A 275,233-nucleotide genomic window follows, 5' to 3' on the forward strand; every position below is an offset into this window, starting at 1 on the left:
ACCCAGCTAGGACGTTTGATTTAGGACCTGGTTGGGGCCACTGACCCCTGCCAACCCTGGCTGCAGGGCCCTTGAGCCCCTAGGAAGGGCCAAGATGGGGGTGGGGGGCGCCCTGGCTCCAGACACCAATATTGGGGGTCCTTGTCTCCAAATTGCTGAGTATGGGAGGCTGTGGCAGGTGTTGGTGCAGCTGGATGGGGAAGACACCCCGATCAAAAGCGGGAACCCCGAGTTTAGACTCGACCTCGGTGGGCGGGGCTCTGGCCAAGAGAATAAAAACGGAGTGGGCGTGGTCGGTGCGTGGACACTCGCCAGGGGACGTGGCCAGGGCGTGTCTGGGATCTTGCGCCACTGAAGAGGCTCCCAGTCGCCAAATAGAGTGAGGGATCCAAAGCACGGCGAGAAAGCCCGTGGTTGTCTAATCGTCCCTGGCTCCCCGAGAAGCAGTTTCCTCAGGGCCTTCCTGCCTTTTGGACGAATGGAGATACTGTGTCTGGGTCACTGCCAGGGCCGGGGCAGGAGAGGACAGAGGCTTCCCGGAGTGGCGGGGCCCGTCGCTAGAGGGCGGTGCCCGCAGTCGGGGGCGGGACTTTGGCGGCGCTGGGCATGGGGATTGGCTTTTCGCACCGCCCCTCCGCTCGAGTGGGCCAATCGGAGACGGCCCCACCTCCTGCCCCGCCGCGCGTATTCCCGCAGGTATGTGCGGGCGGACCCGGGACTGCCCCGCACGCTCAGTGGCGCCGCCTCGAGGTCTGGGACAGTGGAGGTGGGTGGAGAGCCCGGAGTGCACCCCTTGTGGTCCCTGCCGCCTTCGGACCTGGGGGACCCTTTACTGTGCCCCTCAGGTGTCACCCACGAATGTTCCCATGTACCTGGGGCATCACGCAGGTCCCAGCCACATCCAAATGTCCCCCCTTAAGAACTGGGGTTTCCTTCATGTCACATCCCTCAAACCCAAGTTCCCCTCCAGCATTCTCAGATACCAGGCACCCCAAATCTTCCCCTGAGGCCTGAGTAATCCCGTAGGTGCAAGTTTCCCCCAAATGTCACTAGCTCAAGACCCTCAGATCCTGGTTATCGCCACATGTCACCCCTCAGGCTCAACGCTTCCCTCAGGGTCACCCCACCACCACTTCAGATCAGCTTCCATCCTCCCTTGATCAGCGACGTGAAAATCTCTCCACTCTAGGGTTTCCCTCATGGTCACCCCACGATCCAGGACACCCCCAAGGTCACCTTTCCGAGCACGGGATACCCTGCTGCACAGAGCAGGTGGGGCAGGGATGGGCAGGCAGGAGCCTGGAGCGCCAGGACGGTAAATTCAGGCCAATCAAAAGCTGAAACTGCAGCGTTGGGAGGCAGGAGTGAATCACAGACCAGACCTTCAGGAATGAAGTCAGGGCAACTTTTATTTACTTGAACAACAGACATGACACACAGCACAATCTCTCCTCTCCATCCCATCCCAAGCTTCTGTCCATGACTACCCAGGGCGGGGAAAAAGGCAATGGCCCAGCCCTGATGACCTGGGGACTTCATTGTGCCTCCTCAGTCCCACCCAGAAAAAAGCCTCCTCCCATCTGATTTCAAGATAGTGGAGAGAGGCCAGGCACAGTGGCTCACACCTGAGCCACCTGTAATTCCGGCGCATTGGGAGGCTAAGGTGGGAGGATGGCTTGTGGCCAGGAGTTCGAGAACAGCCTAGGCAACATAGTGAGACCCGCCCCTCCATCTCTACAAAAATTAAAATTAAAAAAATTAGCCAGGTGTGGTGGCGCATACCTGTAGTCCCAGCTCTACTGGGGAGGCTAAGGCAGGAGGATCACTTGTGCCCAGGCGTTCAAGATTGCAATGAGCCATGATCACACCAGCCTGGTCAAGATGGTGAAACCCCGTCTCTACTAAAAATACAAAGATTAGCCAGGCATGGTGGTGGGTGCCTGTAAGCCCAGCTACTTAGGAGGCTGAGGCAGGAGAATCGCTTGAACCCAGGAGGCAGAGGTTGTAGTGAGCCAAGATCATGCCACTGCACTTCAGCCTGGGCAACAGAGTGAGACTCCGTCTCAAAAACAAACAATAAAAGGCTGGGCACGGTGGCTCACAGCTGTAATCCCAGCACTTTGGGAGGCTAAGACGAGAGGATTGCTTGAGGTCAGGAGTTCAAGACCAGCCTGGGTAACATGGCGAAACCCCGTCTCTACAAAACATAAAAACAATTGGCCGGGGCAGTGACTCACACCTGTAATCCCAACACTTCGGGAGGCTGAGGCGGGCAGATCACCTGAGGTCAGGAGTTCGAGACCAGCCTGGCCAACATGGCGAAACTCCATCTCTACTAAAAATACAAAAATTAGCCGGGTGTGGTGGTGTGCACCTGTAATCCCAGCTACTTGGGAGGCTGAGGCAGGAGAATCGTGTGAACTGGGGAGGCAGAGGTTACAGTGAGCCGAGATCGAGCCATTGCACTCCAGCCCAGATGACAGTGCGAGACTCCATCTCAAAAAAAAAAACAGTCCTAACTCTTCCCTGCCCTGAGAACCCCCTCAAGGCAGGGAGGATCAGCTATTCCCAGCTTAGTTCCCAGCTCCTCAGGACTAAGCAGACCTGCTTGTGTCCCTTCTGGGTCCATATGGACCTTGCTCCATGCCCTACATGTGGGGCGGGTGTCACTGCTCCTCCTGGCAAGTTAGAAAGCTGCAGGGCCCAGCAAGAAGGGGCCAGGTCAGGTCAACCCAGCCTGATACCGGAAGCCAGGAGTTGGCATTTAACGGTCTGGAGGCCCAAGACAGCTTTCTCTTGGGTAACTGGCTGCTAGGAAGGTGCGGGCCGGGCCAGTGCCCGCCAGGCTTGGGAGAGGAGGGGCCAAGCCTCCAGGCCCGGAAAGGACACAGCTGGCTTCCCTTTTAAAGTAAGGGCCACCCACTCACCCACCTATCCATGCTGGCACCACAGCCCAGCCTGAGCTGTGGCCATGGAGGGGTCCCCACTTGCAGAGTTGGGGATCAGGGCCTGCAGCACACATTCGGGCCCAGCCAGCCCCACCCACCACATCCCTCCTCCAGACACAGGTCTGATTCTGAGTCCTCATCTCTGCTCCAAGCATCAGCCCACCCAGGGAAGGCAGGGGCTGCAGGCTCCAAGGGGGCTTGACCCCTGTTCCTGCTGAACTGAGCCAGTGTACACAAACCAACTGTGTTTCAGCTCAGTAGGCACGGGAGGCAGAGCCCAGGGAGGCCAGGCAGCAGGATGGCAGGCAGACAGGCGGCAGCAGGGGACAGGCGGCAAGGCCAGAGGAGGTGAGGGCCTGGGGGGCGGAACTTAGCCACTGTGAACACAACTTGGTGTGGACCCTGCTCACAAGCAGCTAAGCCCTGCTCCTCAGGCCACGCACAGGCTTCGGGGCCTCTCTGCCACCCCGTCCCCGGGCAGCATCCTCGGTGGCAGAGCTCAGGGTCGGTTGGAAATCCCTGGCAATGTGATTTGTGACAGGAAGCAAATCCCATCCCCAGGAACCCCAGCCGGCCGTGGCACAGGGGTGAGGGGGGCACCGGGCGGGGCCAGAGGCTGGCACCTGGAGGGGAGAAACAGAGAGAGAGCAAAGGAGGTAATGACATTTGGAGACACCTCCCCTCCAGGTCCCCAGATGCTTCCTTTGATCACAGGGAAGCTCTTTTCTCCTATGCAGGAGCCACCACACGGGGAGCTGGAGCCTAGCTGTGCCCTCCGTTCCAGCCCCAGAACTGGAGAGGCAGAGATACCTAGAGGGCCCATGCAGGACAAGGAGGCTACAGCAACTTGCATGGCCAAGCTCCCCCCTCATTGAGCCCTGGGCAGGCCAAATGGGGCCATGGGGAGAGGAAGCCGAGGGGGGGCAGGCAGGCGGGTGAGGAAGTGATCTCACCCCAGCTGGCGCCACTTCCTAGAAGCCTGGAGGGCAGGAGGAAACCACCAGGGCCTCCCCCCGCCGCGGCCCGGTCTCCTCAGTGGCCAGGGCTTAGCCCACACCCACCAGGGCGGATGCCGGCAGCAAAGCACCCCCCCTCTCCTCCTAGACACGCACCCCCCGCCCCCTAGAGCACAGGATCCAAGCTCCAAGATACAGGCCTCTCCACCCAAACAGCCCGAGGTTCAAATCCTTGCTCCACAGTTTCCCAAAGACTCTCCAAAGCCTCAGTTTCCCCATCTGTAAAATGGAGCCAAGAGCCTCTTTTGCATAGCCCAGTGAGATGTCACCGAATGTGTATGTCACTCAGTAAGTGCCCAACACCAGGGCAAGATACAGAATTTTCAGGGCCCGGTGCAAAATGAACACGTGGTCCTCTAGTTCGAAAACTAAGAATTTCAGGCCAAGCATGGTGGCTCACGCCTGTAATCACAGCACTTTGGGAGGCCAAGGCAGGAGAGTCACCTGAGGCCAGGAGTTCAAGACCAGCCTGGGCAATACAACAAGATCCCATCTCTACAAAAAAATATATTTTTTCATTTTCGAGACAGGGTCTCACTCTGTTGCCACGGCTAGAGTGCAGGGATGCAATCACAGCTCACTGCAGCCTCAGCCTCCCAGGTTCAAGTGATCCTCCCACCTCAGACTCCGGGGTAGCTGGGACTACAGCTATGCACCACCATGCCCGGCTAATTTTTTCTTTTTCTTTTTTTTGAGACAGAGTCTCGCCCTGTCGCCCAGGCTGGAGTGCAATGGCGCAATCTCAGCTCACTGCAACCTCCACCTCCAGGGTTCAAGCAATTCTCCTGCTTCAGCCTCCCGAATAGCTGGCATTACAGGCGCCTGCCACCACGCCCAGCAGAGTTTTGTATTTTTAGTAGAGACAGGGATTCACCATGTTGGCCAGGCTGGTCTCAACCTCCTGACCTCAGGTGATCTGCCCACCTTGGCTTTCCAAAGTGCTGGGATTACAGGCGAGAGCCACGGCGCCTGGCCCTAATTTTTGTAGAGATGGGGTTTCGCCATGTTGCCCAGACTGGTCTCCAACTCCTGGGCTCAAGCAATCTACCTGCCTCAGCTTCCCAAAGTGCTGGGCTTACAGGCATGAGCCACAGTGTCTGGCCCACAAAAAATTCATTAAAAAATCAGCCAGGAGTGGTGGTACACATCTGTAGCCCCAGCTACTCAGGCGGCTGAGGTGGGAGGATTGCTTGAGCCCAGGAGTTTGAGGCTGCCGTGATCTATGACCATGCCACTGAACTCCATCCTAAGTGACAGAGCAAGACCCTATCTCTAAAATAAACAAAAAGAAGTTTAAACAAAAAAAAAGAAAATAATTTCAAGCTGAGCGCGGTGGCTCATCCCTATAATCCCGGCACTTCGGGAGGCCAAAACAGGAAGATCGCTTGGGGCCAGGAGTTCGAGACCAGCCTGGGCAATACAACGAGACAAAAAAATTAATAATAATAAAAAAAATTTCATGACCCCAACAGTGCAACATTAAACGAACCTCCAGGTCCCTCCAAGCAGGGCTGCTGTGAGACTGCCCGAGCCACAAACGCATGAAGCCAGCCCTAAGTCTTTAGTGAGTGGAGCCTCTTTTGATAAGAGCCCAACACCTGGCTAGCAGACTCCAGTTTTGGAGCCCAAGTCTGCCCAGATTTGAAAGCCCCAGCTCTGCAGCTTCTGAGCTGGGTGACTCTGGGCAAGTCACTCAACCTCTCTGGGCCTCAGCTTCCCCATCTGCAAAACAGGGATAATAAGTATGGACTTCATAAGTCATGGCGAGGACCCCGTGAGTGATAAACATGATCACGACAGAGCTGCTGCTGTCTTTGCCAGGCAAAGGATAACAGAAAGATGGATGTCTCACACCAGGAGGACCCCAGTGTCCGCCCGATGTGGTGGCGCTCACCACTTCGAGACAGGCGGCGAGGGATGTCCTGTTTTGTCCCCTCCCTATACACACATACACACATACCAGCCACTCTTTCTCATCAGGCCCCAGCCCAGCCCTGTCCCCTTAGGGTCTGGAGGCGCCAACTGGGAGCAGGCGAGGCCCCGCAGGGCGGCCAGCTTCCCTGGGCCGCCTCCGGAAGTGAGACAGCACATTCGTGTCCCAGGGACGAGAACGGGAAGGGCGGCCATTTGGCCAGGCTCGTTTCCTGTGGGGTTTCCCCTGCACAGAGCCCAGGGCCGGGGCCAAGGCCACTCCCCATCCCTGCAGGCACAAAAGGTCTGGGTCTTGAGTGGAAGGGGCGCTGCCATGCAGGTGCCCAGGAGCCAGGGTCCCCTTTACCAATCATGGTGCACTTCTCAGGCTCTTGGGAGATGGTGTCCAGCGGGGGAACCAAGCTCCTAGCAGATGGAGGCATGAGGGAGAGGGCAGGCCCCGGGGCTGGGGAGCAAAGCAGGCCCCAGGCTGCACCAGGACACCCCGGCCAGCCAATGCATGTGGGTATGCCTGAATACCCGCTCCAGACAGCGTGTGCGTGGACCAGACACACACGGGTATGTATGTGTACCGCTACCCCCCCCAACCCCATGCTCCAAGAATGAATCAGGGGCAGCTTCCGCCGGGGGCGCCACCACCACCTCCGCCCCCAAGCCTGGTCCCCAAATACTTTCCACCCTCACAGAGCAGCTGGGATCGGAAAATACCAAGGGCTGCAGGCCCCGCCCTGCCCGCCGCGCCACCCGCCCTCCCAGCCTGTCACTAACGCTTTGCCTAATGGGCCCAGACTCTCAGCAGAAGCTCCGTGGGCTGGGCCTCGAGCCAGCCGCCAACCTGGGCTGCCTGGCCAAGCGCCGCCTGACCACCAGCCCCCCGCCCCTCTGCCCCAATCCCAGTGCAGCGACAATAACAACCGCCCCAATGGGCAGCCCTCAGAGGGTGGCACTGGGTGGGGAAAGTCAGGGCACTGACAAGTGGGTGGGCCCCGCTGCCCACCCAGGGCTGGGGTTGGGGGAGGATCAGGAAGGGGTGAGTAAGTGAGGGCTGAATCACTTGTTATAAATAGGGGAACCATGAAAGTGACATCCCAGCCCCCAATGCGTCCGGCCAGTCCACACTCTAACCCCCGCTTAGACTTTAATCTTTCCCAAACCAATCACAGAATTCCCAGGGGCCCCCTCACCTTCATGTTGGGAACCCTTAGTAGAGTGGTATACCCCGTCATCAGGTCCACCCCTGCCTTCTCCCCACATAGGTACATTTTGCAGCGAGGGCCTGGCTGTGGGGGTCCACTGGCCTTGAACGCAGTCACTGGCGTCTGCACCCTATCCACCTCCCTCAACGCACCGATTCCCAGGCCCAAGGCTCAGGGCCTCTAGGCTCCCCAAGGCATTCTCAGGGTGTGAGCCACCACGATCCTGGAGGGTGACCCCAGAACTTAGGCCAGGCGGGAGGCCAGGGGGCTTGGCATCTTCGAAGTCAGTTCCCCAGGCACCGAGGCCCCACATCCTAGACCACCCAGCCCTGCTCTGCCCAGGGCCACAGCTCAGTGACCACACCCAGGGTGGCGCCAGCTCCAGCACCCTGGGGCAAGGCGTCGCTGGAGCGTGACTCAGCCGTGCCCAGCATGGCGGCACCCTTCTCTGCCCAAGGATTCTCACCCACGCCCACTGCCCTCCGCTCAACATCCTTCCCAGGCGACCGGCCCTAAAGGACACACCTTCCCCAGACACACCTCCGTGTCCACCCAGGACACCAGGAGGGAAGAAGGCGGCCGGGGGGAAGTGTACACTTCTCTCCGTCCCATTTCCGAATGCGTCCCATTTCCGCATGCTTCCCATTTATAGATAGAATAATTAAGGCTCAGAGATTCAGACTGGGGCTTAAGGTCACGGAATAAGTCTTTAAAAAAAAAAAAAAAAAAAGCCAGGCCTGACTGTGGCCTAAAACACATCCAACGTGGAAAACAGAGGGACAGGAAGGAGTTTTCTCAAGATCGCCCAAGGTTCCTAGCGCCGTTATTCATGGAGGACAGAATCCCCCACCCAGCTTTCCAAGGTGAAGGGCAAACTCCAAAAAAAGCTTTAAGAGGTATCAAAGCACCACCTAGATCAGGGCGAGCGGGTCACCCCAGTGTACCCACCGGGCTAATTACCCTGGGATTGCAGATGGATGGGGGCCTGCCCCGCAGCTGCGGTCTGCATGGAACATCTGGTGTCCACTTGCATTGTTAGAGGGTGGGCACAACACGGGGGTCCCTCCTAAAGCATCCGCCTCTGCTGTCTTTCTCCAGCGAGCAAGGGTCGGCGGAGGCTCAGTGGCCAGGCCAGCACAGACAGGCCCGACCCTCTGGACACGCCCTGTCACGCATGTGCTCCGCGTGCCAGCCCCAAGCCAGGCCGGCACCTATTTTAGGGCCCCCTCTAGGTCCACGGGCAAGGCCTGCCTGTTGGGGTCTTGAAGGAGCTCCCAGAGGACCTGCTGCAAGGGCAGAGGGCCATGGGTGCCTGGCGGGATCAGAGAACAAAGCTAGCACCAGCCCCAGGGCCTGTGCCTTCCCAGGACATCGGCATGTGAACACATGTACCCAGGCTGGCCCAGGCAGGGCGTGTGGGCGAGCGGACAGGGTGTGTCCAACATCACCTCGCCTCTAAGCCTGGGCACCTGTTGGGTACAGCCCTCCAGCTGGCGCAGGACTGCCAGAGGACACCCCTTATGCCAGGGGTCCCCCAGCCCCCAGCCTCACCCTCATAGACCAGGAGTCACAGGCTGCCAGCTGGGGAGGGTTGGGAAGGGGGCAGGTGACAAGGAGCCAGTTGCACAGCCAAAACACTCAAGAAGCCACTGGGTCTGGGGCCTGGCTAGGCTGGGTTGGGCTGGGCCGGGCAGGAAGGTCAGTTAGGGCTAAGGGCTTTAGGGGCTGCCAAATCTAGTGCTAAAATCAGAGAACAGTCTGTGGCTAAGACAGAGGGGTTGGGGTTCAGTCTGGGACCTTTTAACCTCCTCCTGCAGCCAGAAGGCACGGGGACCCCGAGCTGCACAGGGCTGGTCCCCAACCTGGTTTCCCTTCCTATGCAACCTTGAATGAGCGCTTTTCTCCGAAGGGAAAGGAGACGTCCCCCCAGCTCCCACCAGCCCCTGCCCAACAAGAGACCTTCCCCCTACCCAGTGGGCGACACGTCAAGAACCTGGACCGGTATCCACCCCCGCCCCCACCCAAAGAACTCTGAGAGACCCTCCCCAACCCATTCCTCCCGTCCAAAGGCCAGGTCGGGGGCTAGGAGTGGGGGAGGCATATGTATATCCAAGCCCCTCAACCCAAGCCCCATGTCCGAGACGGACACAAGTCCTCCCACCCTGACAAACTCTGCCCCCCTTGACCTGCCCAAGTCGCGCGGGGACCCGCCCTCCCCACCGCATTCCCATGCGTCTCCTGGGGGGTCGGGGTGGAGGGGCCCCTGGGAAGGGAACAGAGGCCGGGCCGCCCTTCCCCCGCTCCGTAGGGGGCGCCCCGGGACTCTGCGGCCGCCGTCGCCGCCGTCAGACGCACTGTCCCCGATCCCCGACCCACCCCGGGCGGCGGGGCGCTCAAGGCGCGCGGGGCGGCGCCCTCCCCTTCTCGCAACGCTCTTGGGGACCCGCCGGGCGCACCCCCACTCCGCCCACGAGCCAGGCGCGGAAAAGTTGCCTGCGCCGCTGCCGCCGAGGCGCCGATCGCTCCCGGCCTCCCTCCTGGGTCCCTCCTGACTTCCACTTACCCGCGGGGGGAGGGGAGCCGGGCGCGCACTCCTGGCTCCGGCCGCCGCCCCGGGCCGGGCCGGCCGAGGCTCAGGCGGGCGGGCTGCGGGCCCGAGACCGGCCGGGGGCGGCCGCCGGCCGCGCTCCACCCCACTCACTGGCCGGCCAGCCGCGGGGCCGAATCGCTTTTAAAACCTTCCCGTCTCCTCCCCCCTTCCCCGGGCCGGGCAGGGGGCGGGCGCGGGGCGGGGCAGGCGTTGCCGTCATGTGCCCCCGAGCCGGCCCGCCCCCACTTTCTCTGTCCTGTCCCCCAACTCGGTCCCGTCCCCCAACTCAAGGCCAACTTTCTCCCTCCTTGTCCGGAAATCAGCCTGGGCCCCATACCCAGTCTAACTTCCCCCTCTGGACCCTGAACTTGAGTCCCAATCCTGGATTTTAAGCCCAAGGCTCTGTCTGCGGGGGTAGGGTGGGAGCAAAGGGTCTAACCCCCTATCCCACCTCTGGAACCCCTGTTGGTCTAAGGCCTGCGCCTGCCCAGGGAGAGGCAACCCAGGAGGCCGTGAGCCCCTGGGAATAGAGATTGGTGAGGGGGGGTTTGGGGGGTGGGCTCGGTCCCAGACCCAGGGCACACTGGGCACTGCAGACCCCTCCCGGGGAGGGGGCCTGGGTCTGGGTATTGCCCTGGGATGCCACCAAACAGGAACCCCCACTTCCTCCAGTTCCACAGCGCCTTCTCCAGCCTTAGGAAGTTCCTCCTCTTATCCTACCTAACCCTCTCCTGCTGCCATAGAAAAGACTTTCTGGTCCCAGGCCATGCAGCCCCTGGGTCTGGGTCCCCTCCCCCTAGGCTTCCCGGCACCCTCCCCCACCCGCTGGGACCTCTGGGAAACTCCCCGGGCTCCCGGAGTAGCTCTGGGAGCAAGGCCCTCCCTGGATCCCTCCCTCTTTCCCGGTGTGCCTGTCTTTCCCGCTCCATCCTCCAGCCTCCACAGGGAGGAACACGGCTGCATTGTTCCTCAGGAGGAGGCCCTGCCTCGGGGCCTGGCCCAGTGCCCAGGTGGGGGGCCAGGAACAAAACTCTGAGATCGAGGGGCGGGGTGCCCTCTGCAACCATGCCAGTCTCCTTGGGCATGTCCCGCTGCCATCTGCCCTCTCCAGGACTCGACAAAGGCCAATGGACCCCTATCCACCACCCACGACCACCATCGTGTCACAGTGGGAGTCTGGAACCCGCAGGACCCTTCCCAGACCTGAGTGGGCATTGCTTTGGGGGATGATGTTTTCCACTCAGCCCCCAGTATTTTTGAAGTGTCATCCTTGGGGCTAGGGATCCAATTCTTCATCCACATCCTGGGTGGTAAGACAGCAGCCTCCCCTTTTGAGTAACTCTGGGGGTGGGGGCGCGGGGGTACCCAGCAGCAGGCCAGGCCCTCCAGGGGACTGGAGGGACTGGTTGGACGCTTTGGTGTCACCTTGCACCCCAGAATTCCTCCAGGGTCCCCTATTTCATCAACTCAGCTGGCTCTCACCTTGGTACCTGGTGGAACTGGGGAGAGGGAGTTAGGAGCCACACCCAGCTACCATCCCGTGGGGCCCAGCCCTGGGGGCTCCGGGGCCTTTTCTTCCCTGTGGGGCCCAAGGGGCAGGCTGGCCCAGGATGCAGGATCTGACAGGTTGGGGCAGGAGGGGGCAGAGCCGCCTAGTGGGGCCCCAGGGGAAGATTTGGGGTGGCACAGAATTCCCCAACTCAGGGTGGGGCGCAGAAGGTGGGAGCAACTTACCACATGGCCTTCTGAGCAGCTACACACAAGAATGGCATTTCCAGGGTGGGCCTGGGGTGGGGGTGAGGGTCTCCCTGTAGGGGACACACACACACAAACTTGTCATTGCAAAAGTAGAAAGTGACCAAATTACAATGACAAACAAAACTCAGATCTCTACCACATCCCCATCCATATTGCCCCTCCGGAATTCCCTTCACCCCATAATAAGGCCTTCCATCCAGATATTGCCTCTCCTGTCATCAGTCCAATTCACATTCAGGGAGAACACCTCCTCCATGCTGGCCTCTGGGGACACCTCTTCCCCAGATTTTTTTTGACCTAATTTTCGCTGTTCTGCTGCCTGTGGCTTGGAGCACACCCCAGCTCACTAGTATCCCTCAGCCCAGGCTTGGAGGGTCCTCCCAGAGCCCCCACCTCTCCCTCCAGGTCCCTTGACATTTACTTCTACAGGCCCCAGTCCTGAGCCTATTGGTTTACCCAGAGGACAGCAGGTAAGGGAGTGATGAAGGGACAGGGCGAAGGTGAGACCAGGTCAAGTGGTCAAATGGCATGGCACATGTGCGCTCGTGCGCGCGCGCACACACACACACACATACCCTTTTGTTCATTCTACAAACATTGAGTGCCTGCTGTATGTATGTCAGGCTCTGTTCTGGGCATTTGGGGACACAGAAGAGAACAAAACAGAAAAAAAAATCCCTGTACTTTTGGGACCAGCATCTATGGGAGAAACAAACGTGATAAGCAGATAGATAGGTATAAAGATATATAATGTGGCCGGGAGCAGTGGCTCACGCCTGTCATCCCAGCACTTTGGGAGGCTGAGGCAGCCTGATCACTTGAGGTCGGGAGTTCGAGACAAGCCTAGCCAACACGGTGAAACCCCGTCTCTACTAAAAATACAACAATTAGCCGGGCATGGTGGCGCACGCCTGTAGTCCCAGCTACTCGGGAAGCTGAGGCAGGAGAATCACTTGAACCCAGGAGGCGGAGGTTGTAGTGAGCCAAGATTGCTCCACTGGACTCCAGCCTGGGTGACACAGGGAAACCCTGTCTCAAAAAAAAATTATATATCTACATATATTTTTAAAAATTATATATCTATGTTTTTAAAAATTATATACCTATATATTTAAAAATTATATATCTATATATATTTAAAAATTATGTGTCTATATATTTTAAAATTATATATCTATATATTTTTTTAAAATTATATATTTTATATATATATAAAAAAATGTGTTGGGTGGAAAGTCTATGGGTAATCTAGAAAAAGGCAAGAGAGATGAGAGATGAAATGAGTGGAGGTTAGGTCAGGAAAGGCCTCCCCGAGCAGGAGGTGACTTTGAACAAAGACTTTTAGGCACTGAGGGAAAAGCCAGGAAGACTTCAAGAGGAAGAGAGTTCCAGGCAGAGAGAACGGCCAGTGCACAGGCTTTGCGGTAGGACGGTTGCCTGGAACATTGGAAAACCAGCAAAGCAGACCATTTTCATGGAGGCAGAGAGAGGAGTGGAATGGAAGAAGAACAAAGATTTGTTTTGTTTTTTTGAGAAGGAGTCTCACTCTGTCGCCCAGGCTGGACACAATCTCGGCTCACCAAAACCTCCGCCTCCCCAGTTCAAGAGATTCTCCTGCCTCAGCCTCCCAAGTAGCTGGGATTACAGGCGTGCACCACCATGCCCGGCTAATTTTTGTATTTTTAGTAGAGACAGGGTTTCACCATATTGGCCAGGCTGGTCTTGAACTCCTGACTTCAAGTGATCCGCCCGCCTCAGCCTCCCAAAGTCACCGCGCCAGGCCCTACACCCCAGCTTTCTAACTGGATGTCTTTGGGGCCAGGCGATTACACTTCTAAGCCTCAGTTTTGTCGGCTGAAAAATGGGGCTGAAAATGCCCAATTTGCAGTTGTTACCAGGCTTTGAGGTGAGACGTGTGATGTGCTGATCGCAGGTAGAAAGAGGGTAAGTGATACACCAGGTACACCTGGATCAAGGGACCCTGACAGGCCCAGCCGGCCCACAGGTCACCCCAGCTCACATGCAGGGCTGCCTGCTGGGCCCCATGGCAACGCCGCACACAGAAACATCAAACAGGCCCTGCCGAGGAAGTCTCACGTCACTGCGGTTAGAGTGGCTCCTCCCAGCCCAGCCCCCGGCCGGCGGCAGTGACCCCCCATGCCAGTCAGGGCCCCTGCCTCCTGTCGCCCTGGCGACCGGCTGTGTTATGGACTGAGCCGGGATCCCACCACAACCCTGCTCCCTCACCAAGGCACCAGCCACTCCCCACATCCGGAGAAGAACATTACACGATGGCCCCAGCTCACCGTGACAAACTCAATTGCCTGGTGTCTGGAGCACCAGGAAAGACTTTGTCTACCTACATAATGGTTCAGAGGGGCAGAGAGGTCCCAGGGATCTGTGGGGACCCCCAGCCAGGTGCCTGAAATCCCCAGGGAAGGGTCCCAGTATTGCTCAAGGGCACTGGTGGGGCAGGTCAGACAGGAATAGACCCCAGGCCTGGCCCAGCCCCCACCTCAGGAATGACTCACCACCCACCCAGCTCCCGATGACATCAAGGCCTGGCCTGCCACCCTGACCTGGCCCCAGGCCAGAATTGGGGGGGGCACCCAAAAAGTGTCACATCTGGCTGTCCCTGCCTGGCTGGGACCTGGTACGCAGAGGGTTAAGGAGGAGCCCTTCTGGGGGTCTCCCCCCCAATCCCATCCCCCCCTTTCCCGGGGATTTCGGGCCCCAGCCCCTCTGACGTCACTGGGGGTTGCTATGGCAACTGGCCGAAGTTCCCAAATAAAATTACCGCGGGCGGGTTAAGTTTCCTAGGAGGCAGCCGACGGGTAAACAATGGCGGTGGCAGGCGGGGCCGGCGAGGGGCTGTCTCCCCCTCTTACCCCCCACTCTGCTGGGACCTGGGGGTCCCTGGGGCGAGGAGCAGGGTCCCCCTCCCCGCCCAGGATCTGAGAGCCCTCGAGCCAGCGAGGGGATTGGCGCCCAGATGAGGGACAGCGAGGCCACGACCCACATGAGCGGGGGATGGGGACGAGGGGTCTTTGGAGGGGAGGCTGGGGCGGCGGGGAACAAAGAGGGGACCGGAGGCCTGGGGATCCACCCTCCACACACCCTCCCCCCTAACCCCGCTCCCGGCCGGCCGCCAGTCCAGCTGTGGCTGTTCCCAGCTGCCTGGCTCTCCACATCTGGCGGGCCGCGCGCTCACTTCCTGTCGCCCCGGCTGCCTGGAGGGAGGTAAAAATAACCCGCCCCCTCCCCCTGCCGGCGGCGCAGACGGCGGATCCTCCCAGCCTGGAGGAGGGCGAGGCCGAGCCTCAGCCAGGAGAGGAGGCCCCCTGAGGCCGCCTCCCGTCCCTCCCAGTGCCTCGCTGTCCTGGCAGGAGGGGGGCAAGTAGGGGTGCCACAGAGCCTAGGCTTCGCTGGGGGACTGGGGAAGCTCATCCCATGAGAAAGGCCCTTAGCTGGGTCACCAGGAACCCAGGGAACCATAGTGTCCAACCACCCCTACCAATCCCGTGGGGGAGGGGGTTCAAGCTCTGAGAGTTGAGAGACTGCAGACAACATGCCTCGGTTCCAGTCGAGGGTCACCCACTTCCTAACCTAACCATATAAACAAGTTACCAAAAAAAAAAAAAAAAAAAAAAGCCACACACACATGACAAAAGCAATAACTGCTCCAGGCCTCAGTTTACCTAGCTGTAAAATGGGCATGATAGTGGTACTCACTTCAAAGTGCACTTGTTGGGTTAGGAGTATTAACTCACTCCTATAATCCCAAAACTTTGGGAGGCTGAGGCAGGAGGATCGCTTGAACCTAGGAGTTTGAGACCAGCCTAGGCAACATAGTGAGGCCCCCATCTCTATGAAAAAGTGAATAAGTAAAATGAAAACACATAAAAAAGAAAAACAAAGTGCATTTATTCCCTGAGTGTTAGCTATGATCGTTTCCCCCTCCCCAGGGGCCCCTGAGACCCGCCCCCCTCCACCAAGTACAGTTCCCAGATGAGACACAGGACACCCAGTGAAACTTAATTTTTCAGATACACAGCGGATCTCTTTTTTTAGTATAAGTATGTCCCATGCAATTTCGGGGACATCGCTATACTAAAAAAAAAAGTTTTATACTAAAAAAAAATTACTTGTTCTGTATCTGAAATTCAAATTTAACTGATGTCCTGTATTTTTTATTTGTTAAATCTGCCAACTGTATCCTTAAGTCACCATCATCTCTGGCCTAAATATATTCCAACAGACACCTCCCTGGTCCTCTCCGACTTTCCTTATGCCTTCTAGCCATTCTCCAGAGACAGCCCGTTAAATCCAATCACGCGTCCCCTCTACCTTCCACTTTGAAAAGTTCCTCCGTGTCCCAACCTCTCCCACAGGAAGGTCCTGCCTGTTATTCGCCAACTCCTGAGCATCCTTCAGGTCCCAGGGTATCACCTCCTCCAAGAAGCCCTCCTCACCTTCTTGGCTTTAGACTGTCCAGGATCCCTGTAACTCAACCATCTCCCCGACTCAACCATTTGAGTGATTGACTTGGTCATTTGAGCCAAATGGACATTTCTTACAGGACACAAAGCTGGTCACTTCCCAGGCAGCTGGTCATCTCCGTGTCTGAGATGCTAGTATCTACTCTTCTCCCCGCCCCCATAGGATCTGGGGCTCAGGAAGGCCCCTCAGGCAGTTCCCTTAAGGGTCCTGTGGACGGCTCAGTGGTGACTATTGGGGTGCCAGAGAGCCCGGAGTTCAGGCCATCTGAAGCCGGTGCTGGGAAACTCTCTCCCTGCACTCAGATGGCATGGGAAGTCTAGGGGGGTGCTGGTGCAGCCTCTGTAGTGCACAGCCTTCAGCATCATGTGTCGACAGCCCCCAGGGAGCCCACCAGGCGCCATCCCCGACTTGCATAACCTACCCATACTTCAATGTAGCCATGGCACCTATCCCCACAACGCCTGAAGACTCCCACAGATACAACCCCGCCAAGGCCAGGCATGCACCCTCCTGAGACAGGTTTGGGAGCCCGGATGCCAGCTTGGCTGTGCCTCCTCTGGCAAAGGACATTGCCCCTCTGTTGACTCAGTTTCCCCATCTGTAAAATGAGAATGTCAGTGAAACGTCAGAGGGCCATGGTGAACACTATTTTTAATTTTTATTATTATTATTTTTGAGACGGAGTTTCACTCTTGTCACCCAGGCTGGAGTGCAGTGGCACGATCTCGGCCCACTGCAACCTCTGCCTCCCAGGTTCAAGCGATTCTCCTGCCTCAGTCTCCCGAGTAGCCGGGATTACAGGTGCTGGCCATCACGCTCGGCTAATTTTTGTATTTTTAGTAGAGACGGAGTTTCACCATTTTGCCCATGCTGGTCTTGAACTCCTGACATCAAGTGATCCACCAGCTTCGGCTTCCTAAAGTGCTGCGATTATAGGCGTGAGCCACTGTGTCCGACCTCATGGTGAAGATTACATGAGTTAATATACATAGTCCCACACATGCATAGAACAGGCTTAGAACACAGAATGTGCTCATTAAGTGTTAGCTAGTTTGGGAGGTCGGCAGGGGTGGGGAGGATGCAAAAAAGCCCTCATCACAGCGCTCCTGACAGCCCCCGCCAGGCCAGCTCCCCAAATCCCTTAGGAAAATGGCCTCGACCTCTCAGCTGCAACTCTGGCCCAGCCGCCATCTCCTGACCCGACTACCCACTTCTGGGGAGCCCCTGTGGGTCTGGATTGGAGAGAGCCACCCTCAGCCCTCCCCACCTTCATTGGGCCACAGCTGTCTCTTTCACCCTCACCTCTGTGCCCACCAGGATTACAGGCCTGATGTGAACCCCTAATCTGGGGAAGCCTACCGAGTCCCAAAATCCCTCTTAGCCCGCACCCCGGCCTGAGGCTCGAACCCAGGTCCACGCTGGAGGGCGGTGGCGGTTGCCGAGCAACGCGCTGTTTGTTGGCGCAGGGGGCGGGGCCAGGGCCGGCGCGCGGTGACTCACCGCGGCGTGATGCGGACGGGCGCGGCGCCCAGCAGCCTGGCCGGCGGCCCGATCTCGGCTGGCCTCGGCGTCCGGAGGGGCCCGGCGGCGGGGGCGCCTTAGCCCCCAAGTGGGCGCCGGAGGCCCGTGGGGAAGCGGTCGAGCAGGTCCCGGGCTCTCGGACTCGGTTCGAATCCCGGCCTTGCCTCTTACTCTTGACCTGTGACTTCAAGGCTCCTTGCCTCAGTTTACCTGTCAGTAAAAGAAGCGACACTAGAGGGTGCAGTAACCCACCACTGGCATTTAAGGCAGCTGAGATTATCACGCAGTGACACTGCGGGGCAGCAAGTTTGGGACACCCAGATTCTGCACGTGAATCTCCTGTGTTAAACTCTGTAACCTCACGGAGAATCAATTTCCGCATCTGTTACAGGGCAGTAGCAAGAACACCCTGCCTCTCGGGTGGTTTGAGAATCCCGTGAATTCATAGTGAGACAATGCGTGGCACATTTCAGTACCACCTCTGCTGCCCCACGGAGGGACGGGATGTAGGAGGTTTTCTCTGTGGTCCGAGCTTAGGAGGGCAAGGAGGTGAGGGCAAGACTGGCACCCCTAGAAGTGGGTGGCAAGTCACAGGTCTAGGGGAGGGTGGCATGACCATGGCTGCAGAGGCCCCTATCCCGAAGCTGGCTCACAGCACCTGCTGCGGGCAGGCAGAAGGGGGGCCTGGGGGTGAGTCACCGCCCAGCAATGAGGCTTGAGTCACACAGGGCGGGGTCCCCCGTTAGCCCCCCCAGCCGCTCCCACAAAGGCCCTTTGAGAAGAGTTCCCCACCCCCTACTCCCACCCCCTAGGCCCTCTCTGGGGGTGGGCTGTGGGCCCAGGCCCTGCTGGGCTGCCCCCAGGAGCCCAGTCTGGGTCTGGGAGGCGCCAGCCAGTTTCAGCCATGTCTGTGAAAAGTCACCATAGGAAGCTGGGTGTCCCCAGGGAAGGGGGCTTCCAGGCTGCCTGAGTCACTGGGATGGTGGCGGGTCACACGCGCAGGGCCCGCGCACACGGCGGGCAAATTGAGTCAGACTGTCTGGTGGGGCGGGCAGGCCAGGACGCTTCGAGTCAGGCTGTGAAGAAAACCTGGGAAGAGACGTGGTTCTTCCAAGCCCGCGGCCTCTGGCAGAGAAAGAGGGTGCTTGAGGGCACATCTGGTGGGTTTCACCACACCTCCTGCCTAGGCCTCCCCTCCTTGCCTGCCCCGAAACAGTCTCCCCCACCTTTCTATCCTTCTTAAACCTGGGGTGAGAAGAACAGCAAGCTGGGTGGGATTCCAGGGAGGCACTTCACTAGCGGAAGAATCGAGATAATTTTTTTTAATTTTATTATTTATTTATTTGTATATATATATATGTATATATATATTTGAGACTGAGTCTCACCCTGTCACCCAGGCTGGAGTGCAGTGGCACGATCTCGGCTCACTGCAACCTCTGCCTCCCAGGTTCAAACGATTCTCCTGCTTCAGCCTCCCAAGTAGCTGGGACAAGCACACGCCACCATGCCCAACTAATTTTTGTAGTTTTAGTAGAGACGGGGTTTCACCATGTTGGCCAGGGTAGTCTCAAACTCCTGACCTCAGGTGATCCGCCTGCCTTGGCCTCCCAAAGTGCTGGGATTAAAGGCGTGAGCCACCGCGCCTGGCCAATTTTTGATTTATTTATGTATTGAGACAGGGTCTCACTGTGTCGCCCAGGCTGGAGTGCAGTGGCACAATCACGTCTTACTGCAGCCTCGACCTCCCGAACTCAGCTGAGCCTCCCATCTCAGCCTCCCAAGTAGCTGGGACCACAGGTGAGAGTGACCACACCCAGCTAATTTTTGTATTTTTTTTTTTGTAGAGACAGGATTATGCTGTGTTGCCCAGGCGGGTCTGGAATTCCTGACTCGAATTCCTGCCCTCAAGAGTTCCGCCCACCTTAGCCTCCTAAAGTGCTGGGATTACAGGCATGAGCCCCTGGGCCCTGACCTGTTTGTTTATTTTTTAGAGATAGGGGCGTCTCCATGTTGCCCTGGCTGGCCTCAAACTCCTGGGCTTAAGGGATCCTCCCGAGTATCTGCGAATACAGGCAAATATCTCCACACCCAGCTTTAAGATCAAAAAAAATTTTTATTATTTAATATTTATTTATTTATTTATTTTTTGAGATGGAGTCTTTGTCACCTAGGCTGGAGTGCAGTGGCGCGATCTCGGCTCACTGCAACCTCCACCTCCCAGGTTCAAGCGATTCTCCTGCCTCAGCCTCCGAAGTAGCTGAGACTACAGGCGTGTGCCACCACGCCTGGCTAATTTTTTGTATTTTTTAAGTAGAGACGGGGTTTCACCATGTTAGCTAGGATGGTCTCGATCTCCTGACCTGGTGATCCACCTGCCTCGGCCTCCCAAAGTGCTGGGATTACAGGCGTGAGCCACCACGCCCAGCCCAGGATCAAAATTACTTAAGACAAGTTCTCACCACTGCCATCTCAAACTCCTGGGCTCAAAGGATTCTTCTACCTCAACCTCCAGAGTAGCTGGAACTAGGGGTGAGCACCACCACACCTGGCTAATTTATTTATCTTGTAGGGGTGGGGGCGTGAGGGTCTTGCTGTGTTGCCTAGACTGGTCTCCAACTCCTGGCCTTAAATGAGCCTCCTGCCTCAGCCTCCTAAGTAGCTAGGACTACAGGCATGTGCAAGCACACCCGGCTTATTTATACAAATTTTTTTTTTTTTTTAGAGACAGGGTCTTACTATGTTTCCCAGGCTGGTCTTGAACTCCTGGCCTCCAGCAATCCTCCTCCTGCAATGGTCTCCCAAAGTGCTGGGATTAAAGGCGTGAGCCACCATGCCCAGCCTCTGGAATTTTCCATTTAATATTTTTGGACCAAAGTTGACCAAGGATAACTGAAACCGAGGAAATCGAAACTGCAGATAAGGGGGACGACTGTATACAGTCAAACGTGTTTAGAATATTCATAGACTCATGCAACCATCACCACAATAAACTTTAGAACATTCCTTTTTTTTTTTTTTTTTTTTTTTTGGAGACAGAGTCTTACTCTGTCACCCAGGCAGGAGTGCAGTGGTGTGATCTCGGCTCACTGCAACCTCCGCCTCCCGGGTTCAAGCGATTCTCCTGCCTCAGCCTCCCAAGTAGCTGGGATTACAGGCAAGCACCACCACACCAAGCTAATTTTTGTATTTTTAGTAGAGACGGGGTTTCACCATGTTGGCCAGGCTGGTCTCGAACTCCTGACCTAGTAATCTGCCCGCCTTGGCCTCTGGAAGTGCTGGGATTACAGGCGTGAGCCACCGTGCCTGATCCACACCAGCTAATTTTTTGTATTTTAGTGGAGATGAGGTTTCTCCGTGTTGCCCAGCCTAGTCTCCAACTCCTGAACTCAGGCAATCCGCCTGCATCAGCCTTCCAAAATTCTGGGATTACAGGCATGAGCCACTCCGCCCGGCCTTTTTTTTTTTTTGCTGAGGTAGGATCTCACTGTGTAGCCCAGGCTGGAGTGCAGTGGCGGCATCTTGGCTCATTGCAACCACTGCCTCCCGGGCTCAAGCAGTCCTCCCACCTCAGCCTTTGGAATAGCTGAGACTGCAGGCGCCCGCCACCACGCCCAGCTAATTTTTTTTTTTTTTTTTTTTTTTTTTTTGAGATGGAGTCTCGCTCTGTTGCCCAGGCTGGAGTGTAGTGGCGCCATCTCTGCTCACTGCAAGCTCCACCTCCCGGGTTCACGCCATTCTCCTGCCTCAGTCTCTCGAGTAGCTGGGACTACAGGCGCCCGTTACTACGCCTGGCTAATTTTTTGTATTTTTAGTGGAGACGGGGTTTCACCGTGTTAGCCAGGATGGTCTCGATCTCCTGACCTCGTGATCCGCAAGATTACAGGCGTGAGCCACCGCGCCTGGCCATTTTTGTATTTTTTTTTTGTAAAGACAGGGCATTGCTATGTTGCTCAGGCTGTTCTCAAACACCTGGGCTCAAGCAGTCCTCCCACATCGGCCTTCCAAAGTGCTGGGATTACAGCATGAGTGACCACGCCCTGCCCAACTTTAGAACATTTCCATCACCCCCAAAAGAAATCTCAAGCCCATTAGAAATCATTTTCTGGGCGGATGTGGTGGCTCACCCCTGTAACCCCAGCACTTTGTGAGGCCAAGGCAGGTGGATCACCTGAGGTCAGGAGTTCGAGACCAGCCTGGCCAACACGGTGAAACCCCGTCTCTACTAACAATACAAAAATTAGTCGGGTATGGTGGCACGTGCCTGTAGTCCCAGCTATTCAGGAGGCTGAGTTGGGAGAATCAGTTGAACCCGGGAGGCAGAGGTTGCAGTGAGCCAAGATCATGCCACTGCACTCCAGCCTGGGTGACAGAGTGAGACTCTGTCTCAAAAAAAAAAAAGGAAAGAAAGGAAGGAAAGAAAAGGAAAGGAGAAGAGAAGAGAAGAGAAAAGAAATCACTTTCTATTTCACCCCCCAACATTCTTAGCCTCTGGCAACCCTGGTCTACTTTTTGTCTCTGTGTAGAAATGCTGTCAACAGAGTTCATCCATGTTATAACAAGTGTAACAAGCGTGAGTACCTTATTCCTTTTTATTGCCAAATAATATGTGATATGGGCTGGGTGTGGTGGCCCATGCCTGTAATCCCAGTACTTTGGGAGACTGAGGTGGGAGGATCACTTCACCTCAGGAGTTTGAGACCAGCCTGGGCAACGTAGTGAAACCCTATCCCTACAAAAATTACAAAAATTAGCTGGGCATGGTGGTCCTCGCCTGTAGTCCCAGCTACTCAGGACACTGGCTGGGGCAAGAGGATCACTTGAGCCCAGGAGGTCGAGGCTGCAATGGGCTAGGATTCTTTTACTGTACTCCAGCCTGGGCAACAGACCTCGTTTCTAAAATAAAAATGACGCTGGGCGGGGTGGCTCATGCCTGTGATCCCAACACTTTGGGAGGCTGAGGCAGGTGGATCACTTGAGCTCAGTAGTTCAAGACCAGCCTGGCCAACATGGTGAAACCTGTCTCTACTAAAAATACAAAAATTAGCCAGCCATGATGGCGGGCACCTTTAATACCAGCTACTTGGGAGGCTGAGGCAGGAGAATTGCTTGAACGTGGGAGGCCCAGGTTGCAGTGAGCCGAGATTGCACGATTGCACTCCGTTGCACTCCCGCCTGGGCAACAGAGCAAGACTTCATCTCAAAAAAAAAAAAAAAAAAAAAAAAGCTGGGCATGGTGGCACGTGCCTGTAATCCCAGCTACTCAGGAGGCTGAGGCAGGAGAATCTCTTGAACCCGGGAGGCAGAGGTTGCAGTGAGCCGAGATCACACCACTGCACTCCAGTCTGGGCGACAGAGTGAGACTCTGTCTCAAAAATAAATAAATAAATAAATATGAAATAAAAATGAAAATAAACAAAGTGTTTATTTGAGAAGTAGATGCTGTCTCACAAAGAAGACTGAGAAAGAGAAGGGATGTCAGAAGGATCTAGTGTCCCAAGGCCAAGGAGGAACCAGGCAAAGGTGACAGATACTACACGGAGCTCAAGGACAGCTACAGCTGAGAACTTGGCCTGACTCTGAAGTCTGATATCAGTAGTGTGATCAGGCAGCCGCCTGATAAGCAAATGGGAGGGAAGGCAATAAAGGCAGTGTCTAAAGAAATATATCGTGAGCCACAAATGCAAGCCACATATGTAATGAAAACTTTTTTAGTAGCCACATTTTTTTTTAAAAAAAGGAGCAGGTGAAATTAATTTTATTTTATTTACATTTATTTATTTATTTTTGAGACACAGTATCACTCTGTCACCCAGAATGGAGTGCAGTGGCAGGATCTTGGCTCACTGTAACCTCTGCCTCCCAGGTTCAAGTGATTCTCCTGCCTCAGCTTCCCAAGTAGTTGGGATTACAGGTACGTGCCACCACACCCAGCCAATTTTATATTTTCAATAGAGATGGGTTTTCACCATGTTGGCCAGGCTGGTTTTGAACTCCTGACCGCAAGTGATCCACCTGCCTCAGCCTCCCAAAGTGCTGGGATTGCGGGCGTGAGCCAGTGAGCCTGCCAAAATTAATTTTTTTTTGAGACAGAGTCTTGCTCTGTTGCCCAGGCTGGAGTGCAGTGGCACCATCTTGGCTCACTGCAACCTCTGCCTCCCGGGTTTGAGTGATTCTCCTGCCTCAGCCTCCCAAGCAGTCGGGATTACAGGTGCATGTCACCACACCCAGCCAATTTTATATTTTTAGTAGAGATGGGGTTTCGCCATGTTGGCCAGGGTGGTTTTGAACTCCTGACCTCAAGTGATCTGCCTGCCTCAGCATCCTAAAGTGCTGGGATTACAGGCGTGAGCCAGTGAGCCTGCCAAAATTATTATTTTTTTTAATTTGAGATGGAGTCTTGTCCTGTTGCCCAGGCTGGAGTGCAGTGGCATGGTCTCAGCTCATTGCAACCTCCACCTCCTGGGTTCAAGTGATTTTCCTGCCTCAGCCTCCAAGTAGCTGGAATTGCAGGTGCCTGCCACCACACCTGGCTAATTTTTGTATTTTTTAGTAGAGACAGGGTTTCACCATGTTGGTCAGGCTGGTCTCAAACTCCTGACCTCAGGTGATCCACCCGCCTCGGCCTCCCAAAGTGCTGGGATTACAGGTGTGAGTTACAAGACTCGGCTACAAAATTAATTTTAATAAGATTTTATTTAACTCAGTATATCCAAAATAGTATCATTTTAACATATAATCAAGGTAAATATTATGAATGAGATATTTCAGTTTTTTGGTACTGTCTTCAAAATCTGATGTGGATTTTATACTTATAACATCTCAATTCAAACTATTAGGTTGGTGCAAAGTAATTGTGGTTCTTGCCATCATTACTTTCTTTCTTTCTTTTTTTTTTGAGACGGAGTCTCACCCTGTCCCCCAGGCTGGAGTGCAGTGGTGCGATCTCGGCTAACACAAGCTCCGCCTCCCAGGTTCACGCCATTCTCCTGCCTCAGCCTCCCAAGTAGCTGGGACTACAGGCACCCGCCACTACACCCGGCTAATTTTTTTCGTATTTTTAGTAGAGACGGGGTTTCACCATGTTAGGATGGTCTCGATCTCCTGACCTCGTGATCCACCCACCTCGGCCTCTCAAAGTGCTGGGATTACAGGCATAAGCCACCGTGCCCAGCTTTTTTTTTTTTTTTTGAGGAAGAGTCTTGCTCTGTTGCCAGGCTGGAGTGCAGTGGCACAATCTCGGTTCACTGCAACCTCTGCCTCCCGGGTTCAAGCGATTCTCCTGCCTCAGCCTCCTGAGTAGCTGGGATTACAGGCATGCACCACCACACCTGGCTAATTTTTGTATTTAGACGGGGTTGCACCATGATGGCCAGGCTGGTCTCAAACTCCTGACCTCAGGTATCCACCCTACTCAGCCTCCCAAAGTGCTGGGATTACAGGCGTGAGCCACTGCACCCGGCTGCCATTACTTTGAAGAATAGCTGCATTTTCAGGTGTTCAGTAGCCACATGTGACCAGTAATAACGTCACTGGCAAATGCAGTCCAGACAGGCCCGAGTCCTGCCCTTGTGTGACTCATGTCACTCACCTATCCCTAATCCCAGCTCTATTGGATCCTATCTTTATTGAAAAAAAAAAACAATTTTGTTTTTCTAGACAGGGTGGAATGCAGTGGTGTGATCATGGCTCACTTCAGCCTCCACCTCTGGAGCTCAACCAGTCCTCTCACTTCTGCCTCTGAGTAGCTGGGACCACAAGCGTACACCACCACGCCCAGCTAATTTTTTAAATTTTTTGTAGAGGCCGGGTGCGGTGGCTCATACCTATAATCCCAGCACTTCGGGAGGCCAAGGCGAGCGGATCATTTTAGGTCAAGAGTTTGAGACCAGCCTAGCCAACATGGCGAAACCCCGTTTCTACTAAAAATAGAAAAATTAGCTGAGCATGGTGGCGGGCACCTGTAATCCCAGCTACTCTGGAGGCTGAGGCAGGGGAATCGCTTAAACCTGGGAGATGATTGCAATGAGCCGAGACCATGCCACTGCACTCCAGCCTGGGCAACAGAGTGAGACTCCATCTCAAAAAACAAAATAAAATAAAATGAGAAAATAAAAACCTTGGTTGGGCATGGTGGCTCACGCTTGTAATCCTAAGACTTTGGGAGGCTGAGGAGGGTGGATCATTTGCGCCCAGTAGTTTGAGACCAGCCTGAGAAACATAGTGAGACACTGTCACTACAAAAAAATTTAAAAATTAGGCAGGTGTGGTGGTGTGTGCCAGTAGTCCCAGCTAGTTGAGAGGCTGGGGCGGGAGAATTGCCTAAACCCAGGTTGAGGCCTCAATGGGCTAGGAGTGTGCTACTGAACTCCAGCCTGGGCAACAGAGCAAGATCCCATTTCTAAAAATCAAATCAAACAAAAATCCCTAAGCCTTCTCATCATACTTAAATCCAAACTCCTTACTGATCAAAGCCCTATAAGATGTCACCTCCTCAAAAGTCTTCCCAGATTGCACTTTCATCTTCCAGGCTGGGCTTTGGCTCTCAGCACTGAAAACTCTTCATTGTAATTGGCTAGCTACATGACTAGCCCCCTGCCAGATGGTGGCAGGCAAGCTCCTAGTCTGTTTTGTCCCTCCCCCACTTCCCATCACCTCCCCCCACACACATGCCAGGAACATAGTGATTATTAATGCATTAATTCACTAGATAATGACTAAGTGCCTTTCTTAAGTTCTCCAGCAGTGATGAAGACAAACGTTGTAGGCTGGGCACGGTGGCTCACACCTGTCATCCCAGCACTTTGGGAGACTGAGGCAGGAGGATCGCTTGAGTCCAGGAGTTCAAGACTGCCCTGGGCAACAAAGTGAGACCCCCGCTCCCCATCTCTCCAAAAAAAAAAAGACAACAGCTATTGTGCTGGCTGAGCTGACAATCAAGTACAGGAGACAGACAAGAAACAAGATGTGTAGTAAAGCATGTAGTGTGTTGAAAGGTGACAGGGCCAGGCGCGGTGGCTCATGCCCGTAATCCCAGCACTTTGGGAGGCCCAGGTGGGCGGATCACGAGGTCAAGAGTTTGAGACCAGCCTGGCCAACATAGTGAAACCCCGTCTCTACTAAAAATACAAAAAATTAGCCGGGCATGGTGGTGGCACCTGTAATCCCAGCTACTCGGGAGGCTGAGGCGGGAGAATGGCTTGAACCCGGGAGGTGGAGGTTGCAGTGAGCCGAGATCACGCCATTGCACTCCAGCCTGGGTGACAGCGAGACTCCATCTCAAAAAAAAAAAAAAAAAAAAAAAGGTGACAGAGTTGTGAGAAATAAATAGAGGGGAAAGCAAGGTGGGTGCAATTTTGAAATAGGGGAGTCGGCTGGGCTCCATCTGTAATTCCAGCACTTTGGGAGGGTGAGGTGGGCGGATTGCCTGAGCTCAGGAGTTTGAGACCAGCCTGGGTAACATGGTGAAACCCCGTCTCTACTAAAAATACAAAACAAATTAGCCAGGCGTGGTGGTGGGTGCCTGTAATCCCAGCTGAGGAGGTCTGGAATGGGGTGAATGAGGGAGGGAGTGGAGAGGGTGAGGCAGACAGGAGACAGGAGAGATTGTGCAAAGCCTTCTGGGTCCTGGGGAGGACTTTGGCTTTTGCTCTGAATAAGGTGGGAGCCATTGAGGGTTCTGAGCAGAGGAGGGACTGGACCTGACTTGGGTGCTCACAGGCACCCCACCCCGGCTGCTGTGGTGGGATTGGTGGGATGGGGACAGACTGTTGGGGGCTGCAAGGCGTGCAGAGAGGTGGCAACTGGAGCAATTCTGGGGAGAGATGATGGGAGCCAGACCAGGGTGGGCCCTGGAGAAGGCAGGATTCTGGATGCATTAGAAGGGACAGTAACTAGCCTGGGAGTGGTGGCTCATGACTGTAATCCCAGAACTTTAAGAGGCCAAGACGGGTGGATTGCTTGAGTCTAGGAGTTTGAGACCAGCCTGGGCAACATAGCAAGACCTATCTCTACTAAAAATACAAAAAATTAGCCAGACGTGGTAGCAGGTGCCTGTAGCCCCAGCTATTTGGGAGACTGAGAGGAATGGGAGGATGTCTCGAATCCGGGAGGCGGAGGATACAGTGAGCAGAGATCGTGCCAGTGTACTCCAGCCTGGGCGATAGAGCCAGACCCTGTTTTAGGAAAAAAAAAAAAAAAAAAAGACAGTAAGCAAAATTGTTAATGGGTTGCATCTGTTAATAAAGGTTTTTGTCTGAGCAGCTGGGAGGATGGAGCTGCCATTTCCGGAGACCGGGAAGATGGCGGGAGAAGATGGTTTGCAGTTGAGGAAATGAGCTCTGAGCCCAGGGCTTCGTTCTGGCCCTGGAGTGTCCCTGCCCAGACTCTGGTGGGGTGTGGAGGAAAGCACCCACACGGCCTAGGCTTTGCTGCTCGGGGCTTTCTCTCGGTCGATGCCTGAGTGTGCAAGCTACACCCACATCTGAGTACACAGGGGCACCACCCAAGACCCCCGCGGCCTGACACATCCACCCAGTGTTCAATGGCCACGGCCTTGGGGGACTTCGGGGGCTGGAGTTCCGGGCTGATGGAGTTGAGAAGGACTGCCTGGCTCACACACCCACCTTGGGTCCCCACGGAGACCCCCAAGGGGACACAGGAGGTGAAATCTCCCAGGGAGAGGTTCAGGAAGAGCTGCTGCTGTGTCGCAGCCCTGGGCTCCCCCTATGAGTCAGCACTGGCAGGGGCCCCAGGAACTGGGGACCGGGGGTGTGTAGGGGGGAGGGCAGTTCCCACGCCCTAAGGCGTCTGGGGCGCTGGGGCTTCCCCCACCGCTCCTCCCATCCTGTGCTGGGCTCTGGGGATCTTCAGAGGAGTCTGGGGGGTGAGAAGCCCAGGGCGGATTGGCCACTGGGCCAGGATCCAGGAATCATCTCTCCTGGTCTGACCCAGTTCAGGAATGCAGAGGCCGCCCGCCCCGGCAAATGCGTTGCAGCAAGAAGGAGAGTTAGACGTAGAGAAACACCGAGTGAGTTGGACATTTGTGTGGACGGCAGTTCTAGGGGGCTTTATTTAAGAAGGGGCCCTTCCTTCTGCGGCCTCTGCATTTGGGCAGTGGAGGCTCCAGCCTGGGGTGTCCAGGCAGAGTCCTCAGCTACCGTGGAGTGGGAGGCGGCAGGGAGGAGGGGAGGAGACTGCGCTGAGAGCTGAGATCAGTCCCGCCGGCCTCCACAGCTGGGAGGGCGCTGGACTCTGCTGCCCCCTGCTGGTAACTTCAGGAAATTCAGCGAGCAGGACAGCAGGCCGGTCCTAGAGAAGAGATGGGGGGAAAGGCCTCCTCGCACAGAAAGAATTCCAGCTCTGCCTTTTTGTTTTTTGTTTTTTGTTTTTTTTTGAGATGGAGTCTCGCTATGTGGCCCAGGCTGGAGTGCAGTGGCGCGATCTCGGCTCACTGCAACCCCCGCGGTTCAAGTGATTCTCATGCTTCAGCCTCCTGAGTAGCTGGGATTATAGGCGCGTGCCACCATGCCCAGCTAATTTTTGTGTTTTTAGTAGAGAAGAGATTTCACCATGTTGGTCAGGCTGGTCTTGAACTCCTGACCTCGTGATCCGCCCGCCTCGGCCTCCCAAAATGCTGAGATTACAGGCGTGAGCCACCACGCCTGGCCCCAGCTCTGCCTCTTACAGGCAGTACCACCTTGGGCAAGGGCAGCCCCCATCTGGGCCTCGGTTGCCTATCTGTGGAAAGGGCAGTATTCACTTTCATTGGCCTGCTGGGAAGAATCTGAGATGATGATAGGCCTTCCTGGGACCAGGAAGAAGTTTCCAAAATACAGCTGGGCAGAACTCTACCCTGGGCAGAACTCTACCCTTCTAGATAAAGAGCATAGTCCCTGCCTCAGGGGTTGCTCTGGTCTGGATGGCAGATGAGGCTTATACATGTCTATGAGTGGATGAATGGGTGAATGAATAAATGTGAATGTTGCGTATTCCAAAGCAAGTCCCTCCCCAACCCCTTCCGCCTCTTTTTCTAAGAGAGGAACTCTTTCCCCAATACCCTCTTGTTTTAGAGATGAAGTCTTTCTCTGTTGCACAGGCTGGAGTGCCGTGGCACCATCATAGCTCATTGCAGCCTTGAACTCCTGGGCTCAAGCTATCCTTTTGCTTCAGCCTCCCAAGTAGCTGAGACTATAGGCACTCACAACCACACCCGGCTAATTTCTTTTTTTTAATTTTATTTTTGTAGAGACAGTGTCTCGCTGTGTTGCCCAGGCTGGTCTTGAACTCCTGGCCTCAAGCGATTCTCCTGCCTCGGCCTCCCAAAGTGCTGGGATTACAGGCTTGAGCCACCGTGCCCGGCCCCCCTTGCCCCTTTTCTGTAAGAAGGGCTGGCAGGCAGGGGGGCGGGCGGCACAGGAGGGGCATCAACAGAGCTGACCGCCCCCCCCCCCACCCCATGGAGGTATGATTACTAGATTGCAATGAACTCCCATTGTCTCCCCAGCACGTGTCTCTCCATCCCCACTCTGGGGGAAGACTTCCTTTGGGAGAGGTTAGGTATAGACTAGGGCTGGCCCCTCTAACCTTTGGTGGGGTTGGGGGTCGGGGGAGTGGTCCTGGAGACATCCAGTCTCCTGGACCTGGAACCAGACTTTCTGGGCTGAGACCTGAAGGCAGCTGGACGATGTGGGAGGGAGAACCTGTCAAGGAGAAACTGAGGCAGGACTGTGGTGGAGGGGGCTGAAAGGAAGTGAGGGGGGGAAGTGAGGGGGGGAAGTGAGGAAGTCAGGTGGGGAAGGGCCATGGCCCCATAAGGGTTAAGGTCTGGGCTTGGAAGGGGTCCAGTCAAAGGTTTCTCCATTTCCCTCTCAGACTGGGATGGGGGATAAATAAACAGAATGAGAAATCTGTCAGCTCAGCCCGGGCCAATGGGAGGCTGCCTGGCGCCATGGTTTGCCCTGATGTGACCTTCCTCTACCAGCCGCGGTGGCCACTGCGGGCAGGGGCAGTGTGTGGAGCCTCAGCCAGGGTACGATCATTCCGGCCTTGTGTATGTTCTTATACCTGGGTTGGGGGAGGGGGGGATGTCTGGGGGGGGAGTATGAGGGGATAGTCAGTGCAAGGATCTTTGGGAGATCCGGGGAGCCCCATCCTCTGTACAGCTTGCAGGTGGTCTCTGCACCTGGCCTGTATACATGCTTGTGCCTCATGGTCCCAGGTACACATCCCCACGTGCCCCTGAATTGCGTGTGTGTCCATGTGGACTCCTGTGGCTCTGGGACCTGCTGGGGGTCTTGTGCATGTGACTGTTGGTTGTGTTTCTCTGCCTCTGCGATTGGTCCATTTGACCCGCGTGTCTGTGCATATATGTGTGTGTCTGTGAACTTTGTGGATCTGTGTGTCTCCATGGGTGTGTTCTGGTTCTATGTCTATATCCATGTGTTAGGTTATTTTGTGTGTGTCACGGTGTTCCTGTGGCTGTGTACCTGGGGTACTGTGTGTGTATGTTGGGGGGTATATCTCAGGTCTGTGGATACCCCAGTGCGTCTGTGATCTCCTGCGTGTCCGTGTGTCTTGTGTGAGCTGTGCGCGCCCGGGGTTCAGCCGTGTTTTTGCATATTTCGGTTCTAAGGACCTTCCCTCCTGTCCTGGATGTGGTTTGTCTGTGTATCTTGCATGTGTCTGGTGCCCCCGGGTGTCCCTCTGTGTGTAGCTGGGTTTTATGACCACCCCCGTGCGGCCCGGCACGCCTGCACGTCCCGCCACGCCCTCCCTTGGGTGTGTGTCTCGCAGCCCCCTGCACACCGTTCCCTATGTCTGTGGCCCGCGTGCCTTTGTGCGCGTGTGCTCCCCCCGGCGCCTTTGAGGTCTGCGTGCGTCTGGATCCCTGCGTGTGCCCGCCCGCGCCCCCGTGTCCCTGATTCCCCCGCGCGGGCCCCGGGAGCTGCGTCTTGGAGACCCACGGGCATCCCCCGAGTGCGTCCCGGTGCGCCTGGCAGGAGGCCTCGGGGCGCGCACGGCCGCGGCTGGACCCACCGCCCGGCGCGGCGCGGGGAGGAGGGAGGGGGCGGCGGCGGCGGGGAGCGCGGGCACGTCACCGAGACAGACAGGCGGGCGGGCGGCGGCGGCCACGGGTTCGAGCCGGCGCCGGAGCCAAGCGGCCCCCTCCCCCCCGCCCACGGCCTAGGGAGCCCCCGCCCGGCCCCAGAGCCGCCGAAATGCAATTTCCCGTGCAGGCGCCTCGGGCCCGGGGGGCTTTTCCGGGCGGGTTTTGGAAAGAAGAGGGGGAAATGCGGCGGCGGCCCCAATCGAGGTGAGCGCGGGCGCCGGGCGGGCCGGGGGCACGGGCGGGGCGGGGGCCGCCCGCGGGCAGGGGGCGCGGCGGGGCGGGGCGGGACGCGGCCGCAGCCCCCTCGCGCACCTGCTCGCAGCTCCGGGGCGGGCGCCCCGGCCTCTGCGGCCCGGCCCTCCATTGTTGTTAGGGCTTGGAAGGGGGGCGGGGAGGCCCCGGCGGCATCTCTGCGTCTCGCCTTTCCGGAGAGGGGGCGCCGGGAGGGTCGGACTCTGCAAAGGGGACAGATCCCCGAGTCCTGGAGCCGGGGCCGCCAGGGGGAGGGCGAGCGGAGATGCCCCCGCGGGGCGGGGACGCGCGATGGGGGGCGTGGGGACAGCGGCGCCCCGACCGCCCGACACCTGACCGCGCGCGGGGAGGCCACGGGCCGGGGCGATGGCGAGCTTTGTTCTTGGGGGCGCGGGGCGGGTGGGGCGCTTGGAAATCGAATGCCAGAAGAGAGTCCGGCCCGGCGCGCGCGCGTTCGTGAAGGCTGCTCCGGCCAAGTTCATGGGCGCTCGGGCCTGCGGAGACCGATCCCGGCGGGGGCCCCGCTCAGGCCTGGCCGCGGGCCGGGGGTGCTGCAGCCGCGCCGCCTCCGGAAGCCCTGGCGCCCTGCGCGGGCCGCCCCTCCGGCCTGTCATTACCGGCAGCAGCTGCAGGGTATTTACTGGGGCCAACGTTTGCGAACAGGAACCCGCCCTCCAAAACTGGCCATAAAAAGGAAAAATGGCCCTGAATCCCACTGCCGGGGAGCCCTTTTAAAGCTACAGGGCGCCTTTCACGGCGACCTGCCCTGGAGGGCAGGCTGGGGGTGGGGGTTGGAGAAGACACCTCATTGGCTGATAGGGACTGAGACGTCCCCCCCCACGGCCCCACACTTCGGTTCCCCTCCCCCCATCTCCTCTACCCATTCCACACCCCTGGACTGCTCATAGATGCATTAACCCAGCCACGACTAGTATTCCCAAGGCCCTGATGGAGACCCCCAAAATTACACGCTATACACAGACATACAGCACCCCCATTAATACACAGTCCAAAGTGATGCTGACACACACATACAGTCCCCACAATAACACTGCCACGTGTGTAGACACGTCACCCACAAGGGCTTGGACATCCAGGGATAGTGCCCATTGAAAGGCTGCCACACAGAAATGGAGCCACCAACGAAGGCAGCTACAACATAGACACAGCCTTTCGCATAACACTGACACACAGAAGTGGGTGTTCACCCACAGCATGTCACTCAGGGTAGCAATGACAAACGCAGATCCCTAAAGCCCACCAGTCAGGCACACACACACTCCGACTCCATTGTTCACAATACCTGGGACACACACAGACATCCATGTGTCCTCCCAAGCAAGTTCACACCTGCACACTCACAGTCACCCAGTCACACCCCACCCCACCACACACACACACACAGACACACAGACACACAGATGGTACAAGGCCTGCAGAAACACATCTGACAGCAGGTCACATAGTCATCTTTTTTATTTTTATTTACTTATTTATTTTGAGATGGAGTCTCTCTCGGCTGCCCAGGTTGGAATGCCGTGGCATGATCTCCCGGGTTCAAGCAATTCTCTTGCCTCAGCCTCCTGAGTAGCTGCGATTACAGGCATGCGCCACCACACCAGGCTAATTTTTGTATTTTTAGTAGAGATGGGGTTTCACCATGTTGGCCAGGCTGGTCTTGAACTCCTGACCTCAGGGGATCCACTGGCTTCAGCCTCCCAAAGTGCTGGGATTACAGGTGTGAACCGCCGCACCCAGCCACCGTTTCTTTTTTATTTTTTTGAGACAGGGTCTCACTCTGCTGCCTAGGCTGGAGTGCAGTGGCACGATCTAGGCTCACTGCAATCTAGGCCCACCTCCTGGGCTCAAGCAGTCCTCCCACCTCAGTTTCCCGAGTGGCTGGGAGTCCAGGTGTGCACCACCACACCTGGGTAATTTTTGTATTTTTTGTAGAGATGGAGTTTTGCCGGTTGCCCAGGCTCGTCTCGAACTCGTGAGCTCTGGCTATCCACCCACCTCGGCCTCCCAGAGCGCCGAGCCACCATGCCTGGGCCAAATTTTTGTTTGTTTGTTTTGTTTTTTGAGACAGGGTCTGGCTCTGTCACCCAGGCTGGAGTTCAGTGGCACGATCATAGCTCACAGCAGCCTCAAACTCTCAGGCTCAAGTGATCCTCCCACATTAGCCTCCCAAGTAGCGGGTCTCAGTAATCTTGATATACACATATACAGACCACCCCCGCCCAAGAACACAACTGCACACATGGACACACAGTTGTCCACAGTAAAATGGATCCTCCTAGCCACCCACAAAGACACCGTCACAGACAAAGATATATGAGCACGAACCCAGTGGCCATATGCCCATCGTCACCTACCCTGAGACTTGTTTAGGCACTCAGACACCTCCACATCTGCAATAATACTGACACACACACAGACACAATAACACATGCATACACACTGGCATGCACAAACTCACGGGGAAATGACACACGGGCAGGCACAAATCCTGTTACCTGGATGCCCACAAACCCAACCAATACTCTTTTTTTTTTTTTTTTGAGACAGAATCTTGCTCTGTCACCCAGGCTGGAGTGCAGTGGCACAACTCAGCTCACTGCAATCTCCACCTCCCAGGTTCAAGCGATTCTCTTGCCTCAGCCTCCCAAGTAGCTGGGATTACAGGCGCCCGCTACCATGCCTGGCTAATTTTTGTGTTTTTAGTAGAGACCGGGTTTCACAATGTTGTCCAGGCTGGTCTTGAACTCCTGACCTCAGGTGATCCACCCTCCTCGGTCTCCCAAAGTGCCAGGATTACAGGCGTGAGCCACTGTGCCGGGCCCCAATACTCATTTATTGAGCATCTGTTATGTACCCGGCACTGTTCTAGCACTGGGGATGCAGCTGTGAACAAGAGGGAAATCTGAACGAGCACGGTGGTTCACGCCTGTAATCTCAGCACTTTGGGAGGCCGAGGTGGCAGGATCACTTGAGACCAGGAGTTTAAAAAAAGTATTAGCTGGGTGTGGTGGTGTGCGCCTATAGTCCCAGGTACTAGGGAGGCTGAGGCGGGAGGATCGCTTGAGCCCAGGAGTTTGAGGCTGCAGTGAGCTATGATGGCACCACTGCACTCTAGCCTGGGTGACAGCGAGACCTAGTCTCTTAAAAAAAAAAAAAAAAAGAGTGAAATCCCTGTCCTCCCACACCTGACATTTTAGTGGGGAATGGGATGGGGGGGACACCATGACTGGATGATACACAGACTCCAGTCACTCATAGTGACACCAGCAGACACCAGACACCCACGCACACTGGCTCACACATCGGCCTGGAATTACGCACAATTAGCCTGATATACACCCCCAGGAACGCTGACATCCACACATAAACAGAAGCCCACAGGAACTCACACACACACACACACACACACACAGAGCTGGTGGAGAGACAGCCACCTGCTATAGCACACTCCCACCTGGACTTACAGACACCCACAGAACCCCCCAAAATACCTCAGCAAAGTAGCTTGGACCTGAAGCCCCTATTTATAGACCCATAGAAACATCCTACAAGAGTTCTTGAGATGGAGCCCACCCTGACCCCAGACCCAGGGTCACCCAGCACCATAAGCCTCAGTAGAAGTGTCTGAATTTCCCTTACTAAAAATTTTTTTAAATTTATTTTTTGTAGAGATGAGGTCTCGCTGCGTTGCCCAGGCTGATCTCAAACTCCTGGGCTCAAGTGATCCTCCTGCCTCGGCCTCCCAAAGCGTTGGGACTACAGGCGTGAGCCACCGTGCCCAGCCTGAATTCTCCTTCAGCTTGGCGCCTCCATAGCCCCCAGTCCCAATCCTGGAGAAGCCAGAACCTCCTCGCCTTCCCCAGCCCTGGCCTCACATCTGGCAGGCCTGGAAAGGAAGCTGGGCTCCTAGCCCACCCACCGCCCACGGGCTGGGTGGGACAGAGGAGCCCCTTGTCTGAGGACCCCAGGCATGAAAGACTCCCGCAGCTGGAAAGGAAGTTGGGGAGACGGCCTGCGGAGGGTGGGGTGGGAACCTCAGAGCCCACGCAGGTATCACTGAAATGAGGCACCCCTGCTTGCCAGTCTAGACAGCCTGGGCCATCACCGTGACCCCGCGGAGACCCCCACAGGGCTCTTGGTGTCGCTGGAACCCCCATAATGGGCTCTTTGTCTGCCAGGTCCTGACCACCTCCTCCCCCGTGTCCCCCTTCCAGGCCCAAGTACACACACACACACGCACACACACGCAGTTACATACAACACACAGACACACAGGAGCATATATATAGGAACTCATGCGTGAACATACAGACACCCCCAACCCCCATGCACCAAGGCTCAGGGTCGAGATTGAGAGGAGACAGCTTGCCACCTCCCACCCTGAGAGACTTCAAAGTCAAGACTTCAAGAATCACGGGCAGGACACACAGGCCACCAGACACCCCTGGGAGCTTGGAGACACTGACCTTCTAGCCACGCCTACCTTGTTCTTCAACTATTTTTTTTTTTTTTGAGACAGGGTCTCACTCCTGTAGCCTGGGCTGGAGTGCAGTGGCATGACTGCGTCTCACTCACTGCAGCCTTGACTTCCCTGGCTTCCGTGATCCTCCCACCTTAGCCTCCCAAATAGCTGGGACTACAGGCGCACATCACCATGCCCGGCTAAGTTTTTGTATTTTTAGTTGAGCCAGGGTTTCGCCATGTTGCTCAGGCTGGTCTTGAACTCCTGTGCTCAGTCAGTCTTCCTGCTTTGGCCTCCCAAAGCAGTGGGATGACAGGCATGAGCCACCCGGCGCCCAGCCTTGTTCTTCAGCTTGACGGTAGAGCTGCCTCCGTCCATCCATCCATCCATCCATCCATCCATCCATCCATCCATCCATCCATCCATCACTTGCTCATCTGCCTCTGCTAGGACTTCTCACCTCCGACTCTGATCCCCCGACTTATGCCAGCTGCCCTGTACCTTCCTGGTGCTGAGCGTGGTGGGGTGGGGGCAGGGCCCTAGGATAGCGTGGCTTCTTTTTTTTTTTTTTTTTTTTTTGAGACGGAGTCTCACTCTGTCACTCAGGCTGGAGTGCAGTGGCTCAATCTCGGCTCACTGCAATCTCTGCCTCCTGGGTTCAAGCAATTCTCGTGCCTCAGCCTCCCAAGTAGCTGGGACTACAGGTGTGCACCATCATGCCTGGCTACTTTTTTTTTTGTTTTGTTTGTTTTTATTTTTAGTAGAGATGGGGTTTCACCATGTTGGTTCGGCTGGTCTCGAACTCCTGACCTCAAGTGATCTGCCCGCCTCGGCCTCCCAAAGTGCTGCGATTACAGGCATGAGCCACCGTGCCCTGCTCATAACGTGGCTTTTAGAGGGCCATCCCCCACACCCCACTATATCCCCAGCTCCCCTGCCCAGAAAGACCCTCCCAGCTGCCCTGGGGTCAGTTGAGGGGTCCCAGGAACTAAGGATAAAGAAGAAGAAAAATGAAGGCCCTGAAAGACACCCCTACCCCCCATGCATGGAGGCTCAGGGTCACAAGCAGGAGGAGACAGCTTGTCACCTCCCACTCTGAGGGACTTCAAAGTCAAACCAGCAGACAGCTGCAGCCAGACAAGCAGGGCGGGGCTGCAGACTCCCTCAGGGGACAGGAGGGGACAGGCACCACAGTCACCAGTCACAGACAGGAGAGATGGGGGGTAAACAGCTAGACACATACAGGTAGATCCAGACAGTATGAGGCAGGTACACGGGCTGGGCAGGAGACCCAAACCGATAACAGATGTGTGAGGGGCATAGTCTGACCCAGACAGACGACGCTGGGATGACCAAGAGACAGGTGGACCCAGACGGACACTGAAGGCCGGAAGCCTGCACGGAACACAGGCAAAGAAGAGAGATAGTCAGATCCAGGGTTGGGGCTGCCGGCCTCCTGTGGCCCCAGCCCCAGCTTCCTGGCCTTCAAGACCAGACCCTTCCTCCACTGTGGTCTTGTGTCTTGTCTTAGGGAGAAACCTTACAGGGAACAACCTTCAAGGCCAAAGCCCTCAGAGGGAGGAGTGGGAGGCAAAGAGGACACACAGGAGGTGTCTGGGGAACCCCCTCCAACATAGCCAGAGCGTCTCCTGCCTGATGACCCCCCGCCCCCAACATTACAGCTGTTCACAGTCATCAAGCAGAAAGATTCCTGTGGGACGAGGTGGCTCACGCCTGTAATCCCAGAACTTTGGGAGGCCCAGGAGTTCGCGACCAGCCTGGGCGACATAGTGAGATCTCATCTCTACAAAACTTTTTTTTGTTTGTTTGTTTTTGTTTTAAGTTAGCCAGGCCAGGCACCTGTGATCCCAGCTACTTGGGAAGCTAAGGTGGGAGGATTGGTTGAGGCTGGGAGGTCGAGGCTGCAGTGAGCTGTGATTGCGCCACTGCACTCCAGCCTGGGCAACAGAGCGAGACTCCGTCTCAAAACAAAACAAAACAACAACAACAACAAAAAAAGAGAGAATAAATATTTTTCTTTTTTAAAGAAACGGGGTTTTAAAGAACTACTGCTGGGTGCAGTGGTTCATGCCTGTAATCCCAGCACTTTGGGAGGCCCAGGAGTTGGAGACCAACCTGGCCAACATAGTGAAACCCCGTCTCTACTCAAAATACAAAAATTAGCTGGGCATTAGTGGCAGGTGCCTGTAGTCCCAGCTACTCAGAAGGCTGAGGAAGGAGAACTGCTTGAACCCGGGAGGTGGAAATTGCAGTGGGCGGAGATCGCGCCACTGCACTCCAGCCTGGGTGACAGAGCAAGATTCCGACTCAAAAAAAAAAAAAAAAAAAAAAAAAAAGATAGAGGAGAGATGGGAGTCTCACTGTGTTTTTTCCAGGCTAGTCTCAACTTCTGGGCTCCAGCCATCCTCCTGCCTCCCAACTAGCTGGGACTACAGGCAAGAACCAAGCTTCTTTTGAGGAACCTTGAGAGTTCCGGACTAACAGAACCACTTACCTTCCTGGTCCACAAAATGGGTATATCCTACTCATGGCGTGATGAATGTAGCGTTATCATCAGTAATGTAATTATTAACACCTGTGCTCCCAACTCACTCTCCTTCCCAAGTCCTAGGCGTTCTCCTTAGAATGATGAGCTACAAGGCAGGGGACCGGCCACCTCCCTCGGAAGGGCCTGGACACCTGGGGTGGAGGTGGCGGATAAAGAGAAGCCGATCAGGCCCCCCCACTCCACAGCCTGAATGGGAGGATCAGGCCCCCCCACTCCACAGCCTGAATGGGAGGATCTGCTCGACGTGGCGGATGAGCTGCGAGAGAGGGCGCCCCACTCCAGCTCCAGACAGAGGGGTGGGAACGTGACCCCGACCCGGGGCGGGTGAGAGGGCGGGCTCTGGGGAAAGGGCTCTAGAAGGTGCCGGGAGGCGGGAGGGGGGCTTCGGGAGGGCGAGTTAGCCGGGATCGGGCTCTGAGGGGCCCTACGAAGTTCGGTTTGGGGGCGTGCCCGGTCGAGGCGGACCTTAGTTGGGGGCTGGGCTTCGTGGGGTCAGGACGCAGTCCCGGGGCGTCTACAGAGCAGGCTTTTGTGGAGGGCTCTAAGGGGGCGGGCCCTAGGGGAGCTGGGCTCTTTGAGGACCGGCTTAGGGGCTTGGGGGTGGGCTCCGTGGGAGTCTATATGGGCGGGTTTTAGAGGGAGTGTGTTCTGGGGAACAGGTCAAAAGCGACGGGGCTCTAAGGGGCAGGGCCTGGGCTGGGGCCTTGGCTGGTGGCTCCAGACTGTGGGTGGGGCTCTCGGGGGCGCGGCCTTGGGGGCGGGGCCGGGTCCTGTCGCCACCACCGTGAGGGGTGCGGTGAGGGGGTGGTTCACCCAGCTCGGCACACTTGGGGGTCCCTCATCTGCCTTGGGGTTATGCCAGGCGGCTATTTTGGGCCTCAGTATTCCCCTCGGTGAAATGCCAGGGGCCAGGAAATTACTTATTTTTTGAGACAACGGGGTCTCGCCCTGTCACCCAGGCTGGAATACAGTGGCGCGATCACGGCTCACTGCAGCCTCGAACTCTTGGGGTCCAAGCGATCCTCCCATCTCAGTCTACTAAGTAGCTGAGACTACAGGCTCATTACACCACACCCAGCTAATTTTTTTGTAGGGACAGGAATCTCACTATGTTGCCCAGGCTGGTCTCCATCTCTTGGGCTCAAAAGATCCTCCCGCCTCAGCCTCCCAAAATACTGAATTACAAGCGTGAGCTGCAGCACCCGGCCATGCCCAGAAAATCGGAATGCACCTTCCTAGGCCGTCCGCAGACCCAGGTCGGGGGCGAAGGCGCGCTCGCCCATCCTGGTCACTGCTTGGCTTGCGGGGGGTGGGAGATAGGGGTGCGTACCTGTAGGCCTGGGGGCACCCGGGCGGGGGGTGGTCGCCGAACTCTGTGCGATCACTGGAGGAAGGGACTGGGGATCATTTGAGGGATGAGGAAATGGAGAAGGGGCGCCGCAGCCCGTTTTGAGGCGCAAGGGGCAGCCCCCACGTGGCCGCGCGGACTCCCTCCGGAAGTGCCGGAGTTCAGATGCTGTGCGACCGCGCACGCGGGGCGAGCAGCGCCCTCTCTGAACCTCCGGCTTCTCCCGTCTAGTGGGGCCCCAGTGCACTTGCAAGTGGAGAGACCTGACGACACCCCACCCCCAAGCGCCCCACTCACGCTGTTGTGATTCCTAAACCATCGTGCCCGGAACTCAGTGAAGCTCCCAGAACGTATTACATTGTATTAAAATGGCTTGTTTATCTCCACGTTGCATCAATGCCCTCGGGGCCAGGATCCTCGGTTGCCAGACTTCCCGGGACCACTTGGAATGCCTCCTCCACCTCGGACTAGCAGTGGCCTTTGGCCTCAGTCTCCCCAGTTGACAAAGGGGGGGTAATCTGCGCCTCCAGGACTACTTTGTGAATTACTTAAGGAGCGGGCTTGAGGCCAGGACTCTCCTGCACTGCTACATCCCCATCCCCATAGCAAAGGCTACATTTTATTTACTATCATTTATATTTGCCTTGTGTTTTTCCCAGATCTAGGTGCAAACAGCACCTGAAAAGCGTTTGTTGATTTCATGAGAGGCAAGGGGTCCCTTACTCTCTCCTCCTCTCCCTCTTCACGCTCTCTGGTTCCCTGCCACTTACCCCACCCCCGACTCCAGGTCCCGGAAAATTTGCCAAGGGTTTGGGGGAACATTCAACCTGTCGGTGAGTTTGGGCAGCTCAGGCAAACCATCGACCGTTGAGTGGACCCTGAGACCTGGAATTGCCATCCTCCTGCCGGTGACTCTGACCTTCCACATCTAGGGGGGCCAGGGGAGCCCCCAATCCAGCCTGGGCACCTCCCCTCCCCTAGGCCACAGCCAAGGTCACAATCAACATTCATTGTTGTCGGTGGGTTGTGAGGACCGAGGCCAGACCCACCGGGGGATGAATGTCACTGTGGCTGGGCCAGACACGGCTTAAGGGGAATGGGGACTGGGGACAGGACCCCCCACCGCCAAAGTCACTCAGCCTGTTTTCTGCCCTGACTCCAACCACTCCTCTTTGGAGACGAGGGCTGGTGTCAGGGATCTGGATGGACTCTGGCTGGATTTGGGACTAAATATTAGAGGGCTGGGGGTAAACAGGCTGGGGCAGGGAAGCTAAAAATCTCTCTTCTTTTTTTTTTTTTTAAGACAGAGTCTCACTCTGTTGCCTAGGCTGGAGTGCAGTGGCCCAATCTCAGCTCACTGCAACCTCTGCCTCCAGGGTTTGAGTGATTCTCCGGCCTCAGCCTCCCAAGTAGCTGAAATTACAGGCATCTACCACCACGGTGGGCTAATTTTTGTATTTTTAGTAGAGACGAGATTTCACTGTGTTGGCCAGGCTGGTCTCAAACTCCTGACCTCAAATAATCCTCCCACCTCGGCCTCCCAGAGTGCTGGGATTACAGGCATGAGCCACTTTGCCTGGCCTAAAATCCCTTTCTGAAATGTGGGTGGTAAGTTCTGCTCCCTGGAGTGCTCCATAGTTTTGTTTTTTAAATTAGAGACAGGATCTCGCTCTTGTCACCCAGGCTGGAGTGCAATGGTGCGACTTTAGCTCACTGCAGCCTCTAATAACTGGAGTCAAGCGTTGATCCTCCCGCCTCGGCCTCCCCAGTAGCCAGAACCACGGGCACGCTCCACCACACCCAGCTTATTTTGAAAAAGTGTTTTTGTAGGAACAGGGTCTCAAAACGTTGCCCAGGCTGGTCTCCAACTCCTGGGTTCAAGCAATCCTCCCTCGGCCTCTCAAAATGAGCCACAATGCCTGGCCAATAAAAGTTTCTTAAATGAATGGATGGGTGGATGAGCTGTGTAAGCAGCACAGCCTCTCTCCTCTGTGTCCAAGTCCTGAGCACACCCTACCCTCCTGGGACTGAGCTCAGATCTCATCTGGGGGAGGACATTGAAGACCTGTAGGTACTAGGGGCCCCCTCCTAACAGCCCAACTTGCTATCCCCCACCTCCCGACTCCAAAGGGTTCTTTCTCACCCCTCTGCAGCCCCCGCCAGGAAAGGGCTCCCTCCCCAGCACCTAGCCTCAGGGGGCCCCAGTAACTAGAATAAGGAGGCAGATCTGGTGCTTTTTTGTTGTTGTTGTTGTTGTGTTGTTGTTTTGAGACAGAGTCTTACTCTGTCACCCAGGCTGGAGTGCAGTGGCTTGATCTTGGCTCACAGCAACCTCTGCCTCCTGGGTTCAAGCAATTTCTTCTGCCTCAGCCTCCTGAGTAGCTGGGATCACAGGCACCCACCACCATGCCCAGCTAATTTTGTGTGTGTGTGTGTATTTTTAGTAGAGACAGGGTTTCACCATGTTAGCCAGGCTGGTCTCGAACTCTTGACCTCAGGTGATCTGCCTGTCTTGGCCTCCCAAAGTGTTTGGATTACAGGCATGAGCCACCACCCCCTGGCCTGGTGCATGTCTTTATAAATAACTGGATGGGCAGGTGACCTCACACCTCAGTTTGCTCGGTCATTAAATGGGGGTTCCACTAAGACAACTGATGTGAAAACTCTTGGAGGGAGACCAGAGCTGGGGCGGGGGGGGGGGGCGGGGGGCATGTATCCTTCTGCCCTACCCCCGCAACCAGCCCATGAGCCTGGGACTACCACACTCCTTTCAGAGACAGCTGGAGCATCAGCAACCTCCCCCCGGACACACACACACACACACACACAGAACCCAGGGGCACCTGGCCACTCCCCCGCCCAGGGGAAGGAAGAAAAGTTATAAAGAAGTTACTAAGTTAACTTCTTTAAGTTACTGGTAACTGCTAGTCTTTGGGGGTGGGGTCGCCAACCCATTCTCCCCATCCCCCAGTGGGGCTGGAGGGCTAAGGACTCCTAGCAGGAGGGGAGGCAGGGCAGCCCCCCAGTTCCCTGGAGGTGTGTACATGGGGGTGTGGTGCACATAGCAGGATGCCCCCACACACACCCTGTGTCCTGTAGTCCCCCGGCACAGCCAGAGGCCATACAGCCCTTTAGGAGGAGCATTAGTGGGGCACCAGGGCCCCCCCACCCCCTCCCCGTGGCAATAAGGAACCTCCCACAGCCTGCTCCTCCCCCTTCACACCCCCTTGGAGGTAAAAGGAGGGTCGGCCAGCACAGACTCCCAGGCTCCGGAGAGGGGAAGGAAGGGGCAGCAGAGAGGGGTCAGGAGGAGGGAGCTTAAGCCAGGTAGGGTTACTTGTCTCTGTGACTCCCTCCGCCTGGCACATGCTGCCCAGCTATGGGGACCTTTGACCTATGGACAGATTACCTGGGTTTGGCACACCTGGTTAGGGCTCTGAGTGGGAAAGAGGGTCCTGAGACCAGACTGAGCCCCCAGCCAGAGCCAGAGCCAGTGCTGGAGCCGGTGTCAGCGCCGGAGCCGGTGTCAGCCCTGGAGCCGATGCCAGCGGCGGAGTCGGTGCCAGTGCCAGGACCCAAGGATCAGAAGCACAGCCTGGAGTCCTCACCAGCTCCCGAACGCCTGTGTTCTTTCTGCAAACACAATGGCGAGTCCCGGGCCATCTACCAGTCCCACGTGCTGAAGGATGAGGCCGGCAGGGTGCTGTGTCCCATCCTGCGGGACTACGTGTGTCCCCAGTGCGGCGCCACGCGTGAGCGCGCCCACACCCGACGCTTCTGCCCACTTACTGGCCAGGGCTACACCTCCGTCTACAGCCACACCACCCGAAACTCGGCAGGCAAGAAGCTGGTCCGGCCTGACAAGGCGAAGACACAGGACACAGGCCACCGCCGAGGAGGAGGAGGAGGAGGAGCAGGTGCCTGCACAGGTGGCTGGGGGGGACCTGTCCGAGGGTGCTGGCTGAGCCCCCCTGTGAAGTAAGATTAGCCCCAGTACCCACCTCCAAGGGTTAGGGGAAGACCTTAGAGAGAGCTTAGAATAGCAGTTTATTTTATTTACATATTTATTTATTTATCTTGAGACAGGTCTCTTTCTGTTGCTCAGGCTGGAGTGCAGTGGCGCCATCTCGGCTCACTGCAACCTCCACCTCCTGGATTCAAGCGATTCTCCTGCCTCGGCCTCCTGAGTAGCTGGGATTATAGGCGCGCGCCACCACACCCGGCTAATTGCCACCATGCCCAGCTAAATTTTGTATTTTTAGTAGAGATGGGGTTTCACCATGTTGGCCAGGCTGGTCTCGAACCCCTGACCTCGTGACCCGCCTGCCTCGGCCTCCCAAACTGCTGAGATTACAGGCGTGAGCACCGCACCGAGCCAGTTTATTTATGTATTTATTTATTTATCTTGAGACAGAGTCTCTTTCTGTCACCCAGGCTGGAGTGCAGTGGCACGATCTTGGCTCACTGCAACCTCTGCCTTCCGGGTTCAAGCGATTCTCCTGCCTCAGCCTCCTGAGAAGCTGAGGTTACAGGCGCCTGCCACCACGGCTAGCTAATTTTTGTATTTTTAGTAAAGATGGGGTTTCACCATGTTGGCCAGGCTGGTCTCGAACTCCCAACCTCGTGATCCACCCTCCTCAGCCTCCCAAAGTGCTGGGATTACAGGCATCAGCCACCACATCCGGCCCGCAGTGGTTATTATAGATGCAGAAAGAAGACTTTTATTTTATTTATTGATTGATTTATTTTTCTTCCTTTTTTTTTTTTTTTTTTTTGAGATAGAGTCTCGCTCTATCACCCAGGCTGGATGGAGTTCAGTGGTGCGATGTTGGCTCACTGCAACCTCTGCCTCCTGGGTTCAAGTGATTCTCCTGCCTCAGCCTCCCAAGTAGTTGGAATTACAGGCTTGCACCACCACACCTGGCGTGTTTTTTTTTCCTCCCGTAGAAACAGGGTCTTACTATGTTTCCCAGGCCGGTCTCAAACACAGCTTAGGTGATCCTCCTGCCTAGGCCTCCCAAAATGCTAGGATGACAGGCATAAGCCACCACGCCTGGCCCCACTGAGGTTTTCTTTCTTTCTTTCTTTTATTTGATTATTTTTCTGAGATGGAGTCTTGCTCTGTCACCCAGGCTAGAGTGCAGTGGCGTGATCTTGGCTCACTGCAACCTCTGTCTCCTGGGTTCAAGTGATTCTCTTACCTCAGCCTCCCGAGTAGCTGGGATTACAGGCACCCACCACCGCGCATGGCTAATTTTTGTATTTTTAGTACAGATGGGGTTTCACCATCTTGGCCAGGCTGAGTCTCGAACTCCTGACCTTGAGATCCACACGCCTCAGCCTCCCAAAGTGCTGAGATTACAGGCGTGAGCCACCGTGCCTGGCCCCCAGTGAGGTTTTAAAAGAGAAACTCGTTCTAGCAACTTAAATTGCCTTTGAGGAAGTCAGCTAACAGAGGAGGAGCCAGTCTGACTAGGTGTGTTTGGGCACTGCCTCCCCCAGCAGACTGTGAGCTCCTGGAGGATAGTGACTGGGAGAGGACGACCCCTCCCATCTACTCCCAGGCAGCTTTGCAGTGAACATTTGTTAAAGTCATGAAAGGGTCAGGTGTGGTGGCTTACACCTGTAATCCCAATACTTTGGGAGGCCAAGGCAGGAGGATCGCTTGAGCCCAAGAGTTTGAGATCAGCCTGGGCAACATGGTGAAACCCCGTGTCTACAAACAAATTAGCTGGGCATGGTAGTGTGTCCCTGTAGTCCCTGCTACTTGGGAGGCTGACCAGGGAGGATCGCTTGGGTCCAGGGGGCAGAGGCTGCAGTGAGCTGAGATGGTGTCACTGCACTGTAGCCTGGGCAACACAGCAAGACGTCTTAAAAAAAAAAAAAAAAAGCACTGGGCATAGTGGCTCATGCCTGTAATCCAAGTACTTTGGGAAGCTGAGGCAGGTGGATCACCTGAGGTCAGGAATTCAAGACCAGCCTGGCCAGCATGGTGAAACCCTGTCTCTACTGAAAATACAAAAAATTAACTGGGCATGGTGGCATGTGCCTGTAATCCCTGCTACTTGGGGGGCTGAGACAGGAGAATCGCTAGAACCCGGGAGGCGGAGGTCGCAGTGAGCTGAGGTCATGTCACTGCACTCCAGCCTGGGCGACAGAGTGAGATTCCGTCTCAAAAAAAAAAAAAAGCATGAAAGACTGCCTCCAGGAGAAGATAGTGTTTCCTGTGAGGTTTGACGCTGTCTCACTGGGAGACGCTGGAGGCCGAAAGGACATAGGGAAGATGGTGTCTTGCGGCCAGCCTTTCTGATGAACAACTTTTGGGAGTAACAGAGCCGGGGACCCCAGAGCACGGCAGCCACGAGAGGGCACCACAGTCACAGAATCGGAACTCCTGCGCTTTGTCTCGGGCTCTGGGTCCCAGCGGGTCCGCCCGGCGGAGCCAGAGACATCACGGGGTCGCTGTCTCCGGAGCAGACCCTGGGTGGCGCCAGAGGCCCAGCAGGCCCGGAGGCCAAGTCCGTGGGCAACTTGGGGAGCGTTGAGTCATCGTCGCCTGTGATTAAGCATTTCTCTCCCTCCCCCTCCACTAGGTTTCAGAGGTGCCGGGAAGTCTGAGTCTTCGCCCTCCTGCTCTCCCTCCATGTCCACCTAGGAGGCTGCCTACACCTGGGCAAGGGCACCCGGGCTCGGCTGGATTTCCAGGAAGACCCACCCTATGACGACTGCCCCCACTCCCAGATCCTCCCCCAGCCTGGGATTGAGCCCTGGGGATGACCCGGGGTTGGCAAGGGAACAGCTGAAATCGCCCCGTCCTTGGGGACCCCGCCCTTTGTACCGTCTGCCGTCTCCCCAGTGTTGGGCATCCAGTCAGCCCTCAATAAATGCTTATGAATGGATCAACAACAGACAAGGCCTGGTCTTGGGACAAGGTGTGTAGTGTGAACCTTGCTGGGAGTCCTGTACCTAGATCTCCCCTTCTCCTTTGAGTTTCGGCACGCTGGGGTGAGCTGCTTTGTGCAGAGAAACACAAGTGGGTGCCTTGGGGTAGCGGGGGGTTCATGGCACCTCAAAGCCAGATCGACATCATGAGACCCTTTCTGTGGACATTTGGTCTTTCAGCCACCCCCTGCACTGACATGCAAGATGGGTGGACTCCTTCCATCCCATCCCCAGCTCCGTACTGGAGGTGGGGGCTTCATTTGAGGAAGAAATTGACACACAACTAGACAGAGCCCCCCCATCCTCATCACTAAGGAAGGTGACTGTTTATGTCACCATGAATGCCCCAGTGACAAGCCAGGCAGTTTAGAGCAAGGGAGGGACATTTAGGGGGCAGGGAATGGGATCATGTCCTGGGTGGTTGGGCAGGGGTGGTGGCCTGGGTGGGCTTGGGCAGGAGCAGAAAGATGGGGCCATTCTGGCAGGGCAGGGGGGATGCATGTGGGGGAATCCCCACACCCCTGCCTGCCTCCTCCACCTCCAGATCTTGTTCTGTTGGGGCGACAGGTGGCAGTGCTCAGGAAGCCAGCGTGCCCACTGTGAAGTCCACATTCCTACCCGCCGTCCACAAACCAGCCCTGAAGCCTGTGGTCTGGCGGCGGGGAGCAGGAATCGAGCTTTGCTGTCCCCTCTGCCCTTGGCTTTCCGACTTAAAAGACTTAAATTGGAACCAGAGGCCCTGGGGATGGGGGTGGGCTCTTGCAGACAGCTGGGTCATGGAGGGGGAAGTGGGGAGGAGGAGAAAGAAAACAGGATCCCAGCGGCTCCCAGGGTCTGGGAATGGAGTTAACGGTTTCCTAGGGCAGAGCCGCTGGGGCTGGAGACCCGGGGAACTGGGCTTACACCAGGGCATGTCCTGGTGGGCAGGGGGCTCACCTGGGTGTGAACCTGCCCTGCTCTTCCCTCCCCTCCTGCATCAGGTCTCCAGGGTGTAAGGCTGCAGAGTGGGAGGAGGACCCCGCCTGAGCCATGGGAACTGGGGTGCAGGAGTCACAGAGTGCTTCATGATGTCAAAGGTCCAGTCAGCCTTTCAGTGACATTTCACAGAGGCATTGTTTTCTGTAAACTGGGGATGACAGCAGCCCCTGTGGCTGCTAACAGGACTGTCATCTGGCTCTTGAGAGGCTTGTGTGGGATGAGAAGTGCCACGACTTTAGCCATGTTTGCATCCATAACAACCTCCTGAGATGGCCTCCTTCCTGTCTGGGGCCCACAGGCAGCTTGTCCTAGAAGATGGGCCAGGCCACCTGAGCGCAAGACTCACCCTGCAGCTGGATGATCGCCCAGGGCGTCTCTTAGGCTTCAACCCGCGTGTATGCTCAAGAGCCTGCACACAGACGCGGGCACACAGTCACCCACCCCTGGAGATTCGCCCCCCCTTGCTTTCCCAGGGAAGCTGAGGCATAAAACTCATAGAGGGCGAGGAAGAGGAAGTGGGTAGAGAGGTTTGTGGGCAGGTGAAGGAACTGAAGCCTCAGCCCCAAACAGCAGGTCACGGGGCCTCTACAGAATCATTTATTATGGGTCTTCCCAGAAGAAATAAAATGGAAATGGGGAGAAAGAAAACAAAGGGAGCTCTCTTCTCCTCCAGGAAAGAAACAAATTCTGAACCATCCATACTTGGCTCAGGACCCTAAAATTTGCAAATCCGGACAGGATGGGCCCTGCTCGGAGGTGGCCAGCTTCCTGGAGCCCAGGCCCGCTTGAAGTCACTGGGGCTGTGGGAGACACAGTTTCTCTCCCTGAAGCCAAGGGAGGCAACTGACCTTGACCCTGGCCAGGTGAGGCCAGGACCTCAGGGCCTCCTTTGTGTTGTCCATCGAAGACCAACTTCCGGGCAACTGAAGGGAGGTTTGTAGGGTCCACTAGGACCCCCTGGAGCATCTTGGAGGAGGTCTGCAGACATGCGGGCTGGGTGGCAAAGGAAACACAGACCTCAAAGTGGCCTACAACTCCCTCCAGGGTGGGTCCCCTCGAGGGACATTCCCAGGCCCCTTGGAAGGGTAAGGCAGGGGGGCTTTGCCTCCCGGCTTTGTCTTCCGGTAGTTGAGGCGCTTGAAAGTTTCCAGGTCCCGGTGGGTGCCCATGATCAGTCGGCTGTGGGGGAAACACAGACGTGCGTGTGGGGCTCAGTGGTCACCAGGTGACAGAGGGGGCCGCACCCCACAGCCACATGGTCACCACTGACTCAGGTGCACACACACGGCTCACACACGTGCACATAACCAGAAAGGGCCTGTTACAGCACAGGCTGGGCCTGTTCCAGCCTTTCTTCAGAGCCTGTGTTCTGCAAAGGACGGGGGAGGGGGGCCACGGTGAAGACCCAGCAGCAGTGGGGTGCCTGACCCTCGCTGCCCACCTAGGGGCTTCACACTTCAGTCCCTCCCTGCTCCTCTGAGTCCCCACTGGCCTCCCGCAGCCCCTGTGCCCTGTGAGTCCAAGCCCGCCCCGTACTTCAGGTTGGAGAGCTCAACGATGAGGCCACGCACGACGTTGGTGGCGTCCTCCATCCAGGAGGCCTCAGAGGCCTGGATCCCCACGAAAGTCCTGGCCAGCAGGGAAGGAAATTGAGAGTGGCCCAACCTCACTGGACTACCAAAGCTCTCCAGTGGGAGGGGCCTCCGCTGGGCCTCGCGCCATCTTTTCCAGGTGTCCAGCCTGTCCTCCTCTGTTCACGACAGAACCCTGATGGCCAACCCAGCTGGCTCCACTGCCCAGCAGGCCCAGAACCCAACCACTTCTCCCCTACCTGCCCTGCCCTCTCAGGACACTGCTGCCACCGCCTCCCTAGCTCCTGCCCCTGCGGCTTGTCCCCCACAGGCACCGGGGGCTGTGAACTTGGAAACCTAGCTCAGAGGCAAGCCCTGTCCTCCCGCAGCTGTGCACCACCTGCCTGCCCCGTGCCCTCCCCTCGTCCCCCGCTTCTCCCCTCCCCTCTGCTCTAGCCACACTAGACTCCTGGCCATTCCTTGAGCACCTCTCAGGATTCTGGAATGTTCTTTCCCAAATGTCTACTCCTGGTGGTGGGTGGGGGCTTCCCTGATCACCCCTTACATTTTAACCCCTTCTCCGCTGCCTTTTTTTCCCCAACACTCTGCCGTCTGACGATCTAATCTGCTGTCTCTCATGTCCCCACACCCCGAATCCCCCATTAGCACTCAACTCTGTGTTTTGTCCCACACTGCCTCCCCAGCACCCAGGGTAGTGCTAGAAAAGCCGGCCCAGATGGCATTCATATCCTTGGAAGTTTTGGGAGGTCAAGGCGGGAGGATGGCTTGAACCCAGGAATTCAAGACCAGCCTTGGCAACGTAGTGAGACCCCATCTCTACAAATAATGCAAAATTAGCCAGGCATAGTGGTGCACGCCTGTAGTCCCAGCTACTCAGGAGGATGAAGTGGGAGGATCACTTGAGCCTGGGAGATGGAGGCTACAGTAAGCTATGATCCTGCACACCAGCCTGGGCAACAGAGCAAGACTCTATCTAAAAAATATCCCGCCAGGCACGGTGGCTCATGCCTGTAATCCCACCACTTTGCCAGGCTGAGGTGGGTGGATCACTTGAATCCAGGAGTTCGAGACCAGCCTGGGCAACACGGCAAAATCCCGTCTCTAAAAAAAATATACAAAATTAGCTGGATGTGGTGGCCAGTACCCGTAGTCCCAGCTACTTAGGGGGCTGAAGTGGGAGAATCATGTGAGCCTGGGAGATTGAGGCTGCAGTGAGCTGAGGTTGCACCACCGCACTCCAGCCTGGGTGATGGGAGTAAGACTGTGTCTCAAAAAAACACCAAAAAACCAAAAAAACAAAATCACAGAAGAGCCAAGGAGCCACAGAACACCTCCTCCCCCTACAGAACAGGTGCCGCTCTCAGACACGGGCAGTACAGGGGGCCAGGTGGGTAAGTGGGGGCCACCCGCCCTAAACCCGCCCATGCCCCAGGCTTCGCAGCACCTCTGGGGCTGTCACTATGGAAACTGCTGTCCTGCTGCTCCTGCCTTGGTCACCCTGAGGTGTCTGGCAGCCCCTGGGCCTTAGCCTCTTGTGTGTGTCATTCAGCCTCAAGCCACCAAACCAGACCCGGGGCCCTCTGGGAGCTTCCAGACATCCAGGGCGGTGGGGAGGGGAGCTGCATTGGCCCTGGGACACTGTCGGAGATTCAGATGTGAACCCTCCCCACTCTTCACTCAAACCACAGCGGGCCGCTCTGAGGAACTGCCTCTGGTCCACATGCAGGTTGTGTGTGTGGCTATGGGAGGTGGCCAGTGGCACAGCAGGTACAACTCACAGGGAGTGAGGGCAGGAGGCAGGGACAGAGCTGCCCTCTGCTAGGGGAGGAGAAGGAGGAGGAGGGTGTGGGGGCCACACACAGCCAAGGGCTGAGTCCCAAACCCTCCTCCACCCCTGCCAGACAGAAACAGAAACTTGGCCATAAATAATTGATAAGCTGCCGCCTCTGCAGAGAAGCAGGTTCAAGTGCCAGGTAACAGAGAGGGCGGCCACCCAGCGCTGGCTTCAAGGAGAGCTGTGGGAGGGCACGGGAGGAGGGGACAGGCTGCGGGGACCCTGGGCATGGTGCGGGGGAGAGGGTGCCCTCCTCACACACAGCAGGCTGGAGGACGGCTCACTGGTGGCCTGCAGGAGGGAGGAAGCGGTTTGCCTAGGGCAGGAGCCAAGTGGGGAGGGGAGGAGGTGAGGGCAGGTTAGACTCACTCGGGTGCCCGCCTGGTGCCAGAGCTAGGAACGGCTCCAAGATGGTCTCAGCCAACAGTTCTGAGCCCTGTCTGGATCCCCTCCCCTTCCCAGGGACTCAGGAGGAAGCTTTGGCCCCTCTTCCCAGAGAGAAACAGCCCACAGAGCCGGAGGCACTTTCCCAGGCTCCTGGGGAGCTGCTGCGTGGGGAGACGCTGGGTTGGGTGTCGATCACTGGTCACTGTTGCCCATTCTCTGCTTTCGGGGAGCAGGGGAACGTATACAGTTTGAAAGACAGGGCTCAGCTCCCCTGCTGGACTGAGGAAGTCGAGGCCCAGGGAGGGAGAACTGGGGTCTGTCTCCTCCATCTGTCACCCTCCTTGGTAAAATTGGCGAGGGTCCTGGAGCCACTTCTCACCCATGCCACACCTACCTCGGCTGGGCCTTGGCCACTGCAACAGGGTCTCCATTGGCAGGTGAGCTGGGGCCCAGCCAGCAAGGGCCCGGCTTGTTCCCCGAAGGAAAGAGCTGGAAAGAGAGCACGAGGTGTGAGTGGTCGGGGCCCGGGTCGAGCAAGCTCTGCACAGGGGAACCAGAAGTCACGCCAACACCTTTGGCTTCACCGCGGCCACAGCAGGTCACACCGGGGCCAGCTGGGACTCCTGCAGAGGAAGAGGGGTAATGGGGAGGAAATCCACGATGGGTAGACCCGAGGCTACCAGCCTGGGCTGCGACCGTCCTTTCCCCTTGGAAAGAGAAAGGCCACAGCCAACCCTGGTGTCCACTCCTAGGCCCGGGCCTCCCACGGGCTGATCTGGGCAGCGGGGGCACCACTGTGCCATGATCTCTGGCCCTGACACCACTGCAGTCTCCTGCATGCCCCTGTCTTTACGGGTACAGAGAAAACGCCAAGGGGTGGCAACTGCGGTGAAGTGGAGTCGTCTACCTTGGCTGAATGAGCCACACACATCCTGTTAGGAAAGGAGTTTGCAAATATAACATGAGGGGAAAACTCCCAGTGAATACAGGGGAAAGCCTGGTAACTCCAAGGCGCTTAAGCTTCTAAGCGTCAATGGTGGTTTAATTTCCATGGAAAATGTCAAGCTCCATTACAGTGGTGACCTACAATGTCCCTCAGAAAAGAGGCAATGAGCCAGGCTGGGCACGCCTGTAATCCCAGCACTTTGGGAGGCTGAGGTGGGAGGATTGTTTGAGGCCAAGAGTTCCAGACCAGCCTGGTCAACACGGCGAGACCCTGTCTGTACCAAAAAAAAAAAAAATGAGCTGGGCATGGTGGCACACACCTGTGGTCCTAGCTACTCGGGAGGCTGAGGCAGGAGGATCAACTGCTTGAGCCCGGGAGATTGAGGCTGCAGTGAGCTGTGATTGTGCCACTGCACTCCAGCCTGGGCGACAGAGCAAGGCCCTGTCTCTAAAATTTAAATTAAATGACTCCATATGCAGATTGCAGAAGCTCCATCGGTCCAAGAGTGAGTGCAAAGGATCTATGAGAAAGTAACACCAAACCCTCCCGTGACGAGACCTTGGTTTGAGGTCTGAAAGCTCTGTCTTTGCTGTGTCACCTCTGAGTCCCCTCCTCTAGCACAGTGTGTGGCCATGGTGAGGTCAGGAGGAGGTGCTGAGACGGCCCTCTCGATCCATCTTTGCTGTTCCCCGTGCCCCTGCCCATGCCAGGAGACATGGGCCTTGGCCTTCCTGCCGAACCTTCCCACGGGAATGTGTTCCTTGCCTGGGTCGCCTCAACTTGCTGGGGAACGCCTCGTGTCAAAACCAAACACGCCCAGGCCCTGGCAGTGCTGTCAGGGCGGTGCCTCCTCCCCTGGCTGGGGAAAGGCTGCTGATGCTGGTCGGGTCTGACCAGCCTGGCTGTCTGTCTGGATCCCCCCAAGTCTGGATTTCAGGGTCTTTTTCCAAGCTTGCAGTTTGGCAGCCCGTTTAGGAGGGCTAGGGGCTTCACCTGCTGGATGCCACCTAGGCACACCTGGCCCCAAACACCTTAACCATTTCCCAGCCTTCTCTCCACCCACAAGACCACAGACTGGAGGCAATGGAGGCGGCTCTTCTCTCAAGCGAGGGATTTGCATTTTGCAAGGCATGAAGCTCTCATAAAATTTCAGCTGTGCCCAGCACCAGAACTCCTGCCTTTCCCACATGCTCGTGTTCAGCCTCTACCACTGAACCGCACTGTGACTCACTTTTTTCTTTTTTTTGAGACAGGGTGTCCGGCACCCAGGCTGGAGTGCAGTGGTGTAATCTCAGCTCACTGCAACCTCAACCTCCTGGGCTCAAGTGATTCTCCGGCCTCAGCCTCCCAAGTAGCTGGGACTGCAGCCATGCATCCCCATGCCTGGCTAATTTTTTCTTTTTTTGAGAGAGTCTTGCTCTGTCGCCCAGGCTGGAGTGCAGCGGCGTGATCTTGGTTCACTGCAACCTCAGTCTCCCGGGTTCAAGTGATTCTTCTGCCTCAGCCTCCGGAGTAGCTGGGATTAGAGGCACATGCCACCATGCCCAGCTAATTTTTGTATTTTGGTAGAGATGGGGCTTCACTATGTTGGCCAGGCTGGTCCTGCTCTCCCGCCTCGGTCTCCCAAAGTGCTGGGATTACAGGTGGGAACCACTGTGCCTGGCCATGAATTTTTTTTTTTTTTTTTTTACATCTCAACACAGGGACAGCCAAAGAAACAGAGGCTGACATTCGAAAACCAAATTGGGCTCTGTGTTCCAGGACGCGGCGGCTGGGGCATGACCTGGGTGCCAGCCTGGCCTCCTCTCCTCCCAGCTGCCTCACCTCTAGCAGGTGCACGAACTCCTCCAGAGTCTTCGCTGCCACATCCAGTGTGTGGACAGAGAACTGCCTACCTCCCTAGGCGTGACTGTGACGCCCTCAGCCCAGGCTCAGGTGTGCCAACGGCTGGGGAGGTCGCTCTTTCCCTGGGGGGCAGGGCTGAAGCAAGGCTGCCACCTGCCCAGACAGGAGAACGAACGCCAATGGCTGGCACCGGCTCTGGAGCCAGAGAAGGCCACATCCGGACAGCTGGTGGGGCGGGCAGATCCCCGAAGGAGCAAAGCCCTTACATGTTCTGGCAGAAAAACAAAATGACTTATGTATGTTTGGGAAAGAATCATATCAGGACCCCCAGAGGACCCTAAGGAGATGGGCAAAGGCTCTTTCGCAGCTTGGGAGTGAAGACCCCTCCCCAGGCCCAGCTATGAAGCCGTCCCCAGGCCCAGCTTCCCTCCATCTGTGTCTACCCCCCTCAATACATCGCCTGGGACCCCATGGCCAAGGTCAGGCACTGAAGCAGAAGCTGCCAGGGGCTGGCACTTCTGGGGACTCTAGTTCAATGTGGGAGGCCCAGCTGAGAAAGCAGCTGTGTGTCACCATCCCTGGATATGTCAACAACCACCGAAAGGCAGGTCTACACTTTCTGGAAAACCACTGACTCCACACCCCGTAGAGCTGCGACTCGGACTCCTATAGTCGTTGGCTGTGTAAATGGTAAGCCCTGAGCCCCAGCTCCCCCTCCGCCGCTGCGCCGAGTGAGGGGGCTTGTGGAGGTTGGGTGCCTGCCCTGGGCAGGTATGTCTGTCACTCAGGGCAGCTCTCACCTGCTCAGGTGGGGCTTCGAAGTCAGAGGCGTCCAGGGCATCCTGTATCTGGCTGTCCAGCAGGAAGTCGAGTTCCACAGCTAAAGAGTCTGCACAGGTGCCGTGGTCTGCAGAATGAGGCAGGTGGTCTCGCTGCCCTGCCAGGTCTGAGGTGGTGTCTGGAATGCCCTGCTGAGCCCTGGGCTCCTGGAGAGGGCCGTCTGCTGTTTCTCTGTGTTCCAGCAGAACAGAGGCTTGCGGGGACACACGGAGCCCCTCGAGGTCTCGTTCGAGGTTCTGGCCACCTAACTCAGCTGCCTCTTGAGCAGGGCCTGGCTCCTGCTTCTGATTGACACATGGACCTGTGTCCGGGGATGCATGACCGGAATCTCCAGCACCCATCATGGACTCTCCGCTCCCAGGTGCCAGAGCCAGGGAGGCTGTAGGGCCCACTAGGACATCGCCGGGGGGCTTGCCATCCTGCCCTGCCTCCCCGCTTTCTCCTGTGGTTTCCCCAGTGAGCGAGGTGCAGCCTGGCAAGGCCCTCCTGTGGCCTCCATCAGTGGCCTTCCTTTTGGGAGAGGCAGGTGATATGGCACTGGCCTGCCCATCGGGCCCAGCCACTTCCAGAGCCCTCTCTTCCAGCTCAGTGGGGTCTGTGCTCAGGTCTGTGATGACAACCATCCCGAGGGAGGAGCATCCCAGGCTCTCCCCTTCCTTATGAGTCCCTTCCCCTTCCCTACCCATCCTGCTGGGGGTCTGCTGGGGGTGAGGGGAGCCCTGGGCCATAGACCCGGGTTCCAGGCACCAAGAGGCAGGGCCCAGTCCTGGAGCAGGGCCAGAGGTAGGAGCTGATGCTGGGGTACAGGGGACACCATCTCCCTCCTCCTGGGGCCCTCCAGGCACGCCAGCCCCTGCTGTCCTTTGGGCCCCTCCCTCCTGGGGGGCTCCTCTGTCTGGCTTCTCCCCTTCAGAATCACTGCTTGGTAGGTATTCCTTTTGGCCATGATCACCTGGAACCCTGTCTGTCTCAGGCTTGCTGTCGTCGTCAGCCCATTGTTCTGACAGGTGGTCTTGGCTGGCCCTCTGTGAGGCGGACAACCCCGTCCCCCTGTCTGGAGGGTCATCAGGCTGAGAATCCCCACTGCTGGGCACCGCCTGCACAGGGCTCTGGCTGCTCTGCTCAGGGTGGGCACTGTCTGCCTGCGTTGGGTCCCCCGGCTCCGTGGCCTCCTGGAGGGGGACCCCCAGGGTCTCCACTAGCAGCTGGCATCCTGGACTCTGGGCGCTGGACTCTGGGAGTGCTTCCTGTGGACAGAAAAAGACGCAGCCCCGGGGCCTTTGATAACCAAGTTCTCCGAAGAGTTTTCTATTAGGTTGGTGTAAAAGTAATTGCGGGTTTTGTCATTACTTTTAATGGCAAAAATTGGCCAGGCGTGGTGGCTCACGCCTGTAATCCCAGCACTTTGGGAGGCCGAGGTGGGCGGATCACTTGAGGTCAGGAGTTCAAGATCAGCCTGGCCAAAATGTTGAAACCCCGTCTCTACTAAACAAATACAAAAATTAGCCAGGCGTGGTGGCAGGTGACTGTAGTCCCAACTACTCAGGAGGCTGAGGCAGAAGAATTGTTTGAACCCAGGAGGCGGAGGTTGCAGTGAGCCGAGATAGGACTGCACTCCAGCCTGGATGACAGAGTAAGACTCTGTCTCACACACACACAAAAATTAATGGCAAAAACTGCACTTACTTTTGCACCAATCTAATAGTTGTGACCGCCCTGTTCAAAAACTCAGATATTAGCACCGGCCATCATGCATGGAAATAGGCATCAGTACCAGGGCCAGCGACTGGAGGGGGATCTGGAAGCACAGAAACCTCTCCTTCCACCAAGCTCTTCTCTCTGCCAGCACCAGGCACTCAATCAGATCAGGGATGTGAAAATCAAGGTGGCATTCAGACCACACCAATGTCAATTTCCTGATTATTATTATTTTTAGACTGAGTTTCACTCTTGTTGCCCAGGCTGGAGTGCAATGGTGCGATCTTGGCTCACCGCAACCCCCACCTCCCGGATTCAAGCAATTCTCCTGCCTCAGCCTCCCAAGTAGCTGGGATTACAGGCTCGTACCACCATGCCTGGCTAATTTTGTATACTTAGTAGAGACAGAGTTTCTCCATGTTGACCAGGCTGGTCTCAAACTACAGACCTCAGGTGATCTGCCCATCTCGGCCTCCCAAAGTGCTGGGATTAAAGACGTGAGCCACCGCACCCAGCGGCTATTATTATATTTATTATTTATTTTTCATAATTTTGAGACAGGGTCTCACTCTTTCGTCCAGGCTGGAGTGCAGTGGTGTGATCACGGCTCACTGTAGTTTTGACCTTCGTAGATTCGGATGACCATCCCACCTCAGCCTCCTAAGTAGCTGGGACTACAGGTACACACCACACCTGGCTAAATTTTGTGGGTTTTTTTGTAGAGATGGGGTTGTGCCATGTTGCCCAGGCTGGTCTTGAATGCCTGGGCTCAAGTGATCCTCCTGCCTCGGCCTCCCAAAGTGCTGGGATTACAGGTGGCAGCCACTGCACCTGGCCAAGTTTTAAAACAATTATTGTAGCCTGGACGCAGTGGCTCATGCCTGTAATCCCAGCACTTTGAGAGGCCGAGGCAGGCGGATCATTTGAAGTTGGGAGTTCAAGACCAGCCTGGCCAACAGGGTGAAACCCCTATTCTAATAAAAATACAAAAATAAGCCGGTGTGGTGGTGTGTGCCTGTAGTCCCAGCTACTGGGGAGGGTGAGGCAGGAGAATCGCTTGAACCCAGGAGGTGGAGGCTGCAGTAAGCCGAGATCACACCACTGCACTCCCGCCTGGGCGATAAGCAAGACTCCATCTCAAAAAAAAAAAAAAAAATTATTGTAGAGACAGAGTCTTGCCATGTTGCTCAGGCTGGTCAAGGGAAGTCTCCCAAAGTGTTGGGATCATAGGCATGAGCCACTGCACCTGGCCAATTGCCTAGTATTGATGATGGACTATAGTTATGCATGGTGTTACCACTCGGCAAAGCTAAAACAGAGAACACTGGAACTTCACTCTGTACCATTTTGTGTTTTTTAAAAAATTGTGGTAAGGCCATGCACGGTGGCTCACACCTGTAATCCCAGCACTTTGGGTGGCTGAGGCGGGCAGATCACCTGAGCTCAAGAGTTCAAGACCAGGCTGGTCAACATGGTGAAACCCCGTCTCTACTAAAAATACAAAAATTAGCTGGGCGCGGTGGGCAGGCGTCTGTTATCCCAGCTACTTGGGAGGCTGAGGCAGGAGAATTGCTTGAACCCAGTGGGGCAGAGGTTGCAGTGAGCCAAGATGGCGCCATTGCACTCCAGCCTGGGTGACAAGAGTGAAACTCTGTCTCAAAAAAAAGAAAAAAACAATAAAGAATTGTTGCATACTCAACACACATCCATAGCGCAATGTACTGAAAACGGCGGGTGGAGAGGTGCGGGCCTCACCATTGCCAAAGAACTCCAGGGTTAAATGGGGCTGTCGAGGCTGGGCCAGGAGGATGCACCTGCACTGGGCTCAGCCTGGCTGATTTTAGAGCCTTACCAGGCTAAAGGCCCCACTCCCACGGTCCTCATCCTTCATCTCTTCTTTTCTTGCCACTGTCTTCCTGGATTTTACAAACTGGGGAACAAACCTCCCAACTGAGTTCTGTAAACCGGATACAAGAACAAAGCAGCAATAAAGATAAGAGAGGAATGAGGTCCCAGGAAAAGCAACCCCAAACCTGCTCCATTCTTGTAGCCTTGACAGAACTCCGCCCTTGCCTTCTGGCGCCTTCCCTCCAGCCCCTGTAGACCGTGAGTGAGCAATTGGTGACAAAGAAGGGAGACACAGAGCCGGAGCTTTAAGGGAGGCAGTGGTGCTTCTATATCCACGAGGCCACAGGACGAGCTCACCTGGGAAGGAGGAAGGGGAGATGGCTCCTTTTCTGGTTGACGGAGGAGCCGGCAGGGAGATCCTGTTTCCTCATCAGGGGAGCTGTGTAGGAAAAGATAAAACTGAGGGAGATCTGCCTGGGTGTGGTGGCTCACACCTGTAATCCCAGCACTTTGGGCGGCTGAGGCAGGCAGATCACCAAGGCCAGGAGTTCGAGACCAACCTGGGGAACATGGTGAAACCCTATCTCTACTAAAAATACAAAAATTAGCTGGATGTGGTGGCACATGCCTGTAATCCCAGCTACTCGGGAGGCTGAGGCAGAATGGCTTGAACTCAGGTGGTGGTGGCTGCAGTGAGCCAAGATCGTGCTACTGCATTCCAGCCTAGGTGAGAGAACAAGGCTCTGTGTCAAAAACAAACAAACAAACAAACGAGGGGGATCTGAAATCCTCCTAGGTTGTCACTCACCTATTGAGACAAATGCAAAACAAAATCCAAGAGGAAACCAGTGCTAAGAGTCTCCTAGGCTGGGCGCAGTGGCTCATCCCTTTAACCCCAGCACTGTGGGAAGCTGAGGTGGGTGGATGCCCAGGAGTTTGAGACCAGCCTGAGCAATAGTGAGACCCCTTTTCTACAAAAAATTTAAAATTAGCTGGACGTGGTGATGTGTGCCTGTGGTCCCAGCTACTTGGGAGGCTGAGATGGCAGGATCATCTGAGCCAGGGGAGTTCAGGCTGCAATGAACTATGATCACGTCACTGCACTCCAGCCTGGGTGACAGAGCAAGACCCTGTCTCAAAAAAAAAAAAAAAATGTCTGCTAGATGGAAGGCCCTAGAAAACTTGCTTTAAAAGAGTGGGATGGGGATGGAGAAGCAGTGACCTGAGAACATTTAACTGGCAAGAAGGGTGCAGAGTCCCACCTGGAGAATACACTGCGTCAACAGGTTACTTTGTTACGTTTATAATCCCAGGAATTGCCTTCTGAACTGGGAATAGGGATATTCTCATTTGGACGGACACTCCAGCCCTGACATGGCACATTGTAGGGAAAGGAAATTGTGGATGCAAGAAACATAGTGTCTTTAAAAACTAGTGAAACTTAGGGTTATATTTAAATAAATAAGGGACAGGCATGGTGGCTCACGCCTGCAATCCCAGCACTTTGGGAGGCCGAGGCGGGCGGATCACCTTAAGTCAGGAGTTCGAGACCAGCCTGGCCAACATGGTGAAACCCCATCTCTACTAAAAATACAAAAATTAGTTGGGTGTGGTGGCGGGCGCCTTTCATCCCAGCTACTCAGGAGGCTGAGGAAGGAGAATCGCTTAAACCCAGGAGGTAGAGGTTGCAGTGAGCCGAGATCGCACCACTGCACTCCAGCCTGGGTGACAGAGCAAGACCCTGTCTCAAATAAATAAATAAATAAGGATATGTATATCGTTTTGTTTTGGCTAATTATTTTATTTCTTGTAGATATGGGGTCATCCTTGTTATGTTACACAGGCTCCTCTTGAACTCCTGGGCTCAAGCGATCCTCTTGCCTCAGCCTCCCAATGTGCTGGGATTACAGGCATGAGCCACTGCACTCAGCCCTGATTGCTTTTCTTTTTTATTGGTCGTTAGCTCACATAACAACAATTCCTTTGTTCCCTTCTTGATTAAGGAGGAGGAGGAATGTGGAAGACAGATGGGTTTGACCAGCAGACAGAATATGAGTTATAGAATATGAGTTCTGTAACCCTGAAAAATTCAATGTTATCTTTGCCCACAGTTAAAACTTCTTTTTTTCTTTTTTTAGATGGAGTCTCGCTGTTGCCCAGGCTGGAGCATAGTGGCATGATCTCAGCTTACTGCAACCTCTGCCTCCTGGGTTCAGTCGATTCTCCTGCCTTAGCCTCCCCAGTATCTGGGATTACAGGTACGCCACCACACCCAGCTAATTTTTGTATTTTTAGTAGAGACGGGGTTTTGCAGTGTTGGCCAGGCTTGTCTCAAACTCGTGACCTCAAGTGATCTTCCCCCCTTGCCCTCCCAAAGTGTTGGGATTACGGGCATTAGCCACCATGCCCGGCTAAAACATCAACCCTCCTTACCAGTGAGGAGAGCTAGGAGAAGCGAGATTCGAGGGCCCTGAGCTCTGGGAGGGAGTGGGTCACAGCACTGGATAGGTTGTGGGTCTCTTTCCCAAAGCATTGCTGTCTGCTGAGCCGCTGTGCTATGTGGACTGTCAGTGGGGAGACCTGCCGGAATGTTCAGAGCCACCTACCTGGAGACGGCCTTTCCTGGTTCCTCCCGGTGCTGCTGTCTAGAGGGAACAGGTCCCAGTTTGCCCTCTGGCTCCTCAGGGTGATGTAAACAGCCCAACATGGAACTCTGGGGGTCCCCATCAGAGTCTCCTAGCCTTGGGTTCTTTAGGGGTTTTGGAGGACAGAGTCCCTCTCCTGTTTTAGAGATAGAGGAAGATGAAGGGGTGGGGGATACAGCCACTGCCATGGCTGACAACTCAGGTCTCCCCCACTACAACCAGGCTGCACACGAGAAGGGGCCGAATCCATTTCACTCTCTGCGGGGTCCCAAGTGCCCGTAAGAGCATCTTGTACACTGTTGGTGCTCAATAAATACTTAGCACATGACTGGATAAATGCACACCACCAAGGGCAGACAAGACTAAATTATGTACCACTCTATTGTGCTGAGACATCTGCAAAATAGCCATCCTGGGAAAACTGGGACTCACAGCCACCGGGTGCTGAAGAGGTGATGCTCTGGCCACGTCCTGGCCCCTTGCATTTCTGCACTAACTTCCCCATCACTGAAAGCAATTGCGATGTGTCTTCTTCTGGTATTTAAGAGGCTAAAAATGCTTATTGACATCTTTGTATATATAGCACAGTGGCTCATGCCTATAATCCCAGCACTTTGGGAGGCCGAGGCGGGTGGATCACCTAAGGTCAGGAGTTCAAGACCAGCCTGGCCAACATGGCAAAACCCCATCTCTACTGAAAATACAAAAATTAGCCGGGCATGGTGGCACCCACCTATAGTCCCAGCTACTTGGGAGGCTGAGGCAGGAGAATCGCTTGAACCCGGGAGGCGGAAGTTGCAGTGAGCTGAGATTGCGCTACTGCACTCCAGCCTGGTTGACAGAGCGAGACTCCATCTCAAAAAAAAAATTAATATATATTATATATCATATATAAAAATACATACATATTCATATTTAACATATACATACATATAAAATATATAATTATAATGTATTTACATATTACATATTTATAATTATAAAATATATATTATTTAAATTATATTTATGATACATTAATATATTATAAAAATTATATCCTTATATTATATATTTATATATGATATATTATATATTTATTAAATATATACAATATATATTATATATCCCATTATATTGCCAGGTTGTTCCATGTAATCTAAAGCCAGGCCACGCCACCTCAGGATTCAGCCTCAGCCAAATATGTAAATATATATATTTATACATACATATTTATATATATGTATTTACGTATTATATATACTATATATTTTTTTTCTTTTTTTGAGACAGGGTCTGGCTTTGTCTCCCAGGCTGGAGTGCGGTGGTGCCACTGTGGATCACTGCAGTCTTGACCTCATAGGCTCAAGCCATCCTCCCGCCTCAGGCCACTCAAGTAACTGGGACAAAAGGTGGGTGCCACCATGCCTGGCTAAGTTTTCTTTTGCTTTTGTTTTGTAGAGACAGGGTCTCATATGTTGCCCAGGCTGGTTGTGAACTCTGGCGCTCAAGTGATCCTCCTGTCTCGGCCTCCCAAAGTGCTGGAATTATAGGTATGAACCACTTTGCCTGGCCAGCATCTATTTTTTGAATTAAGAAAACTCCCTTACATCGAAACTTTTTTTTTTTTTTTTTTTTTGAGACCGAGTCTCGCTCTGTCACCAGGCTGGAGTGCAATGGCACGATCTCTGCGACGGGGTTTCACCATGTTGGCCAGGATGGTCTCGATCTCTTGACCTCATGATCCGCCCGCCTCGGCCTTCCAAAGTGCTGGGATTACAGACATGAGCCACCGTGCCCAGCCACATCAAAACTTTCAATAGTGGCTGGCTTGTAAGACTTCCCCAAACCTGGTCCCAATCTAATCATGTATTCAGTGAACAAATGATAAGGGTTGACTCTAGTGAGTTCCACACCAGATGCTGTCCTAAGAACTTGTGTGTGTTAAGATAAAAGCTCAAGGAAGGGTGCTGCTGTTATGCCTGCCTTACAGAAGTAACCTTGAGCAATTCAATATTATCTTTGTCCATGATTAAAATATCAGCCTTTGCCACCAGCAAGGAAAGATGCCAGCCTGTAATCCCAGAACTTTGGGAGGCCGACGCAGGTGGATTGCTTGAGCTCAGCAGTTCAAGACCAGCCTGGGCAACATGGCGAAACCCTGTCTAAAAAGTACGAAAATTAGCCAAACATGGTGGTGCATGCCTGTAGTCCCACATACTTGGGAGGCTGAAGGGGGAGGATGACTTGAGCCCGGAGGAAGAGATTTCAGTGAGTCCAGACTGTGCCACTGCACTCCAGCCTGGGCAACAGAACTAGAGCCTGTCTCAAGAAAAATTTAAATTAAACATTTAAATTAAAATAAATAAATAAAAGGGCAATATGGCAAAACCCCATCTCTATTAAAAATGCAAAAGTTAGCTGGGCATGGTGGTGGGCACCTGTAATCCCAGCTACTTGGGAGGCTGAGGCAGGAGAATCGCTTGAATCCGGGGGGGCTGAGGTTGCAACGAGCCAAGATGGCGCCACTGCACTCCAGCCTGGGCAAGGGAGTGAGATTCCATCTCAAAAAAATAAATAATTAAATTAAATTAAAAGGAAAGGAAAGATGCAAGAATTGACACCCAAGGGCCCCAAGTTCCCAGAGAGGTGAAAACATTAAGGCACACGGAGGCCAAGGAACCAAGGTTGGCACCCCGTCCAACTCCAGAACCAGCATACTTAAGAATACTTGAGCATTTACTGAATGCCTACTATGTAGTAGATTTCTGCCAAGGCAGGGAGAACAAAAAGACAAACCAACAGCCAGGTGTGGTGGTGCACACCTGCAGTCCCAGCTACTCAGGAGGCTGAGGGGGTAGGATCACTTGAGTCCAGGATCTCACTTGGGTAACACAGTGAGATCCCACCTCTATAAAGCATTTAAAAATTAGCTGAGGGTGGTGGCATGCACCTGTAGTGTCAGCTACTCGGGAGGCTGAGGCAGGAGGACTGCTTGAGCCCTGGAGGTTGAGGCTGCAGCGAGCCGTGATTGTGCCACTGCACTCTGGCCTCAGCAACAGAGCTAGATCCTGTCTCTAAAAAAAAAAAAAAATTAAAGAATAACACTATCCAGAACCGGGCGCGGTGGTTCATGCCTGTAATCCCAGCACTTTGGGAGGCCGAGGCGGGCGGATCACCTGAGGTTGGGAGTTCAAGACCAGCCTGACCAACATGGAGAAACCCTGTCTCTACTAAAAATACAAAATTAGCCGGGCATAGTGGCTCATGCCTGTAATCTGAGCTACTCAGGAGGCTGAGGCGGGAGAATCGCTTGAACCCAGGAGGAGGAGGTTGCGGTGAGCCGATGTCGCGTCATTGCACTCCAGCCTAGGCAATAAGAGTGAAACTCCATCTCAAAAAAAAAAAAAAAAAAAAAAAGAATAATACTATCCAAACCCCAGATGGACTCTTTCCAACCTCAGCTCTAGACTACACTACACACTTACTCATCGTGAAGTAAACCTACTGAATGAGTCTCTCTTTCCTCGACACCAATTGCTAGGGTCTGCATCAGTCCTCATTCAGCTGTTTGCCCTCCACTAAACCACAGCGATCTTCCTGTAATTGCTTCTAATTCTTCTTCTTCTTCTTTTTTTTTGAGATGGACTCTCCCTCTGTCACCCAGGCTAGAGTACAGTGGCATGATCTCAGCACACTGTAACCTCCGCCTCCTGGGTTCAAGCAATTCTCCTGCCTCAGCCTCCTGATTGGCTGCGACTACAGGCGCAAGCCACCATGCCTGGTTAATTTTTTTGTATTTTCAGTAGAGATGGGTTTTCACTATGTTGGCCATGCTGGTTTTGAACTCCTGATCTCAAGTGATCTGCCTGCCTTGGCCTCCCAAATTGCTGGGATTGCAAGTGTGAGCCATGGCGCACGGCCAGTTGCTTGTAATTCTGTCAGTTACTGTTCGGGAGTGCCCATTTAGAACTTTATCCCACTGCTGTGTATTTGCTTAGGTCTCCCTGCGAGAAGCATTTTCCTTTGTCCCCTGACTAGAGCTGGAGGATCTCCAGGGCAGGAACTGAGTGCGCTGCACCCTTTGATCGCCTCTTCGCCCTGCCCCCTCAGGTGCCCACCTCAAAGGACATACCACCACAAGTAAAGCTCCGATGGACATTGCTTATAGAAACACATTCCTAACCGTCCAGGCACAGTGGCTCATGCCTGTAATCTCACCACTTTGAGAGGGTGAGGTGGGCGGATTGCTTGAGGTCAGGAGTTCGAGACCAGCCTGGCCAACATGGTGAAACCCTGTCTCTACTACAAATACAAAAAATTAGCCAGGTGTGGTGGTGGGCACCTGTAGTCCCAGCTAATCAGGAGGCTGAGGCAGGAGAATCACTTGAACCCAGGCGGCAGAGGTTGCAGTAAGCCAAGATTGCACCACTGCACTCCAGCCTGGGTGACAGAGCAAGACTCTGTCTCAAAAGAAACACGACCTTGTGGTCTGCCAGAAAAGACAAAATATAGCAGCTTTGTTTATTTGGTTTCTTGAGATTCTCAAACACTTGCTCACTTGGCTGACTGAATGGCCATTTGTACCGAATAAAAAGCAAAAAAAATCAATGGCATTGAAGAATCTTCTCTTTCCTTCCTGTGATCTGTCCACATGGGACTAATTTAAGAAAAAATAAGGCAGAACCTTGTGTTCAACACCAAAGACTAAAGACATTGGGAGGGAAAAGGCCTCTTTCACCACCTGCCAGAATTTTCTTCCTCTCTCTCCACCCTTCCAGCACACACAGAAAGGGCTGTCCAGGGCCAGCCCAGAGGTCCACTGAGCTGGGGAGTCTACCGCCAACAGAGGCCCCAAGTGACCTGCTGTGGGTGGGCCTGGCTGTCCCCAGCTTCCCCCTCCAAGGTCAGAGAAATTCTGATGCCTCCAAGTAGTCTGTTGCTCATCTCTGCACAAAACATGTTCAATCTGCTGATCATTTCCTCTTCTGTCCCATATCTTGGGGGAAAAAACATGAACACCATTCCCTAAATTCATCAGCCACCAAATTAAAAAGTCATTTCAAAATTTTGAAGAAACTTACTTTAGAAAATGATAGGCAAATGGAACTCTACTACATCATATTGGGAGTTTGTCTTTCTGACTTGGTTTGTTCCTTTTTTTTTTTTTTAGACAGAGTCTCACTCTGTCGCCCAGGCTGGAGTGCAGTGGCGCAATCTCAGCTCTCCCGGGCTCAAGTGAGTCTCATGTCTCAGCCTCCCAAGTAGCTGGGATTACAGACACATGCCACCATGCCCGGCTAATTTTTGTGTTTTTAGTACAGATGGGGTTTCACCATGTTGACCAGGTTGGTCTCGAACCCTAACCTCAAATGATCCATCCACCTGCCTCGGCCTCCCAAAGTGCTCAGATTACAGGCATGAGCCATCGTGCCCAACAATCTTTCTTTTTTTTTAAGAGACAGGGTTTTGTTCTGTGGCCCAGGCTGGAGTGCAGGCGCAATCATAGCTCACTGCAGGCTGGAACTCCTCAGCTCAAGCCACCCTCCTGCCTCAATCTCCTAAGCAGCCAGGACTACAGGTAGGTGCCACCACATCGGTTAATTAAAATTTTTTTTTTTTAGAGACTGGGTAACATTATGTTGCTCAGGCTGGTCATGAACTCCTGGTCTCAGGCAATCCTTTCACCTCGGCCTCCCAAGTAGCCTGGAGTACAGGTGCATACCACCAAGCCTGGCTATTTTGGGGTGTTTTTCTTTTCAAATGACGAAATTGTATAGGTATGTTGACAAGTAAACATGGTCATGATCTACCGTAAAGTGAAAAATGGAGGTTGCAGATCAGTAAGTGTGATGATTCTATTTTCCAATAAAAACATTTTATCTGGGCCAGGCACGGTGGCTCATGCCTGTAATCTTTGGGAGGCTGAGGCAGGCGGATAACTTGAAGTCAGGAGTTAGAGAGCAGCCTAGCCAACATGGTGAAACCCTGTCTCTACTAAAAATGTAAAAATTTGCCAGGCATGGTGGCAGGCACCTGTAATCCCAGCTACTCAGGAGGCTGAGGCATGAGCATCACTTGAACCCAGGAGGCAGAGGTTACAGTCAACCAAAATCGTGCCACTGCACTCCAGCCTGGGTGACAGAGTGAGACTCTGTCTCCAAAAAAAAAAAAAAAAAAGCTCAACACTGTATCTGTATATATACAGAAAAAGTCTGACCAGGCATGGTGGCTCACGCCTGTAATTCTGAGCACATTGGGAGGCCAAGGCAGGTGGACTGCTGGAGCCCAGAAGTTCAAGACCAGCCTGGGCAACACAGTGAGGCCTCGTCTCTTCCAAAAAATACAAAAATAGCCAGGCATGGTGGCACACACCTGTAGTCCCAGCTATTCGGGAGGCTGAGGTGGGAAGATCACCTGAGCCTGGGGAGGTTGAGGCTACAGCGAGCTATGATTGTGCCATTGCTCTCCAGCCTGGGCGACAAAGCAAGACTCTGTCTCAAAAAAAAGAAAAAAAAAAGCTGGGTATGGTGGCTCACCCCAGTAAATCAGCACTTTGGCTGAGGCGGGCAGATCATGTGAGGCCAGGAGTTCAAGACCAGCCTGCACAACATGGTGAAACCCCATCTCTACTACAAATACAAAAATTATCCAAGCATGGTGGCAGACACTTGTAATCCCAGCTACTCAGGAGGCTGACTCAAGAGAATCGCTTGAAACCAGGAGGCGGAGGCTGCAGTGAGTCAAGATCGTGCCACTGCACTCCAGTCTGGGCAACAGAGCGAGACACCATCTTAAAAAAAAAGTCTGAGCCGGGCACGCTGGCTCATGCCTGTAATCCCAGCACTTTGAGAGGCCGAGATGGGCGGATCATCTGAAGTCGGGAGTTGGAGACCAGCCTGACTAACATGGAGAAACCCCATCTCTAATAAAAATACAAAAAAATTAGCCGGGCATGGTGGCATATGCCTGTAATCTCAGTTACTTGGGAGGCTGAGGCAGGAGAATTGCTTGAATCTGGGAGGCAGAGGTTGCGGTGAGCCGAGATCGCGCCAGCCTGGGCAACAAGATCAAGACTCTGTCTCAAAAACAAAAACAAAAAAGTCTGGGCTGGGCGCGGTGGCCCACTCCTGTATCCCACCACTTTGGGACACCAAGACAGGCAGATCACCTGAGGTTGGGAGTTCAAGACCAGCCTGACCAAACCCTGACTCTACTAAAAAAATACAAAAATTAGCTGAGCATGGTGGCGGGTGCCTGTAATCCCAGCTACTTGGGAGGCTGAGGCAGGAGAATCACCTGAACTTGGGAGGTGGAGGTTGCAGTAAGCTGAGATCGCACCACTGCACTCCAGCCTGGGCAACAAGAGTGAAACTCCGTCTCAAAAAAAAAAAAAAAAAAAAGTCTAGAAGCAGTGTACCGAGGTTAGAGTCCTGTCCTGTTTCTCATGCTGTTCTATAGTTGATCACTGTCCTATGGCTATGCTAGACGTCAACATTAGGGAAAGCTTGGGGAAGGGTAGCTAGAACTCTCTGAATTATTTTTGCAACTTTTCTTTAAGTTCCAGATTACTTCAAAATAAGTTTTCTTAAAAGGCTGGAAGAAGAATTGTTAACAGCAGTGTATATTTGTGTACTACCTTAGGTCAGTTCTGGGTGCTTTACAGATACTAATCCACATGTGAGCTCTAAGGGCAGGATTCTCTACCTTGGAGGACATTTGGGGCTGGATCATTCTCTGTGGCTGGGGGGCATCCTATGCATGGTAGGATATTTGAGCAGCATCCCTGGCCTCCACCCACTAGATGTCAGTATAATTTCCCCAGTTATGAAAACCAAAAAAAGTCTCTAGGCCGGGCGCGGTGGCTCATACCTGTAATCCCAGCACTTTGGGAGGCTGAGGCAGGCAGATCACCTGAGGTCAGGAGTTTGAGACCAGCCTGGCCAACACTGTGAAACCCTATCCCTACTAAAAATACAAAAATTAGGCGGGCGTGGTGATACACATCTGTAGTCCCAGCTACTTAGGAGGCTGACGCTGCAGAATCGCTTGAACCCGGGAGGTGGAGGCTGCAGTGACCCAAGATCTTGCTACTGCACTCCAGCCTGGACGACAGAGTCAGACTTGGTCTCCAAACATTGCCAGCTGTCCCTGGCAGTCAAAATCCCTTCCTCTCACCTAGTTGAGAAACACTGCTCTAAAGGAAAGGGTAGTGGCTTTTATTATCCCCAATTTACAAAAGGGGAAACTGAGGCACAAAGGAACTCATCCACCACCACACAGTGAGCAGAACTGGGATGAACCCAGGTTTTGGGCCCCAAAGTAAAACACTCAGCCACATACCAGGTGGCCTTGTAGTACATCAAGCATTATTCCAGGGGTCATCTGTGGGACTGGTTCCGCAGGGAGGCTGTCCCGCTGCCCTGAAGCCCAGGGAGGCCTCCTCTAAGCTGTGGGACCCCACCAGAAGCTCCAGAAAACTTTCACTTTTACTTTTCCTGTATGCCCTCTCCGTTATTTCTATTTTTCTTTCTTTTTTTTTGAGACAGGGCCTCAATCTGTCAGGATGGAGTGCAGTGGTACAATCTTGACTCACTGCAACCTCCACCTCCTAGTTCAAGCGATCTTCCTGCCTCAACCTCCTGAGTAGCTGGGACTACAGGTGCCTGCCACCACACCCAGCTAATTTCCTTACTTTACATTGTAGAAACAGGATCTTGCTATGTTGCCCAGGCTGGTCTTGAACTCCTGGACTCAAGCGATCCACCCACCTCGGCCTCCCAAAGTGCTAGGATTACAGGCGTGAGCCACCACACCCAGCCTTCTATTTTTCTTACCAGCATGAATTAAATCCTTTTTGTCTTTTTCTTTTTTTTTTTTTTTTGAGACAGAGTCTTGCTCTGTTGCCCAGGCTAGAGTGAAGTGGCACCATCTTGGCTCCCTGCAACATCGGACTCCCGGGTTCAATCGATTCTCCTGCCTCAGTCTCCCGAGTAGGTGGGACTACAGGCATGTACCACAACACCTGGCTAATTTTTGTATTTTTAGTAGAGATGGGGTTTCACCATGTTGGTCAGGCTGGTCTTGAACTCCTGACCTTGTGATCTGCTCGCCTCGGCCTCCCAAAGTGCTGAGATTACAGGCGCGAGCCACCGCACCCGGCCAATCCTTGCTTTCTTTTAAGGAGGTCGGGGCAGTCGTGTTAGCCAGATCTGCAATAAACAAGCCCACATTCTTCCCACAAGCAGAAGCAGAAATCAAGAAGTGTCCATTTGAATGAACGTACCTGAGGTCCGCAGCTTCTTCCTCTTAGTCATTTTATCTTCCCCTTGAGAAATCTGAAAACAAGCAGAATCTCTCATCATTATAAGCAGTCTCTGTCTCTGTTTATATCCAGTGGCTTTGGCTGAGAGCAGAGGTTACCCCCACCTCCACCTCACCCCTTTTGGCTGCCCCAGGGGTCAGATGGCTCCCACTGGGACACAGGGTGGGACACAAGAGTCACAGCCACTTTGGGCCATGGCCAGGTAGGAATTCAAACCTCCTCCGAACTGAAGATCTTATGTCCAGGACCTGAAAGACAAATGGGCCCTGGGGGGTCCTTATAGATAGCCCCGGGGACCCAGACTCTGGTCCCTAGGATGAAAGAGCCTGTGTGAAGCCCCTCCCTCCAGACTGGGGTATCTGAGGGCCCTTCCAAGGACACTTGAGGACTCTCCAGGGGCCTCTGGAGACCAGCCTGGCCAATACGGTAAAACCCCCTCTCTACTAAAAATACAAAAATTAGCTTGGGCATCGTGACGCACACCTGTAATCCCAGCTACTCGGGAGGCTGAGACAGTAGAATTCCTTGAACCCATGAGGCGGAGGTTGCAGTGAGCCGAGATCGCCCCACTGTACTCCAGCCTGGGCGACAGAGTGAGACTCCGTCTCAAAAAAAAAAAAAATTAGCCAGGTGCGGTGGCACACACCCGTAATCCCAGCTACTCAGGAGGCTGTGGCACAAGGATCGCTTGAACCCAGGAGGCAGAGGTTGCAGTGAGCCAAGATCGTGCCACTTTAAAGGGGACAGCTGGGTCCTTGGAGGGGCAAGAGCTGCCATAGGCCGGTTTCTCCCAGCCTTGGGGGCGAGGCAAACCAAAACGGACCCGGGCCACAGAAGTCGTTGAGGACCCTCTGGCCTTATCAGAAACGAGCTCTGCCTGGATCAATTGGGAATAAGTCACTTGAATTATCTGCGTTACTGTTTTTGGAAAAAATAAATGGCCAAATTGGCCCTCACAGAAGCCTGGAGGCCTCGAGTCGGGAGGTGAGGGATGGAAAGGCCTGAGGGTGGGCGCTGTGGACCCCGCTCCCGGTGACAAGCCCCACGCTGACACTACACCGACCACCGCAAAGTGAGGACTCCACAGGCCGAGAGCCCACGTGAAGCCGGAGCCCGTCGGTGACTGACGGACGCTGTGAACCCCACAGATGTCGCCGCCCCTCACACCTGCGCGCGCTCTGCCTCTTTCCCGCGCCCCGCGAGGTCCCGCCCCGCGCATGCGCGACGCGAACACCGCCCGCGCAGCCCGCGACAGTCAGCACCGCCCCCGCCAGGCGCATGCGCGCCCACGCACTACCTGCCGGGAGTTGTAGTTTCGGCTCGGCCGACCCGGCGAGTCCAGTGGCCGCACTCCGGTGCGGCGGCGCCGGAGGCCCGAGGCGGAAGTGGGACGGTCAAGCAGGGAGGCGAGGGCTCGGGATCTACGGCCGCGGGGCGCCGACGAGGGGTGCAGGACTCAGGAAGGGCGAGTGCGCGGCGACAGGGCCCGGGGAAGGAGGAAGGGCAAGGCCGGGCTTGGGGGCAGGTGGTCCGGGCATCCAGCCTTGAAGATGCACAAGAGGAAAGGACCCCCGGGACCACCGGGCAGAGGCGCCGCGGCCGCCCGTCAGGTGAGTCTGCGCCCCACGGCCCGACCTGGGGATCCCTCCCCACCCCCGTCACTCGCTCAGGGAAGGGCCCCACCCCCCAGGGAAGCCCGATCTCCGCCCCCCAGGTAAGCTCCGGTCCCCGCCCACCCCCCAGGTGAGGCTCCAACCCCACCCAAGTGTGGCCTACTGGCCTTGGCTCCCCAGCTCCTGGGGCCCTGCCCCGGGTTCGGGGCCACCTGTTGCCACAGCTGCTCCAGTCAGGGAGGGGCAGTCCTCCGACTTGACACATCAAACCCTTGCATCAGTCGGGCCATGTCAGACTCTTTTTATTCCATTGTACAGATGAGGACTTTGAGACTCAGAGACGTGAAGACATCTGCCCAAGGTCATAGGGATTAACAGCTTGGCCAGAGCTAAGCACAAATCCAGGGCTGCAGCCATAAGCTTATGACACTGTGGCTGGGCCCCTTCTCACTCTCCCGACTCCTCTGCCCCAGGCACCAGATAGTTTGATTTTTCTCAGTTTTGATGGAAGGAGCCCCGGACATAGCTTGGTGTTCAGATATAAGAGTCTGGCTGACCTGAAGTTCCCTCCTGGCCTCTGTACATTGGACACTTGACTTTACAGATCTGAGCCTCGGCTTTCTCATCTGTAAAATGGAGATCTCTATAATCTCAGCACTTCAGGAGATGGAGGCGGAGGCAGAGGCGGGAGAGTCATTTGAGGCCAGAGTTTGAGACCACCCTGGGCAAAAGCAAGACCCCTGTCTCAACAAAAAATAAAAAGACTAACTGGACATGGTGTCATGTGCCTGTAGTCCTGCTACTTGGGAGGCTAAGAAGGGAGGATTGCTTGAGCCCAGGAGTTCAAGACTGCAGTGAGCTATGATTGCACTACTTCTGCTCCAGCCTGGGTGACAGAACAAGACTCTTTCTCTAAAATAAAAGTAAAAAATTAAAAATGGAAGTCCGGGGCGGTGTCTCACACCTGTAATCCCAGCACTTTGGGAGGCCATGGCAAAACCCCATCTCTACTAAAAATACAAAAATTAGCTGGGCATGGTGGCGGGCACCTGTAATCCCAGCTACTCGGAAGGCTGAGGTGGGAGAATCGCTTGAACCGGGAGGCGGAGGTTGCAGTGAGCTGAGATCGCACCACTGCATTCCAGACTGGGTGACAGAGCAAGACTTCTTCTCAAAATAAATAAATAAATTCCTTCTGAAAATAAATAAATAAATAATAAAAAATGGAGACCTCCAAGAGACCCTACATTACAGGACAGTTGTAAAGAGTCATTGAGATAGTTTATGGAAAGTGCTAGAACATAGCACTCAATAAATGTTACTATTATCATTATTACTAGTTGGTGGAGCCATACATAATTGCCAATATTTGGCCATTTTTTACCTACAGGAAAGGCAATTTCATATGGTTAAACACGATGTTATCACATCATGATTGGTCATTAACCAAGATAGGAAGACGAGTCTGCATGGAAAACCTGCATTGTGGTTAGGGCTTCTTTTTTTGTTTGTTTGTTTTTGAGAGAGAGTCTTGCTCTCTCGCCCCAGACTGGAGTGCAGTGGCGCAATCTTGGCCCACTGCAACCTCCGCTTCCTGGGTTCAAGCGATTCTCCTGCCTCAGTCTCCCGAGTAGCTAGGATTACAGGCCCCCACCACCACACTTGGCTAATTTTTGTATGTTTTTTTTTTTCTTTTTTTTTTTTTGAGACGGAGTTTCGCTCTTGTTGCTCAGGCTAGAGTGCGGTGGCGCGATCTTGGCTCACCACAACCTCCAACTCCCGTGTTCAAGCGATTCTCCTGCCTCAGCCTCCCGAGTAGCTGGGATTACAGGCATGTGCCACCATGCCTGGTTAATTTTGTATTTTTTAGTAGAGACGGGGTTTCTCCCTGTTGGTCAGACTGGTCTCGAACTCCCCACCTCAGGTGACCTGCCCGCCTCAAGCCTCCCAAAGTGCTGGGATTACAGGCATGAGCCACCGTGCCCGGCCTAATTTTTGTATTTTTAGTAGTGATGGGGTTTCACCACGTTGGCCAGGCTGGTCTCGAACTGCTGACCTCAGGTGATTCCCCCCCCCCCACTTTGGTCTCCCAAAGTGCTGGGATTATAAGCGTGAGCTACTGTACCTGGCCCTGTCATCAGGGCTTCTAATTGCTCTTTTTAATTGCTTTTTTTTTTTTTTTTTTTTGGAGACAGAGTCTCGCTCTGTTGCCCAGGCTGGAGTTCAGTGGCGCAGTCTCAGCTCACTGCAACCTCCACCTCCCAGGTTCAAGCAATTCTCCTGCCTCAGCCTCCCGAGTAGCTGGGATTGCAGACGCTGCCACCACGCCCAGCTAATTTTTGTATTTTTAGTAGAGACAGGGTTACACCATGTTGTCTAGGCTGGTCTCGAACTCCTGACCTCAGGTGACCTGCCTGTCTCGGCCTCCCAAATTGCTGGGATTACAGGTGTGAGCCACCGCATGCAGCCATCATGCTCTTGAAGCCCAACCTTCCCACACAGCCCCCTCTGCTGAGGATGCTGGAAAGAAAAGCCCAAGTGTACAGAGTAGCTTTGCTTTGGGCAAAGTGTGGGGCCTGCTTCCCTCCCTCCTTCCCTCCCTCCCTCCCTCCTTTCTTTTTTTCCTTCCTTCCCTCCTTCCTCCCTCCCTTTCTCCTTCCCCCACTCCATCTCTCTTGCTTTCTTTCCCTTCAACAGGGCTTTACTCTGTTGCCCAGGTGGAGTGCCATAGTGCAGTCATGGCTCACTGCAGCCTTGACCTCCCCAGGCTCAAGTGATCCTCCTGCCTCAGCCTCCCGAGTAGCTGGGACCACAGGCACATAGCACAACTCCCAGCTAATTTAAAAAAGTTTTTTTTCCTGTAATCCCAGCACTTTGGGAGGCCGAGGCGGGCGGATCACGAGGTCAGGAGATCGAGACCATCCTGGCTAACAAGGTGAAACCCCGTCTCTGCTAAAAATACAAAAAAAAATGAGCCGGGCGTGGTGGCGGGTGCCTGTAGTCCCAGCTACTCGGGAGGCTGAGGCAGGAGAATGGCATGAACCCAGGAGGCGGAGGTTGCAGTGAGCTGAGACTGCACCACTGCACTCCAGCCTGGGTGACAGAGCGAGACTCCATCTCAAAAAAAAAAACTTTTTTTTTTTTGTAGAGATGGGGGTCTCACTGTATTGCCCAGGCTGGTCTGGAACTCCCAGACACAAGCCATCCTCTTGTTTTGGCCTCCCAAAGTGCTGGGATGACAGGCGTGAGCCACTGCGCCCAGCCAGGGGCCTGCTTTTCCCACTGAACTTGGCCCAGCAGCACATCATAAGTGTGGATTCAGATCAGAGAGCTGGGTCTCTTGCCCTTTGCCCCAGGTTGAACTGTGCCAGAGGGCCTGGCCTATCTTGGAACACCTGTTCTGGGCTTGTTCCAGCCTCCTGGCACTCCCCAGGGAAACGGTTTTCCTGGGAGACCTTGTTTCCTTCTTCCCAAGGGGACTCTCTGGCCATCATGGCTGCCTCTAGCCATGTGGTGAACCAAAGGTCTGACTGAACCCTTGCTGTCCCCCTAGCTGGGCCTGCTGGTTGACCTCTCCCCAGACGGCCTGATGATCCCTGAGGACGGAGCTAACGATGAAGAACTGGAGGCTGAGTTCTTGGCTTTGGTCGGGGGCCAGCCCCCAGCCCTGGAGAAGCTCAAAGGCAAAGGTGAGATGGTTAACACACCCTCAGAACATTTTCTGATCTCCTGCAAGTGGTTCGGGCACAGAACTGGGGGCACTGGGTAGGTAGGGGAAAGAAGACAGAGAAGACCCCTGTTCTCCTGGAGCCGATGATCTGGGTAAGAGGGTCAAGATCAACTCTGAGGCCGGGCACGGTGGCTCAAGCTTGTAATCCCAGCACTTTGGGAGGCCGAGGCAGGCAGATCACGAGGTCAGGAGATTGAGACCATCCCAGCTAACATGGTGAAACCCCGTCTCTACTAAAAATACAAAAAAAAAAAAAATTAGCTGGGTGTGGTGGCGGGCGCCTGTAGTCCTAGCTACCCAGGAGGCTGAGGGAGAAGAATGGCGTGAACCAGGGAGGCGGAGCTTGCAATGAGCTGAGATCGCGCCACTGCACTCCAGCCTGGGCGACAGAGCAAGACTCTGTCTCAAAAAAAAAACAACAAAAAACGATCAACTCTGGACCCAGACTGAGAGTTGGAATCCAAGCTCTGGTTATGTGACTTGATGAGTCATATCATGTGCTTTGGCCTCAGTTTCACCATCTGTAAAACTGGAATAATAACCATGTTATAGGATTTAATCTGAAGTCCATAAGTATTTCACCCAGGGCCCCCTCACACACAATAAGCTCATGTCAGCCGGGCACATTGGCTCATGCATGTAATCCCAGAACTCTGGGAGGCCAAGGTGGACAGATCACTTGGGGCCAGGAGTTCGAGACCAGCCTGGCCAACATGGTGAAACCCCATCTTTACTAAAAATACAAAAATTAGCCAAGCTTGGTGGTGCACACCTGTAATCCCAGCTACTTGGGAGGCTGAGGCATGAGAATCGCTTGAATCCAGGAGGCAGCAGTTGCAGTGGGCAGAGATTGCGCCACTGCACTCCAGCCTGGGCAACAGAGCGAGATCCTGTCTCCAAAAAACAAAAAAGAGAGAAGCTTCATTCAGGCATGAATTACTGTGCTCTTGGCTATGAATTCAAAGTTAACGAATGAACGATATCTATTCAGTAAGGTGTCTTCAAACAGAAACACACATAGAGCAAGGTTGTGTATTGATCAGTTGATTAAAATTTTGTGACCAGAGCTGGGTGTGGTGGTGCATGCCTATAATCCCAGCTAGTCCGGAGGCTGAGGCAGGAAGATCACTTGAGGCCAAGAGTTTGAGGCTGCAGTGAGCTCTGATCGGGCCACTGCACTCCAGCCTGGGTGACAGAGCAAGATCCTGTCTCCAAAAAAGGTTATGACTGGAGGCTCACAGGAACCTAAGCTTAAATTTCCCCTAGGAGCAACAGTCCTATAGTCATTAATTTAGTCTTCAAGGCAGTTTTATAGAATGTAACATAACTAATAACAAGATATTGGCAATATGCTATTCTAAGAGCTTCATTGACCTTCTCTGTTCCAACCTACCTATGAAGGAGGAACTGTTGTCATCCCCATGTCACAGAGGGAGAAACTGAGGCTCAGAGAGGTGACATCACTTGTCCAAGGTCTCACAGAGAGAAAGTTGCAGAGCTGGGGTTTTTTTTGTTGTTGTTGTGTGTGTGTGCGTGCGTTTTTTTTTTTTTTTTTTTTTTGGAGACAAACCCTTGCTCTGTTGCCCAGCCTCTGCCTCCTGGGCTTAAGTGATTCTCCTGCCTCAGCCTCTCCAGCAGCTGGGATTACATGCCACCATGCCCAGCTAATTTTTGTATTTTTTTTTTTTTTTTGAGATGGAGTCTCACTCTGTCGCCCAGGCTGGAGTGCAGTGGTGCCATCTCGGCTCACTGCAAGCTCCGTCTCCCAGGTTCACGCCATTCTCCTGCCTCAGGCTCCCGAGTAGCTGGGACCACAGGCGCCCACCACCATGCCTGGCTAATTTTTTGTATTTGTAGTAGAGACAGGGTTTCACCGTGTTAGCCAGGATGGTCTCGATCTCCTGACCTTGTGATCCACCCGCCTCGACCTCCCAAAGTGCTGGGATTACAGGCGTGAGCCACCGCACCTGGCCTAATTTTTGTATTTTTAGTAGAGGACGGGGTTTCACCATGTTGGCCAGGCTGGTCTCGAACGCCTGACTTCAAGTGATCCTTCTGCCTCGGCCTCCCAAAGTGCTGGGATTACAGGCGTGAGCCACTGTGCCCGGTCTGCAGAGCTGGGTTTTGAATTCAGGTAGCTGGGCCCCAGACCTGAGGCTGAATAAGGAAGAGATGAAATGGGGAAGTCAGCGAGAGGTGGGATCACCTAGCGTGTCCAGGATGGGAAACAGGGGCTCTTGGTGTACGACCCTCGTCCACCTGGGGCATCCCCCTACCACCAGGTCCCTTGCCGATGGAGGCCATTGAGAAGATGGCCAGCCTGTGCATGAGAGACCCGGATGAGGATGAGGAGGAGGGGACGGATGAGGATGACTTGGAGGCTGATGACGACCTGCTGGTGAGCACTGAGGGCAGGGTGGGGGCTCTTATCCGGTTGCCCCCATCCAGCAGGCCCTCATGTCCTGCCCCCGGCCATGTGTCCCTGCAGGCAGAGCTAAATGAGGTCCTTGGAGAGGAGCAGAAGGCTTCAGAGACCCCACCTCCTGTGGCCCAGGTACAGTTCGGATGACCCCACTCCCTAGAACCACAACCCAAAGGACAGCCCGGGGTTCAAGGCCTAGTCTTTTTTTATGAGATGGAGTCTTGCTGTGTCACCCAGGCTGGAGTACAGTGGTGCCATCTCAGCTCACTACAACCTCTGCCTCCCAGGTTCAAGCGATCCTCCCACCTCAGCCTCCCCAGCAGCTGGGATTACAGGTGTATGCCACCACGCCTGGCTAAGTTTTGTATTTTTTGGTAGAGAAGGTGTTTCTCCGTGTTGGCCAGGCTGGTCCTGACCTCAAGTGATCCACCTGCCTCGGCCTCCCAAAGTGCTGGGATTACAGGCGTGAGCCACCGTGCCTGGCCCACCCTTGTCCTTCACAGCCACATGACCCATATCAGGCGGGTGACATGACGCTTCTGAAACCCCATTACCTCCACTGGGAAATGGGGACCATGATTTCTGCCTCACTGGGGTGGGGGAGGCTGGTCCAGGGATGACATGGGGCTGACCGTTACTGCAGAAGGGGCTAATAGGGGCATCCCAAGTGGGGTCACCTCCCACACTGTGCCCCTGCCCTCCCACAGCCGAAGCCTGAGGCCCCCCATCCGGGGCTGGAGGCCACCCTGCAGGAGAGGCTGGCGCTCTATCGGACAGCAATTGAAAGCGCCAGACAAGCTGGAGACAGCGCCAAGATGCGGCGCTACGACCGGGGGCTTAAAGTAAGTGGGCAGAGGGCAGGGTACAGGGACCCCCCCCCCCAACCCCGATGCCCCGCACCAAGCTCTTAGCTTCTCCCAAACCAATACTCATGCCTTGTCTCAGACACTGGAAAACCTGCTGGCCTCCGTCCGGAAGGGCAATGCCATTGACGAGGTGGACATCCCGCCGCCAGTGGCCGTAGGAAAAGGCCCGGCGTCCACGCCTAGCTACAGCCCTGCACCCACACAGCCGGCCCCTGGAATCACGTCAGCCCCAGAGCCCAGGGTCACCCTGGAGGGACCTTCTCCCACTGCCCCAGCCTCATCTCCAGGCTTGGCTAAGCCCCAGATGCCCCCAGGTAGGTGATGGGCAGGGCCGAGCTGATATGGGATCCGAGTGGGCCATCTGGCAGGATGCTGCTCTGGGGGGGTGCAGGCTGTGCACTGATTGTGAGATATTTTCAACACCCTGAGTCCTGGGGTCTTCAAGCCCCTGGAGTTCATGAATACCTCCCAAGCAGGACATGGATACCCAGAGAGTTTTTTTGTTGTTATTATGATATGATAAAATATAGATCACATTTGCCATTGAAAATTATTTTAGTTCTTTTTTTTGAGATGGAGTTTCGTTCTTGTTGCCCAGGCTGGAGCGCAATGGCACAATCTCAGCTAACTACAACCTCCACCTCCCAAGTTCAAGCGATTCTCCTGCCTCAGCCTCCCAAGTAGCTGGGATTACAAGCATACGCCACCACACCTGGCTAATTTTGTATTTTTAGTAGAGATGGGGTTTCATCTTGTTGGCCAAGCTGGTCTCAAATTCCTGACCTCAGGTGATCCACCCACTTTGGCCTCCCAATTTGCTGGGATTACAGGCATGAGCCACTGTGCCCGGCCTTTTTTAATTCTTTGAGACATGGTCTTACTCCGTCACCCAGGCTGGAGTGCAGTGACGTGATCATAGCTCACTACAGCCTCAACCTCCTGGGCTCAAGGGATCTTCCCTCAGCTTCACCAGTAGCTGGGACTACAGGCATGCACCACACACTTGGCTAATTTTTTTGTTTTGTTTTTTTTTTTTGAGTCAGAGTCTCACTCCGTCGCCCAGGCTGGAGTCTCACTCCTGCCTCAGCCTCCTGAGCAGCTGGGATTATAGGCGCATGCCACCACACCTGGCTAATTTTTTGTATTTTTAGTAGAGACGGGGTTTCACCGTGTTAGCCAGGATGGTCTCGATCTCCTGTCCTCGTGATCCGCCTGCCTCGGCCTCCCAAAGTGTTAGGATTACAAGCATGAGCCACCACGCCAGGCCTCATCGCCCCCATTTTTTTTTTTTTTAAACAGAGTCTCACTCTGTTGCCCAGGCTGGAGTGCAGTAGTGTGATCCCAGTTCACTGCAACCTGCCTCCTGGGCTCAAGCAATCCTCCCGCCTCAGCCTCCTGAGTAGCTGGGATTACAGGCATATGCCACCATGCCCCATGCCCAGCTAATTTTTGTACTTTTTGTAGAGGTGCCATGTTGCCCAAGCTAGAACATATCTTCTAAGAGGTTTTTCTTCCTAACCTCCCCCTAGGAAAGGAAGGCCTCCCTCCCTCTCTTCGTGATATGAACACAGGGCTTTGCCCCAGGTCCAAACACTTCCCTGGCAGGAAGCAAAGAGACAACTCAAAATACTGGCATGGGTTTGAGAAAGCAAACACTGGGTCACTAAATCCTTCTGCAACCAAGCTGGTTTCCTAGCCATTGTTTTTGGCAAAGTTCAAGGATTACTGGAATTGTCACCTGAAATTGTCAACTGAAACGACCAAAAATTTTTCACAATGGAAGTTTGGCATGAAACTTGTCAGGAGTTCAAAGAATACAAAGACATCACAGTAACAAAATTCTCTGTCTTCCAATCTATTTGTTGATGTGAAGTAGGTTTCTCAATACTTTAATTTTTTGAGACGGAGTCTCGCTCTTGTTTCCAGGCTGGAGTGCAATGGCGCGATCTCGGCTCACTGCAACCTCCGCCTCCCAGGTTCAAGTGATTCACCTGCCTCAGCCTCCCGAGTAGCTGGGATTACAAGCACCCACCACCAAGCCCAGCTAATTTTTGTATTTTTAGTAGAGACGGGGTTTCACCATGTTGCTGCCCAGGCTGGTCCCCAACTCCTGACCTCAGGTGATCCACCTGCTCCGCCTCCCAAAGTGCTGGGATTACAGGCGTGAGCCACCACCCCTGGCCTCAACACTTTAAAAAAGAAAAAAAAGTGCAGATGTAGTGGCTCATGCCTGTAATCCCAGCACTTTGGGAGGCCAGCAGTTCAAGACCAGTCTGGGCAACATAGCAAGAACCCATCTCTACATAAAAATTAAGAAATTAGCTGGGTGTGGTAGTGCATGCCTTTAGTCCCAGCTCCTCAAGAAGCTGAGGTGGGAGGTTCGCTTGAGTCCAGGAGTTCAAGGCTGCAGTGAGCCGTGATCATGCCACTCCAAGTCTGGGCAACAGAGCAAGATCTTATCTCTTAAAAAAAGAAAAAACAGGAAAGGATTGAATGGGAGAAACGAGTTGATTGTTAGGGATTGGACCCAGCTCCAATTACGTCAACAAGAGGTACATTTCTGGTAGAATTTTGCCCTTGGTGTACAAAAACTATCAAATAGCTCAGCAGGGGCTGGGCGTGGTGGCTCACACCTGTAATCCCAGCACTTTGGAACACCAAGGTGGGCGGATCACTTGAGGCCAGGAGTTCAAGACCAGCCCTGGCCAACATGGTGAGACCTCATCTCTACTAAAAATACAAAAATTAGCTGGGCGTGGTGGCACATGCTGGTAATCCCAGCCACTCGGGTGGGTGAGGCAAGATAATCACTTGAACCCAGAAGGCAGGGGTTGCAGTGAGCCACGATCACACCACTGCACTCCAGCCTGGGCGACAGAGCAAGACTCTGTCTCAACAAACAAACCAACCCAAAAAGCTCAGCCGGGTGTGGTGGCTCACACCTATAATTCCAGCACTCTGGGAGGCCAAGGTGGGAGGATCGCTTGAACCCGGGAGTTCGAGATCCGTCTGGGCAACATAGGGAAACTGTGTCTCTACAAAGAATTAAAAATTAGCCAGCCATGGTGGTGCATGCCTATAGTCCCAGCTACTTGGGAGGCTGAGGTGGGAGAATCACTGGAGCCTGGAAGGTTGAGGCTGAAGTGAGCTGTGATCGCACCACTGCACTCCAGCCTGGGTGACAGAATGAGACCCTGTCTCCAAAAAAATAAAATAAAATAAGCTTGATGTATTTAGGTTTTGCTCAATCACATGCTAGTAATAATTATAACAATAATTCAACCCGGAAAAACATTGTTTTTAACAATGAAAGATTTATGATCACAGGAAATAAAACCAATACAATGTCAAAGGTGTGTCACTTCTACCTCCAAACATTTTCAGGGAAGTAAGCCTAAGTTTAAAGTAATGGGTCCAGTTGTTAGTCTGAAAAAAAGATACCACGTGCCATTTTCTGGGTGTTTCCAGATTTTGTAGACACTGGGTGGTGTCTTTATTGTACTGTGTTATTTTATACTAAGAATTGCACTTATAGCTTTAAATTTTGAGGTACTTCCCCAGAAAACATATTGAGCATATTATTTGAAACTGTAACTAACACACTGTTTAAAAAGCACTGAATACTGGGTTTCCTAACTTTGCAAACACACTGCATAAATGTATTTTGGTTATATAAATATACAATAGGGTAGGCAAACAAGGCTTTCAAACACACGGCTATATCATGTTAGTGTAAATTTCTGTGGGGGACGTGGATGGAAATAAGAGAAGACTCAAAATTCCCAACTGCTTAAAGTGAGTCCCAGGGTATATTTAAAAAATGAGTCAGGCATGGTGGCGCATGCCTGTAATCTCAGCACTTTGGGAAGCTGAGGTGGGAGGATCACTTGAGCCCAGGAGTTCAAGACTAGCCTGGACAACATAGTAAGACCCCGTCTCTACAAAAAAAATTAAAAAATTAGCCGGGCATGCAGGTACATGCTCTGTAACCCCAGCTACTCAGAAAGCTGAGGTAGAAGGATCACCTAAGCCCAGGTGTTTGAGGCTGCAGTGAGGTATGATTACTCCTGAGCAGCAGAGCAAGACTCTATCTCTTTAAAAAAAAATACATTAAATATGGCCAGTCGCGGTAACTCACGCCTGTAATCCTACCACTTTGGGAGGCCAAGGTGGGCAGATCACTTGAGGTCAGGAGTTTGAGACCAGCCTGGCCAACATGGTGAAACCCCGTCTCTACTAAGAATACAAAAATTAGCCACAAATCAGGAGGCGGAGGTTGCAGTGAGTCGAGATTGTGCCACTGCACTCCAGTCTGGGCAACAGAGCAAGATTCAGTCTCAAAAAAAACATTAAGGCCAGGCGCGATGGTTCACGCCTATAATCCCAGCACTTTGGGAGGCCAAGGCAGGCAGATCACCTGAGGTCAGGACTTTGAGACCAGCCTGGCCAACATGGCGAAACCCTGTCACTACTAAAAACATAAAAATTAGCTGGGCACACGCCTGTAATCCCAGCTACTCAGGAGGCTGAGGCAGAAGAATGGCTTGAACCCAGGAGGCGGAAGTTGCAGTGAGCTGAGATTGCGCCACTGTACCCCAGCGTGGGCAACAGAGCGAGGCTCTGTCTGAAAAAAATAAAAATAACAAATAAATAAATAACAAATGCTTTATACGGTGAACTTGGCCCAGGCCCTGGAGGCTTCCTGTATGTTGTTCTCCCTTCCAGGTCCATGCAGCCCTGGCCCTCTGGCCCAGTTGCAGAGCCGCCAGCGTGAGTACAAGCTGGCCGCCCTCCACGCCAAGCAGCACGGAGATACCGCTGCTGCCGCCAGACACTTCCGCGTGGCTAAGGTGCGTCCAGCCTGACGGACAGGACTGGAGGGACGGGGCAGGATGCTTCCCACATGGCCTGGTGGCAAAGCACCCAAATTTGCATCCTAGCCTGGTCACTCCCTAGCAATAGTTTGCTGTAAGTCTTGGAGCCTCAGTTTGCCCCCTCTGTGAAATGGGCACGTGTGTTGGAAGAGGATTAAGCAAGATGGCACAACTGAAAGGGAGGGAGCTAGGAGTCCTCGGTGGTATGGAAGGGCCCAGAGGCTCCCCATGGGGTCCCAGCCCCCAACTGTACCTCTTCTTCTAATCTTCTCTTCCTTCTCCCAGAGCTTTGATGCTGTCTTGGAGGCCCTGAGCCGGGGTGAGCCCGTGGACCTCTCCTGCCTGCCCCCTCCACCCGGTGAGGACCCTGCCATGCCCACTCTCTGGGATGGTTTCAGGCATACACTAAGTTCTCCTTGATGCTGCCACCCCTGTTGGTCAGGCCCAGAGACCACCATCAGGCCAGACCAGCTTGTGGGGGGTGCAGCAAACAAGCCCCTCATTGGCCTGGATCTCTCTGTCCCCAGACCAGCTGCCCCCAGACCCACCGTCACCACCGTCGCAGCCTCCGACCCCCGCTACAGCGCCCTCCACACCAGGTAGGTTCTGGGACCCTCTCGGGTTGGGGGCAGGCTGGAGCCAGACTGTCTACCCATCCCTTGACTCTTAACCTTGTCCCCCTGTCCGGCCCAGAGGTCCCCCCACCCCCGAGGACCCTGCTGGAGGCGCTGGAGCAGCGGATGGAGCGGTACCAGGTGGCCGCAGCCCAGGCCAAGAGCAAGGGGGACCAGCGAAAAGCTCGAATGCACGAGCGCATCGTCAAGGTGCCCCAGGGGTTCCGGGGGAGGTGGGGTGAGTGGGCAGCCCCGGAACCCTCCCACAGGCAGCCCTAACACCTGTGGCCCTCGCAGCAATACCAAGATGCCATCCGAGCTCACAAGGCTGGCCGAGCCGTGGATGTCGCTGAATTGCCAGTGCCCCCAGGTAGGCCTTGCCCCTGTAGGCCTCGCCTCAGTAGGCCCCGCCCCCAGAGACCCCGCCCCCGGCAGGCCCCGCCGCTGGCAGGCTGTGCCCCAGGCTCCTGTTCCTCCAGCCTGTGAGCCTTGGCAGATGCTATTACTCCCCATAACACAGGCTCAAGGAGCTGAATACAACATATTCAAGGGTTTTGTAAACTTGTTCATCAGTGGGAGCTTGACATTGGACATGATGTGTCTGCACCGTAGAAATTGGCAAACCGGCTGGACGAGGTGGTCATGCCTGTAATCCCAGCACTTTGGGAGGCTGAGGTGGGAAAAATCACTTGAGGCCAGGAGTTCAAGACCAGCTTGGGCAATGTGGCAAGACCCCGTGGCTACAAGAAATTTAAAAATTAGCCTGGTGTGGTGGTGCTCGCCTGCAGTCCCACTCCAGATCATGCCACTGTACTCCAGCCTGGGCAACAGAGGAAGATCCTGTCTCAAAAAAATAATAATAATAAATTTAAAAAAATAAAGGCCCAAGACTCTGTAGGTGGGGGAGGAATCTGCATCTCCACCATAATGGTGTGAGTTGGTCTCCATCCTGACATACAATAACCAGGCCTCAACTTGCCGCCCAGGCTTCCCCCCAATCCAGGGCCTGGAGGCCACCAAGCCCACCCAGCAGAGTCTAGTGGGCGTCCTGGAGACTGCCATGAAGCTGGCTAACCAGGATGACGGCCCAGAGGATGAAGAGGATGAGGTGCCTAAGAAGGTTTGAGGGTTGGGGCCAGGCGTAGTGGCTCACACCTGTAGTCCCAGCACTTTGGGAATCCAAGGTGGGAGGATCGCTTGAGGCCAGGAGTTTGAGACCATCCTGGGCACACAGTGAGACCCTCGTCTCTACAAAAAATTTTTTAAAAATTAGCCATGCATGGTGAGACTCACCTGTAGTCCCCCTGCTACTTGGGAGACTGAGGTGGGAGGATCGCCCAAACTAAGGAGTTCAAGGCTGCAGTGAGCCATGGTCATGCCACTGTACTCCAGCCTGGGCAACAGAGCAAGACCTCATCGCCAAGACAATTTAAAAAAAAAAAAAAAAAAGTGTTTGGTGAGAATTGCTTGAACCGAGAGGCAGAGGTTGCAGTGAGTCAAGATTGTGCTACTGCACTCCAGCCTGGGCAATACAGTGAGACTGTCTCAGAAAAAAAAAAGGTGTTTGGGGCCAGGGGCTTTGAGTGAGGCAGGGGAATAGCAAAGTCCTGGGAGCCTACTAAATGACCACTGTTGTCAGCATCAGACCCTGATCCTTGGGGACTGGACTCCACAGGCGCTACAAAATCTCTAACATCCTCTCTCTTCCTCTACAGCAGAACAGCCCCGTAGCCCCCACAGCCCAGCCAAAAGCCCCACCCACAAGGGCTCCCCAGTCAGGATCAGCCCCAGCAGCCAAAGCGCCCCCCAAAGCCACATCCACCAGAGGTAAGCTCCCCTCTGCCCGCCCCAGCTCCCTGTTGCCTGGCTGTGGCCTGGGCAGCACCCATGGCAGCTCCTATGCCCACAGCCCAGCAGCAGCTGGCCTTCCTAGAGGGCCGCAAGAAGCAGCTCCTGCAGGCCGCACTGCGAGCCAAGCAGAAAAACGACGTGGAGGGCGCCAAGATGCATCTGCGCCAGGCCAAGGGACTGGAGCCTATGCTGGAGGCCTCACGCAATGGGCTGCCTGTGGACATCACCAAGGTGAACCCTCTGGGCTTGCGGGAACTGCCCAGGCACCCACTGGTCAGGCTCCTGCCCCTTAGCAGCCACGTGAACTGAAGTGTATTAGTCAGGGTCCATCTGCTGTAACAAATAGGTCCTCCCAAGACAGTGGCTGAAATGAGACAGACATTTATTATGTTTCTTCCATGTACCACTCAGGCAGTCTGGGCTCTGCAAATGGGAGGTCCTCCAGGGCCTGAGTTCCTTCCACCTTATTGCTTTGCTGCACCCAAGGGGGTCGTCCTTGTCCACATGATCCAGGTGGATCCTGTCAGAAGGATTAGAGAAAGAGGCAGAGCTAGTAGTCCCTTTTAAAGGAAGTGACATCACTATTGCTTGCCTCCCATTGGCCAGAACGAAGTAACATGGCCACATTTAGCCACAGAGGAGCCTGGGACATGTAGTCTCTTGTTGGTGCACTGTTTGACCAACCTGAGCTCCATTACTAGGGAAGGGGAGGGGATCAGATTTGGGGAGACAGTTAGATTCTGCCACTTTGGACAGGACCATTCCTTTCTCTCTGAGCATCATTTTTCTCAGAGAAGTGGGGATGGCGACCCCCGCCTGAAAGAAAGACAGCCAGGATTCCTCATGTGATAGAATAGTACTCATAATAGGAAACATTTGAGGAACTTGAACTGGGCGCCCAGCAAAGGCCACCCAGTTCAAAGAAGTGACATCACTTTTGCTTGCCTCCCATTGGCCCAAACAGTCACATGGCTACATTTAGCCTCAGAGGAGCCTGGGACATGTAGTCTTTGCTGGGCACTGGAGACATGGCCTTGAGCAAAAAAGGCAAAAATCCACACTCTCTCTGGACATGGTGGGTCACACCTGTAATTCCAGCTACTTGGGAGGCTGAGGTGGGGGGATCGCTTGAGGCCAGGAGTTCAAAACCAGCCTGGGAAACACATCGAGACTCACTGTCATGGAGTGGATGTTCTAATTGAGAGACCACAAGAAACACACACATAAATACAGCACCTTATCATGGCCCATGAAGCCTGCACCATCTACCCCATCACCTCCCTTGCCTGGTCTCTTTCTTGTTTTGTTTTGTTTCGAGACGGAGTCTCACCCTGTCACCCAGGCTGGAATGCAGTGGCACGATCTCAGCTCACTGCAACCTATACCTCCCAGGCTCAAGGAATTCCCCTGCCTTAGCCTCCCGAGTAGCTGGAACTACAGGCACGCGCCACCACGCCCAGCTAATTTTTGTATTTTTAGTAGAGATGGGGTTTCACTGTGTTGGCCAGACTGGGCCTTGAACTCCTGACCTCAGGCGATCCACCTGCCTCGACCTCCCAAAGTGCTAAGATTACAGGCATGAGCTACTGTGCCCGGCCTGCCCGGTCTCTTTCACCCGCCCCCTCACTCACTCTTCCCCTTGCTATCTGGTAGCCTCAAACACCAGGCACTCTGCAACCTCAGGGCCTTTGCACATGCAGTTCCCTCTGCCTGAATGCTTTTCCCACAGACACCTGTGTGGTTCACTTTCTCCCCTCATTAGGTCTCTGCTCAGACATCAGCATTTCCAGGAGGCCTACCCTGACCTGTCTAAAATCCCTCCCTGTCACCCGGATCCCTCTGCTGCTCCTCCCAACTCTGCCTCTCCCTGTGGCATGTATCACCTTCTACTCTCTCATATGATTTACTTATTTCTTCTGATTATTGCCCATCTCCCCCAAGAGAATGTCAGCCCCATGAAGACAGGGATTTTGTTCTCTCTTCTTCATCCCTGTGTCCCCAGCCCCAGAGCAGAGCCTAGCGCACAGTAGGGGCTCCATACATGATTTCTCAAACTCTTGAGCTCAAGCAATCCACCCACCTCGGCCTCCCAAAGTTCTGGGATTATAGACATGAGCCACCGCACCTGGCACCATACATGATTTCTGGGGTGACTGAAGGATGCCTTTGTTAAGTGGGACAATGGAAGGATCAAAAAGAAAGAACAGAGGCCGGTCGTGGTCTTTCATGCCTGTAATCCCAGCAATTAAGGAGGCCAAGGCCAGCGGATCACTTGAGGTCAGGAGTTGGAGACGGGTCTGGCCAACATGGTGAAACCCTATCTCTGCTAAAAATACAAAAATTAGCCAGGTGTGGTGGCAGGCGCCTGTAATTCTGCTACTCAGGAGGCTGAGGCAGGAGAATCACTTGAACCCGGGAGGCGGAGGTTGCAGCGAGCCGAGATCCCACCATTGCACTCCAGCCTGGGCAACAGAACGAGACTCCATCTCAAAAAAAAAAAAAAGAAAGACCAGAGAAGGGTGACAGAGCCATGGTCAGGGAATGCCCCCCGTCAAGGAAGAATGACATTTCTGCACAGCCCTAGGTGGGCCTGCTTGTCCCCCTTACCCCCGCCACCAGCCTCGTCCTCCCCAGGTGCCGCCCGCCCCTGTCAACAAGGACGACTTTGCCCTGGTCCAGCGGCCCGGCCCGGGTCTGTCTCAGGAGGCCACCCGGCGCTATGGTGAACTCACCAAGCTCATACGGCAGCAGCATGAGGTGAGGGGGAGGCCCCCAGCCCGTCCCCCAGGGGCGTGACCCTCCTTCCCCTCTCTTCCCTTCCCTCGACTCACTGCCTTCTGTTTCCCCAGATGTGCCTGAACCACTCAAACCAATTCACCCAGCTGGGCAACATCATTGAAACCACCAAGTAAGTGCCCTGACCTGTGCCAGACACTTGTACCCCCAGCCACCCATCCCCAGGGCCAGGGATATGAGCAGGGCCCTCCCACCGGCAGGTTTGAAAAGTTGGCGGAGGACTGTAAGCGGAGCATGGACATTCTGAAGCAAGCCTTCGCCCGGGGTCTCCCCACGCCCACCGCCCGCTTTGAGCAAAGGACCTTCAGCGTCATCAAGTAAGGCTCCTGATCTACGCCCCACCACGTGGCCCCAGTGGCCCTTTGGTGGCGGTGGTGGGAGGTTTGTGCTCCCCAGAAGCTGGCACAAGATTTACATCTGGAGGAAAGTTTGGATAGGTGGAAGAGCACAGAGCATGCAAAGGCCCTGGGGCAGGCATGAGACACAAGTGAAGGATGGTGAGGGTGCAGTCACAGTGACACATTTGGGAAAGATCTAGAGAGTGCAAAGGTGTATCTTGTCCCAGGGCCTGGGTGAGTCCACGGGGGACCAGAGATGAGTTACGGCTTTGGTGGATGTTAGTCTTGGTACTATCAAGTCTTCCCACACCCGGAGGAGCGGGGATTGTTTTCCCCACTTTATTTTTATTTTTGAGACAGAGTCTCGCTCTGTTGCCCAGGCTGGAGTGCAGGGGCGTGATCTCTGCTCACTGCAAGCTCCACCTCCCGGATTCACGCCATTCTCCTGCCTCAGCCTCCCGAGAAGCTGGGACTACAGCCGCCCACCACCACGTCTGGCTAATTTTTTGTATTTTTAGTAGAGACGGAATTTCACCGTGTTAGCCAGGATGGTCTCGATCTCTTGACCTCGTGATCCGCCTACCTCGGCCTCCCAAAGTGCTGAGATTACAGGCGTGAGCCACCACTCCCGGCCTTTTTTAAAATTTTTTTTCTGAGATAATCTCACTTTGTCACCCAGGCTGGAGTACAGTGGCGCGATCTCAGCTCACTTCAATCTCTGCCTCCCAGGTTCAAGCAATTCTCCTGCCTCAGCCTCCCGAATAGCTGGGACTACAGGCGTCCGCCACCACGCCCAGTTGATTTTTGTATTTTTAGTAGAGACGGGGTTTCACTCAGTTGGCCAGGCTGGTCTCCTCAAATGATCCGCCTGCCTTGGCCTCCCAAAGTGCTGGGGTTACAGGAGTGAGCCACTGCGTCCGGCCCATTTTCTCCACTTTCTAAACGAGGTTAGGTGCAGCCACTGGCCCTCCAGTGGTTCCCAGCTGCCCCTGGGATAACCCCCACCCCTCACCCTGGCTCCCCCATCTCCACACAGCCTGGCTCCCTGTCACGTCTTCTCTGCCTCCTGTCCCCGCTTCACTCAGCTTTGGCCACACGGGACTCTTTTTGGTCCCTCCTACAAACCAAGTGTGTTCCTACCCCAAGCCTCTGCATCAGCTATTTCTTCTGCCTTCACCCTCTTCCTCAGGTCTCCATGTAGCAGCTCCCTCTTGACATCTAGAGTCACCTATGATGTCACCTTCCCTCTAAGAGGCCCTCCCTGTCTATCCAAGCAGTCTCTTCTGAGCACACTCCACTCTCCCCTCTCTGCTGAGTGTTTTGTTTTTCAATTTATGTACTAATGCTCATCTGTCCACTCAGCTAGATTGAGCACAGGGTATGGGTATTTACTTCTAGATCCCCAGCAGCTAGAGTACTGACTGGCACATAGTAGGTGCTCAAGAAATATTGTGAAATGAGGCCAGGCGTGCTCACACACATATATATTAAGTGAAAAGAAGGTCCCCCAGCAGCTAGGGTACTGGCTGGCACATAGTAGATGCTCAAGAAACATTGGGAAATGAAGGGAAGATCTCCCAGCAGCTAGGGCACTGGCTGATGCTTAGTAGGACTCAAAAACTATTAAGTGAAGGGAATGTCACCCAGCAGCTAGGGTACCTAGCACACAGTAGGTACCAAATAAATATACACAGACTGAAGAAAAGACTCAAAAGTGATCCATTGCCAACCTGAACAGAGAACTCTAGTCTGTCTGATTCTAAAATGAGCCCAGGAGCTGAGACACCCCTGAAGGCCAGGGTGGGGTTTGTTCCCTGCCCCCACTGGGGGAAGAGAAGGCAGGCGGCCAGTGGGACTGAGGTGCCTCTGTTTCCCTGCCCACCTGCCCGCCCGGAAGGATCTTCCCTGACCTCAGCAGCAACGACATGCTCCTCTTCATCGTGAAGGGCATCAACTTGCCCACACCCCCAGGTGAGGGGGCTGCAGGCAGGGGTCAGGGTCATGGGGACCCCCTCTCTGCCCAGCTCTGACCCTTGTTTGCCCACAGGACTGTCCCCTGGCGATCTGGATGTCTTTGTTCGGTTTGACTTCCCCTATCCCAACGTGGTACGTGGGGGAGCTGAGGAAGGGAGGGCTGCAGCCTCAGTGGGCCAAAGCCAGGTCCCAGGCCCCCGAGATTTCCTGCCTCTTCTCTGGTCATAGGAAGAAGCTCAGAAAGACAAGACCAGTGTGATCAAGAACACAGACTGCCCTGGTGAGCCTTGGCTGGAAGCACCCTAACCCTACTCCCTTGTAGCAGAAGGGACAGAAGACCATGGCCTGACCCCACCCAACTTCCTCTCCCTCCTTCCTCCTGCAGAGTTCAAGGAGCAGTTCAAACTCTGCATCAACCGCAGCCACCGTGGCTTCCGAAGGGCCATCCAAATCAAGGGCATCAAGTTCGAAGTGGTTCACAAGGGGTGAGCTAGAGACAGCCATGGCTGCTGGGTGGGCTCCAGGGGAGGGGAGCTCCTCTGAACCAACCATCCTGTCCCCACTATACACATGTACACACAGGGGGCTGTTCAAGACTGACCGGGTGCTGGGGACAGCCCAGCTGAAGCTGGATGTACTGGAGACAGCATGTGAGGTTCGGGAGATCCTTGAGGTGAGAGGTGGACATTCATCCGCACGCTCCGGTATGGCCATGCTACTCGTTAACATTATTAAAACACTTCCTGCCTTGAGCCCCCTGTGAGCCCGTCTGTTGACCCAGCCCCTCCCCTCAGAGCCCCAGACCTCCCTACTACCCAGCCCTAAATACTTGCAGCACCCCACTCCATTATGATCAACTGGTATCTCAGCCATACCATGGGCTCATATTTTAGAAACCACTCTTGGCCAGGCACGGTGGCTCATGCCTGTAATCGCAGCACTTTGGGAGGCTGAGGCAGGCAGATCACAAGGTCAGGAGATCGAGACCATCCTGGCTAACATGGTGAAACCCTGTTTCTACTAAAATACAAAAAAATTAGCCAGGCATGGTGGCGGGCGCCTGTAGTCCCAGCTACTCGGGAGGCTGAGGCAGGAGAATGGCGTAAGTAAACCCAGGAGGCGGAGCTTGCAGTGAGCCCAGATCACACCACTGCACTCCAGCCTGGGCAACAGAGTAAGACTCTGTCTCAGAAAAAAAAAAAAAAAGAAACCAGTCTTGTTCTCCCTGGTCCTGGCCCTGGGCCTCTAGTCACTTCCTGCTTCCCACCAACAGTTTCTCCTTACCCCCACCCAGGTCCTGGATGGTCGCCGGCCCACAGGGGGGCGACTGGAGGTGATGGTCCGGATTCGGGAGCCACTGACAGCCCAGCAGTTGGAGACGACGACGGAGAGGTGGCTGGTCATTGACCCTGTGCCGGCAGCTGTGCCCACAGTGAGACCCCCACCCCCACCCATCAGCAACCCCAGGGAGGGAAGCTTGGTTCAGGGGCCCAGGACTCACAGGACTGGTTCTCTCCTCTGAAGCAGGTTGCTGGGCCCAAAGGGAAGGCCCCTCCTGTGCCTGCCCCTGCAAGGGAGTCAGGGAACAGGTAGGTATCTGGGCCAGGGCATGCTGGAGAAAACACCCAATTCCCCTCTCAGCCCCACCTGGACAGTTTCTCACCAGGCACAAATTGGACCATGTCTCTCTCCTGCTGCAAAACCTTTCCTGGCACCCCTTTTCCCAGAGATCCAGTTTAAACTCCTTGGTTTGGTCTTTAAAACCTTTTGTGATCTGACCATTGTCAACATATCCAGGCTTCTCTCTCCCCACTCCCTCCTGTGGTTCATGGCCATGAATAGTTTTCACTGGCCTCTGGACTTCTGTGGGTTCCAATGCGCTGAACACCCCTACCTAGGGTAGGGGTGTTCCTTGTTCCTCTGCCCACCTCTGATTCCTTCTTTGGATCCCAACTTGGCTGTTACGTCCTCCAGGAAGCCCTCCCTGACCACTAGGCATCATAGTTTCCTGGGTCTGCAGCCATCATTCCCACTAGGTTTTGGGATCAGCAACACCGGATGGGTCTTGCCTATCTCTCACAATACCCCCAGTGCTCGGTGTGTCTTTTTTTTTGTTTTTTGAGATGGACTCTAGCTCTGTCACCCAGGCTGGAGTGCAATGGCGCGATCTCGGCTCACAGCAACCTCCGCCTCCTGGGTTCAAGCCATTCTCCTGCCTCAGCCTCCTAAGTAGCTGGGATTACAGGCACACGCCACCACACCCAGCTAATTTTTCTATTTTTAGTAGAGACAGGGTTTCTCCATGTTGGTCAGGCTGGTCTCGAACTCCCGACCTCAGGTGATCTGCCTGCCTTGGCGTCCCAAAGTGCTGGGATTACAGGCATGAGCCGCCGCACCTGGCCTTTTTTCTTTTTTTCTTTTTTTGAGGCAGAATCTCCCTCTGTCGCCCAGGCTGGAGTGCAGTGGTGTGATCTCGGCTCACTGCAACCTCCACCTTCCAGGTTCAAGCAATTCTTCTGCCTCAGCTTCCCAAGTAGCTGGGACTACAGGAGCACACCACCATGCCCAGCTAATTTTTTTTCTATTTTTAGTGGAGACGGGGTTTCACCATATTGGCCAGGCTGGTCTTGAACTCCTGACCTCATGATCCCTCACCTCCGCCTCCCAAAGTGCAGGGATTACAGGCGTGAGCCACCGTGCCCAGCTCAATGTGTCTTTTGAATTAACAGGGTTGGGTGGGGGGAATCTCTGCAGCCCCTTATCCTTCCTCCACCCCTTAGATCAGCCCGGCCCCTGCATAGCCTCAGTGTGCTGGCCTTTGACCAAGAGCGTCTGGAGCGGAAGGTGGGTATCCATCCGGCCGGGCTACATGGGGCAGGACTGGGGAGTCTGCAGGCCCAGGCAGGATCCTCACAGGACCCTCTGTATCCTCTAGATCCTGGCCCTCAGGCAGGCGCGGCGGCCGGTGCCCCCAGAAGTGGCCCAGCAGTACCAGGACATCATGCAACGCAGCCAGTGGCAGAGGGCACAGCTGGAGCAGGGGGGCGTGGGCATCCGACGGGGTAGGGGTTTGGAGATGGGCATCTGGTGGGGGAGGAGCTCCAGGATAGGCACAGTGGGGGAGGGGCTCAGGGATGCATATCTGGCGGGGGAGGGGCTTGGGGATGGGCATCTGGAGAGGGAGGGGCTTGGGGATGGGCACCTGGAGGGGGACGGGCTCGGGGATGGGCACCTGGAGGGGGAGGGGCTCGGGGATGGGCACCTGGAGGGGGACGGGCTCGGGGATGGGCACCTGGAGGGGGAGGGGCTCGGGGATGGGCACCTGGAGGGGGAGGGGCTCGGGGATGGGCACCTGGAGGGGGACGGGCTCGGGGATGGGCACCTGGAGGGGGAGGGGCTCGGGGATGGGCACCTGGAAGGGGAGGGGCTCAAGAATGGGCACCTGGAGAGGGAGGGGCTCGGGGATGCACATCTGGTGGGGGAGGGGCTCGGGGATGGGCACCTGGAAGGGGATGGGGTTGGGGATGGGCACCTGGAGGGGGAGGGGCTCGAGGATGGGCACCTGGAGAGGGAGGGGCTCGGGGATGCACATCTGGTGGGGGAGGGGCTCGGGGATGGGCACCTGGAAGGGGACGGGGTTGGGGATGGGCACCTGGAGGGGGAGGGGCTCGAGGATGGGCACCTGGAGAGGGAGGGGCTCGGGGATGCACATCTGGTGGGGGAGGGGCTCGGGGATGGGCACCTGGAAGGGGACGGGGTTGGGGATGGGCACCTGGAGGGGGAGCAGCTTGGGGATGGGCAGCTGGTGGGGGAGGGGCTCGGCGATGGGCACCTGGAAGGGGACGGGCTTGGGGATGGGCACCTGGTGGGGGAGGGGCTCAGGGATGGGTACCTGGCAGGGGACGGGCTTGGGGATAGGCACAATCCAGGAGGGTTGTGGGCAGTGAGGCCCCACCCTAAGCCCCCATCCCCCCGCCATCCATTCTCAGAATATGCAGCCCAGCTGGAGCGGCAGCTGCAGTTCTACACGGAGGCTGCCCGGCGCCTGGGCAATGATGGCAGCAGGGTGAGCTGGGCGCAGGCCGGGTGAGCACTGGGCAGCGGGCGGGGTGGGGCCTGCAGGGACTACCTGCTGAATGCCCATCCCCCACAGGAGGCTGCAAAGGAGGCGCTCTACAGGCGGAATCTGGTAGAGAGTGAGGTAAGCAGCTTAGGAGGTGGGGTGGTTGGGGGATCACTGTGGTCATAGCCCACCCCCGTGACCCCAGTGGCCTCCTCTCCCCCAGCTGCAGCGGCTCCGTAGGTGAGGAGCCCATGGGGCGGGCAGCCCCCAGAAAGCGGGCAGCAGGCCCTGACACCGGGAAGAGCCGACACAGCCACGGACCAGACAAGCAGACAGACAATCAGCGGACAATCGGTTCTGGACTCACCCCTCATCTGGGCCCCCAGCCCAGCCAGAGCCTCCGTGGCTGCGGGTGTTGGGAACGATGCCTGCCAGCCAGTATGTGCCCCTCACCCAGGCCTGGGTGGGCCCTGGAGAGTCCTGTTTGCACAGCCCAGGGGTGTCCGGCCTCTGGCCCGCCCCGGAGCAGGGAGGGTGGCTGGGACCAAGCCCCGAGGCCCCCTGCAAGCACTTTACTTCCTGTTCCTCCCCAGCCTTAACCCCAAAGCCCTCCTGCACCCCAAAGAAGCCGCTGAGGCTGACCGAGCCCCAATGTCTCCCCAGGGGCGTCAGCCTGGCCCAGCTGGGTCCCCAGAGCCAGCATATGGAATAAAATAGCCAGGGCCACACTCAGCCCAGCTCTGTCCTGTCTGTTTCTTGCTCGGACCCTCGGTGGCCAGGCTAGGTCTCCCCACCCACCCCCCGGTTCCCCTGGAAGTGGATGGGGAGGCGCCTGTTATGGGAGCAGTTTTGGGGAGGGACAGTGTGCTTGTGAAAGGTGCTTTTTTTTTTTTTAGAGACCGGGTTTCCCTCTGTCACCCAGGCTGGAGTGCAATTGCACAATCAGCTCATTGCAGCCTCCGACTCCTGGGCTCACGTGATCCTCCTGCCTCAGCCTCCTGAGTAACGGATTACAGAAGGGCACCACCACACACCCAGCTCGAAGGATGCATTTCATTCCCATGCTTGCTGTTGGGGGGATACATGTGAGGGTCCCTATATCTGTCACTCAGTGTTTTTTCAGTGGGTGGCCTTGGGCATCCCTGCAGTCACACGTGGCTGGGTCGCACAGGGTGCTGTTTGGTGACCCCAGTGTGTGCCTCAAGACCTCAAAATTCAGTCCTGACCCACTTAGCATCCCAGAGCCTCTGTTTCCCCAGCTGGACTGGTTGTGGGGAGGAGTCCATGGACAGAGCCCTCGAAGGGTGCCTGGTCCGTGCTGAGCGCTGGAAGGGTTTGGCTTTATTGTTGCTGCCTCCATCTGTGTTGGGAGTTTGGGGTAGGGTGTGTCCCGCCAGGCCAGCGTTGTCTGTGAGCCTGGAGTATGCCAGCTGTGTGCCTCGGTGCCTCGGCCAGTGCCAGGCAGAGCAGGCCCAGCGCCCTGGAGGCCCAGGAGAGCCAGACCGAGGGCCCCCGGTGGGCGTTGTCTCCTCAGTCCACGGCCCAGCGGAGTCCCAGGAGTCTGGGCTGCTCTCCTGGGCCTCTCCAGGATCAGGGGCCCCCTGCCCGTGGCCCACGTGGGGTGGTGGGAGGCAGCCGGATCAGGACCTGCTCCGGATTCCCTGCCGTGTCCACCACACGCAGGTTCGGGAGCCCCAGGAAGGCCTCGGCCGTGATGCTCGTCATGTGAAGCCTGTTGGCCCTGCACAGAGAGGCGGTCATGACCCTCCCAGGCCCTCCCCTGCTCACCTCCACCCCTCCGGCCACCCTTGGGGCACCTGAGGAAGAGGGCACGCAGGCGGGGTGTGCTGAGGAAGGCCTCGGGGCCCACGTGGCCGATGCGGTTGCCCTCGAGGTGCAGCTCCTCTAGGGCCTCAGGCAGGTCCGGGGGCACAAAGGACAGCTCGTTGTGGCTGAGGTCCAGCATCTGGGCAGGGGGTTATAGATGGCGTTGTGGCAGCCCCAGGCCTGGGCCACTCAGCTCAGCCGGCCCCCAACCTCTCTGAGAGTCCCCTGCCCCCTTCATACCAGCCTGGCCCTTCTGCCCCCCAGCCCCCATGATTGCCAAATTCCTCCCCTCTGCAGAGGTAAACTAAGACCCTTCCCGGGAAGGCACAGACAGACAGGTCCCCACTTGATTAAATGAGTCAGTCATTGAATCGCGCCATACCTCTCTCATCACTTTTTTTTTTTTCAAGAGACAGGGTCTTGCTCTGTTGCCCAGTCTGGAGGGCAGTGGCCTGATCACGGCTCATTGCAGCCTCAAACTTCTGGGCTCAAGCGATCCTCCTGCCTCAGCCTCCTGAATAGCTGGGACTACAGGCATGTGCCACCACGCTTGGCTATGTTTTTTTGGTAGAGATAGGGTCTTGCTATGTTGCCAGGCTGGTCTCAAACCCATAGCCTAAAGCGATTCTCCTGCCTTGGCTTCCCAAAGTGCTGGGATTACAGGCATGAGCCATCTCACCCAGCCTCCTCATCACCTTCTAACCCACTCTTACCATTTTCTTGTTCTGATTGCTTTACCAGCTAACTAGAATGTTTGGGACATGGCAGGGCAGGCAGAGGGATGGAGGCGCCCTGGGGACAGTGTGGTTAACCAGCCTGTGCCTGACCTGGAGGGCCTGGAGCTCATGCCAGGTGCCTGGCCCGATGTCGCCGACCCGGAGCCGGTTGTGCGCCAGGCTGAGCTCCCGCAGTTGGTCCAGGCCGGCCAGAGGCTCGGGCTCAAGCATCCGCAGCTGGTTGCGTTGCAGCTGCAGGGTGCGCAGGCCAGTGGGCAGGCCCATGGGCAGCCGGGTTAGCTGATTCCCCGCCAGGTCGAGGCTGCGCAGGGCACGCAACCGGCGGAAGGCCCGGTGGTGCACGCGGGCGCTGGCCAGGCGGTTATAGGCCAGGTTAAGCTCCGTCAGGCCCGGTGTGGCGGCCAGGTCACGGGCACCCAGTGCGGCCACGTGGTTGTGGGGCAGCACCAGGGCACGCAGGCGGCGGGGCAGGGCCGGAGGCACGCGGTCCAGCCCATTGCCATAGAGGTGCAGTGTGTGCAGGCCCCGCAGCGGCCGCAGAGCCCCGGCGGGCAGCCCTGAGCTCCCCAGCTGGTTGTGCTGCAGCAACAAATAGCGCAGACCACGCGCCCCGTGCAGCCGAGCCGCCTCCACCTGCTGGATGCGGTTGCGGCCCAGGTGCAGGATAGCCAGGGTCCGGGGCAGGCCGGCGGGCACTGTGGTCAGCTGGTTGTGGGAGAGATCCAGGTATTCAAGACTATGCAGCTTGCTGGAAGGAGACAGGGTCGGTGTCAGGTGGGGCACTTGGAGTGGGGTGCCTGACAGATTTTGGCCGGGAGGCTGGCGAGTGGTCCTGAGACAGATTTAAGCTGGAGATTTCGACTTGGGAGTGATGCGTTGAGAGAGCTGGGTGGGAGGTAAACTTGGGGTGCCCAGGGCAGATTCCAGCCTGAGAGTTAGCTATGGGGGTGACCAGGGTAGAGCTGAGATGGAAATGCATGTGAGACTTACGATGTCAGTGCAGGGCTGTGGGGAACAGGGACACCTACACAGTGCTCTGCCGAGCCCAGTGAGCAGCAGGCACTCAGTAAATGAGGCCGTGGCTTAAGAGCCAGCCAGGGAAGGGGGACTGAAGGTTGGGACCCCCGACTGTAAATTCTCAGCCCCTGCTGCCACCCCACCAGCCTGTACCTGAAAGTGGTGGCATCCAGGCCGCTGTCCGTCAGCTGGTTGTGCTGGAGGTAAAGCTCGCGGAGTTGAGTCTGGCGGCTCAGGGCTCCTCGGGGCACCTTGGAGATGAGATTGTTCTGGAGAAGGGAGAAGAGAATGAGACTTGAGTCTGGGATGAGGGCAGCGGGAAGCCACAGACGGCTCTTGAGTAAGGGAGTGACGGGGAGCTTGCCTTGAGCTCAAAGTGATTTCCAATAAAGTGATTCAAAGAAAGATAACTCCGACCACTGGCATTCTGAGGGACAATTGGGAAGGATGGAAAGCTAGGAACTGGAGGCGTCCCCCTGGAAAGAGGTGAAGAGAGTCTGGCCCAGGGTGGGACCTACAGTAGGGCTACCTGCAGGTGGAGCCGCTCGAGTGAGGGCGGCAGGCTGGGCGGCAGGTAGCTGAGCCGGTTGTTGGAGAGGCTGAGGGTGGCGATGGCCTCGGAGCCGCGGAAGGCGTCGGGGGGCAGGCCAGCGTTGCTCAGCTGGTTGTTGTGGAGGTACACGGACCTGAGGAGAGCCAGGCTCCGGCCACCAGCCTGCCCCTCGCCTCCCACCACCCCACTCCCGTACCACACCCTGCTCAGGGTCGCCTTCAGTGTGTGTGTGTGTGTGTGTGTGTGTGTGGAGTCTGTGTGAGAGTGTAATTGTATATGTGTGCATGTGACTGTGTGTAGGTGTGCAGGTGAGTGTGCATGTGTGTTGTATGAATAGCTGTGTGTGCATGTGTGTGAACAGTGTGCATGTGTAAGTGTAATGAGTGTGTGCATATGTGGAGTGTGTGTGCACGTGTGTGTATGTGATTGTAAGAGTGTGTGGGCGTGCATGTGTGTATGTATATGCAAGAGTGTGCTATGTGCCTGTGCATAAGTGTGCATGTATGTGCATGTGATTGTAAGTGTGGGTGTGCATGTGTGCGTGCTTGTGCATAAGTGTGCATGTGTGTGCATGTGATTGTGTGCATCCGAGTGTGCAACTGTGTGTATGCATGTATGTGCATGTGTGCATGTGATCGTGTGCAAGAGTGTGTGCATGTGTGTACATATGTGCATGTGTGTGCTTGTGTGTGCATGTGATTGTGTGTGTGTGCATGAGCATGTGTTCATGTGGTTGTGTGTGCAGGTGTGTATGTGAGTCTGTGTAAGTGTGTGTGTGTGTCCCTGCAAGTACTGTCTCCACCTCACTCTGGAGTTCTGACAGCGTACAGGGCCCTGTCTCCCCCCTCACTCTCCTCCCAGGGTAGAACTATGCCGTCTTCCCACTCTCCAAGGCTACGGATCTGCCCCCAGTTAAGCCCTCCAGGGCAAGGCATTTTGTTTTTGTTTTTGTTTTTAATTTTGAGACAGAGTCTCACTCTGTCTCCCAGGCTGGAGTGCAGTGGCACGATTTCGTCTCACTGCAACCTCCACCTCCTGGGTTCAAGCAAGTCTCCTGCCTCAGCCTCCTGAGTGGCAGGGATTACAGGCGCACGCCACCACACCCAGCTAATTTTTGTATTTTAAGTAGAGACAGGGTTTCACCATGTTGGCCAGGCTGGTCTCAAACTCCTGACCCCAGATGATCCTCCCACCTTGGCCTCCCAAAGTGCTAGGATTACAGGAGTGAGCCACTGTGCCTGGCCAAGGGCAAGGTCTTAACTCCCTCATTGCTCCTAGAACCGGGGCGTGACCCAGACGTATCTGAGGCCTGGGGGCCTGGGCTGGGCCAGGGTCTACCTGAGTGCCGGCTTCTCCCCAAAGGTGAGGGGGAAGATCTCCATCACTTGGTTGGCAGCCAGATCCACGACGCGGAGGGACCGGGGCAGAAACTGAGGGGCCACTGAGAGCTGTGGGGACACAGCCCACAGCCACACTGGTCCTGCTGCGCCCTGGCCCCACCCCTTCCCCAGCAGAGCTGTCCCCTCCACACCCTGGGCTGAGTGACCGAAGCTGCACCCTCACTGGGCTCGGCCTGCGGGTGGGGCTGGGGGCTCACCTTGTTGTGAGCCACGTAGATGTGCTGCAGCTGGGTGAGGGACTCGAAGGCCTCGTCAGGCAGGCCTGGGAGAGTGGGGGGGCAGTGAAGGGACCCCAGGCCTGTCTTGGGTGGAGGGGAAGTCTGGGTTCCCAGCTGCCCCAGGACTCTCAGCCGGGAACTGGCAGAGGCTCCCCAGGCCCTCAGATCCCCTCCTCCCCATCCCTATTCAAAAGCCACAGCCTCCAACCCCCACCCCAGCCCCTGAGTTTCCATCCTGCTCAGCAAAGGGCAGTTCTGGGAACTGCCACAGAGCTGCCCGCAGATGGGGCGGGGGAGGGGGATGGCAGCTGAGACCTCGGTCGGTCCTACAGCCCCAGAGAGGCCGCCTCCCTCTGCCCCCTCACCTTCGGAGGAGATGAGGTTGTTGTGGAGGTTGAGGGTTCGCAGGCCACTGAGGCGGGACAGCTCATTGTAGGGGAGTTCCTGGAGCTGGTTGTTCTGCAGAGTGAGAGTTGGGGTGTTCACACCCGTGACCCCATGACCAAGTGACCCCAAGCACTGATTCTCAACTTCCCATCAGCCCAAACCAGCCCCATACCATCGTCACCCCCACAGTTAATCTCAAACACCCCATCACCCTGACCCAGTCTTATAACTGCCAAGATGTCAAACCCGAAACCCCCACAATCGACCCCAAATGTGCCATCACCCCCACAATCAACCCCAAATGTGTCATCACCCCCACAATCAACCCCAATTCCCCCCAACACCCCCACAACCCCAAATGTGCCATCACCCCACAACCGACCCCAAATCCCCCAACACCCCCACAATCAACCCCAAATGTGCCATCACCCCCACAATCACCCCCAAATGCACCATCACCCCTACAATCAACCCCAAATTCTCCAACACCCCCACAATCAACCCCAAATGTGCCATCACCCCCACAACCAACCCCACATGCCCCAGCACCCCCACAATCGACCCCAAATCCCCAACACCCCCACGACCAACCTCAAATGTGCCATCACCCCCACAATCACCCCCAAATGTGCCATCACCCCCACAACCAACCCCAAATGTGCCATCACCCCCACAATCGACCCCAAATCCCCCAACACCCCACAATCAACCCCAAATGTGCCATCACCCCCACATGCCCCAACACCCCCACAATCGACCCCAAATCCCCCAACACCCCTACAATCGACCCCAAATGTGCCATCACCCCCGCAATCAACCCCACATGCCCCAACAATCCCACAATCGACCCCAAATATGCCATCATCCCCACAATCAACCCCACATGCCCCAACACTCCCACAATCGACCCCAAATGCGCCATCACCCCCACAATCGACCCCAAATGCGCCATCACCCCCACAATCGACCCCAAATGCGCCATCACCCCCACAATCGACCCCACATGCCGCAACACCCCCACAATCGACCCCAAATGCGCCATCACCCCACAATCGACCCCACATGCTGCAACACCCCCACAATCGACCCCAAATGCGCCATCACCCCCACAATCGACCCCAAATGCGCCATCACCCCACAATCGACCCCAATGCACCATCACCCCCACAATCGACCCCACATGCCCCAACACCCCCACAATCGACCCCACATGCGCCATCACCCCCACAATCGACCCCACATGCGCCATCACCCCCACAATCGACCCCACATGCGCCATCACCCCCACAATCGACCCCACATGCCCCAACACCCCCACAATCGACCCCACATGCCCCAACACCCCCACAATCGACCCCAAATGCGCCATCACCCCCACAATCGACCCCAAATGCGCCATCACCCCCACAATCGACCCCAAATGCGCCATCACCCCCACAATCGACCCCACATGCCCCAACACCCCCACAATCGACCCCAAATGCGCCATCACCCCCACAATCGACCCCAAATGCGCCACCACCCCACAATCGACCCCAAATGTGCCATCACCCCCACCATCAACCGCACATGCCACAACATCCCCATAACCCCAAACTCCCCATCACACTAACTCCAAACAACACTATAACCGCCAAGATGTTGACCCTAACACCACTAATCCTCAGTCCCCGACAGCTTCCAGCGTGCCCACGCTCACCCCCTCATCTTGGGCGTGCAGAGCCAATCTGCCAAGGCAAAACTCCATCACAGCCAGCTCTGCACTGCCCTCCCGCATGTGTTTTCCTACACGCCACCACGCTCCTCAGCCCCGGGGCACCCCTCCAGCTCCCCTCACCTCTGGGTCTCAGCCCTGGGTGCCCCCACTCCCCTCCCTGGGCCCCACCTGCAGGGAGAGGTGCTGAGCGGCTCTGGTGATGTTGTCTGGGAACACTCGAAGGTCCAAGCCATCACAGTCCACAGTGTCGACTCGGGGGCAGGAGCAGCGTGGGGGACAGGCCCGGGGCGGGGGCTGCGAGCTCTCCCCCAGGTGGGGGAAGGCAGCGTCCTCCATGCCGGCGACGGGCAGGGGGCCCGGCAACAGCAGGAGCAGCAGCAGGCTCAGCCACTGCGGGGGAGGGAGGGTCAGCGTGTCTCCAGGCTGGGCGCAGGGTCGCCATGGTGACTGGAGCATCCCCTCCTCGGGGAGGGTCTTGGTGGGGAGGCAGTGGCCAGTTGGCAGAGCGGGGGTGGGGGGGCAGGCAGGCCCCACCCTCAGACCCTCCCGTGCCCCACCTTACCATGGCCAGCCCTGACTCTGCCGTCTCGCCCAGGCTGCTGACCAGGACTCCCTAATGGAAACCAGGCGGTCACCTCCTGGAGCCTCTGCTGTGGCCACCACCGCCCCCCATCTCCAGACCCAGGCCACCCCCTACAACAGCCTGTTCTCCCGGGGCTTTGGGGGAGCTGGCCCACCCCCTTCCCCGCCCTGGGGAGGACGGGCAGGCGGCCGGATGGGGTGGTGAGGACAGGCCAGCCCGTCCCCTTGGTCCCCCCCAACAACCACCCCATCTCTGCTTTCGTAACCTCAGCCAGCCTGGGCCGGGCCACAAGAACAAGGAATGTTTGGGGAAAAGCTGAGATTCGTCCTGTCTGGTATTTGGGACGACCGCAGGAGTAGGGGTGGGGATGGAGGGATGGGGGGAGCTTCGGGGCACAGGAGAGTTCCGAGAAGCAGGGGCGGGCAGCAGCGAGGGATTAGGGAGGCCTGAGCTTAGCCTGGCAGCCCAGATGCCAGCCTGGGAGCTCCTGACCAGGTCTGCTGCCCGGCACCCACCTCCCCTCTGCTGGCTGGTCTTGCTCCAGACACCCGCCCCCTCCTCCCCCCGCAAATGGCCACAGCCGCCTGGAAGGAAATTACATATATCCAGGCATCAGCCTGGTGGTTAAGAGTGTGAGTTTGGTGCCAGCCTGCCTGGGTTTGAACCTGAGCTGTGCCACCTCTCGGGGCCTTGGTTTCCCTTTCTGGGGTAATGGTTGGCTCACCACCCCACATTCTCCCACAGTGTTGTAAGGATTATATGAAGTGTGCATTCAGAACAGTGCCTGGCATATCCCAGGGCTTTCGCACCCATGGATAGGGGTGACAAGCTAGTCTCCACCTAAGGTCAAATCTCCCAGACCCACAACTTACCAACAGGGCGGCTTCAGACAGGTCCTTCTCCTGCCCAGACCTCAGCTTTCCCACTCATAAAATGGGATTGACAGGCTGGGTGCTGTGATTTATACCTGTAATCCCAGTGCTTTGGGAAGCTGAGACAGGAGGATCTCTCTCTCTTTTTTTTTTTTTGAGACGGAGTCTCACTCTCTCACTCTGTCGCCTAGGCTGGAGGGCAGTGGCGTGATCTCGGCTCACTGCAACCTCCACCTCTGGGGTTCAAGTGATTCTCCTGCCTAAGCCTCCCAAGTAGCTGGGATTACAGGTGCCTGCCACCATGCCCAGCTAATTTTTGTATTTTTAGTACAGACAGGGTTTCGCCAAGTTGGCCAAGCTGGTCTCGAACTCCTGACCTCAGGTGATTTGCCCACCTCGGCCTCCCAAAGTGCTGGGATTACAGGCGTGAGCCACCACATCTGGCTAGGAGGATCTCTTGAGGCCAGGAATTTGAGACCAGACTGGGCAATATAGTGAGATCCTGTCTCTAAAAATAAATTTTAAAAAAATTAGCCTGGGCTGGGCTCCATGGCTCACACCTGTAATCCCAGCACTTTGGGAAGCTTAGGCAGGCGGATCACCTGAGGTCAGGAGTTCCAGAGCAGCCAGGCCAACATGGTGAAATCCTGTCTCTACTAAAAATACAAAAATTAGCTGGTCACGATGGCACGTGCCTGTAATCCCAGCTACTCCAGAGGCTGAGGCACGAGAATCACTTGAACCTGGGAGGTGGAGATCACATCACTGCACTCCAGCCTGGGCAACAGAGCGAGACTCTGTTTCAATGATAATAATAATAATAATAATTAATAATAACAACTAACCTGGTATGGTGGTGCACACCCACAGTCCCAGGTGGTATTCAGGAGGCCAAGGCAGGAGGAACACTTGAGCCCCTGGGCTCAAGTTTGAGGTTACAATGAGCTATGTGCCACTCCACGCCACTCTGGGCAACAGAGTAAAACCCTGTTGTTAAACAAAGAAAAAAAAAGTGGGGGGGATGACAAACCCCCTCCCTCAAAGAGCTGTCTTGAAGCAGAACGAGGCAGTGGGTAGAACATTTTAAGAATGGTGGCTGGGTGTGGTGGCTCATGCCTGTAATCCCAACACTTTTGGAGGCTGAGGCAGGAGGATGGCTCTAAGCCCAGGAGTTCGAGACCAGCCTGGGCAATAATGGTGAGACCCCCGTCTCTAAAAAAAATTTTTTTAAAACTTAGCAGGGGGCCGGGTGCGGTGGCTCACGCCTGTAATCCCAGCACTTTGGGAGGCCGAGGCAGGTGGATCACAAAGTCAAGAGATCGAGACCATCCTGGCTAACACTGTGAAACCCCGTCTCTACTAAAAATACAAAAAATTAGCTGGGCGTGGTGGCGCCTGCCTGTAGTCCCAGCTACTCAGGAGCCTGAGGCAGGAGAATCACTTGAACCAGGGAGGCGGAGGTTGCAGTGAGCCAAGATCGCGCCACTGCACTCCAGCCTGGGTGACAGAGCGAGACTCCGTCTCAAAAAAAAAAAAAAAAAACTTAGTGGGGGCCAGGCGCAGTAGCTCACATCTGTAATCCCAGCACTTTGGGAGGCCAAGGCGGGCAGATCAGCTGAGGTCAGGAGTTCGAGACCAGCCTGGCCAACATGGCAAAACCCTGTCTCTACTAAAAATACAAAAATTAGCTGGGCGTGGTGGCACGTGCCTGTAATCCCAGCTACTCGGGAGGCTGAGGCAGTAAAATGGCTTGAACCTGGGAGGCAGAGGTTGCAGTGAGCAGAGATTGTGCTACTGCACTCCAGCCTGGGCTACGGTGCAAGACTCTGTCTCAAACAAAACAAAACAAAACAAAACTTAGCGGGGCATGGTGGTGCTTGCCTGTAGTTCCAGCTACCAGGGAGGCTGAAGTGGGAGGATCACATGAACCCAGGAGGTTGAAGCTGCAGTGAGCCGTGTTCATGCTACTGCACACCAGCCTGGATGTCAGAGTGAGACCCTGTCTCAAAAATGAATAAATAAATAAAAATAAAAGTATAGTGTTGGCCAAGCGTGGTGGCTCACACCTGTAATCCCAGCACTTTGGGAGGCCAAGGCAGGTGGATCACCTGAGGTCAGGAGTTCGAAACCAGCCTGGCCAACATGGTGAAACCCCGTCTCTACTAAAAATACAAAAATCTCCTGGGCATGGTGGTGCGTGCCTGTAATCCCAGCTACTCAGGAGGCTAATGCAGGAAAATTGCTTGAACCCGAGAGCTGGAGGTTGCAGTGAGCCGAGATCACACCACTGCACTCCAGGCTGGGCGACAGTGAGACTCCGTCTCAAAAAAAAAAAAAAGTATAGCATCTGCTCAGCTTGGGAGTGGCCAAGGCCCTGAGTTGGAGTCTCCCAGAAGCAGAGCTTGAGACAAGGATTGAGTGCATTTATTCCAGAGAAGGCAGGCAGTGATACAGGGGAGGGAGGAAGTGATCAAGAAACAGTGGCTGGGCGCGGTGGCCCACGCCTGTAATCCCAGCACTTTGGGAGGCTGAGGTGGGCAGATCACCTAAGGTCAGGAGTTCGAGACCATCCTGACCAGAAAGGTGAAACCCCGTCTCTAATAAAAATACAAAAAAAATAGCCAGGCATGGTGGCAGGCACCTGTAATCCCAGGTACTTGGGAGGCTGAGGCAGGAGAATCTCTTGAACCTGGGAGGTGGAGGTTGCAGTGAGCTGAGATTGCATCACTGCACTCCAGCCTGGGCGACAGTGCGACACTCCATCTCAAAGAAAAAAAAAAGTTAAGAAACATGGGCCAAGAGAGGTGGTTATCTGTTCATGTTTCCTAGGGCTGTGTGACCTCCTGAGGGTCCCTCTTCATGGGGTGAGACAGGAGACGGGTCTTAGTTTTGACCAGAAGAGAACAACAGGTCCTATCTCAAGTACTCCCCATGGGATGGATGGCCATTAGCTTGGACATTGGGTGGAAGTTCCTCAGTCTCTTTAGCAGTGTAATGGGGCTAACCCTAGGGAGACAGGACTACTGTACCAGTCCTAGCCCCCAGGGAAGCAGCAATAAGAACCAAGATGTTTGAGTTCCGGGCAAGCCTCTTTCCATTGCAAAGGAAGGAGAACCCAAACTGAACTAGCTAATACAAACAAGGGCATTTATTGGCTCATGAACAGAAAACCTGTATCCTTCAGGCACAGCTGGATCCAGGGGCTCCAGTGATATCTTCTAGATGAATTCTCTCTTGAACTCTGAACTCTACCTGCAGGCTTCTGCATGTGGTGCTAAGACATTCCCAGAACCAACATGCATTCTTCCCTGGCTTTAGTAGAAAGCCTCAAACTTAAATCTCATTGGCCTAAATTTGGTCACATGTCCATCCAGAACCAATCCCTGGACCAGAGGGATGGAATGTGCTGATTGGCTAGGAACCTAACCATTGTTCCTGTAAATAACCCACTGGCCTTATCTCCCTGCAACAAACTCCCCTTCTGCCACCCTGTCCTGCCCAGTCCTGCCCAGCTCTGCACTACCCAGCAGGGGCCTCTGCAGGGATAACAATGGAGTATGGTCCATCAATGTGGCCCCAGTGCCCAGCATGGAGCCTGGCATAATCAGTATTTAGTAAATATTTACAGAATGCACATAGGATTGGCTGTGCGCCCCTGTGGCTCACACCTGTAATCCCAGCACTTTGGGAGGCGGAGACGGGCAGATCACGTGAGGTTCGGAGTTTGAGATCAGCCTGGCCAACATGGTGAAACCCCATGTCTACTAAAAAATACAAAAAAAAAAAAAAACAACAAAAAATTAGCTGTGTATGGTGGTGCATGCCTGTAATCCCAGCTACTCAGGAGGCTGAGGCAGGAGAATCGCTTGAGCTCAGGAGGCACAGGTTGCAGTGAGCCGCGATCACACCACTGCACTCCAGCCTGGGTGACAGAGCAAGACTCTTTCTAAAAAAAGGCAGAAAGGGCCGGGCACGGTGTCTCACGCTGTAATCCCAGCACTTTGGGAGGCTGAGGCAGGCGGATCACCTGAGGTCGGGAGTTTGAGACCAGCCTGACAAACATGGAGAAACCCCGTCTCTACTAAAAACACAAAATTAGCCAGGCATGGTGGCGCATGCCTGTAATCCCAGCTACTCAGGAGGCTGAGGCAGGAGAATTGCTTGAACCTGGGAGGCAGAAGTTCTGGTGAGCTGAGATCGTGCCATTGCACTCCAGCCTGGGCAACAAGAGTGAAACTCCAAAAAAAAAAAAAAAGAAAAAAGAAAGAAAGAAAAGAAATGTATTCACAGTTCTGGAGGCTAGAAGTGGTTCCAGGCAATTGTTGGTGTTTCCTGGCTTGTGGCTGCATCACCCTAATCTCTGCCTCAGTTTCCACGTGGCCTTCTTCACTGAGTCTGTTTCTCCTCTCCTGTCTTTATTTATTTATTTATTTATCTATTTATTTTTGAGATGGAGTCTCGCTCTGTCGCCCAGACTGGAGTGCAGTGGTGTGATCTTGGTTCACTGCAAGCTCCGCCTCCTGGGTTCGCACCATTCTCCTGCCTCAGCCTCCCAATTAGCTGGGACTACAGGTGCATGCCACCACGCCCGGCTAATTTTTTGTGTTTTTAGTAGAGATGGTGTTTCATCATGTTAGCCAGGATAGTTTCGATCTCCTGACCTCATGATCCACCTGCCTCGGCCTCCCAAAGTGCTGGGATTACAGGCGTGAGCCACCGTGCCCGGCCTCTCCTCTCCTGTCTTTTATAAAGACACTGGTCTTTGGATTTAGGGTCCACTCAGTTAATCTGGGATAATCTCATCTCAAGATCCTTAACTGAATTACATCGCAAAGACCTGTTTTCCAAATCAGGTCACATTCACGGCATCGGGGAGACAGGACGTCTACCTGTCTATTTGAGGGACACCATTCAAACCACGACATGGATTAACCTGGGTAAAGATAATCTTGTGGGAAAAAAAATTGCAGAATGATGCTAACAATATAGATCATTTCTATGTATTAAAACATACATATTGGCTAGCTCTGGGGGGAGGCCCAAATGGTTGCGGCTGGGGGCAAAGAGAGGCTTGCCACTGGATATCCCTGTACATCTGTTTTTGTTTTATTTATTAATTTAATTAATTAATTAATTAATTTTTTTTAAGACAGAGTCTCGCTCTGTCACCCAGGTTGGAGTGCAGTGGCGCAATCTCGGCTCACTGAAAGCTCCGCTTCCCGGGTTCACACCACTCTCCTGCCTCAGCCTCCCGGGTAGCTGGGACTACAGGCGCCTGCCACCACGCCCGGCTAAATTTTTTTGTATTTTTAGTAGAGATGGGGTTTCACCGTGTTAGCCAGGATGGTCTTGATTTCCCGACCTCGTGGTCTGCCCGCCTTGGCCTCCCAAAGTGCTGGGATTACAGGCGTGAGCCACCACACCTGGCCCTATTTATTTATTTTGAGACAGAGTCTCTCTGTTGCCCAGGCTGGAGTGCAGTGGCGGGATCTTTGCTTACTGGAGCCTCCGATCCCCGGGTTCAAGCGATTCTCGTGTCTCAGCCTCCCAAGTAGCTGGGACTACAAGTGCAGGCCATAATGCACGGCTAATTTTTGTATTTTTAATAGAGACAGGTTTTGCCAAGTTGGCCAGGCTGGTTTCAAACTCCTGACCTCAATGATCCGCCCGCCTTGGCCTTCCAAAGTACTGGATTACAAATGTGAGCCACTACTCCTGGCCTGTTTGGGGTTTTTTTGTTTGTTTTGGGGTTTTTTTGAGAGGGAGTCTCACTCTGTCGCCCAGGCTGGAGTGCAGTGGCACGATCTCGGCTCACTGAGACCTCTGCCTCCTGGGTTCAAGCAATTCTTCTGTCTCAGTCTTCCCAGTAGCTAAGACTACAGGCGTACACCACCATGCTTGGATAATTTTTGTATTTTTATTACAGACAGGGTTTTACCATATTGGTCAGGCTGATCTCGAACTCCTGACCTCAGGTGATCCACCCACCTTGGCCTCCCAAAGGGCTGAGGTTACAGGCATGAGCCACTACACCCGGCCTGTTTTATTTTGTTTTTTAAGAGACAGGAGCTCGCTATGTTTCCCAGTCTGAACTCCAACTCCCAGGCTCAAGCAATACTCCTGAGTAGTTGGAGCCATTGGCATGCACCACTGTGCCCTGTACATCTGTTGAATTAAATAGCAAAAAATTTAAGCAGGGTGCAGTGGCTCACACCTGTAATCCTAGCTACTCAGGAGACTGAGGCAGGAGGAACACTTGAGGACAAGAGTTCAAAACCAGCCTGGGCAACATAGTGAGACTCTCATCTCTAAAAAAAAATTCAGAAAATTAGGTTGGGCAAGGTGGCTCACGCTTGTAATCCCAGCACTTTGGGAGGTGGAGGTGGAAGGACTGCATGAGCCCAGGAATTCAAGACCAGCCTGAGAAACAAAGTGAGACCCTGTCTCTACATTTTTTTTTTTTTTGAAATGGAGTCTCACTCTGCTGCCCTGGCTGGAGTGCAGTGGCATGATCTCGGCTCACTGCAATCTCTGTCCCCCGAGTTCAAGTGATTCTCCTGCCTCAGCCTCCTGAGTAGTTGGGATTACAGGTGCCTGCCACCGCGCCCAGCTAATTTTTGTATTTTTAGTAGAGACAGGGTTTCACCATCTTGGCCAAGCTGGTCTTGAACTCCTCACCTTGTGATCCACCCGCCTCAGCCTCCCAAAGTGTTGGGATTACAGGCGTGAGCCACTGCACCTGGCGTTGTAGAGGCAGGAGAATCGCTTGAACCTGGGAGGCAGAGGTTGCAGTAAGCCGAGATCACACCACTGCACTCCAGCCTGGGTGACAGAGCGAGACTCCATTTAAAAAAAAAAAAACAAAAAACTTTTTAATTAGCTGGGCACAGTGGTGCATGCCTGTAGTTCCAGCTCCTTGGGAGGCTGAAGTGGGAAGATTGCTTGAGCCTGGATGGAGTGCCACTGCACTCCAACTTGGGCAACAGAGCAAGACCCTGTTTCCAAAAAAGAAAAGAAAGGAAATGGTGGATACACACTGCTAACTTCAAGGGAGGCTGAGAAACACCATCTTTCTACTGGGAAGCCACATGTTCAGATAAAAATGGAGTTTCTTGGCTGGGTACAGTGGCTCATGCCTGTAATCCTAGCACTTTGGGAGGCCGAGGTGGGCGTATCACAAGGTAAAGAGTTTGAGACCAGCCTGGCCAACATGATGAAACCCCATCTCTACTAAAAATACAAAAATTAGCCGGACGTGGTGGTGGGTACCCATAATCCCAGCTTACTTGGGAGGCTGAGGCAGGAGAATTGCTTGAACCTGGGAGGCAGAGGTTGCAGTGAGCCGAGATCGAGCCACTGCACTCCAGCCTGGGTGACAGAGCAAAACTCTGTCTTGGAAAAAAAAAATTGAGTTTCTATCACTACTGCATAAAAGTGGGATGACCTGTAAAAAGGAAGCAATGAGGAGTTAGGACCACAAGGAAAATTGAGCCCAAGGCTTTCTGTGTTCAAAGCCACTGGCCTCCAAAGTTGGGTGTGGGAAATGAATCATAATTTCTAGTTCTATTTACCTGCCCCATCCTGTTTTATGGCCATTTTCCAGGTATGATTTAATTCACAGGCTAGAAAGAGTGGTCTAAATGCACCTGTATAGTTGGGTTATTTGTAAACAAATACATATACGTATTAAGGGAGAGTCCAAGTGACAAACGATCAGAAATATGGGAAGTCTTGGCTAGGTGCAGTGGCTCACGCCTATAATTCCAGCACTTTGGGAGGCCGAGGTGGGCGGATCACGAGGTCAGGAGATCAAGACCATCCTGGCTAACACGGTGAAACCCTGTCTCTACTAAAAATACAAAAATTAGCTGGCCATGGTGGTACGCACTTGTAGTCCCAGCTACTCAGGAGGCTGATGTGGGAGAATTGTATGAGGCTGGGAGGTCCAGGCTACAGTGAGCTATGATCACACCACTGCACTCCAGCCTGTCTCAAAAAAAACAAAAAACAAAACAAACAAACAAACAAAACACCATAAAAGCACCTTGATAATAATTATTGTAGGCGGAGGTTTCAGTGAGCCAAGATTGCACCACTGCACTCCAGCCTGGGTGAAAGAGCAAGACTCCATCTCAGAAAAAAAAAGAAAAAAAAAAAAAAAAAAAAAAAGGCTGGCCATGGTGGCTCATGCCTGTAATCCCAACACTTTAGGAGGCCAAGGCAGGCGGATCACCTGAGGCCAGGAGCTCAAGACCAGCCTGGCCAACATGGCGAAACCCCGTCTCTACTGAAAATACAAAAATTAGCTGGGCCTGGTGGTGCGAGCCTGTAATCCCAGCTATCCAGCTATTTGGGAGGCTGAGGCAGGAGATTCACTTGAACCCGGGAGACGGAGGTTGCAGCAAGCTGAGATCACACCATTGCACTCCAGCCTGGGTGACAAGAGCAAAACTCCACCTCAAAAAAAAAAAAAAGAAAAAAGAAAAGAAAAGAATTGAGGTAAATTGCAGGACATCATGTTGGCGTCCACAAAGAATTGGGGAATTACTTGATTTGGGGGAAGCTGCCCCATCATCTGGTGTCAGAATCGAAGGATTGAGAGTGATGTGATATAGAAGGAAAAACAGTCTGTTTGTCCCATGTACATATCCAACTGACTTGGGCCAAACTGACTTCTCCCTAGTCTTCCTCATATCAGAAAATGGCACTAACATTTTGCTAAATATTCCACTCAGATGCTAAAGTCATCATTAACTCCTCTCTCCTAGCCCCTATCCCAATATCTTGTCCTTGAAAATGACCCCATCGGCTCTGACTACGGCCACTTTTCTCCATTTTCTTTCTTTATTTTTATTATTATTTCTGAGACAGCATCTCATTCTGTTGCCCAGGCTGAAGTGCAGTGGTGTGATCCCAGCTCACTTGCAGCCTTGAACTCCTGGGCTCAAGTGATCTTCTCACCTCAGCCTCCCAAGTAGCTGGGAGTATAGGCTCAGGCCCTCATGCTAATTTCTAAAATTTTTATAGAGATGGGATCTCACTATGTTGCCCAGGTTGGTCTTTGGAGATCAAGGGAGACTTTAAGCAATCCTCCCACTCAAGCCATCTCCTGCCTTGGTCTTCCAAAGCACTGAGATTATAGGCATGAGCCACCGCTGCCAGTATTCTCCATTTTCTTTTTTTTGAGACAGAGTCTTGATCGGTCGCCCAGGCTGGAGTGCAGTGGCACAATCCCGGCTCACTGCAAGCTCCGCCTCCTGGGTTCACGCCATTCTCCTGCCTCAGCCTCCCGAGTAGCTGGGATTACTACAGGCGCCTGCCACCACATCCAGCTAATTTATTTTATTTTATTTTTTATTTTTAGTAGAGACGGGGTTTCACCATGTTAGCCAGGATGGTCTCGATCTCCTGACCTCGTGATCCACCCGCCTCAGCCTCCCAAAGTGCTGGGATTACAGGCGTGAGCCACCGCACCCGGCCGTATTCTCCATTTTCAATGCTAGTAGATGAATCTAAGTCAGCATCACCCATCCTCCTAGCTCCCCCAAGACTATTCCTGCCCCCATCCTCATCCCCCAAGACCATTCTGCACATAGCAGTCATAATAACATCCTCCTGGCTGGGCGCAGTGGCTCACGCCTATAATCCCAGCACTTTGGGAAGCCAAGGCGGGAGGATCACGAGATCAAGAGATCAAGACCATCCTGACCATCCTGGCTAACATGGTGAAACCCTGCCTCTACAAAAAAAAAAAAAAAAAAATTAGCCAGGCATGGTGGCAGGCGCCTGTAATCCCAGCTACTTGGGAGGCTGAGGCAGGAGAATCACTTGAACCTGGGAGGCGGAGGTTGCAGTGAGCCGAGATGGTGCCATGGCACTCCAGCCTGGGTGACAGAGTGAGACTCTGTCTCGGAAAAAAAAAAAAAAATCCTCCCCCATGCTCTTTTAAAAACGTAGAGTTTATCTATGTGTTTATTTATTGACACAGAGGCACGCTCTGTGTCACTGAAACCTCTGCCTCCCAGGTTCAAGCGATTCTCATGCCTCAGCCTCCTGAGTAGCTGGGATTATAGAAGCCCACCATCTAGCCCGGCTAATTTTTGTATTTTTAGTAGAGACAGGGTTTCACCATGTTGGCCAGGCTAGTCTTGAACCCCTGGCCTCAAGTGATCTGCCCGCCTTGGCCTACCCAAGTGTTGGGATTACAGGCGTGAGCCACCGCGCCCGGCTCCTTTGAATTTTGAAACAACATTATTTTATTTTTGTTATTTTAAATTTTATTATTATTATTATTAAAGACAGCGTCTTGCTCTGTCACCCAGGCTGGAATGTAGTGACGCAATCACAGCTCACTGTAACTTCAAACTCCTGGGCACAAGGGATCCTCCCGACTCAGCCTCCCACGTACATAGGACTACAGACGTGCTACCACACACCTGACTAATGAAAAAAAAATGTTTTTTCATTGTAGAGATGAGGTCTTGATAGTTGCCGAGGCTGGTCAAATTCTTTTCCTCAAGCCATCTTCCTGTCTCAGCCTTCCAAAATGCTGGGATTACAGGTGTGAGCCACTGTGCCCAGCCTGAAATTAGACATTTTCAGATCTGCAAAGAAGGTACAGAGAGTTCTTTTATTCCCTTCACTCAATTTCCTCTAATGTTTTTTGGGTTTTGGGTTTTGTTTTGAGACACGATTTCACTCTGTCGCCCAGGCTGGAGCGCAGTGGCTCATTCTCCGCTCACTGTAGCCTCCCAGGCTCGGGTGATCCTCCCACCTCAGCCTCTTATGTAGCTGGGACTATAGGTTCACGCCACCACACCCCGCTAATTTTTTTAATTTTTTTTTTGAGAGTCTTGTTCTGTCACCCAGGCTGCAGTGCAGTGGCGTGATCTCAACTCACTGAAACCTCCACCTCCCAGGTTCAAGTGATTCTCCTGCCTCAGCCTTCCGAGTAGCTGGGACTACAGGCGTGTGCCACCTGAGATTACAGGCCTGGCTAATTTTCTGTTTTTAGTAGAGACGGGGTTTCACTGTGTTAGCCAGGATGGTCTCAATCTCATGACCTTGTGATCCGCCCACCTCGGCCTCCCAAAGTGCTGGGATTACAGTCGTGAGCCACCATGCCTGGCCTTGTTTTGTTTTTTATTTGAGACAAGTTCTCGCTCTGTCTCCCAGGCTGGAGTGCAGTGGCACCATCATAGCTCACTGCAGCCTTGACCTCCTGGGCTCAAGTAATCTTCCTGCCTCAGCCTCCCGAGTGGCTGAGACTATAGATGTGTGCCAATAGAGTTAGTTAATTTCTTTGATGTTTTGTAGAGATGAGGGTTTCGCCATGTTGCCCAGGCTGGTCTTGACCTCCTGGGTTCAAGTGATCCTCCCTCCTCTGCTTCCCAAAGTGCTGGGCTTACAGGTGTGAGCCACCACACCCAGCCTGGTCATGTATTTTGAGAACATTCTTCAATCTGGGATAAATGTCTGATGTTGTCTAATGGTTAGATTGAGGTTCTAGGTTTGGGGATAATATCAGACAGTTACAAATGTCCTCCCTATCACATAGCTGGGGTCCATGATGTCAAAATGACTTATCACTGGTGATGTTGATTTTGATCACTTCGTTAAGGCAGTAGCTGCCAGGTGTCCCCACTGTCTTGGGGACAGCTTTGCTCTCCATGGACGTAGGGTATGCAAGAAGCATGGGAATCTTTGGCTAAAGATACATTGTGATGGCCGGGCGCAGTGGCTCACGCCTGTAATCCCAGCACTTTGGGAGGGTGAGGTGGGTGGATCACCTGAGGTCAGGAGTTTGAGACCAGCCTGGCCAACATAGTGAAACCCTGTCTCTACTAAAAATACAAAGATTAGCCGGGCATGGTGGCACATGCCTGTAATCCCAGCTACTCGGGAGGCTGAGGCAGGAGAATCGCTTGCTTGAACCCGGGAGGTGAAGGGTGCAGTGAGTTGAGATTGTGCCATTGCACTCCAGCCTGGGCAACAAGAGCGAAACTCTGTCTCAAAAAAAATTTTTTTAAAAAAGATATGTTGTGATATTGTGTTGTAATATAAAAAAAACATATATTTTGGTCTTAGGTTTTCTGTCACATAACTCCTAACACCCTTGAAATCAGCCGGGCATAGTGGTTTATGCCTGTAATCCTAGCACTTTGGGAGGCTGAGATGGGATGATCGCTTGAGGTCAGGAGTTTTCGAGCAGCCTGGGCAACATAGTGAGACCCCGTCTCTACAAAAAAATTTTTTTTTAAATGAAGATAATAAAAAAACCTATCTTCTAGATTGTTTAGAGGATTGAATGGGCTGGCCAGGGGTGGGGGCTCACACCTGTCATCCCTACACTTTGGGAAGCAGAGGTGGGAGGATCACTTGAGCCCAGGTGTTGGAGACCAGCCTGGACAACTTGGCGAAACTCCATCTCTACAAAAAATACAAAAAATTAGGCCGGGCGCGGTGGCTTATGCCTGTAATTCCAGCACTTTGGGAGGCCTAGGCGGGCGGATCACCTGAGGTCAGGAGTTCGCAGCCAGCTTGGCCAACATAGTGAAACCTCTTCTCTACTAAAAATACAAAAAATTAGGCGGGCGTGGTGGCACACGCCTGTAGTCCCAGCTACATGAGAGGCTGAGGTGAGAGGATCATCTCAGCCCGGGGTCGATGCTGCAGTGAGCCATGATCACGCCACTGCACTCCAGCCTGGGTGACGAAGTGAGACTCTGTCTAAAAAAATAAAATAAATGAGGTAATGTATACGAATATGATGCACGGAGCGGACCTTCAACAATTATTTTTATTGCCATCATCTGCATAATGGGCACAACAGGGCCCCGCCACATCGAACTGTTTAAGCTCAGAACCGTGTCTGTCACATGTGGAGCGATACATGATTGATGCTATCATTATCACCACCATCATTCCACCAACCCGCCCATCGGAAACAAGCTTTCATCGAATCCCATCGTTTTTTCCTTCTTTGTAAATCTCTTTCCTCGGCCTGGCTCTGCCGCCCAAGTATGCTCGTCAGGCCTTTGCCCACCCGGACCGGGCGCGGGCAGCCCGGGGCTGAGGATTCTCGAGCCTTGGTGGACCACAGGGTCCCCGTCGCCCCGCCCAAGGGCCTGGACCGCCTGTGGTCTCCATGGAAACCCGCTAGCCACAGGGGGCGTGACGCCGTTGAGACCGACAGAGATATTTACCTATCAGATCAAAGTTATCTTGGCCAGGAGAACAAACGGGACCTCCGAATGGTACGTCCTTGAGGCAGGGCGGGAATACGGCAAACGGCCGCGGGGGCTGTTACTGTCGCTACCAATCAAGAGTCGAGGTGGCTTTGATGGACAGGCATAGCGCGAGTGCGGGCTTTCGCCCAACCGGTGGGCCGCTGTTCCGAAAAAGGACCAATGAGGAGGCGGCAGGGGTGGGGCGAAGGGGCCGGTTGCTCCGGAAGTGGAGGGAGGGGGTGAAAATGGCGCCCAGCTCGAAATCGGAGCGGAACAGCGGGGCTGGGAGCGGCGGCGGCGGCCCCGGGGGAGCCGGAGGAAAGCGGGCAGCAGGGCGGCGGCGGGAGCACGTCCTCAAGCAGCTGGAGCGGGTCAAGGTGAGGCCTGGAGCCGGAGTGGGGAGCGCGCCGGAGGGTGGGGAGTAGGAACGAGGCAGGCGGAGGGAGGAGGGCGTTCGCGGGGTGAGGGGTTGGGGGCGGGGCCCCAGGGGAGGGGGCTCGGATGCAGCGCCTGGGCGGGGCCCGGGGGAGATGGCTTGGCTGGAGGAGGCTCAGTCGGGGGCCTGGATGCAGGAGGTTGTGTCGGGTAACCGGCAAAGGGGCTGGGATGGAGGGTTGGGGGCGGGGCCCCAGGGAGGGGGCTCGGAGGGAGGCGACCCCAGAGGCCGTAGGGAGAATCAGGAGGAAGGGGGCGATCCAGGCTTTTCAAAGCCCTGCTCCCATGGCCCCTCCGTAATGGAACCTTCCCGCCCCCTTTGCAGAGCCCCTGCCACTGGCTTTGGGCTTCCTCCGCCTGATGTTCCTCTCCCTGCCCGAGCCCCGACCACACATGAGCTGGGAGTTCCAGTACCTGGGTGGGCCTCCCCATTGAAAGTGTGAGAGCTCCCTGGATAGGGCTGAGTCTTCCCCCGCAGAGTGAGAGTTACCGAAGCAGGCTCTGCCTCCTCCATCAGACTGGAAACTCCCAGAGCTGGGGGATGATGTCTCTCTCCCCCATCAGTTTGGGAGCTCTGGAGGGCAGAAATGTGGATCTCTTGCAGGTGGACAGTAACTGGGGCAAGGCTGTGTCTCTGTGGACAGGGACTGCGCCTTCTCCGTGAGGCTGGTAGCTTTGTAAGGACAGTGCTGTGTCTCCCCCTTTTGACTGGGAGCTCCCTGGGCTGGGACAGTCTCCGCCCTTAGCCTGGGAGCTCCCTGGGCTTGGCTGTGGTTCCGCCCTTAGCTTGGAAGCTCCTTGGGCAGGGACTGTGTCTTCCCCTGTCGGCCTGGGCTTGGCTGGCCGGGCTGTTTCCTCCATCAGACTGAGACCTCCATGTGGATAAGGCTGTCTCCCATCAGACAGGGAGCTTCCCAGACAGGACTCGTCCCATCAGATTGGAATGTCTTGAAGGCAGAGCTGTGTCTCCCCAGTCAGCCTGGGTAGCAAGACTGAGGCTGCTCGGATATCCCTGTGCCTGGCTTCTGCCTGTCAGTCCCCGCAGATCCTTCCTCGGTGAAGTTTTGGGGATGAGGGATTCCCTTGGATTCCGTTGGAAGGCGGTAGTTAATTGGGAAGGGGGAGTTGGGTCATTGGTTAGGCTCATCCTTCTATCTGCCTCGACTGGCCCCCAGCAGAGGCCAGAGCTGCCCCGGGGAGGAGGAGCCCCCTTGTTTGAAGGCTGGTGGGTTGGGAACAGATTGGTGCAGGTCAGGACCCTGTCCCAGCCTCCTTAGTAGGATAAATACCCACAGCTTAGGGACAGCCTTCAGGGAGGGAAGCAGGTGGCCCAGCGTGGGACAGGGTGATTGGGGAACTTTCTTGGGGGCGGTGACGCTGGGCTCAGTCAGGAGGGACCTGTGGCTGAAGAGATATGGAACTGGGAAGGTGGCGTGGGTCCCTGGTGGAGATGAAGGCTCAAGTGAAGTCCACCTGGCTTTACTGTCCCCATCTGCCTCAGTTGTTCCCACCTTCCAGAGCTTGGCCTTCTTTTGACCATTATGGTGGGCTGGGCTGGGCTGGACCCGGTGAGAGCTGCTCTGCCTCTCTGCCGTGGGTGAGGGGGCTGGGGGCTGCAGATGGTGCCTGAAGTGCCCTGGCCACCCCTTCCCCAGATCAGCGGACAGCTCTCCCCTCGCCTCTTCCGGAAGCTGCCTCCCCGGGTCTGCGTGTCCCTCAAGAACATTGTGGATGAGGACTTCCTCTATGCAGGGTGAGGCTGGGACCAGGCAAAGGGGGCAGGTGGGTGGGGGTGGTGGGCTCGCCCTGACCTGGCTGCTGTGCCCCCTTCATCCCCACAGACACATCTTCCTGGGCTTTTCCAAATGCGGCCGCTACGTCCTCTCCTACACCAGCAGCAGTGGGGACGACGACTTCTCCTTCTACATCTACCATCTGTACTGGTGGGAATTCAACGTTCACAGCAAGCTCAAGCTGGTAGGGAGGCTTCAGCACCAGACTGGCCCTTCAGATGGTGTGGTCCAGCAGGTCACAGCACCCTCGGAGCCTCAGGTTCCTTGGGTGTAAAATGATCATCATGTACTCCTGGGTTCATCGTCAAGATTCCATGTGTTAGATCCAACCATATGAAATTACCAGGGCCTGGCATGGTGGCTCATGCCTGTAATCCCAGCACTTTGGGAGGCCAAGGCGGGAGGATCACTTGATCCTGGGAGTTCAAGACCAGGCTGGGCAACATGGCAAAACCCCGTCTCTACTAAAAATAAAAAAAATTAGCTGGGCATATTGGCGTGTGCCTGTAGTCAGCTCCTCTGGAGGCTGAGGCAGGAGGATCACCTGAGCCCAGGAGTTTGAGGCTGCAGTGAGCCATGATCACACCATTGCACTCCAGCCTGGGCAACAGAGTGAGACCTTGTCTCTAAAAAAAACAAACAAACAAAAAAATGAAGGCTGGGCGCAGTGGCTCATGCCTGTCATTCCAGCACTTTGGGAGGCCGAGGTGGGTGGATCACCTGAGGTCAGGAGTTCAAGACCAGCCTGGCCAACATGGTGAAACCCCGTCTCTACTAAAAATACAAAATTAGCCGGGCGTGGTGGCACATGCCTGTAATCCCAGCTATTCTGGAGGGTGAGGCAGGAGAATTGCTTAGAACCTGGGAGGTGGAGGTTGCAGTGAGCCGAGATTGAACCACTGCACTCCAGCCTACAGAGCGAAACTCTGTCTCAAAAAAGAAAAAGAAATGACCATTTTTATGGTTCAAAATGGGTAAATAGCAGCAATTCCATTTGGTTCAACACACCCTATGAAGCTATAGAACATGTTGGCCCAGGCCAGTTAGCTTTATTAGGACCAAGCCACCCTGGCTTTAGCCTTGACCCTTGACTCCTGGAACCCCCCCAAGGAGGTAGGTGCTGTCACCTCAGCATACATGTGAACTGAGAGAGCTGAACGGGCTTCAGGGTAGGCTGGGCTTGGAACCAGTGCCTGGCGCAGTCTCCCCCCGGGACATTGTTCCCATCGGCTGCATCCCACCCTGGCCTGGTCTCCCCCACTGGTGAAAGGAGCCTCCACGGCTGTCCTCAGGCAAGGTGGAGGGGTGTGGCGGGTGCTGTTGGGGTGCTCCTACCTGCTCAGCCCCAGCCCTGATGAGGGACTGCATCGTACAGCTTCGGGGGACCCCCGCAGATTCCCTGCCCCGGTGCTGACCCTGAACGTGCCTCGCAGGTCCGGCAGGTTCGGCTATTCCAGGACGAGGAGATCTACAGCGACCTGTACCTGACCGTATGCGAGTGGCCCAGCGACGCCTCTAAGGTCATCGTCTTTGGCTTCAAGTGAGACCAGGCTTCTGGGGGAGCCTCGGCTGGTTGGGGCAGGGGGTGTGCAGTGGGGGGCCCCCCAGGCGCCAACCAGGCAGCTGAGGGTATGCTGGCCCCCAGCACCCGCTCGGCCAACGGGATGCTCATGAACATGATGATGATGAGTGACGAGAACCACCGTGACATCTACGTCAGCACTGTGGCCGTGCCGCCGCCAGGCCGCTGTGCTGCTTGCCAGGATGCCAGCCGGGCCCACCCAGGTGAGGGGGCCGAGGGGGCGAGGGCCCCCTTCCCCCCTCCCCCCCTGCCCTGGGCCGAGAGTGAGCTGTTGTGGCGTGTGTTGCTGCAGGAGACCCGAATGCGCAGTGCCTACGGCATGGCTTCATGCTGCACACCAAGTACCAGGTGGTCTACCCCTTCCCCACCTTCCAGCCCGCCTTCCAGCTCAAGAAGGACCAGGTGGTGCTGCTCAACACCAGCTACTCCCTGGTGGCCTGCGCCGTCTCCGTCCACTCGGCAGGTAGGCCCTGCAGTCTCGTGGCCACCCGGCAACGCATGAAGCGGGTCCTCTCCCTACCCCACCACACAGACAAGGGGCCCCAGGCATAGAGAGGTGGGAGCTACTTCCCCAGGTCACACAGCCTGGTCGCAGGAATGCTGCGGTCCAAATGTGGTCACGCCCACCACAGCCCTGCCCATGGGATCTTTCCAGTGGCTGAGATGTCCCACCATGGCTGCCTCCAGCAGCCACTTGGAATGTGGCTCATGTGACTGAGGAATTGAGCTTGTGATACTTTTTTTTTTTTCCCCCACTGGAGTCCAGTGGCGCGATCTTGGCTCACTGCAACCTCCCAGGCTCAAGCAATTCTCCTGCCTCAGCCTCCCGAGAAGCTGGGACTACAGGCCTGTGCCATCATACCCAGCTAATTTTTGTGTTTTTAGTAGAGATGGGATTTCACCATGTTGATCAGGCTGGTCTCAAACTCCTGACCTCGAGTGATCCAATCATCTTGGCCTCCCAAAGTGTTGGGATGACAGACGTGAGCCACTGCATCTGGCCTGTGATGGATTTAATTGTAGTTGTTTTAAGCTGAAATAGCCACAGGTGGCTAGCTGGACGGGGTAGCGCCCCTTTCTCTTGAGAAACGCTAATGTGACATTTCGGGGTGTGGTTAGTGGGCAGGCACTTGCCTTATATGTTTGATATCGGAAAGATGCCAGTGAAAATCACAAGATGTCCCTTGACAGTGACAAATGTCAGGAGGCTGGATCATGCCACCGGCTGGCAGCAACAGGAGGGAGGGGCCCGGGGGCCATTTGGCAACAGAATTGTGACTATGACTGACCCAGCTGCCCTGTGCCCGGGTCTCTCCCTCTGGCAGAGTCTCACTGGGTCCGTATGTCCAAGACTGCTGAGGGGGAGTTGGGGGCCACCTGAAGAACCCTCCCTGGGGATTGGGGAGTGAGTTAGGAGGTGGCGAGGGGTTGGGGGCATCTGTGGAACACCAATGAAGGCCCCTGCGTGTGCATCCATGGAGCATGTGTCAGATGTGTGCACATGTAGGTGAAACACAAGGAATCCATAACTGGAACCACTTAATATAAATTAAAAAGACGATTTAGGCCAGGCACAGTGGCTCATGCCTGTAATCCCAGCACTTTGGGAGGCTGAGGTAGGTGGATCACATGAGATCAGGGAGTTCAAGACCAGTGTGGCCAACACGGTGAAACTCCGTCTCTAGTAAAAATACAAGAATTAGCTGGGCATGGTGGCACATGCTTATAATTCCAGCTACTCAGGAGGCTGAGGGAGGAGAATTGCTTGAACCTGGGAGGCGGAGGTTGCAGTGAGCCGAGGTTGTGCCAATGTACTCCAGCCTGGGAGACAGCAAGACTCAATCTCCAAAAAAAAAAGACGTTTTAATTTTGCAAGAACTCAGATGCAAAGATGTCCATTAAATCCCCATGGAAATGGTTGTCCCTGGGGGTGGTCGGGGAATGGGCAGGATTAAATGTATATAACACAGCCCACAAATAAGCCAAGGGCCAGGGCACTCTGTCCCCAGACATATCTGGGGCTTCCTGTCCTCACCCCCAATCTATACCAGGAAGGGTGAGGTGCTGTCCCTTGCTGAGGCTCGGCCACTCGGTTTTTGGCCATGAACCCCCCAGTTTGCGAGGGTTGACGCAGCTCTGCTCTTTTGGCTGTGGGTCCTGTTAGGAACGACCACAGTGGACGATCGGCTCTGTGCCAGCCCAGGGAAAGGGCGTGGTCATCAGTGGGAGCTGCTGACACAGAGGGGTGCTTTCTTCCTTGGCCATTGTCACCTTCTGTTCCCTGCCCTGTTGTGGAAGGGCTGTCACAGTGGTGGAGGGGGGCCTGGACTCTATTTATCTCAGATATGATCTTGGGCAAGTTCATCCCTGAGCTGCATGCTGGGGGATGTGGCCCCTCTCTAGGGGTTGCTTGTAGGGGGCTCGGAGGAAACCTGGGTTGGGGCCCAGCCACAGGGCTGCTCAGTGAATATGTTGGGGTTCTCCATGTGTTCCCCACATTCCTTGGGGGAGTCGTCTCTAGGCAAGCAGAGACAGAGGCCCCGAGTCGATGAAGTGTGCCCGCGGCGGTCTGGCTTGTGTCAGGAAGGACCAACGGCTTTGCCTTAGGTCTTCCATATCAGAGAAACGCCAGTGAAAATCACAAGATGTCCCTCGAGAGAGTGGCAGATGTTAGGAGGCTGGATGCTACTGTAGTGAACACTCTACACTGTAGAGTGTTGGCTCCCTCCGGGCAGGGTTCTGTCTGTCTGGTTCACTCCTGTGTCCTCAGTGTGGGGCACTCAGTAGACAGCTTAAGAAAGGGGCTTGAATGAACGTCTGCACGCATGAATGCGTGGTGTGCATGCGCAGAAAGGTCTTTCCCCTTTTGGGTGTTTCAAACTGATCTCAGCATAGCCAAGTCTTAGAAGTGTCTCCTTAAGGTGGGTTTCTGAAAACCCCTGGGGACACTGAGCGAGGCTGGGAGCACCCTAGACTGACACTTCTCCACCCCCATCTCTTCTTAGGTGACAGGAGTTTCTGCCAAATCCTGTATGACCACAGCACCTGCCCCCCGGCGCCTGCCAGCCCCCCTGAGCCCCAGAGCCCAGAGCTGCCCCCTGCCCTCCCCAGCTTCTGCCCTGAGGCGGCCCCAGCCCGTTCCTCTGGGTCTCCTGAGCCCTCGCCCGCCATTGCCAAAGCCAAGGAGTTTGTGGCTGACATCTTCCGCCGGGCCAAAGAGGCCAAGGGCGGGGCCCCTGAGGAAGCCCGGCCTGCCCTGTGCCCAGGACCCTCTGGCAGCCGCTGCCGTGCGCACTCTGAGCCCCTAGCCCTGTGTGGAGAGGCGGCACCCCGGGACAGCCCCCCTGCCTCAGAGGCGCCTGCCCCCGAGCCTGGCTACGTCAACTACACCAAGCTGTACTATGTGCTGGAGTCTGGAGAGGGGACGGAGCCAGAGGATGGTGAGCCGGGGGGCAGGCATGCGGCAGGGCCTGGGATGGGGAGGCCAACCCAGACGGGGCCCCTGGCCTCCCTCCACCCCACCCCCACTTCCTGCCTCCCCAGAGTTCGAGGACGACAAGATCTCCCTGCCCTTCGTGGTGACTGATCTTCGTGGCCGCAACCTGCGGCCCATGCGGGAGCGGACTGCTGTCCAGGTGGGTGTGGGCAGTGGGCGGGCCAAGGACAGTCCCAGGGAGCTGCTGGGGGGCAGTTGGCACCGTCCTCTGTGCCTGCCCACTTATCCGCAGGGCCAGTACCTGACAGTGGAGCAGCTCACACTAGACTTCGAATATGTTATCAATGAGGTCATCCGCCACGATGCTACCTGGGGCCACCAGTTCTGTTCTTTCAGCGACTATGACATCGTCATTCTAGAGGTGGGCCCAGGGTGGGCGAGGTGGGCCCAGGGTGGGCGAGGTGGGCCCATGGTGGGCGAGGTGGGCCCAGGGCCTCCTGCACTCTGGGGTCGCCCTCAGCAGTTGGCATCCTCCACCCCCACCCCCAGGTCTGCCCAGAAACCAACCAGGTCCTCATCAACATTGGCCTGCTGCTCCTGGCCTTCCCGTCCCCCACTGAGGAGGGCCAGCTCCGGTGAGTGCGGGGATCCTGCCCTTTCTGTCCACTAGGGGGGCCACTGGCAGACACTTCAGGGTGGGGGCGTGGGGACGTAAGAAGGCTCTCCCTGTGCCACATCCTGGCTGGGCCCCTCCATAGCTGCTTCCAAGACAAAAGGCCCTCAGGGTAGCCTGGGGCCTGGTTCAGGAGCCCAGCTGTCCGAGCGTTTGTCCTGTGTCCCTCTCCACTGTAGACCAAAGACCTATCACACCAGCCTCAAGGTGGCATGGGACCTCAACACAGGGATCTTCGAGACAGTCAGTGTAGGCGACCTGACTGAGGTCAAAGGGCAGACCAGGTGAGGCAGGGCTGGGGGGCAGGGTCGGGGGTGGCCAAGGCGATGAGAGCCACTCACCCCCTGGCCCCGCAGCGGCAGTGTCTGGAGCTCCTACCGCAAGAGCTGCGTGGACATGGTCATGAAGTGGCTGGTGCCCGAGAGCAGCGGCCGCTACGTCAACAGGATGACCAATGAGGCGCTGCACAAAGGTGGGGCTCGGTGACCCCGTGATGGTCAGGGTCTCCAGGGACACTTGTCCTCACCCAGGAGCTGATTCCTGAGCGCTGATGAAATGGGTGGGAAGGCTGGTGAGAGGGCGGCCCAGGCCAGGCCCAGCTCAGCAGCCCTGAAGGCGTGGGGCCTGGGAGCCTCCCACCAGTCATGGCCTGGCTGGTCACTCATTCACGCTACATTGATTGGGTAGCTGCAGGCTAGAGGCGGAGGGCAACTCAGCAGGGTCCCTGCCTTCTGGAACCTTCTGGGCCAGAACCAAGTCAGGTGGAGGGTGTGGCCGCAGGGCCAGGCAGGGGCTCTATGCTTTGTCCCCACCTGTCCCTGTAGGGTGCTCCCTGAAGGTTCTGGCAGACAGCGAGCGATACACGTGGATCGTGCTGTGAGGGCCTGGCCGCCCCGGACACTGACTCCAACTACCTCCGTGGCCTGGGACCGGCCGCCTCCCTGGGGTGGCCTCTTCCTGGCCGGCTGGCCCACCGACTGATGACCGGCACTAGTGTTAGGCTGCGGAACGGGGCTGGGCAGGGCAGTCTCTGTTGGCCTGAGGGTCTGGACGCTTTTTATTTATGCCTATTTAAGTTGAGAAGGGGCAGAGAGGGCGCTCCCTGCCCCACCAGCCTGAGCGCCCCGCCTTCACCCCGAGCTGGGCATGGGCCTGGACCCTCGTGCATTTGCCCCTTTCCTCAGCTACAGCTGCGGACGTTGCCCTCGGGGAGGTCGAATGGACCCCATTCCCCCTGCCCTGCCCGCCCCCAGCCTCCCCACCCAGGCCGGCAACCTGGCCATCCCCACTCCGTTCTTCTTCATGTAATAAATGTTTTAATTTCTGAACCTCATTGAGGTCCTGTCACTGCAGCTTGGGGCCCAGCTGGAGTCCCCGCCCCAAGGCCCCCACCAAGGCCCGGCGAGTCAGCAGTAGGCAAATATCACAGCGGAATTTATTGTTTTAAGAAAGACTACAAAAAGGTAGAAAACAGCTCGGCACACTAGACTACCACACGTGTGGACACTTTCACCGCCGGGAGAGGGAGCCCCGTGGGCACGGGGACTGGGCAGGGCCGCCCCAAAAGCTATAGCACGCGGAGCACACAAAATAGTGATTTTTATACAATAGGTCAGATTTCCATTTTTTTTTTTTCTTGCCATAAACATCTATCTCACAGGCTGAAAACACTGAGAAAACTGGAACAGATAAGGCCATGATGGTTGGAAAAAAACCCAACAAGTTACCAACTCCGCTCGGGCGGCGCTCACAAATCGCACAATAGTCATGGGGTGGGGGGCGCACGGCACGGAGGAGAAGCACGGTCTCCAGGAAGATAGGGGCACAGAAAAGGTTCCATTACAAACCAGCGGCGGAGGGCGGGGGCGCGGGGGCTGGGGTCTGTGGGCACTCCCCGGCCCCGCGGCCCGCTGCTCTTTGGAAGCTGGAGGCCGTGCCCCCTGCCGCCCTCCTCACAGCCGGGCCGGGCAGTGCCCCCTTCTTGGGCTTGGGGGCAAGGGAGGGCCCAGCGCTGGAGAAGATGCGACACCCACGGCTTTAATTGCACTTAATACCAAGAAGGGGAAGCAGTGGGGTTGCTGGGGGTAGGGGGTCCCGGGGCTGCTGCTGACAGTGGGGAGTCCCCAGGTGACGCCCACCTGCGCCGGCCCGGGGCTCAGGGCTGGACCCAGGACAGGCTGTGCAAAGCCAGCGAGCTGAATAAGTTAACAGTTCCGCACAGGAGGGGGCCTGCCTGCCTGCCCCCTGGGGTGGTGGGAGGACACGGCTGGGGAGAAGATGCTGCGGCCTGGGAAGGGGGCGGCCAAGGGGCCGAGCTGGATACCCCGCGGGGCACCTGGGCACGCGGCGGGTTCCTTAAGGCACGTCTTTTGTGTCAGAGTTTGCAGCTGCGGCTCCGCCCAGCCTACTGATTGTGCCGGCCCCATAAGGGAGGAGGGCCCCGGCCTTCCCTGTCTCGGAGTCCCCCTCCCTGCCCTGGCTGAGGCTGGAGCAGTGACCACGAAGCCGCAGAAGCTGTGAGGGACCCTGGCGTGGAGGGGTAGCGGGGGTGGGTGGGGCGGGGAGGCCAAGGGCTTAGCTGGAGGGCAGCGCCTGCACGAAGAGGCCGCGCGCGTCAGTCCGCGCCAGCTTGGCCGGCGGCTCCAGGGTCTCTGGGCCCAGTGCGGGTGACTCGCCGCCAGCCGCCAGTGAGATGTCCTGCGGCAGCTCGTCCTCGCTCTCCTCCTCCTCTTCCTCCTCCTCGTCTAGGACACAGGGACAAGTCCGGCTCGGGGCGGGGTGGCAACGCCCCCGGGTTCCTCCTCCTCCCGAGCCCCTCCGTTGTCCGCCACCCCCGGGACCCGCGCCCTGGGTGGGAACACGCCTCGCCTACCTTTGTCGGGGTCCAGGGGGTTCAGAGAGGTGGCCAGATTGGCGAACTGGAGAAAGAGGAGAAGAAAATGGGCGAGGGTCCCGCCGCCTGGCGCCCCGCCCGCGCCCCCAGTGGCCCGCCGCGCGCACCTCGCCCATGACGGCGATGGGGGTCTCGCCCTTAGCCTGGGCTACGCGGTGCTCTATCAGGTAGTACATGTACTCGTCGTAGAGCAGCCGGATGAGGTGGAAGGAACCGAAGCTGGCGGCGCTGCGCAGGGTCAGGTCCCGGATCACCATGGAGCTGGGGATGGCGAAGGAGAGGAGACCGTCAGGCCCCGTCCGGCCCGACCCTCCTCCCCCTCCCCGCTGCGATGAGCCCGGGCCTCGCGCCAGCCCAGCGACTCAGGCTGGATCCCGCACAGCCTTCCCGGGGCATGAGCCCAGGGCCCTAGCCCGCCCGCCCCGCCTGCAGGCTCCGGTAGTCGTAGAAGAGCACCTGAGACCCCCAGGGACGCGGGGCCTTCCCTGGTGCCGCCCGGGCCCGATCCCGCCGCGCGCGCACCTGTAGAAGGACCACTTGAGGAGGAAGAGCTTGGCGGCCTTGGGGAAGCCGGCGCTGCCCTGGTAGGGCTTGAGCACCTGGCTCACCACGCCGTCCAGCCAGGCCGCCCACTGCTCCAGCGAGTTCTGCTGCTGCAGCGTCACCTTGAAGTCCTGCTCCAGCCGCTGCACCACGCGGTCCTCGCAGCGGCACACCCACGAGGCCTGCTCCTGGGGCACAGCGGGTGGGCGGGCGCCCGGGACTCAGGCGCCATCACCCCGGCCTGGCCCGCCCGGTTAGGCTGCCCCTCATTCGTCCGCTCCGCCCCGCCCCGCCCCGCCCCGCCCCGCCGCGCGCTCACCTGCACGTTGGCGAAGTCCACGCGGTTGAGGTCGCTCAGCATCTGGTTGATCTGTGCAGTGTTCTGCAGCACAGCGCGCGCCGCCTGCGCCAGGTGGTTGAGCGATGTGTAGCGCCGCAGTGTCTGTGCGAAGGCGCCGGCCGCGGCCACCTGCGTGCAGGGATTGAGGGGCTTGCTGCTTCCGAGGAACCCCGGCCCGCCAGCCCTGGCCCCACCCCGCTGCAACCTCCCTAAGTCTGTTTCCTTTTTCCTAAAAAAGGAGGGATGTGCCTCGCTACTTTTGTTGGGACACAGAAGGATCGGGACCTTCAAACTTTGGGTGCCCACTCACAAGTGTCCCCCAAAATTCAATTTATTGTGTTCTGACCAGGGCACAATATTTTTTAAAATTTATTTTTATTTTTTAAAATAACAATTGAGACAGAGTCTCGCCATGTTGCCCAGACTAGTCTCGAACTTCTGGCTTCAAGTGATCCTCCTGCCTTTGCCTCCCAAAATGTTGGGAGTGAGCCACTGTGCCAAGAAAGGCCTTTTTTTTTTTTTTTTAAACGAAAGAACACAATAGATAATATGGAGGGCACTGCACAGAAAGAGCTAACACTGCTTTGATAAACATGTTTCATTTTCTTTTTCTTTTGTTTGACACTGAATCTCACTCTATCCAGGCTAGAGTGCAGTGGCGCGATCTTGGCTCACTGCATCCTCTGCCTCGTGGGTTCAAGCGATTCTCGTGCCTCAGCCTCCTGGGTAGCTGGGATCATAGGCGCACACCACCACGCCAGGCTAATTTTTGTATTTTTAGTAGAGACAAGGTTTCACCATGTTGGCCAGGCTGGTCTTAAACTCCTGACCTCAAGTGATCCGCCTGCCTCGGCCTCCCAAAGTGCTGGGATTACAGGCATGAGCCACTGCGCCCGGCCTCATTTTCTTTCGTACCCTGGAATCTCAGCTCTGGGAGAGGACAGGGGTTTTGTCCATCTTGTTCATTGCTGTGTACTGAGAAGGAGGTTGTGTGAATATATGAGTCTCACTGGTTCTGAAGGGTTTGCTCCTGGATCTGGCATCTACTGTCTCCACAGGCCCCAGTCCCTGCCCTGTGCCCAGTGGTGGTTTTTTTTAGTTTGTTTGTTTTTTTCCCGACCACATCCCATCAAATTCCTAACATCTAAGTAGTCAGTGAGTGTGAATCTTTTGATGAAAAAGGCAAGTATTATGTTTCCTTATAGATGTTGTTGCCTTTCTTAAAAAGTTTTATCTGTTTCTGCACACCTGAAGCACTTTCTAGCAACGCTGTCTAAAGGGAACTACTGTACATTTGCAGTTGGTTTTTATTTTTGAAAGATGCTGTGTTGAGTACAGTAACACCACAAAGGGGGTTGCATTTCAGAAGTGGGTGCCTCAGGACAGTGGTTTATAAAGACAATGCCCAGGGTGCTCCCCAAGGCGGAGAAGGTCTCCCCTTCCCCCACAGGCATCATCCCTGGAACAGGCGTGGGGACAAATCTTACCGCCCCTGGAGAGCAAAGGAAATGGAGGCCTAAGCCCCAGAGATAGGAGAAAGGGACCCCCTCACACCCTCACCTTCACCCGCAGCATCTCCTCGGGGATGTTGACCATGGCATGGGTGAGCCAGCTCTCCAGGCTCTTGGCAAAGTTCCGGATCGCTTGGGTCAAGGCACCTGTGGGCGGTGGCGGGGGCCAGTCAGGGCAGGGCGGGTGTATGTGGGGCAGGGGATGCCCAGCAGGCTGAGTACTCACTGGGGATGGGCCGCAGCACGTCAGGAATGAGGATTTCCACCAGGCCCTGGTACAGCACGTTGTCACAGTGCTTGGTCCATTGGAGCACGGGCTCGAACTTGGAGAGGAGCACCAGGATGGCTTTGGGCAGTCGCTTCTCGGCCTCGTCATGCCTGCGGGCACCCACCCCACCCCGGGTCACTGGGGCACTCTATGGTCCTGCCCCCATTGTCAGAAGGGAACAGGTAGCCCCTGTCCCTGACCCAGGGCCACTGGGGTACTCTGTGGTTCTACCCCCAGCGTCAGAAGGCATAGGTACCCCCTTACCCCCACTCCAGGGTCAGTGGGGCACTCTGTGGTCTTGCCTCCAGTGCCAGAAGGCACAGGTGTAGCCTTGTCCCCAACCCAGGGTCACTGGGGGCACTCTGTGGCCCTGCCCCCAGCGTCAGAAGGGCACAGGTACCCCCGTCCCCAGGTAAGTACCCCCTGCCTCCCAAAGATCCCCAGGGTCTGGTTGGCACAGGCCCGAGGGGTGGGACGGGATCCTATGCCCTACCCTGCATACAGGGGTCAGATTCCAGAACCTGCCACTCCAGGGAGAAGATGGTGCCCTGCCCCATGCCTGGGCTTGGTCAGGCACTCCACCCCCGACTCTGAGTGTCGGGTGGCTATACACACACACTCCACACAGCCAAGGACATGTGTACCCCACAAACTGCAGGGGACAAGCAGGTGCCCCAACCCTGGGCATCAAAATCACCTGGGGGTCACGCCCTCCTCCCCCCACCCCTCCCACAGTCGCCGGGCAGTACTCACACGGCCAGCGGCGGTGCCTCGCTGGGCTGGCTGAGGTTGTGCCTCCAGAAGGTCTTCCACAGAGTCTCCACCAGGGTGAACTGCAGGTTCACCATGACGTCGACAATGGCCTGTGGCAGAGGCAGATGCTCAGGGAGGCTGGGGGGCAGCATGGTGCTCCCATGCCCGTGGCTGCGTCCCCGTCCACTTGCCTGCCCACCTGGCCGCCCTACCTCACAGTGTTCCCGGTACAGGACCTGGAAGGCTTTGATGTCCCCGGGCCCAACGCCCTCAGGCAGCACCTTGCCCTGGAGGTCGAGCTCTGTGAAGTCAGGGAGGCTCCGAGAGGCATCTGGGGGGCCGGGGGGAACCATGAGGCCCTTCATCCCCCTTGCCTGCCCACCCTGGGGTCCTACTGAGTTGTCCCTTTCCCATCAGACTGGGGTCCCCCATGTGCCGATGAGACAAGGCTCGGCGGGGCGAGCGCCTGGCCCGGGCCCAGGACGGGCCCAGGAGTGAGGGCCCACACTCCTCTGGCAGAGAGGACAGGAGGGTCTTGTGGCAGCCCTGCCTGTCTGCTGAGTGGCAGCACTGCACCAGCCCTCAGGACGTGCGCCTCTGAGTCCCGGCTGCAACACAGCACCCACCTGGCCAGGGACTGGGTAGGCCCCCAGGGCACAGTCAGGACCACAGGACACTGCCCTGAGCCTGAGCACCCCAGGTTGGGGCTAGCCATGGACAGTCGCCCTAGGGATGCCCCTCGACTCTGCCAGAAGTATTGTTCCCCACCCTCCCCTATGTCCCCAGGCACGGATGGGACAAATGGGATGTCCTGGCCTCCAGGGCAGGTGGGGAAATGAGCTCCCACGTGCTCAGGATCGAGGATGTGTGGCTGGACTGTGGGTGCCAAGGGTTTGCTTGTTTACTTAGCATCCTTTGGCCCTGTTTTCATGGATTGTTGTTTACTTTGCCTTTTTTTTTTTTAAGAGATGGGGTCTTGCTATGTTGCCCAGGCTGGTCTCCAACTCCTGGACTCAAGCAATTCCTCCCACCTCGGCCTCCCAAAGTGCTGAGATTACACACGTGAGCCACTGCACCCGGCCTTTTTTATTTTCTTGAGACGGAGTCTCACTCACTGTGTCGCCCAGGCTGCAGTGCAATGGCGCGATCTTGACTCATTGCAACCTCCGCCTCCTGGGTTCAAGCAATTCTCCTGCCTCAGCCTCCTGAGTAGCTGGGATTACAGGCACCTGCCACCACACCCGGCTGATTTTGGTATTTTTAGTAGAGATGGGGATTCACCATGTTGACTAAGCTGGTCTCGAACTCTTGACCTCAAGCAATTCCTCCAGCCTCGGCCTCCCAAAGTGCTGGGATTACAGACATGAACCACTGCACCAGGCCTTACTTTTAGAAACACTGGGTACACACCTGCCTTCTTGGCGAGTGAGTGGTCCTAGCCCCGTGGACACCATGGCTGTGGGATGGCTAGACGGGAAAGCGAGTGGGCCTCACAGGACTCATGAGGGAAGAGGACCTGCCGTCACATCTCCAACAAGTAACCATGTCCAACTGGGTGGGATGTGAAATCTCATGTAAGCCGGGCATGGTGGCTCACGCCTGTAATCCCAGAACTTTGGGAGGCTAAGGCGGGAGGATCACTTCAGGTCAGGAGTTCAAGACCAGCCTGGCCAATATGGTGAAACCCCATCTCTCCTAAAATTACTAAAATTAGCCAGGTGTGGTGTCATATGCCTGTAGTTCTAGCTACTCAGGAGGCTGAGGCAGGAGAGTCACTCGAACCCAGGAGGCGGAGGTTGCAGTGAGCCAGGATGGTGCCACTGCACTCCAGCCTGAATGACAGAGAATCTGTCTCAAAAAAATAAACAAACACAAGAATAAAGAAAATCTCATGTAGCATAAAGGGGATTCACTGGGAAGCTCAGAATCTCCGAGAAATGCTTTGCATTGAAAGAAATGAGAATCTACTTTGAAGAAGGATTCTGGGGACAGAACTGTCACTGTGGACGGAGACTGTGATGTCTCCCCCACCCGCTGCAGGTCCTCGGGCATTTCTCACCAAGCCCTCCCCAGCTCAGAGGCTGCCTGCCACCATCTGGCTTTGGGAACCCTCTGCACGGGGCAGGAAGGCGATGGTTGGGAAAACACAGGCCAGGGAGCTCTCACCCAAAAACTGCTGGTACTGCTGCACCTGGGCGCTGATGTCCGACAGCCCCGTGCTCGGCTGCTGCCCCACCGCCACGCCGTTGGTCATGCCTTCCATCTTCTGAATGGGCTTGAGCCTGGAGTAGAATGGGCAGGTGGGCCAGCTGCTGGGGGCCGGCCTGTGCGCCCTTCCCCGGCCTGCCCTGCCCTGGGTCCGGCCCTGCCCTCCTACCTCTGCTTCTGCGAGAAGGGCTGGCCCCGCATGGCCATGTGCTGCTGGTCCTCCATCAGCCGCAGCAGGGGTGAGCTGGCCTTGATGCGCAGGCCGTAGTAGTGATACTTGGAGTTGCCCCTGGGAGGGAGGTGGAGGGGAAGGGCTGGGCTGGGGGTCTGCCGGCTGGCCGGCCATGGAGCGCCTCACGGCACACCCATCTCCTCTCTGCTAGGAGAATGGATGGAGAGACACCTGCCCTGCAGAGACGGGGGTGCTGCACTGAGGAGGCGCAGGGGCTGTGGGTGTCAGGAGAGAGCCAGCAGTTTGCCCAAGATTATGCATAAATGAATGGCTGAATGGCTGAATGAGGTGCCGCTGAAGCTGGGAATGGGAACCCAGACGTGAGCGGAGATGAGCCACGGGGGTTGCAAAGGAGAAGAAGAGAGGGGTGGGTTCGTGGGATGGCTTCTTGTTCCTTCCCACATGAATTTACTGACTCACAGGCCCTGAGGAAGCACTGACTAGGTACAACCCCGCGTCATCAAGGTACGACCATTGCAGATGGACCAGAACAACTGAAATAAGTCACGTAAAAGGCACATGTGGGCTGGGCATGGTGGCTCATGCCTATAATCCTAGCACTTTGGGAGGCCAAGGCAGGTGGATCACTTGAGGGCAGGAGTTCAAGACCAGCCTGGCCAACAAAGCAAAACCCTGTCTCTACTAAAATTATTTTTTAAAAATTAGCTGGGAGTGGTGGCACATGCTTGTAGTCCCAAGCTACTCGAGAGGCTGAGGCATGAGAATGGCTTGAACCCGTGAGGCGGAGGTTGCAGTGAGCCAAGATTGAGCCACTGCACTCCAGCCTGGGCCACAGAGTGACACTCTGTCTCCAAAAAAAAAAAAAAAAAAAAAAAAGGCACATGTGAGGGTGCTCAATGCTAAAGAGAAAAATAAAGCACGGCTGGGGGTGTCAGGCAGGGGAGAGGGGAGGCTGCGGTTTTAGTTGAGGCAGTCAGGGGACGTGCAAGTAAGGAGGGGTGAGAAGCACATGAGGTGGAAGGCACCGCCAGTGCAAAAGGCCTGGGGTGGGAGTGAGCGGGGCTGTCAAGGAGCCTCGCGGAGGCAGGCGGGGCTGGGCTGGACTGGACTGCCTGAGATGACCTGGAGTGGGGGTGGGCCTTGGCATGCCCGCCAATTCCCCAGGGGCTGCTGGGAGTAGACGGACGGCGCTACCTGGTGCCCAGACGGCGGGTTCGCAGGCCCATGAAGACGGAGCGGATGAGCTTGCCGAAGGAGGCGGCGTTGACAGGCTCCAGCTTCTGTTCCTGGCAGTGCAGCAGGTAGTGGCAGTAGAGGGTGCTCCGTGGCAGACTCACACCCTCAGCCGTCTCATAGTTGTCCAGGAGCCACTGGACCTGGGGCGGGAGGGAGATGGGAGAGCACCAGTCAGAGGCGCTTCCGTCATCTCTGAGTGCTGGGGCTGAGTGCCCCATATCGACTTCCACCTGGGATCCTGACAGCCACGCCCACGTAAGTTAGCACATCCTACTGCCATCCTCCCCAGGAACTACGTCCCACAGAACTCTCTAGAACTGCACTGTCCAATACAGTTGCCATGTGCAGCTAAATACATTAAAGGCCGGGCACAGCTCACTCCTTTAGTTCCAGCACTTTGGGAGGCTAAGGTGGGAGGATCACTTGAGCCCACCTGGGCAACATAGGGAGACCCTGTCTCTACCAACGAATTTTTTTAAAAATTAGCTAGTGTCGTGGTGCACACCTGCAGTCCCAGCTATTTGGGAGGCTGAGGCAAGAGGATCCCTTCAGCTCAGAAGTTCAAGGCTGCAGTGGGCTATGGTCGAGCCACTGTACTCCAGCCTGGATAGCAGTGAGACCTTGTCTCAAAAAAAAAAAAAAAAAAAATTAGCAGGACGTGGTGGCTCATGCCTGTAATCCCAGCACTTTGGGAGGCCAAGGCAGGTGGGTGGATCATGAGATCAGGAGACTGAGACCAGCCTGGTCAATATTGTGAAACCCCGTCTCTACTAAAAATACAAAAATTAGCTGGGAGTGGTGGTGTGCGCCTGTAGTCCCAGCTGCTTGGGAGGCTGAGACAGGAGAATCATTTGAACCCGGGAGGCAGAGGTTGCAGGGAGGCAGAGGTTGCAGTTAGCCAAGATCGCACCACTGCACTCCAACCTGTGTGACAGAGCCAGATTCCTTCTAAAAAAAAAAAAATTATATGAATTTATGCAGAGTGAAAAAAATCAAATTTCCAAGCCAGGAGTGGTGGCTCACACCTGTAATCCCAGCACTTTGGGAGGCCGAGGTGGGTGGATCACCTGAAGTCAGAAGTTAGAGACCAGCCTGGCCAACATGGTGAAACCCTGTCTCTACTAAAAATATAAAAATTAGCCAGGTGTGGTGGTGGGCACCTGTCATCCCAGCTACTCGAGAGGCTGAGGCACAAAAATTGCTTGAACCTGGGAGGTGGGAAGGTTACAGTGAACTGAGATTGCGCCACTGCACTCCAGTCTGGGTGACAAGAGCAAAACTCCATCTCCAAAAAAGAAAAAAAAGACTAGAATAGACTAGAAGCCAGGCTACATCAGGACCATGAGGGACCACCAGGACCAGCAAGCTGACCCACCCCACAATCACACAAATGTCGAAGGGCCCGGTTGGGGTTGGAATCCAGGGCTGCCCCAGGGACTTCATACAACCACTTCTAGGCACAGGGAGGTTCCAGCACCAGCCTTCCCGATGATGGAAGAACCCTGTTCAGGAAGCTCCCTATGGCAGTGCTGGCTTGTTTCTGCCCTCATTTCTATTCTCTATCATCTATTTTAATCAGAATAGATGGCTGGGAGGATCGCCTGAGGCCAGGATTTCAAGACCAGCCTAGGCAACAGAGTGAGATCCTGTCTCTACAAAAAAAATTTTTTTAAATCGGCCAGCCGTGGTGACTCACGTCTGTAATCCCAGCACTTTGGGAGGCCGAGGAGGGTGGATCATGAGGTCAGGAGATCAAGACCATCCTGGCCAACATGGTGAAACCCCGTCTCTATTAAAAATACAAAAATTAGCTGAGCGTGGTGGCGCGCCTATAGTCCCAGCTACTCGGGAGGCTGGGGCAGGAGAACCACTTGTACCCAGGAGGTGGAGGTTGCAGTGAGCCGAGATCGTGCCACTGCACTTCAGCCTGGTGACAGAGCGAGACTCCGTCTGGAACAAACAAAAAAATTAGCCGGACATGGTGGGGCATGCCTGTAGTCCCAGCTACTTGCAAGGGTAAGCTGGGAAGATCAGTTGAGCCTGGGAGTTTGAGGCTGCAGTGAGCTATGATTACAGAACTGTGCTTCAGCCTGGACGACAGAACAAAACCCTGTCTCAAAAAAAAAAAAAAAAAAAAACAGACACTTTTTTTTTTTTTTTGAGACAGAATCTTGCTGTCTCCCAGGCTTGAGTGCAGTGGCACAGTCTCCACTCACTGCGACCACCTCCCAGGTTCAAGCAACTCTCGTGCCTCACCCTCCTGAGTAGCTGGGATAACAGGTGCATACCACCATGCCCGGCTAATTTTTGTATTTTTAGTAGAGATGCAGTTTCACCATGTTGGTCGGGCTGGTCTTGAACTCCTGACCTCAGGTGATCCACCCACTTCGGTCTCCCGAAGTCCTGGGATTACAGGTGTGAACCACAGCGCCCAGCCAACAATAGACAACACTTCTGTAGTATTGTTTTAAGAACTTCATGCATATCAGCTGAGGCCCAGAGAGGCTGAGTAATTTATCTGAGGCCACACAGCATTCAATCCCAGGACATCTGCAATTTATCTGAGGCCACACAGCATTCAATCCCAGGACATCTGCATATGTACTCTTCATTGGGGGCCACACAGGCTCCTGCTAACGGTGGTTGGTAACCACCATCATAGACTGGGCTTCTAGTGCCCACCACCCACCACTGCCTGCCTCCTCTGGGGCCCGCGTTGGGGCACTTACCGTGGCTGGTGAGGCACGGGTGGTGTGAGAGTAAGACTGGCTGGCACTGCCCAGCATGTAGCCGCCTTGGATCACGTAGGTGCCTGCTCCGCTGCCGCCGCCTCCGGTGCTGCCACTGCCACCCCCGCCACCTCCTCCCCCGCCGCCGCCGCCGCCACCACCACTGCCACCACCTCCGCTGCTGTTGCTGGCCCCAGCCCCAGTGCTGGTGGAGCTGGCGACGACCTGGCTGCCGGACACGTACATGGGCATGGAGCCACTGCTGGCCACCGCCTGGGAGGTGGCGGGGGTGCTGACCTGGGCGGCCGTGCCTGCGGCCTCATAGTAGCTGGTGCTTGCCGTCTGCGTGTACAGCGGCGTCTCGGGGTAGGAGTAGGTGCTGGAACGGCTGGGAAAGAGGCAAAGCCGGGGAGAGTCAGGGAGATGAGAACTGGGGGGCCGAGGGGCATGACTGTGCAGGAAGGGGGGTCCCAGGAGGGGACTGGGGAAGCAGCAGCTCCCCTGCAGCAAGGAGCAGATCCTAGCATTCACCTACAATGGACTGGGTACCATCCTGAGTGCCTGATGGGCAGTATTTCACATAATCATCAAAGCAGCCAGTCCTCTGGCATCAGAGTCACCTTCCCCACTTTGGAAATCAGGAAACTGAGAAAGAAGGGTGAGGGAACTCAGCCGGGCATGGTGGCTCCTGCCTGTAATCCCAGCACTTTGGGAAGCAGAGGCAGGAGGATCATTGAAGGCCAGGAGTTCAAGACTAGCCTGGGCCACATGGTGAAAACCCATCTCTACAAAAAATATAAAGATTAGCCAGGCGTAGTGGTGCACACCTGCAATCCCAGCTACTTGGGAGGCTGAGGCAGGAGGATCCCTTGAGTCCAGGAGTTCAAGGCTGTAGTGAGCTATAACCATACTACCACTGCAGAAAGCCTAGGTGACACTGAGACCCTGGCTTTTTATTTTTGTTATTTTATTTATTTATTTACTTATTGAGACAGAGTCTCGCTCTGTCACCCAGGCTAGAGTGCAGTGGCGCGATCTTGGCTCACTGCAACCTCCGCCTCCTGGGTTCAAGCTATCCTCCTGCCTTAGCCTCCCAAGGAGCTGGGAATACAGGGCTCACCACCACGCCGGGTTAATTTTTGTATTTTTTTAGTAGAGTTGGGGTTCCACCATGTTGGCCAGGCTGGTCTCGAACTTCTGACCTCAAGTGATATGCCCGCCTCAGTCTCCCACAGTCCTGGGATTATAGGCATGAGCCACCACACCTGGCCGACCCTGTCTTTTTAAATAAAAAAAAGAAATACTGAAGGGTTAGGGAACTTGCAATGCTACACACTTCATTAAAAAAATAAAATTGGCAAGTGCTTCGAGTGCCTACTGTGTGCTAGGCACTGTTTCACACACTTTGGACACAGCAATGGACAAGAATGAAAAGCCCCGGCCCCCGGAGGAGCTGACCGTCTAGTTGGGGAGACAGGCAAGAAGCCACGTGCAAAGGTAAATGAGAGATCGTAACAGAAGGTGATGAGGCAGTGAGTGCAGCAGGAAGGGGGTGGGGCTAGAGAAGGCGATGCTGTGATTGGAAGGGACTAGAGAAGGTGACGCTGTGATTGGAGGAGACCATCAGGAATGCAAATATGTTTCCCCTGAGCCAAGCTACCTATCCCAGGATGGGGAAGCCTCTCTCCTTCAGATATCCCGTGACGGGATGGGCACGGGTGACACAGGCTTGAGGCTTCAAATCGTCACAAGCATAAAAACCACCAGGGGTTCAACCTCAAGGGGCTGTTAAATAAAAGATGGTGGAATCCTACACAGGGGTGAAAGAGAAGGAGGCAGGGCTTGTCGTCCATCGAAAGAACAAGCTCCAGAACCTACCACGGGGCAGATAAGAGGCAGAGAAGGGTGGGGACCCTGTGACCGAACAATAGGGAAGAATGCATTGCATGTGGCATGCGTGTCTGTCATCTGTGGGCGTGGAGGGCTCCGTCGAGGGGGACAGGCCGGGGGCACCTCTCACCATCTCACTAAACATCGTTGGACATAGTTTTGATCTTTGAACTCTTTCAATGTGCTAGTGATTAAAAATATAGCATTAGGCCAGGTGCAGTGTAATCACACCTGTAATTCCAGCACTTTGGAAGGACGAGGCGGGTGGATCACTTGAGGTCAGGAGTTCAAGACCAGCCTGGCCAACATGGTGAAACCGTCTCTACTAAAAATACAAAAACTAGCCAGCATGGTGGCAGGCGCCTGTAGTCCCAGCTACTCAGGAGGCTGAGGAAGGAGGATCACTTGAACCTGGGAGGTGGAGGCTGTAGTGAGCTGAGATCATGCCACTGCACTCCAGCCTGGGTGACAGAGTGAAACTCCACCTCAAAAAAAAAAAAGGGGGGGGCGAGGGCAGGCACGGTGGCTCACACCTGTAATCCCAGCACTCTGGGAGGCCAAGGCGGGTGGATCACCTGAGGTCAGGAGTTCGAGACCAGCCTGGCCAACATGATGAAACCCTCTCTCTACTAAAAATACAAAAAGTTAGCTGGGTATGGTGGTGGGTGCCTGTAATCCCAACTACTCGGGAGGCTGAGGCAGGAGAATCGCAGGAGAACCACCCTGAAGGTGGAGGTTGCAGTGAGCCAAGATTGCACCACTGCACTCCAGCTGTGCAACAAGAGGGAAACTCCATCTCAAAAAAAAAAAAAAAAAATTAAACATCCAGAAAGACGGTGCGGTCAGTCAAGAGGTGGCCTGGCTCAGACTCTGAAGGTGGCAGGGGAGGGAGCCGTACAGGCCCGAGTGGCTGTGGGCAAACAAAGAGAGGGAGTTGAGGGAGACAGTGGAAGGAGATATGGAAGCATGGTCTTTGTCAGACACCAGGTCCAGCTCTCGAACTCTCTGTCCTGCCCTATGTCTCCCACACAAAGTGACACCAAGAGCACATGACCTGAGCAAGAGCCCCCACTTCTCCATGGCGGAGGCCACAGCCTGCTCATTCCTGCACACCAGCATGCAATGTGTGCTGCAAAAACGTTGCTTTGGTAGATGGTTGCTGAATGACTGAATAAATGAATGTGTGCAGCTCTGGATGCCCCCCAGAACAGGACCAGGGATGGAGGCCCAGGGGCTGTGGCTTTGGCCAGGGTGGGGATAGGGCTGGCAAAGGGTCGGGAACTTGCAGTAATTCACTCAGAGGGAGAGACAGAAGGGGTGGGCAGTTGACAGCAGGAGTGGCCCCCAACAACCTCTCGTAGAAGAAAAACCCGATAGCAACGATGAACTAGGTGCAATCACACACACTACAATCACTGAGAGAGGAATTCAGACAGAAGCAAAGGAGACAGGAGAGGCGCTACCAGGGATGGCAGCAGGAACCCTTGGACACCGTGCTCCTCTTTGCAATGCCCTGTCTGGCCCCTGCCAGCTTGGCTCAACCACACAGTGAAAAGATTAGCAGCACTGGAAAGAAACAAATGGAACTGTGAGGTAGCCGGACGCCGGGGACCAAGCCTCACGATTTAGGTGCCTGGACCAGGCCCGTTGGGGTTGGTCAGAGCATCATGACCCTAGGACTAAGTCAATCCATGAGGTACCCAATCCCAGTGTTGTCCCCAGAAGAACAAGTGGCAGGGATGAAAAAAGAAATCATGCAAATGCAAAGAAAACCAAGTGAAACCTCTAGAAACTAAACCAACAGTAACTCTAGTACTGCAGCAATTTCTGTGGAGACGGGAGAGGGAAGGTGGCATGGAGAACCCCCGGTGAGGAGCCAGAGCCGGGACTGAAGCGGGGCCAGGATGAAGCACCTGCCTGACACGGCCCATACACAGGAATGGTAGAGCTGTACCCAGGGAGGGGAAGAAGCCCCCTACGCATCACTGGGTGGGGACTGATGACATCGTGGCTGCTGCATCTGCACAGGGGTTATTACACAGCAGCTAAGAGGGTGACCAGGACCCATGAGGACACATGGGAGAAGAGCCAGGAAAGAAATAAGGTATGGATGGAATGTCCTGCATCTATTTCTGACCAAAGAAAGTGGGTAGAGGCTGGGCACAGTGGCTCATGCCTGTAATCCCAGCACTTTTGGAGGCCAAGAGGGGAGGATCATTTGAGTCCAAGAGTTCGAGGAGATGAGCCTGGGCAACATGGCAAAACCCCAGCTCTACAAAAATACAAAAATTAGGTGAGCAGGGTGGTGCACACCTGTAGTCCCAGCTACTAGGGAGGCTGAGGTAAGAGGATTGCTTGAGCCCGTGAGCTGCAGTGAGCCCTGATCACGCCAATGCTCTCTGGCCTGGGCGACAGAGTGAGATCCTGTCTCAAAAAAAAAAAAAAGAAAAAAAGAGGCCGGTGCGGTGGCTCATGCCTGTAATCCCAGCACTTTGGGAGGCTGAGGCGGGTGGATCACGAGGTCAGGAATTGAAGACCAGCCTGACCAACATGGTGATACTCCATCTCTACTAACAATACAAAAATTAGCTGGGTGTGGTGGTGTGTGCCTGTAATCTCAGCTACCCAGAAGGCTGAGGCACGAGAATCACTTGAACCCAGGAGGCGGAGGTTGCAGTGAGCTGAGATCACACCACTGCACTCCAGTCTAGCGATAGAGCAAGACTCCGTCTCAAAAAAAAAAAAAAAAAAAGAAAGAAAAAAATGGATAGAGGGCTAGAGTTTCTGTTCTTAGAGTATCTCTGGAAAGAAACAAAGAAAAAGGTCACAGCATCCTTTCTGGGACAGGGTTGAGTGTCAAATAATTTTTTTTTTTTTTGAGATGGAGTGTCACTCTATCGCCCAGGCTAGAGTACAGTGGCACGATCTCAGCTCACTGCAACCTCCGCCTCCTGGGTTCAATCAATTCTTCTGCCTCAGCCTCCCGAGTAGCTGGAATTACAGATGCCTGCCACCACTCCTGGCTAACTTTTGTATTTTTAGTAGAGACAGGGTTTCACCATGTTGGCCAGACTAGTCTTGAACTCCTGACCTCAAGTGATCTGCCCGCTTAGGCCTCCCAAAGTGCTGGGATTACAGGCGTGAGCCACCGCGCCTGGCCTTTTTTTTTTTTTTTTTGGTTAAAAATCAGGCTCATTTGACTCCCAAACCCTAAGCTATGCCGGGGTGCCTTTCCCAACCTTTGAGGGTCCCTCTGCTTCGCCACTTTTCGTGGCTGTGGCTGCCCCCGGGGAGTGCCCACCTGTGTGTCTGTCACCTGAGGCCTTGAAGGCCGGATGGCCTGCTGGGGGCTGGGACTGGGGACTGGTGTCCTGGGAGCCTGGGGAGGGTCCAGCGCAGACCTGAGTCCCTCACCCACCCCTCTCCCTTCACTTACATGGCACTGGCTGTGTAGCTGGCATCGCCGCCCTCCACATACTGCACCTGGCTGGAGTACACGTGTGGGACGGGCACCTGCTGGAGCTGCTGCACCTGGGGCAGAGGAAGGGCACGTGGAGGGTCGGGGTGGGCCAGCTCCTATGGTTCTCCCTCTAAAGGGCCGGTGCCCACCTAGGCTATCCCTGACGCCCAGCTCTCGGACCCAAGGGTGGCTTCTGGACTCTCAACAAAACACCCTGGAGGAGGCCAGGGCTGGGGATCAGGAAGAGCTGTGTCAGGAGAAGCCAGGACTCTCGGCTTCGGCTGGGGCCAGCAAGGGTGGGGCCTGACGGACAGTGGAGGGGACCCGAGACAGGGTCCTGCGGTGGGCGTGAAGGTTGAACCCCAGACACAGGGGCAAGGCTATCGCTGGAGCCACGGAGCTACAGAAAGGGCCTCAGGGGCGGGGCCTGGAAACCGGGCACAGGATGTGAGGGGCGGAGCTTGGGGCCCCGGTTGGTGGGACAGAACCTGGAATCACTGACAGGGCCTTAGGGGCGGAGCCTGAGTCCCCCACCTCCATCCCCCCACCCTTGTCTGCAGGGGCGGAGCTGGGACCTGGACGGGGCTTGGGTGGGGAGTCAGAGGCGGGTCCCCAGACCGACCCGTCGGGCGGAGGTGGGGTCTATAGGGCTTGCGGGGCCTGGTGGGCGGCCCAGACCGGGCGCCCCCGCCCCTGCCCGCCCGCTGCCCCCCGCCCGTGCGTCCGCCACCTACTTTGAGGGCCGTGGCGGCCGTGCCGAACACTAGCACCTGGGGGATTCTCTGGATCCTGACCCTCTGGTCGGGGCTGGCTCGGGCCGGGAGCCGGGGCAGTGGCTCGAAGACCACTTTCTGCTGCGGCAGGAGCAGGTGTGGGGGCAGCACGCCCACCAGCTCCACCCACTGCTCGGCGCCCGGCTCGTAATGGGGCGACGGCGGCTCGGGGCTGCCTAGCTGCGGGGCCTCGCCGCTGCACGCGGGCGGCCGGGGCGGCGGCTCCGGCGGCGGCGTGGGCCGGGGATCTCGCTGCTCTGCCTTCCTAGCGGGAAACTGACTGCCTGAGCTCTGGAGGACAAACAGAGACACTGGGGGGTCAACGAGGGCGGCCGCGGGCGGGGCTCCAGGCCTCCACCCACCGGGTTGCTGAGCGCGCACGCAGCCACCCGAGGGAAGATCCCCGCCGCCCGGGGTCTCGGAGAGGGGTTAGAACTGACCCAGGGCCACGCAAGAAAGAAGCGGGATTTGAATCCAGATCTCTCTTAGCAAAACCTGGACCCTGAGCTGCCAGGGGGCCGGGAAAGGGGAAGGATCTAGGGCAGGGTCTGCAGCTCACAGAGGCATTTCCCTCCCTGCGGCCTCAGGGGCCTGCACTCCCCAGCCCCAGCCCCAGCCCGGGACCAGCCTCTTTGCCCCTGGAGTAGGATGGGGAGACACACACCTCTTGAGCCACGTGGACTGGCTGGAGGCCCTGCACGGTCAGCGGCTGCACCGGGCCGGGTTTGGGCGCTTGTGGAGTGGCCTGGACCACAGATCTCTGGGAGGGGAAAGGCAACAATAAGATGACCATGGCAGCGATAGCCGTCAACCTACCCAGCCCCTGCACAGGTGAGCTTCTGTAAAGCTCACAGCAGACCCATAAGCAAGAGGCCACCATTCTCCAGCCAAGCAAGGAGGGTGCTGGATCCGTTACTGATAAAGTGAGGCTCCCAGGAAGCAGCAGGGCTGAGTTGAACCTGGGACTAACTTCGGGGTCACTGCTCTCCGCCCCCTCTCCCTGTAGGCCCCTGAAGCTGTGCCAAGAACCCGCAGGCAAGGCCTTGGGTTATCTTTCGTCCCCACACCCCCCAATGTCAACTGTCTGCCCTGTTCTGTGCTGTGGCGGGCATGCGGGGATTATCCTAGGGGCGCAGAGCCAGGAACGGAGGCTGGCTGAGGAGGGTGCTGAGTGGAGGAGCTGGGGCCTGGACCTAGGTCTGGAGGTTCCAGGGGCTCTAGTGCCAGGCGGGGGAGTATCTGTGAATACTCTGGGACAGGGTTTCTGTTTACACTTGGGGAAGGGTCTATGGATTTCATCTGTTTTTTCAAGGGGCTGGGAACCCCTCAACTTCAGTGGTAACAACCAGGTGGCGCGCAGCCCCAGCGTCTTAACCTGCGCCGGCTCAGGGCTCTGCCTTCTGCAGAGGCTGGGTGTGGATTTGGGGGCTGGGTCCCCTCCCTGAAATCCTCCCCAGAAGGAGCCAGGATGTGGCCTCGGGGCTTCCTTCAGGCAAATGGGCCCAAAGAGGCTCAGGTGGCTTCTCCAAGCGGTTCCCATGGCCCACTACGCCCCAGTCTCCTTCCAGGAGGTTCAAATTTCGTCCTCCCCACAGCTCCCCCATCCTCCAGCCCCAGGATGCTGAGTCTGGAGCCAGGCAGAGATGCCTATCAAAGGCCAGGGTGGCAGGCCGGGGCTGGACCCACATGGACTGGGCTCTAATAGGCCAGAGGCACAGCCGTGGGGGGCTGCAGAGGCTGCCTGGCTGGTACCCCTGGCCCGAGCCGCTGCCCGCCTTGGCCTGGCACCTCTTGGGTGACGGGGACACTCTGCTGGACGCCGTGGACCTGCAGCTGCTGTGGCACAGTGCCCGTGGGGGCCCCGGCCGTCTTGTTGGAAGAGTTGTTGGTCTGCACTGGCGACTGCTGTAAGGGAAGGAGACACAGGAGTGCTGCTGGGGTGGGCTTGCATCCTCTCTGAGGTGGGCTCACACCCCCTCTGGGACACCTGGGCCCTCACACACACCCTTCTCAGGAGAGCTGTCTGGGGAAAGCGGCAGTCTGTAGGGACCTATCCCAACCACCGAGGCTGGTAACTGACCGCATCCCACGCATCCAAATGCCTACTCCCTGCAACAGCCCCAGTCAACTCCCGGCGACGATGGGGGTTTAACCCTCCCCAGCAAGGTTGGCTGATGGTGGGTGGTGTCCCCAGCACCCCTGAAGCTCTCCTGGGGCTGATCCTCAAAGGTTAGAGCAATGACGACAGCAGCCTCTGGTGTGATATTGGGCCGACTCCCACCAGACACTGCACTGAGCGCTTTAAATGTACTCACTGGAATCTCATGGCACCCCCACTTCCCAATGGAGGGGCAGAGGGGAAGGGGCAAGCCCTGGGTCACACGGCTGCAGGCGGTGAGGCACAGGGCTGAGCCCAGGCAGGCTGGCCATAGAGCCCCGTGTCTGCTCTGAGCCCCGCTGTGCCTCAGGCTGTAATTCCCACAGCAAGCTGAGGGGTGGTTGATACCATCAGTTGTTTGACACAGAGAAAACTCAGGGCTCAGAAGGCTCAAAGGGGCCGGGCGTGGTGGCTCACGCCTGTAATCCCAGCACTTTGGAAGGCTGAGGTGGGCAGATCACCTGAGGTCAGGAGTTCAAGACCAGCCTGGCCAACATGGCGAAACCCCATCTCTACTAAAAATACAAAAATTAGCAGGGCATGGCGGCACATGCCTCTAATCCCAGCTACGTGGGAGGCTGCGACAGGAGAATCGCTTGAACCCAGGAGTCAGAGGTTGCAGTGAGCTGAGATCGCACCACTGCACTCCAGCCTGGGGGACAGAGCGAGATTCTGTCTCAAAAACAAAACAAAACAAGGCTCAGAGGCCTGCCCAGAGTCCCACAAGAGGAAGCGGCTGGGCCAGCCATCTGACCCCGAGCTCCTGATGCAGACAGCATCCACAGCCTGTCTTCAACACCCTCATTGGTGTTGTGGGTCCCCAGAATCTACCCTGTGGTCCAAGGCTTCCTGGAAGAGACTGTCCCACCCTCCGGGGGGAAGAGTAACCCACTTTGTTTCTCGGAATGCAGTTCCCTGAGCTGGAGCTGCCAGGACCATCTCAACCCAGGAGATCACCTCCTTCTCCCAGAGCGGATCTCCACGGCCGCTTAGCTCAGAGCTGGCATGGCCAGGAATTGGGCAGCTAAGCCACCCTACCTGGGGTCAACAAGGGCGTCGCACTGGGAGCGAAGAGGGAAGCAGGACTTTGGAGGAGCAAGTGGGCTTGGGGGGCGGGGCAGGGAGCCCCAAATATACTATGGGGATACATTGCTGACCTGGGGAGACAGCAGGGGGGAAGGTGGCTGACAGGACCACCACTTACCTCTGGGGGCGAGTGCACCTGCTGGGTACCATGGACCGTCAGGGAGACCTGGCCACCTTTGCTGCCTGGGGCTGCGCTCTGCACCACCAGACGCTGCGTGGGAAGAGCCTGGGGCCAGGGAAGGAGAGGCAGGACAGATCACTGATGACAGCCCGTGCGGTTGCACCAAGCATCTGCGCGGTGCCAGGCAACATTCTAAGTGCTTCACGCCTGTTAGCTCACAGAATCACCCTGACAGCCCTGATGAAGCTCAGCTACTGCCCCCACTTCACAGAGGATGACACCAAGGCTCAGGACAGCAAAGGTGCTTATCTGAGGTCCTAGAGCCAGGAAGCGGCAGAGCTGGAGTTGTTGTCAGGCCATGTGGAATGTGCTGTCATCCTTAAAACCCAACAGTACTAGGCTGGGTGTGGTGGCTCACACCTGTAATCCCAGCACTTTGGGAGACCGAGGCGGGCGGATCACCTGAGGTCAGGAGTTCAAGACCAGCCTGGCTGACATGGTGAAATCTCGTTTCTACTAATAATACAAAAATTAGCTGGGCGTGGTGGTGCACGCCTGTAGTCCCAGCTACTCAGGAGGCTGAGGCAGGAGAATCATTTGAACCTGGGAGGTGGAGGTTGCAGAGAGCCGAGATCGAGCCACTGCAAAACCCAACAGTACTTTGTCCAGTTCTACACTGATCAATCGGAAACGGGTGTGCGCGGCACCTCATGTGCAGCCTTCTGGGGGACAGACCACCCTGTGCTGGCTGTGGACTCCTGACTCTAAACCCGGCCTTGGGTTCTCTGCTTCGGGACACCAGGCTGGACCCGCAAACCACCTTCCCATCTATATATCCTGCTCTCTCTGCTGAGATGGCTCCTGCAGCTCCTCTGTCCCTGATGGCCCCTGCCGGATAGTCTCACCCTGGGGAGGTGACTGCCCAGAGCCAGGAGGTAGGGCAGCCCCTGGATGGGGACTCTTCCCTCGATCCTGGTGAGGACAGATCCAGGCTTGCCACAGAGGGTTGGTCTTCCACCCTGAGGAAGCCTTCCAGGGTGGTGGCCAGGTGCAGCAGCCTTACCTGCTGGGGCACTTGGATGTTGGTCAGCTGGAGGGGCGACACGTGGCCTGGCTTGGCCTGCACGCTCGTCTGGACCAGCAGCCGCTGTGGAGACAAGGCAGGAGGAGCTGAGCTGCTGCTTCCCCCAGGGAGGCCTGGCGCGGTTGGGTGGCAGGCGGCTGCTGTGCACATCTTGATAAGAACAGGTGAGCAGATGGCTCCAGCAGGAAGCGGGGAGGGGAGGTGAGGCCCCCGAGGCCGCAGCCTGCACTGCCCCCCTCACGGGCCCTCCCCCGCCCCCTGGGAGGGCCACATCCTACCTGCTGGGTGCCCTGCACCTGCTGAACCACCTGAGTAGGAACGCCGGTCTGGCTGGCGGTGGAGCCGGGGCTGGCCTCCGACACCGTCTCGCTGGCCCGCATGGCACCTTCTGTGGGGAGGGGCCACCAGGTCAGCTCTTCCTGCTGTCCCCGCCCCCAGCCTAAGCCTGAGCCCACCTGGAGGGGAAGATGCAGCCTGAAGCCAACCCCCAGCAAGGTCAGGCCCCTCCAAGAATCCTGCTTACCCCTGGCCAGCCCTGACTGCACCCATCAGGGGCCCACGTGGCAGAGCGGGCTGGGGCCTGCAGGACCCAGGATCCTTAATACCTGGAAGCAGACCTCATCAGCTTTCCTCATCCTGAAGTCAGACCAGATAGGGTGACTGAAGAGCTATGATGCTCAAAACCCAGAAGGCTGGACCCTTCCCAGCAGACAGGACTTGTGGACAGGCAGGGAACTGACTGTCCACTCCAGGGTCCTGGCAGCGCTGGAAGGATCAAGGCGCTGGGGCCACCTTCTCTGGGGTGACCCTGGCTTCCCGGGAGTGGAGGAGTGGTCCCTGGAAGGTCTTGCTAGCCTGTGGCCAAGTCCTCCCTCCCTGCCCCTCTGTCCTCAGTGGGGTGGGGACCACAAGGGGCTTGGAGTGGGGGAGGCAGGTACTCACGCTGACAGGCAGCTGAGAAGAGACAATCATAGAACATGGTGCTCATCCCCTCCCCCACCCCACCCACCCCCCTGTCCGTCTGTCCGTCCAGGGGGCCCTGCCTGGCGCTCTTTGCTCCTTGCCTGCCTCTATAGAACAGCAGGGTGTGCAGGTGGCTTTATACCCACAACCTTGGGGCACTAATCCCCCCGGTGGATGCAGAGAGCCTGCCTGCCCTCTTGGGAAAAACACTCCCCTCCCCAGCAGAGCAGGGCCTTCGCGGGGCTGGGGCAGCGCTGCGGGGTGAGGAGGGAGGTTGGTACCCGGAGATGCTATCAGGCAGGCACAGGTCAAATTTCATGCACATCTTGCTGAGTGATTAGCAGGGGTGCTGGGGGTAGAGGCGAGTGTCCCCAAGAGGTGCTGGCTAGAAGACCCTCACCCCAGCTGGGACACCATCCATCCCATCGCCTCCATGTGACCTGGCCTACCCCCAGCAGCTCCAGAGGCCGAGGTGAGGCTGGGGGTGGACATGTGCCTGCCCTTCCTCCAACACCAAGGAGCCAAGGTCCCAGGCCCACCTTTCTTGGGGATTTAGAGGGGTTTATCCGACCTCCGGCAGGACTGAAGGGCCACGGGCAAGGAGTTATCACTGCAGACACTAGTGTTGCTTCTGGCACACTAGGTGTTATGTTAGACTCTGGACAGCCAGAGATAGTAAGAGCTTTTTTGTTTTTTTGAGACAGGGTTTTGCTCTGTCACCCAGGCTGGAGTGCAGTAGCATGATCTTGGCTCACTGCAACCTCTGTCCCCTGGGGTTCAAACAATTCTCCTGCCTCAGCCTCCCAAGTAGCTGGGACTACACGCATGCACCACCATGTCCGGCTAATTTTTGTATTTTTAGTAGAGACTGGGGTCTTGCTATATTGCCCAGGCTGGTCTCGAACTCTTGGACTCAAGCAATCCACCTGCTTCCATCTCCCGAAGTGCTGGAATTACAGGCGTGAGCCACTGTGCCTGGCTGACAGTAAGAGCTTTCTGGGATTTTTTTTTTTTTTTTTTTGAGACAGGGTCCCACAGTTGCCCAGGCTGGAGTGCAGTGGCGCAATCTCGGCTCACTGAAATCTCCGCCTCCCGGTTCAAGTGATTCTCCTGCCTCAGCCCACTGAGTAGCTAGGACTGCAGGCACCCGCCACCACGCCCAGCTAATTTTTGTGGTTTTAGTAGAGACGGGGTTTTGTCATGTTGGCCAGGCTGCTCTTGAACTCTTGGCTTCAAGTGATCCGCCTGCCTCGGTCTCTCAAAGTGCTGGGATTACAGGCATGAGCCACTGCACCCGGCTGACAGTAAGAGCTTTTATTACCCATTTTCAGACAAGGCAACAGAGACCAGAAGCAAGGACGTGATCTGTCCAAGGTCAAATGCACCATCCACCGTGCAGGCCATGACACAGGTTCCCCTCTGGGCCCACACGAACCTCATACCACATATGGAACCGGAGTCACTGGTTCTGCCTGGGCTGCGCCCCAAGGGCAGTGATGTGTGAACTTGGGTATATGGGCACAGGAAGGAAAGTAAGCTGGGGGTCTATGGGGACCCCTCAAAGTCTGAAGCATCCAGACTGGGTCTCGGCTGTCCAGGCAGGGCACAGGAAGGAGAGGGGCCTGGACAGGGCAGGAGGGCTATCCAGGGCAGATGCAAAGGCCAAGTCAAGGGCAGAGCGCAGGAGTGTGTGTTGGGGGCGGGGGTTGCCAGATGTGGGAGGAGGTGTCGGGGGAGGCCTCCGCGTACCTGTATGTGGGCTGTGGGGCATTTGGTCAATCCCATGCCTGCCTGACCAGCTATCTGTGCAGCCAATTCCACAGGCCCCAATCCCTATGTTTTGCTGGAATCTTCCCTGGCATCTGCTTTAGGCTTCCCAGCCCTGGGCCATAAGGGAGGAGGCCCTTGCTGAGAGGGCCCCTCCTGGGAGAAACCTGAGATAGCCCCGAGTCACGTGACCGGCCCTGCACACCTGGGTCCACGGGGCCCAAGGACTCAGGCCCAGCCTAAGGGATAGTGTCTCACCCAGGAAGCTCAAGGTGGGCAGGGAGTGGAGGGCTGGCCCCCACCACCTCCAGGGCTCAGGGGCTGGTCGCTGAGCAGGACTCACAGCAGGAGGAGGCCTGGGGACCTGCTGGGACTAGGTGGCTGTCTCCAGGAAGCAGCCTTGCCCGTCTCCCGCCTCTGGGGTAGCCCTCAAGGCTGGGACCCCGCCTGCCAGCCCAGGAGGGCGCCAGGGGATGCGCCACGAGGCTGAACAGGTGAGCCTGAGCGACTCATGCGATGAGGGCTTCCTGTGCAGCCGTCCCTGTCTGCCTGCGGCCGGGGCAGGGCCCCTCCACCACTGGGTCTGGCTCTCACTGTGTTTCAGGGAGGAGAAGCCAGGAGGGGAAGTGGGGGGTGGCACTGAGTCTGCAGCGAGCGTCTGCATCTATCTGCCGGAGATCGCCACTCTGGGCATGTGCAGGAGGCCAGGGAGGCCCCCACTGTCTCAGGAAACGGCGGCCAATTTCCTGTCTCTGAATCTGACACATGAACATCTCTGAGCAGTGGAATGACTCTGACAAGTGGGCACCCCTCCTCCCCGGGCCCCGCACTTCCCCATCTAGACCTACTCAAATCTTAAATGAGCTACTTGGGGGAGCCCAGGGGAGGCCCGAGAGGCTGGGCTCTTGGCATCCACCCTGGGGGCCTGGCCCCCTTCCCCATGGACAGATGGGGCCACCTGACCCTCTGCCTCCTGCCCCTGGGCTCCCTGGGATGATATCAGTCAGGGGCTTCTGGAGGGGCCCCTGCTGCCCCCAGTGTCCTCTGTCCCTTGTCTGCTCCAACCTCAGTTTCCCCATCTGTGCTTGGGAATGCTGACAAACACCCTCCACTTCTCTGTCTGGACACAAGTCTTCTTGGACCCCCTAGAACTCCAAGTGAGAGAGAGGCAGGGAAGAAAAGAAGGGCTGGACTCGGCCCCTCCTTCGGGGCGGCCCCTGTTCCCTGCAGGCCGGCTCGGTTTCACCTTCCCAGGAGTGGCTGCCAGAGCCCACAGCACTCTCCTTCTGCCTTGGGTTCTGGGAGAGTCTGATGGCCTCTGAGGACAGGGATTTATGGATCTAGTATTGTTCCTGACCAGGGAAACTTGATCTTCCTTCCTACCACCTCCAAAGTCACCTTTAGGCAGGGCAGGCGGGGACTGGGGCTGGGTGAGCTGTGTCTGGTTTGGTGTCGGCTGGCATCCAGCCCCAGGCTCCAAGTCTGGGTCCAGGCCCCTCCCTTCCTCTTCCCTGCCGACTCCCTGGGTCCCTGGTCAGCTCCGATTGCTCCTGGCTTGGGAGAAGTCCCAGGTGCCTTGTGGCAGCCTTCACTGGGTCAGTTACTCCTGCTTCCCCGGCGCTCACGTGGCCCCAGCCACCCTTAGATGAGGAAGGACGCTGACCTGGCCGAGGGTCAGGGAGGAAGGCTCGGGAGTTACTGCAAGCGGTGGGGGAGGGGACAGCTGGCAGGGCACAAGCCAACCTCCTCTTCCTCAGAACAAATCCAGGAAGCATTGCCCAGTGACCGTTCTGGGGACAGGCTGGCACCTGCCAGAATGTGGAGTGGCAGGGAAATGAAATTCCCTGGGACCACTGTGAAAGGCGACTAAGCCACCGCCTGACCAAAGTGAGCCCCAGAGAGTTCTGTGGACAGCAGGGTTGCTGCAGCCTGCCCTCGTGGGTACAGAGTATCCTCCTGGGAACACTACCAAGATGGGGGACACAGAGGCCACCTCCCCATGCCTCACAGCTACTTAGAGTCCGGCCTAGCTCTGTCTGACCCAAAGACCATGCCTTGCTCTTGACTTCTTGCTCTTTTTTTTTTTTTTTTTTTTTTTTTGAGACAGAGTCTTGCTCTCTTGCTCAGGCTGGAATGCAATGACACGATCTCGGTTGACTGCAATCTCCACCTCCCGGGTTCAAGCAATTCTCCTGCCTCAGCCTCCCCAGTAGCTGGTGCTACAGGCACACGCCAACACGCCTGGCTAATTTTTGTATTTTTATTAGAGACGGGGTTTCATCATGTTGGCCAGGCTGGTCTTGAACTCCTGACTTCAGGTGATCCACCTGCCTCAGCCTCCCAAAGTGCAGGGACTTGGTCTTGACTTTGAAGCACCAGGGCCCCCTTGGGGGAGTGCGGGAAGAGCTGGAGAAGCCAAGGTCAAGAGTGGAAGGACTTGGGGAGTGGTGGAGCCTGGAGCTGTGTGCCCACTCCAGACCCTGGCTCTAGGGAGCCTGGACCCTGAAGCAGGTAAGACTCACACCCATGGCGTGGATCAGGACCCATCAGACACTCTGGGCGCCAAGCGGGGCCATCCACTGGTGACATGCGAGGCCTCCTGCAAACAGTCAGCCATGCAGGAGCTGATGGGACATGATGGCTGTGCTAGGTGCTCCTCTAGGCTGTTCTGGGTCAGGCTGGTGCTCCTCAGTCATTCCACAGAGACTGAGCACTGACAGAGCCCTGCCTGCAGGTAGGCACCCCCACCATCCCATTATCATAACTTCAAGTAGTGATAAGTGTTAAGAAGACCAGCGGGGCGCAGTGGCTCACACCTATAATCCCAGCACTTTGGGAGGCCGAGGCAGGCAGATTACTTGAGGTAAGGAGTTTGAGACCAGCCTGGCCAACATGGCAAAACACCATCTCTACCAAAAAATACAAAAATTAGCCTGGCGTGGTGATGCGTCCCTGTAATCCCAGCTACTCGGGAGGCTGAGGCAAGAGAATCGCTTGAACCTGGGAGGCAGAGGTTGCAGTGAACTGAGATCGCACCACTGCATCCAGCCTGGGTGACACAGCGAGACTTTGTCTCAAAAACAAACAAACAAGAAGACAGAGAGTGAGCAATGGGGGTAGGGGCAGGGAGGTGTGGGAGTCGGAAAGGTGGTGTCTGAGCAAAGACCTGAGGGAGACAAGAGGCAAGCTCCCAGAGGGTCTGGGGCAGGGAGTGCTCCTGGCAGAGGGTACCGAGAGTGCAAAGGTCAGGAGGCAGGACTGAGCCTGGCAGGTTTGTGGAGCTGTAGGAAGGCCAGAGGGGCTGGACCAGGCATGTGAGGGGATGGGTGGAAGCGGGCGAGGCTGGGAGGCTGGCAGGCCAGAGTTGAAGGGGCTTGGCATTTGCTAGTAGGGGCGCAGGGTGTGTGGAGCGTTTTTTTTTTTTTTTTTTTTTGAGACACAGTTTCACTCTTGTTGCCCAGGCTGGAGTGCAACGGTGCAATCCTGGCTCACTGCAACCTCCACCTCCTGGGTTCCAGCGATTCTCCTGCCTCAGCCTCCCAAGTAGCCGGGATTACGGCGCCCGCCACCACGCCTAGCTTTTATATGTACATATATATATACACACAGACATATATATATACACACATATATATATACACACACACATATATATACACACACACATATATATATACACACACATATATATACACACACACATATATATATACACATATATATAGAGAGAGAGAGAGGGAGAGAGAGAGGGAGGGAGAGAGAGAGGGAGAGAGAGAGAGAGAGTGTGTGTGTGCGTGTAGCTTTTAAAGTCCTTTCTGGTCAGGTATCGGGGGAGGGAAGGAGCTGAGAAAGCCTAGGCTGGGGTTTCTGAAAGAGCTTGTGGAACTACCTGGCTTGGAGCCATGGGGTTGAGCTAGGATGTGACGGGACCTAATGGACAGTTGTGAACCAGCTCCCTCTGGCTGCTGGGAGGGGTCAGACTGTGAGGGTGGAGGCTGGACCAGGACTGGGTTCGTAGAAGTGGAAGAGGTGGGTGGGTTCTGGAAGAGTTTAGGAGGTGGAGCCAAGAGGTCTTATTCAAGGAGGAGTAGGACAGAAACAAGACTGACGGTGGGCCTGGGAGGATGAGAAAGTCTTGAAGGAGAGAAGATTTGAAGAGGGAAAAATGCAGAATTCAATGTGGCTGCACTGGCCTGCAGCGAGTTCAACACCGAGTGGATGAGTCAAGAGTGGCTGGATGTGGGGTCCTGGGGTTCAGGGTTGTAGCCCAGGCTGGAGACCTCAGTGTGGGCATCGAGAGCTGGGACACGGGATGAGGCCATCGTGAAGGGAGAACTACAGGAGCTAAGAGAGGTTCCCAGGCTTGAGTCGAGGGCTCCCCCTCCTTTGCTGACAAGGTCAGGGAGATGAAGAGGAGCAACAGAGGGGACCACGGAGGGGCTGTAGGGAGGTGGGCAGAGACCAGGGCAGTGTGGGCTCCTGGAGGCCTCACAGGAGGAGATCTTTGGGAAAAAGGGGGCTGGCTGCAGGGGGTCCAGGAACTCTCCAGCTCCTGGATAAAATGGGGGCTTGGCTGGGCACGGTGGCTCACACAAATTCCGGCACTTTTGGAGGCTGAAGTGGGAGGATTGTTTGAGTCCAGGAGTTCAAGACCAGCCTGGGCAACATAGTGAGACTCTGTCTCTACAAAAAAATTAAAAGATTAGGCCGGGCATGGTGGCTTACACCTGTAATCCCAGCACTTTAGGAGGCCAAGGCGGGCAGATCACGAAGTCAGGAGATCAAGACCATCCTCGCTAACACAGTGAAACCCCGTCTCTACTAAAAATACAAAAAATTAGCCAGGCGTGGTGGCAGGCACCTGTAGTCCCAGCTACTCGGGAAGCTGAGGCAGGAGAATGGCGTGAATCCAGGAGGCGGAGCTTGCAGTGAGCCAAGATCACGCCACTGCACTCCAGCCTGGGTAACAGAGCAAGACTTTGTCTCAAAAAAAAAAAAAATTAGCTGGGCATGGTGGCACATGCCTATAGTCCCAGCTACTTGGGAGGCTAAGTTGAGTATCACTGAGCCCAGGAGTTGGAGGTTACAGTGAGCCACGATTGCACCATCGCACTCCAGCCTGGGCGACAGAGCAAGACCCTGTCTCAAAAAATAAATACATAAAAAATAAACAAAATGGGTGCTGTTCCACCTTGATGGGTGGATGGGAAGATCTGCAAGAGGGGGATTAAGTGATGTGGAAGGAACTAGAAGGAGCAATAGCAGGAGCGTGTTCTGGATATGGGTGGTGCTGCTTAATCCAAGGAGAAGGCAGAGGTGGTGGGTGCAGATGCACCCCAGGAGCTGGGCAGGAGAAGGGGTCCCTGTGGTTGCCTGATGGTACTCTGTCCCCAGTAAGACTGCCTGCAGGGTCAGGGACCAGGAGCATAGTATGAGACAGAGGTGATGGAGGTGAAGGCGGGGCAGAGGGAGAATGGGTTTCTTGGAGCATAAAGTTCACTGTTAAGGAAATGCTGCAGGATTTCTGAGCGGCGCCGAGAACCCACCAGAGGTTTGTCGCCTGAAGACCCTGCCCATGTCTGCAGCCCGACCTCAACCACGGCAGGGCTGTGTCTACACAGGCGGGGGGGCACTAAGTATGGCACTCATGCAGACACCTCCACTCCGTCCATATAGTAAAGAGTCACTGCCCTGAGTCCCTGCATGTTCCCGCCCCAAACCTCTGCCAGAGACCCTGGACCTCCCATGCAGACACTGCCAGAAGCCTTTGGGACACCGCCCAGGGCCCCAGCCCCATCTGCTCTGTTCCACGACGGGGCCAATTGCTACACTTTTCATTACTTTTTTTTTGAGATGGATTCTCTCTCCGTCACCCAGGCTGGAGTGCAGTGGCGCGATCTCAGCTCACTGCAACCTCTGCCTCCCGGGTTCAAGTGATTTTTCCTGCCTCAGCCTCCTGAGTAGCTGGGATTACAGGCTCGCGCCACCACGCCCAGCTAATTTTTATATTTTTAGTAGAGACGAGGTTTCACCACGTTGGCCAGGCTGGTCTCGAACTCCTGACCTCAAGTGATCTGCCCGCCTCGGCCTCCCAAAGTGCTGGGATTATAGGCGTGAGCCACCACGCCCAGCCAATTGCTACATATTTTGATGACTCTTTATGACCTGATGGTCCCCAACCCCATCTTGACCCACCCCTTCCACAGCCCCTCAGGATTCCCTGATGGTCTCACCCCTTCCATTCCCACTCTGAGAAGGACCAGGGCCAGCTTTGATCCGGGCTCCCACTGAGGCCTCCGTCCATCACAGAGCACATTAAAAACACACTAGCTGTGCACAGTGGCAGGCACCTGTAGTCCCAGCTACCTACGAGGCTGAGGCAGGAGAATCACTTGAGCCCAGGAGTTCGAGGTCAGTCTGGACAGCATAGCAAGACCCCATCTCTAAACCAAAAAAACACACAAATCTAGCCTAATGACCAGGCTGTGCTGCCATTCCCATCAGAGCACTGAGTCAGTCGAGACAGAGACCCAGCCCTCAGGCAGACCCTAAACAAGTCAAAACATCGTCACTGTGTTTACTGTGGGAAATGCTCAGAGGGCACAGGTCTGTCCAAGATGGCCTGCTCTCAACACAGGTCCTGTGTGCCTTAGCTTATGTCATGAGAAAGAAAAGCAAAAATAAAGAAAAGGGCCAGTCCCCGGATCCTGCCCAAAACAACAGGGTGGCTGCTCTAGGAAGGGGAGGTGACATGTCCAGGCCCCCAACCCCGGCTGACCTCCCTGAATTGCCCACTCAAGGCCATCCTGGCTATGAGACCCTCGCATGTGTCCCCTGAGAGCGAGGAGCTATGATGATCCCATCACAAATGAGGAAACCAGAGCAGGGAGGCCAAAAGACTGGTGTGTAGCCAGGCCAGGCCTCTGTCTCCCATAGGTGCATGCAAACTTTGATGCCACTGCCCAAACCCTTCTTCCAGTGACATCTTACTTGCAAAGAGAGGTCAGAACAGCTCTAAGAGGCTGAGCATGGTGGCTCATGCCTGTATTCCCAGCACTTTGGGAGGGTATGGCAGGAGGATCGCTTGAGCCCAGGAGTTTGAGACCAGCCTAGGCAATATGGCGAGACCTCATCTCTACAAAAAATACAAAAAAAACAAAAAAATTAGCTGGGCACAGCTGCACACCTGTAGTCTCAGCAACTCGGGAGACCGAGGTGGGAGGATCATTTGAGGCCAGGAGTTTGAGACCTGCCTGAGCAACATGGGAAGACCCCATAGCTACAAAAAATTTTAAAAATTATCCAGGCATGGTGGTGGGCACCTGTGGTCTCAGCTACTTGGGAGGCTGAGGTGGAAGGATTGCTTGAGCCTGGAGGGTTGAGGCTGCTGTGAGCTGTGATTGTGCCACTGCACTCCAGCCTGGGCAACAGAATGAGACTCTGTCTCAAAAAACAAAATAAAACCAAAAAAAGAAGCTCTAAGAGCTGCTCTGGTGGGAAGGAGTTTGAGGGGACAGAGACCTCCTTGCATGGCTTGAGCACCCCTGCCCTAGTGATACCGCAAGTCCCATCCAGAAACCTTGGGGGACATGGCAGCCCTGTGCCTTCACACCCAGGGGCTAGGCTATCCGAACAACTCAGAGGAGTTTTCAGGACACACGAGTGCGGCACTTACCAGAGACAGTGACCACGATGTACTGCTGGGGTGCAGGCGAAGGGGTGGGTGCACCGGTTGGCTGCGAGGGTGCGGGTACAGCCGGGAGCTCCGTCACGTACTGCTTCTGGCCGCCCGGTGGCTGTGCCTGGGGCTGGGGGCTCTGCAGCTCGGTGACATATTGGGGCTGAGGGGTGGCAGCAGCGGTGGGTGGCTGCGGGGGCTGGGGTGCCGCTGGGGGTGGTGGCGGTGGCGGCTGGGGCTGGGCTTGTGGCGGGGCCTGTGGCGGCTGGGATGGTGGCGGGGCTGCCTGTAGCTCAGTATATGCCTGTGTTGCCATGCCAACGGTGGGGAAAATGATAATAAATAAGGCTTTTTTTTTTTAATTCCTTGGGAAGAAAGACGGGGAGGGGGGAGAGAAAAACAAAACAAAACAAAAGAAGGAAAAACAGGAATTAATCCACAGGCAGAGAAAACAGGGGCAGCTCTGGGCTCCCTGGAGATGTGCTTGGGTTCATCACTAACTTAATTAAATCCCCAGGCTGGTGGCCAGAAATATCCAACCCGTCACTGCAGGAGGACCAGCTGTAGACCAGGGCTGGAGCCCCACTCCACACCCCCACTCACCCCAAGCCAGGATTCCTGCCTTCCCAGTCCCTGGTACCCAGAGACCCCCACATCCACGTTAAGATCGCATTTCCCCACACTGCGGGGGAACTTGGGCCCGTGTGGTTGCTCTGTGCCCTCACCCAGAGAAAAATGGTATGGTTCTCACTGGGTCACTCTCAAATACCAGGGGCTGCCCCCTCCCTTGCCTCCATCTCCTTAGCTGACGACCCTAAGTGGGCACTTCCTGAGGGCTCCTGTAGGCCAGGCATGGGGCTGGGCACTTTCCCTATGTTAGTTCATCTTTTAAAAATATATATTAGGCTGGGAACAGTGGCTCACGCCTGCAATTCCAGCACTTTGGGAGGCCGAGGCGAGTGGATCACTTGAGGTCAGGAGTTCGAGACCAGCCTGGCCAACATGGTGAAACCCCCTCTCTACTAAAAATACAAAATGTGCTGGGCATGGTGGTGCATGCCTGTAGTCCCAGCTACTTGGGAGACTGAGGCAGGAGAATCACTTGAACCTGGGAGGCGGAGGTGGCAGTGAGCCAAGATTACACCACTGCATTCCAGCCTGGGCGACACAACAAGACTCTGTCTAAATATATATATATATGTGTGTGTGTGTGTATATTTTTTTTTACTTATATATTGAAACATACATATACATATATATACATATATAGTACATATACACACACATATATATATACTATATACATACATGTACACAGGTATATTTATATATTGTATATGTATATTGAAATATGCGTATGTACACATGTATATTGAAATATGCATATATGTACATATGTACATATGCGAATATACATATGTACATATGTACAAGGAGAAGACCATCTTCCTCCAGCCCCTGCCCTCCCCAAATTCCTTTCTGCCACAGTTAGAGGGGAGGAGGTTCCTCACACCATCGGGTCCAAATCTGGCCCAGCTCGGGTACTCAAGTCACTGTAGCCAACGACCCTTTCATCTGCCTGGCGTCAGACCCTCACCCACATGAACCCTGATGCTGTGTCTTAACTCATGAACATATTACCAACCTTCTTCTGGGCCTCAGTTTGCCTGTCACCTGGGGATAACGAGAACACCCAATTCATCAAATTGCTACAAATATCCAATGAGATCAGGCCAGGCATGCTGGCTCACACCTATAATCCCAGCCCTTTAGGAGGCCTAGGCAGGTGGATCATCTGAGGTCAGGAGTTCGAGACAAGCCTGGCCAACATGGCGAAACCCCATCTCTACTAAAAATACAAATTGAAATATACATATGTACATATGTATTGAACTATATGAATTATACATATATAGAACTATATGAAATATACATATATGTACACGTGTATGTGCGTATATACATACACGTACATATATGTACATATGTATATATACATCAAAATATACATATATATAATAATTTTTTTCAGAGATGGGAGTCTCATTATCATGCCCAGGCTGGTCTTGAACTCCTGGGCTCAAGCTATCCTCCCACTTTAGCCTCCCAAAAAGTGCTGGGATTCTAGGTGTGAGCCACCATGCCCGGCCTATTTCATTTTAAACTTTCCAACAACCATGTCTGGGTTTGGGTTCTGTCTGCTAGATAGGGAGCTGAGGCTCAGAGAGGTTAAGGTGCTTGCCCCAGGCCATACAGCAGGGAAGTGGTGGCAGGGCTGCGTTTGAACTCTGGGTGTTCTATGCTCCTGACTCGTCAGTTTATTGCCGGAAAGCAGAGTCATGGGGAAAGCTGCCTCCCAGGGACCCGTGCCAGTTCCCTACGTGCCTGCCATCTGGACTTGGGATTCTTGGCTGAGTAGCATTCCCAGTGGGAAGGTGTTTGAGTCCAAAAAGCCCCTGTGAGCTGCATGGGGCCACAGGGGCTTTTTGGGCCCTCTGCCCGGGAGCAGTTATGGGTCTTGACACCAGACGTAAGCTCATCAGTGGGACAGTGCCCTTCTGTGGCCAGGGGCGACGGGGCTGGGAGCAGGCCCAGGCTGCACTGAGAACCTGGCAGCTGCGGCTGACCTCAGAACAGGGCCGGCCTTGGCCGAGCACGGTGGCTCACGCCTGTAATCCCAACACTTTGGGAGACTGGGGTGGCTGTATCACCTGAAGTCAGGCGTTCAAGACCAGCCTGGTCAACACGGCAAAACCCCGTCTCTACTAAAAGTACAAAAATCAGCTGGGCATGGCAGCATGTGCCTGTAATCCCAGCTACTTAGGAAGATGAGGCAGGAGAATCACTTGAACCTGGGAGGGGGAGGTTGCAATGAGCCGGGATCTTGTCACTGCACTCCAGCTTGGGCAACAGAGTGACACTCTGTCTCAAAAAAAAAAAAAAAAAATTAAACGGGAGTGGTGGCGCCTGTAATCCCAGCTACTCAGGAGGCTGAGGTGGGAGAATTGCTTGAACCCAGGAGGTGGAGGTTGCAGACAACTGTGAGCTGAGATTGTTCCACTGCACTCCAGCCTCAGTGACACAGCAACACCCTGTCTCAGAGCAAAACAAAACAAAAGGAAAGAACAGTGCGGGTCTGGCTGCTAAAGGGTGTGTTCCTCTCCCAGGTGCTGGGCTGGGCATGGTCTCCCTCCGGCTCAGCCCCGCTGTAGCAGGGGATCAGCAGATGGTTTGGGGACCCTTGTACTCATGAGCCCTATTCCCAGGTCCAAAGCATTTGACGGACAGTGGGACAGAGGCACGAGTGGTTAAGAGGAAAGGCTCCAGCTCCGTGCTTTGGTGGCTCCTGCCTGGCCCCAGAAGACATTTGGGTCTGAGAGCCCTGCCTACAGCTGGCCATGACTCCGGGCAGTACTGCATCCTGGCTGGCAACTGGACCAGAGCTTCTTCTGCACTAACACTCAGCACCTATGTGCCACGATGTGCCCAGATGGCCCTCCAGCCGCAGGGTGACCCTCAAAGGAAGGAGGAGGTAAAAAACAACAACTGCTGTTGGTTGACCAGGAACCCCCAGACCCCTCCACTGAGGTCACCTCCTCCCGGCAGCCATGTGAGGGAGGCATCACCATGCCCAATTTACAGATGAGCTGAGCGAGGCTGAGGGGTAGGCTGCTGAAAGCCTCGAGCAACTGGTGAGGGGGGATTGAACCCAGGTCTCTCTGACCCCCAGATACATTCTGTCAGTCCCCAGCCCTACTCAGGATGCCAGGCACAGGGCTCATTTGCTTTTTTTTTTTGGAGATGGAGTATTACTCTGTTATCCAGGCTGGAGTGGAGTGGCACGATCTTGGCTCACTGCAACCTCTGCCCCCACGGATTCAAGCGATTCTCCTGCCTCAGCCTCCCGAGTAGCTGGGACTACAGGAGCCTACCACCACACCCAGTTAATTTTTGTGTTTTTAGTGGAGACAGGATTTCACCATGTTGGCTGGGCAGGTCTCGAACTCCTGAACTCAAGTAATCCACCCACCTCGGCCTCTCAAAGTGCTGGAATTACAGGCATGAGCCACCATGCCCAACCTTCATTTGCTTCTTAAGTCAGTACACGGCATCTTGCCGGCTCTTCCAACAGGGAGACCCAAGCGTCACCTGCAAAGGTTATGCCCCCGCCCAAGGTCGCAGTTAAGGGCAGCAGAACTGGCAAGGGGGAAGCCGGCCCGAGCAGCACAGAGGAGGCCGGTTCCCATCCTTCACGCCTCCCTGTGCCTCCCTCCCCCGGGATCCGGGTTCTGCTCTTGGATGCCAAACTCAAGAGGTATCCGAGTTAGCAGAGGGGCAAGGCAGGTGAGAAACAAGCCCTGGATGGGGATGGATGCGCCATGATTTGAACTTGGCTACCTCCTAGCTGTGTGACTTTTGAGGAGAGCCTCTACGGCTCCATCTGTGAAATGGGAGGACAGCTGGCCCTACCAGGCGGGGCTGCTGAGTTCAACCTGATCCTGTGGGCAGCGCGTGGCCAGGCATCTGGCATGCTATAAGCACGCAGGAAATGGCTCTGGCTCCCTTCACTGCCCAGGGCCCTTTAACACTGTTCCAGGAAAGATGAAAATACCTCCTGGCCCTGCCTCCCTTCCAGCATCCAGAGCTTTGTGCTGCTGAGGATGAAGGAAACAGGAGCTTACACTTGCCTCTTGGGTGTGCCCTCTGGGCTTGGGGCAGGCTCGGGAGGGACTCCAGGACCCTCCTGGCTGGCGGGAACAGAGCTGACAGGGCCCTGGGGCCACCCTCCGTGTCAGGTGAGGTCATTCTGGTAGGAGTAGAGGCAGGCAGGATAAGCTGTTTGGGGCCTTCCCACCTAGCAGGTGGCCAGCCTTAGTGCTCCGAGGCCCAGGGACTCGGGCAGCAGAGAAACTTGCCCACCGTGAGCGGGAAAAGGCTGCTGCCTGCCTTGAACAAGGCGAAGACCATCTTCCTCCAGCCCCTGCCCTCCCCAAATTCCTTTCTGCCACAATTAGAGGGGAGGAGGTTCCTCACACCATCAGGTCCAAATCTGGCCCAGCTCGGGTACTCAAGTCACTGTAGCCAACGACCCTTCATCTGCCTGGTGTCAGACCCTCACCCACATGAACCCTGGCACTATGCCTTAACTCATTAACATATTACCAACCTTCTTCTGGGCCTCAGTTGCCTGTCACCTGGGGATAACGAGAACACCCAATTCATCAAATGGCTGCAAAGATCCAATGAGATCAGGTCGGCCATGGTGGCTCACACCTATAATCCCAGCACTTTGGGAGGCCTAGGCAGGTGGATCAGCTGAGGTCAGGAGTTCGAGACCAGTCGGGCCAACATGGCGAAACCCCGTCTCTATAAAAATACAAAAATTGGCCAGGTATGGTGGCGTATGCCTGTAGTCCCACCTATTCGGGAGGCTGAGGCAGGAGAATCACTCGAACCCAGGAGGTAGAGTGTGCAGTGAGCAGAGATCACACCACTGTAATCCAGCCTGGGTGACTGGGTGACAGAGCAAGACTCTGTCTCAAGAAAAAAAAAAAAAGATCCAATGAGATCAGCTCAGCACCCAATAAACACTGATAAGTGGCAGGTGTTATTATTCATTCAACAAATATCCAAGCCAGGTTGGGACAGAGGAGGAAGGAGACAGGATCTTCAAGCTCTTGGGAGGGGACACCAAGAGAAAATCCAACCTAAGCTTTCATCGGCAACATCATGCAGATTCCTGAGCTCTACTGCCCAGTGAGTCTGAAATGGCCCCAGAGTCTGTTTTAGCTGGTCCCTTAGATGATTCTGAGGCAGACAGTCCTGACAGCACTCTCAGAAATGCTGGCCTTGGCTTTCTCAGCCCTAAGAGACCTGGCCCCTTGTGGCCCCTCCCACAAAGAAAGGGCTTTAAAAGCTCCTCACTTACTGGCTCTTTCTCCTCCTAGGAACACAAAGCCCATGGGCCTCATCCCTTCCACTCTGGGGCAAGAAGAGGAGGAAATGATTAATTTCTAAAAGGCTGAGCTCAAAAGGAGGAGGTGGGAGATCGAGGAACAACTAAACCAACTTCTCTATTGGAGGCCTTCTCAGCACTGTGATTATCAATCTTTTTCCTACAATTATTTGACCAACGAGCCCTTTTCTACCTTTTAAGGAGACTACATTAAGCAATTATACAGGTTTGTTCCCTAGAGAGAAATAAATCACATATACATACATAGCATGAGGTATTGCCCATATATTTGAGCATGAGAACCCTTTCTTTATGGAGCCTGGCACACAAAACAAGGGAATTACTTAACAAACTGTTCCTTGGCAATGAATCTGCCAAGAAAAGCACTAGTGGCTGCACCTATCTTCAAAGCCAGCAGCTGCTTATGAAGACTGTTTAAATCTATTACTTTAAATGAGTGCTTGGCAAAGTTCTGTAAAGGGCCAAGCAGTAAATGTTTTTAGTTTTGTGGCTAGTCTCTGCAGCAGCTATTCAACTGTAATGTGAAAGTGGCCATGCATAATAGGTAAACAAATGAGCAGGCTGTGTGTGAATAAAACTTTATTTCTAGACACTGAGATTTGAACTTCATGTAATTTTCACATATCATGAAATATAATTCTGGTGTTGATATTTCCAATAATTTAAAAATGTAAAAATCATTCTTAGCTCACCAGCCAAAAACAGGCAGCAGGCCATAGTTTGCTGACTCCTGTGTTGTTGTTGTTTTTTGTTTTTTTTTTTGAGGCAAAGTTTCACTTTTATTGCCCAGGCTGGAGTGCAATGGCACAGTCTCTGCTCACTGCAACCTCCGCCTCCCAGGTTCAAGTGATTCTCCTGTCTCAGCCTCCTGAGGAGCTGGGATTACAGGTGCCTGCCACCATGCCTGGCTAGCTTTTGTATTTTTAGTACAGATGGGGTTTCACCATGTTGGCCAAGCTGGTCTCGAACTCCTGACCTCAGGTGAACCTCCCACCTTGGCCTCCCAAAGTGCTGGGATTACAGGCATGAGCCACCGCGCCTGGCCTGACCCCTGTTTTGGATGCCAGATTCTCTAATCAAATGGTTACATCCTCAGCAAGGCCCTCCCAAAGATATAGAAAGAAAACTCACTCTCTTCATCTGTAGAATGGCTTCAATAATGAACTTGCAGAAGAATGGCAAAATTAAATGGGATGATGTGTGTTTCTCTCATCCTCTATATCCAATTCATTTAGAAGATTTGTCAATTATTCCTCCAAAATATATCCTAGAGGCCGGGAGTGGTGGCTTATGCCTGTGATCCCAGCACTTTGGAAGGCTGAGGCGGGCAGATCATTTGAGGTCAGGAGTTTGAAGCCAGTCTAGCCAACATGGCAAAACCCCGTCTCTACTAAAAATACAAAAATTAGCTGGGTGTGGTGGTGTGTGGCTGTAATCCCAGCTACTCAGGAGGCTTAGGCAGGAGGATCGCTTGAGTCTGGCGGGGCAGAGGTTGCAGTGAGCTGAGATTGTGCCACTGCATGCATACAAACACACACATACACATACACATACACACACACACACACACACGCACACATCTCCTAATGACTGGGCGCAGTGCTCACATCTATAATCCCACCACTTTGGGAGGCCAAGATTGGAGGATCACTTGAGCCCAGGAGTTCAAGACCAGCCTAAGCAACAAAGTGACGCCTTATCTCTATAAAAAACTGAAAAAATCAGCTAGGCATAGTACCCGACACCTGAAGTCCCAGCTGCTCGGGAGGCTGGGGTGGGAGAATCACTTGAGCCCAGGAGTTCCAGGCTTCAGTGAGCTATGACCACACCACCACACTCCAGTCTGGGCAACAGCACAAGACCCTGTCTCTTTAAAATATATCCTGGACAGGCATGGTGGCTCACGCCTGTAATCTCAGCACTTTGAGAGCCCAGGGCAGGAAGATTGCTTGAGGCCAGAAGTTTGAGATCAGTCTTAGCAGCATAGCCGAGACTCCATCTCGACAAAAAAATTTTAAAAATTAGGTGGGCGTGATGGCATGTGCCTATAATCCCAGCTACTCAGGAGGCTGAGGTAGAACTGCTTGAACCCAGGAGGCAGAGGTTGCAGTGAGCCTCTCTGCAAAAAAAAAACAAAAAAAACCAAAAAACTGCTGCAGATCCATTCCTGCCTCTCATGGCCTCGGCCCCACCTCTTCCTCCCACCTGGCATACTGTCCCCACCTGGCATGCTGTCCCCACCTGGCATGCTGTCCCCACCGCCACTTTCATGGCTGGCTTCTCCTCCTTATTCAGGTCTCAGCTCATACACACTTCCTTGGGTCTGAAGGTACCCTCAGGCACATACTACTATTTCATTTGCTTCCTGACACTGTGTTTCCCTGTTGAGTTTATTTTCTTTCTTTCTTTTTCATTTCTTAGAGACAGGGTCTCGTTCTGTTGCCCAGGCTGGAGTGCAGTGGCACAATCACAGCTCACTGTAACCTTCAATTCCTGGGCTGAAGTGATCCTCCGGCCTCAGCCTCCACAGTATATGGGACCGCAGGCTTGTGCCACGACACCTGGCTAATTTTTTAATCTTTTTAAGAGATGGGGGTCTCGCTATGTTGCCCAGGCTGGTCTCAAACTCCTGGGCTTAAGTGATCCTCATGTCTCAGCCTCCCGAAGTGCTGGGATTACAGGCATAAGCCACTGCGTCTGGCTGGATTTATTTTCTTCCTCCTAGTTCCTCTTCCCTCCATGACTGGAAAGGTAAGCTCCCCACAGGCAGAGACCTGGTGGGCCTTGCCCCTCACTCTGTCTCAGCTCCTAGAAAACTGACAGGCAAGGCCAGGAGCAGTGGCTCACACCTGTAATCCCAACATTTTGGGAGGCCGAGGTGGGCAGATCACCTGAAATCAGAATTTCAAGTCCAGCCTGGCCAACATGGTGAAACCCTGTCTCTACTAAAAATACAGAAATTAGGCTGCTGCGGTGGCTCACACCTGTAGTTCCAGCACTTTGGGAGGCCAAAGCGGGTGGATCACCTGAGGTCAGGAGTTCGACACCAGCCTGGCCAACATGGTGAAACCCTGTCTCTACTAAAAATACAAAAATTAGCTGGGCGTGGTGGTGGGTGCCTGTAATCCCAGCTACTCGGGAGGCTGAGGCAGGAGAATCTCTTGAACCTGGGAGGTGGAGGTTGCGGTGAGCCAAGATTGCGCCATTGCATTCCAGCCTGGGCAACAAGAGAGAAACTCCGTCTCAAATAAACCAAACCAAACCAAAACAAAAATGAGCCAGTCTTGGCGGCAGGCATCTGTATTCTCAGGTACTCGGATGGCTGAGGCAAGAGAATTGCTTGAACCTGGGAGGTGGATGTTGCAGTGAGCCAAGATCGTGCCACTGCACTCCAGCCTGGACGACAGAGTGAGACTCTGTCTCAAAAAAAAAAAAAAAAAAAAAATTAGCCAGGCATGGTGGCAGGCATCTGTAATCCCAGCTACTCAGGAAGCTGAGGCAGGAGAATTGCTTGAACTGGGGAGGTGGAGGTTGTGGTGAGCTGAGATCACGCCACTGCACTCCATCCTGGGCGACAGAGTAGGACTCTGTCTCAAAAAAAAAAAAAAAAAAGAAAACTGACAGGCAAATAGTGGGGGTTTTGACTCTTACTGTCCAGGCAGCATAAATGATGCACCAGAACACACTGCTAGTGAGCATCAAAGGCAGGTTCCAGTCTATCCACTGCTGAGACCATGTGAGAAAGTTACTTTCTCCTGCCAGAAGCCGGATTGTGCTACAGAGCCAGGCAATGCCTTCTGGTCCGGAACAGGCCTGGGAAGCAGACGGGAGAAAGTCTCGCCTAGGAAGACCACGTCCTGTGCAGCTGCTATCGAAGGCAGCATCTCTGGGAGGGGCAGCCTGGCCATCCCCTTCCTCAAGATGCTCAGGTACATGACAGAGGAGAAGGGTGAGGACCTCGGCTCCAGAGACACCATTCCCAGCTCCCCACCGTTCCCACAATGTCCACATCCCCGCTCACCCAGCTGCCTCCTGGAAGGCTTGGGACTGAGTCTGGTCCTGAGCCCAAGTAGCATTTTTTTTGCGTGTTTTGAGACAGTCTTGCTCTGTCACCCAGGCTCGAGTGCAGTTGCATGATCTTGGCTCACTGCAACTTCCATCTCCCCGGTTCAAGGGATTCTCCTGCCTCAGCCTCCTAAATAGCTGGGACTACTACAGTCATGTGCTACCACACCCGGCTACTTTTTTTATTTTTAGTAGAGATAGGGTTTCACCGTGTTGGCCAGGCTGGTCTCGAACTCTTTACCTCAAGTGATCCACCCACCTTGGCCTCCCAAAGTGCTGGGGAGTGAGCACCCAAATTGAGCCACTGTGCCCGGCCAGGATTTTTCTTTCTAGTGACTCTCCCAAAGCCGGAGAACAGCCATTCAGCAGCCAGGGGAGTGACTTTCCAACTACAAACTGGATTCCTGGTATCCAGCTTCCTGGATCCCCGTCATCGACCCACACAGCCCAGCAAGCGAGAAGCAAGTCAACCTTTAAAGCCATGAGGGCTCTCACTGGATTCAAAATGATAAAAATAAAAGCCAACGGTGTATTTCCAAGGGTTGAACAGGAAGCGACAATCACCGTCACAGCAGAGGCTAACATAACTACGTTAGCAATTACTTTGTATTTAGTTAGTTTCAGCAATTCCTATGTATTTGATGTTCAACAGGTATTATTTTCTGGGATCCATAGCACAGAAACATGAGATTGAAAGGATTACCAAGGATTACTGCCCCTAGATGAAAGGAGGGGAAACTGAGGCCCAGAAAACTTAAGTAACTCACCTAAGAGCACACAGCTAGAAAAGCTGACTGTTTCAAGTCAGCTTCAAATCAACCTAGTGTTCTCTTCCTAGTCAAATGACTCCTCAGGCCCTTCACCTGTAAATGTAACTGGTGACTGAGGCAGTCAACAAGACCAGATAATTGGTAACATCACTTTCTGCTCAGTTAGCTTTTTTTTTTGAGACAAGTCTCACTCTGTTGCCCAGGCTGGACTGCAGTGGCCTGCGATCTCAGCTCACTGCAACCTCCGCCTCCCAGGCTCAAGCAATTCTTGTGCCTCAGCCTCTCGAGTAGCTGGGATTACAGGCATGTGCCACCACGCCTGGCTAATTTTTTGTAGAAACAGGGTTTCACCACATTTGCCAGGCTAGTCTCAAACTGACCTCAGGTGATCCGCCCACCTCAGCCTCCCGAAGTGCTGGGATTACAGGCGTGAGCCACCACGCCCAGCCTGCTCAGTTAGCTTTTTTAAGAAGGGCTAGCCGGGCACGGTGGCTCACGCCTGTAATCCCAGCATTTTGGGAGGCCGAGGCAGGCGGATCACGAGGTCAAGAGATCAAGACCATCCTGACCAACATGGTGAAACCCCGTCTCTACTAAAAATATGAAAATCAGCCGGGCATGGTGGCATGCGCCTGTAGTCCCAGCTACTCAGGAGGCTGAGGCAGGAGAATCACTTGTACCCGGGAGGCGGAGGCTGCAGTGAGCCAAGATCAAGCCACTGCACTCCAGCCTGGCCATAGAGCGAGACTCCGTCTCCAAAAAAAAAAAAGTGCTGATGATCCTTCTAGCAACTTGGCATTTCTAGCTCTTTTGTTTGTTTTACTGAAAGTTAATCTCCACCTGTCCTAACTTTCAAAGAGTCCCTACCTCCTCTAAAAAGGGCCAGGCCTAGAAAAATTACCTGGAGAAGTGAGGACCCACCAACCCCCACCAGACCAATCTCAAACTATTGGGAAAAAGCCTGAAATGATCCTTTTCCTTGGAATTTATTGAGTGATTTAAAAGGAAATGGCTGCAGTTTCCACATCGACACTAAGCTCAAAAGCAAGATGGAGAATAAGCCAAGTAGACTTGGCCTGGCTGGCTACTTAAAAAAAAATTCCTCCCCGAGCTGGCAGGATATTGTCACCCCAAAAAGCAGTGGCAAAGATTCTCCTCTCACAAATATGGATAGCTTCCCCTTCCCTCTGACCACTCCTGCCCACGTGGCCCTAGAGGCTGGGACCTTGTCAGTGACATGTGACTTGGTTGACACTCATTTGACACAAAAACATGTGTCTGGCCAAGAGAAGCGGCTTTAAAAAATCTAAGAAATTTCCTCAGGCGCCACTTGCTCCCCCATTCCCAGTAGGGGAGACCTCGATGGGCAGAACCCAGAAACGTCCCATCTCCAGGAACAAACCCCCGCAACCTCAAACCAGGAAACATCAGGTCTCAAACAGCAGCCCAGAGAAAAGCACTCAGGTTTCTGTTCCTCTAAAGCAGTCCCTCATGATCACTCCTCCCTACCATGGACTTTGATTTCTGCAAACCAAATCCTCCACGCTAAAGCCAAATCGACTCCTAGCTCCTCCATGAAACTCTGCTTCCTCTCTGCTTCCTCCCAGAGAGATGGTGGCAGGTTTAGGAGTGGGCTGCAGTGTTGAAATCAGGACTAGCTGACAGTTATTTTATCAAACCACATTCAGAAACGGTAGATACGAGGAAAAGGTTCAAAGATAAGCCGTAAGTGAAATTCCTGGAAGGAATGAGGAGTCTCCGTACTGCAGGAAAAGGGCGATGTCAATGATTCTCCCCATTTTACAGGATGGAAAACTGAGGCCTCAGATGGACAAGCACTTGTCCAAGTTCTGAGTCCTGGGACAACTGCAAGGCTCTTAAGGAAGAAGGGAGTCGCTTAAGGATCTGGAAGGCGGACCGGGTGGTGGCTGCCCACCCTGGTTCCCGAGGTGGAGGTTGGGGAGACCCAGCCGGCCCCGCCCATACCTTCCCTCCTGGTCCCACCCACCCACCTTGGCCCCGCCTCGTCCCTCCCTCGCTCCCATTGGCCCAGCCTCCCCAGGCCCGCCCCTTCGCGCTCCCGACATATAAAAGCCCCCCGCCCCGGCCTGCCGACCTCCACTCGCCGCGGGCCTGCGAGCGCCCGCCCCTCACGGGGGCCGGGCCGCGGGGACGGGGGCGGGTGGTGTCGTTCCAGCCGGGCCCCGGCCCCCTCCCCCACGGTCCAGACAGTAGCCGCCGCCATTTTGACCGCCCGCCCCTTCCCCCCGGAGTGTGATTACAGAGACACCCACCGCCCCGGCCCCGCCGCCCACCCCGGCCCGGCCAGCCACCCCGGGGCCGCCCTGGTTACCTCCGCTTCTCCCCACTTCTGTCTGCGGAAAGGCTTTTCGGAGGTCTCGGAGTCGATGTTGGGAAGGGGAGGGGACGTGCTGGGGTCCCCGGGCCGGGCCTGGGGGGTAGGGGTGGGGGTCGGCCGGGCGGTGGTGGTTGTTGTTGACTCGCGTTGCCGGGTTGCTTGGTCGCCACGACTACCGTGGCTATGGCGCCTCCGTTTCCCTCACCGGGGCAACTGTTGCTACCCACCCTTGTTACGTCACGCGCGTGGGGCGGGGCCCGGGGGTGATTGGCGGCAGCCGGAGAAGTGATTGGACGGCGCTAGGCCTTGCCGCTAAACTATTGGTTCCGATGAACGCTTTTCAACACCCTCTCGACTTCCCGGCGATCTGATTCGTCAGTATGAATGCCCATCAAAAGAAACTGACCCCTCAAAGGCAGCCGGGCCCGTCACTCCAGCAGGGAAGCAGCTGGCTAAGAATAAAGGGGTGGGACTCGTGAGGACAGGATTGGTTTGCAGATGTAAAACCGGCCTCCTGGTTCAACTAAAGGGACGTCAATCTACCAAAGGTTTGCCGCGCTCTCTGGTTGGAGGCCGTGCGCATGCTCGGCACGCAAGGCCGATTGGGAGTTGTAGTCCGCTCTTGCGTACGCTTTACATGTCTTACCAAATTAAAAAGGCGAGAAAGGAAGACTCCGCTCCAGACTTCTCTCTCGCTCGGTGGGCCAGTTTCTGGCCTCTTGCGCTGACGTCAGGGAAGGAATGCAGTGACGCAGCGCAGCCCCTCTGTGACGACAGCGGCGAAGGCCGGACTCGGGGTTCGATGACGTCACTGGGCACGCGTCCACCTTCCTCACTGTCCGTGGCCCCGTCGGGGTTGGGTGGACGCGGGAGGCCGCGGCGGGGTTCGATCCCAGCTCCCACCCGCTGGGGTGACATCCTCCTCCGCCCAAGCCGGCCACACAGCGCGGCCGCCGCGCCCTCTCCCGCCTCCCGGTCCCCTCCAGCCGGAAAAGGTCACCGCTGCCGGGGTGACTGCGGCTATCTCTGCCCCGCAGGCGGTGCGGCCGCCCTGGGAAAGGTCTCTGCAAGGCGGGGGACTTCATTAGCGGCTTCAACCGCGATAGATAAGCAAAGGTCAGCTCCCGGCCCAGCCCAGGGAGCTCGGTCCGCCCAGGAGAGCTCACCACAACCCCCGCCACACACACACCTACCACACATAACGCTCCTCTGTGCCTCAGTTTCCTCAAGGGACTGTCCGGGTGCTGCAGGACGAGAAGAGACAGAAACAGGGCCCGGACTAGGGTGAACATCTTGGGAGCGAAAACTCAGTCATCAAGATAAATAATCTAATTCAATATTTGTTAAATATCCAAATTAATGGGAAAAAATAAATCTATGATGAACAAAACATCACAATTTTAAATAAAGACAGGATCCGCCAACACAGGGATTAAGGTGAGATGAGCTGTGCAAGCTCAGGGTCAGATCTTGTGTTTAAAATAAATTTATTATTATTTTTTGACATGGAGTCTCACTCTGTCGCCGAGGCTGGAGTGCAGTGGCGCAATCTCGGCTCACTGCAAGCTCCGCCTCCCGGGTTCACGCCATTCTCCGGCCTCAGCCTCCCGAGTAGGTGGGACTACAGGTGCTCGCCACCACGCCCGGCTAATTTTTTGTATTTTTAGTAGAGACGGGGTTTCACCGTGTTAGCCAGGATGGTCTCGATCTCCTGACCTCGTGATCCGCCCGTCTCGGCCTCCCAAGGTGCTGGGGTTACAGGCGTGAGCCACCACGCCCGGCCTACTTTTTATGTTTTAAATATCAATTATCTTATGACTGAGCTCTTTGGCCTTCTGTTAAATTTTGCATTCTCATCCCAGGTAGGCCCTAGAACAGCAAGGGGAAAAGAAAACAGGCTCAGACAGCCCTGAAGTCTAATGCCAGCCCTGCTGTGTGGCATTCAGAAAGTGACTCCACCTAAGTTTGTTTCCTAATTCAACCAACATTATATTTCCTCGGTGCAAGGCCCTGGGCTGTAAAAGTAAAGAAAGGTGATTTCATTTATGGTGGCTCACACCTGTAAATCCCAGCACTTTGGGAGGCCAAGCTAGGAGGATTGCTTGAGCCAAGGAGTTCAAGACCAGCCTTGGCAACAAAGCAAGACACCCGTCTCTACAAAAATTAGCCGGGCATGGTAGTGTATGCCTGTAATTCCAGCTACTCCGGAGGCTGAGGTAGGAGGATTGCTTGAACCCGGGAGGTGGAGGTTGCAGTGAACCGAGATTCTGCCACTGCACTCCAGCCTGGGCGACACAGCGAGACTTTGTCTCAAAAAAAAAAAGCAATTAGCTAGGCGTGGTAGCATGCGCCTGTGGTCCCAGCTACTCTGGAGGCTGAGGCTGGCAGGATTGGTTCAGCTCCGGAGGTAGAGGCTGCAGTAAGCAATGATTGTGTGGTCCAGCCTGAGTCTCAGAAAAAAAAGGAAAAAAGGAAAAAAAAGAAAGCAAACAACTCCCTTGACTTTGCATTCTAGGATGTGATACACAATAAACAGATAAATATGTAAGATAGGCTCCTTAGAGTCCTGAGAGCAACATAAAGAGAGTGGAGTAGGAGAATGAGAGGATGCTGTAGCCAGTGTTACCTGAGGGGGGGTCCCACAGAATGAGCCGGAGTGGTGAGAGACGAAGCAAGCCTCATAAATCCAGGTGGAGGGGCTGGGCGTGATGGCTCATGCCTGTAATCCCAGCACTTTGGGAGGCCAAGTTCAGGAGTTCGAGAACAGTCTGGCCAACATGGCGAAATCCCGTCTCTACTAAAAATACCAAAATAGCTGGGTGTGGTGGCACGTGCCTGTAGTCCCAGCTACTGGGGAGGCTGAGGTGGGAGAATCACTTGAACCTGGGAGGCAGAGGTTGCATTGAGCCAAGATCACACCACTGTACTCCAGCCTGGGCAACACAGTGAGACTCCGTCTCAAAAAAAAAAAAAAAACAAGAAGGTGGAGAGAACTGCCTTCAAAGCTGAGAACAGGAACTACTGCTAAAGCCAGGAGAGATAAGGTTGTAGAGGTAATAATAGCCACATAATTCCCAGCGAACCCAGCAAAGTGGAACAGTCCCCGCTCTTGACAGGTGTGCAATGGAGGCCCAGAGAGAGGAAGTAGGTGCCGCCTCTGCCAGAGGCGTGTGAACCAGAGCAACTCCATCTTGAACAGGAACTGGGTAAAATGAGGCTGAGACCTGCTAGGCTTCATTCCTAAAAGGTTAAGACATTCTTAGTCACAGGATAAGAATAAGACAGGAGGTCAGCACAAAATACAGTTCATAAAGACCTTGCTGGCTGGGTGCAGTGGCTCATGCCTATAATCCGAACCCTTTGGGAGGCGGAAGCAGGCGGAACACTTCAGGTCAGGAGTTCCAGACCAGTATGGAAAATATGGTGAAACCCAATTTCTAATAAAAATAGGAAAATTAGATGGGCGTGGTGGTGGGCGCCTGTCATCTCAACTACTTGGAGGCTGAGGCAGGAGAATCGCTCGAACCCGGGAGGCAGAGTTTGCAGTGAGCCAAGATCACCCCACTGCACTCCAGCCTGCGTGACAGAGTGAGACTCCATCTCAAATAAATAAATAAATAAATAAAAATAAAGAACTCGCCGGGCATGGTGGCTCACGCCTGTAATCCCATCACTTTGGGAGGCTGAGGTGGGCAGATCACGAGGTCAGGATTTTGAGACCAGCCTGGCCAACATGGTGAAACACCATCTGTACTAAAAATGCAAAAATTAGCCGGGCATGGTGGCGTGCGCCTGTAATCCCAGCTACTTGGGAGGCTGAGGCAGAAGAATTACTTGAACCCGGGAGGTGGAGAGTGCAGTGTGCCAGGATCACGCCACTGCACTCCAGCCTGGGCGACATTGCGAGACTCCGTTTCAAAAAAGATAAAAATTTAAAAAATAATTTAAAAAAATACATAAATAAAGACCTTGCTGATAAAACAGGTTGTAGTAAAGAAGCCGGCTCAAAGCCACCAAAACCAAGATGGCCATGAGAGTAACCTCTGGTCCTCACTGCTGCACTCCCACCAGCACCATTACAGTTTACAAATGCCATGGCAACGCCAGGAAGTTACTTTATATGGACTAAAAACGAGAGGCATGGAATAATCCACCCCTTGTTTAGCATATCATCAAGAAATAAGGCTGAGCGTGGTGGCTCACGCCTGTAATCCCAGCACTTTGGGAGGCCGAAGCTGGCAGATCGCTTGAGGTCAGAAGTTCAAGAACAGCCTGGTCAGCATGGCGAAACTCCGTCTGTACTTAAAATACAAAAATTAGCCAGGCATGGTGGCGCACGCCTGTGATCCCAGCTACTCAGGAGGCTGAGGCAAGAGAATCGCTTGATCCCGGGTGGCAGAGGTTGCAGTGAGCCAAGATCGCACCACTGCACTCCAGCCTGGGCAACACAGAGACTCCATCTCAAAAAAAAGAAAAAGAAATACAGCCCTCGAGGCTGCTCTATGGAGTAGCCATTCTTTTATTCCTTACAAATTTGCTTCCACTTTACGGACTCACCTGGAATTCTTTTTTCTTTTTTTCTTTTTTTTTTTGAGACGGAGTCTCTCTCTGTCAACTAGGCTGGAGTTCAGTGGCACAATCTTGACTGACTGCAACCTCCGCCTCCCAGGCTCAAGCGATTCTTCTGCCTCAGCCTCCCGAGTAGCTGGGACTACAGGCGAGCGCCACCACGCCTGGCTAATTTTTGTATTTTTAGTAGAGATGGGATTTCACCATATTGGCCAAGCTGGTCTCTAACTCCTGACCTCGTGATCTGCCTGCCTCGGCCTCCCAAAGTGCTGGGATTACAGGCGTGAGCCACCGCGCCAGGTCCCGAATTCTTTCTTGCATGATATCCAGGAACCCTCTCTTGGACTCTGGATCAGGACCCCTTTCCTGTAACATCTCCACCCCAAGATCACGAAGCTGGAGGAACCAGAGCCCATCTCTTTTCATGGGACTTTCCAGTGCCCTGGGTGTGACCCTGGATGGGAGAAGAGGAGAAGCAGCAGCTCCAGTCTGCCCGGAATTGCCAGCTGAGTCCCAGCCCTGACAGTACCCCCAAGAATTAATGAAAATTCCAGGCAGGCAGTGCCCAAGAATGAATCCCAGCTGGCAAGACAAGTCACATCAGGGTCCCAGGACCAGCCATGGGGTCTTCATTGAGGGGAAGGAAACTAGAAGCCCTATTTCCACCTCCTACCCATTTCTCCAATTCCCAGAAGTAGCTGGACCAAGCCTGGAGACCATGTCGTCCATCAAAAATATTCAGCTGGACGCGGTGGCTCACACCTGTAATCCCAGCAGTTTGGGAGGCCTAGACTGGCGGATCACCTGAGGCCAACAGTTTGAGACCAGCCTGGCCAACCTGGTGAAACCCCGTCTCTACTAAAAATACAAAAGTTAGCTGATGGTGGTGTGCGCCCATACTCTCACCTACTTGGGAGGCTGAGGCAGGAGAATGGCTTGAACCTGGAAGGTGGATGTTGCAGTGAGTCGAGATTGCGCCACTGCACTCCAGCCTGGGCGACAGAGAGAGACTCTGTCTCAAAAAAAGTTCATTGTAAGACTTTGTGGCTGGAAATGCAAGGCGGAGGCTGAAATGTTCTATATTTTTATCTGGTGGAGGTTGTACAGCATATAGTCGACCCTCCCTGTATCCACAGGTTACACATTGGAAGATTCAACTAACTGCAAATCAAACATTCAAATAGGCCGTGCTCTGGTACTGGTATAAAAATAGGCACATAGGCCGGGTATAGTGGCTGAAGCCTGTAATCCCAGAACTTTGGGAGGCCAAGGCAGGTGGATCACCTGAGGTCAGGAGTTCAAGACCAGTCTGGCCAACATGGTGAAACCCCGTCTCTACTAAAAATACAAAAATTAGGTGGGCGCAGTGGCGGGCGCATGTAATCTTAGCTATTTGGGAGGCTGAGGCAGGAGAATCACTTGAACCCGGGAGGCGGAGGTTGCAGTCAGCCCAGATCGCGCCATTGTACTCCACCCTGGGTGACAGAGTAAGACCCTGCCTTAAAAAAAAAAAAGAAAAGCACATAGACCATAAACCCAAATACTTAACAGCCAACTGATCTTCAACAAAGCAAACAAAAACATAAAAGGGGAGAAAGGACACCCTTTTCAACAGTAACGCCGGGATAACTGGCTAGCCACATGTAGGAGAATGAAACTGGATCCTCATCTCTCACCTTACACAAAAATCAACTCAAGATGGGTGAAGGACTTAAGTCTAAGACTGGAAACTATAAAAATTCTGGAAGATAACATTGGAAAAACCCTTCTAGACATTGGCTTAGGCAAGGATTTCATGACCAAGAGCCCAAAGGCAAATGCAATAAAAACAAAGATAAATTCCTGGGACTTAATTAGACTAAAGAGCTAAGTAACAGTCAGTAGAGCAAACAGACAACCCACAGAGTGGGAAAAAATCTTCACAATGTAAACATCTGACAAAGGACTAATACCCAGAATTTAAAATGAACTTCAACAAATCAACAAGAAGAAAACAAATAATCCCATCAAAAAGTAGGCTTAGGACATGAATAGACAAGTCTCAAAAGAAGGTATACGAATGACCAGCAAACGAATGAAAAAATGCTCAACGTCACTAATGATCAGGGAGATACAAATCAAAACCACATTGTGATACCACCTTAAACTCCTGAAAGAATGGCCATAATCAAAAAATCAAAAAAACAGTAGATGTTGGCATGGATGCAGTGATCAGGGAACCCTCCTACACAGCTGGTGGGAATGTAAACTAGTACAACCACTATGGAAAACAGTGTGGGGAGTCCTCAAGGAACTAAAAGTAGAACTACCATTTGATCCAGCAATCCCACTACTGGGTATCTACCCAAAGGAAAAGAAGTCATTCTACAAAAAAGATACTTGCACATACATGTTTATAGCAGCAAAATTTGTCATTGCAAAAACATGGACCCAATCCAAATGTCCATCAATCAGTGAGTGGATAAAGAAACTGTGGATATATATTCGATGGAATACTACTCAGCCATAAAAAGGAATGAATTAATGGCATTCGCAGCAACCTGGATGAACTTGGAGACTATTATTCTAAGTAAAGTAACTCAGGAATGGAAAACCAAACATTGTATGTTCTCACTCATAAGTGGGGAGCTAAGCTAGGAGGATGCAAAGGCATAAGAATGACACAGTAGGCTTTGGGGATACAGTGGGGGAAGGGTGGGAAGGGGTGAGGGATAAAAGATTACAAATAGGGCGCAGTGTACACTGCTCGGGTGATGGGTGCACCAAAATCTCACAAATCACCACTAAAAACATGCTCATGTAACCAGACACCACCTGTTCCCCAATAACCTATGGAAGAAAAAAAAAGTTTTTTAAAAAAAGAGGCTGGGCGTGGTGGCTCACGCCTGTAATTCCAGCACTTTGGGAGGCCGAGATGGGCGGATTTTTTTTTTTAAGAGACAAGGTCAGGAGATCGAGACCATCCTGGCTAACACGGTGAAACCCCGTCTCTACTAAAAATACAAAAAATTAGCCGGGCGTGGTGGCGGGCGCCTGTAGTCCCAGCTACTCGGGAGGCTGAGGCAGGAGAATGGCGTGAACCCAGGAGGCAGAGCTTGCAGTGAGCCAAGTTCCTGCCGCTGCACTCCAGCCTGGGTGACAGAGCGAGACTCCGTCTCAAAAAAAAAAAGAAAAACCCAAACAGTCCATGCTTGGTGGCTCATGCCTGTAATCCCAGCACTTTGGGAGACCAAGGTGGGAGGATTACTTGAACCCAGAAGTTCAAGACCAGCCTGGGCAACATAGCAAAACTCCATCTCCACAAAGAAAAAAAAGTAATGGAAAAAGGTTCAAATAAATAATAACAGGCCAGGCATGCTGGCTTACGCCTGTAATTCCAGCACTTTGGGAGGCACAGGTGGGAGGACCACCTAGGTTGGGAGTTCAAGACCAGCTGGCCAACACGGCAAAACCCTGTCTCTACTAAAAATACAAAAATTATCTGGGCGTGGTAGCTTATGCCTATAATCACTTTGGGAGGCTGAGGCGGGTGGATCACCAGAGGTCAGGGGTTCGAGACCAGCCTGGGCAACATGGTGAAACACCGTCTCTACTAAAAATACAAAAATTAGCCAGGTGTGGTGGCACACCCCTGTAATCCCAGCTACTTGAGGGGCTGAGGCAGGAGAATAGCTTGAACCCAGGAGGCAGAGGCTGCAGTGAGCTGAGATCATACCACTGGACTATAGCCTGGGCAACTGGGCAACAGAGTGAGACTCTGTCTCAAAAAAAAAAAACAAAACCCGCCAGGCAAGGTGACTTAACGCCTGTAATCCCAGCACTGTGGGAAGCCAAGGTGAGTGGATCACTTGATGTCAGGAGTTTGAGACCAGCCTGACCAACATGGTGAAACCCTGTCTCTACTAACATTACAAAAATCACCTGGGCATGGTGGTGTGCGCCTGTAATCCCAGCTACTCAGGAGGCTGAGGCATGAGAATGGCTTGAACCCGGGAGGCAGAGGTTGCAGTGAGCCGAGATTGCATCACTGCATTCCAGCCTGAACAACAGAGCAAAACTCTGTCTCAAAAAAAAAAAAAAAAAAAAAAAAAAATTGGCCAGACGCGGTAGCTTACGCCTGTAATCCCAGCACTTTGGGAGGCCGAGGTGAGCAGATCACCTGAGGTCAGGAGTTGGAGAACAGCCTGACCAACATGGCGAAACCCTATCTCTACTAAAAATACAAAAAAAAAAAAAAAATTAGCTGGGCGTGGTGGCCGTTGCCTGTAATCCCAGCTACTTGGGAGGCTGAGGCAAGAGAATTGCTTAAACCTGGGAGTCAGAGGTTGCAGTGAGCGAGACCATGCCATTGCACTCCAGCCTGGTCAACAGAGCGGGACTCTGTCTCAAAAAAAAATTAAAAAAAGAAGGAAAAAGATCAATAATCCAAAAGTATACTAGGCAAGGGAGGTTACCAGAGAGTAAAGAGGAAACTAATGGTCCTTAAACACATGGGACTTTGCTCTGCCTCGCTTGTGGTCAGGAAAATGCAAATTTTCTGTACTCTGAGATACTATTTTTCACGTCATGTTGGCAAGAAACTGAAGTTCGATAACACGCTCTGTTGGTAAGGCTGTAAGGCAGCAGAACTCTTACCCATTGCTAGAGAGAGTGTGAGTCGCTCTAACACCTGAGGGGGAATATTTGTCAATATGTGTAAAAATTACAAATGCACACAGTCTTTGAGCCAGAAATCCCGCTTCGGAAAATTTATCCACAGAGACACTTGCATATGTGTAAAATGATGTTCTGTATGGCGATGTCAGCCTAAGAACAAACGAGTGGAAAAGCTGTCCATCTCTGAGAGTGAAATTAACTATAAAGCATTCACACAGCAGCATGCTATGCGGCTGTGAAAAAATAAAAATAAAAAATAACAAGGATGCAGCCAGGCACAGTGGCTCATGCCTGTAATCCCAGCACTCTGGGAGGCCAAGGTGGGCCTATCACTTGAGGTCAGGAGTTCAAGACCAGCCTGGCCAACATGGTGAAACCCCATCTCTACTAAAAAATAAAAACATTAGCTGTGCGTGGTGGCATGCACCTGTAGTCCCGGCTACTTGGGAGGCTGAGGCATGAGAATTCCTTTTTTTTTTTTTTTTTTGAGACGGAGTCTCGCTCTGTCACCCAGGCTGGAGTGCAGTGGCACGATCTCGGCTCACGGCAAGCTCCACCTCCCAGGTTCACACCATTCTCCTGCCTCAGCCTCCCAAGTAGCTGGGACTACAGGCGCCCGCCACCACGCCCGGCTAATTTTTTGTATTTTTAGTAGAGATGGGGTTTCACCGTGTTAGCCAGGATGGTCTCGATCTCCTGACCTCGTAATCTGCCCGCCTTGGCCTCCCAAAGTGCTGGGGTTACAGGCGTGAGCCACTGAGCCCGGCTGAGAATTCCTTGAACCTGGGAGACAGAGGTTGCAATGAGCCGAGATGGCGCCACTGCACTCCAGCCTGGGCAAGAGCGAGACTCCGTCTCAATAAAAAATAAAATAAAATAAAATAAAATAAAGTTTTGTTAAGAGGAGATCTCCAACACTTGTTAAGTCATGTGGAGAAGCAACATTCAGAAGAATGTGTAGAACATGCTACCTTTTAATGAAATTCTAGGCCAAGCATGCTGGCTCATGCCTATAATCCCAGCACTTTGGGAGGCCGAGGTGGGAGGATCACTTGAGCCCAGAAGTTCGAGACCAGCCTGGGCAACATAGTAAGACCTCGTCTCTAGTGAAACCCAACAGGATCTTGCTCTGTCACCCAGGCTGGAGTGCAGTGGCACAATCATAGCTCACTGTAGCCGCCAACTCCTGGGCTCAAGTGATCCTCCCACCTCAGCCTCCCAAGTAGATGGGACTACAAGCACACGCCACCACCCTGGGCCAACTTTTAAAAATTCTTTTGGAGAAATGAAGTCTCAGCCAGGGGTGTTGGCTCATGCCTGTAATCCCAGCACTTTGGGAGGCTGAAGTGGGTGGATAGCAAGGTCAGGAGTTCGAGACCAGCCTGGCCAACATGGTGAAACCCCATCTCTACTAAAAATACAAAAATTCGCTGGGCCTAGTGATGCCCACCTGTAATCCCAGCTACTTGGGAGGCTGGGGCAGGAGAATCTCTTGAACCTGAGAGGCGAGGGTTGCAGTGAGCCGAGATCATACCAGTGCACTCCAGTCTAGGTGACAGAGCAAGACTCCATCTCGGAAAAAAATTTTTAAAAGGCCGGGCGTGGTGGCTCAGGCCTGTAATCCTAGCACTCTGGGAGGCCGAGGTGAGTGGATAGCCTGAGGTCAGGAGTTTAAGACCAGCCTGGCCAACATGGCGAAATGCCATCTCCACTAAAAATACAAAAATTAGGGCAGGCACGGTGGCTCACGCCTGTAATCCCAGCACTTTGGGAGGCCGAGGCGGGTGGATAACTAGGTCAGGAGATCGAGACCATCCCAGCCAACATGGTGAAACCCCGTCTCTACTAAAATACAAAAAATTAGCCGGACGTGGTGGCGTGTGCCTGTAATCCCAGCTACTCCGGAGGCTGAGGCAGGGGAATCCCTTGAACCCGGGAGGCAGAGGTTGCAGTGAGCTGAGGTCGCACCACTGCATTCCAGTCTGGTGACAGAGCGAGACTCTGTCTCAAAAAAAAAAAAAAAAAAAAATTACCTGAGTGTAGTGGCAGGTGCCTGTAATTCCAGCTACGCAGGAGGCTGAGGAAGGAGAATCACTTTAACCCAGGAGGTGGAGGTTGCAGTGAGCCGAGATGGCGCCACTGCACTCCAGCCTCTGCAATGGGAGGGAGACTCCACCTCAAGAAAAAAAAAAAAATTCATAGGGGTAGAAAGTAGTATGGTGGTTGCCAGGGGTAGAAGGAGGAAGGATGGAGAGATAGTGTTTAATGGAGACAGAGTTTTGGTTGGGGAAGACAAAAATGTTCTGGAGATGGATGATTGCACAATAATGTAAGTGTGGGTAATGCCACTGAATCATACACTTAAAAATAGTTAAAACAGCCGGACGTGGTGGCTCACGCCTGTAATCCCAACACTTTGGGAGCCCGAGGTGGGGAGATCCCCTGAGGTCAGGATTCAAGATCAGCCTGGCCAACATGGTGAAACCCCGTCTTCTACTAAAAATACGAAACACATTAGCTGGATGTAGTGGTGCACGCCTGTAATTCCAGCTACTCGGGAGGCTGAGACTGGAGAATCTCTCGAACCCGGGAAGCGGAGATTGCAGTGAGTCAAGACTGCGCCATTGCACTCCAACCTGGGCAACAAGAGCAAAACTCCATGCCGAAAGAAAAAAAAATGTTAAAACGGTAGATTTTACATGTATTTTGCCACATTAACAAACAATGTTTAGGCCAGGTGCAGCAGCTCACGCCTGGTCAAAATATTGAGGCCCTGTCTCTAAAAAAAAAATTAAAAAAAAAAACAAGAAAAAGAAAAATATTGGCCAAGGATAGTAGTGAGCTGAGGTGGGAAGATGGCTTGATCCCAGGAGTTGGAGACTGCAGTGAGCTATGATTGTGCCACTGCACTCCAGTCTGAGTGACAGAGCCAGAGCCAGACAAAGCCAAAGAGGGAAAAAAATGTTTTTAACATACTGGCTGAGCACGATGGCTCACACCTATAATCCCAGCACTTTCGGAGGCTGAGGCAGGCAGATTGCTTGAGCTCAGTAGTTTAAGACCAGCCTGGGCAACATGGTGAAACCCTGTCTCTGCAAAAAAAAAAAAATACAAAATTTAGCTGGGCGTGGTGACATGTGCCTGTGGTCTCGGCTACTCTGGGAGGCTGAGGCAGGAGGATCACCTGAGCCCAGGAGGTCAAGGCTACAGTGAGCTGGGATGGTGCTACTGCACTTCAGCCTGGCAATAGAGTAAGACCCTGTCTCAAAAAATAAATAAATAAATAAATAAAAAATAAATAAATAAAGCCCAGGAGTTTGAGACCTGCCTGGGGCACATACTGAGACCCTGTCTCTACAAAAAAATTTAAAAATGAGCTGAGAGTGATATGCATCTGTGGTCCCAGCTACTCAGGCAGCTAAGGTGGGAGGATAACTTGAGCCCGGGAGATCGAGGCTGCAGTGAGCTGTGATGTTGCTGCTGCTCTCTAGCCTGGGCAATGGAGTGAGACCCTGTCTCATAAAGAAAGAAAAATCTGGATTCATGTTTGTTTTTATGTGTACAAAGTAATTCTGGAAAGATACTCAGGAAATTAAGAGCTGTGGTTATTCATGGGGGAAAGGGGAGGAACTGAAACTTGGAAGGCAGATGCTGCTTCATAAACCTTATATGCTTTGCTTTTTGAAGCATGTAAATGTATTAACTATTCAAAGATAAATTAAATAGTTTGGAGAAGCCAAGGGCAGTGATACAGACCTCTAATCCCAGCTATTTGGGAGGCTGAGGTGGGAAGATCACTTTAGGAAAGAGAACTAAGACCAGCCTGGCAACACAGCGAGACTCCCGTCTCTTAAAAAAAAAATATATATATATATATATGTATATATATGTGTATATATGTATATATATGTGTATATATGTGTATATATGTATATATATGTGTATATATGTGTATATATGTATATATGTGTGTATATATGTATATATGTGTATATGTGTATATATGTGTATATATGTGTATATATGTGTATATATGTGTATATATATGTGTATATATGTGTATATATATGTGTGTATATATGTATATATATATGTGTGTATATATATGTATATATATATATTTATATTTATTGCTGGGCACAGTGGCTCATGTCTGTAATCCCAGCACTTTGGGAGGCCGAAGCGGGCAGATCACTTGAGGCCAAGAGTTTGAGACCACCCGGGCCAACATGGTGAAACGCCATCTCTAATAAAAATACAAAAGTTAGCCGGGAGTAGTGGCGGGTGCCTGTAATTTCAGCTACTCAGGAGGCTGAGACAGGAGAATCACCTGAACTCAGGAGGTGGAGGTTGCAGTGCACTGAGATGGTGCCACTGCACTCCAGCCTGGATGACAGAGCGAGACTCCATCTCAATATATATAATATATATTTATATATAATATATTAATATATTGTCTACATACATATATGTAGACAATATATTAATTTATATTAAGTTAATATATTATATTAATTAATTATATTATACTAATTAAATTATATTAATATAAGATGTATTAATTAATTTACATATATTTCTGTATACAATATATTAATATATTATAAAAATATGTTACATTATGTCCTAGGCTATATTTATATGTGCTATGCTTATATAAATAATATAGCATAAAAATATGTTACATTATGCTATATATTTATATTTTATATAGCATATATGTAGCATATAATATATAATGTATATATTACATATTATATATTATATATTTTTCTTTACTTTTTTTAACATGTCCCCAGAGATAGTCAGGAAATATAAATCTATATTATACATTATATAACATTTATATTACATATTATATATTATATATCATAATACATTATATTAATAATTAGAATATATTAATATACTATAACGTATTATATAAATAAAATATTTATATATTATATAAATAAATATTTATATATTGTATAAATATGTTATGTAATATGTTATATATAAATGCTATATGATATATTATATAACATATAATATAAAATTATATATCATATAATAGATTATATATGATATAATATACATTATATATCATACATGATATATAATAATTATAGTTAATATATAATGCATATTTTTATAATAATTACATATAATACATATATTTATATATTATATATTATATATACAGTCTGTGTCTTCAACTGTTTTGTTTTTTTAAAAGGACACTCATAATTGGATTTAGGGCCCACCCAGATAATCCAGGATGAGCTTATCTTAATATGATATAATATTATATATTATATTATATATTGTATTATAATATAATAAATATATAAATATTTATATATAATATATAATATATAAATAGATTATACAATATATTATATATAAATATACTATGACATATATCATATATAAATATTTACTTAGAATATATTTCTATATTATAATATACTATGTAATTATAATTATAATATATTTATATATAAATATATAAATGTATTTCTATATAATATATAAATATATTATATAATAGAATATAGTATAATATATAACATCTATAATATATAAGTATACTTATATATTATATAATATATATTATAAAATGTATAATTATATAATATATAAGCATATTATATGTTTATTATACGATATATATGCATATTATATAATATATTTATTATATGATATATAAATATATTTATATGTTATAGATGTTATATTATGTATATTATAGATATATTATAATTTATAAATGTATATTATAATAATTTTATGAACTTATAAATATATATTTTATATGTATAAAGTTTGGAAATCAGGGCTTTATTTAGAATTGGTAAAATTGGCTTGCATTTTTATAGTGAACAAAATCATCATGACACCCATATTCTTTGCAGGTGACATTTCCTGTTCTGACTATACTCATCTCACTGTAGCTGCTGCAACCAATGTCCACAAACCAGGTGGCTTACACCAATGAACATTTATTCCCTTCCAGTTCTGGTTGTCAGGAGTCTGAAATGCAGGCGTCGCAAGGCCGCACCCCCTCTCAGGCCTCTAGGGGAGGGTCCCTCCTTGCCTCTTCCAGCTTCTGGAGGCTCCAGGCCTTCCTTGGCTTCCTCAATGGCATTAAGCCAATTTCTGCCTCTGTCTTCATATGAACTTTCCTCTTTCGTCTGTGTCTTCAACTCTTTTGTTTTTTAAAAGGACACTCATAATTGGATTTAGGGCCCACACTGATAATCCAGGATGAGCTCATCTTAAGGTTATTTTTTATTTTTTTTAATGGAGTCTCACTCTGTTGCTCAGGCTGGAGTGCAGTGGCGTGCGATCTGGGTTCAATGCAACCTCCGACTCCCAGGTTCAAGTGATTCTCCTGGATCAGCCTCCTGAGTAGCTCAAATTACAGGCACCCGCCACCACGCCCAGCTAATTTTTGTATTTTCAGTAGAGACGGGGTTTCACCATGTTGGCCAGGCTGGTCTCGAACTCTTGACCTCAGGTGATCTGCCTGCCTCAGCTTCCTGAAGTCCTGGGATTACAGGCATGAGCCACCCCGCCAGGCCATCTTAAGGTTCTTCATTACATTTGCAAAGGCTCTTTTTCTTTTTCTTTCTTTCTTTCTTTTTTTTTTTTTTGAGACAGGGTCTCACTCTGTTGCCGAGGCTGGAGTGCAGTGACACCATCCCAGCCCACTACAGTCTCAAATTCCTGGGATCAAGCGATCCTCCCACCTCAGCCTCCTGAGTAGCTGGGACTACAGGAATATACCACCATACCCAGCTAATTTTTGTATTTGTAGAGACGGGAGTGTCACTATATAGTCCAAGCTGGTCTTGAACTCCTGGCCTCTAGCAATCCTCCTGCCTTGGTCTTCCAAGTAGCTGAGACCACATGGATGCATGCCTGGCTAATATTTTCTATTTTTTAAAGGCCAGATCTTGACATTTTGCCAGGCTGGTCTTAAACTCTTACGCTCAAGTGTTCCTCCGGCCTCAGCCTCCTAAGTAGCTGGGAATACAGGCGCACATCACCTCACCTGGCTAATGTTGTGTTTGTTTTGTTTTGTTTTGTTTTAAGATAGGATCTCTGTCACCCAGGCTGGGTGACACAATCATGGCTTACTGTAGCCATGACCTTCTGGGCTCAAGCAATCCTCCTGCCTCAGCCTCCTGAGTAGCTGGGATTACTGGCACCTGCCACCATGCCTGACTAATTTTTTGTACTTTTAGTAAAGACAGGGTTTCACCGTGTTGGCCAGGCTGGTCTCAAACTCCTGGCCCCAGGTGATCCGCCCTCCTTGGCCTCCCAGTGTGCTGGGATTACAGGTGTGAGCCACTGCACTTGGTTTCAAATACCTTTTTCTAGTAAGATCACATTTATAGATCCCAGGGTTTAGGATGTGGACATAGATTTCTGCAGATCACCATTTACACGCTACACCGACAAGAGCTGTACAGAATGCTTAGGACTCTATAGAATTTCACCAAAGTCCCCAAGAGGCTCATGAAGCAGGTATACTTATCATCTCCATCTTCACAATGAACTCAGAGAGGTATAGGGTCTTGCCGAAGGACACACAGGAACAGAGACTTGAACCTAGCTATGCTGGGCCCAAAACTCTGATTCTGTGTGAGACACAAAAGACGCTTCTGGGCTGGGCACAGTGACTCACGCCAGCACTTTGGGAGGCTAAGGTGGGCAGATCACTTGAGGTCAAGAGTTTGAGGCTAGCCTGGCCAACATGGCAAAACCCCATCTCTACTAAAAATACAAAAATTAACCAGACATGGTGGCGCACACCTGCAGTCCTAGCTACTTGGGAGGCTGAGGCACATGAATAGCTTGAACCCTGGAGACAGAGGCTGCACTGAGCCGAGATCACTCCATTACACTCCAGTCTGAGCGACAGAGTGAGACTCTGTGTCAAAAAAAAAAAGAAAAGAAAAGAAAAAAGAGGCTTCTGGTTTGAGGCCCATCAGTTAAGTCAGGCAGGCAGGCAGCAGATATTTCCTGAATGCTTGTTCTTCCCCAGTCCTCAGGCCAGGCACCGGGGGCTCAGGAGAAAAGGGCAGGAGGGTACCTCCCTACAGGAGGTTCCTGGAGAAGAGGCAGAGGGGAAGAGAGAATTATTCATCAGCCCTTTAGAAGCAGAACAATCAGAGGTGACTTCTGCCTCCGGAACGTTGCCCTTGGCCCGTGACAATCACAGCAGGCAACTGGGGCCAAGAGTTTGTGACAGAGAAAAGGACAAAGAGATGAAGTTTTAATCCAAAGGGAATGCGTCCAGTAGAAATAACATTTAAACAGCACTTACTTCATGCCAGAGATTGTTGTAAAAAGTTGACTCACTCATTAAATCTTTCCCATTTTGCAATTGAGGAAACCAAGGCACAGAGAGGTTAAGTGACTTGGCCAAAGTCACACAGCAGGAAAGAGGCAGAGGTGGAATTTGAAGCCAAGCTTGTCCCCCTTACCAGAGCCCTTGTTTTTGCTGTGTTTTAAAGTCGAGGTGAAATTGACATTAACATAGCTGTGCCTGGTGGCTCATGCCTGTAGTCCCAGCAGTTTGGGAGGCCAAAGGGGGAGGATCACTCGAGCTCAGGAGTTCCAAATCAGCCTGGGCAACATAGTCAGGCTTCATCTCTTTAAAAAAGAAAAGACTGGGCACAGTGGTTTACATTTGTAATCCCAGCACTTTGGGAGGCTGAGGCGGGCAGATCACTTGAGGTCAGGAGTTCAAGACCAGCCTGGCCAACATGGTGAAACCCCATCTGTACTAAAAATACAAAAATTAGCCAGGCATGGTAGCAGATGCCTGTAATCCCAGCTACTCAGGAAGCTGAGGTGGGAGCATCACTTGAATCCGGGAGGCAGAGGTTGTGGTGACCTGAGATAGAATGTATCACTGCACTCCAGCCTGGGTGACAGAGTGAGAGGCCATCTTGAAAAAAAAAAAAAAAAAAAGAAAAGAAAAGAAATTGACATAACATAGAATTAACCATGTTAAATTGCACAATTCAATAGCATTTACTACATTCACAGTGTTGTGCAACCACTATCTCTAGTGCCAAAACATTTTCATCACTCTTAAGAAGATCCATACCCAGTAAGCAGTGGCTCCCCGTGCCCCATTTCCCCAGCCCCTGGCAACCAGTAATGTACTGTTTGTCTCTGGATTTGCCTGGTCTGGGCATTTCATATAAGTATAGTCACACACTATGTAGCCTTTTGTGTCTGGCTTCTCTCACTCAGCATTATCTTTTCAAGGTTCTTCCACATCATGGCATGGAGCAGTGCTTCCTCCTTTTATTTTATTTTATTTTATTTTATTTTATTTTATTTTATTTATTTATTTATTTATTTATTTATTTTTGAGGCAGAGTCTTGTTTTTCTTCCAGGCTGAAGTTCAGTGGTGCAATCTCGGGTCATTGCAACACCTGCCTCCTGAGTTCAAGTGATTCTTGTGCCTCAGCCTCCAGAGTAGCTGGGACTACAGGCATGCACCACCAAGCCTGGCTAATTTGTGTATTTTTTGGTAGAGATGGGGTTTCACTGTGTTGGCCAGACTGGTCTTGAACTCCTGGCCTCAAGTGATCCACCTGCCTCTGCCTCCCAAAGTGCTGGGATTACAGGTGTGAGCCACAGTGCCCGGCCTCCTTCCTTTTTATGTCTCAATAATGTTTCACTGTATGGATGGAACATGTTGTGTTTTTTCGTCTGTGGGTGGACATTTGGGTTGCTTCCACCTTTTGGCTCTTGTGAATAATGCTGCTATGAACATTGTATGGATATAGTATTAAAATTGTTTTTGTTTTATTTTATTAATTTTTGGAAACAAGAGTCTCTGTCACCCAGGCTGGAGTATAGTGGCACAATATCAGTTCACTGCAACCTCCGCCTCCCAGGTTCAAGCAATTCTGCCTCAGCTTCCAGAATAGCTGGGACTACAGTCATGTGCTACCACGCCTGGCTAATTTTTGTATTTTTGTTAGAGACTGGGTTTTACACCACGGTGGACAGGCTGGTCTCAAACTCCTGAACTCAAGTGATCTGCCCGCCTTGGCCTCCCAAAGTGCTGGGATTACAGATGTGAGCCACCGTGCCTGGCCTGGTTAGTTTTATTTTATATGGATCTTATCTCTCTTTTTTTTTTTTTTTTTTTTTTTTTTTGAGATAGAGTTTCGCTCTTGTTGCCCAGGCTGGAGTGCAATGGCATGATCTCCGCTCACTGCATCCTCCGACTCCCAGGTTCAAGAGATTCTCCTGCCTCAGCCTCCCGAGTAGCTGGGATTACAGGCATCTGCTACCATGCCCAGCAAATTTTTGTATTTTTAGTAGAGACGGAGTTTCACCGTGTTGGCCAGGCTGGTCTCAAACTCTTGACCTCAAGTGATCTGTCCTCCTCAGCCTCCCAAAATGCTGGGATTACAGGCGTTAGCCACCATGACCGGCCTCAATTTTTTTTTTTTTTTTTTTTTTTAGACAAGGTTTTGCTCCGTTGTACAGGCTGGAGTGCATTGATGCAATCTCAGCTCATGGCAGCCGTGAATGCTTAGGCAAAAGTGATCTTCCCACCTCAGCCTCCTGAGTAGCTGGCATCACAGACGTGTGCCACCACACCCGGCTAATTTTTACATTATTTGTAGAGGTGGGGTTTCACCATGTTGCCCAGGCTGGTCTGGAACTCTTGGGCTCAAGCAATCCTCCTGCCTTGGCCGCCCAAAGTTCTGGAATTACAGGCATGAGCCACTATTCCCAGTCTCTCAATATATACATTTTTATTTTATTATGATGATGATGATTATTTTTTGAGACAAAGTCTCACTCTGTCGCCCACGCTGGTGCACAGTGGCTCAATCTCGGCTCACTGCAGACTCTGCCTCCTGGGTTCAAGTGAGTCTCCTGCCTCAGACTCCTGAGTAACTGGGATTACAGGCATGTGCCACCATGCCCAGCTAATTTCTGTACTATTAGTAGAGATGGGGTTTGACCATGTTGGCCAGGCTGGTCTCGAACTCCTGACCTCAAGTGATTTGCCCGCCTCAGCTGCCCAAAGTTCTAGGATTACAGGCATGAGCCACTGTGCCTGGCCACTGCCACTAATTTTACATTATGGTGAGTTGTATGATTATTTCAATATACAATTACAGTATAATAATCATAGAAATAAAGTGCACAATAAATGTGATGCGCTTGGCCAGGCGCGGTGGCTCATGCCTGTAGTCCCAGCACTTTGGGAGGCCAAGGTGGGCGGACCACGAGGTCAAGAGATCGAGACCAACCTGGCCAACATGGTGAAACCTCGTCTCTACTAAAAATACAAAAATTAGCCGGGCGTGGTGGCATGTGCCTGTAGTCCCAGCTACTCGGGAGGCTGAGGCAGGAGAATCACTTGAACCTGGGAGACAGAAGTTGCAGTGAGCCGAGATTGCACCATTGCACTCCAGCCTGGTGACAGAGCAAGACTCCGTCTCAAAAAAAAAAAAAAAACAGTGATACGCTTGAATCATCCTGAAACCATCCCCTTGACACTCTATCCATGGAAAAATTGTCTTCCACGAAACCGGTTTCTGGTGTCAAAAACACTGGGATCTGCTGCCTCAGGACACCCTTCTGTGCCTCCGTTTCCTCATTTGTAATGTGGGAATTATCTTAGTCCTGAATTCATAACCCCATGCTCTTAAAAGTGTGGTTTCCGCCGGGCGCGGTGGCTCACGCCTGTAATTCCAGCACTTTGGGAGGTCGAGGCGGGTGGATCATGAGGTCAGGAGATCGAGACCATCCTGGCTAACACAGTGAAACCCCGTCTCTACTAAAAATACAAAAAATTAGCTGGGCGTGGTGGCGGGCGCCTGTAGTCCCAGCTACTCGGGAGGCTGAGGCAGGAGAATGGCCTGAACCCGGGAAGTGGGGAGCTTGCAGTGAGCCGAGATCATGCCACTGCACTCCAGCCTGGGCGACAGTGCGAGACTCCATCTCAAAAAAAAAAAAAAAAAGAAAGTGTGGTTTCTGGGCTGGGCGTGGTGGTCCAGGCTGGAGTGCAATGACACAATCTTGGCTCACTGCAACCTCTGCCTCCTGGGTTCAAGCGATTCTCCTGCCTCAGCCTTCTGAGTAGCTGGGATTACAGGCACCTGCCACCATGCCCGGCTAATTTTTACATTTTTAGTAGAGACAGGGTTTCATCATGTTGGCCAGGCTGGTCTCAAACTCCTGACCTCAGGTGATCCACCTGCCTCGACCTCCCAAAGTGCTGAGATTACAGGTGTGAACCACTGTGTCCAGCCAATCCCAGCACTTCGAGAGTCTGAGGCATTTGGGTCCCTTGAGTCCAAGAGTTTGAGACCAGCCTGGGCAACATTGTGAGAACTTATCTCTACAAAAAATACAAAAATTAGCTGAGCATGGTGGTACACACCTGTAGTCCCAGCTACTCAGGAGGCTGAGGCGGGAGGATCACTTGAACCCAGGAATTCGAGGCTGCAGTGAGCTATGTTGCCACCACTACAATCCAGCCTGGGCAACAGAGCCAGACCCTGTCTCTGAAAAAAAGAAAAAAAAAAGTCTGGTTTCTGAACCAGCAGGATCAGTGTCACCCGGGAACTGGTTGGAAATGCAGATTCTTAGATATGTTCCATACCTGTTGAGTCAGGAGCTCTGCAGGTAGAACACAAAGATATGTGTTTTGTTTGTTTGTTTTTGAGACACAGTCTCACTCTGTTGCCCAGGCTGAAGTGCAGTGGCGCCATCTCAGCTCACTGCAACCTCCACCTCCCAGGTTCAAGCAATTCTCCTGCCTCAGCCTCCCAAGGAGCTGGGGCTACAGACATGAGCCACCACACTCAGCTAATTTTTTGTATTTTTAGTAGAGGCGGGGTTTCACCATGTTGGACAGGCTGGTCTCAAACTCCTGACCTCAGGTAATCCGCCTGCCGCGGCCTCCCAAAGTGCTGGGATTACAGGCGTAAGCCACCGCGCCTGGCCTGATTTCTATTTTAACAAGCCCACCCAAAGATTCTGAAGCTCACTCACATTTGAGAACCATTACCCTGGGTTGTTGGGAGAATCAAATACATTACAGAGATATAAAATGCTTTGAGCAGCCGAGCGCTGTGGCTCATATCTGTAATCCCAGCGCTTTGGGAGGCTGAGACAGGCGGATCACCTGAGGCCAGGAGTTCAAGACCAGCCTGGCCAACATGGTGAAATCCCATCTCTACTGAAAATACAAAAATTAGCCAGGTGTGGTGGTGGGCGCCTGTAACCCCAACTACTTGGGAGGCTGAGGCGGGAGAATTTCTTGAATCTGGGAGGAGGAGGTTGCAGTGAGCCAAGATCGTGCCATTGGCACTGTACTCTAGCCTGGGTGACAGAGCGAGACTCCATCTCAATAAATAAATACATAAATAAACAAACAAACAAACAAACAATAAAATGCTTACAGTAGTGTGCCTGGCCCCGTAGCACATACTGCATGGGCGTTCACTGTTATTATGATCTTCGAAGAGGTCCAGGACCCTAACGTTGTGGGGATACCGTTGTGTCATCTTGCCCCGCCTTTTGGGATTATGCGTTTCTGGTCTCTGCAGGATGGAGACCTTCTCGCCTTTCTGTCAATGATGATGACAATAAGCTGGGCCACGTCACCCTGTCCCTAGCGAAAGGTTATCACTTCGCTGGGGACATGAGAAAGGTCAGGTTGGGGGGGCTGTGCCTGTCTCCCCTCTGCTGGAGAAGATAAGGGAGGCACTCAGCTTTCTTCAGGCAGAGTGTGGGGGAGCCACGATATATAAATGGGGGGCCAAGAAGCAGCAGAGACACTGGCCCACTCTCGCGTCCAAAGCGTCTCCGTCCAGCATGGCCAGGTACATGCTGCTGCTGCTCCTGGCGGTATGGGTGCTGACCGGGGAGCTGTGGCCAGGGGCCGAGGCCCGGGCAGCGCCTTACAGGGTCAAGCTTTGCGGCCGAGAATTCATCCGAGCAGTCATCTTCACCTGCGGAGGCTCCCGGTGGAGACGATCAGACATCCTGGCCCAGGAGGCTATGGGTGAGGCTGGGGAGAGAGTGGATGTAGGAGGGGAACAGGTGGCTGGATGGATCCCAGGAGCTAAGGACAGAGATAAGAGGAGGTTGCTGGAGGAGGGTCCCTGTCCTGCCACATTCAGCCAGGGACACCTGCCCAGCCTTGAAACAAAGGCTCAGGAGTTAGCAGAGCTGCGGAGCTGGGATGGGGGGTTGCAAGCCATCCATGGGGGCTGGAAGTCCGAGGACAGGTGGGGGCGGGGAGCGCACCATTCGCAAAGACAACACCGAAGTGTTTTCCAACCCTTTCCAGCAGGTAATGTGAAGGGTGTGGTATACACATAGCTGGATTTTGTCACCTAATGCATGACCTCTCCCCAGCAAGTTGGTTTTTCTCCCGTCTCTGAGTGTCTTTTTTTTTGAGATGTGGTCTTACTCCATTGCCCAGGCTTGAATACAGTGGCCCAATCACTGCTCATTGCAGCCTCGACCTCCCAGGCTCAAGCAATCCTCCCGCCTCAGCCTCCAGAGTAGTTGAGACCACAGGCACCTGGCACCACGTTTAAAATTTTTTTTTGTAGAAACAGGGGTCTCACTATGTTGCCTAGGCTGGTCTCGAACTCCTGGGCTCAAGTGATCCTCCCGCCTCAGCCTCATCTAAGTGCTGAGATTAGAGTCTCTGAGTGTCTTTATCTTCGAATGGGAGACACAATTCCTGAACCTTGCAGGATTAAGTGGTATGATTAAGTCAAAACAGATTAGGGCAGAGTCTAAGCAGAGCAGCAGCACAATCTGGGATCTATCAGGAGAGTCGGAGGGAACAGAAGACCTAGCTTCATGAGGGCCAGGGACCTGGCAAACAGATATTCATGATGGTGAGAAGGAGGATAGGTATGAGCGTGGACCTAGAAGACACACCACTTGGATTCAGATCGTAGCTCTACAATGTAATAGTTGTGTGTTCGTGTGCTAACCTTTTTTTTTTTTTTTTTTTTTTGAGACAAAGTCTCATTCTATTGCCCAGGCTGGAGTGCAGTGGTGCAATCTCGGCTCACTGTAACCTCCGTCACCTGGGTTCAAGTGATTCTTGTGCCTCCAGCCTCCCAAGTAGCTGGGATTACAGGTCTGTGCCACCATACCCCGCTAATCTTTTTATTTTTAGTAGAGACAGTTTCACCATGTTGGTCAGGCTGGTCTCAAACTCCTGACCTCAGGTGATCCACCCACCTCAGCCTCCCAAAGTGCTGGGATTACAGGCATGAACCACCGCGCCCAGCTATGCAAATTCTTTACTGAGTCCTGCCTCAGTGGTCTCCTCTGGAAAATACGGGTGATAACTGAACCCACCTCAACTGGTTGTCACTGAGAAGAATAAAGAAGTTAACCTGCTAAAGCACTTAAAACGTTCTTTGACACACATTAAGCGAACAATAAATTATTATTATTATTATTCTTTTTGAGACAGGGTCTTGCTCTGTTGCCCAGACTGGAGTACAGTGCTGTGATCACAGCTCACTGCAGCCTCAACCTCTTGGGCTCAAGCAGTTCTCCTCCCTCAGCCTCCTGAGTAGCTGGGACTACAGGCTTGTGCCACCATGTCTAACTTTTTATTATTTGTAGAGACAGGGTAGTGCTGTGTTGTCCAGGCTGTTCTTGAACTCCTGGTTCTGGTGATCCTCCAGCATGTGCCCCTGGAAGTGCTGGGATTACAGGTGTGAGCCACCATGCCTGGACTCAATAATCATTTTTGAGTGCTCATCATGTTCCAGACATTGTTCTAAGTTTTTTTTTTTAATGAATATTAACTCCTCTACTCCTTATAAAACTTGAGAAGGTTGGAGTAATTATTTTTTTCCACTTTGCAGAAAAGAACATTGAGGCTCCAAGAAGTAAATTTACTTGCTCACGATTACAGCTTGGAGAGGCTGGATTCATGCTCAGTCAGCCCAGCTCCCAAATGTACCAGGTCCTCAATTAATAAAGAGTAAGGGAAAATAAATGACAGGGCTGGGTGCGGTGGCTAACGCCTGTAATCCCAGCACTTTGGGTGGCTGAGGTGGGCACATCACTTGAGGTCAGGAGTTTGAGACCAGCCTGGCCAACATGGTGAACCCCGTCTCTACTAAAAATACAAAAATCAGCCAGGTGTGGTGGCAGACACCTATAATCCCACCTACTCTGGCAGAGCCAGAATTTGAACCCAGGACTGGGTGGAATAAAAATACTGAATTATGTCTATGACTGTTGTCACAAGATCAGAGCTAGACCGGCCAGGAGCCAGGACTGTGAGTGCAGCGGCAGCTGAGCCCTGAGCACTAACTCTGTTCATCTTTTGCAGGAGATACCTTCCCGGATGCAGATGCTGATGGAGACAGTCTGGCAGGCGAGCGGGATGAGGCCATGGGGTCCAGCGAGTGGCTGGCACTCACCAAGTCACCCCAGGCCTTTTACAGGGGGCGACCCAGCTGGCAAGGAACCCTTGGGGCTCTTCGGGGCAGCCGAGATGTCCTGGCTGGCCTTTCCAGCAGCTGCTGCAAGTGGGGGTGTAGCAAAAGGGAAATCAGTAGCCTTTGCTAGTTTGAGGGCTGGGCAGCCGTGGGCACCAGGACCAATGCCCCAGTCCTGCCATCCACTCAACTAGTGTCTGGCTGGGCACCTGTCTTTCGAGCCTCACACATTCATTCATTCATCTGCAAGTCACAGAGGCCAGGCACTGTGGGCTCACGCACAGTACCCCGACACCACCTATCCAACCCTGCCCTTTGACCAGCCTGTCATGACCCCGGCCCCGAGCAAGCTGTGCCCCTGCCTGGTCAAGTGGGGACCCCTGATCCTGACCCCTGACCTCTCCCCAGCCCTAACCATGCGTTTGCCTGGCCTACACACTCCACTGCCACAACTGGGTCCCTACTCTACCTAGACTGGCCACACAGAGACCCCTGCCCCCTTCCCAGTCCAAACTGTGGCCGTTGTCCCCTGGCCAGCTAAAATCAAGCCTCTGTCTCCGTCCAGCCTTTGCACGCCCGCTTCCTTTGCCCTGCTTTCCATCCCCTCTCCCTCCAACTCCCCTGCCAGAGTTCCAAGGCTGTGGACCCCAGAGAAGGTGGCAGGTGGCCCCCCTAGGAGAGCTCTGGGCACATTCGAATCTTCCCAAACTCCAATAATAAAAATTCCAAGACTTTGGCAGAGAGAGAGAGAGAGTGTGTGTGTGTGTGTGTGTGTGTATGGTTGTTGGGCGTAGGACAGGTTTCAGGGATGCGCGGTACGCGGTACACCCCTTCGGAGGCCCCCACCCCCAGACGCCCAGGCCGCCTCCCCACTCCCCCTCAGCAGCCCCAGCCGGGGACTTTCCGTCGCGGGGAAGGGGCGGGGACCCGGAGCGAAAGGTGCGGAGGCGGCCTGCAGGGGTGGCTCGGCTTCCCGTTGTCGCCTCGGGCGCTGTACCCAGAGCTGGGAGCGGAGCAGCGCGGCCGCGCGGGCCCGGCAAGGCTGGGCCGGACTCGGGGCTCGCGGGGGGCGCCATGCGGGGAGGCAGGGGCGCCCCTTTCTGGCCGTGGCCGCTGCCCAAGCTGGCGCTGCTGCCTCTGTTGTGGGTGCTTTTCCAGCGGACGCGTCCCCAGGGTGAGTGCTGGAGGGAGCTCGTGTCCCAGGCGCTGCCGCTGCGCTCCCCGCGAAAGCGCCAATGCTCCAGGATAAGCCACGCGTTTGCAGAGCGAACTGCAGAGGTGCAGGCGCCATACGGCTGCTCCCGGGGCAGGGACCGGGCGACACTGGGGAAGGGGCGGCAGCGAGGTCGAACCGGAGCCCCGGGGCGGGGTGGGGGAGCTCTCTGGGTGGTTAACAGGATGTGGCGAGCACAGGGAAAGGAGGGGGAGGTTACACGGAGCCCGGGGAGGGGTGCCTAGCGCCTCCCTTCCTGCTGCTCATTTCCCTAAGCCCCCCCACCTTGCAATTGTCAGAAGTCCAAGTTCTGGGGTGTGCAGGCGGAAGAGGGGGATTCGACCCCCTTTCCTGAGACCCTCTGACTCCCTCTCCAGGCAGCGCCGGGCCACTGCAGTGCTACGGAGTTGGACCCTTGGGCGACTTGAACTGCTCGTGGGAGCCTCTTGGGGACCTGGGAGCCCCCTCCGAGTTACACCTCCAGAGCCAAAAGTAGTGAGTACAGGGAGGTGACGTGGGGAAACAGGCTTTGGAGGTGGCCGCTCAGGCCCCAGGCTGCTTTGGTTGAAAGGTTCCAGGAGTCAAGCCTGGCCAACATGGTGAAACCCTGTCTATACTAAAAATACAAAAAAAAAAAAAAAAAAAAAAAAATTACCCAGAGGTGGTGGCGCGCGCCTGTAGTCTCTGATACTCAGGAGGCTGAGGCAGGAGAATCGCTGGAACCTGGGAGGTGGAGGTTGCAGTAAGCCCATATCTCGCCACTGCACTCCAGCCTGGGGGACAGAGCAAGACTCTGTCTAAAAAAAAAGGCCGGGCGCAGTGGCTCAAGCCTGTAATCCCAGCACTTTGGGAGGCCGAGGTGGGTGGATCACGAGGTCAGGAGATCGAGACCATCCTGGCTAACACGGTGAAACCCCGTCTCTACTAAAAATACAAAAAAATTAGCTGGGCGTGGTGGCTGGCGTCTGTAGTCCCAGCTACTGGGGAGGCTGAGGCAGGAGAATGGCGTGAACCCAGGAGGCAGAGCTTGCAGTGAGCCGAGATCGCGCCACTGCACTCCAGCCTCGGCGACAGAGCAAAACTCCGTTTCAAAAAAAAAAAAAAAAAAATTCATACAACATAAAACTTACGATATTTTTAAAAATTTGTTTTGGGAACAGGATCTTACTCCTGTCGCCCAGGCTGGAGTGCAGTGGGGCAGTCAGCTCACTGCAGCGACTTCTCAGGCTCAGGTGATCCTCCCACCTCAGCCTCCCAAGTAGCTGGGACTACAGGCATGCACCACCATGCCCAGCTAATTATTTAAATATATATTTTTAGTAGACATGGGGTTTTACCATGTTGCCCAGGCTGGTCTCGAACTCCTGGCCTCAAGAGATCCACTTCCCTCGTCCTCCCAAAGTGCTGGGATTACAGGCGTGAGTCAGTGTGCCTGACCAAAATCTATGATCTTAACCATTTTTAAGTGTCCAGTTCAGTGGCATTAAGTACATTCCCATGGTGCTATCCTGGTTACCATTCACCTCCAGAAGGGGGCCTAGTTTTTTTTTTTTTTTGAGATGGAGTTTTGCTCTTGTTGCCCAGGCTGGAGTGCAATGGCTCAATCTCGGTTCACTGCAACCTCCGCCTCCCGGGTTCCAGCAATTCTCCTGCCTCAGCCTCCCGAGTAGCTGGGATTACAGGCATGCGCCACCACGCATGGCTAATTTTGTATTTTTAGTAGAGACGGGGTTTCTCCATGTTGGTCAGGCTGGTCTCGAACTCCCGACCTCAGGTGATCCACCCACCTGGGCCTCCCAAAGTGCTGGGTTTACAGGCAGGAGCCACTGAGCCTGGCGAGGGGCCTAGTTTTAATTGGTACAGGGAGGGGAGTCAGAGAAGCTGCCTCTTTTCTATTTTTATTTTAGTTTTATTGATTTATGTATTGATTTTATTTATTTTGAGAAGAGGTCTTGCTCTGTCACCCAGGCTAGAGTGCAGTGGTGCGATCATAGCTCACTGCAACCTCAAACTCCTGGGCTCCAGCCATTTTCCCTCCTCGGCCTTCCCTGTAGTTGGAACTACAGGAATGTGTCACCATGACCAGCTAATTTTAAAAAATTTTTTGTAGTGGTAGCTCACGTCTGTAATCCCAGCACTTTGGGAGGCCGAGGCGGGAGGATGGCTTGAGCCCAGGAGTTGGAGACCAGCCTGGGCAACATAGTGAGACCCGTCTCTATTAAAAAGAAAGAAAGAAAGAAAGAAGAAGAAGAAGAGGAAGAGGAGGGGAAAAAAGTAAGAATAATTTTAAAAGTAAATAAATAAATAATTTTTTTGGGAGAGACAGAGTCTTGCTCTGTTGCCTAGGCTAGTCTCGAACTCCTGAGCTCAAGCGATCCTCCCATCTTGCCCTCCCAAAATAGTGGAATTACAGGTGCTACTATGCCCAGCCTGAGATTTTGTACTCTTTGACCATCATCTTCTCCCCCTAGCCTCTGTAGTCACCAGTTTACTCTGCCTCTAGGAGGAGTTCAGATGTTTTAGATTCCACATATCAGTGAAAACATGTGGTGTTTGTCTTTCCATGTCTTATTTCACGTAACATAATGTTCTCCATTTCCATCCACGTTGTTACAAATGACAGGATTTCCTTTTTTTTTTTTTTGAGACAGAATCTGGCTCTGTCGCCCAGGCTGGAGTGCAGTGGCGCGATCTCAGCTCACCGCAACCTCTGCCTCCCTGGTCCAAGTGATTCTCGTGCCTCAGCCTCCCGAGTAGCTGAGATTATAGGTGCGCATCTCCACATCTGGCTAATTCTTGTATTTTTTAGTAGAGCCGAGTTTCACCATGTTGGCCAGGCTGATCTCAAACTTTTGATCTCAAGTGATCCACCCACCTCAGCGTCCCAAAGTGCTGGGATTACAGGCGTGAGCCACCACGCACAGTGTATTTTCTTCTTTTTTAAGGCTGTATGTATACCACTTTTTTTTTTTTTTTTTGAGACAAAGTCTCACTCTGTCGCTCAGGCTGGAGTGCAATGGCATGATCTCGGCTCACTGCAACCTCTGCCTCCAGGGTTCAAGCGATTCTCCTGCTTTAGCCTCCTGAGTAGCTGGGATTACAGGCATGCGCCATCACACCCGGCTAATTTTTGTATTTTTAGTAGAGATGGGGTGTCACCATGTTGGTCAGGCTGGTCTCGAACTCCTGACCCGAACTGTGCCTGCCTCAGCCTCCCAAAGTGCTGGGATTACAGGCATGAGCCACCGTGCCCAGCCCCACATATTCTTGATCCATACATCTGGTGATGGACACATTCCATATATTGGCTGTTGTGAATAGTGCTGCATTGGGAAGACACGTCCGTTGGACAAACTGATTTCATTTCCTTATTTATATATTTATTTTTACTTTTTTTTTTTTTTTTTTTTTTGAGACAGAGTCTCACTCTGTTGCCCAGGCTGGAGAGCAGTGGCGCAGTCTCAGCTCACTGCAACCTCCATCTCACGGGTTCAAGCGATTCTCCTGCCTCCCAAGTAGCTGGGACTACAGGCGTCTGCCAGGACACGTGGCTAATTTTTGTATTTTTAGTAGAGATGGGGTTTCACGATGTTGTCCAGGCTGGTCTCCAACCCCTGGCTTCAAGTGATCCGCCTGCCTCGGCCTCCCAAAGCGCTGGGTTTACAGGTGTGAGCCACCACGCCTGGCCCCTTCTTACTGTTTTTCAAACACACCAGGCACAGTTTGGCCTCCAGGTTTTTGCACCCTGTGTTTTCTCTTCCTGGAATGCTGTTCTTCTAGCTACTGCATGGTTCTGGCCTCATCTCCTTCAGGCCTTTATTCAAACGTCTCCTCAGGCTGGGCGTGATGTCCCTACACCTGTAATCCCAACACTGGGAGGCCAAGGGGGATGGTGGGGGGGGATCGCTTGAGGCCAGGAGTTCGAGACCAGTCTGGCCAACAGGCCAACAGAGTGAGAACCTCTCGCTCTCTCTTTTTTTTTTTTTTTTTTTTTGAGATGGAGTCTCGCTCTGTTGCCAGGCTGGAGTGCAGCGGTGCGATCTCGGCTCACTGCAACCTCCAACTCCCTGGTTCAAGCGATTCTCCTGCCTCAGCCTCCCGAGTAGCTGGGATTACAGGCACATGCCACCATGCCCAGCTAATCTTTGTATTTTTAGTAGAGACGGTGTTTCACCGTGTTGGCCAGGATGGTCTTGATCTCTTGACCTCGTGATCCACCTGCCTTGGGCTCCCAAAGTGCTAGGATTACAGGCGTGAACCACTGCACCTGGCCTGTCTCTCTCTTTCTATATATGGTGTTTTTGTTGCTGTTTTTGAGACAGGGTCTTACCCTGTCACCCAGGCTGGAGTGCAGTGGCATGACTGCAACTGACTGCAACTCAACCTCCTGGGCTCAATCGATCCTCCCACCCCAGGCTCTCAAGTAGCTGGAACCACAAGTGCGCGCCACTACCCCTGGCTAATTTTTAAAACATTTTTTGTAGAGATGGGGGTCTCAGTATGTGATTGCTTGAGGCCAAGAGTTAGAGGAGACCAGCGTGGGCAACATAGCAAGACCCCATTTCTACAAAAAATTTAAAAATTAGCTGAGCATTGTGATGCACACCTGTTATCCCAGCTACTCTGGAGGCTGAGGCAGGAGGATTGCTTGAGCCTAGGAGTTCAAGGTTGCAGTGATCTATGATCACACTGCTCCAGTTACAGAGTGAGGTCGTGTCTCTAAAAAAAAAAAAGAGAGAGGAAAGGGCCAGGTGCAGTGGCTCACGCCTGTAATGCCAGTACTTTGGGAGGCCGAGACAGGCGGATCACCTGAGGTCGGGAGTTCGAGACCAGCCTGACCAACATGGAGAAACCCTGTCTCTACTAAAAGTACAAAATTAGCTGGGAGTGGTGGTGCATGCCTGTAATTCCAGCCACTAGGGAGGCTGAGGCAGGAGAATCGCTTGAACCTGGGAGGCAGAGGTTGCAGTGAGCCAAGATCACACCATTGCACTCCAGCCTGGGCAACAAGAGAAAAATCTGTCTCAAAAAATAAAAAATAAAAAAAAAAGAGAGAGAGAGAGAGAAAGCAAGGAAGGAAGGGAGGGAGGGAGGAAAGATGGGAGAGGGAGAGGAAGGGAAGGAAAGAAAGAAAAAGAGAGAGAGAAAAGAGCAGTTACGACCAGGTATGGTGGCTCATGCCTGTAATCTTAGCAATTTGGGAGGCCGAGGTGTGTGCATCACTTGAGGTCAGGAGTTCCAGACCAGCCTAGCCAACATGGTGAAACCCCATCTCTACTAAAAATACAAAAAAATTAGCCAGGCGTGGTGGCACACGCCTATAATTCTAGCTACTTGGGAGGATGAGGTGGGAGGATCACTTGAACCCAGGAGGCAGAGGTTGCAGTAAGCCAAGATCACGACATTATACTCCAACCTAGGTGACTGTCTTAAAAAAAAAAAAAAGAAAAAGAGCAGTTACTTTTATTACCCTCATTTTGTAGATGAGGAAACTGACAGACAGAGAAGTTAAGTCACTTACTCAAGGTCACACAGCTCTGAAGCAGCAGAGGTGGGATTTGAACCCAAGCAGAGCAGGCTGCAGCCACTCTGTTGGCACAAGGGTGGTTATCAGTGGTCCTGGCTCTAGCCGAGTGTGCATCTCATCCCTGCCTCTCTCCTCACAGCCGTTCCAACAAAACCCAGACTGTGGCAGTGGCGGCTGGACGGAGCTGGGTGGCCATTCCTCGGGAACAGCTCACCATGTCTGACAAACTCCTTGTCTGGGGCACCAAGGCAGGCCAGCCTCTCTGGCCCCCCGTCTTCGTGAACCTAGAAACCCAAAGTAACGTGGCAGGAGGGTGGGCGCTCTATGCGGGGTGGGTGCTCTTGGAGGGCGTGGCTCACTACACCCTAGTTTCCCCTTCCCAAGTGAAGCCAAACGCCCCCCGGCTGGGCCCTGACGTGGACTTTTCCGAGGATGACCCCCTGGAGGCCACTGTCCATTGGGCCCCACCTACGTGGCCATCTCATAAAGTTCTGATCTGCCAGTTCCACTACCGAAGATGTCAGGAGGCAGCCTGGACCCTGGTGAGTGCTGGGGTCCTTTTCTCCCCACCCTATTCTGGGCAGGGACTGAGGCAACATCTCCTAATCTGAGACCCAGCCCAGGACCCATTCTGTGCCTGCCCCTGAGCCTGTCTGCATCCCACACAAAATGCCTGCACGTGCCTCTTGTTTGGCTAAAAACTCTCCTCCCATGGCCGGGCGCAGTGGTTCACGCCTGTAATCCCAGCACTTTGGGAGGCTGAGGGGGATGGATCACTTGAGGTCAAGAGTTCGAGACCAGCCTGGCCACCATGGCGAACTCCCATCTCCACTAAAAATACAAAAATTACCTAGGCATGGTAGTGGGCGCCTGTAATCCCAGCTACTGAAGGCTGAAGCAGGGGAATCACTGGAACCCGAGAGGCAGAGGTTGCAGTGAGCCAAGATTGGGCCACTGCGCTCCAGCCTGAGTGACAGAGTGAGACTGTCTCAAAAAAAAAAATTTTTTTTCTCCTGCCAAAATAATCTATCACCCGGTCATAGTGGCTCATTCCTAAAATCCCAGCACCTTGGGAGGCTGAGGCAGGAGGATCACTTGAGGCCAGGAGTTCAAGACCAGCCTGGGCAACTTAGGGAGACCTCATCTCTACGAAAAAAGTGAAACAATTAGCAGGGCATGGTGGCTTGTGCCTGGAGTTCCAGCTACTCAGGAGGCTGAGGCAGGAGGATTGTTTGAGGTCAAGAGTTTGAGACCAGCCTGGGCAGGATAGCAAGACTCGTCTCTAAGAAGTTAAAAAATAATCTGACCAGGTGCAGTGGCTCACACCTGTAATCCCAGCACTGTGGGAGGCCAAGGAGATTGGATCACCTGAGGTCAGGAGTTCGGGACCAGCCTGGCCAACATGGTGAAACCCCATCTCTACTAAAAATACAAAAAAGTAGCTGGGCATGGTGGTGGGTGCCTGTAGTCCCAGCTACTTGAGAGGCTAAGGCAGGAGAATCACTTGAACCCAGGAGGTGGAGGCTGCAGTGAGCCGAGATTGTGCCACTACACTCCAGCCTGGCAACAGAGCAAGACTCTGTCTCAAAAAAAAAAAAACTAAAAAAGAAGAGTTGTGAGTTGTGATTATTCATGCAATTCAGAGCAACACTGAGATGCAGAATTTTTTTTTTTTTTTTTGAGACGGAGTTTTGCTCTTATTGCCCAGGCTGGAGTGCAATGGCACGATCTCGGCTCACTGTAACCTCTGCCATCTGGATTCAAGCGATTCTCCTGCCTCAGCCTCCCGAGTAGCTGGGATTACAGGCATGTGCCATCATGCCTGGCTAATTTTGTATTTTTAGTAGAGATGGAGTTTCTCCATGTTGGTCAGGCTGGTCTTGAACTCCTGACCTCAGGTGATCCACCCGCCTGGGCCTCCCAAAGTGCTGGGATTACAGGCGTGAGCCACTGTACCCGGCCCCCTTTTTTTTTGAGACGGAGTCTTGCTGTGTTGCCCAGGCTGGAGTGCAGTGGCGCCATCTCGACTCACTGCAACCTCCACCTCTCAGGTTCAAGCGATTCTCCCACCTCAGTCCCCCAAGTAGGTGGGATTACAGGCATGTGCCACCATGCCCAGCTAAGTTTTTGTATTTTTTTTAAATAGAGATGGGTTTTCGTTATTTGGCCAGGCTGGTCTCGAACTCCTGACCTCAGGTGATCCACCCACCTCCACCTCCTAAAGTGTTGGGATTACAGGCGTGAGCCACCTCACCCGGCTGAGATGCAGACTTTGGAATCTGACTACCTCAGTGCTCAGCTCCAGCTCTGTGACTTTGGGCTAGTCACTTTCCCTCTTTGGGCCTCAGTTCCCTCGTCTGTAAAACGAGATAATAATAGAAGTTACCACTTCCTGCTATACCTAGCACATAGAGTGACCACCTTTTCTCTGTCTGCTCGGGACTGTGGCAATTTTTCTGACAGGCCCATGTTCTGGAAATCCCCTTGGTCCTGGGCAAATACAAACGGTTGCTCACTCTGCTGATAGATAAGTTCAAGTACCAGTTAGGCGCAGTAGCTCTAATCCCAGCACTTTGGGAGGCCGAGGTGGGCAGATCACCTGAGGTCAGGAGTTCAAGACCAGCCTGGCCAAGATGATGAGACCCCGTCTCTACTAAAAATACAAAAATTGGCTGGGCTCGGTGGCTCACACCTGTAATCCCAGCACTGTGGGAGGCCGAGGCGGGCGGATCACGAGGTCAGGAGATCAAGACCATCTTGGCCAACATGGTGAAACTCTGTCTCTACTAAAATACAAAAAATTAGCCGGGCATGGTGGCGCGTGCCTGTAATCCCAGCTACTTGGGAGGCTGAGGCAGGGGACTCGCTTGAACCCGGGAGGTGGAGGTTGAAGTGAGCTGAGATTGTGCCACTGCACTCCAGCCTGGCGACAGAGCAAGGCTCCGCCTCAAAAAAAAAAAAAAAAATTAACCAGGTGTGGTGACAGGCGCCTGTAATCCCAGCTACTCAGGAGGCAGAGGCAGGAGAATTGCTTGAACCCAGGAGGGAGAGGTTGCAGTGAGCCAAGATCACACCACTGCACTCTAGCCTGGGCCACAGAACAAGACTGTCTCAAAACGAAAAACAAAGCCAAAAAAAAAAAAAAAGATAAGTTCAAATACCCTTGACTCAGGCCCTGGGCCCATCACACTCGCCTGTCTCTCCCCCAGCTGGAACCAGAGCTGAAGACCATACCCCTGGCCCCTGTTGAGATCCAAGATTTGGAGCTAGGCACTGGCTACAAAGTGTATGGCCGCTGCCGAATGGAGAAAGAAGAGGATTTGTGGGGCGAATGGAGCCCCATTTTGTCCTTCCAGACACCGCCTTCTGGTGAGGATATCTGAGCTTCCCCTCAATCCACGCCCCTCCCACCCCCAGAAGTCTGTCCAATCATGTCCCACTCATTTGTTCCCCCGTTTCCTCATCCTTGCCAGCTCCAAAAGATGTGTGGGTATCAGGGAATCTCTGTGGGACGCCTGGAGGAGAGGAACTCTTGCTTCTATGGAAGGTGAGCTTCACGGACCAGTTACATTTCTCTGCACGTGTCAGGAAACCCCTAAATAACAATGACATAAGGCCAGATGCAGTGGCTCACACTTGTAATCCCAGCACTGTGGGAGGCCGAGGAGGGTGGATCACTTGAGGTCAGCAGTTGGAGACCAGCCTGGCCAACATAGTGAAACCCCATCTCTACTAAAAATACAAAACTTCACCGGGAGTGGTGGTGGGCGCCTGTAATCCCAGCTACTCTGGAGGCTGAGGCAGAAGAATCGCTTGAACCCAGGAGGTGAAAGTTGCAGTGAGCCGAGATCACACCGCTGCACTCCAGCCTGGGCAACAAGAGTGAAACTCTGTCTCCAAAACAAAAAACAAACAAACAAAAAAAACCAATGACATAAACAAGACAGAGTTTACCGTGCTGCCCCCTTGAGATTGCTTCGAAGATTCAAGGATGGGTTGCTAAAGTGGTCAGCATAGGGTGGGGCATGGAGCAAGTCTCCACCAATGTCAGCTGCTTCGGAGAAGTCTGAGCCATAAGGATGGGTGCAGATATTCCAGGCAGGGGCAGCAGATGCAAAAACCTGACAGCGAGACTGGAGCTCAGCTCCAGAAAATATAACACAGTGCGCTAAGAGTTTATTTATTCATTTATTTATTTTGAGATGGAGTCTCGCTTTGTTGCCCAGGCTGGAGTGCAGCAGTGTGATCTTATCTCGGCTCACTGCAACCTCCACCTCCCAGGTTCAAGCCATTCTCTGCCTCAGCCTCCCAAGTAGCTGGGATTACAGGTGCCCACCACCACGCCCGGCTAATTTTTGTATTTTTAGTAGAGATGGGGGTTTCACCATCTTGGCCAGGATGGCCTTAAACTCCTGACCTCATGATCCACCCACCTCAGCCTCCCAAAGTGCTAGAATTACAGGCGTGAGCCACCGTGCCTGGCCTGTGCTAAGAGTTTAAATGCTAGTATCAAAGGGTATTAATAGGCCGGGCATGGTGGCTCATGCCTGTAATCCCAGCACTTTGAGAGGCTCAGGCGGGCAGATCACTTGAGGTCAGGAGTTCAAGACCAGCCTGGCCAACATGGTGAAACCCCATCTCTACTAAAAATACAAAAATTAGCTGGGCCTGGTGGCAGGCACCTGTAATCCCAGCTACTTAGGAGGCTGAGATGGGAGAATCGCTTGAACCTGGGAGGTGGAGGTTGCAGTGAGCTGAGCTCGAGCCACTGCACTCCAGCCTGGGCGACAAGAGCAAGACTCCGTCTCACAAAAAAAAAAAAAAAAAAAAAAGTATTATAAAATGGCTGACAAGGTGCAATTATCCTCACTGATTCAAATCTGTGAAGCACCAGCTATGTGCCAGGCGTCATTGCTTGACCCTTGCTCTCAGTAAATAAGCAAAGGAACACAATGACAGGTGTGGTCTTCCACCTTCTTAGACCACACAATCCAATATCTTTTATTTATTTATGTATTTGAGATGGAGTGTCGCTCTTGTTGCCCAGGCTGGAGTGCAATGGCACGATCTCGGCTCACTGCAACCTCCGCCTCCTGGGTTCAAGCGATTCTCCTGCCTCAGCCTCCTGAGTAGCTGGGATTATAGGCACCCACCACCACATCTGGCTAATTTTTGTATTTTTAGTAGAGACGAGGTTTCACCATGTTGGCCAGGCTGGTCTCGAACTCCTGAACTCAGGTGATCTGCCCACCTCGGCCTCCCAAAGTGCTGGGATTACAGGTGTGAGCCACCGTGCCCGGCCCATATTTTAAAAAATTAAATCAGCAAACTAGAGTTCAAGGACCAACTGCCTGTTTTCAGAAATACAGTTTGATTGGAACCAAGACCAGGTTTAGGGAGGTGAGCAGAGTAGGTTCGCACAGGTGCAGGATCAAATCCTGTTTTTACTTTAAAATCTTGATATTTTGGACCGAGTGTGGTGGCTCACACCTGTAATCCCAGCACTTTGGGAGTCTGAGGCAGGAGGACCACTTGAGGCCAGGAGTTCGAGACCAGCCTGGGCAACATAGCAAGATACCCATCTATACAGAGAATAAAAAATTACCAGGGGCCGGGCGCAGTGGCTCACACCTGTAATCCCAACACTTTGGGAGGCCGAGGTGGGTGGATCATAAGGTCAGGAGTTCAAGACCAGCCTGGCCAAGATGGTGAAACCTCATCTCTACTAAAAATACAAAAATTAGCCGGGCGTGGTGGCAGGCACCTGTAATCCCAGCTACTTGGGAGGCTGAGGCAGGAGAATTGCCTGAACCCGGGGAAGTTGCAGTGAGCTGAGATTGCGCCACTGCACTCCAGCCTGGGTGACAGAGTGAGACTCTGTCTCAAAAAAAAAAAAAAAAATAGTAGGGTGTGGTGGCGTGCATCTATAGTCCCAGCTACTAGAGAGGCTGAGGTGGGAGGATCACTTGAGCCTAGGATGTTGAGGCTGCAGTGAGCTATGATTGCACCACCGCACTTCAGCCTGTACAATAGTGAGAACTTATGTCAAAAAGAAAAAAAAAAAAAGATGGCCGGGCGTGGTGGCTCACTCCTGTAATTCCAGCACTTTGGGAGGCCGAGACGGGCGGATTTTTTTTTTAAGAGACAGGGTCAGGAGATCGAGACCATCCTGGCTAACACGGTGAAACCCCGTCTCTACTAAAAATACAAAAAATTAGCCGGGCGTGGTGGCGGGCGCCTGTAGTCCCAGGTACTGGGGAGGCTGAGGCAGGAGAATGGCGTGAACCCAGGAGGCAGAGCTTGCAGTGAGCCAAGATGGCGCCACTGCACTCCAGCCTGGGCGACAGAGCGAGACTCCGTCTCAAAAAAAAAACCAAAAAAACTTGATATTTTGTTTGTCATGGGTTTTTTGGCATTAATTTTGATTTATTACAATACTGCATTAAAATGTTATTTATCTCACTTACTGGGTTTTTGGTACCCCCCACTCCCTTTTAAATTTTGCACCTGGCCAGGTTTGCTGACTCACGCCTGTAATCCCAGCACTTTGGGAGGCCGAGGCAGGCAGATCACTTGAGGTCAGGAGTTTGAGACCAGCCTGGCCAACATGGTGAAACCCCGTCTCTACTAAAAATACAAAAATTAGCCGAGCGTGATGGCAGGCGCCTGTAATCCCAGCTACTCAGGAGGCTGAGGCAGGAACATCGCTTGAACCCGGGAGGTGGAGGTTGCAGTGAGCCGAGATCACACCACTTCACTCCAGTCTGGGTAACAGAACGAGACTCAGTCTCAAAAAACAAACAAACAAACAAACAAAAATGCTTCACTGACCGGTGGTTTATCAGGTGACCTCAGGGAGACACATATATGTGCCTGATTAATGGGAGACATTAACCTTTTTTCCCTTCATCCCTCAGGCCCCAGGGCCCTGTGTGCAGGTGAGCTACAAAGTCTGGTTCTGGGGTGGAGGTCGTGAGCTGAGTCCAGAAGGAATTACCTGCTGCTGCTCCGTAATTCCCAGTGGGGCGGAGTGGGCCAGGGTGTCCGCTGTCAACGCCACAAGCTGGGAGCCTCTCACCAACCTCTCTTTGGTCTGCTTGGGTAAGAGACTGTGACCTTCCTCAGCTTGGCGCCCTGGAGGGGTGGAGGTGACTTCCTGAGTGGGCAGCTGAGACTTCTCTCCACCCTCCAGATTCAGCCTCTGCCCCCCGTAGTGTGGCGGTCAGCAGCATCGCTGGGAGCACGGAGCTACTGGTGACCTGGCGACCGGGGGCTGGGGAGCCACTGGAGCATGTAGTGGACTGGGCTCGAGATGGGGACCCCCTGGAGAAACTCAACTGGGTCCGGCTTCCCCCAGGGAACCTCAGTGCTCTGTTACCAGGTGAGGCCCTGGGACACCTGGGTCTCCATCCCAGTTGTTAGAGCAGACGGATGGGTGGACTTGTAAGAGGGAGTGCTATGATTAAAGTAGCATGATGGCCGGGCTTGGTGGCTCACGCCTGTAATCTCAGCACTTTGGGAGGCCAAAAGGGGCGGATCACCTGAGGTCAGGAGTTGGACACCAGCCTGGCCAACATAGTGAAACCCCGTCTCTACTAAAAATACAAAAATTAGTGGAGCGTGGTGGCACACGCCCGTAGTCCCAGCTGCTCGGGAGGCTGAGGCAGGAGAATCGCTTGAACCTGGGAGTTGGAGGTTGCAGTGAGCCAAGATTGCGCCACTGCACTCTAGCCTGGGTGACAGAGTGAGACTCAGTCTCAAAAAATAAATAAATAAATAAATAAATAGCGTGAATTCACACAAGACTTTTTTTTTTTTTTTGCTTTTTGGAGGCAAGATCCCACTCTGTGGCCCAGGCTAGAGTGCAGTGGTGCCATCTCAGCTCACTGCAACCTCCATCTCCTGGGTTCAAGTGATTCTCATGACTCAGCTTCCCAAGTAGCTGGGACTACAGGAGCGTGCCACCACACCCGGTTTATTTTTTATTTTTTATTTTTTTTTTAAGTAGAGACGGGGTTTCACCATGTTGGTTTGGCTGGTCTCCAACTCCTGACCTCAAGTGATCTGCCTGCCTTGGCCTCCCAAAGTGCTGGGATTACAGGCATGAGCCACTGTGCCCAGCCTAACTTTTCTTTTCTTTTCTTTTCTTTTTTTTTTGAGATGGAGGCTGGCTCTGTCACCCAGGCTGGAGTGCAATGGCGTGATCTCAGCTCACTGCAGCCTTCACCTCCCGGGTTCAAGCGATTCTTGTGCCTCAGCCTCTGGGGAGTAACTGGGATCACAGGCGCCCACCGCCATGCCCAACTAATTTTTTTATTTTTAGTAGAGACGGGGCTTCACCATGTTGGCTAGGCTGGTATCAAACTCCTGACCTCAAGAGATCCACCCGCATTGGCCTCCCAAAACGATGGGAAGACAGGGGTGAGCCACCACGCCTGGCCCTTTTTTTTTTTTTTTTTTTGGAGTCTTGCTCTGTCGCCCAGGCTGGAGTGCAGTGGCGCGATCTTGGTTCATTGCAAGCTCCGCCTCCTGGATTCACGCCATTCTCCTGCCTCAGCCTCCCGAGCAGCTGGGACTGCAGGCGCCCGCCACCACGCCCGGCTAATTTTTTTTGTGTGTGTGTATTTTTAGTAGGAACGGAGTTTCACCGTATTAGCCAGGATGGTCTCGATCTCTTGACCTCGTGATCTGCCCTCCTCAGCCTCCCAAAGTGCTGGGATTTCAGGCATGAGCCACTGCACCCGGCATTTTTTTTTTTTTTAAGAGATGAGTCTCACTCTGTCAGCCAGGCTGGAGTGCAGTGGCGTGATAGCTCACTGCAGCGTCGACCTCCATGGCTCAAGCAATCCTTCCACCTCAGTACCCTGAGGAGCTGGGATTACAGGCATGCGCCACCAAGCCCAGCCAGTTTTTGTATTTTTTGTAGAGGTGGGGTTTCTCCGTGTTGCCCAGGCTGTTCTTGAACTCCTGAGCTCAGGCAATCCACCTGCCTTGGCCTCCCAAAGTGCTGGGATGACAGGCATGAGCCACCGTACCTGGCAAGAAATCTTTATAAATAAATAAATTAATTAATTAATGGACTTGGAAGAACTACGAAGATGTTGGGTGAGAAATTTAGGACACAGTCCCAAGACCCACAAGGATATAGGAACCAAAGAAGCAAAGGCCCAATTATGGAAAATTCCCAGTTGGGGAAGGCTATGTGGATGTGATAGGGTTTAGAGGAGGGACTGCAGCAGCCTCAGCTACCATGGTAAGTGCTGTCAGTTGCCTGCTCATATCTGTTTGACCACCTCAGAGCCTTTAGGCCTCTCTCCCAGCTGCCCACACTTGTTTCCTGGCCTAAGGGCTTTTTCTGGTCACTGAGGCATTTTGCCTGCTGGAGAAGCAAGATGGAAATATTGAGAAGTTAAGAGCCCTCAGGAACAGCCCTCAGCATGACTAATGAGGCTTGGTGGATAAATACCCCAGCTCCGTCCTCCTGAGCTGGGCTGACTCTGCGATGCCTGCTCTCTGCTGCCCCCTAGAGGTCCCCTATGGGACTGCGTCTCAGTTGTCCACAGTGAGAACTTGTTCCTTCCCCATTTCACTCCCCTACTGCCCTATTGTGGTTTTCTGGGATTACCTCCTAGATAAATGACTTACAGTCAGATCCTTATCTCAGGGTGTCCTTCTGGGGACCCCGGTGAAGACACCTAGGAAATGAGCATGGGAAGGAGAGCCAACTCTAACTGGTCTTTATTCCTTTGTCACTCAGGGAATTTCACTGTCGGGGTCCCCTATCGAATCACTGTGACCGCAGTCTCTGCTTCAGGCTTGGCCTCTGCACCCTCCATCTGGGGGTTCAGGGAGGAACTAGGTAAGAGTGGGGCTGGAGGATGGGGGGCTCCTGTAACCCAGGCCGGCCTTGACCTACTGCCTTCCTCCCCAGCACCACTAGTGGGGCCAACGCTTTGGCGACTCCAAGATGCCCCTCCAGGAACCCCCGCCATAGCGTGGGGAGAGGTCCCAAGGCACCAGCTTCGAGGCCACCTCACCCACTACACCTTGTGTGCACAGAGTGGAACCAGCCCCTCCGTCTGCATGAATGGTGAGCTTCCCTGCCTGCCGACCTGTCCTCCCAGCCCCCACAAGACCCACCCATCAGTCAACCCCACCCCTTGTCCCCACGTGGGCCTCTTTGGCCCAGGGACCATACATGGTGTCTTCAATTCCCTCTTGGCTATCAATGTAACGAGCTGTCATTCGGCCATTAAAAATGAGGATGCCAATCTATATTTATTGACATTGAAAGATGCTTGTCATATTTTATTAGTGAAAAAGATAAAAGGATGTTAAAGTTCCGTGGTATGGTTCCATTTTTTTTTTTTTTTTTTTTTTGAGACAGAGTCTCGCTTTGTCACCAGGCTGGAGTGCAATGGCGCGATCTCAGCTCACTGCAACCTCCGCCTCCTGGGTTCAAGCAATTCTCCTGCCTCAGCCTCCTGAGTAGCTGGGATTACAGGCGCATGCCACCATGCCCGGCTAATTTTTGTATTTTTAGTAGAGACGGGGTTTCACCATGTTGGTCAGACTGGTCTTGAACTCCTGACCTCGTGATCCACCCGCCTCAGTCTCCCAAAGTGCGGGGATTATAGGTGTGAGCCACTGTGACTGGCCTATATATAATTTTAAAAATATATATAGAAGGCCCAGCATGGTGGGTCATGCCTGTAATCCCAGCACTTTAGGAGGCCAAGGCAGGCAGATCACTTGAGGTCAGGAGTTCGAGACCAGCCTGGCCAACATGGTGAAACCTCATCTCTACTAAAAATACAAAAATTAGCCAGGCCTGGTGGCACAGCCTGTAGTCCAGCTACTCAGAAGGTGGCTGAGGCACTAGAATTGCTTGGACCCGGGAGGTGGAGGTTGCAGTGAGCCAAGATCATGCAAAGACAAACTAAATAATATCTAAGCAGTGTATGAGATGGTGATAAGTGCTGAGTAGAGAATGAAGCAAGGGGCTGGGCAAGGTGGCTCACACCTATAATCCCAGCACTTTGGGAGGCCGAGGTGGGCAGATCACCTGAGGTCAGGAGTTTGAGACCAGTCTGACCAATATGGTGAAACCCAGTCTCTACTAAAAATATAAAAATTAGCCAGATGTGGTGGCGGGCACCTGTAGTCCCAGCTACTCAGGAGGCTAAGACAGCAGAATTGCTTGAACCCAGGAGGCAGAGGGTGCAGTGAGCTGAGATCACACGACTGCACTCCATCCTGGGCAACAGAGTGTTACAGAGCGAGACTCCATCTCAAAAAAAAAAAAGAGAATCAAACAAGGAAGGTGGGTGGTGAAGGGGGTGCAATTTCAAATAGAGCGGGGTCAAGGAAAGCCTCACGGAAGAGGTGACCTTTGAGCGAAGACCTAAAAGAGATGAGAAGGGAGCCATGTGGATACCTGGGAGAGAGTGTTGCAGACAGCAGGAAGAGCACATGCAAAGGCCCTGTGGTAGGCCTGACCACCTCCCCAACTTCTTTGGTTGTGTTCTCCAGTGAGTGGCAACACACAGAGTGTCACCCTGCCTGACCTTCCTTGGGGTCCCTGTGAGCTGTGGGTGACAGCATCTACCATCGCTGGACAGGGCCCTCCTGGTCCCATCCTCCGGCTTCATCTACCAGGTAGGGGGGTTAGGATGGGATTGCCACAGGGAGGGGATGTGCTCCACTGAGAGGGAGAGGTAGCATCTGGAGTCATTACTTGGAAGCTGGGTGCAGTAGGGGCTCACCCCTGTAATCCTAACACTCTGGGAGGCTGAGGCAGGTAGATCACTTGAGCCCAGGAGTTCGAGACCAGCCTGGGCAACATAGTGAGACCCCATCTCTACAAAAAATAAAACAATTACCTGGATGTGGTAGCATGTGCCTTCGGTCCCAGCTCCTGGAGAGGCTGAGGCTCAAGGATTGCTTGAGCTGAGGAGTTGGAGGCTGCAGTATGCCGATTACACCACTGCACTCCAGCCTGGGCAACAAAGCAAGACCCTGTCTTTAAAAAATTAAGAATTGCCAGGCGCAGTGGCTCATGCCTGTAATCTCAGCACTTTGGGAGGCCGAGGCGGGTGGATCAGTTGAGGTCAGGAGTTTGAGACCAGCCTGGCCAATGTGGTGAAACCCCATCTCTACTAAAAATACAAAAATTAGCTGGGTGTGGTGGCATGCGGCTGTAACCCTAGCTACTTGGGAGGCTGAGAGAGGAGAATTGCTTGAACCCAGGAGGCGGAGGTTGCAGTGAGCTGAGATCTCACCACTGCACTCCAGCCTGGGCAACAGGGCAAGACTCCGTCTCAAAAATAAAAATAAAAAATGAAATAAAATAAAAAATTAAGAATGATCTCTTCCCTACCGTACCAGATAACACCCTGAGGTGGAAAGTTCTGCTGGGCGTCCTATTGTGGGGCTTGTTCCTGATGGGGTGTGGCCTGAGCCTGGCCACTTCTGGAAGGTGAGGCTGTCGGATACACGCATCTCTACCCACGTGGGGAAGGCAGCTGGGCATTTCGCTGAGCTTCCAGGGGGCTTGAAGGGAGGCCTCAGGGCGCAGTCACATTCATGAACCCTGCACCCTGGGCTGGGGCATCTGGCCATCTGGATCCGCTGCCCTGACTCCTCCTGTCTTGCCAGGTGCTACCACCTAAGGCACAAAGTGCTGCCCCGCTGGGTCTGGGAGAAAGTTCCTGATCCTGCCAACAGCAGTTCAGGGCAGCCCCACATGGAGGTGAGTCAAAGGGCCGGCTAGTCGGAGCCCTCTGGGGGACTGGGGAGTCCTGGGGCAGTGGGGAGGGGGTGAGGTGTGGGTCAGGGAGGCCAGGGCAGGATTACAGGCTCATCTCTTCCCAGCAAGTGCCTGAGGCCCAGCCCCTTGGGGACTTGCCCATCCTGGAAGTGGAGGAGATGGAGCCCCCGCCGGTTATGGAGTCCTCCCAGCTCCCCCAGGCCACCGCCCCGCTTGATTCTGGGTATGAGAAGCACTTCCTGCCCACACCTGAGGAGCTGGGCCTTCTGGGGCCCCCCAGGCCACAGGTTCTGGCCTGAACCACACGTCTGACTGGGGGCTGTCAGCCAGGCCAGAGGGATGCTCACACAGGTTGCACCCCAGTCCTGGATTAGCCCTCTTGATGGATGAAGACACTGAGGACTCAGAGAGGCTGAGTCACTTGCCTCAGGACACCCAGCCAGGCAGAGCTAGGATTGAAGGACCCCTATAGAGAAGGGCTTGGCCCCCATGGGGAAGACATGGATGGAAGGTGGAGCAAAGGAAAATACATGAAATTGAGAGTGGCAGCTGCCTGCCAAAATCTGTTCCGCTGTAACAGAACTGCATTTGGACCCCAGCACAGTGGCTCACGCCTGTAATTCCAGCACTTTGGCAGGCCAAGGTGGAAGGATCACTTAAAGCTAGGAGTTTGAGACCAGCCTGGGCAATATAGCAAGACCCCTCACTACAAAAATAAAACATCAAAAACAAAAACAATTAGCTGGGCATGATGGCACACACCTGTAGTCCCAGCCACTTGGGAGGCTGAGGTGGGAGGATCAGTTGAGCCCAGGAGTTCAAAGCTGCAGGGACCTCTGATTGCACCACTGCACTCCAGGCTGGGTGACAGAATGAGACCTTATCTCAAAAATAAATTAATTAATAAAAAGCAAAAAAAAAAAAAAAGAAGAAAAAACTGCATTTGGGCACCATCTCAGCTCCCTTGCAGCCAGGTGCAGCATGGACCGAGTTTTTGACAACAGAATGTGGTCAGAAGTGACATGTGCCAACACAGGGTCTGGGTGGGGGCTCCCCCACACCCTTTCGTTGCCTATGAGCTGGAACATAACACATGCCTATGATCCAGCTTTGGTCATACTCAAGGGGAAGGTGGAGCAAGAAATGAAAAGGAACCTGAATCCCTGAATGACCGCATGGATAGAACCACTGAGAAAAATAAACTTTTATAATTTTATAGCTATGGTAGCTTTGAGGTCTTTTTGTTACAGCAGCTCAATCTATACTCTCACTGATTCATAATCCTTGACTGTAGCAGGGTTAAGCCTCAAACTTCCCACCAGGAGATGATGCTGTGATTCTGTGCTGACTACACACACATTCAAGCCATCTTGAGTGCTTTCACGTTTTATTTTCAAGTATAAAGGCTTCATCGCAGAAGGAGGCCAGGGTCACAGGCAGTGGGCAAGGGGTCTGGAAGCCCAGGTGTAGGTGGATGTGCAGGCTAGCTGGCTCCCAGGTGCCACGGCCAGTCCTGTGGTACCCTGTCTGCACCTGGGACCCTCTTCTGGGTGCCAAGAGGCCGAGGTAGCTGTGAGAGGAGCTGGACATGGGGTGGAGGGGCGTGGGTTCACATGACCTCACAACACTGGCACGTCTTTTGCTTAGGGCCGCTTGCCTCTTCACCCTCGGTGGGCGCAGATGGCTCAGGCTGCTGGGCAGGCGCATAGGTGGGTACAGGGTGGGCACTGGGGTTGGCGCTGGGCCCCTCCCCCTGAAGCAGTGGCTGGCATTCGGTGGGCTGCTCTGGGGCTGGGGTCTCTGCCAGAAGGGGTGTGGCATCCCCCAAGGGGCCTTGGCCCTCAGCAGCGGTTTGGGGCTTCACTCCTTCCTCCTCCGGGGCTCCTACTGGCTTCTCCTGGGGCTGGGGTCCTTCCTCCTCTGGCCTTGTCTCCGTGTTAGCCTCAAGGGGAGGCCCTGCCTCATTCACCTCCTCTGCCTGGGATTCACTTCCTTCCCTGGACCCCTGTTGTTCTAGATTCAGATCTCCCTCGGTCCCTTGGGTCTTCTCTGTCTCCAATGATTCCTCACCTCCCCTTTTCTCTGCCTCCAGTGTCTCCTCCCCTCCCTTTCTCTCTGCCTCCAGTGTCTCCTCCCCTCCCTTTCTCTCTGCCTCCAGTGGTTCTTCGGTTGCCTCTGGCTCTTCCTCACCTCCTTTCTTCTCTACTCCCAATGGTTCTTCTACTTCCTCCTCCTCTGCCCCTCGCTTTTCCTCATCTCCTTCCTTCTCTGCCCTCAAATGTCCCTCAGCTTTTCTCTCTACGCCCAGTGGTTCCTCAACTCCTTCCCTCTCTGTTCCCAGCTTTTCTGCACCTCCTCTGCTCTCCAGCTCCAACTTCTTCTCTCCTCCTTTCCTCTCTACCACCGGCGACATCTCCGCTCCATCCCTCCCTGTCCCTGGCTTTTCCTCACTTCCTACTCCCATGGATTCTTCCGCTTTTCTCTTCTCTGCCTCCCAGGTCTCCTCGCCTCCTCCCGTCTCGGCCCCCTCGGCCCCCAGCGGGCTTTCATCTCCTCTCTCCCTCCCTGCCACCTCGGGCCCTTCCAACCCCTCCACCAGCAGCTCCTCCCACTCTTCACTGAGAGTCACTCTCTCCACCCAAATGAAGGATCCCTCCTCTCCTCCAGAGCCTCCCTGCCCGTCACCCTCAGGGCTGCCCCGGGGCACATCTTCCCCTTCTATGGAAGCTGCTGCCTCTAATCTCTCCTGGAGCCTAGGCAAGCTGGTCTGCACGACCTCAGGGACCGTGCCTACCTCCCCCACCGCCTCTGCATCGCTGCCGCCCACCCCCTCCCAGACCACCTCCACGATGCCCCTCTCCTCCTTTACCCAGGCCGGGAGCTCCAGGCTACCAGCTCCCTTCCTGTCTCCAATGGCTTCCAGCACCACTTCCTCCACCTTAGCCTCCAGCTCGGGGCCCGTGGCCCCTGTGGCACAGTCGTCTGTGGCCCTCAGCCCTTCCCACACCACGCTCACTACGCCCCCTCCTTTGGCCTCGCCCACCTGCCCTTCAGATGGCACCGCCCTCTGACTTAGCCCCTGCTCTGGAGTGGGGATGGGGCTGGGGCATGGGCCGTTGGCTTCTGAGGAGTCCCCTGCTGCCCTGGGGACCTGCCTCGGGGCTGGCAGAAACCCCATGACATCCTCCCTGGGCTCAGAAGGGGACTCTGGAGGCGTGCCCACTAGTCCGGCTGGCAGGGAGGCTCTCTTGTTCAGATCAGTCTGGCCTGGGGGAGTCAGAGGACAAAAGGGAAGACGGTTAAGATGGAACAAAAGGACTGCCATCCACACTCCCCTTGAGTCACCCTCTCACACCCAGGCTCTGGGGTGACCTGACCCCCAGACCTAGGGGCTCCCACACTTACCTACAGAAACTGCCTCGACAATGGACTGGGAGAGAGGACGGTGACCCTGCAGAGATGGCAGAGACATAGTCAGGCTGGCCCTCATCCCCACCTCCAGCCTCCCTGCATGCTAGGCTCCCACCCCACCACCCCCAAATACCCTCAATGGCTCTCTATTACCTTCAGGATCAAACTCCACACTGTACCTCTGCCTTCCTCATCTATCTTATTGCCCTATGTTCCAGGGCCTTGCACACAGTAGGTGCTTAAACAATACTGCATTCCCATAGCCAATCTGTATTAGGGGCCTACTTTGCCAATTACTGGTTACCATGGACAAGGAACACTTAAGCCTTTTGTTTTTGGCACTTGCATTCCAATCAACATAAATACAAATTAATTTTTTTTTTTTGAGATGGAGTCTTGCTGTGTCGCCCAGGCTGGAGTGCAGTGGCATAATCTCGGCTCACTGCAACCTCTGCCTCCTGGTTTCAAGCGATTTCCCTGTCTCAGCCTCCCTAGTAGCTGGGACTACAGGCGCCTGCCAGCATGCCCAGCTACTTTTTGTTTTTTTGAGACAGAGTCTCACTCTGTCACCCAGGGTGAAGTGCAGTGGTGTGATCTCAGCTCACTGCAACCTCTGTCTCCAGGGTTCAAGTGATTCTCCTGCCTCAACCTCCCCAGTAGCTGGGACTACAGGGACACACCACCATACCGAGCTAATTTTTGTGTTTTTAGTAGAGACGGGGTTTCACCATGTTGGCCAGGCTGGTCTCCAATTCCTAACCTTAAGTGATCCGCCCACCTCGGCCTCCCAAAGTGCTGGGATTACAGGCATGAGCCACCATGCCCGGCCTATACTGTTGTTATTCCCATTTTAGAGATGGGGAAACTAAGGCTTGGGAAAGGAAATTGACCTGCCAAGACCACAGAGCAAAGTAAAAGTGGGAAGCGGATCTGAATGCAGACCTAGTGGTCAGGCTGCCCTTGGAGAAAGGTGCATTCCTGATTCCATGTCCTGCTTTGAGGCCTGCTGGCCACGCCCCCCCATCCCACTCCCCAGATCACCCCCCTCACCTGTCTGCGCCAGCTGGGCCTGCCTGAGGGCATGTGCTGGGCACCTGTGGACGCACTTTGCAACAGCTGCAGCTGGGACTGGAGTCTGAAGAAGAGAGAGGGCTGCTAGGAGCTGGGCCCCCACACTCCTTGGGCTCCTAGGCTCAAGCTACCACCTCCTTGGAATGTGCCCAGGATCTCGATCTCACCCAGCTGGGGCAGGGTTCGGGCAGAGATAGCAGGTCTCCACTCACGTGAACAAACTGTCTTCCAGGTTCCGGATTCGGGCCTGAGCCTGGCCCTCGGGTGACTGGGGGTCCTTCGAGGTGGGGTCTTCAGATGGCTCTGGCACTGCAGCTGCCCCATCCATTAGCCAACGTTCCCGGAGAGACTTCCTCTGGGCAGGGGAAGGGAGTTGGGGCTGGGCATATAGACTACCCCGGTCCATGTAAAGTCCCCTCCCGACCTCTGCAGGCTGGGCAGGTATCTTATCACCTCCTCACAACCACTTAGATGCGACACACATCAGGCTGGGATACATGGCCACAGTGCCCCCCAACGCTGCAAGTGGGCAGACATCCCTTGTTCCAAACCCTTCCAAAATGAAACGGGCACTTCCAAAATGAAATCAATGTCCCTCCCTACTGGCCCCTCCCTACCCCAAAGCTGGACTTCAGCTCCTCTCCATCTCCCCCAAATTGGGACAAACAGCATCACTGTCCCAGACTTTTCCCCAAATGGAACAAATGTCCCCATGACCACCTCACTTCGTCCCTGTCCCTCCCAGGCTGGGAAAGACATCCCCCGCCCCGGCCAAGCTGGAACCAACGCCCCCAACTGCCCGCTCCCCCCCAAAATTGGACAGAGGCTCCTATCGTCCCCCAAACCGACTCGCACAGACACCCCCCACTTCATTCCCCAGGCTAGGCAGGCGCCCCTGCCCGCCCCCAACCTTGAGACGCTCCACGCGGAGTTTCTCCTCCTCCAGCTCCCGGCGCGCGGCGCGGATCTCTTCCTGCAGCCGCCGCTTCTCCTGCGCACAGAGGACCCGGAGCTGCCCGCCGGCCGGGCGCGGCCTCCACCACCTCCTCTTCCCTCCCTTTCCCCTCCCTCCTCCGCGGGGCTCCCCGGAGCTCCCGGGGCTCCCGAGGCAGCGAGCCCGGCGGGGGCGGCCCAGCACGGGTCTGCACCCAGGGCGGGGAGGGGGCTGCGGAGGCGCTGACTCAGCGGCGGGCGGAGGGTGGGGGGGCGGGGCGGGGGCGGGGCCGGCCGCGCCCGGGATGCTGCGGAGGCCTCGCCCGCGCCCAATGGGGGTCTGTGGATGGGGGGGTGTAGAGGGTGGGGCCTTGGGACAGCTATCGGGGGAGGGGCAGAGCTGGGGAGCTCCGAGATACGAGGTTAAGAGAAATGGGGATCAAAGAGAGGGTGCGGCTGGATGCGGTGGCTCACGCCTGTAATCCCGGGACTTTGGGAGGCCGAGGCGGACAGATCGCTTGAGGTCAGGAGTTCTAGCCTACCCTGGCCAACATGGTGAAAACCCGGCTCTACTAAAAATACAAAAATTAGCTGGGCGTGGTGGCGCGCGCCTGTAATCCCAGCTACCGGGGAGGCTGAGGCGGGAGAATCTCTTGAACCCGGGAGGCGGAGGTTGCAGTGAGCGGAGATCGCGCCACTGCACTCCAGCCTGGGCGACAGAGCGAGACTCCGTCTCAAAAAAAGAAAAAAGGAGGGGAGGGTGCTAGTGAGATGGGGGGTCCGAAATGGGGATGCAGCCATGGGAGCCCAGAGTAATGGAGTGTAGACATGGAATCTAGAGAGATGGGGTGCAGAGGTGGGGGTGCAGAGAGATGGGGTACAGAAGTGGGGTACAGTGAGATGGGGTACAGAAGTGGGGTGCAGATAGCTGGGGTATAGAAGTTGAGTTTGGAGAGATAGGGTACAGAAGTGGGATATAGAGAGATAGGGTGCAGGGAGATGGGGTTCCATAGATGGGGAATAAAAAGGAGCGTGCCAGTGAGATGGGGATCCAAAATGGGGGTGCAGCCATGGGGGTCCAGCGAGATGGGGTGCAGAGATGGGGATCAAAAGAAGGATGCTAGTGAGTAGTGAGATGGGAGTGCAGCCACGGGGTCCAGAGATACTGAGGTGTAGAGGTGGGGATCAGGGAGATGGGATACAGAGATAGGGGTCAGAAATATGGGGTACAGAGGTGGAGGTATGGATAGATGAGGTATGTAAGTGGGTGCGGAAAGTTGGGGTTCAGGGAGATGGAGGAGGGAAGGATGCAGGACAGAGATAGGATCAGAGTTACCACTCTGATGGTAACCAGACCCAGAGATGCGGGAGTCCAGAGAGACCAGGAAGTCAGGGATGAAAGTTCCCAAGGAAGGACTGTCAGGATGGGGGCTCCGAGGTAGGGAGATTTGAGAGATAGCGGTCTGATAAACGGCGGTCCGAGAGATGCGGCTCAGGCATGGGGTTTTTGGGAGGCTGAGGTTCAGGAATGAGGCATAGACGATGCAGACTCTGGAAGTGTGGGAGCCACAAGTCCCCATTCTGAGGGTGGTAGTGACCAGACAGGAACTGGGGGGCAGAGAGGGCTGAGAATTGGTGTGGGGAGCCCTGGGCGGGGCTGGAGCTGAGGGCGCTCTCCGCAGAGATGACGGAGAGAGGAGGAGGGAGCATGGGGGAAAGTTTGGGGATGCCCAGGGCGCGGGGAGGGCGTCACTTACAGCGATTACTTCTAGCCGCTGCCGGTAGAGGGAGCTCTCCGCCATGGGCCTGTTGGGAGAGGGCAGGGGCTTCGAGGGGCTCCCAGAGACCGCACCCGTCTTGAACACCCCTCTCTTGGCCAAGATCCCTGAGCAGTAGGGAAATTGCCCCGAGCCCAGCACTTTGCCTCTGTTTCCCCTTTGCACCTGGGAAGAGTCTGGGCGGGGAGCGAGGGTCTTGGGAGGGGAACTGAGCAGTGACCATGACTGGTGAGGCTAAAGCCCTTCCTAAATCTGGCTTTGCCTCTCTCAGCCTCAGTTTCCTCATCTGTAAGATGGGTAGGAATAGCTTGACCACCCTGTCCTCGCCACCCCCGATCTCAGAGGACCCTTGCAAGGAGCTATTCATGCAGGGAAAAGCTTAGGATACAGTGCTACAAAAATTGTCCCATTGTTTATGAATAATCATAATTTATATAATTCCATGATGAATAATATGTATGATTAATTATAATAACCATCTCCAGTCTGACGTGCAGAAACTCTCAAATGCCACCAGGCCCCTAACAGGCTGTGTGCCTCTTTCTCTTCCCAGTCCCACGCCCTCTCTGGACCTCAGCTCCTACCCAGAATTTCTCAAGCGCTGAGGGGGTAAGCGAGTCTGTGGCCCTCCCACTGTTGCCATGGTAACTCCAGAGCTGCCTCCTCCACTTGCTAACCCCCCTCCCTGGGGACAAGGATCACTGGGTTACTCTGCCTAGGACTGGACTCTGAGCTGGGAGGAGGGGGACTTGCCATTTAAGGTTTAACTCGAGATTCCCCTGTCGTTGTCTTCCTCAAAACATCTCTACTTCTCAGCTTCCAGAGTGGCCTCTGGACCCACTTACGCTCCCCCTGGAAGCTGGAGGGTGACTGTCATACTGCAAGATGATTAGGGGGCAGTCAGTGTCACACCAACCTTATCAACACAGACATGCATTGGGCACCCCTGCCTATGTCGCTATGTTGACCATGTGTCACAGGCCAGTATCTAGAAAGCGATGTCTCTGCCTGTCATCTCCACCACCCGGCATGGACGGGCGCTGATCAAACCCTCAAACATTTATTAATTTGAACAGTCACCCTACTGGGTAAGCCTCATTGCCCGAACTCCAGCTAGGACCTCCCAGATCTTCTGCGGCCACAACGTGAAGGCATAATAGCACTTATAGTGCTATATATATGATATATATATATATACTATATATAGCATATAGTGTTCTAAGTGCCCTATGGGGTTTCCGCTGGGTTCCCACAGCCACCTCTGCCTCCCCCTCCCTGCCTCTATCATGACACAGTGGAGTCAACTCTTTGCTGAGTTGACATTCCAGCTAAGAACAAAATCAACCAACCATTAGCTAGCCCATAACACATGCCAGGTGCAATGTAATTCATTGAATCCTCCCAACGACTCTAGGAGGTAAGCTATATGAATGTGTCCATTTTATGGATGGGAAAACTGAGGTTCTGAGAAGTGGCAGCAGTGTCCAAGGTCATGGAGCCAAGATCAGAACTTGAAGCTGTCAGATCCAAAATACTGAGAACACAGCTGGTGAGGGGGCGGGGGTGCAGGTCTAGGAACCCCCATCAAGGTAGGTAAGAGATCAGCCTGGAGACCCTGAATGCTGTTTGGGGCCAGGAATTGAAGTCATGCTCTTTTTTTTTTTTTTTTTTGAGTTGGAGTCTCGCTCTGTCGCCCAGGCTGGAGTGCAATGGCTCAATCTCAGCTCACTGCAACCTCCGCTTCCTGGGTTCAAGCGATTCTCCTGCCTCAGCCTCCTGAGTAGCTGAGATTACAGGCGTGCACCACCAAGCCCGGCTAATTTTTGTATTTCTAGTACAGACGGGGTTTCACCATACTGGCCAGGCTGGTCTCGAACTCCTGACCTCAAGTGATCTGCCCGCCTCGGCCTCCCAAATTGCTGGGATTACAGGCGTGAGCCACCGTGCCCGGCCACGAAGTCATGCTTTGCAAGATATCCCAAAGGAAGCCCAGATTCTGTGCTTATAGGTTTGCTCCTGGGGGAGGGCTGAAGTCCCGTGGTCTCATGTACCACCCCCAAGATATAATCTCCCTGCCTCTTCCTTGCTGGGGGGGATCAGGTTCCCATTGCTAAGCAACCAGGTTTGTAGTTGGTGAATAATGCAATGGAGGACCTACAAGGGTGAGGAACCGAACTGGGGTCCCTAGTGTGGGGGGAAGCCCCTTTTCCAAAACTCTTTCCAAACCTCTGAAGCCCCCTCTACCCTTTTAACCTTAAAAAGCTCTCACCCCTCAGCTGTGAAAAGACTTCACACACCCCATTCCGTCTTGCTTATCTCTAACTAACTCTGGAAGAACAACGTAGGCGGCCCGGGCTTCTGGCCACCCGCAAGAGTTGGTGGCCTTTTCATGAAGGAGGTCATCCTTGCAATGTTGCCATTGTCTTTCTCAGGCTGGGAGCTTTTAACTTCTGTTGGATCTCAAGACTTTTCTCCCACCTTGGACACTGAGGGGGTGATTCTAGAGGCAAAACGTGGAACCCAGTGACCCTGACCTTCCCCACTGCCCGCACCACAGCAATAGCCCCACCCCCTGGCTGGACTTTGGGTTCTCAGCCCTGGCAGCGGAAAATCCCCGAAGAGGAAAGGGCAGGGGGAGCCTATATCTCTCTCCCACCCCATGACTCTTTAAGGAAGGGTGACATTGACGAGCCTATGGGGTTGGCTGGCCACCCCCTCCACTCCCCAGGTCCCCTTAGGAGAGGCCAGTGGAGCTCCTGGCTCCCAGACAAGGCCAGCATCCCCCATGAGCCCCTCCCAAGGCCCTGCCCACCAGCCCCCTGACCTCCCAGACACTTACATGGGTGTGGCCAGAGACCACACCTGGCTCTGCAGGGCCATCTCTGCCCAGAAGTTCACTTTCTGGTCTCCGAGTTCTGGACCCACCACCCACTTGCCTGAAGGTGCCCCGGAGGCTGTGACTTGGCTGCCTGGAGTGGGGGGGGGGTGCTGCGGGCGGGCACCGGGAGAGCTGGTCCAGCGGGTTTGGGCCAGGGAGGCGGGAGGCACACCAAAGAGGGGGGCTGGGGGCTGGAGGGCAGTTCTGGGGAGGTACTATCAGCTGTCCTGATAAATTATTCACCAGCCTCTGGCCTCTTTGTTGCACTCAGCTGCCTCCCGGAAAACACGCTTTCACACACGCGTGGTCAAGCATGGGGGTGAGAGTACTGAGTCGCTGACTCCCCCTGCCACCAGAGAATGGCATTTCTACTTGGCACCCCAATCATCTTGAGTCTGACTGCCGGCCAAGACTCACCCACACGAGAGCACCATTGCATAGCACACAGGCTGGAGACTGTTTTATTTTTTTAGAGATGGGGGTCTTACTCTGTTGCCCAGGCTGAAATGCAGTAGTGCGATCATAGCTCACTGCAGTTTCAGACTCCGGGGCTTAAACAATCCTCACGCCTTGGCTTCTCAAAGTGCTGGGAGTACAGGCATGAGCCACCACACCTGGCAGATAACATTTTTTAAAATTATTTTTTGAGGCCAGGCGCAGTGGTGCATGCGTGTAATCCCAGCACTTTGGGAGGCCCAGGTGGGTGGATCACCTGAGGGCGGAGTTCAAGACCGATCTGACCAACATGGTGAAACCCCGTCTCTGCTAAATACAAAAAAAAAACTTAGCCGGGCATGGTGGTGCATGCCTGTAACCTCAGCTACTTGGGAGGCTGAGGCAGAAGAATCACTTGAACCCAGGAGGCAGAGGTTGCAGTTAGCCAAGATCGCACCATTGCACTCCAGCCTGGGCAACAAGAGCAAAACGCTGTCTAAAAAAAAAGATTACTTTTTGAGCCGGGCACGGTGGCTCACGCCTGTAATCCCAGCACTTTGGGAGGCCGAGGTGGGCGGATCACGAGGTCAGGAGTTTGAGACCAGCCTGGCCAACATGGAGAAAGCCTGCCTCTGCTAAAAATACAAATTAGCCAGGTGTGGTAGCACACCTGTAGTCCTAGCTACTCGGGAGGCTGAGGCAGGAGAATTGCTTGTACCCAGGAGGTGGAGATTGCAGGGAGCTGAGATCGTGCCACTGCACTCCAGCCTGGGTGACGGAGTGAGACTCCATCTGAAAAAAAAAATTACTTTTTGATCGTGGTAAAATACACATAACAAAATTTACCATTAGTGGCATTTAGTATGTTCACAATATTATGTAATCCTCACCACTGTCGGGTTCAGAATATTTTCATCCACCCAAAAGGAAGCGGTCACTACTCATTCCCCTGCCTCCCGTCCCTGGCAACCACCAATCCGTGTCCATCTCTATGGATTTGCCTATTCTGGAATTTTTTTTTTTTTTTTTTTTTTTTTTAGACGGAGCCTCACTCTATTGCCCAGGCTAGAGTGCAATGGCACAATGTTGGCTCACTGCAACCTCCATCTGCTGGGTTCAAGCAATTTTCCTGCCTCAGCCTCCCAAGTAGCTAGGATTACAGGCACCCGCCATCATGCCCAGCTAATTTTTGTATTCTTGTAGAGACAGGGTTTCACCATGTTGGCCAGGCTGGTCTCGAACTCCTGACCTCAGGTGATCCATCCTCCTTGGCCTCCCAAAGTGCTGGGATTACAGGCGTGAGTCACCGTGCCTGGACTATTCTGGATAGTTCTATAAAAATGGACTCACAGGCTGGGTGTGGTGGCTCACACCTGTAATCCCAGCACTTTGGGAAGCTGAGGTGAGTGGATCACCTGAGGTCGGGAGTTCGAGACCAGCCTGACCAACATGGAGAAACCCTATCTCTGCTAAAAATACAAAAATTAGCCAGGCGTGGTGGTGCATACCTGTAATCTCAGCTACCTGGGAGGCTGAGGCAGGAGAATCACTTGAACCCAGGAGGTAGAGGTTGCGATGAGCCGAGATCACGCCATTGCACTCCAGCCCGGGCAACTCGGTCTCAAAAAAAAAAAAGACTCACACACTATGCGGCCTTTTGTGTTTGGCTTCTTTCACTCAGCATCACGTTTTAAAATTTCATCCATGTAGCGTGTATTTATTGTTCCTTAATTCCTTTTTTTTTTTTTTGAGACAGAGTCTCGCTCTGTCACCCCGGCTGGAGTGCAGTGGTGTGATCTCGGCTCACCGCAAGCTCCGCCTTCCGGGTTCACACCATTCTCCTGCCTCAGCCTCCCGAGTAGCTGGGACTACAGGTGCCTGCCAACACACCCAGCTAATTTTTGTATTTTTAGTAGAGACGGGGTTTCACTGTGTTAGCCAGGATGGTCTCGATCTCCTGACCTCGTGATCCACCCGCCTCGGCCTCCCAAAGTGCTGGGATTACAGGCGTGAGCCACTGTGCCCAGCCCCCTTAATTCCTTTTTTATGGCTGAATAATATTTCATCATACGACTATACTATATTTTGCTGATCCATTTATCCATTGATGGACATTTGAATTATTTCCACCTTTTGGAGGAAATAAAATATTCTATTTATTATTCATTTATTTATTTTAGACAGTCTCACTGTGTCGCCCAGGCTGGACTGGAGTGCAGTGGTGCGATCTTGGCTCACTGCAACCTCTGCCCCCAAGGTTCAAGTGATTCTCCTGCCTCAGACTCCTGAGTAGCTGGGATTACACGCATGCACCACCAGGCCTGGCTAATTTTTGTGTTTTTAGTAGAGGCGGGGTTTCACCATATTGGCCAAGCTGGTCTTGAACTCCTGACCTCAAGTGATCCGCCCCCCAAAGTGCTGGGATTACAGACATGAGCCACCACATCCAGCCCATTTAATTGTTTGTAGATTGATTTTATAACTGTCAAATATTTAGATGTTGGAGCCAGGCATGGTGGCTCATGCCTGTAATTCCAACTACTCAGGAGGCGGAGGCAGGAGGATTGCTTAAGCCCAGGAGGTTGAGGCTGCAGTGACTGCACTCCAGCCTAGGTGTCAGAGCAAAACCCTATCTCAAATAATAATAATAATAATCAGGCATTATTCTAGGCATGGGGGCATTGGGTATAGAGATGAACTAGACAACCAGAAAATGCTATTATGCAGCTCCCTTTCTTGTATGGGAAGAGAGACAGATAATACACAAATAGAAATTAATATAAAAGCAATTGGTGCCGGGCCTGGTGGCTCATGCCTGTAATCCCAGCACTTTGGGAGTCCGAGCAGGCAAATCACCTGAGGTCAGGAGTTCAAGACCAGCCTATCCAACATGGCGAAACCCCCGACTCTACTAAAAATACAAAAAATTAGCCGGCCATGCACCTGTAATCCCAGCAACTCAGGAGGCTGAGATAGGAGAATCGCTTGAACCTGGGAGGTGGAAGTTGCAGTGAGCCGAGATGGCGCTACTGCACTCCAGCCTGGGCAACAAAGCAAGACTCCTTCTCAAAAAAATAATAATAATAATAAAAAGAAGGCTGGGGCCAGGCGCAGTGGCTCACGCCTGTAATCCCAGCACTTTGGGAGGCCGAGGCGGGCAGATCACGAGGTCAGGAGATCAAGACCATCCTGGCTAACATGGTGAAACCCTGTCTCTACTAAAAAATACAAAAAAAAAAAAAAAAATCCAGGCGTGGTGACAGGCGCCTGTAGTCCCAGCTACACGGGAGGCTGAGGCAGAAGAATGGCATGAACCCGGGAGGTGGAGCTTGCAGTGAGCTGAGATCGTGCTACTGCACTCCAGGCTGGGCGACAGAGCGAGACTCCCTCTCAAAAAAAGAAGAAGAAGAAGGCTGGGCGCGGTGGCTCATGCCTGTAATCCCAGCACTTTGGGAGGCCGAGGTGGGTGGATCATCAGGTCAGGAGTTCAAGACCAGCCTGGCCAACATGGTGAAACCCCGTCTCCACTAAAAATAGAAAAATAAGCCAGCCGCGGTGGTGCGCACCAGTAATCCCAGCTACTCGGGAGGCTGTGGCAGAAGAATTGCTTGAATCCTGGAGGCAGAGGTTGCAGTGAGCCAAGATCGTGCCACTGAACTCCAGCCTGGTTGGCAGAGTGAGACTTTTTGTCAAAAATAAAATAAAATTTTAAAAAATAAAAATAAAAGCAATTGGTGGCAACCGCAATTGGGGGTGAGTTATTGAGAATACCTGGAATGGGGCTAAAGAAGGAGTGCTGTTGTAGGCTGGGTTATCAGAGACCACTTCCCTGAAGAAGTGACATTTGAGGTGAGACCTGAATAGAGGAACCAGCCATGTGACTGTCATTTCAAGCAGAGAAAACAGCAGTGCAAAGACCCTGAGGTGGGGAAGCAGTTGGGGGAGGGGTTAAGGGAAGTACAAAGCTGAAATGAAGTGACACAAGGGGACAGTTTGAAAAGATGTTACCTGAGAAGTGGGCAGAGCCTGCTGAGGCAAGGTAGAGAATTCGTATTTTTATTCTAAATTTGGTGGGAGCCTTTGTTTTATTTTTATTATTATTATTATTTTAGAGATGGTGTCTCAGTATGTTGTCCAGGCTGTTCTTGAACTCTTAGGCTCAAGCGATCCTCCCGCCTCAGCCTCCAGGGTAGCTAGGATCATGAGCAAGCTACTGTGCGTGGCTTGATGGGAACCTTTGAGAGGGAGGAGGTGGCTGGAACAAGGATGGAGAGAAGTGGATGAATCCACAATCTGTTTGGAGGCGGAGTCAAGAGAGTTTGCTGATGAATTGGAGGGTGGCTAAAGGAAAGAAATTAAGGCTGACTCCTGGGGTACTTTTTGGCACAAAAAACTGAATGGGTGAAATTGACACACACGGTGAGGAGGAGTAGGGTTGGAAAAACCAAGAATGTGGTTTTGGAAGTGTTCAGTCTGAAATGTCTATCAGACCCGAGACTGCCAGACATGAGCCCAAAGCCTAGGGGAGCAGTCAGTTAGAGACAGAAATTTGGGAGACATCAGCATAAAGATTATATATATAAAACATATGATATAATATATATCATATGTTATATATATTACATATAATATATAATAAATACATAATATATTATAAATATATAATATATCATATATGATATATTATAAATATGATATTATATGTTATATATAATATCATATATGATATATGATATATGTTATATATAATATCATATATGATATATGATATATGTTATATATAATATCATATATGATATATGATATTATATGTTATATGTAATATCATATATGATATATATTATATGTTATATGTAATATCATATATGATATATGATATTATATGTTATATGTAATATCATATATGATATATGATATTATATGTTATATGTAATATCATATATGATATATGATATTATATGTTATATGTAATATATAATATCATATATTATATATTATATATTATATATAAATTATATATAATATCATATATATGATATATATTATATTATAATATAAATATCGTATAATATATAATATGTAATATACTATATATAATATGTAATATATGATATTTATATCATATGTAATATATGTCATATATGATATAATATATGTCATACATGATATAATATATCATATATATGATATGTCATACATGATATATATTATATATAATATGTAATATAATATATAATATTATATATTATATATTATATAACATATTATATATAATATGTAATATATTATATATTGTATTTTATATATTATATATTATATATAATATATTATATATCATATATGACATGCTATATATTATATATAATATATATGACGTTATATATTATATATTTATAATATATTAGATATATAATACATAATATATAATATATATTATATAATATATATTATATAATATATATTATATTTTATATAATAGATTATATATAATATATATTTTATATAATACATATTTATATATATTATATGTAATATAATATATAATATAATACATATATAATATATTATATATGTTATATATAATATAATACATATATAATATAATACATATATAATATATTATATATGTTATATATAATATAATATATTATATATGTTATATATAATATAATATATTATATATGTTTTATATAATATAATATATTATATATGTTTTATATAATATAATATATTATATATGTGTTTTATAATATAATATATTATATATGTGTTTTATAATATAATATATTATATATGTTATATTATTATATATATAAAATATATTATAATATATTATACAATATAACATAAATATATAAATATAAGAAATATATAAATATATATTTATATAATATTTATATATTTATATATTATGTATAAATATATATTACGTAGTGTATAATATATATTATATAATATAGAATAGATAATATATGATATATATTATATAATATATAGTATATATTATATAATTTGTGATATATAATATATAATATATAATATGTGTTATATATTATATATATATTAGAAGTGGAGTCTCGCCACTTGCCATGTTGCCCAGGTTGGTCTCAAACTTCTTGCCTCTAGTGATCCTCCTGCCACAGCCTCCCAAAGCACTGGGATTACAGGCGTGAGCCACTGCACCCAGTGTAGATTTTTTTTTTGAGACTGAGTCTCACTCTATCACCCAGGATGGAGTGCAGTGGCACGATCTCGGCTCACTGCAACCTCCGCCTCACAGGTTCAAGAGATTCTCCTGCCTCAGCCTCCTGAGTAGCAGGCCCACGCCATCATGCCCACCTAAATTTTTTTGTATTTTTAGTAGAGATGTGGTTCCACCATGTTGGCCAGGGTGGTCTCGAACTCCTGACCTCATGTGATCCACCACCTCCGCCTCCCAAAGTTCTGGGATTACAGGTTTGAGCCACTGTGCCCAGCCCAGCCTAGATATTTAAAACATGAGATTGAAATTTGTCAGAGCCTGAGTCCGGACAGGAAAGATTGTGCACTTGAGGCTGGTGGCAATGGCTCACACCTGTAATCCTAGCACTTTGGGAGGCCAAGGCGAGTGGATCATGAGGTTAGGAGTTCAAGACCAGCCTGGCCAAGATGGTGAAACCCTGTCTGTACTAAAAATACAAAATTAGCTGGGCGTGGTGGTGGGTGCCTGTAATCCCGCTACTCGGGAGGCTGAGGCAGAGAATTGCTTGAACCCAGGAGGTGGAGGTTGCAGTGACCCAAGATCGTGCCACTGCACTCCAGCCTGGACAACAGAACAAGACTCCTTCTCAAAAAAAAAAAAAAAAAAAAAAAAGGCTGGGCGCAGTGGCTCATGCCTGTAATCCTAGCACTCTGGGAGGCTGAGGCAGGAGGATCACCTGAGGTAATGAGTTCAAGACCAGCCTGGCCATGGTAAAACCCCGTCTCTACTAAAAATACAAAAAATTAGGTGGGCGTGCTGGCACATGCCTGTAATCCCAGGTACTTGGGAGGCTGAGGCAGGAGAATCACTTGAACCCCGAGAGGCAAAGGTTTCAGTGAACCGAGAACGCACCATTGCACTCCAGCCTGGGCAACAAGAGCAAAACTCGGTCTCAAAAAAGAAAAGATTGTGCACTTGAACACAGTGGTTGATGAGAACTTAATAAAGACTCAGTTTATAAAGCTGGAGGAGAAACCATCAAGGCACAGTACAGACACCCTGGGTTAGCAACGCCTGGGAGCTGTGACCACCTCTTTGCCCTGGAGAGAGCTGTGTAGAGCTACTGCCTGTAGCAGAGGGATGTCACCAATGGGGCTTGGAGGGAGGGGACATGGGATAAACTTTTTTTTTTTTTTTTTTTGAGACAGAGTCTTGCTCTGTCGCCCAGGCTGGAGTGCAATGGTGTGATCTCAGCTCACTACAACCTCCATCTCCCAGGTTCAAGCAATTCTCCTGCCTCAGCCTCCCAAGTAGCTGGGATTACAGGTGCTCGCCACCATGCCCAGCTAATTTTTAGTATTTTTAGTAGAAATGGGTTTTCGCCATGTTGGCCAGGCTGGTCTCGAACTCCTGACCTCAGGTGATCCACCTGCCTTGGCCTCTCAAAGCGCTGGGATTACAGGCATGAGCCACTGCGCCTGGCCAACTTTTTTTTTTTTTTTTTTTTTTGAGACAGAGTCTTACTCTGTTGCTCAGGCTAGAGTGCAGTGGTGTGATCACAGCTCACTGCAGCCTTGACTTCCCTGGGCTCAGGTGATCCTCCCACCTCAGCCTCCTGAGTAGCTGGGACTGTAGGCACACACCACCAACATGCTGCTAATTTTTGCATTTTTTTGTAGAGATGGGGTCTCACTAAGTTGCCCAGGCTGGTCTTGAACTCCTGGGGCTCAAGCCATCTGCCCGCCTCAGCCTCCCAAAGTGTTGGGATTACAGGTGTGAACCACCGTGCCCAGCTAAACATCTTTTTTTAGTGTTATTTTGTTTATTTATTTATTTAGAGACAGGGTCTTTCTCTATCACCCAGGCTGGAGTGTATTGGCATTATTATAGCTCACTGCGGCCTCAAACTCCTAGGCTCAAATGATCCTCCCACCTCAGCCTCCCAAGTACCTGGGCTTACAGACACAAACCACCATACCCAGCTAATTTTAAAAGATGTCTTTCCTTCCTTCCTTCCTTCCTTCTTTCCCTCCCTCCCTCCATTTCTCTCTCTCTCTCTCTCTCCCTCCCTCCCTCCCTCTCTCTCTCTCTCTTTCTTTCTTTCTTTCTTTAGAGACAGGGTCTCCCTATATTACTCAGGCTGGTTTCAAGCAATCCTCCTGCCTCGGCCTCCCAAAGTGTTAAAATTACAGGTGTGAGCCACCGTGCCTGGCTGGGATAAACACCTTAGCTTCACTCTCCTCTCTTTCATCAGGTGACCCCAAGGAAGCCAGAGGGGAAGGAAGGTGAAAGAGAAGTCTGAGAAGGGGTGCTTGTGAAGTGGAAGGAAATCAGGAGGGGGTGGTGTGCCCAAAGACCAAGGAGCTAATGAAGAGGAGGACAGGGAATGAAGTCAGTGATTGAATCTGCCAAACGGACATCATAGGTGCCCTTGTCAGAAAAAGCTCCCAGAAGCCGGGTGCGGTGGCTCATACCTGTAATCCCAGCACTTTGGGAGGCTGAGGCGGGCAGATCATGAGGTCAGGAGTTCGAGACAAGGCTGGCCAACATGCTGAAACCCCGTCTCTACTAAAACAACAAAAAAATTAGCTGGGTGTGGTGGCACACGCCTGTAATCCCAGCTACTCCAGAGGCTGAAGCAGGAGAATGGCTTGAACTCGGGAGGCGGAGGTTGCAGTGAGCCAAGATCACGCCACTGCACTCCAGCCTGGGCGACAGAGTGAGACTTCGTCTCAAAAAAGAAAAAGAAAAAAATGTTCCCGGGAATGGGGGCCAAGAACCCAGCCCAGTTGGCATGGCTGGAGGAAGGACCAGGAGATGATACAGTGGGGAAGGTGCTATAGAGACAACTTTTTCCCAGAAGTATACAGCTTATTTATTTATTTATTTATTTATCTATTTATTTATTTATTTTGAGACAGAGTTTTGCTCTTGCTGCCTAGGCTAGAGTGCAGTGGCACGATCTTGGCTCACTGTAACCTCCACCTCCCAGGTTCAAGTGATTCTCCCACCTTAGCTTCCCGAGTAGCTGGGATTACAGGCGCCCACCACCAGGCCTGGCTAATTTTTTTTTGTATTTTTAGTAGAGACGGGGTTTGGCCATGCTGGCCAGGCTGGTTTCGAACTCCTGACCTCAGGTGATCCTCCCGCCTCGGCCTCCCGAAGTACTGGCATCAGGGGCATGAGCCTCCGTGCCCGGCCGGTAACTGTATTTTTCCTTCTGGTCACCCCAGAATGGTGGGGTTGGGGGTAGGTTCTGGGAAGAGTCTGCTTCCATTAGGGGGAAAGTGGAAAATGTCCCTAGGGGAGGGTGGCCCGCGCAAGGGCATCGATCCTGCCCTTGAACCGCATGATCCGGCCCCAGCTGCTCTCTCCCCCTACCCTGGACGCCTCTTGTTTCCTGTCTGGGCCTCCCCAGGCGCCCGGGCCCAAGGTGACCGCCTTTCAACTGCAACCGCTGAGCTGCGCCCGGGGTGCGCTGTGTCCGTCTCTCCCTCCTCCCTCAATCCGGGAGTGCCCTTGGCCGCGGACACCTCCCGGATTTTTCCGGGAGGAGAGGGGAAGCCGCTTCTCGGCTTGGCGGGAGGGCAGTGGAGCGCGTCTGGGAACCTCGCTGAGCCCAGGCATTAGTAGGGAGACCCCAGCGCGCAGTAAGGCGGCTCCTGGCGCCCCCTCGGGCCGGAGCTGTGCGCTGCAAGGCTGGATCGGAGGGAGGGCCCAGGGGCCTGAGTCGCTGCCTGCCGGCTGGCACGACTGAGCGGGGCTGCCCGGGTCCCGAAAAGACGGCTTCGGGGGACACCTCACCAAGGGGCTAGTGGTTCAGAACCCCAGTCCGACGCGCTACTGGGCCCAGTCTCCGGGACGATGACGGGGACATGGCTCTGAAAAAGTGCCAGGGTGCGCTCAGTAGAACCCAGCACCCAGAATGGCCCCCCAGAGAGCGAGGCCGGGTCTAGGGAAGCCCTCTTCCAAGAAGTCCTGTGCCCTGAGGTGACTGGGCGCGCTAGTTGCTGAAACTGAGTGCCCCACCGAGGCGCCCCTGTCCCGAGGGCGGGGCCAGGGCGGGGCGGGAGTCCTCCTGGCAGGTGCCGGGGGCGGTGCCCGGCCCTGCCCCCGGGGGCCGTTCCTGGAGGCCAGAGGCGGGTCAGAGAAGTGGCTGGTGCGGGCGACGCCTTGGAACCCACGGGCCGCCACTGCCGCCACAGGTGCCTCAGTGCCCTCTGTCCTCGCTCTGGGAATCAAAACCCCGGTTGGGAACTGAGGCTTCCGAACTGCTTCCAACCCTGGACACCAAGGCCCCCACCGGCCGGAGAACGAAACCCTGGGGTCGTCTGAAGAAGGGAGCCAGGAGTCCCCAGGGCCAGACAGCGAAGCCCCAGAGCTGCTGCGGAGCTGAACACCGAGGTCCTCAAGCCCTCCGCAAAGGACGTGCAGATCCTGGAGCAAGAGAGCGAAGTCCTCGAGCCATCAGTCGAGCAGGACGCAGAGAGCCCCGGGCTGTCCACAGCTGCGGGCTTTGAGAGTCTTGAGCCAGGCAGAGACGACCCTGGGCCGTCCGAAGCGCAAAGGGCAGAGGTCCAGGGGCAGCGTCCCCCTCCAGGCCCTAAGACCTCCTCCTCAAGGTCAGGCTCGGAAGCCCCCACTTGCGTTTTCCGCCGTGCCCCGAGGCTCTCCAGCGTCCCCCGGAGGAGCAGTTCATGGAGACGCCCATTGAGCGCGAAATCCGCCGCAGCTGCGAACGCGAGGAAAGCCTGCGCAGGAGCCGGGGCCTGAGCCCGGGCCGCGCAGGCCGTGAACTCGTCGAGCTGCGCGTGCGGCCGGTGCTCAACCTGCCGGGTCCTGGCCCGGCGCTCCCGCGCGCCCTGGAGCGGGCGCGGGCGGGCGCGCAGATGCAGCGGGACATCGAGCGGGAGGCCCACCGGCAGGCGGCGCTGGCGCGCCCCGCGGCCCCCGAGCCGCGCGCCCGGTCGCCGCCGCAGCCGCTGGGCGAACTCAAGCGCTTCTTCGAGGCCGCGGCAGGGAGCGGCTCCTCGGCGGGGGCGGGGGACGGCGCGGGCCCGCAGAGCCTGCCAGAGCCTGGGGGATGGCCGCGCTCTGCCGTGCAGGGCGGGTGCCTGGTGCTGGGCAGCGCCCCGCCGCCTTTCAGTCCGTCACTGCTGGAGCAGGAGGTGCGCGCGGTGCGCGAGCGCGAGCAGGAACTGCAGCGCCAGCGGCGCAGCGTCTATGGCACCGCGGAGTTGAAGGAGCCTACGCCGAGCCTCACCGGTAAGCCGCGGGCGTAGCAACGCCGGGGACCCCCAGGGTTCCAGCCGCCCCCACCGATTGCCCAACTTCAATGGCCCCTCCTGTGGCCCTCCGATTCTCGGGGTCGCTCCCTCCAAGCTCCCAGACTCCCTCTCAACTTTGTCTCTTGCCTACCACTTCTGGAGCTCCATTACTCGCTGTGATCCACCCCTCCACCGGGAGTGATGGACTCTCTGATCCACACCACCCAGGCTGCGCGGGGGTGGGGGCATTCCAGATGTCTTCCTTTTTGTCGGGTTCCAGGGAACCCTGACTGGGTTCTGGCACTCCTGGGTCCTCCCTCTGAATTTTCGGGCTCCTGCTTCTCCATTCTGGGTTCACCTCCCTCCTCCCTCGGGTTCCTGGGTGCCTGGAGTTGAATGGAGGCTTTCATGGGGAGGCGGAGGGTGAACGCCTGTGTGTGTTTAAGGGGTGCGGCCGGCCTCTTTCATCCTGGCTGCCGCCAGCTGGTGAGCTGAGCGCCCCTTCCCCCGCAGCGAGCAGGGGCGACGGAAAGTTGGCGGTGATCTGGCCCCCCCGCAGAAAGGTCTCGGAGAACGGCCTGGAGCAGGTGGGAGCCCCCTTACCCGTGTGCCTGTAGCGCTTGTCGGTCCCCCCACCCCTCCGGTGCCAGGACGCTGGGTGGGGAAAGGTGCATCCCCCCTGGAGGGCCACTCTGGTCAGCACTCAGTCTGGGACGCATCCCCGGGGTGAAGAGGAGACGGTGGTCTTGGGGCCCAAACCGCCACCCTGAGCCTGGATGCAGTGCGCAGGTCCCTGAGGCCGGCCTTCCTTCTGGCCCTCTGTCCCCAGGAGGAGCGCAAACCTTGAGGTTTGAAAAGCCTGGGACCCCCGGCCGGAAGTAACGTACGCGTCAGAGGAACAGGGCGGGGGGCGTCTAGCATTAGGCCTGGAGAAGGGTCGGCCCTCTGCATTAGGGAAGATGAAATCGACTTGCCTTTGTGAAATTGACCAGCCCCCTCTATAAAACTTACAGTCCCCCATTGGGAAACTGACCACCACCCACAACTCCGCCAGTGAAACTGCCCAGCCCTTCTCTGCCTAACTGCAAACTGAACTACCCTCTCCCTTGACTGTTAAGAGGGCCGGAGTTACTGCCTTGATTGCCCCACTCCCCCCACCCCCAATAAAGCCTCTTCTTTCAGGGCACTGCAGCCTGTTTTTTTCTGGGTCCTCTTCGTCTGGGGTGGGGCGGGAGCACGGCGGGCCGAGGGAGGCCCGAGAAAACCCCAAGAGGTGAGGGCCGGAATGCAGGAATGCGCCCTTACCGCCCTGTTCTGGGGCTGCCCGCCTCCCCCCGCACGGCCCGACAAGGCCTGGCCCAGGTCTTACCGCCCCCTGGCGGCCCGGGCGCAAAATGTGGCGCGCGGACCGAGTTCACACCCTCGTTTCCAGGCTTCCTTGTCAACATTTATTGGTGCCAGCGGTGTGCCCTGCGCTGGGCACTGGCCAGACAGTGGTGATAAGAGGCTGTTCCTACCCTGGGAACGTAAACAATAGCTACTAAAAAAAGAGGTGGTGAGGGTTCAGGCTTCTCAACATTATTAGTTCCCAATGATCACCATTCTTCTTGACCTCATGGGTCTTCACTATGAAAGGACCATTCGTGGTGTTGGGTCAAGAGTTTCTGCTTTCCAAAAGCATCCGTGGCCGGGCGCGGTGGCTCACGCCTGTAATCCCAGCACTTTGGGAGGCCGAGGTGGGTGGATCACTTGAGGCCAGGAATTCGAGACGAGCCTGGCCAACACGGTGAAACCCCATCTCTACTAAAAATACAAAATATTAGCCGGGCGTGGTGGTGCATGTCTGTAATCCAGCTACTCAGGAGGCTGAGGCATGAGAATCACTTGAACCGGGGAGGCGGAGGTTGCAGTGAGCCAAGAACGGGCCACTGCACTCCAGCCTGGGTGACACAGTGAGACTCTGCCTCAAAAAAATAAAAAAGGCAACTGAAACCTAGCTTTTAAGAGAGAAATCTGCATTTTTATGATTGTGACTATTTGGGAAAAACTTTTTTTTTGAGACAGTTTCGCTCTGTCACCCATGCTGGAGTGCAGTGGTGCGATCTCAGCGCACTACAACCTCTGCCTCCTGGGCTCAAGCAATTCTCCTGCCTCAGCCTCCCGAGTAGCTGGGATTACAGATGCACATCACCACACCGGCTAATTTATTGTATTTTTAGTAGAGATGGGTTTTCACCATGTTGTCCAGGCTGGTCTTGAACTCCTGGCCTCAAGTGATCTGCCGGCCTCAGCCTCCCAGTTTTTTCTAGGCACCCTGCCTAGAAAAGGAAAGGAGAGGAAGGAAGTGCGAGAGGAGAGGAAGGAAGGAAGGTGGCAAGCAACACCTGTTTGCAATAGGGCCTGTGGCTTGTCAATTTGCAAGCTCTGGTTAATTTCTGTCCCCTGGATGGGGGTTCAAGAGGGTGGGTGAACATGCTAAATTGTCTCTAAAACTGTATCTACGCAGTTAACATTCTGGGACTAGTTTTACAGTGTCTTAGAAGTGCACTGAGGGCCGGGCGCAGTGCCTCATGCCTGTAATCCCAGCACTTTGGGAGGCCGAAGCAGGCAGATCACGAGGTCAGGAGATCGAGACCATCCTGGCTAATATGGTGAAACCCCATCTCTACTAAAAATACCAAAAAAAAAAAAAAAAAATTAGCCGGGCGTGGTGGTGGGCGCCTATAGTCCCAGCTACTCAGGAGGCTGAGGCAGGAGAATGGCGTGAACCCGCTAGGTGGAGGTTGCAATGAGCCGAGATTGCGCCACTGCACTCTAGCCTGGGTGACAGAACAAGACTCCGTATTAAAAAAAAAAAAAGAAAAGAAAAGAAAAAGAAGTGCACTGAGGACCAGACACGGTGGCTCATGCCTATAATTCTAGCATTTTGGGAGGCCAAGGCAGGAGGATTGCTTGATCCCAGTAGTTCAAGACCAGCTTGGGCAACACAGGGAGACCCTGCCCCACCCCCGACCCCATCTCTACAAAAAATTAACCGGGTGTGGTGGCATGTGCCTGTGGTCCCAGCTACTCTGGAAGCTTAGCAGGAGATCGCCTGAGCCTGGGAGGTTGAGGCTACAGTGAGCTATGATTGAGCCACTGCACTCCAGCCTGGGTGAGAGTGAGATCTGTAACCTAAGAAAAAACAACAACAAAAAAAATTCACTAAGACCAGAAAAGGGGAGACCCAGGAAGTTTAAATTTAAAAATGTTTTCAATTTTGGAGACAAGGTCTTGTTCTGTCACGCAGGCTGCGGTGCAGTGGCATGATCACAGCTCACTGTAACCTTGATCTCCTGGGCTCAAGTGATCCTCCTGCCTCAGCCTCCTGAGTAGCTGGGACTACAGGTGTGAACCACCACACCCAACCCAGGAACATTTTAGAATCGCTGTTTCAACTCTTGGCTCTTGAGATCATGTCACTGCACTCCAGCCTGGGTGACAGAGCGAAACTCTGTCTTAAACAAAAACAAATTCTTGGCTCTGTCCAACTCTGTCTCTTGTATAGGGCCATCAAATGTCTAGTGAAATCCATATGCATAAAATACAGAGAGGTCACGCTGATACAAGGCTGCACCCAAGAGCAGCTCAGCCCTTGAAGGGCTCATCAGCTGATCCTATCCTCAGCCCAGTGACCCCATCCTCAGCATACTTCACTGTGACTGTGGGAGCTATGTAGAGAAAGGCGGAGAGAGCCTGGGAAGGTGGGAAATGGAAACACCTAGAGGCTGTTCTTAATTTCCAGCAGGGGAGCCAAGAACTAAGTATGTCATGAGTGGACAGGGGCCGGGCGCGGTGGCTCATGCCTGTAATCCCAGCACTTTGGGAGGCCAAGGTGGGTGGATCACCTGAGGTCAGCAGTTTGAGACCAGCCTGGCCAACATGGTGAAAACCTATCTCCACTAAAAATACAAAAATTAGGCCTGGTGCAGTGGCTCATGCCTGTAGTCCAAGCTACTCAAGAGACTGAGGCAGGAGAATCACTTGAACCCAGGAGGCAGAGGTTGCAGTGAGCCTCGAGATTGCACCACTGTACTCCAGCCTGGGTGACAGAGCGAGACTCCGTCTCCAAAAAAAAAAAAAAAAAAGAGTGACGGGACTACTTAAGTACAGATGAGGGATTCTCTAACTTTCTAAATATTAAACTCAACTGAGGCCCCCATATGTCAAGTAAATCAGAATGGGGGAAGGGCTTGACATCAGTATTTTTTGAAGCTCCCAGGTGATTACAATATACAGCTCAGTCTGAGAACCATGAAGTAAATATAAACCAGCAGTTCTCAACGTAGTGGCACCAGGACCAGCAGTATCCACGATGCTTGGGGAATTGCTAGACATGCGCCTTCCAGGGGCCAGGTGTGGTGGCTCATGCCTATAATCCCAGCACTTTGGGAGGCTGAGGTGGGATAATTGCTTGAATCTGGGAGTTCAAGACCAGCCTGGGCAATATAGCAAGACAAAGTCTCTACCAAAAAAAAAAAGAGAGAGGAAAAAAAAAAGCACTTTCTTGGGTCTCATCCCAGACTTAATGATTAAACTCTCCATGTGATTCTGATGCACACTAGGAAGTTTGAGAATCAAGGGTGTAGAAAGCTGCTCAGCAACAGGACCCAGGAAACAAAGCTTGTTTCCTTCCCCTTCCAGTACTGTACTGTCACCGCCCACCCGAAACCCTGTCTTAAAAGACAGTGGATTTGACTTAAAGGAGACCATCTAGAGCTGCTTGTGGCTAGTCTGAATTGAGATATGTTGTAAATGTGAAATGCTAGATTTCTTTTTCTTTTCTTTTCTTTTTTTTTTTTTTTTGAGATGGAGTCTTGCTCTTGTTGCCCAGGCTGGAGTGCAATGGCACGATCTCAGCTCACTGCAACCTCCGCCTCCTGGGCTCAAGCAGTTCTCCTGCCTCAGCCTCCAGAGTAGCTGGGATTACCAGCGCCTGCCACCATGCCTGGCTAATTTTTGTATTTTTAGTAGAGATGGGGTTTCGTCACGTTGGCCAGGCTGGTCTCAAACTCCTGACCTCATGATCCGCCTGCCTCGGCCTCCCAAAGTGCTGGGATTACAGATGTGAGCCACTGCGTCTGGCTTTTTTTTTTTTTTTTTTCAGATGGAGTCTCACTCTGTCGCCCAGGCTGGAGTGCAGTGGCGCGATCTCGGCTCACTGCAACCTCCATCTCCCAGATTTAAGCGAGTCTCCTGACTCAGCCTCTTGAGTAGCTGGGATCACAGGCGCCCACCACCACACCCACCTTTTTTTTTTTTTGCATTTTTAGTAGAGACAGGGTTTTGCCATGTTGGCCAGGCTGGTCTTAAACTCGTAACCCCAAGTGACCCACCTGTCTCAGCCTCCCAAAGTGCTGGGATTATGGGCATGAGCCACCATGTCCGGCCAAGATTTCTAAGACAGTACAAAAAAGGAAAATACTTCAATGATTTTTTTTACATGGATTATACATTGAAACAATATTTTGGGTATAACAGGTTAAATAAAATATCACGAAAATGAATCTAACCTCTTATTTTTTTTTTTTTTTGAGACGGAGTCTTGCTCTGTCACCCAGGCTGGAGTCCAGTGGCGCGATCTCGGCTCACTGCAAGCTCCACCTCCCGGGTTCATGCCATTCTCTTGCCTCAGCCTCCTGAATAGCTGGGACTACAGGCGCCCGCCACCACACCCGGCTAATTTTTTTGTATTTTTAGTAGAGACGGGGCTTCACCGTATTAGCCAGGATGGTCTCGATCTCCTGACCTCGTGATCCACCTGCCTCGGCTTCCCAAAGTGCTGGGATTACAGGCGTGAGCCACCGCGCCCGGCCCTAACCTCTTAATTTTTTTATGTGGTTACTAGAAAATTTGAAACTACATACGTGATTTGCGTTTGCAGCTCACTTGATATTTCCATTGGACCCCACGAGTCTAAAGAATCTTAAAGGCCGGGCATGGTGGCTCACGCCTGTAATCCCAGAACTTTGGGAGGCCGAAGCGGGAGGATAGCTTGAAGACAGGATTTCAAGACCAGCCTGGTCAACATAGGGAGACCCCCTTCTCTACAATAATAATAATAATAATAATAATAACAATAAAATAGGGGCATCATCGCTGCCTGTACTCCCAGCTGCTTAGGAGGCTGAAGTGGGAGGATCACTTGAACCCAGAGTTTGCAGAAGTTGGAGGTTCCAGGATTGCGCCACTGCATTCCAGCCTGGGTGACAGAGCAAGACCCTTCCCTCCCCCCAAAAAATCTTAGAGCCACAGGAAAACTCACAGGGAATCCCTCAAAGCGGTATCAGGGAGCATCAGGATTTCCTTGATGTCATTCAGACCACAGCTGTGGAGTAAAAAACATCCTTGATGCAGTCAGAAATTGTCACCAGAAATACCCATGGAAGAGCAATAGTGGCCGGGCGCGGTGGCTCACGCCTGTAATCCCAGCACTTTGGGAGGCCGAGGCGAGCGGATCACCAGAGATCAGGAGCTGGAGACCAGCCTGGCCAACATGGCGAAACCCTGTCTCTACTAGAAATACAAAAATTAGCTGGGCGTGGTGGCATGAGCCTGTAATCCCGGCTACTCGGGAGGCTGAGGCAAGAAAATCACTTGAGCCTGGGAAGCGGAGGTTGCAGTGAGCCGAGATCACGCCATTGTACTCCAGCCTGGGCGACAAGAGCGAAACTAGTGTTGGCATCCAATATTGATTGATTTCACCTCTAACGTCCTTTTTTATCATCTGGAAACGGAGGCTAATACTATGTGCCAGGGACTGGAAGGTAGGTGCTTTGCTCAAAATCATGAATAAGGGCAGGGATCTGGGTGTCTCCTCTATGAAAATGCTGCGGGGCGGGGGGAGGGGAGGAGAACCAAAAGGGTGCCTCTTGGATTAAAGGGGGATAACCCGCAGCTGAGTGACACCTGGCTCAGGAGGACACCCTTCCCCTTGCAACGGGCCACAAGTACCCGGTTCAGGTCCAAGGTCCGCCACTTGCTCGCAGGAGTTTTGAGCAGGTGAGTTCATTTCTCTCAGCCAGGGTCTCCTCTCCAGTCCGAGGTTGGAGAGAGGCTAAGAGATCCTAAGCTTAGATTCCATAGGGCTCTCCCACCTTGTCCGCACCCCGGATACCCCAAGAAAGACGACGACCTGTCCGGCCCCCAAGTCCCAAAAGCTGGAAGAGAAAAAGTCTAACTCGGGCCCTTCGGAAACTGATCGAGGGCACTTTCCTGGGGCGCGTCGGGAAAAGTAGTCTTTTACGCTAAAAGAAATAACTTCCGGGTCAAAATGTGGGAGTGGGCGTAGCCTTAAGGCTCTTCCTTCAGTGGACGTTGAATTTCCCCGCTACCCTAAACTTGCAGTTTTCTGGGTTCCGGTGTTGACGGGCACCACTTCCCTTTTTGCTTCATGTGCACCTATGCGCATGTGCCAAACTCTCGTCCGCCTATTGGCGAATTCCATGCTTCTTTCAAAAGACTACATTTCCCAGCAGGCCATGCGAGTGGGTGGGGCCACCCCCGGGGGAGGGGCGCGGCATTCGCAGCGGACGCTGAGCCTATGACCTCTTTCTTTTATTTAACACAAAACTGACGTGTCCGCATTCAGGGCCCCACGGCCAAGCCGGACTCGGTGCAGACAGGTCAGCTCGGCCTGGCCCTTTGGAAGGCGAGGCCGGGCTGCACTGCGAGAACGAGTGAGCCCCTCCCCTGCCCCCTCTTCTGGAGTTTGGAACTGTCAAGTTCCAGCTCCTACCCTCTTACCCAGGTTCAAGACCCCTGCGCTGCCCACCCCGCGGGCCCGGCTGCGCTCGGAGGCCGGGCCTGGCCTGCCTGGCCCGTGAGGATCTGCACCAGCAGGTCGGTGGCCAGCGTGGGCGTGGGCTCCTCGAAGCCGATGGTCAGCAGCTGCTGGTAGTCCCCAAGCGGCTGCGGGCACAAAATCCTGGGGTGGGGGGGCCAGGGATAGACAGGCCTGGACTTGAGTGCCCCCTGCCCCTCGGGAGTCCCTCCCTTTGAGTGAGACGCTCAGGTGAAAGAGGCTTTGTTTCAGCTGCGGGTGGGAAAAACCCCTAGGGGAAACTTGTTTCCTTGTTGCTCAGAAACTTAGTAATGGCTCCTAGAGGCTGAATAACTGGTCCTGACCTGTCCAATCGCACTGCTAGCTGTGTGTCCTTGGGCAGGTAACAACTTCTCTGAGCACCCTATTTTCTTTGTTAAATGGGGCCAATAGCATAAATCTCGATGGGTTGTTACTGGGGTCTGCATGAAGTGCTTTTCAGGGCACAATAAAATGCTATCATTACTAAGGAAAGCAAAGTGTTTGGGAAGGTGGATTGTCTTTGGTGGGGTTCTGCCTCCCCGTCCAGCGCCCAGGCCCACGTTGCTATTGCCCTAGCTCCTACCATGAATAAAGGTCATCCTCGGCTGGTCCTAGGGGCACCCATCGGCCGATGGACCACAGCTTCTGGATCTGTGGGCACGAATTGGCTGGACTCTGGCCTGTGTCTTCCCAAGTATCTCGATAGCACAGAAAGTAGCTAGGAGGGGAGGGAGCTGTAATTAGAAGTGATCAGTTTCCTATCTACTTCTGTTGAGGGCTTTAATTTTGGAGGTGAGGTGGGAACTCATCAGAAGTTGCCCTGAAGTTCTCAGGTAGGAATGTGACTCCAAGGCCTTTTCTCCCTGCCAACCTACTTTTAAGATGAGAACTTTTATTTTGGTGGGAGGGTGGGTTTTAAGAAAATAGAGGTAGCCTTTCAAATGCCTTTAGTTTCCTGGTTCACTTTTTTTTAAGAGACAGATTATTGCTCCCACTCAGGGTGGAGTGCAGTGGCACAATCACAGCTCACCGTAGCCTTGAATTCCTGGGCTCAAGTGATCCTCCTGCCTAAGCCTCCCAAGTAGCTGGGACTACAGGCGCCAGCCATCACGCCTGGCGAATTTCTTTGTTGTTGAGACAGGGTCTCGCCATCTTGCCCAGGCTGATCTCAAACTCTTGGGCTCAAGTGATCCTCCTGCCTCGGCCTCCCAAAGTGTTGGGATTACAGGCGTGAGCCACTGCCTCGGGCCCTGGCTCACTTTTCCCTTTGCTGGCGACGGTTTGGAGGGCCACATTGGCATTCATCATAGAAAGGGGAGGACTTTGATTTGGGTAAGAGGACTTACTAATCCACAAGGGAATCTTGTCCGTGACCAGGGGCCTCTGGGGTGGCTTCCAGGTGCCAGCGCATCTTCTTATAGAGGTAGCGGGGGAAGCGGCTGGCAGTGTAGGCGGTTGGGGCACAGTATCTGAAGATGGAGACCTCATGGGACAGGCTGATGGAGAATCTCCCGCAAAAGAAACAGGAGATGCTGGCGAGACATGAGAGAATGGAGGGGTGAGGCTGGGCCTTGGACTCCTTCATCCCCCCATCTGAGTCTCCTACCATTTTACCTAAGGGGGTTCGTCTCCTCCAGGTCCACGAACCCAAAGGAAGCGTACATGAGGACCAGCTGTTCCAGGCGCAGGGTCAGCTGTTGGGAGATCTCTAACAGCTGCATACAAGAGGGGGGTACAGTGAGATCAGCTGGCCTGAGAGGAGTGGGCCTCCCCCTCCACCATCCCCGCAGGCTCAGAGCTGCGAGAAGAAAGGGGCGTGGGGTCTAAGAAACCTCCACACACCCCCTTTCGGACCAGCTCCTGCAGGGGTCCATAGATGGGGGGTACGCTTCTCGCGGCTGCCTCCAGGTACAGGAAGTAGGGCTCACACATCTTTAAGAAGGTGGGCATGGCCTTGGCCAGCTGCTCCTTCTGTACTTGGTCTCTGCTGAAGGAAGAAGGGGGCCTTTGCCTGGAGTCCCTCACAACCCCTCCCCACCCCGCAGTTTTCCCCATTCTACTCAAACCCAACGTGTATCCCTGGCTTTGACCCCTGTTAGAAAAGCCCCCAGTTTCAGGTCTTTTCTGAACATCTTTCGGGTTTACCTGCATCAGACCCATTTGGAAAACTTGTTAAAGTGCTGACACCTGAGTCTCACAACACTTAGGACCCAGAGCTTCCTGCAAGGGCTAGGCGCAGTGGCTCACGCCTGCAATCCTAGAGTTTTGGGAGGCTGAGGCTGGAGGATTGCTTGAGGCCAGGAGTTCCAGACAAGCCTGGGCAACATAGCAAGACCCCGTCTCTACACAAAAATAATTAGCTGGGCATGGTGGCACCTATAGTCTCAGTTACTCAGGAGGTGGAGGTGGGAAGATTGCTTGAGACCAGGAGTTCGAGGCTGCAGTGAGCTATGACTGCCCCACTGCACTCCTGCTTAGGTGACAGAGCGAGACCCTGTCTCATTAAAAAAACAGCTTCATGAGAATCCCTCGAACCTGGGAAGTGGAGGTTGCAGTGAGCTGAGTTCGCCCCACTGCACTCCAGCCTAGGTGACAGAGCAAGACTCCATTTCAAAAAAACACATAAAACAAAACCAAAAAAACCCAGCCTTGGGCAGGCGCGGTGGCTCACGTCTGTAATCTCAGCACTTTGGGAGGCCGAGGCAGGTGGATTATGAGGTCAGGAGCTCAAGACCAGCCTGGCCAAGATGGTGAAACTCTGTCTCTACTAAAAAGAAAAAAAAATTAGCCGGGCAACACGTGTTGGTGGGCGCCTGTAATCCCAGCTACTCAGGAGGCTGAGGCAGAGAATTGCTTCAATCCGGGAGGCAGAGGTTGCAGTGAGCTGAGATTGCACCACTGCACTCCAGCCCGGGCGACAGAGTGAGGCTCTATCTCAAAAATAAACAAACAAGCAAACAAACAAAATCCAACCCAGTCTCCTAGGAAATTCCAATGGACACTGAAATTGAGAGTCACAGGGAAACCTGGTCTGGGAATCACATTATCCTTTGGAGTCTCAAACTGATGTCCTGCAGGCTAAGTTTGGCTCAGGTGGGTCTTGTTTAGCCAGCACAGGGTTCAAAATCTAAGACAGGACTTAACAACCGGGAGAAAAAGTCCTAGAGACTTGACAACCCCAGGCCCACACTGCCAGGACAGTAATAGCAGCCACCCCCCGCAATTCTAGTCTTCCTCACTCTCTTAAACTGGATTCTAATATGCTAGCTTCTTTCACTGTCTCCCTCTGGCTCCTAGCGCTTGTAATTTTGCGACCCTGGTGTGTGTCACCTATCCTGTCGCCTCCCCTCCAAGTCTCCTTACCCATGGGGACCTGGGACCCTGTCCAGCATCACCTGTAGAGCAAGTAGCTCTGGAAATCATTCGCCTTCTTCAGTAGGTAGCGCAGCTGTTGGGTGATGGGGCTGAACAAAGTGTCCAGGGATAGGCGGGGAGGTGCTGGCCCGGGCCGGGAGACCAGAGGTTCGGGGGAAGGCGTGGAGGCCGGGCCCTCAGCCAACTGCCCCTCGGCATCTTCAGGATCCGGCTCAGGTGGGTTCCCAGGCCTGCCAGGGGGCGTCGACCAGGAGGGGTCTCCGCAGGGCTGCGTCCCAGGTTCCAAGGCGTCTGGAGGCGGTGTTTCTCCAGGGTCCAGGGGGAGCGACCCCTCGAACCACTGCTCTGTAGCCATGGTAGGGCCGGGGGGCGGGAACCTGAGCTCTTTAAGCTTCCGCTGCTGCTCAGGTTGGCCGCGGGTTCGACCCCGCCCCGGGAGCCTCCGACTGGCCCCTGCCTTAACCTCTCCACCGAAGCCGCGCCGCCGCGCCGGGGGGCGTTCGCCTCTTTTGAATTTCAACACGCGGGAGGGGCGCGCCGCTCCAGTCCGCGCGCCCGCGGCCCCCTACACACGCGTCGCACACGCTCCGGGAACCAGGCGGTGGGGAGGGACCCGCCTAGGGAGGTGGCCTCTGGCCGTGTCCTGGGGGTGTGGCTAGGGCCGGGACCTTTATCTCTCGAGGTGGATTCCTAGAGTGGAGGAGTCTCTAAATGTGTCTCCAACCCCTCAACCTGGCACAGGTATATGGAATGAGGCCGCCCAGGCCCCAGCCCCTCACTCGCAGAACGCTTTTTGTTGTTAAAATTTTTTTTTAATTTAAAATTTTTAGAGATGGGGGCCTATGTTGCCCAGGTTGGTCTCAAACTCCTGGACTCAAGCGATCCTCCCGTCTCTGTCTCCTGAAGTGCCCAGCCTGTTTTTTTCTTTAAAAAGAAAACAACAAAAAAACAAAAAACAACTCTAAATTAGAGTTGACAAACTGCCTTAGAACTTAGTAGGGACTATTTAGAACTTAGTAGGGACTTTGGATGTAGTAGCTCTGACGACTACTACTAACAATAATTTAAAAAAATCTTCAGGCTGGACTTGGTGGCTCATGTCTGTAATCCTGACCCTTTAGGAGGCTGAGGTGGGAGGATTGCTTGACGCCAGGAGTTCAAGACCAGCCTAAGCAACATAGCAAGACACTGTCTATACAAAAACCAAAACGTTAGTTGGGCGTTGTCTGAGGCATGAGAATCACTTGTACCCAAGAGTTCGAGGCTGTCACCACAGTTATGATTGCACCAGTGCACTCTAGCCTGGGTGACAGAGCAAGACTCTGTCTTGAAACAAAATCTTCACTTATAAATTTCCTATCTCATGATCTCATCTGATGGCCCAGAAGAAATTTTCTGTTGTTTTAATGAAGAGGACCATGAGGTCTGGAGAACCTACTATGGTCCTAGAACAGATCCCTGCCCCCAGTATTTGTAGTGGATTCTTTGCAGTAGACAAAGGCTGACAAGTTTATAGTTTTTAATGTACATTATGTCAAATACGCTAATTAAAGACTCTGAGTGAAGAACTCGGACAGGTGTCAGATGCCACCCTGTGTGACCCTGAGCATACAGCATCTCTGTGCCGGGCCAGCTGCCTCTTCTGTAAGGTGGGATTTTATGAGTTCTTTGTTTTATGGGGACTTGGGGAGGACAGTTGAGAAAATGCTTATAAACCTAAGGACTTAACTGCTAGCCATTCAACAATATTTGAGGCCAGGCATAATGGCTCACGCTTGTAATCCCAGGCAGGAGGAGAATCGCTTGGCTGGGAGTTCAAGGCCAACCTGGCCAACAAACTGATACTCTCATCTCCACACAAAAAAAATTTTTTTGAGACAGAGTCTCGCTGTGTCGCCCAGGCTGGAGTGCAGTGGTGTGATCTTGGCTCACTGCACAACTCCCCCCCCACCCCAGGTGTAAGCAGTCCTCTGCCTCAGCCTCCAGAGTAGCTGGGATTACAGGCACCCACCACCACGCCCAGCTAATTTTTTTTTTGTATTTTTAGTAGAGACAGGGTTTCACCATCTTGGCCAGGCTGATCTTGAACCCCTGACCTCGTGATCCACCCGCCTCGGCCTCCCAAAGTGCTGGGATTACGGGCGTGAGCCACTGTGCCTGGACAAAAATTTTAAAAAATTAGCCAGGCACGGCAGAGTGCACCTGTAGTCCCAGCTACTCAGGAGGCTGAGGTGGGAGGATTACTTGAGCCCAGGAGCTGCAATGAGCTATGATAGCACCACTGCACTCCAGGCTGAGTGACAGAATGAAACCATCTCTAAAAGAAAAACAAAAATTGAGCACCTGCTGTGTGCCTAGCTCTGTTTGGGACATGGTGAGATTACAGAAAAAAAAAGCACATATTCCCACCTTCCTGGAGCAATTATTGCTATACGTGGCTATGAGGCAGCTATAATTCATTGTTTCTGTTTTTCTCCCTCCCCAAACAATTCTGTCCTAACCTGAGGCTCTCTTAGGAGGCTCTTTAGTGCCCTCTCCCCGCCCCATTCATAAAATGGACTCCGTGGCTTTTTTTTCCCTTTTCCTTTTTTTAAAATTTTATTTAAAAAACCTTCGGTGCAATATTAAAAAGCAATACAGCCAGCTGGAGCGACAATCAACAGAAAGAAAAGAGGGAGGAGAGAAAAGGCCCGAGGAACCCCAACCCAGCTAGTCCCCTAGGGGCTGGAGGCCAGGCGCAGACTGAGAAGGGGGGCATGGGTGGTAGGGGAGGGAGGAAAGACCACCCACCAAAATAAACAGGCAGATCCAAACATTTATACAGGAAACATCTGGCTGAACGGAAGAGGATCTTGGGGAGATGAGAAGCCCCCCACATTTCATTTTTTTTTTTCCTAAAATGTCCTGGACTGGGTGGGGAGGGTCAGCCACCTGGGGTTTAAGGAGCAATCCCCTCCCCACACCGACGTGCTGAGGGGTAGATGTGTGTGAGAGAGACACAAGGGGCAAAGATGAGGACAAGAGGGTGCCCCCTCCCTGGAATCTGTTATGAGGGCTGAGAGTGTCCCCGTCCAGCTCCTGGACTCTGGGGGATCTTGGGTGAGATGGGGGCCGGAATGGGCTGGGGCAGGGGTGAGGCTGGGCGCTCAGCCTAAGAAGCCATCGGGGTCATCATCCTCAAAGTGGCCTTGCTGAAGCACCTTGATGTGGTGCTCGTAGATTTTCAGGGCTGGCCCGAGGCGGATCGAGAGGCCGGTGAGCACATCTGTGCGCTGCATGAGCAGCAAAGATTTGCCATCAATTTCCTGGGTGGGACAGGGACAAAGAGAGAGAGCCGGGGTCAGGGCACATCCCAGGGAGGCCCTCTGTGTCTGTCAGTGTGTAGTCCTGGGCTGGAAACTCACCTGCTCTTGGAAAGCTGTCGCCTGCTCCGGGAATCCAGCCTCAGTAAAATATTCGACGACATCCATCACCGTCCACTCCACGGGATCAGATGGCTTCTCTTTGCGCCCGGGACTGCATCAAAACAGACGGGCACCAGTGAACACGGATGTCTCTCTGGCTGTGCCACACACCTGGGCAGCACCCCCATGTCTCCAATACCCCAACTTACGGACAGCCAAAGGGGGTCCCGTCGGCCCCAGGTAGGGCTGGTTTGCCCGGGGGCAAAGGCACGGGGGACGGGGAATCTGGCCCGGTGGCAACAGAAGCTGGGAAGGAAAAAAACACCTGCCTTTGGCTTTGTCTTCGGGCTGAGTTACTCTCCACCTAACACTTTTCCCCACCCAGAGAAATCCTTACCTGTTCCCCCCTCCTTGTTCATGGCTGCCATGGAGAACACCTGGCGGGTGCCGCTGCCCGGGGCTGGCCCCCGCCCTTCATCCTGGCCCTGGTGCGGTCCGCAGGGCGTCCACTCCTTGACCCTCTCCTTGGCACTCTGAGGTCCCCGCTCGCCGTTAAGCTGGTGGTGCTGGGCACCTGCAGGACGGTCACTCTCGGGCACTTCAGAGCCCTCTGACACATCATCTTCATCATCTTCATCTTCATCATCCTCATCATCTTCTTTCTCAAGCACTCGCTCTTCTCCACCTCTCTGGGGCAGAGGAGAGAAGCATGCAAGATTAGTAGCTGTTCTAATCCCGGACCCTGACTGTGGCATCCGGGCGGTAGGGAGGAGGAACGACCGATTCCACCTTTAAGAACAATACGGACTAACTTTTACGCATTCACTCCGTGCCAGGCTCTGTGTTAACTAAAGCCGTCAACAACCGAATCTTACTAAACTCGCTCAACAACCCCAAGGGGTCGCTACTATTATTAAGCTGCGTTTATAGCGGAGGAAACTGAGGCTCCAGGAGATTCAATCACTTGCCAAGGTCACCACGCACCAAGCCCGCAGGAAACGCGCGCAAAGCCCCAGCCACCCGCCACCCAGTTCCTCCCGGGACTCGCGCCCCCGCCATCAACTTCGCCCGCACCTGCCCACCGCGCGGCGCCCCCGCTCCCCGGCGCGCTCACCTTGCTGCGAGACGGGCGGGCGCTGGCGGCCGGCGGCGCCCGTCCGGGCCTGTCCCCGCGGGGCAGCGCAAGCGCTCCGAGACGGGTGCGCTCCAGGCGGCCTCGCGCCGCCGCCTCCTCCTCCAGCAGCCCCTGCACGCGGCCGCGGGTTAGGCGGCCGCCGGCGCCGCCGCTGCCCCCGAGGTAGCGCACGACTTCCCGCAGGCTCACGGGCCGCGCCGCGCCGCCGGCCCGCGCCGCGCCCCCCTCCGGCGGCGGCTGTGGCTGCGGCGGCGGCGGCTGCTGCTGCTGTGGCGGCGCCGGCGGCTGTGGTGGCGGCGGCAGCGGCGGCTCCCGGGCGGCGACGGCGGGCGGGGGGGCGCGGCGCGGGCCGGCCGGGGGCGCCACCGCCGGGGGAGCGGCTGGCGCGGGCGGCGGCGCGGCCAGGGGCGCGGCCCGCTGCGCGCGGGGGCCCGGCTGCGCGGGGCCGGGCGAGGGGGGCGCTGTGGCGGCGGCGGCGGCCGCGCGGGGCGCCCGGGCCGGGGCGGCGGCGGCGGCGACGGGCGCGGGCGGCGGCGGCGGAGCGGGCGTGGGCGGCGGCGCGGCGGCGGCGGCGGCGGGGGCCCCGCGGGGGGCGCGCGGCGGGGCCGGCGGGGTGGCTCCGCGCCGGGGCGGCTGGACGCGCGCCGCGTTGCGGTACGAGATGCTCCCCTTGTAGCTGACCCGGAGCACGGCGCGCTGCTGGATCAGTTTCTCGAGCTCGGCGCGCGTGCGCTCCGGCTCCGGGCCGTGCCGCCGCCGCACCATCCGGCAGATGCGCTCCAGGTCCGGCCGCGCCTTGCGCGAGCGCAGCGAGTCGATGGTGTCCAGGATCCACTCTTGGTAGTGCGGGGAAGCGGCGGACGACGAGGCGGCGGCCGCCGTGGTGGCGGCCGCCGCCGTCTCCGGCGGGGGTAGGGCCGGGGGCCCCGCCATGCCTCCCGCCCGGCCCGGCTGCACCGTGCGCGCTGCCTCCCTCCCAGCGCGGCGCCCCCCTCCCCGGCTCCCCTCCCTCCGCCGCTGCCCGCCTCCTCCGCCTCCCCCCCCGGGGGGCGCAGCGCCTCGGCGGAGCGGCGGCGGCGCTGCTGTTTCTTTGCAAAAAAAAAAAAAAAAAAAGAGAGAGAGAGGGAGCGAGAGAGAGAGGAAAAAACAGTGAGAGAGAAAGAAAAGAGAAAAAAATATGCACACACTCACTCACTCGCACGCACGCACACAGAGACCCGCTTCTGCTGGGCGCGCGCGGGGCCGGGGATGCGAGGGGGAGGAGGGGAGCGCGGCGCGGCCGGCCCCTCCCCGCCGCCGCCGCCGCCGCACGCGCGCCCTGCGCCCGGGACACTCCGGCCCCCCTTCCTTCCCTCCCTCCCTCCTCCCCGCCGCCCGCCTTCCTCCCTCCCACCCCCACGCGCCCGCTTTTAAGGTGGAGCCCGGGCCCCCCGCCCGCCCCCTTTACCCTGCGCTCTCGCTCACTCCGGCTCGCTCCGGCCCCCCCTTACAACTCCCGCGCGCTTTTTAAGGAGGCGCCGCGGAGTTGGCGCCGGGGCGGGGGCGGGGGAAAGCGGCGGGCGGGGGACGGGGAGGGGAGTGCCGGGGGGAGGGGAGAGGGGGCGGGCAGGGCGGGCGGGCGGCGTTCGGCCGCCCTCCAGCCATTGGGCGCGGGACCCAGACGTCCCCGGCGCCCAGCCCCCCTCTCCACGCCTCCCCAGCGCGCTCCGCTCTCGGGACCGCACTTACCGGGAACTCGCCGCCCGCGGGCCGGGGCTGCCGCGCTCGCAGGGTGCTGCGGGGACCTTCCTGCTGCCGCCGCCCCCGCGTCCCTCAGGCGCGCCTGGCCCGGCGCTGAGGATGCGGGGAGAGGGGCGCGCACCCTCTCCCCCTTCTACTCCCCCTGCCAGGGCCGCCCCCGCCGCCGCTCGGCCTCCTGGCGCGCCGGCCCCACCGCCTCCCTAGAGCGCCCTCTCGGTCCCGGGCTGGACGCCGAGGGGGCGCGCCGCAGATTTGGGGACCCCGAATCTGGGGTCAAAGGGCAGTTTGAGGCTCGTTTCTCCTGCGGGGCCGAAGGAGTGCCGGAATTTCAGCTAAACCCTGGTTACAAGGACTTCAAGCCAGGACCTCATCGGCCTGCACGCTGGGGTCCGAAATTCCCTTTCCAACCCCCTGGGGGTGTGTGGGTGGGTGATCGAAGTCGAGAACACCAGCGACACTTTTTTTTTTTAAACAAAACTTTATTGGTAATAGTTTTCAAATATGTTTACAACAGCACACTGTTCAAGAGGAAGTCTCGTCCTTCGCAGCACACAGGTTGAATCGCCCCCGCACCCACCCGGGGCCCCACCCCAGGCCTGAGAACTCCTCCTGGGATGGGGAGAAGTTATGAGAGGGGGAAATACGGGGATGAATGGGGTGGCTCCCCAGCGGCTCCCCACTTTTCTATTACGAGAGAAAAAAGCACAAATGAGAAAGTGGGGGAGAGGTGATGGACAGCTGACAGCTAAGCTGGAGGAGGGGCGCCCAGGATGGGGGAGGCGGAAGCTGGTGGGTGAGTAAAACAGGCAGCCCCTCCCCAGCAGCTCTAGCCTTGAACCCCGGGCCATGGCTTGGGGGGACTTGGCCTCTTCTGTTCCCTTTTGCAGGGATGCCCTCCCCACTCAGCTGAGGGAAGGCTGGACGTTAAAATCTAGCGGAGAATAAAACTAAGGAGTTGGGAAACGCTGCTGGGAGGAAAGACTTGGGCTTGGGCTTGGGGCTCCCCCTCTGTCTTTTTGGGGGATGACTCCTCTTTGGCAGGGAGAGGGGCAGCTGCTTTTTCTGGCTTTCAAAGCCCAAGGGTGAAGACAGGTCTGTTGGGGAAGAAGAGAGCGGAGGCTTCCTAAAGGGGCCTAGACCCTCGCAGGATTGGCAGAGAGGATTCCCCGGGGAGGGGCCCAGGGGAGATTAGCAGCGGGGAGGTTCAAACCCCAGCGCCTCCCTTTCCAAAGTCAGTCTGCTTCTCTTTTAAAATGGATTTGAGGAGTGGGGGGACATGGGAGGGGTGGGAGTAGAGGAAGGAGGGAGGGAGGCACTGGTGGAACTTAAATAAGATTTTAAATTGTTTTTTTAAAAAAAATTCTAGCAAGCAGCCCACTGAACATGTCACTAAAAATCTCTCTTTCCCAGGCAGGATTACTTCGAAAGGAAGGTTGGCGCTTCGTTCATTTGCCCTTAGCAAGTGGGGCCTGTGGTTGGGTGGGATGGGGGTGTGGGTGGGGGCTGGAGTTAAGTGTGAGCCCCTCTTTCCATACCCTGTCCCTGGATACACCAGCAAGACCTGGTCTGACTGGAGTTGAGAAACTCGTTTAAAACAGGCAGAAGTGGGCTGGGTAGGCTGAGGGGCTGGGGGGCTGTGGGGAAGGAGGAAGGGAAAAGTGGGAGAGGGGGCAGGAGGGTGAAGGGGATGAAGGGGAGCAGCTGGTGTTTCTGTCCCTCCGATTATCTGGGCTTCCTGCTCCCCCTAACCCTGGAGGGTGGGGTGGGGGTGAAATTAGATGCAAGGAACTCTGGGGCCCTCTGGCTGTTCAATCCAACCCTCCCACCCCCCCCACCAAAAAAAAAGAAAAAAGAAAAAAGAAAACCCATGGGGGCACAGGCACACCCCTAAAACTCAGAAAACTCCTTGCCACACTTCTCATTGATGGAGACCCGGATTTCTTCTTCCTCATAGTCGTCAAAGTTACTCGTATCCCCAGGGCCTTTAAACTTTGGTATGAAGGGAGCTTCCACCTGGAGAGGGATCAAGAATCACCCAGACCTCAGCATTCAACATAATCATTATTACAACAATAAATGCGAATGGCCTAACATTCAAGAGATATTTACTCTGACTCGGGCCTGTGCTTACCATTAGGTTATGGATTCCTCTTAACAGCCTGAAACTCTTAATGTAGCCAACTCATCAAAGGGGAAATTACTTCCCAGAGAGAGGCATCTGCTGCACAAGGTCATGGAATGGCCAGATGACCCCAGAATCCCATTTCTAGACCCCACTGCTCTAAGCTCTCGACTCTAGGTTGCTCCTGAACCTGTGTTCTCTTTTCTATCTCTCTATTGGCTGTCTTCCCTGACTCTTGGCCTGCTCCCAAACCCTCAGCAGGCTTAAGGAGGGGAGGCCCACCTTCCTCTGGTAGATGGCAATCCAGTCAGTTGTGGCAAACCACTTGTGGTTCTTGATATCGTTGACCCCATTCTTGAGGTTCCCAAAGCGCTTGGTGAGATCTACCTGCAGGAGGTTCCGCAGCAGGTCCTTCAAGTCAGAGCTGAAGTGGGAAGGGAACCGCACCTGGAGGAAGGGGTACAAGGACAGGGTGGGAAGCTGGTCTGGAACTTGGGGAGCCCATGACGCTTCTTTCTCCATCCAACGGTCCTACTGGGTGGGGGCCTCCAAAGCAGAGTGCCTGCCAGCATCCTGTAAAACAGCTCCTTGGGCCTACCCTACAGTTTCCAATTTAGGAAGTCTGATACTGTGGCCTGAGAATCTGCATTTCTTTAAAAACTTTAAAAATTCAAGAGCTAGTTATTTTAAGAAGTTTTTGTAGAGACAGGGTCTCACTACGTTGCCCAGGCTGGTCTTGAACTCCTAGGCTCAAGCGATCCTCCTGCTTTGGCCTCCCAAAGTGCTAGGATTATAGGCGTAAGCCACCGCACCCAGTAAAAATCTGCATTTCTTTTGAAAAAAAAAAAAAAAAGCCTCACTCTGTAGCCCAGGCTGGAGTGCAGTGGTGCGATCTGGGCTCACTGCAACCTCCGCCTCCTGGGTTCAAGGAATTCTCCTGTCTCAGCCTCCTGAGTAGCTGGGATTACAGGCTCACGCCAAGACACCTGGCTAATTTTTGTATTTTTAGTAGAGACGGGGTTTCACCATATTGGTCAGGCTGGTCTTGAACTCTTGACCTCAGGTGATCCACCTGCCTTGGCCTCCCAAAGTGTTCGGATTACAGGTGTGAGCCACCGTGCCTGGCCCAAGAATCTGCATTTCTAACAAATTCCCCAGCAATGGTGCTGCTGGAAAGGGGTCCCCTTTAAGAACCATTGCTCTAAGGCAAGTGCTATGATGATTTCCATTTCAGAGAAGGAGAAACTGAGGCTTGGGTTAAACAGCTCTTCCTAGGTCACATTGAGGCGTGGGATGGGGCAATTCCATCTCAGGTCTACTGGACTCTAGAACTTGCATTCTCAGCTGCTGCTGCTGCTGCTTAAGGCATCTCTGCTGGGGTCCGGAGACTTCTGAAATATTCATGCTGATGACAAACTTTTTCTCTCCTCTCTTTCTGCATAGCTAAGGTTCTTCCATTCTTTAAAGCCCAGCTCAACTCTTCTTGAAAGTTTTCCCCAAACGCTCTGAGCCCACAGCCTTGTATGCAAGTCATCACTGGAGTTGCAAGAAATGACTTCTTGTTCCTACTGTGCCTCTTACACGCTGTGTGACCTTGGCCATGGCCCTTAACCTCTCTGGGCCTGCGCATGCCTCTCAGATGTGGGGCAGATATCCCAGGGCTGCACGAGGAAGATAATACCACTGACGGTGCGGGGGAACTAGAAAATGCTACAAAGAAGGGAGTCATGTGCATCTTCTCCTGTGGGATCTTCTGTGTTCTTTTTCTCTTTCTTTTTTTTCCCACTCTGGGACATTTTCTTTTTTCTTTTCTTTTCTTTTTTTTTTTTTGAGACGGAGTCTTGCTCTGTTGCCCAGGCTGGAGTGCAGTGGCGCAATCTCAGCTCACTGCAACCTCTGCCTCCCGGTTTCAAGTGATTCTCCTGCCTCAGACTCCTGAGTAGCTGGGATTACAGGTGTGCGCCACCACATCCGGCTAATTTTTGTATTTTTAGTAGAGATGGGGTTTCACCGTGTTCGTCAGGCTGGTCTTAAACTCCTGACCTCGTGATCCGTCCGCCTCGGCCTCCCAAAGTGCTGGGATTACAGGCATGAGCCACCGCACCCGGCCAACTCTGGGCCATTTTCTTGGCAGTTTCTTTTGGTCTGGTGGCAGATGCCTCATCTTTCCCTTTTTTTGAGACAGAGTCTTCCTCTGTCACCCAGGCTGAAGTGCAATGGCGCAATCTCGGCTCACTGCAACCTCTGTCTCCCGGGTTCAAGCAGTTCTCTGCCTCAGCCTCTGGAGTAGCTGGGATTACAGGCGCCTGCCACCACGCCCAGCTAATTTTTGTATTTTTAGTAGAGACGGTTTCACCATGTTAGCCAGGCTGGTCTTGAACTCCTGACCTCGTGATCCACCTGCCTCGGCCTCCCAAAGTGCTGGGCTTACAGGTGTGAGCCACCGCGCCTGTCCTTCATCTTTCCCTTTTAGTGATGCTATGTGTCCAGCCGGGGCACCCCACTTGCCTGAATTTTTTTAAAAGACAGGGTCTGGCTCTGTGACCCAGGCTAGACTGCAGTGATGCAATCACAGCTCACTGCAGCCTCAAACTTCTGGGCTCAAGCGATTCTCCTGCCTCAGCCTCCCGATGAGCTGGGAATACATGGGTGCATCATCACGCCCAGCTAATATTTAGGTTTTTTTGTTTTTTTGTTTTTTTTTGAGACAGAGTCTTGCCCTGTTGCCCAGGCTGGAGTACAATGGTGTGATCTTGGCTCACTGCAACCTCCGCCTCCTAGGTTCAAGTGATTCTCCTGCTTCAGCCTCCCAAGTAGCTGGGATTACAGGCGCCTACCACTACACCCAGCTAATTTTTTTTGTGTATGTTTTTAGTAGAGACGGAGTTTCACCACGTTAGTCAGGCTGGTCTCGAACTCCTGACCTCAGGTGATCTGCCCGCCTTGGCCTCCCACAGTGCTGGGATTACAGGTGTGAGCCATGGCGCCTGGCCAGTTTTTTTTTTTTTTTTTTTTTTTTTTAAGAGATGGGGTCTGGCTATGTTGCCCAGGCTGGTCTGGAACTCCTGGCCTCAAGCCTCCACTTCCCAAGGTGCTGGCATTACAGGTGTGAGCCATTGTACCCAGCCCCAAAGTTTCAAAGCCAGTCGGTGGCAGAGCTGGGACTGGGGCCCAGGCTGAGCCTGAGGGTGTTCCCACCACAGTGTCGTGACTCCGGGCCAACCAAAAGCTCCTGTGTAGGAGATGCTGGACCAAGTGGGGGGATGGTCGGGTCTTCCCAGCAAGGTGGTTGAGCTGAGGGCAGAGGTGGGGTCCCCAACCTCTCTCCGGCCATCAGTGCCTACGATGATTGCCTACGATGATTACCTACTCACCAAAATGTGATCTTGGCCAAGAAACATCCCTTTTCCCAGCCTGTTTCCTCACCTCTCCTACAGAGGGTGCCACCATCTCAGGGTGTGACTGATGGGGATTCTAGGGCCTGACGGATGGTGGGCACTTTGTACCTGTCATAGATGTGAGCTGAGATGGCTTCACCACCCCTCATCTGAACCCTCAGAGTTAGGCAAGTCTGGGTTTGGGAGAGGAAGCATGGGTTATAAACGCTAAGTGAGGGCACTCCTGGGTGAGGCTGTGGACAGCACCTGGGAACAGGAACCAAATACATTCATTTTCCTGCCTTGGAATTTGCGAAAACTCACACTAACTGGGACGAGGAGCGACAAGGAGGGTCGTCTGGCAGGACGGTTTGTGTTCTGTGGCCAAGAAGTTCCCGTGAGGCTCGGGATTTTGGAAGCCCGTGGGATTCTGGAACCGCGGGGTTGGGGCTGGACAGCGAGGGGGCTTGAGGTGTTGGCCTCAGTGTGGCTGGTGCGTCCAGCTTCACCACCTGGCCTAACTTAAGGAACTTCTAGATTATTCTGACAACAAGCAGGGCTCCCCAGGGAGTAGGATGGGTGAGCAGGGAAGGGTCTCTTTCTTCCAGGGCTGTGTCCCCACATCCGGACCTCACCTTCCCAGAGACGATCTTCTCATAGATCTGGATGGGCTGGTCTGCGAAGAAGGGCGGGTAGCCAGCGGCCATTTCATAGATAAGAACCCCCAGGGCCCACCAGTCCACGGCCTTGTTGTAGCCCTGGAGCAAGATGGGGGGGCACAGGGTGAGGAGGGGGCGAGAGCAGGAGAGCAGAGCCGGCCTCAGGGGAAGGGGAGGGCTGGGGAGGCTCCTACTTTGCTCAGGATAATCTCAGGGGCCAGGTACTCAGGGGTGCCACACAAGGTCCAAGTGCGGCCCTTCACGCGCTTGGCGAAACCGAAGTCTGTCACCTGTGGGCACAAGAACAGGCAGTTGGCAGGGAGGGAGGGTCCAGGCCATGGTTTCCCCAGGGCTGCCCCTCGCCCGGCCTGGTGGGCACCTGAATGTAGCCCTGCTGGTCAATCAGCAGATTCTCCGGTTTCAGGTCTCTGTAGATGAGATCCAGCGAGTGCAGATACTCAAAGGTCAGGACGATCTGGGCCGCGTAGAAACGGGCATGGGGCTCGCTGATGGGGACAAATGGGGAGGTGAACGTCAGTGGCCATGCCCCAAAATGGTCCAGCAGGTGGTCCTGCAGAGCCTCCCCCGGAGGAAGACACCTCCAGTCCAGCCGTCAGAAACGCAAGGCACCTGATTCTTACATAGCCCGACATGGGAAACAGCCTGTGGGTCCATCCACAGGAGAATGGAATCACAGACTGAGCTATAGTCATACAATGGAATTCCACTCACCACCACCACCGCCAACAGGACAGCCCATGCATCCACTCAACAATGTGGCTGCATTTCAAACTGATTATGTTAAGCAAAAGAAGACACAAAAGAACATGAATGAGTCCATTTATATCACGTCCATACCCAGACAAAACAAAGGCATGGTGTTTGAAGTCAGAAAGGACAACTGCCTTTGGCGGGAGGTGACATGTCAAGAGAAGGATTCGGCCCGGTGCGGTGGCTCACCCCTGTAATCCCAGCATTTTGGGGGGTCGAGGTGGGAAGACCACTTGAGCCCAGGAGTTCGAGACCAGCCTGGGCAATACAGGCAAGACCTCACCTCTGTGTGTATGTAGATATGTGTGTGTGTGTGTGTGTGTATGTATATGTATATATATATTTTTTTTTTTTTTAATTAATTTTTTTTGAGACAGAGTCTCGCTCTCTTGCCCAGGCTGGAGTGCAATGGCATAATCTCGGCTCACTGCAACCTTCGCCTCCCGGAAACAAGCGATTCTCTTGCCTCAGCCTCCTGAGTAGCTGGGATTACAGGCGTGGACCACCACGCCTGGCTAATTTTCGTATTTTTAGTAGAGACGGGGTTTCACCATGTTGGTCAGGCTGGTCTCGAACTCCTGACCTTGTGATCCACCCACGTCGGCCTCCCAAAGTGCTGGGATTACAGGCGTGAGCCACGGCACCCGGCCTCCACCTCTGTATATTATTGAAAAAAAAAAGAAAGGGATTCAAGGGAATTTTCTGAGGTGATAGAAAAGTTCCATATACTGTTTTGGGTGGAGGTTAGGTAGCTGTACACAACTGTCAAAACTTGAGGCGTGGAACATTGAAGAACTGTGCATTTTATTGTATGTAAAGTGAATCTATAGTTATCTATCTAAAATACAACTACAAGACCAGTGCGGTGGCCCATGCCTGTAATCCCAGCATTTTGAGAGGCCAAGGGGGGGCGGATCACCTGAGGTCAGGAATTTGAGACCAGCCTGGCCAACATAGTGAAACCCCATCTCTACTAAAAATACAAAAATTAGCCAGGCAAGGGGGCATGCGCCTGTAGTCCCAGCTACTTGGGAGGCTGAGACAAGAGAATCACTTGAACCCGGGAGGCAGAGGTTGCATGGAGCCGAGATCGTGCCACTCACTCCAGCCTGGATGACAAGAGCGAAACTCTGTCTCAAAAAATAAAATCAAATAAAACTACATATGTTAACTTGTAAGTTAATAAGACAAATTTATAAGTTAAAAATTTTTTTTTTCTTTCAGCAGGGTCTCTTGTTACAACCCAGTCTGGAGTGCAGCAGCGTGATCGTGGCTCATGCAGTCTTGACCTCCCAGGTTCAGGAGATCTTCCCACCTCAGCCTCCCCAGTAGCTGGGACTACAGGAATGTGCCACCACACCTAATTTTTTTTTTTTGTATTTTTTTGTAGAGATGCGGTCTTGCTATGTTAGGCTGGTCTCAAATTCCTGGGCTCTAGCAATCTGCCCACCTTGGCCTCCCAAAGTGGGATTATAGGGCATGAGCCACAGTACCCGGCCTGTATCTTAAACTTACAAATTTCTGTATATAGTTTTATTTTATGTATAAAATATATATTAAAATCTACACATATAAAACTATTGATCTATATAAAATAAAATAATAGTATAATTTTTATTTTATTTTTTTGAGACAGAGTCTCGCTCTGTCACGCAGGCTGGAGTGCAGTGGCGCGATCTCGGCTCACTGCAAGCTCCGCCTCCCAGGTTCACGCCATTCTCCTGCCTCAGCCTCCCGAGTAGCTGGGACTATAGGCGCCTGCCACCATGCCCGGCTAATTTTTTTTTATTTTTTTAGTAGAGACGGTGTTTCACCATGTTAGCCAGGATGGTCTCGATCTCCTGACCTCGTGATCAGCCCGCTTCGGCCTCCCAAAGTGCTGGGATTACAGGCATGAGCCACCGCACCCGGCCAATTTTTTTTTTAAAAGAGACAAAACCCCACTATGCAGCCCAGGCTGGTCTCAAATTCTTGAGCTCAAATGATCTTCTCACCTCAGCCTCAGGAGTAGTGGGACTACAGATGCATGCCACCTTTTGGGGCTCAAAAAATGCACAAAATCAACAACTTCAATTTTTTTTTTTTTTCAAGACGGCATGTCACTTTCTCACCCAGGCTGGAGTGCAGTGGTATGATCTTGGCTCACTGCAACCTCTGTCTCCTGGGTTCAAGTGATTCTCCTGCCTCAGCCTCCAGAGTAGCTGGGATTACAGCTCAGTTTTGTATGTTTAGTGGAGACAGGGTTTCGCCATGTTAGCCAGGCTGGTCTCGAACTCCTGACCTCAGGTGATCTGCCCACCTCAGCCTCCCAAAGTGCTAGGATCACTGGTGAGAACCACCGCGCCTGGCACTAACTTCAGTTTGGACACCTAAGTTGCCATGTTTGCTCTGTTTTGTTTTGTGGTGGTTGAAACATCACATATTCCTCAGCACAGGGGAAACAGAAACCCACAGGGTCCTGGGAGACCACCTGCATGTTGAAGTATGCTGGACTCCTCTGCATTCCCAGGGGGCTTGGTCGTGCACTGACACCTGTGGACACCCTGACAGCCTGATGTGATGCAGGGTGGCCCGCTTACCTGAACCTTCCGATCCGCCGTAGGTGTGAGAACATCTCCCCGCCGGGCACGTACTCCATGACCATGTATAAGTTTGAGTTGTCCTGTGGGAAGCAGTGGCTGGTCAAGGGCCCACTCCCTGAGACTTGGACCCTATCTGAAGGCCTTGGGGGCCTCCCCGTCTGGTGTTCAAACATTATATGATAACAGCGATCCTGGCTCCCTGTAGGAATCATGTTCTACAGGGGCGACCCTTATCCTGCTGTTAATGGGTGAAAGTGAGGGCTGGCTCAGAGGTATGTCAGGACCTGGTTAGCCTGCCTTGGCTGGAGAGAGAACTCTGTAGTACCTTGCTCTGGGAGCTTGAGTAAGGCTTTGAGGCCACAGTTTTGTCATCTGTAAAATGGGATCATGATAGGCTGCAGAATTAGTGGGGCCCAGAATAAAAAAGGTGGCCCCTGGTTAAAAGATTATTACGGAGGGCCAGGTGTGGTGGCTCATGCCTGTATAATCCCAGTACTTTGGGAGGCCAAGGTGGGTGGATCACTTGAGCCTAGGAGTTTGAGATCAGCCTGGGCAACATAGTGAGACCCTGTCTCTACAAAAATACAAAAATTAGCTGGGCATCATGGCGTGCACCTGTAGTCTCAGCTACTCAGGAGACTGAGGTGGGAGGATCGCTTGAGCCTGGGAGGCGAAGGTTGTAGTGATCTGTAATTGCACCACTGCACTCCAGCCTGGGCAACAGGGTGAGACCTTATCTTAAACAAAACAAAACAAAACGGCCGGGCATGGTGGCTCACACCTGCAATCCCAGCACTTTGGGAGGTCGAGGCAGGCAGATCACTTGAGGTCAGGAGTTCAAGACCAGCCTGGGCAACATGGCAAAATCCTGTCTCTACTAAAAATACAAAAATAAGCTGGGCATGGTGGTGGGCACCTGCAATCCCAGCTACTCAGGAGGCTGAGGCAGGAGAATTGCTTGAACCCAGGAGGCGGAGGTTGTAGTGAGCCAAGATTGCGCCACTGCACTCCAGCCTAAGCAACAGTTAGTGAGACTCTGTCTCAACAAAAAAAAATTATTACGGATCTCAAGACAGCAGCAGCAGCAAAGCATTAAACCAGGTGTGGGGTCCCTTGGAGCACAGGCCCTTGTGCTTCTCTGGGTCAAACGTCCATGAAGCTGGCCCTGAGTGGCCTTTCCTGTTTCTCATGACCACAGCTTTGGATGGCACCCAAAACGGCTCCCAAAGGGCGCTCAAGACGAGCCTGGAACTGTCATGACAACCCCACCAGGCTGGAACTGGTATGATCCCCATTTTACCGATGAGAAAACTGAGGCTTGGGGAGATAAGTCTCTTGCCCAGGGCCACACATCAGGAAGTACTGAACTGGGAACTGAACCCCGGCTGCCTGGGGCAGAGTTTGTGCTCCTGGGTCAGGCTCTTGCCATAAACCAGGTGCTGCTTTTGAGGGATGTTACTGAGGCTGGGTGACTCGCCAAGGGTATCGAACTACAAACTGGCTGGACCAGGAACTGAACTTGGGTCTACCAGAGTCCCAGCCTGACTCCCGTCCCCTGATCTCCCTCCTCCAGGGATCTTGTTCTTCCACAAAAGAGGGCAGCCACTGATTGTCCTCAGCTCCGACCCCAGCCCTGGGGGCCAGAAGGCTGGGACCCAAGGCAGTGACCCTGCCCCTTGGCCACTGGGACCCCACCTTGAAGGAGAACTCGAGTTTGACGAGGAACGGAAAGTTGACAGCTTGCAGGATGCGCTTTTCATTCAGGGTGTGTTCTATCTGTTTCAGTTTCACCACCTGGGAAGGGAAGGAGGGGAGGGCAGAAAGGAGGGGGAGGTGAGAGGGGCCTCATTTCCCCTGATGCCTGGAACTAGGGATGCCAGAGCCAGGCCGGTTCCTTCAGCCGGAATCATTTGTGTGCCTGTGGCCTGTCCGGCCCTTAGCTGATGCTGAGGACACAGCATCAGGGAGGCTAGGGGCTGCTTGTCCTTGCACGGCACTAAGTCCAGGGCAAAGAATACATGGGTTACCCCCAGAGAGGTCAGAGCCGTGGTGGAGGGTATCTTGGGGTTGTGGAGAAGCAGCCCCCAAGAAGCCCATGTAAAGTACCTGGCATGGTCTGGGGAAGGGGGAATCAGAGAGAGCTTTCTGGAGGAAGGGGCAGCTGAACTGAAATTGAAAAGACAGGCAGGAGAAGCCCAAGGGGTGGGGGGTTTAGGAACTGCCTTACCCTTGTTTAGAACACTCCACACAGCAACCTGAACCTCAGGCTAACAGCTCCTCAGCCATCAGCTGATGCTGATGCCGTGAGCAGGCACCTGGCACCTAGTCTCTCATTGAATCAGGATAGAAGCCCTAGACGCCCATGCTGGGAGTACGCCAGTTTGGAAGACCAGACACAGAGAGGGGAGGTGACTTGCCCAAGGTCACACAGCTGGCTGATGTCAGGCTGGTGTGTAACATGTGGCCAGCCTGGTCCCTCGGTCAGCTGTCAACTGCTTTGCTCACATACCTGTGTCCTCAGAGTCTATACCTGCCCTACCCAGTTCAGTCCCCATTAGCCACAGGGGGATGCTGGGCCCTTGAAATATGGCTGGTCGGATGGGGAGCCAAATTCAAAAATTTTAAGTATCTAAAATATAAATTTAAAAACTGACACCAGCTGGGCATAGTGGCTCATGCCTGTAATCCCAGCACTTTGGGAGGCCCAGGCAGATAAATCACTTGAGCCCAGGAGTTTGAGACTAGCCTGGGCAATGTAGCGAGACCCCATCTCTACAAACAACAACAACAACAACAAAAGCAACTAGCTGGGCATGGCACAACTATGGTCCCAGCAGCTCCAGAGGCTGAGGTGGGAGGATCATTTGAGCCTAACTGCACTTCAGCCTGGGCAACAGAGCAAGACCCTGTCTCAAAAACAAAACAACCAGGCCGGGCACGGTGGCTCACGCCTGTAATCCCAGCACTTTGAGAGGCCGAGGTGGGCGGATCACGAGGTCAGGAGATCGAGACCATCCTGGCTAACACGGTGAAACCCCGTCTCTACTAAAAATACAAAAAAATTAGCTGCGCGTGGTGGCGGGCGCCTGTAGTCCCAGTTACTTGGGAGGCTGAGGCAGGAGAATGGTGTGAACCCAGGAGGTGGAGCTAGCAGTGAGCCGAGAGTGCGCCACTGCACTCCAGCCTAGGCAGCAGAGCTCCATCTCAAAAAAAAACAAACATAAACAAAAAAAAACAACCAGCCTGGACAAAATGGTGAAACCCTGTCTCTACTAAAAATATTTAAAAATTGGCCAGGTGCGGTGGCTCACGCCTGTAATCCCAGCACTTTGGGAGGCCGAGGCGGGCGGATTACAAGGTCAGGAGATCGAGACCATCCTGACTAACATGGTGAAACCCCGTCTCTACTAAAAATACAAAAAATTGGCCGGGCGTGGTAGCGGGCGCCTGTAGTTCCAGCTACTCGGGAGGCTGAGGCAGGAGAATGGCGTGAACCCAGAAGGCAGAGGTTGCAGTGAGCCAAGATCGTGCCACTGCACTCCAGCCTGAGCGACAGAGCAAGACTCCATCTCAAAAAAAAAAAAAAAAAAAAAAATTAAAAAATTAGCTGGGCGTGGTAGCCGGCACCTGTAATTCCAGCTACTCAGGAGGCTGGAGCACAAGAATCGCTTGAAACCAGGAGGCAGAGTTGTAGTGAGCCGAGATCGTGCCATTGCACTCCAGCCTGGGCATCAAGAGCGAAACTCCATCTCAAAAACAAAACAAAACAAAACAAAAATTAAACTCTTGATGCAGGTACTGGTGACTTTCAGGCATGGTTGGAACAACTTGGGCATGTGAATCTGCTTTTTCAACTTCCCTGCTTTTTCTCATCTTTCCAGGAAAAATTTACCATCAGAGTTGAGACCTGTTGTAAGCATACAATGGACACTGGATTTTAAAGACACTTCAGTACAGAAAAAAAGGAAATATTTCCGAAGTCATGGAGGACTGGGAAAAAAACAAAAGGAATGTAAAATGTTTCGTTAATGATATTTTCACATTGATAATATATGGAAAGGGTAATACTGTAGCTATACTGGCTTAATTAAAACATATCATTAGGCCAGGTGCGGTGGCTCACGCCTGTAATCCCAGCACTTTGGAAGGCCGAGGCGGGCAGATCACCTGAGGTCAGGAGTTCGAGACCAACCTGACCAACATGGTGAAACCCCGTCTCTACTAAAAATACAAAAGTTAGCCGGGTGTGGTGGCAGCACCTATAATCCCAGCTACTTGGGAAGCTGAGGCAGGAGAATCACTTGAACCTGGGAGGTGGAGGTTGCAGTGAGCTGAGATCACGCCACTGCACTCCAGCCTGGGCGATAAGAGTGAGGCTCTGTCTCAAAAAAAAAAAAAAAAAAAAAAAACCCCAAACATGTCATTAAAATGAATTTCATGAATGACACCTGTTTCTTTCACTTTCTTTTTTAATTAGAAATTTTGGGTTTTTTTTAGAGATGGGGTCTGGCTGTGTTGTCCAGGCTGGAGTTGAACTCCTGGGTTCAAGTGATCCTCCTGCCTCAGCCTGTCTAGTAGCTGGGACTACAGGCGTGCGCCACCATGCTTGGCTGTTTTTACTGTTTATGATGAAGCAAACAGAAAATTCAAAATCACTTCTGTGGCTCAGGTTACATTTCTGCTAGTTACATTGCTGCTTTATAGCAGTGCCCGGTATAAAGTCGGATCACAAAAATATTTACGAGAAGAAAGTGCACGTAAACACCACTTCCCCCAAGAGTGCTCTTGTCCTCCTCCCTTTGGGCTGGTGTCTGACCCTGTGTCACAGTGCCTGGCTTTGAATCCATGGCCGGCCTGGAGAGGAAGCTTTGGGAAGGCAGCACAGGGCCCTTCTGATCCCTAGGGCTGGCACATTATGGGGGCTCAGGGGATAATGGGTGAGCCTGGCATGGTGGCTCATGCCTGTAATCCCTGTACTTTGGGAGGCTGAAGTAGGAGATCACTTGTGGCCAGGAGTTCAAGACCAGCCTGGGCAACACAGCAAGACCCCCTGTCTAAAACAAAAAACAAACAAAAAAAATTAGCCAGGCATGGTAGTGTGAGCTTGTAGTCCCAGCTACTCGAGAGGATCTCTTGAGCTCAGGAGTTTGAGGCTACAGTGAGCTATGATCACATCACTGCACTCCTGCTTGGGCAACAGAGCAGGATCCTGCGCCCCGCAAAAAAACTAAGCGGCCAGGCACCGTGGCTCACGCCTGCAATCCCAGCACTTTGGGAGGCTGAGGCAGATGTATCACCTGAGGTCAGGAATTCGAAACCATCCTGGCCAAGATGGCGAAAACCCATCTCTACTAAAAATACAAAAATTAGCTGGGTGTGGTGGTGGGCGCCTGTAGTCCCAGCTACTCGGGATGCTGAGGCAGGAGAATCGCTTGAACTAGGGAGGTGGAGGTTGCAGTGAGCCAAGATCACGCCACTATACTCCAGCCTGAGCGACAGAGCGAGACTCTGAATCAAAAAAAAGCAAGTGAGTGAACGGGTGGATAGGGCACTCCAAGGAGTGGGCACAGTCCAGGCAAAGGCCTGACAGGCAGGCCCTGAGCGAGGACGGGCCACCTCACCTTCTGTTTGTCGAGGATCTTCATGGCATAGTGGTTCCCGGTCTCCTTGTGTTTCACCAGCATCACCCGCCCGAAGGAGCCCGTGCCGAGGGTCTTGATTCGTTCAAACTGATCCAAGTGGGCTGTGTTCTGTGGGCAGAGGGGTCGGCAGGCTCAGGGTACGCCCTCCCCGTGGCCTGCTTGGCTAAGGTCTGGGGCATCCCCTCTGTCACCGGCAGAGGGGGCCCTGGGGAGCACGTGGGGTCAGCGGGGTGAGGACAGGGGGCGGAAAATCAAGATGGCAGAGGGCACATTCCTTAAGGCGGGTGGCAGGGGCCAGATCCGGCCCTGGCCTGGGGCCTGGAAGCTGCTGGCAGCTGTGCTGGGGGCAGGGGTGGGCCGTTGGGAGGGGTGGTGGGATGGGGGTGCCTGGCATTGGGCAGTCAGGTGTCTCCACACAGGACCCCCCATGGGCACCTAGGGATCAAATGGGGAGGGTCTGAAGCCTTCTACGGGGTTTCTGAAATTCTAGCTGTGTTGCTGGGACACAGCTAGGGGGCTGGGGGTCACCAGCTCACCCCTCCCTGGGCTCTGCACCCGGCAGCCTTACCTGAGCGGGACTTTCCCATTTTTTAAGAAAATCTTCTTTGGCTTTGGCTAAGAATTCTTTCACTGAAAGGGAGAGAGGGGAGAGTTAGACAGAGACCCCCGTCTCACCAGGGTGGGTTCAGGTGATTTCTGGGGAGATACTTGGTGGAAAGTGGGGTGCAGTTCCAACCCAGAGCCTGACCTTTTTCTGGTGCCTCTGGAGGCCCTGGCTGGGCCGTGGCCTGGGCCTCCCCTGCTACAGAGAGGTGGGATCCAGCTGCCACTCCATCCAAAGTGGGGTACAGAGCGTCTCAGGGGTCACTCCCAAGGGAACAGAGGGAGGCACCCAGGCAGGCCAGCCCACCCCCACTCGCCCCAGTTCTGACCGACATTCCACGGCCAGGGCCGACGCCAGCCGAGGTATTTATAGCCTTGGGATTTGGCTGTTCCTCTGGTCCCTTCTCTGGGAAGGCCGGGCCTGGGACGGAGGCCTCAGGGGCTCGGGTAGCAGGCGCCCTTGGGGGGCTCAGCTGTCACCTTGGCCCCCAGCTGGCCCTGTTCCTCTCCATGACAATCGCAAAGGCATTGCTCCAGAGCTGGTTCAAGGGAAGTCTCGCCCTATGCCCACTCCTCGGCCCCACGGCATCCCAAGGCGAACATCACCGCCTGGCTAATGTTGAAACTTCCCCGGCAGACCCTGTGCCGGCTGCTGTCTACACTGTCTCATCTGACTCGCTCGGCAACCTGCCTTGTATCCATTGTCTCCACTTAACAACCCAGGAAACAGACTTGAAAACAGTCATTCTCATCTCTGCTGAGACACAGCCCAGCAAAGTGGCTAAGGGCCAGGACGTGGGGACAAGATCCAGTTCACAGCCCAGCCTGGTCTCTGACGAACTTTGTGACTTTGGGTAACTGATCTCACCTCTCTAGGCCTCAGTTTTCCTCATCTGTAAAGTGGGGTGGTTTTGAGGAATGAATGAGTTCATCTTGACAAAGGGAGTTGAACAGTGGCCCGTGTGATGGTAGTGCCAGATAAATGTCAGCTATTATTATTTTTTATCTATTTATTTATTTATTTTTTGAGACGGAGTCTCCCTCTGTCGCCCAGGCTGGAGTGCAGTGGCGCAATCTCCGCTCACTGCAAGCTCCACCTCCCGGGCTCACGCCATTCTCCTGCCTCAGCCTCCTGAGTAGCTGGGACTACAAGCGTCTGCCACCACGCCCGGAGAATTTTTTGTATTTTTTTTTAGTGCAGACGGGCTTTCACCATGTTAGCCAGGATGGTCTCGATCTCCTGACCTCATGATCCACCCGCCTCGGCCTCCCAAAGTGCTGGGATTACAGGCATGAGCCACCGTGCCCGGCC

General features: G+C 53.8%; 13 protein-coding genes and 2 long non-coding RNA genes across 65 annotated transcripts in view; 6 read left to right on the forward strand and 9 right to left on the reverse strand.

The window, feature by feature from the left end:
- Positions 1–16,581: 16,581 nt before the first annotated feature.
- Positions 16,582–17,668, reverse strand: LOC134738868 (uncharacterized). Its single transcript, XR_010125043.1, has 2 exons — positions 17,441–17,668; positions 16,582–16,897 (listed from the first exon to the last, which is right to left on the reverse strand). It is a non-coding gene; the product is annotated as an uncharacterized LOC134738868 (long non-coding RNA).
- A 22,638-nt stretch (positions 17,669–40,306) lies between these two features.
- NANOS3 (nanos C2HC-type zinc finger 3) lies at positions 40,307–47,131 on the forward strand. Its single transcript, XM_054461725.2, has 2 exons — positions 40,307–44,140; positions 46,817–47,131. The coding sequence occupies exons 1-2, from the start codon at positions 43,603–43,605 to the stop codon at positions 46,876–46,878; spliced, it is 600 nt and encodes a 199-aa protein (XP_054317700.1). The 5' UTR covers positions 40,307–43,602; the 3' UTR covers positions 46,879–47,131.
- Positions 47,132–48,729: 1,598 nt separating this feature from the next.
- On the reverse strand, positions 48,730–72,746 carry BRME1 (break repair meiotic recombinase recruitment factor 1). 17 transcript variants are annotated; one of them, XM_054461710.2, is made up of 10 exons: positions 72,250–72,311; positions 71,044–71,095; positions 61,740–61,914; positions 59,491–59,572; positions 59,138–59,242; positions 56,540–56,834; positions 55,548–55,888; positions 52,351–52,445; positions 49,680–49,772; positions 48,730–49,322 (listed from the first exon to the last, which is right to left on the reverse strand). In XM_054461710.2, exons 2-10 carry the CDS (start codon positions 71,072–71,074, stop codon positions 49,172–49,174), a joined length of 1,368 nt encoding a protein of 455 aa, XP_054317685.2. In that variant the 5' UTR covers positions 71,075–71,095; positions 72,250–72,311; the 3' UTR covers positions 48,730–49,171. The 17 variants fall into 17 exon arrangements, 16 of the variants coding, with proteins under 16 accessions (XP_054317685.2, XP_054317680.2, XP_054317677.2 ...); XM_054461705.2 differs by lacking the exon at positions 72,250–72,311 and adding an exon at positions 72,380–72,746 and having other exon boundaries at positions 55,548–56,834; XM_054461702.2 differs by having other exon boundaries at positions 55,548–56,834; positions 72,250–72,328.
- On the forward strand, positions 72,385–96,955 carry CC2D1A (coiled-coil and C2 domain containing 1A). 15 transcript variants are annotated; one of them, XM_054461696.2, is made up of 29 exons: positions 72,385–72,692; positions 76,249–76,384; positions 78,708–78,823; positions 78,914–78,979; positions 79,555–79,689; positions 79,793–80,027; positions 84,439–84,563; positions 84,873–84,945; positions 85,115–85,186; positions 85,281–85,411; positions 85,499–85,571; positions 86,188–86,309; positions 86,917–87,028; positions 87,111–87,283; positions 89,687–89,809; positions 89,902–89,960; positions 90,049–90,165; positions 92,084–92,157; positions 92,234–92,292; positions 92,389–92,440; positions 92,546–92,645; positions 92,743–92,833; positions 93,455–93,592; positions 93,685–93,749; positions 94,941–95,004; positions 95,096–95,222; positions 96,150–96,226; positions 96,314–96,361; positions 96,447–96,955. In XM_054461696.2, the coding sequence occupies exons 1-29, from the start codon at positions 72,633–72,635 to the stop codon at positions 96,465–96,467; spliced, it is 2,844 nt and encodes a 947-aa protein (XP_054317671.1). In that variant the 5' UTR covers positions 72,385–72,632; the 3' UTR covers positions 96,468–96,955. The 15 variants fall into 15 exon arrangements, 13 of the variants coding, with proteins under 13 accessions (XP_054317671.1, XP_054317662.1, XP_054317663.1 ...); XM_054461687.2 differs by having other exon boundaries at positions 72,561–72,692; positions 86,188–86,321; positions 89,672–89,809; XM_054461688.2 differs by having other exon boundaries at positions 72,561–72,692; positions 86,188–86,321; positions 89,672–89,809; positions 93,688–93,749.
- A 307-nt stretch (positions 96,956–97,262) lies between these two features.
- On the reverse strand, positions 97,263–104,924 carry PODNL1 (podocan like 1). Of its 9 annotated transcripts, none has more exons than XM_054461719.2 (10): positions 104,642–104,924; positions 104,248–104,469; positions 102,341–102,434; positions 101,955–102,019; positions 101,696–101,805; positions 100,334–100,490; positions 99,958–100,073; positions 98,878–99,535; positions 98,041–98,189; positions 97,263–97,964 (listed from the first exon to the last, which is right to left on the reverse strand). In XM_054461719.2, exons 1-10 carry the CDS (start codon positions 104,642–104,644, stop codon positions 97,814–97,816), a joined length of 1,725 nt encoding a protein of 574 aa, XP_054317694.1. In that variant the 5' UTR covers positions 104,645–104,924; the 3' UTR covers positions 97,263–97,813. The 9 variants fall into 9 exon arrangements, with proteins under 9 accessions (XP_054317694.1, XP_063514773.1, XP_063514776.1 ...); XM_063658703.1 differs by having other exon boundaries at positions 101,955–102,055; positions 104,642–104,861; XM_063658706.1 differs by having other exon boundaries at positions 104,248–104,924.
- A 10,882-nt stretch (positions 104,925–115,806) lies between these two features.
- On the reverse strand, positions 115,807–119,894 carry LOC129019347 (uncharacterized). The gene is made up of 3 exons (XR_008495614.1): positions 119,613–119,894; positions 118,740–118,924; positions 115,807–116,138 (listed from the first exon to the last, which is right to left on the reverse strand). It is a non-coding gene; the product is annotated as an uncharacterized LOC129019347 (long non-coding RNA).
- Positions 118,922–128,015, forward strand: DCAF15 (DDB1 and CUL4 associated factor 15). Of its 3 annotated transcripts, none has more exons than XM_054461722.1 (13): positions 118,922–119,140; positions 120,854–120,951; positions 121,040–121,175; positions 122,425–122,531; positions 122,637–122,776; positions 122,866–123,036; positions 125,579–126,013; positions 126,117–126,208; positions 126,302–126,430; positions 126,559–126,644; positions 126,862–126,966; positions 127,039–127,154; positions 127,507–128,015. In XM_054461722.1, exons 1-13 carry the CDS (start codon positions 119,009–119,011, stop codon positions 127,560–127,562), a joined length of 1,803 nt encoding a protein of 600 aa, XP_054317697.1. In that variant the 5' UTR covers positions 118,922–119,008; the 3' UTR covers positions 127,563–128,015. The 3 variants fall into 3 exon arrangements, with proteins under 3 accessions (XP_054317697.1, XP_054317698.1, XP_054317699.1); XM_054461723.1 differs by lacking the exon at positions 118,922–119,140 and adding an exon at positions 119,213–119,348; XM_054461724.1 differs by lacking the exon at positions 118,922–119,140 and adding an exon at positions 119,227–119,338.
- Positions 128,016–128,095: 80 nt separating this feature from the next.
- RFX1 (regulatory factor X1) lies at positions 128,096–173,630 on the reverse strand. 6 transcript variants are annotated; one of them, XM_054461682.2, is made up of 22 exons: positions 173,502–173,630; positions 160,334–160,701; positions 150,207–150,316; positions 149,908–149,991; positions 148,842–148,949; positions 147,268–147,384; positions 146,144–146,239; positions 145,441–145,770; positions 144,683–144,777; positions 139,357–139,744; positions 136,586–136,767; positions 135,368–135,487; positions 135,157–135,272; positions 133,203–133,321; positions 132,991–133,100; positions 132,196–132,347; positions 132,019–132,116; positions 130,438–130,587; positions 130,098–130,306; positions 129,683–129,836; positions 129,555–129,600; positions 128,096–129,426 (listed from the first exon to the last, which is right to left on the reverse strand). In XM_054461682.2, the coding sequence occupies exons 2-22, from the start codon at positions 160,650–160,652 to the stop codon at positions 129,257–129,259; spliced, it is 3,273 nt and encodes a 1,090-aa protein (XP_054317657.1). In that variant the 5' UTR covers positions 160,653–160,701; positions 173,502–173,630; the 3' UTR covers positions 128,096–129,256. The 6 variants fall into 6 exon arrangements, with proteins under 6 accessions (XP_054317657.1, XP_054317658.1, XP_063514780.1 ...); XM_054461683.1 differs by lacking the exon at positions 173,502–173,630 and adding an exon at positions 165,504–165,703; XM_063658710.1 differs by lacking the exon at positions 147,268–147,384.
- A 22,897-nt stretch (positions 173,631–196,527) lies between these two features.
- RLN3 (relaxin 3) lies at positions 196,528–199,941 on the forward strand. Its single transcript, XM_054461726.1, has 2 exons — positions 196,528–196,783; positions 199,097–199,941. The coding sequence occupies exons 1-2, from the start codon at positions 196,594–196,596 to the stop codon at positions 199,333–199,335; spliced, it is 429 nt and encodes a 142-aa protein (XP_054317701.1). The 5' UTR covers positions 196,528–196,593; the 3' UTR covers positions 199,336–199,941.
- Positions 199,942–200,133: 192 nt separating this feature from the next.
- IL27RA (interleukin 27 receptor subunit alpha) lies at positions 200,134–219,936 on the forward strand. Of its 3 annotated transcripts, none has more exons than XM_054461728.2 (14): positions 200,134–200,379; positions 200,796–200,913; positions 206,085–206,242; positions 206,330–206,487; positions 209,155–209,314; positions 209,419–209,492; positions 212,863–213,046; positions 213,138–213,326; positions 215,703–215,804; positions 215,877–216,035; positions 217,478–217,603; positions 218,333–218,423; positions 218,603–218,696; positions 218,819–219,936. In XM_054461728.2, exons 1-14 carry the CDS (start codon positions 200,280–200,282, stop codon positions 219,011–219,013), a joined length of 1,908 nt encoding a protein of 635 aa, XP_054317703.1. In that variant the 5' UTR covers positions 200,134–200,279; the 3' UTR covers positions 219,014–219,936. The 3 variants fall into 3 exon arrangements, with proteins under 3 accessions (XP_054317703.1, XP_054317702.1, XP_054317704.1); XM_054461727.2 differs by having other exon boundaries at positions 206,315–206,487; positions 218,819–219,929; XM_054461729.2 differs by lacking the exon at positions 200,134–200,379 and adding an exon at positions 202,529–202,692 and having other exon boundaries at positions 200,837–200,913; positions 206,315–206,487; positions 218,819–219,929.
- A 150-nt stretch (positions 219,937–220,086) lies between these two features.
- On the reverse strand, positions 220,087–228,884 carry PALM3 (paralemmin 3). The gene is made up of 7 exons (XM_054461730.2): positions 228,747–228,884; positions 225,887–225,935; positions 224,107–224,187; positions 223,409–223,551; positions 223,176–223,260; positions 222,120–222,165; positions 220,087–221,981 (listed from the first exon to the last, which is right to left on the reverse strand). The coding sequence occupies exons 1-7, from the start codon at positions 228,785–228,787 to the stop codon at positions 220,324–220,326; spliced, it is 2,103 nt and encodes a 700-aa protein (XP_054317705.2). The 5' UTR covers positions 228,788–228,884; the 3' UTR covers positions 220,087–220,323.
- A 10,670-nt stretch (positions 228,885–239,554) lies between these two features.
- On the forward strand, positions 239,555–241,854 carry MISP3 (MISP family member 3). 2 transcript variants are annotated; one of them, XM_054461731.2, is made up of 3 exons: positions 239,555–240,666; positions 241,182–241,255; positions 241,498–241,854. In XM_054461731.2, exons 1-3 carry the CDS (start codon positions 240,099–240,101, stop codon positions 241,513–241,515), a joined length of 660 nt encoding a protein of 219 aa, XP_054317706.2. In that variant the 5' UTR covers positions 239,555–240,098; the 3' UTR covers positions 241,516–241,854. The 2 variants fall into 2 exon arrangements, 1 of the variants encoding a protein (XP_054317706.2); XR_008495617.2 differs by having other exon boundaries at positions 239,900–240,666; positions 241,115–241,255.
- Positions 241,855–248,248: 6,394 nt separating this feature from the next.
- On the reverse strand, positions 248,249–252,450 carry C20H19orf67 (chromosome 20 C19orf67 homolog). 2 transcript variants are annotated; one of them, XM_054461732.1, is made up of 6 exons: positions 251,907–252,450; positions 250,354–250,498; positions 250,126–250,226; positions 249,858–250,043; positions 249,095–249,229; positions 248,249–248,634 (listed from the first exon to the last, which is right to left on the reverse strand). In XM_054461732.1, exons 1-6 carry the CDS (start codon positions 252,239–252,241, stop codon positions 248,460–248,462), a joined length of 1,077 nt encoding a protein of 358 aa, XP_054317707.1. In that variant the 5' UTR covers positions 252,242–252,450; the 3' UTR covers positions 248,249–248,459. The 2 variants fall into 2 exon arrangements, with proteins under 2 accessions (XP_054317707.1, XP_054317708.1); XM_054461733.1 differs by having other exon boundaries at positions 250,354–250,495; positions 251,907–252,447.
- Positions 252,451–254,454: 2,004 nt separating this feature from the next.
- SAMD1 (sterile alpha motif domain containing 1) lies at positions 254,455–257,757 on the reverse strand. Its single transcript, XM_054461735.2, has 5 exons — positions 256,405–257,757; positions 255,688–255,979; positions 255,500–255,596; positions 255,291–255,402; positions 254,455–255,191 (listed from the first exon to the last, which is right to left on the reverse strand). The coding sequence occupies exons 1-5, from the start codon at positions 257,356–257,358 to the stop codon at positions 255,033–255,035; spliced, it is 1,614 nt and encodes a 537-aa protein (XP_054317710.2). The 5' UTR covers positions 257,359–257,757; the 3' UTR covers positions 254,455–255,032.
- Positions 257,758–258,623: 866 nt separating this feature from the next.
- The window catches only part of PRKACA (protein kinase cAMP-activated catalytic subunit alpha), a 26,070-nt gene continuing 9,460 nt past the window's right edge, over positions 258,624–275,233 (reverse strand). For both annotated transcript variants that reach the window (XM_054461736.2, XM_054461737.2), the window contains exons 2-10: positions 273,887–273,948; positions 273,298–273,426; positions 269,372–269,470; positions 267,674–267,756; positions 264,703–264,829; positions 264,518–264,613; positions 264,300–264,422; positions 260,570–260,734; positions 258,624–260,178 (exon numbers count right to left, since the gene is read on the reverse strand). In XM_054461736.2, coding sequence (XP_054317711.1) covers positions 260,053–260,178; positions 260,570–260,734; positions 264,300–264,422; positions 264,518–264,613; positions 264,703–264,829; positions 267,674–267,756; positions 269,372–269,470; positions 273,298–273,426; positions 273,887–273,948 — 1,010 coding nt within the window. In that variant the 3' untranslated portion in view covers positions 258,624–260,052. The remainder of the gene's footprint in view (positions 260,179–260,569; positions 260,735–264,299; positions 264,423–264,517; positions 264,614–264,702; positions 264,830–267,673; positions 267,757–269,371; positions 269,471–273,297; positions 273,427–273,886; positions 273,949–275,233) is intronic.

Source organism: Pongo pygmaeus, chromosome 20 (genome assembly GCF_028885625.2).
Source record: "Pongo pygmaeus isolate AG05252 chromosome 20, NHGRI_mPonPyg2-v2.0_pri, whole genome shotgun sequence".
Classification (NCBI taxonomy): domain Eukaryota; kingdom Metazoa; phylum Chordata; class Mammalia; order Primates; family Hominidae; genus Pongo; species Pongo pygmaeus.

Coding starts and splice junctions, on each gene's coding strand:
- NANOS3 (XM_054461725.2), top strand. CDS start 43,603: ATGGGGACCTTTGACCTATGGACAGATTACCTGGGTTTGGCACACCTG. Junction 44,141..46,816: donor AGGAGGAGGAGGAGGAGCAG/GTGCCTGCACAG, acceptor CCCCTCCACTAG/GTTTCAGAGGTGCCGGGAAG.
- BRME1 (XM_054461700.2), bottom strand. CDS start 72,301: ATGCGCGGGGCGGGACCTCGCGGGGCGCGGGAAAGAGGCAGAGCGCGC. Junction 56,835..59,137: donor GGAGTGGGGCCTTTAGCCTG/GTAAGGCTCTAA, acceptor TTCTGTCCACAG/GAAGCACTCCCAGAGTCCAG. Junction 52,446..55,547: donor TCGAAGCCCCACCTGAGCAG/GTGAGAGCTGCC, acceptor CTCTCTTTCCAG/CTCTTTCCTTCGGGGAACAA.
- CC2D1A (XM_054461687.2), top strand. CDS start 72,633: ATGCACAAGAGGAAAGGACCCCCGGGACCACCGGGCAGAGGCGCCGCG. Junction 79,690..79,792: donor GCTACGACCGGGGGCTTAAA/GTAAGTGGGCAG, acceptor GCCTTGTCTCAG/ACACTGGAAAACCTGCTGGC. Junction 96,362..96,446: donor GGAATCTGGTAGAGAGTGAG/GTAAGCAGCTTA, acceptor CCTCTCCCCCAG/CTGCAGCGGCTCCGTAGGTG.
- PODNL1 (XM_063658702.1), bottom strand. CDS start 104,312: ATGGCTTGGACCTTCGAGTGTTCCCAGACAACATCACCAGAGCCGCTC. Junction 102,435..104,247: donor CTCAGCACCTCTCCCTGCAG/GTGGGGCCCAGG, acceptor CTCACTCTGCAG/AACAACCAGCTCCAGGAACT. Junction 101,806..101,954: donor TCTACGTGGCTCACAACAAG/GTGAGCCCCCAG, acceptor GTGTCCCCACAG/CTCTCAGTGGCCCCTCAGTT.
- DCAF15 (XM_054461722.1), top strand. CDS start 119,009: ATGGCGCCCAGCTCGAAATCGGAGCGGAACAGCGGGGCTGGGAGCGGC. Junction 126,967..127,038: donor GAGGTCAAAGGGCAGACCAG/GTGAGGCAGGGC, acceptor CTGGCCCCGCAG/CGGCAGTGTCTGGAGCTCCT. Junction 127,155..127,506: donor CAATGAGGCGCTGCACAAAG/GTGGGGCTCGGT, acceptor CTGTCCCTGTAG/GGTGCTCCCTGAAGGTTCTG.
- RFX1 (XM_054461682.2), bottom strand. CDS start 160,652: ATGGCAACACAGGCATATACTGAGCTACAGGCAGCCCCGCCACCATCC. Junction 132,348..132,990: donor GAGGCACCGCCGCTGGCCGT/GTGAGTACTGCC, acceptor GGGTGCCCGCAG/GCATGACGAGGCCGAGAAGC. Junction 129,601..129,682: donor CCATCGCCGTCATGGGCGAG/GTGCGCGCGGCG, acceptor CTCTTTCTCCAG/TTCGCCAATCTGGCCACCTC.
- RLN3 (XM_054461726.1), top strand. CDS start 196,594: ATGGCCAGGTACATGCTGCTGCTGCTCCTGGCGGTATGGGTGCTGACC. Junction 196,784..199,096: donor CCTGGCCCAGGAGGCTATGG/GTGAGGCTGGGG, acceptor CATCTTTTGCAG/GAGATACCTTCCCGGATGCA.
- IL27RA (XM_054461727.2), top strand. CDS start 200,280: ATGCGGGGAGGCAGGGGCGCCCCTTTCTGGCCGTGGCCGCTGCCCAAG. Junction 200,380..200,795: donor CCAGCGGACGCGTCCCCAGG/GTGAGTGCTGGA, acceptor CTCCCTCTCCAG/GCAGCGCCGGGCCACTGCAG. Junction 209,493..212,862: donor AACTCTTGCTTCTATGGAAG/GTGAGCTTCACG, acceptor TTCATCCCTCAG/GCCCCAGGGCCCTGTGTGCA.
- PALM3 (XM_054461730.2), bottom strand. CDS start 228,787: ATGGCCCTGCAGAGCCAGGTGTGGTCTCTGGCCACACCCAT. Junction 224,188..225,886: donor AGCGGCTAGAAGTAATCGCT/GTAAGTGACGCC, acceptor CTCTGTGCGCAG/GAGAAGCGGCGGCTGCAGGA. Junction 222,166..223,175: donor GGCCCAGCTGGCGCAGACAG/GTGAGGGGGGTG, acceptor CCATCTCTGCAG/GGTCACCGTCCTCTCTCCCA.
- MISP3 (XM_054461731.2), top strand. CDS start 240,099: ATGGAGACGCCCATTGAGCGCGAAATCCGCCGCAGCTGCGAACGCGAG. Junction 240,667..241,181: donor GCCTACGCCGAGCCTCACCG/GTAAGCCGCGGG, acceptor CTTCCCCCGCAG/CGAGCAGGGGCGACGGAAAG.
- C20H19orf67 (XM_054461732.1), bottom strand. CDS start 252,241: ATGGCTACAGAGCAGTGGTTCGAGGGGTCGCTCCCCCTGGACCCTGGA. Junction 250,044..250,125: donor GAGGAGACGAACCCCCTTAG/GTAAAATGGTAG, acceptor ATGTCTCGCCAG/CATCTCCTGTTTCTTTTGCG. Junction 248,635..249,094: donor GAGGATGACCTTTATTCATG/GTAGGAGCTAGG, acceptor CCCCCACCCCAG/GATTTTGTGCCCGCAGCCGC.
- SAMD1 (XM_054461735.2), bottom strand. CDS start 257,358: ATGGCGGGGCCCCCGGCCCTACCCCCGCCGGAGACGGCGGCGGCCGCC. Junction 255,980..256,404: donor CCCGCCCGTCTCGCAGCAAG/GTGAGCGCGCCG, acceptor CCTCTGCCCCAG/AGAGGTGGAGAAGAGCGAGT. Junction 255,597..255,687: donor GAACAAGGAGGGGGGAACAG/GTAAGGATTTCT, acceptor TTTCCTTCCCAG/CTTCTGTTGCCACCGGGCCA.